The sequence below is a fragment of the Lepidochelys olivacea genome (assembly GCF_965140295.1).
Source record: "Lepidochelys olivacea isolate rLepOli2 genome assembly, chromosome: 12".
NCBI lineage: Eukaryota > Metazoa > Chordata > Testudines > Cheloniidae > Lepidochelys > Lepidochelys olivacea.
This window is the reverse complement of record NC_140422.1, coordinates 4,614,911-4,847,104: the sequence shown is the minus strand read 5'-3', so window position 1 is coordinate 4,847,104 and position 232,194 is coordinate 4,614,911. Positions and strand designations below refer to the sequence as shown.

The 232,194-nt window shown below is 53.9% G+C and overlaps 9 protein-coding genes and 1 long non-coding RNA gene across 22 annotated transcripts; 4 read left to right on the top strand and 6 right to left on the bottom strand.

Moving 5' to 3' along the window:
• Positions 1 to 5,941: 5,941 nt before the first annotated feature.
• On the bottom strand, positions 5,942 to 21,518 carry AGRP (agouti related neuropeptide). Its single transcript, XM_084644997.1, has 4 exons — positions 21,495 to 21,518; positions 10,623 to 10,810; positions 9,015 to 9,109; positions 5,942 to 6,456 (listed from the first exon to the last, which is right to left on the bottom strand). The coding sequence occupies exons 2-4, from the start codon at positions 10,795 to 10,797 to the stop codon at positions 6,265 to 6,267; spliced, it is 462 nt and encodes a 153-aa protein (XP_084501123.1). The 5' UTR covers positions 10,798 to 10,810; positions 21,495 to 21,518; the 3' UTR covers positions 5,942 to 6,264.
• A 34,111-nt stretch (positions 21,519 to 55,629) lies between these two features.
• On the top strand, positions 55,630 to 73,323 carry LOC311529187 (uncharacterized protein). Its single transcript, XM_084644956.1, has 6 exons — positions 55,630 to 55,755; positions 58,152 to 58,781; positions 67,921 to 68,062; positions 68,530 to 68,742; positions 69,517 to 69,654; positions 70,228 to 73,323. The coding sequence occupies exons 2-6, from the start codon at positions 58,193 to 58,195 to the stop codon at positions 71,390 to 71,392; spliced, it is 2,247 nt and encodes a 748-aa protein (XP_084501082.1). The 5' UTR covers positions 55,630 to 55,755; positions 58,152 to 58,192; the 3' UTR covers positions 71,393 to 73,323.
• A 6,476-nt stretch (positions 73,324 to 79,799) lies between these two features.
• On the bottom strand, positions 79,800 to 84,895 carry LOC311529188 (zinc finger and SCAN domain-containing protein 29-like). Of its 3 annotated transcripts, none has more exons than XM_084644958.1 (3): positions 84,796 to 84,895; positions 82,418 to 83,016; positions 79,800 to 81,832 (listed from the first exon to the last, which is right to left on the bottom strand). In XM_084644958.1, the coding sequence occupies exons 2-3, from the start codon at positions 82,914 to 82,916 to the stop codon at positions 81,312 to 81,314; spliced, it is 1,020 nt and encodes a 339-aa protein (XP_084501084.1). In that variant the 5' UTR covers positions 82,917 to 83,016; positions 84,796 to 84,895; the 3' UTR covers positions 79,800 to 81,311. The 3 variants fall into 3 exon arrangements, with proteins under 3 accessions (XP_084501084.1, XP_084501085.1, XP_084501083.1); XM_084644959.1 differs by lacking the exon at positions 84,796 to 84,895 and having other exon boundaries at positions 79,800 to 80,863; positions 81,623 to 81,832; positions 82,418 to 83,207; XM_084644957.1 differs by lacking the exon at positions 84,796 to 84,895 and having other exon boundaries at positions 82,418 to 83,207.
• Positions 84,896 to 88,827: 3,932 nt separating this feature from the next.
• Positions 88,828 to 110,898, top strand: LCAT (lecithin-cholesterol acyltransferase). 2 transcript variants are annotated; one of them, XM_084644638.1, is made up of 7 exons: positions 88,918 to 89,006; positions 91,989 to 92,314; positions 98,739 to 98,895; positions 103,962 to 104,077; positions 108,199 to 108,294; positions 108,729 to 108,953; positions 110,093 to 110,898. In XM_084644638.1, the coding sequence occupies exons 2-7, from the start codon at positions 92,206 to 92,208 to the stop codon at positions 110,734 to 110,736; spliced, it is 1,347 nt and encodes a 448-aa protein (XP_084500764.1). In that variant the 5' UTR covers positions 88,918 to 89,006; positions 91,989 to 92,205; the 3' UTR covers positions 110,737 to 110,898. The 2 variants fall into 2 exon arrangements, with proteins under 2 accessions (XP_084500763.1, XP_084500764.1); XM_084644637.1 differs by lacking the exon at positions 91,989 to 92,314 and having other exon boundaries at positions 88,828 to 89,006.
• A 1,947-nt stretch (positions 110,899 to 112,845) lies between these two features.
• Positions 112,846 to 119,372, bottom strand: LOC311529016. Of its 2 annotated transcripts, none has more exons than XR_014713755.1 (3): positions 119,304 to 119,372; positions 116,635 to 116,694; positions 112,846 to 116,297 (listed from the first exon to the last, which is right to left on the bottom strand). It is a non-coding gene; the product is annotated as an uncharacterized lncRNA (long non-coding RNA). The 2 variants fall into 2 exon arrangements; XR_014713756.1 differs by lacking the exon at positions 119,304 to 119,372 and adding an exon at positions 117,435 to 117,628.
• MATCAP1 (microtubule associated tyrosine carboxypeptidase 1) lies at positions 118,189 to 164,406 on the top strand. Of its 5 annotated transcripts, none has more exons than XR_014713754.1 (7): positions 118,189 to 118,307; positions 120,808 to 121,446; positions 135,259 to 135,402; positions 152,060 to 152,192; positions 154,119 to 154,424; positions 155,879 to 155,959; positions 159,491 to 159,590. XR_014713754.1 is itself a non-coding variant. In XM_084644633.1 (7 exons), exons 2-7 carry the CDS (start codon positions 120,877 to 120,879, stop codon positions 163,453 to 163,455), a joined length of 1,416 nt encoding a protein of 471 aa, XP_084500759.1. In that variant the 5' UTR covers positions 118,190 to 118,307; positions 120,808 to 120,876; the 3' UTR covers positions 163,456 to 164,406. The 5 variants fall into 5 exon arrangements, 4 of the variants coding, with proteins under 4 accessions (XP_084500759.1, XP_084500761.1, XP_084500762.1 ...); XM_084644633.1 differs by lacking the exon at positions 155,879 to 155,959 and adding an exon at positions 163,291 to 164,406 and having other exon boundaries at positions 118,190 to 118,307; positions 159,491 to 159,588; XM_084644635.1 differs by lacking the exons at positions 118,189 to 118,307; positions 155,879 to 155,959 and adding exons at positions 118,744 to 118,857; positions 163,291 to 164,406 and having other exon boundaries at positions 159,491 to 159,588.
• A 347-nt stretch (positions 164,407 to 164,753) lies between these two features.
• On the bottom strand, positions 164,754 to 174,911 carry TMEM208 (transmembrane protein 208). The gene is made up of 6 exons (XM_084644639.1): positions 174,837 to 174,911; positions 171,968 to 172,063; positions 170,917 to 170,976; positions 170,335 to 170,471; positions 166,445 to 166,529; positions 164,754 to 165,215 (listed from the first exon to the last, which is right to left on the bottom strand). The coding sequence occupies exons 1-6, from the start codon at positions 174,840 to 174,842 to the stop codon at positions 165,078 to 165,080; spliced, it is 522 nt and encodes a 173-aa protein (XP_084500765.1). The 5' UTR covers positions 174,843 to 174,911; the 3' UTR covers positions 164,754 to 165,077.
• A 102-nt stretch (positions 174,912 to 175,013) lies between these two features.
• Positions 175,014 to 186,480, top strand: LOC311529103 (putative RNA-binding protein EEED8.10). 4 transcript variants are annotated; one of them, XM_084644814.1, is made up of 8 exons: positions 175,014 to 175,085; positions 176,129 to 176,252; positions 181,596 to 181,697; positions 182,613 to 183,596; positions 183,839 to 184,054; positions 184,353 to 184,565; positions 185,187 to 185,404; positions 185,561 to 186,480. In XM_084644814.1, exons 2-8 carry the CDS (start codon positions 176,226 to 176,228, stop codon positions 185,727 to 185,729), a joined length of 1,929 nt encoding a protein of 642 aa, XP_084500940.1. In that variant the 5' UTR covers positions 175,014 to 175,085; positions 176,129 to 176,225; the 3' UTR covers positions 185,730 to 186,480. The 4 variants fall into 4 exon arrangements, with proteins under 4 accessions (XP_084500940.1, XP_084500941.1, XP_084500939.1 ...); XM_084644815.1 differs by having other exon boundaries at positions 175,046 to 175,066; XM_084644813.1 differs by lacking the exon at positions 175,014 to 175,085 and having other exon boundaries at positions 176,041 to 176,252; positions 184,419 to 184,565.
• Positions 186,481 to 187,086: 606 nt separating this feature from the next.
• On the bottom strand, positions 187,087 to 207,706 carry ELMO3 (engulfment and cell motility 3). 2 transcript variants are annotated; one of them, XM_084644472.1, is made up of 21 exons: positions 207,644 to 207,706; positions 204,480 to 204,608; positions 204,272 to 204,312; positions 203,666 to 203,738; positions 203,511 to 203,561; positions 202,860 to 203,029; positions 201,767 to 201,866; positions 201,533 to 201,684; positions 199,682 to 199,760; positions 198,513 to 198,563; positions 198,043 to 198,165; positions 196,714 to 196,845; positions 195,297 to 195,401; positions 194,020 to 194,128; positions 193,598 to 193,734; positions 192,840 to 193,003; positions 192,484 to 192,596; positions 191,402 to 191,506; positions 190,630 to 190,712; positions 189,853 to 189,933; positions 187,087 to 188,664 (listed from the first exon to the last, which is right to left on the bottom strand). In XM_084644472.1, the coding sequence occupies exons 2-21, from the start codon at positions 204,555 to 204,557 to the stop codon at positions 188,452 to 188,454; spliced, it is 2,160 nt and encodes a 719-aa protein (XP_084500598.1). In that variant the 5' UTR covers positions 204,558 to 204,608; positions 207,644 to 207,706; the 3' UTR covers positions 187,087 to 188,451. The 2 variants fall into 2 exon arrangements, with proteins under 2 accessions (XP_084500598.1, XP_084500599.1); XM_084644473.1 differs by lacking the exon at positions 191,402 to 191,506.
• A 3,164-nt stretch (positions 207,707 to 210,870) lies between these two features.
• On the bottom strand, positions 210,871 to 230,574 carry E2F4 (E2F transcription factor 4). The gene is made up of 10 exons (XM_084644170.1): positions 230,400 to 230,574; positions 224,560 to 224,669; positions 223,633 to 223,794; positions 222,850 to 222,893; positions 220,121 to 220,182; positions 219,523 to 219,808; positions 218,667 to 218,858; positions 216,274 to 216,321; positions 213,363 to 213,407; positions 210,871 to 212,882 (listed from the first exon to the last, which is right to left on the bottom strand). The coding sequence occupies exons 1-10, from the start codon at positions 230,523 to 230,525 to the stop codon at positions 212,767 to 212,769; spliced, it is 1,191 nt and encodes a 396-aa protein (XP_084500296.1). The 5' UTR covers positions 230,526 to 230,574; the 3' UTR covers positions 210,871 to 212,766.
• Between the last annotated feature and the right edge of the window lie 1,620 nt (positions 230,575 to 232,194).

The following is a 232,194-nucleotide window of genomic DNA, read 5'->3' as shown; positions in this document are numbered from 1 at the left end:
GTTGATGGGGGCGGGGTGGAGGCAGGGGGAGGGGTTGATGGGGGCGGGGTGGAGGCAGGGGGAGGGGTTGATGGGGGCGGGGTGGAGGTAGGGGAGGGGGCGGGGCTGTTGCAGGGGAGGGGTTGATGGGGGCGGGGTGGAGGCAGGGGGAGGGGTTGATGGGGGCGGGGTGGAGGTAGGGGAGGGGTTGATGGGGGCGGGGTGGAGGTAGGGGAGGGGGCGGGGCTGTTGCAGGGGAGGGGTTGATGGGGGCGGGGTGGAGGCAGGGGGAGGGGTTGATGGGGGCGGGGTGGAGGTAGGGGAGGGGGCGGGGCTGTTGCAGGGGAGGGGTTGATGGGGGCGGGCTGGAGGCAGGGGAGGGGTTGATGGGGGCGGGCTGGAGGCAGGGGAGGGGGCGGGGCTGTTGCAGGGGAGGGGTTGATGGGGGCGGGGGTGGAGGCAGGGGAGGGGGCGGGGCTGTTGCAGGGGAGGGGTTGATGGGGGCGGGGGTGGAGGTAGGGGAGGGGGCGGGGCTGTTGCAGGGGAGGGGTTGATGGGGGCGGGGGTGGAGGTAGGGGAGGGGGCGGGGCTGTTGCAGGGGAGAGGTTGATGGGGGCGGGGCTGTTGCAGGGGAGGGGTTGATGGGGGCGGGCTGGAGGCAGGGGAGGGGGCGGGGCTGTTGCAAGGGAGGGGTTGATGGGGGCGGGGGTGGAGGCAGAGGAGGGGGCGGGGCTGTTGCAGGGGAGGGGTTGATGGGGGCGGGGTGGAGGCAGGGGGAGGGGTTGATGGGGGCGGGGTGGAGGCAGGGGGAGGGGTTGATGGGGGCGGGGTGGAGGTAGGGGAGGGGGCGGGGCTGTTGCAGGGGAGGGGTTGATGGGGGCGGGGTGGAGGCAGGGGGAGGGGTTGATGGGGGCGGGGTGGAGGTAGGGGAGGGGTTGATGGGGGCGGGGTGGAGGTAGGGGAGGGGGCGGGGCTGTTGCAGGGGAGGGGTTGATGGGGGCGGGGTGGAGGCAGGGGGAGGGGTTGATAGGGGCGGGGTGGAGGTAGGGGAGGGGGCGGGGCTGTTGCAGGGGAGGGGTTGATGGGGGCGGGGCTGTTGCAGGGGAGGGGTTGATGGGGACGGGGGTGGAGGTAGGGGAGGGGGCGGGGCTGTTGCAGGGGAGGGGTTGATGGGGGCGGGGGTGGAGGTAGGGGAGGGGGCGGGGCTGTTGCAGGGGAGGGGTTGATGGGGGCGGGGGTGGAGGTAGGGGAGGGGGCGGGGCTGTTGCAGGGGAGGGGTTGATGGGGGCGGGGGTGGAGGTAGGGGAGGGGGCGGGGCTGTTGCAGGGGAGAGGTTGATGGGGGCGGGGCTGTTGCAGGGGAGGGGTTGATGGGGGCGGGCTGGAGGCAGGGGAGGGGGCGGGGCTGTTGCAGGGGAGGGGTTGATGGGGGCGGGGTGGAGGTAGGGGAGGGGGCGGGGCTGTTGCAGGGGAGGGGTTGATGGGGGCGGGGTGGAGGCAGGGGAGGGGGCGGGGCTGTTGCAGGGGAGGGGTTGATGGGGGCGGGGTGGAGGCAGGGGAGGGGGCGGGGCTGTTGCAGGGGAGGGGTTGATGGGGGCGGGGGTGGAGGTAGGGGAGGGGGCGGGGCTGTTGCAGGGGAGAGGTTGATGGGGGCGGGGCTGTTGCAGGGGAGGGGTTGATGGGGGCGGGGGTGGAGGTAGGGGAGGGGGCGGGGCTGTTGCAGGGGAGAGGTTGATGGGGGCGGGGCTGTTGCAGGGGAGGGGTTGATGGGGGCGGGGTGGAGGTAGGGGAGGGGGCGGGGCTGTTGCAAGGGAGGGGTTGATGGGGGCGGGCTGGAGGCAGGGGAGGGGGCGGGGCTGTTGCAGGGGAGGGGTTGATGGGGGCGGGGTGGAGGTAGGGGAGGGGGCGGGGCTGTTGCAAGGGAGGGGTTGATGGGGGCGGGCTGGAGGCAGGGGAGGGGGCGGGGCTGTTGCAGGGGAGGGGTTGATGGGGGCGGGGTGGAGGTAGGGGAGGGGGCGGGGTGGAGGCAGGGGGAGGGGTTGATGGGGGCGGGGTGGAGGCAGGGGAGGGGGCGGGGCTGTTGCAGGGGAGGGGTTGATGGGGGCGGGGGTGGAGGTAGGGGAGGGGGCGGGGCTGTTGCAGGGGAGAGGTTGATGGGGGCGGGGCTGTTGCAGGGGAGGGGTTGATGGGGGCGGGGTGGAGGTAGGGGAGGGGGCGGGGCTGTTGCAGGGGAGGGGTTGATGGGGGCGGGCTGGAGGCAGGGGAGGGGGCGGGGCTGTTGCAGGGGAGGGGTTGATGGGGGCGGGGTGGAGGTAGGGGAGGGGGCGGGGTGGAGGCAGGGGGAGGGGTTGATGGGGGCGGGGTGGAGGCAGGGGAGGGGGCGGGGCTGTTGCAGGGGAGGGGTTGATGGGGGCGGGGGTGGAGGTAGGGGAGGGGGCGGGGCTGTTGCAGGGGAGAGGTTGATGGGGGCGGGGCTGTTGCAGGGGAGGGGTTGATGGTGGGGGCGGGGGTGGAGGCAGGGGAGGGGTTGATGGGGGCGGGGGTGGAGGCAGAGGAGGGGGCGGGGCTGTTGCAGGGGGCGGGGTGGAGGCAGGGGAGGGGGCGGGGGTGGTGTTGTTGAGGGCGGTGGGTGTCGCTCGCCCTGGTGTAAACAGAGGTGTGTGCTGTGCTGTGCTGTGCAGGCTCAGGCCTGCATGTGGATGCCCCTCTATGTGTCTCTTTGTGTGTATTAGAGAAGCACAAGAAAATCCTGCCTGCCCTGTGGAAGTAACATCTCATTCCCCGCAGTGCCCTGAGCACTGTGCGCGTGTTGCATCAGCTGCTCCGCCGTCCGTCACCCGTGTAAGCGCTTTGAGGCAGGGACCGTGTATTAGCATGTACAGCAGCTCCTGCAAAAGCCCTCCCATCCTGGAGGCGCCTCAAAGTCCTCCTGGGACCCTGAGAATTAACGGAGCTGTGCAGAAGGCGGAAATTCCATTTCACAAACTATTTCAAGATTTCAAAATGTGGCTTCATTATTTCAAACAAAAATTGAAAACAGTTGGTTAAAAAATGTCCCAAAAGGATGTTTCAGCATTTTTAGAATTTTCCCCCCTCCCGCTTGTTCTCCAAAATTTTGATGAAATTGACACAATTTCACAAAGCGTTTCAGTTTCAACAGAGCTGCATTCTCCAGTGGAAAGTGGTTCTTCCGAAGTGTCTCCAATGAGCTATAATAATAATAATTAATAATAAATTGACTTTCCTGCCATGCTGTAGCCCTGTCTGTGCCCCTACGAGTATGCTCAGCATCTTCTGTGCCCAGTCTGGGCCTCTCTTAAGTCAATTGTGACTTTTTTGTGACATACACAAATAGGGTGAGAGAAACACTAAGTTCATTTTCACTTGTCGGTTTAGATTAGTCCTTGCAAGAATACATTAGGCACATTACTATTTGTCCTCCGCAGCATTGGCTTATATTATACACATGCTAACCAGTTCTTTCTTCCTGGCAGAATTAGCCTTGGGTGCAACAGCAGTTGTGGGAGAGGGGATCTCTCACAGCGTTTGTACCACTTTAACAATTTAGAAACCGATGTAGTTAAATTGGCACCATCCCCTACTGTGCACACGGTCACACCAATCTAAAGGTGCTTACATCAGTATCCTCACTTTGTATAATGAGCCCGGTTGGTAGATTCGTTATATGGCTCCTGGGTTAAGTCTCAAGGAGCTAATATAATTCCTGGTTTTAAGAAAGGGGGGGGAAGCGATCAGGGAAAATACAGGCCTGTTAGGTTGACTCCAAGTGTGTGCAAGGTCTTGGAAAAAATCTGGAAAGAGAACGTAGGAAAGGGCATCCAGGGGAATGATAACTGGGATAAAATTTAACATGGTTTTACCAAAGGTAGATCGTGCTAGACCCACCTGATCTCCTTCTCTGAGAAGATAGCTGATTTTTCTAGACAAAGGAAATGCAGTAGGTCTAATCTACCTGGATTTCAGTAATGCATTTGATAAAGCAAAGATTTTTGCTATAAGCTTGAGACTTATCAGTTGGAAGTGACAGAGGAGAAGAAAGACCTGGGTGTATTGGCTGATCACAGGATGACTATGAGTCACCAAGGTGGCCATGAAAAAGGCTAATGCAGTCCTAGGATGCATCAGACGAGGTATTTCCACTAGAGACAGGGAAGTGTTAGTACCATTATACAAGGCACTGGGGAGACTCATCTGGAATACTGTGTGCAATTCTGGTCTCCCATGTTTAAGGAAGATAAATTCAAACTGGAACAGGTTCAGAGAAGGGCTACTAGGATGATACGGGGAATGGAAAACCTAACTTATGAGAGGAGACTCAAAGAGTTTGGTTTGTTTAGCCTAACCAAACGAAGGCTGAGGGCAGATATGATTGCTCTATATAAAAACATCAGAGGGATAAATACCAGGGAGAGAGAGGAGTTATTTAAGTTAAGCACCAATGTTGACACAAGAACAAATGGATATAAACTGGCCATCAACAAGTTTAGCCTTTAAATTAAGCTAAGGTTTCTAACCATCAGAGGAGTGAAGTTCTGAAACAACCTCCCAAGGGGAGCAGTGGAGACAAAAAAACTAACTTGTTTCAAGACTGAGCTTGATAAGTTTATGGAGGGGATGGTATGACGAGACTGCCTACAATGGCATGTAACCGATCTCCGACTGCTAGCAGCAAATATCTCTGATGGCTGGTGATTGGACACTAGATGGGGTGGGATCTGAGTTACTAGAGAGAATTCTTTCCCAGATGTCTGGCTGGTGGGTCTTGCCCACAGGCTCAGGGTCTAACTGGTCGCCATATTTGGGGTTGAGAAGGAATTTTCCCCCAGGTCAGATTGGCAGGGACCCTAGGGGGATTTTGTCTTCCTCTGCAATGTGGGGCACAGGTCATTTGCAGGTTTAAACTAGTGTAAATGGTGGATTCTCTCTAACTTGAAGTCTTTAAACCATGATGTGAGGACTTCAATAACTCAACCAGTGTTTAGGGGCATAGGCGCCGACTACTAGGGTGCTCCAGCCCTGGAGCACCCATGGGGAAAAATTAGTGGGTGCTCTGCACCCACCAGCAGCCAAACTCCCCTGACCCCCATCCCACCTCCTCCCCCTCCCCTTCCCCTGAGCGCGCCACATCCCCGCTCCCCTGCCTACCTCCCAGTGCTTCCCTCCGGCTGCCGCCAAACATCCATTTGGCGGCATTAACACACTCGGGGAAGCAGTGGGGGAGGAGCAGGAACATGGCACGCTCAGGGAAGAGGCGGGGCCGGGGTGGGGATTTGGGGAAGGAGTCGAAATATTGCCAGGGAGGGGATGAAGTTGGGGGGCAGGGACTTTGGGAAAGGGGTTGGAATGGGGGTGGGGAAGGGGTGGCAAGAGGCGGGGCCATATGGAAGGGGTGGAGTGGGGGCGGGACGGGGGAGGTTGAGGACCCAGGGGAAAGAGGGGAAGTTGGCGCCTATGGTTAGGGGTCTATTTCAGGAGTGGGTGGGTGAGGTTCTGTGGCCTGCAATGTGCAGGAGGTCAGATTATCATGATGGTCCCTTCTAGTCTTAAAGGCCACAGTCTATGAGCCCGACAGGTCTGCTCTACATCACCGTGGTGGCCTTGTGAGGATTTTCTTGAGGTCATCTGTTATCAGACATTATTGTATGAGACCATCTGTGTGCCATGGAGGATTGCTGCTCCCCCGAAACAGGAACCACTTCTGCTTTCCAGCTGCACCACCTCCAATGTGGAGAGAGCACTTTGTGAAATTCCACAGACTCCCATGCCACAGGCAATCTGGTGGAAACAGGACACAGATGACCTGGCTCTCAGCACTCGCATAAGACTGATAGCCCCTGCCTTCCCCAGCAGTCATCTCTCTGAGAGATTTCAGAGCAGCAGCTGTGTTAGTCTGTATTCGCAAAAAGTAAAGGAGGACTTGTGGCACCTTAGAGACTAACCAATTTATTTGAGCATAAGCTTTCGTGAGCTACAGCTCACTTCATCGGATGCATACTGTGGAAAGTACAGAAGATCTTTTTAATCAGACACAGGGAGGTCTCTGTAACACGCTTCTCGCTAATGGGCATGAAGATATTTGCTGTTTCCTGCTAAAGGAGAATATCCCTGTGAGAGGCAAAGAAAAAGCCAGGGGCAGAACAATTGCACTTGGTGACCCTATTTACTAGCAGGTCGTTTATTGGAACTGCAAAGGGTACACGGGCGTAAGGGAACCCGGTTATTAATCCAGGGAGCGAGAAAAGGGGGGCCGGGGAGCACGCCAACGCTAGTTCTTGCCACACAGGAGCGTGGCGCTGATTTTCCTGCAATAGCAAAAGGCATTGAAGAAGCGGCAGTAGCAGGTGGCACAAGGATCACAGCAGGGGAGCTGGTGCCCAAGGCAGGATTCCAGCAAGCGGACACATCTGCGGGGAGCGCGCTCCTCTCGGCCCTGAGCCTCCAGTGCAGCAGACAACACCTGCAGGAGGAGCAAAAGAAAAGGGGTTTCATACAGGACAACCATGCACATGAATGGCGAACCGTTCAGTGTGTCCTTGGGACCCCCGTCGGCATGCTGTGTGAGGGCGGAGGTTTAAACATTTGCTGTGCTTGCACTGAAGTTGGATTGATTTGGGGGTGCTGCACGTTGGTTTCATCAGGTCTCCAGAAAGGGACATGGAGCAGGTACACAGGCATATGCCAGAACTGGCTCCGCGGGGGAAAGAGAGTGCCCTGAAGATGATATCCATTTACAGAGGGTCTGAACCACAATGTCACGGTATGTCCCCATATCTCCAGGGAAGGGTACACAAACCTGGTGAGTCTGGCCTGGAAGTCCAGGCCCCGTATTCTCTGCAGCAAAGTCCCCAGACTCTGGTGATATTGGGTGGTAGCTTCAGATAAAAGTGAGGTTTGTAGATGTAAGCAGTGTCAGGATGAGCTCCACCCTGACATCTGGTGGTGAGGTGTGGCAAGTTGTGGAAAAGAACTTCAGGGGCTGATCTCATTTGCATAGGCACACCCACCCCACCTAGAATGAGGCCATAGCTGCCCAAATGGTCACTTTGGCTGCTGTGGGATCCCCAGTGTCTCTGTTATTGGGGCAGGAAGAATAAATTGTTATTACCCTGATTATGGGAACTGTGCTTGGAACTGTACGTGGCCTTTTGCTATGATGGAGGGACTCACCATCAACTAAGTAGCACTTGCTAGGCAAGGGTCATGGGTTCCAAAACTCTTGAATTGAGACAGGTTGGGGGCAAGTATTAATACTTGGTGGTATGAGCCCCTTGGTGAGGGGCTTATGTGCTAATTGCACTTCCTCCTCTCTCCACTGTGGAATATCAGAGCTAGTTTTGATTCCATCAGGAGTCTAGTTACAGGCTGCGGAGCTCACTGTGGGCTAATGGTGCACCAGCACTGAGGCTCCCCTAGTACAAGCTGGATTCACCTAAGAGCTGAACTGACTAAGAGCTGAAATCACGGAGTGTTGTGTTAAGTAGTGGGGGAGCCTGAAGAGATATGGTGGAGCAGTTTGTGGGATGGCTGGAGCGCCTTGTGGACAGGCTGGTGGAGCAGTTCATAGGACGGCGGGAGCTGCTGGTGGGACGCGGAGTGGAGCAGTTCATGGGACGGCGGGAGCTGCTTGTGGGGTGGCTGGTGGAGTGGAGTGGAGCGGAGCGGAGCAGAGCAGGAGCTGTGGGGTGGTCAGCTTCAGATCATGCAAGGTGTCTTTTACTCCCACCCCCATCTCCACCCAGGTTGGGAGGTAAAGCTCTGCAGATAAACTTTTGAACTCTGGGGCTGCCCTGACCAGGGACAGAGACTTTTGAGTCATTGGACTTTGGGTGATTTGGGGTTGCTGGACCCAAGAACCAAAGGGAAAAGGGCATGCCCCAATTTGCTTGGGGTGGGTTTTTTGCTCATGGGTTGTATTATGAATCCTGTTGGTGGTGTTTCCCCAACATAATGCCACATTGTTTCTCTCTGTTATTAAAAGGCTTTTTGCTACACTCAGACTATGTGCTTGCGAGAAGGGAAGTATTGCCTCTTGGAGGCGCCCAGCGGGGTGGTATATATTTGTCCCAGGTCACTGGGTGGGGGCTCGAGCCAGTTTGCATTGTGTTAGTGGAATGGATCCCCTAGATATGGAACCCGGCCCTTGTTGCTGCCAACTCTGACGGGCAGAAGGGTTACATAATGAATTAACCATGTAAACAGATAGTGACCCAATCCATGCAGCAGCCTCCAGACTGGTTATCTTGTTATTGATTTCAATTTATTTTATACTCGCCTCACATTTTAGTTTTCAGTGGATTTCTGTATTGACAACCCATAACACACCTCAGCAGTTGCCAGGCATGGGAGAGCTGAAGGTTTTAGCATCGGGGATGATAGAGATAGTTAGGGCTTGGGGCACACAGAGACTGTGAGGAGTCATTTGCTGGATGTTTCTACTAAAATGATCAGCGGTGAGACAGTGACCAATACTGACATTTAAACTGTCATCTTTAGGTTTGGGAATGAACATGTCATTGAGCTGAATGGTGTAATTTGCACCTCACACAGCGCTTGTCTCAGGCTCTCTACAGACTCAGGCAGACAATCCTGCATCTGTTACACTAGAATCATGTGTAAGATTTTCTTCACAACCATGAAAAGTAGCAATGAAATCTCAGCTTCTTGAGCACAAGAGCATGGCAGGGAGTGAATTGCTCAGCGGTAGACCACTGGCCTGTGCTCTGCAGGAAGTCAGACTAGGTGATCACAGTGGTCCCTCCTGGCCTAAGAATCTAGGAATCTGTGACATGTCTCAGAATTCATCTAGTCTGGTAGAATCTCCTTCCTTAGAGGTTTTTAAGGTCAGGCTTGACAAAGCCCTGGCTGGGATGATTTAACTGGGAATCGGTCCTGCTTCGAGCAGGGGGTTGGACTAGATGACCTTCAGGGGTCCCTTCCAACCCTGATATTCTATGATTCTATGATTCTAGTCAGTGAGACGATGTTAGTAACCCCCCAGGGGTCATAGGAAGTTACCTCTGGCTCCAGTACACTGGCTTCCTGCATGAGGTCCTCATCAGCTACACGGAGCTCCATAGCCATCCTGTCAAACCCAGGTCTTGGTAAAGTCCCTGTGGAATACAGACAGGGTGAAGGACGCTGCTGATTGGCTCCTGGGGACTGGCTGAGCCAGAGCTCCACTCTGACCCGACACCCCCTGCCCCCCCCCCACACACACACTTCTCTACAATCCAGAGTGAAGGGGGACAGGGAGAGATTAAATGGTCACAAATGTCACTAAACAATGATGAGCCTCAGAGGTGCAACGGACTCACCAATCTGGGACAAGTCTAAACACATACAGAACGGCTCCCATCTGCCCACCACCTTCACTGGGTGCGGCCTGCAGATCTCAATGCCCCAGGCTGAGTCCCATGGGAAAGAAGCCCCCAAGATCTCGATCATGCCCTTCCTGTGTTAGCTGGGAGCCGGTTGCACTTCTCCTGTCCAACAACTCAGAACCCAGGCGCAGGAGTGACAGAGCCAAACAAGGGAGAAAAAGTCCAATATTGTTACACTCTTAGTTATTGTCAGTCACAGACGCAGTAAGGAGATCCTGCAGGGCAGGAGGGGATCTCCATCACCGCCCAGTGCTTCCTGCAGATCCCCGTGCACAGGGGATCGAGAAGATCCTGCAGCAGGAGGGGATCTCCATCACCGCCTGGTACTTCCTGCAGATCCCCATGCATGGAGGATAGGGGAGATCCTGCAGGGCAAGAGGGGATCTCCATCACCGCCCGGTGCTTCCCACGCAGATCCCCATGCTCAGGGGATAGGGGGGATTTCTGCAGGGCAGGAGGGGATCTCCATCACCCCCGGTGCTTCCTGCAGATACCCACATACAGGGGATGGTAGGATCCTGCAGGGCAGGAGGGGATCTCCATCACTGCCCAGAGCTGCCTGTAGATCCCCGTGCACAGGGGATCGAGAAGATCCTGCAGCAGGAGGGGATCTCCATCACTGCCCAGTACTGCCTGCAGATCCCCATGCACAGGGGATGGGGGGATCCTGCAGGGCAGGAGGGGATCTCCATCACTGCCCAGTCTTCCCTGTAGATGCCTGTGCGTGGGGAAAAGGGGGGATCCTGCAGGGCAGGAGGATCTCTATTTACCTCATAGGATAACATGCAGTAATTTGCAGAGTCAGCCAGGTATCAAGTTACAAGTCTGGGCGTGGCTATGCTAATTAGGGGATGCAATGTTGCCATGGAAATGACTAAGCTTGTGAGGGATGCTGTGCCAACCAGGGACCGACTGTGTTCCTGCCTTGTGTGAGCGAGCTGGGGCAGGAACAGAAGGGTGAGCCATTTCTCCTGACACACCAGACCCTGGGTGTGGTTCTGAACATCACACCCCTCGAGGGAAGCTGGGCTCTCCCAGGACGAGGGGCTGCGTTTCTTTAAATGGTTCCGCTTTTCCTAGGCTCATAGACTTTACAGCCAGACAGGACCGTCAGGATCATCTAGTCTGACGTCCTGCCGATGAACTGGAACGAAGCAGCAGCACTGCTTGTGGCCACTGCCATGTGCCAATTAGCTCACTGCTCATTGCTCTCATCGGGGAGGCAAGGCAGCTCAACACTCACCTGCGGGCCCCACGGGTGCCTCCTTGAATTTCTGCAGAAGGCTGGGGTAGCTGGACTTCTCTGCCCCATCCAGAATGGGGCGCAACTCTGACAGGTGGCTGCTGCTGAGGTCAGAGGTGAGGATGGCCTGGATTCCCTGCAGCACTCCCCAACCCAGCAACAGCATATTCAGCATGATCCCCCAGAACCTGCACAACAGGAGGAGGATCAGGAGCTGGGCACAAAGGCCGAAGTTCAAAAAGTCCGCTCTGCGGGCTGAATGATAGGACATGGCTTAAACACAAGCTCCATTCCCTGGTAAATTAATCACTGAACTGATCATCTCAGGTGGACACTGTACTAAGAGGGAGGGTGCCTGCCTGCCTGGCTGGCTGCACGGCAAACAGGCAAGGCCTAGAGTCGCTCACCATGTTTATTCACTTGAACGAAAGACGAAGAGCCTGAGCACTGGGAATGGACTCTGGATACGGTACCTGCACTCGGTGGTGGCAACTCTCCTGATTTCATCATGAGTCTCATGATTTGTGTTGTATTTCTTAAAGCCCCAGCTGCTGGAGTCAGCTGATCGCATGAGAATCTTAGCTTTCATCAAAAAAAGAAAAGTAAGCTTCCAGCCTTCCTGGTTGCAAAGAAAACCTTGGAACCATGAAGTGACTCCCCTAAAGGCTCAGGAACTAGAAGACAGATAAAAAGAACCTGGCTGGTGTTTTCAGGCTGAGAAGATCCCATTTCTCTGGTTTGCCTGAATACCCAGACAGGCCTGCCATGGCTTAGAGAGGAGTCCACTCTGGCGGGGGGCACCTGGCCTAGCTGCTACTTCCAGGTTCCATGACTTTGCCAGCTGCCCGCCAGTCCTGCCTTGTGATTCACACACTGCTGATGGAAGGCAGCCTTTGGCCTGGGTGAGCTGCACAGCTTCACAGATGCAGCTCAGGCCACATTGTTCTCTGAGAGGATGAACAGTTTCCAATGAAGGGATCCCCAAATCTAGGAAATAGAGGGCCTGGGCACCCCAGCCCTGACTCGCTAAAGAAAACAAGCATTGGCGTAGGGGACTCCTGAAGCCCTCTATTTCTTCACTGGAAACCGTTCATCCTCTCCGAGAACCATGCCACCTGAGCCGTGTCTGTGAAGATGTGCCGCTCACCCCGCATGTGTAACATACCAGGATACAATCCAGACTAATGAGCCGCTGTGGCACCCGTGCCCTGCAGCCTTGGGTGCCCCACAATGCCTTGCTGTAATAGCAACTCACCAACAGCCTTCTAGCATGCAAGCCACGCCCCGAGTGTCCATGTGTGACTGCAGCCTGACAGCCACACTTGGGTTACATTCCGGCTCTCAGTGGCCTTGGTTATACTGCAGGGTTACCCCAATACACCCCAGTCTTAGATCTTCCTCCAGAAATGTATGTCCTGTACCACCCAGCCCTCTCCTGGACAATACAAGCTATGTTAGGTCCGTTATTTCTTTAAAAGGAACACTATGCACACAACTTGCCACCCCAAATGGAGTTTCCCAGACCCTTCAATTTAAACGCACTGGATTAGATAAAACAATAAAACAAGTCTGTTAATTAGAGAGAGAGATTTTAAGTGAGCACAAGGAATGAGGCATAAAAGTCAGAAATGGTTATAAAGAAAATAAAGATAAAACTCTACTGGTGCCTAACTCAACAAACTATGTTAAATTCAAAGCAAAGTTTTCTCACCACCTGCTTTCAGCAGTCTGACTGACCAAACTTCTTATGGCAGGAGCCCACCCCTAGTCCAACAGCTGCTTCCTTTATATCCCTTCAGGTGCAGTGAATCAATGGGCAGGGGGAAAGCGGGGTGTCCCTTGGGGTGTTGGTCCCTCTTATTTATAGTTTCAGTACCCATTTTGAAAAATATTTTCAGCTGAGAACCAGGAGACAAAACGTCTGTGTGGAAGGATGTTCCCTGCAGCTTTGTTCTCACCTGTTTGCACTTCCTTTGTCTCCCCTTCCTGCTTGATGACTCAGTTTACTGCTTAAATGCACACTAAGCAGAGCACATGTTCCTTTATTTGCAACAGACCCGTTTGCCAACCCCATGTGTTAATAACACCATACAGTGGAAGCTCACAGCTTCACTTACAATCTTGCCACACGTATTTTCCCAGGACGATACTGACCAGCAAGTTACAAGTTTTCAAAGGGTACCTTACAAGGCATACTTTGTGCAAAGGTTAGTGTGTCAGGTGTGAATACAGGGGAGCATTCAGTCACATCGTGTTGTCACAGGATACATCTGAGTTGTTTGCTGGTGTCCACTGCCTGCCTCATTAGGAAAGCTATTGTCCTGGTGGGCCAGAAAGCTCCATGGGACAAGCAAACAGACCTGCTGGTGAAGAGGGATTATGAGGCCTCCGATCCAGCTCTCAGAGCCATTCCATTGGTGTGATCACTTCTAAGGCCACTCTCCCTGGAGTTGCCTTGGGCTAGGCACCCTTTCTTCCCAATTTTCCTGACAAACTGGGGTCACCAGGCATTGACTTGAGTCAATAAGACAAATGCAGACACCTCGACTCACTCACAATAGAGACCGCTCTGGTTCTTGGTGCCTCTTTTTTAGGACATCTCGTGTGATGTCCCCTGTGTCTCATGCTGCTCTCCCCAGATGCTGTGAAGAGAAAGACTCAGCTCCATACCTGGGATATGGACTGCAAGTCCTGTACCCAGGACCTCACAGCTCCATTCAGTGGGAGACCCCGAGCAGCAGCCTTCTGTTAGGGAACTGATCTTGGCAGCCTCCAGTTGCTCAGTGAGGAAACGCAAGGGGGTTGTTTCCTGCTAAGGTACAACTGCAGGGCAGGCTGCAAGCACCCCTTCCTCGAGCAGCCACAGTGACTGGGTGGCCAGCCAGTGACAGGCCTCCTCTCTGCCTGTTTGCACCACGTCACAGTGAAAGTTGCCTCTCCCCAGGGGATTTGGTCGAGGTGGTGTCCTCCCATCGGGTCTGTTCTAATGCCGGTAAATGCTTGGGGGGGGGGCGCTCATCTGGGGCAGTCCCTAGAGTTCTTGCCCACTTCGGCTGTTTCACAAGTGGGTTCTCGCCCTTCCCAGACAAGTGTCTTGCTTTTCTCCAGAGGGCACAGCTGGTTCAGTATGGGGGCATTCATCCCATCCCCAAGAGGAGTGGAGCCGGGGAGAGTGCGTGTGCTGCTTCACGGCCTTTGTCCCTCTCACTACCCATCTTGCACCCCCTCCTGAGAGAGGACTCCATGGTGCAATTGCCCCAGCCCCCAAGCTCAGTGCTGACCCCTCAGAGACACCTCAGACTCCCATAAATTAGACACATTCTCTTCCAGGGGCAGGCTGTGGGGCAGGGCAGGGACAGGGAGTGGGCAGGCTGTGGGGCAGGGCAGAGAAGGGTATGGGGCAGGGCAGAGAGGGGGCATGGGGCAGGCTGTGGGACCAGACAAGGAGGGATGTAGGATAAGCTGTGGTACTGGGCAGGGAGGGGGATGGGGCAGGATGTGGGTCAGGGCAGACGGGGCATGGGGCAGGCTGTGGGACCAGACAAGGAGGGGTAGAGGATAAGCTCTGGGACTGGGCAGGGAGAGGGAGGGGGCAGGCTGTGGAGGGGGCATGGGGCAGACTATGGGGTGATTCCCGGCAGCCTGTCCCACCCCTCACGTCATCTTTGATTCCACACAGCCCACCACTCAGATCATCCCTGATTCCCCGCGGCCTTCCCTCCACAGCGTCCCCATACCCCGTGCCCTGCCCTTCATGTGGTCCAGGATTCCCCAGGGCCAGCCCCTCACATTGTCCCTGGGTCTCTCACGTCTCACCTACTCCGAGGCAAGGCAGGGTAAAAGGCTCCCATCTGCTTCTCTCCCTGCAGGTGCAGATGAGGCTCAGCTTGCCTCTGCACCTGAGTGTCACACACAACGTGGGGAAAGCTCCTAGGGGAGCAAAGCAATAATGGGGGGCCAGAACGGAGTTACTTAAAGAGGAAACCGAGGAAACGTTGGCAGCGTGGGTAACAGAGCACTCGGGACGGGGCGGTTTCCCAAGCAGATAAATCAGGCCAGAGGTGGAGGAGGAATTTCTAAGATTGGAAGTGAGGGAAGAACCCAGGAAGTGAGGCGAAGAAAATGGGATGGAACAAAATAGACACCGAATATGGGGGGACCTTCCTGCCAGGGCATCGTACTGAGCCGGTGAATTGTCTCCTCAGGGAAGCATTGGGAGACTAGTTCCTTGGCATATTTAAAACAAGCCTAGGCAAAGCCCTCCAGCTCCCATTCCCACCCACCACCTGTGGGTGCATCTCAGTCACCTGTTGCCTCTTCTTGTGATCTGGACCAGGAGCTCTTTGGGCAGGAACTGGCTTTTCCCTGTCTGTCTGTGCAGCACCTGGCACAATGGGCTCCAGCTCCTGGACCAGTCCTTTTGGGCACGACTGCACTGCAAAGAGAACACTACAAAGTCCCTCAGGTGGCAGAACGCCCGGCTGCCCCTGGGTGGATTAAAGGGTTCCACGCAGGGCTGACTCCACCTTTCTTTCACTTCTTTGACCCCTGCACCCAGGTATCATGGAACTAACTCTCCCTTGCTGCGGCACATCGGGGTGGTTTGAAAAGCCATGTAATCAGCACTGGAGTGGGAATCACACGGAGCCCCCGGCTCTCTGCAGTCCAGCTGTCTCAGAGCAAATTCACCTGTTCTCTTGTAGCGTTTCCATTCCCAGCAGAATTTCCCCACCCCGTTCACTGTAGAACTCCCAGAGCTCTGCCCTGCTTCCAGGAAACCTCCACAATAGAGAGCGTCTGAGGAAAGTCACCATCTGAGAGCGGCATGCAAAGCCCTGTGAAATGCATATGCACACCCGCACTCCATCTCCCCAGGAGTGTAACACCACTGCACCCACAGCCCGGTCACCATGAGTTTGCATACACCTTCCCACATAACCCTCACATGCCACAAGTCCTAGACAGAGCACAACACAGCTTTCTTAACATGGTCACGGGGCTTACCGGGCTCTGCTCTGCTGATCTCTCTGGGAAAGATGCTGTGCCTTTGTGTCTAGATTTCCCCTCTGCTAGCTGAGTGGGGTTTATATTGGCTTTCTGTAATTAAGTACTTCAGCCACATGACTGTGCTAACCTACCAAGTAGGTGGGCTTCTCTGCAATTAGATCTATGAACATATCCTTCCCCAACTGAGGGAAGTCCGGGGCCGGGGGGGGGGAGAGAATTTGCTTCTCTACACCCTGCCAAGCTCTGGCTCCAAGAAGGGTGACTGGCTCCCTCACTGCCATACGCATCAAATTCAACCACAGACTCACATTGCTTCAAACAAGCCCCGTCTCGGCACCAGCTACTACATGTATGGATATACTGCAGTCTCAGAAGCATGGTCCTCATGATGCCAAAGGCAGGCATTATCCCTGCCATGACCCTGTTGGGAATCCTGCATTTGTTTCTGGGCACCACCTAACCAGAAATACAGAGTCATCCAGAGGGAGTTAAGAAAAGAGCAACAGAAATTGGCAGTGTGAAGGAACATCTAAGGAGCTAAGGGCCAGACCCCAATTGGTATAATCAGTGGTGCTCCACTAACTCCAATGGTGACTGGCCCCATTGACTCCAAAGGAGAGACCTCAATTTACACCAACTAGGGATCTGGCCCTTAGACTCATAGACTCCTAGACTTTAAGGCCAGAAGGGACCATTATGATCATCTAGTGCAGAGGTTCTCAAACCGTGGTCCATGGACCACCAGTGGTCTGTGAGCTCCATTCAGGTGGTCTGTGGATAGTCCCTTCTAGGGTGTGCACCTGGGCGGCCGCACATGAGACAATGAAGGGCCACCCCCCTAATTAGTGGGGCCACACCTGTGCTAATTAGGTGCCTGGACCCTGGAGAAGACCCACATGTAAGATGAGGTGGTAGCCTTGGGGGGGAATAGGGGGTAGGTGGGAGGGGGCAGTGGGGTGAGAAGAGGGGTTGGGGGGAATTTGGGATGTGCAGGGCTGTAGCAGCCAGAGACTTTCCCCAGCTCCAGGGCTGCGGCTGCCGGGGAGAAACAGCCCTCCTTCCCAGCCCCAGCTCGGGGGCTGCCGTGGTGAGGAGAGACCCCCTCCTTCCCAGCCCCAGCTCGGGGGCTGCCGGGGCGGGTAAGACTACTGATATTAAAAGATGAGTCATGTGCTTTTATTTATAGAACAAAAAAACGTTAATTATTATTGAGTTTTTTATATAGCGCTTTTATCCAAGGCGCTTCACAATAGTTAGCTAACGGTACAAACAACATTTTGAAAGAGCATTAAGTGGTCCGCGAACCCTCAGCAATTTTCAAGTGGTCCGTGAACAAAAAGTTTGAAAACCACTGAGCTAGTGTGATCTCCTGCACATTGCAAGCCACAGAACCTCACCTGTTCATTCCTATAATAGACCCCTAACCTCTGGCTGAGATACTGAAGTCCTCAAATCTTGATTTAAAGACTTCAAATTACAGGGAATCCATTTACTTTAGTTTCAGACCAGCAAGTGACCCTTGCCCCACCCTGCAGAGGAAGGCAAAAAATGGCCAGGGCCTCTGCCAATCTGACCAGCAGGAAGTTCTTTCCCAATCCCAAATATGGCGATCAGTTAGGCCCTGAGCATGCAGGCAAGATCCAAACACCTGGGAAAAATTATCTGCAGTAACTCAGAGCCTTCCCCAGCTAGTGGTTCATTTCTGGCTGTTGGAGATATTTGCTAAAAACAGTCACACTGTAGGCCATATGCCATGGTAGGCAACCTCATCATCCCATCCCCTCCATAAATGTATCAAGCCCAGTCTTGAAACAAGATAGGCTTTTTGCCCCACCACTTCCCTTGGAAGGCTGTTCCAGAACTTCACTCCTCTGATGGTTAGACACCTTCGTCTAATTTCAAGCCTAAACCTGTTGGTGGCCAGTTTATATCCATTTGCTTTTGTGTCAACGCTGGCCCTTAACTTAAATAGCTTATCTCTCTGCCTGGTGTTTATCCCTGTGATGTATTTATAGAGAGCAATCGTATCTCCCCCTCCCATTTTGTGGGTTAAACAAACCAAGATCCTTAAGTCTCCTTTCATAAGACAGGTTTTCCATTCCTCTGATCATCCTAGTAGCCCTTCTCTGCACTAGTTCCAGTTTGTCTTTATTGAATTTTATCTTGTTGGTTTCAGTCCACTTCTTCCATTTGTCAGAGTCATTTTGAATTCTAATCCTGTCTTCCAAAGTACTTTCAATTCCTCCCAGCTTGATGTCATCCACAAATTTTTTAAGCACACTCTCCACTCCATTATCCAAGTCATTAATGAAAATATTGAATAGTACCAGACCCAGGACAGACCCCTGTGGGACCCCACTAGATACACCCTCCCAGTCTGACATTGAACGATTGATAACTACTCTTTGTGTTCAGTGCACCCACCTTATAGTAATTGCATCCAGACCACTTTTCCCTGGTTTGTTTATGAGAATGTCATGTGGAACTGTGTCACGAGCCTTACTAAAATCACATGTAACCCAGCCCTGAATCATGGCTGCAGCCTTATCCCTTTTCTCCTCAGGGGTATGGGTCCTGAGTTCATATGTAAAGGCACCTGGTGCCTCCACCCAAGGAACCCCCTCCTAATGCATAGAACACAAAGGGCTTGTCCCTGGAGAAAATATTTAACATACAATCTCATACAGAGGAATCATAGAATCATAGAATATCAGGGTTGGAAGGGACCCCAGAAGGTCATCTAGTCCAACCCCCTGCTCGAAGCAGGACCAATTCCCAGTTAAATCATCCCAGCCAGGGCTTTGTCAAGCCTGACCTTAAAAACCTCTAAGGAAGGAGATTCTACCACCTCCCTAGGTAACGCATTCCAGTGTTTCACCACCCTCTTAGTGAAAAAGTTTTTCCTAATATCCAATCTAAACCTCCCCCACTGCAACTTGAGACCATTACTCCTCGTTCTGTCATCTGCTACCATTGAGAACAGTCTAGAGCCATCCTCTTTGGAACCCCCTTTCAGGTAGTTGAAAGCAGCTATCAAATCCCCCCTCATTCTTCTCTTCTGCAAGCTAAACAATCCCAGCTCCCTCAGCCTCTCCTCATAAGTCATGTGTTCTAGACCCCTAATCATTTTTGTTGCCCTTCGCTGGACTCTCTCCAATTTATCCACATCCTTCTTGTAGTGTGGGGCCCAAAACTGGACACAGTACTCCAGATGAGGCCTCACCAATGTCGAATAGAGGGGGACGATCACGTCCCTCGATCTGCTCGCTATGCCCCTACTTATACATCCCAAAATGCCATTGGCCTTCTTGGCAACAAGGGCACACTGCTGACTCATATCCAGCTTCTCGTCCACTGTCACCCCTAGGTCCTTTTCCGCAGAACTGCTGCCTAGCCATTCGGTCCCTAGTCTGTAGCGGTGCATTGGATTCTTCCATCCTAAGTGCAGGACCCTGCACTTATCCTTATTGAACCTCATCAGATTTCTTTTGGCCCAATCCTCCAATTTGTCTAGGTCCTTCTGTATCCTATCCCTCCCCTCCAGCGTATCTACCACTCCTCCCAGTTTAGTATCATCCGCAAATTTGCTGAGAGTGCAATCCACACCATCCTCCAGATCATTTATGAAGATATTGAACAAAACCGGCCCCAGGACCGACCCTTGGGGCACTCCACTTGATACCGGCTGCCAACTAGACATGGAGCCATTGATCACTACCCGTTGAGCCCGACAATCTAGCCAGCTTTCTACCCACCTTATAGTGCATTCATCCAGCCCATACTTCCTTAACTTGCTGACAAGAATACTGTGGGAGACCGTGTCAAAAGCTTTGCTAAAGTCAAGAAACAATACATCCACCGCTTTCCCTTCATCCACAGAACCAGTAATCTCATCATAAAAGGCGATTAGATTAGTCAGGCATGACCTTCCCTTGGTGAATCCATGCTGGCTGTTCCTGATCACTTTCCTCTCATGCAAGTGCTTCAGGATTGATTCTTTGAGGACCTGCTCCATGATTTGTCATGTGTCAGCCAGAGCACACATGAATAAAACAGCTATCACAATCTCCAGAGTAATAAAACAGTATCCAGAGCTTTATTAGGTCTGGGGAATTCAGGGATACAGGACAATGGGGGAAAAAGAATCCGGATAAGAAAAGATAAAAACAACAATACATAAACTCTACCCCTCCCAACATTTACAGCCAGTACCAACCATGCTGTGCTCCCTCCTCACACCTCTCCAGGCAAATAGTAAACTTAGGCTCAGGTTTTGGTGGGTGGTGCAGCACTGAAGTTGATGGTGGGCTTAAAACAAAATATCAGAATAAACAAGGGTGTTCTTACAAAGTATTCCCACCAAGGATTGTGAGGTCATCCTTGGGGCTCTCTGGTCTGGAGTCCAATGTGTAGTTAGGCGGGCTCATGGTAGCCTGACTATTACTCTCCTCAGCCTCCTGAGGTTCTGGTCTCCGCTAAGATGACACTGTTCAATGTCCCAGAAATCCCAAAAGGACCCAAAGTCTTCCTTGGGGTAGGAATGTGGAGGGGAGAAGGGTCCTCTCTGGCTGTGATGCTTCTTGCCTTGCTATGCTCCAAACACAGCCAAAACCGAAAGTAAAATCAAACCCATTTATCTCTGAGTTCTGGCTCATGATTGGTTTTGGTAGTTCTGTCTCTGCCCTGAACCCTAGGCAATCTGGGAAATGGAGTCCTGAACCTTGGCTACCATTGCTGCTGTAGTCCAGGGATGATTCCCCTAGATGATCCATATGGTATTTCAGGAGCACCCCTTCCAAAAGGCCTATACATGTCTACTGCTTCCCCCTAGCCACGAGGCTAGAAACCCTGTCAAAGAAGGAAATTAGGTTCTGCATGATTTGTTCCTGACAAATCCATGCTGACTATTCCTTATAACCCTATTATCCTTTAGGTGCTCGCCAATTGATTGTTTAATAATTTATGCCAGTATCTACCCAGTAACTGAAGTAAGGCTGACTGGCCTATAATTCCCCAGTCCTCTTTGTTCCCCTTTTTAAAGACGGGTGCTGTGTTTGCCCTTTTCTAGTCCTCTGGGGAAATTCTGGGGGCTCCTGAACTAATGCAGATTGCTCTTCCCACTCCACCTTCAAGCGTACCCCATAGTCTAAACTAAGGTGGGGGCAGTCGTCAGCCTTCTCACCAACAAAGCACTCAATTGGGCTTCCCCATGACTGGGACGCCTTCCTGCAAGCCTTCTCAACCATCTTTGATGACCTACATCACATATGGTGTGCAGAGGCTGCTCTCCGGAAGCATGAGGACATGATCTTGCCTCCTGCCCACCTCAAAAGAGCTTGGGAAATGGACCAGCCCTGTCCCAGTGGTGGGGTAGAGTCTGGGCATCACCAGAGCTCCATGCTTTGGAACCACCACCCCCAAGCAGAATCCAACCCAGGAACCAGGGGGTCTGTCTGCATTCCCAATTGCTGCTATGATTGTGGGTCTTGGGGCAGGTGTGGTAGATCCCCCTGTAAATGGTGATGATAGCATCCATAAAGTTGGCAGTAGCCCCAGAGTCTAAGGCAGTCCAAACCCTCCCAATCCCAATCTGGCCAAAAACCATCCCAGACCTGGTGGAGGCGATTGATGGGGTCACCCGTATCATCAGGACTAGTGACCAAAGAAACCATCCCCCTAGAGACCGTAGCGGAAGGCACTAGGAAACAATATGCTTTGATGTGATCCACTCTCCGTTCTTCCCAATAATTCTTGGCATTGCTTGGTTGGAGCAGCATGACCTATTTTCTCTTGGTGGTGGAGGAGCATTAGCTTCCCCTCCAAATATTGCCAGAAAGATTGCCTCAAACAAACGAACAAACCAACCTGGTGATCTGCACCACAGGCCCCAGGATTGGATAAGATGCTTGGAAATGAGACCCCAGACAGGGGGACTAGCCAGAAGGAAGCAGCTCCAGACCAAAACCTCGGCTTCTCAACAGGTACTGAGACTACCTGAATGTATTAGAAAAGAAAAACATAGATTCACTACCGCCACACAGGGACTATGACTGTTCAATAAACCTACAGTCCGGGCAAAGGCACCCAGTGGTCAGATAAACACCATGTCTGAACCAGAGCTGGAGGCACTATGTGTGTATAACCAGGAAAATCTATCAAAGGGCTTCATTTGAAGATCTACCTCGCCAGTGGGGGCACCATTCCTCTTTGTGTGAAAAAAGGTCTCGGTGTAGACTATGTCTATGTCTATGTCCACTATGTCTCGGTGAAGACTATCGCGCATTGAACTAAGTGACTTTTCATAACCAGTACCCCCTACCCCTCATCCTGGATTTGTTGGACATCTGAGGACTGCCAGGATCTTCACTAGACTAGCTCTTTGGGGGGCATACAATCTAGTGCACATAAGGCCAAGGAATGAATGAAAGACCACTTTTCGTACCTGATATTGGCACTTTGAATACACAGTAATGCCATTTGGCGTAACAAATGCCCCCACAACATTTCAACATTTCATAAATGATGTGTTCAAGGACATCCTGGAGCAGTACGCGATCATCTACCTTGATGATATACTGGTGTTCTGAGAACTCTGAGCAGCACTGTCATCATGTCTAGTCAGGCCTAGGGAGACTACGGAAGCATGATTTGTTCACCAAACTAGAGTAGTACACTATCCACCATTGAATTTTTAGGTTACATCTTCTCCCCAAAGGGCATTTGGATGGACCTGCAGAAGATGGGAGCCATCTGCAACTGAACAGTGCCCTGGACCTTCTGAGAACTTCAGAGCTTCCTGGACTTTGTAAATTTTTATAGGCGATTCATCACCAATTCTCTGAACAAGCAGCCTGCGGTCTTCCCTTCTTCGTAAAGCAATTTGATTAATTTGGTTGCCTGAAGCCCAGATCGCTTTTGATCAGCTAAAGGCCACCTTCACCACAGCCCTGATTCTGGCACATCCTGACCCGACTCACCCATTTGTAATGGAAGCAGATGCATCCAGCCTGGGCTGCAAGGCAGTACTCTCACAGTGACCTCAGTCCATTCTGCACCCTCATGTATTCTACTTTTGGAATCTCACCACTGAAGAGATGCACGATGGAATACTGGACAAGGAGATGCTCACCATCAAAACTGAATTTGAAGAATAGCATCACCGCCTTGGGGGAGCTTGGCTTCCAGTACAGGTTTTCACTGACATAAAGCCTTGAGTACCTCCACAAGGCCCAAGCCCTGAGCCAGAGGCAGGTAAAGTGGGCCCTGTTTCTTTCTCAATTCAAGTTTACAATTACCTACCACACAGGAAAGGAAAATGGGAAAGCCAACATGCTATTGCTAAAGGGGGGTTATTACTGGGAAAACAAGGAACCTTCTTCCAAGCTCCCCTATCTCCTCAAGCCTAGTAATTGTGTCAATGCCACAGTCCAGCAAGACCTGCTCTCCCTCACCCTGTCTGTCCTGAAAGAAGACCCACTTGCCCAAGGAACACAGTCTGTGCCCTTAGGGCCTGAGATGCACCTTTCTGTGTGTATAACACACTTGGAGCACACATATGTCCATCTTGATGCCCCAGACTGGAGGAGCTATGGCTGTGTCATGATACCTGGGTCACTTTGGCTGCCAGAAGAGCTCCCACATGGTCGCCTGTGTTTTCTGGTGGTCCTGCACATAGGCTGAGGTCCAAGCTTATGTGGATTCCTCAAGTGCTGTGCATGTACCAAGTCACCCCAGAACAGACTGCTTGGCAGCCTAGTACCCCTGGAGGACCCAGCTAGGCTGGGTTTGCCATCAGCCTAGACTTCATTGTGGAACTGCCACTGTCTGATGGCCACACCACAGTCATAACAATCATGGATCATGTAACTAAAATGGCCCACTTCATCCCTGCAACCACCTGCCCCCTGCTGAGACTACTGCCCAACTCCTGGTGCAAAACCTGGTCCAGCTCCACAGACTTGCAGACCACAAAGTTTTGGACCCATGCCTGCAGTACACCTCTTGTTTTTGGCATGAAGCATTCAGATTACTGGACATCCACATATCCACCACCACCACACACCTCACCCCCAAACAGATAGGGAAGCCAAAAGGGTGAACCTAACACGGGAGCAGACCTTGAAGTGTTTTGGAAATTAGCACCAAGATAACTTGTCCATGCTCCTGCCATATGCAGAGTTTTCATATAATAATACTGACCATGCCTCTACAGGTCAGAGCCCCTTCGCTAATTATGGGTTCCAGCCTAGTTTTCACCTGGCATTACCAGCAGCCTTCCCAAACCCAGCCGCCACAACTGAGTCCAACAGAGCCTAGAAGAAGTGAAGAAGGCTTATAAGAAGCATGCAGACCATCAGGGACAAGAAGCTTCTGTGTTCACAGTAGGGCAGAGGTTGTGGTTTGCTGACAAGCACCTCCAGAGCAGTCAGCCCTCCCGGAAATTGGACTATCAGTCCAATACACCAGCAGATCATCCTGGTTACCTTTAAACCACAGCTTCCCCAGGCTCCAAACACACCCAGTTTTTTTCAGAATTCTCTTCTGAAGCCCTAAGCTGAGAACCCCTTCCCTGATTGAACCACACCATCCCCTCAATTAAGGGGTAACGAGGAGTACAAAGTGCATGCTGTCCTCAATTCCCAATGGGCACCTGTAATGTCTGGTGGACTGGGAAGGCTACAGCCCCAAGAAGCACACTTGGGAACCTACTTCCCATGCCCCTGCCGTGCTGGGGGAATTCCACCAGACTCACCCAGACAAGTCTGGACCAGCACCACCCTGACGGGCAGAACAATGTAAGAACCTGCAGGACTGGAACCTGGGACCATGGGGCTTGTGCACCACAAACACTTCCACATCACCAATGGAAGCTTAGGCTGGGGTTCTGCTGGAGGGCCCTGTGAAGCTAGGCACTGCAGGAAGTACCGCCCAGCAGTGCTTGAGTGGTAGCCCCCTGCAACCCATTGATTGACTCATACTGCCGTATAAACCAGGAAGCCAGCCTGGGGAGCTGTCTGACCAATGATGCACATGGCTGCTTGCTTCTGCTCCAGACCTCGTCTTGCTGTGGCCCCTAGACTCAGGCTCCTGACTCTGGTTTGTCCCCAACTCTACAACTTGCCTACTGTCTGTAACCTGGTGCCTGACCCTGACTCCTTGGTATCCTGACCCGTCTCAGCCCAACCCTGCTACTTGTCTCCTCACTGCAACTTGGAGCCCAATCAAGAGACTGGTTAAGCGAGTCTGGGGGCTTGTCACTGTGGTGAACAGGACAATAATGCCTTCAGCACCAAGGGTCAGCATTTGAGTAGTATGCAGGGAATTAGCCAGTGCAATGAATGAGCTAGGCTGACTGGATGCTGGCCAGGAATAAGCAGAGCTACCCGGAGAGTACTGTCCGTCCATGTCCTGCTGGCCCCCTGGAGCACCCTGGGATAGCAGGACTGCCGGGGCATGGTCTCCCACAGCGCCGGTTTCTGATACGGCAGTGTCCTGTACTCACCCTGCCTTCAGTCCTCAGTGTCTGGGCAGACAGAGAGCAGGTCCCGGCTGGGGAGACTCAGCCCTTCAGCTGAGTCCAGCAGGAGCCACCTGAAAACAAACAAACTGATGCGAGTCCACTGGGGGACTCCCTCCCTTCTTTCAAGGGCCCTCTGTCAGGCTGTGGTCCCGCCCAGCACCCACAGGCGGGGCTGGCAAGGGTTCCAAAGCAGTCCTTCGTTCCTTGAGAGGTCCGGGTGGAGCTCATCACAGAAGCTGCCCCGCACCTCACACAGGATTGTGAAGCTTTCCTGATAAGATACGGTCACATCACAGCTCCCGCACTGCCCTCAAGCATGGGGAGATGCTGAAAGAGCTGGGCAGGCAAGAAAGGGAACCCTGTGTCAGGAAGACTGTGCCTTAGCTTTATTAAGCAGCAGAGCTATTCTGACTGTGCTGGATAACACAGCCCCATTTCGGGGCAGGCAGCTGAGGGCTCCAGTTACTGCACTGGAGGGGAGTTGGCATCTGGAAGAGGCAGTAAAAACTGAACTGGGTGGAGAGAAGGGATGGGTGAGTTCAGCTGCAGTGAGAGAGAAGAGCATTTAATTGAGATCCTGCTGGACACAGACTGACCAGAGCACGGTAAAGAGGGATTGGAGATACGCAAGGCTTCTTTTGCATGGGGATACTGAAAATATCCACTGAGCAATGAGCAAAAACTCCCCCTGCCCTGGTGATAGTCTGCTCACCCGGTGCCTACACCCGGCGACAATCTGCTCGCCCGGTGCCTAGACCCGGCGGGGCTGGATCCCAGCAGCCAGAGAGCATTTGTGACTGTGCAACCTCTGACCCTACTGTAGAAATTGCACATGGAAGGATTGTAAGGCACACTTGAATGGCACAGAAGCAACTGGGTCACATAGGACAGTGATAAGGGTAAGTGATCCCAAGGCTGTTACTAAGGCACGTGGTTTGCAGTGTTGTTGCTCCCAGGATATGAGAGAGGCAAGGTGGGTGAGGTAATATCTTATATTGGACCAACTTCAGTTGATGAGACATACAAGTTTTTGAAAAAAGAACAGGAGTACTTGGGCACCTTAGAGACTAACCAATTTATTTGAGCATGAGCTTTCGTGAGCTACAGCTCACTTCATCGGATGCAAGTTTTTGAGTTACACAGAGCTCTTCTTCAGGTCTGGGGAACAGAGGCGGATTAGGCATTTGTGGGGCCCTGGGCCAGAGCAAGTGGGGGCCCCTCCCCACCCCTTCAGCCTGCAGTCCACCCTCACGCTCCTGTTGGGAAGCGGCGTTAGAGGGCAGGGGCTTGCCCTGTCCCACTTGCCCAGTGCTTGTGCTGGGGAGTGGGTTCATGGCGCAGGGGCTTCCCCTGCTCCTCAGCAGGAGCGCTGGGTGGGAAGACCAGGTCAGGGTGCAGGGGTACCCATTTTTCCAGGGGCCCCCCCAATTGGTCATTGGCCCAGTCGCTAATCCACCACTGCTGGGGAAGGAAGCAGAGTGTCTGAGCTAAATACAAGTTGGAACCAATTGTTAAGCAGAAGGGGTAACACATGGGAGATGGTCACTTGAAATGAAGTGGGCAACTGGGGGTTAGATTGTTATGCATAAAGGGTTTGAAGTGGGCAGTTAAGGGTAGCAAGCTGTGGGGCGTGTTACAAGTTGTCATGAGCCATGAAACCAGTGTCCCTCTTAAGTCCAAAAGATGCAAAACCTGAAGACATATCTCCACTGCTACAATGATCCCCCACAACACACCTGTCAAGTCCCACGGTCCTACAGATGCTTATCACAATGTGTGGGGTACCTCATCCAGTACATCAGCTGCCCCAACAACAACTACATGGGTGAAACCAGACAGTTACTATGCTTTTGAATGAACTCACACAGAAAAATGATAAAAGACAAAAACACCCTACCACCTGTGCACAGACACTTTTCACAGAGTGATCACTCCATATCTGATCTTTCAATACTTGTCTTCAAGGGAAACCTGCACAACACCTTCAAAAGTTGAGCTTGGGAACATCAGTTAATAACTCTGCTAGACACCAAAAGCCGTGGACTTAACAAAGACGCTGGTTTTATGGCTCATGACAACAATTTGTAGCATGCTCCACAGCCTGCTACCCTTGATTGCCCATTTTTAGCCCTTTAAGTATAACAATCTACCCGCAATTGCCCACTTCATTTCAAGTGACTGCCTCCACATGTGTTACCCCTTCTGCTTAACAATTGGTCCCAACTTGTATGCAGTTCAGACACTTCGCTTCCTTCCCCAGACCTGAAGACGAGCTCTGTGTGGCTTGAAAGCTTGTATCTACCACCAGCAGAAGTTAATGCAATAAAATATATTCCTCACCTACCTTGTCTCTCTCACTAAGGTCCATCCATCTCCCTAGCATCTGTAGTGAGTTCAAATCCCAAAGGAGGAAGATATGATGTCTTTGATCTTAGTATTTTACTGAGCCAGTAAGGTGGGTCTTTTCAAAGCTACACAGGGGATTAAAATGAAGAAATGCCATTAAAATACGGTTTTAAAAATTAGCCCTATACAAAATCAGTGTAGCCCATATGAAATGGATTAGAGATTGGGTAACTGAGAGCTAGAAAGTAACTGTTTAATAGGGATCACCATTCAGGGAGGGGAGGGTTTGAGAAGGGTCCCTACAAAGCTATTCAACACCTTTATCAATTATTTGGAAGCAAATATACAATTACTGCTAGTAACATTTGCAGATGACATCAAAACCAGCGGAGTGGTAAATAATGATAATGAATCAGTCTGTTCTACAGAGCAATGTGGATTAACTGGGCTTATTCACAATCCGTGGATTTTAATACAGCCAAATGCAAAGTCATACAACGAAGAACAAAGAATGTAGTTCAGTCACGTACACATATACACAGGAGGGGGGTGCTATATCCTGCAACGCAGTGATTCTGGTAAGGGCACGGTGCAGAAGCACTAAACGGGAACTCCCAAGGCGACACGGTAGCTAAGAGGGCAAACGCAATCTTTACATGTATTCACATGGGAATATCGAGTAGGAGGAGGGAGGTAGTGTTACCTCGGTACGCAGCGTTGGTGAGACAGTTACTGAAGTGTCCACACTTCGGGTGTCCACACTTCAAAAAAGATGTTAAAAATCAGAAAGGGCTCAGAGAAACCCGACAAGAATGATCTGAGGTCTGGAAAACCTGCCTTACGGTGCGGGATGTAAGAAGTTTTATCCGTTCAACTTACGTAACAGAAGTTTAAGAAATGACTTGACCACAGTCTATTAGTACTTACCTGGAGAGAAGATTTCTGAGAACAGATGGCTCTCAAATCTAGCTAAGGCAAAAGGAGAGCCAATGGCTGGAAGCTTATGCTGGATATATTCAAACTGGAAACAAGGTGCACATTTTTAACAATAAGAGCAATTAACCTTTAGACCAAGTGACCTGGGACGCAGAGAATTCTGCATCATGTGACGTCTTTTAAAATTGAGATGAAATATTCCTTTCTAAAAGATCTGATCTTAATATATTAAAAGCTATGGGCTCACTGCAGGAATCCCTTGATGAAATTATCTGGCCTGCGTCATGCAGGAGGTCAGTCTAGATAGTCTAAATGGGCCTTAAAAATCTATGAATCTATTTGTAACCCTTCTGCCCCTCAGAGTTGGCAGCAACAAGGGCCAGGTTCAGTATCTAGGGGATCCATTCCACTAACACAATGCAAAACCGGCTCGAGCCCCCACCCAGTGACCTGGAACAAATATATACCACCCCCACGGGCGCCTCTAAGAGGCAATACTTCCCCTCTTGCAACAACAGAGTCTGAGTGTAGCAAAAGCCTTTTAATAACAGAGAGAAACAATGTGGCATTATGCTGGGGAAATACCACCAACAGGATTCATAACAAAACCCATGAGCAAAAACCCACCCCAAGCAAATTGGGCCGTGCCCCTTCCCTTTGGGTGACTTTTGGGTTGCTGGACTCAAGAACCAAAGTCCCAAAAGTCCAACAACCCAAAAGTCTCTGTCCCTGGTCAGTGCAGCCCCAGAGTTCAAAAGTTTATCTGCAGAGTTTTACCTCCCAGCCTGGGTGGAAATGGCGGGGGGGGGGGTTTAAGAGGCACCTTACACGGTCAGAATCTGACTGCCCCACCACTCCATTCCACCAGCCACTCTGCAAACTGCTCCACTCCACCAGCTCTCCCATGAGCTACTCCACAATATATCTTCAGGCCCATCCACTACTTAACACAGCACTCACTGATTTCAGCTTGTAGCAGGAGAGCCTCAGTGCTGGTACGCCATTGACCCAAAGTGAATTCAGCTCAGCAGCCCATAATTAGACTCTTAATAGAACCCAAACTAGCTCTGATAGTCCACAGTGGATAGAGAAAAAGGTACAATTGGTATGTGAGTCCCTCACCAGGCACCCCCAAGTATTAATACTCGTCCCCAACCTCTCTCAATTCACTGAGTTTTGGAACCCATGACCCTTGCCTAGCAAGTGCTGCTTCGTTGACAGCAAGTCCCTCCATCATAACAAAAGGCCGAGTACAGTTCCACTGTCCTTGATTCACATAATCAGGATAATAACCGTTTATTCTTCCTGCCCCAGTAACAGAGAAACTGGGGCTCCGACAGCAGCCAAAGTGACCATCTAGGCGGGGTGGGTGTGCCTATGCAAATGAGATCAGCCCCTGAAGGTCTTTTCCACAACCCACCACGACTCGCCACCGGATGTCAGGGTAGAGCTCATCCTGACTCTGCTTCCACTTTGATAAAAATTAGGCAGCTGAATTCCTTCCATAGGGTGGGAAATCGCGGCTTGCACGTCTTGGTTTGCTGCATTGAGTTCCTAAGCGGGCCAGATGTCTGGTTTTGGGGACTGAGCAACCCTAAATGGCACCCAACCCAAAAGCCCAGTTACCGCGGAGCTGGGGGAGGTGCCAGGTCATTAACATGCACCGGCTCCTGCTCAGCCAGGGCCACCTCCTACCTCCAGGCAGGCTCCTTGAGATGATCCAGCGAGCGACGGGGAGAGGGGGAGAGAGGAGGGAGCGACAGGGGTGAGGCCTTGGGGGAAGAGGTGGGGCAGGGGGCAGGGCCTCAGGGGTCCAGTTAGCAGCAATTAGAAGGATGGCAATGCTAGCCCTGCTAAATCCCAAGCGGGGCAGAAGCCTGTTTGTGTTGGCTGGTTCCTTACTAAACGCTGTGTGATTTGGGGGGGGGGAGGGGTAGCTCAGTGGTTTGAGCATTGGCCTCCTAAACCCAGGGTTGTGAGTTCAATCCTTGAGGGGGCCGTTTAGGGATCTGGGGCAAAAATTGGGGATGGGTCCTGCTTTGAGCAGGGGGTTGGACTAGATGACCTCCTGAGGCCCCTTCCAACCCTGATAGTCTATGACCAAGGACAGAGATTCCCCGAATCATGACAGGGGCCCCTCTGCTCCGACGTAACAACCTGGTGATGTGCCGGGGCAGTTGTTTGTGTGAAGAAACAGGATTCAGGAGGTAGGTAGGAGGACTAAGGGCTGTGCCCCCAGGAGAGACGAGGAATTTCTTGGAACCCCACATGCCCACTGAAAAGCCCTTGCCCTCCTAGTGCAAATAGTCCCTCGCTGGAGTGCCAGCTACTGGGCCTGCTGTGTCCCTGGGGAGTTCCCCAAAGTGGGAATTGCTGGGTGGACTCTGGCCTCTGTGTTCTGGGGCCCAGACCATGTGATCTGGCCTTAACACTGTGGGTCGATGAGCAAGAGCCAGCGGTCATTGTCCAGGAATGCAGAATGCCTGCGACTTCCACAGTTTGCCTGCAGCCCAGGGCACGGCTAATTCCCGCTCCGCCCTGCGTGGCCCCGGCGTCCCGGGCTCATTAGGGATGTTTTCGGCCCGTGCTGCAGATGTTCTGTGGGGAGGAGTGGGTTCGGGGAAGACATTAATGCAGTAACGAGGGAGGCGGCCTCGGACTTCACTGAAAGCTTTTTAATCTGCGGGAGAAACGTCCGCTCGATGCACTTCCCCAGCATCGGTAACGAGCTAAATGAGCCTCGGCCTGCTCTCCGCCGCCGCTTCCAGGAAGAGCCCCGGACAGCGCCGGCTTTGTCAACACAGCCTGTTTTTCTGACAGCCAGTGGAAGGGGAGGGGAGGCCCGTGGTGACCCCCCGCAGCAACGCTTCCCCCGGGCCTCTGCTCCCAGCTGTGTCCCCAGGGCTCCTCGCAGGGCCCTGCTGTGCCGGCAGGGCCCTCTGACCCGCGGCCTCCGGCTGCCGCTCGCTCAGCAGCTGCAAGGAGCCGAGCACCAGGCGGGAGCCGCCCCCATTGCAGGCACAGCTGGGAGGTCCCCCTGACTCACGCCAGCCCCGCAACCGGGCAGCTGAGTGCCAGGGCTGGTTGACATACTCCCCCTGCCCCCGGTAGCTTCACGGCCCCATCACCACTGGCCTCCCTTGGGAGTTCTTCTCTCGGACGCCGGCTCCAGGCTGCGCTGACTCTCTCATGCCCTCCCTCCCTCCTGGGGCTGGGGATCTTGACACTGTTCAGCATCGTCCTCTTAGCCCGCTCTCCCGCCATGCATCGCCTCTCCCTTCTCAGCATCCCCCGGCCCATCTCCTGCGGTGCCCCTCACCCGACACTGCAGAAATACTACAGGAATCAGCAGTGCGTCGTCACTGAACACCAACCCCACATCGCACATCACACCTCCCTCGATTCAGAGAATTTCAGACCAGTGCGGCCCGTTAGATCATCTACTCTGACCCGCTGTCTAGCAGAGGCCTGAGAATTTCACCCAGTTACCCAGGTATTGAGCCTAATAACATGTGTTCAATTAAAGTGTCTTCCGGAAGGCATCCCTTCTTGATCTGAACGCATCAAGAGATGGAGAATCCACTACTTCCCTTGGTAGTTTGATTTCTTTCAAGGGTTAATCACCCTCACTGTTAAAAATCTTTGCCTTATTTTTAACTTGAATTTGTCTGGCCTTCTCTTCCAGCCATAGGTTCTTCTTATGCCTTTCTCTGCTAGATTAAAGAGCCCTTTAGTACCCACCGTTTTCTCCCTGGGAAAGTACTTATACACTGTAACCAGTCATCTCTCAATCGGCTATGTCAGGGGTGGCCAGCCTGAGCCTGAGAACGAGCCAGAATTTACCAATGTACGTTGCCAAAGAGCCACAGTAATATGTCAGCAGCCCCCCATCAACTCCCCTGCCACCCCCCACTCACCTGATCAGCCCTCTCCCCCCCTCCCTGCCCAATCGCGCCTTCCGATCAGCTCTTCCCTGGTGTGCAGGAGGCTCTAGGGGGGAAGGGGGAAGAGGAGGAGCGAGGGCACGGCAGGCTCAGGGGAGGGGGCAGGAAGGGGTGGAGTGGGGGCAGAGCCAGGGGTTGAGCAGTGAGGACCCCCCCGGCACATTGGAAAGTTGGCGCCTGGAGCTCCAGCCCCAGAGTCGGTGCCTGTACAAGGAGCTGCAGATTAACTTCTGAAGAGCCCCATGTGGCTCTGGAGCCCCTGGTTGGCCACCCCTGGTCTATGTGTAACCCTTCTGCCCGTCAGAGTTGGCAGCAACAAGGGCTGGGATCAGTATCTAGGGGATCCATTCCAATAACACAATGCAAAACCGGCTCGAGCCCCCACCCAGTGACCTGGGACAAATATATACCACCCCCGCGGGCGCCTCCAAGAGGCAATACTTCCCCTCTCGCAAGCACAGGGTCTGAGTGTAGCAAAAGCCTTTTAATAACAGATAGAAACAATGTGGCATTACGTTGGGGAAACACCACCAACAGAATTCATATCACAACCCATGAGCAAAACCCATCCCAAGCAAATTGGGGCATGTTCTTTCCCTTTGGTTCTTGAGTCCAGCAACCCAATAGTCACCCAAAGTCCCAAAAGTCCAATGACCCAAAAATCTCTGTTAGTGCAGAGTTTGAAAGTTTATCTCCAGAGCTTTACCTCCCAACCTGGGTGGAAATGGGAGGGTTAAGGGGCACTTTCCATGGTCCAAAGCTAATTGCCCCACCTCTCCGTGGGGCTCTGCTCCACTCTACCAGCTGTCCCACAAATCACTCTGCTCTGCCAGCACCTCCCTGTGAGCCACTCCAGCCATCCCACAAACTGTTCCACTCCACCAGCCACTCCGCTCCGCGTCCCATGAGCCATCCCACAAACTGCTCTGCACTATCTCTTCAGGCCCCCCCTCTACTTAACACAACACTCAGTGATTTCAGCTTACAGTAGGGGAGCCTCAGAGCTGGTACACCATTAGCACAAAGTGAATTCAGCTCAGGCGCCTGTAACTAGACTCCTAATAGAACCAATATTAGGTCTGCTATTCCACAATGGTAGCAGAATTAAAATGTAAAAACAAAAGCCCTATCACCCTGTCTATTCACTGAGTTTTGGAACCCATGTCCCTTGCCTAGCGAGTGCTACTTAGTTGATGGCGAGTCCCTCCATCATAACAAAAGGCCAAGTATAGTTCCACTATCCTTGATTCACATAATCAGGATAATAACAATTTATTCTTCCTGCCCCAATAACAGAGAAACTGGGGATACCACAGCAGCCAAAGTGACCATTTGGGCAGCTATGGGCTCATGCTAGGCAGGGTGGGTGTGCCTATGCAAATGAGATCGGCCCCTGAAGGTCTTTTCCACAACTTGCCACACCTCACCACCAGATGTCAGGGTGGAGCTCATCCTGACTCTGCTTACCTCTGTAATAAACTAAACAGGCAGAGCACTTTAATAGAGGTGCTTGGAAAGTTTAGTTGGAAAATGCCGATTTATCAAGCCTGAAATATTTCACCTGAAATATCTTGGTTTGGTGAACTTTCAGAAAACCCAAAGCAGATGCTTGTTTTGTTGAGCAAATTTCATTTTCTAAGCACCATGTGGTGATGTTTCCAAAATTAAACTGCGGGGAGGGGGTCTGGTTTTGGTAAGAAAATTTTCCAGTTTCGGTTCAATCAAAACCGTTTCCCCCCCCCCGCCCCCGATTTTTCAGTTTAGCTCCTGAAAAAATATCAGTTCTTTGCTGTACATTTTAAGTCTCTTACTCTGAGGTATTTTCTCCAGCCCTTGAATGATTTTTATGTTTGTTTTCTGCACTCTCTCCCATTTTCAACATCCTTTGTAAAACACAGACCCCCAGACTGGACACCGTATTCCAATACGGGTCTTACCAATGCAGTATACAGAGGTCAAATGACCTCCCTAGCCCTACTGACTGCTCCCCTGTCTATACAGCCAAGGATCCATCAATAGGTGGATCCAACCATCACAGGTCCATCAATGGCTGTTAGCCAGGATGGGCAGAGATGGTGTTCCCAGCCTCTGTTTGCCAGAAGCTGGGAATGGGTGACAGGGGATGGATCACTTGGTGATTACCTGTTCTGTTCATTTCCTCTGAGGCACCTGGTATTGGCCACTGTCAGAAGACAAGATACTGGGCTAGATGGACCTTTGGTCTGACCAGTATGGCCAGTCATATGTCCACGTGAGGCTTTTTTGCCACAGAATCATACGACAGGTTTCAGAGTAGCAGCCGTGTTAGTCTGTATTTGCAAAAAGAACAGGAGTACTTGTGAGACTTAGAGACATCTTAGAGACTAACAAATCTTAGAGACTAACAAATTTATTTGAGCATAAGCTTTTGTGAGCTACAGCTCACTTCATCGGATGCATTCAGTGGAAAATACAGTGGGGAGATTTATATACATAGAGAACGTGAAACAATGGGTGTTACCATACACACTGTAACAAGAATGATCACTTAAGGTGAGCTATTACCAGCAGGAGAGCTTGGGGGGCGGGGGGGAACCTTTTGTAGTGATAATCAAGGTGGGCCATTTCTAGCAGTTGACAAGAATGGCTGAGGAACAGTGGGGGATGTGGGGGGGAAATAAACATAGGGAAATAGTTTTACTTTGTGTAATGACCCATCCATTCCCAGTCTCTATTCAAGCCTAAGTTAATTGTATCCAGTTTTCAAATTAATTCCAATCCAGAGTCTCTCGTTGGAATCTGTTTTTGAAGTTTTTTTGTTGAAGAATTGCAACTTTTAGGTCTGTAATCTAGTGACCAAAGAGATTGAAGTGTTCTCCGACTGGTTTATGAATGTTATAATTCTTGACGTCTGATTTGTGTCCATTTATTCTTTTACGTAGAGACTGTCCAGTTTGACCAATGCACATGGCAGAGGGGCATTGCTGGCACATGATGGCATATATCACATTGGTAGATGTGCAGGTGAACGAGCCTCTGATAGTGTGGCTGATGTGATTAGGCCCTGTGATGGTGTCCCCTGAATAGATATGTGGACACAGTTGGCAACGGGCTTTGTTGCAAGGATAGGTTCCTGGGTTAGTGGTTCTGTTGTGTGGTGTGTGGTTGCTGGTGAGTGTGTGCTTCAGGTTGGGGGGCTGTCTGTAGGCAAGGACTGGCCTGTCTCCCAAGATTTGTGAGAGTGATGGGTCATCCTTCAGGATAGGTTGTAGATCCTTGATGATGCTCTGGAGAGGTTTTAGATGGGGGCTGAAGGTGATGGCTAGTGGCGTTCTGTTATTTTCTTTGTTGGGCCTGTCCAGGGCATGTAGGTGACTTCTGGGTACTCTTCTGGCCCTGTCAATTTGTTTCTTCACTTCAGCAGATGGGTATTGTAGTTGTAAGAATGCTTGATAGATATCTTGTAGGTTTTTGTCTCTGTCTGAGGGGTTGGAGCAAATGCAGTTGTATCGTAGAGCTTGGCTGTAGACAATGGATCATGTGGTGTGGTCTGGATGAAAGCTGGAGGCATGTAGGTTGGAATAGCGGTCAGTAGGTTTCTGGTATAGGGTGGTGTTTATGTGACCATCACTTATTAGCACAGTAGTGTCCAGGAAATGTACCGCTTGTGTGGACTGGTCCAGGCTGAGGTTGATGGTGGGATGGAAATTGTTGAAATCATGGTGGAATTCCTCAAGGGCTTCTTTTCCATGGGTCCAGATGATGAAGATGTCATCAATATAGCGCAAGTAGAGTAGGGGCACTAGGGGACGAGTGCTGAGGAAGCGTTGTTCTAAGTCAGCCATAAAAATGTTGGCATACTGTGGGGCCATGCGGGTACCCATTGCAGTGCCGCTGATTTGAAGGTATACATTGTCCCCAAATGTGAAATAGTTGTGGGTGAGGACAAAGTCACAAAGTTAAGCCACCAGGTTTGCCGTGACATTATTGGGGATACTGTTCCTGACGGCTTGTAGTCCATCTTTGTGTGGAATGTTGGTGTAGAGGGCTTCTACATCCATAGTGGCCAGGATGGTGTTTTCAGGAAGATCACTGATGGATTGTACAATCATACGAGGAGCTCGTGCTGAGTTTCTTTGTCCACTAGGAGCCCTAAAACTTTTTCAGAGTCACTGCTTTCCAGGATACAGCCCCCGATTCTTTAACAAACTCGGAGACCTGGTAGATAAGGTCCCGTGGGAAGAAAATGGGAGGGGAAAAGTTGTTCAGGAGAGCGGGCAGTTTCCAGGGGAGAGCCCTGCACGAAGGGGAAGGCTGGAGATGCCATGGACAAGCGTGAGAAGGCCACAGCAGGAAGAAGCCCAGGGAAGCAGCAGCAGGGAGTTGTACTGAGCAGGCCTTGCAGGCTGGTTATAGGGTCACTGGGCTGGAACCCAGTGTAGTGGGAGGGCCTGGGTTCCCCTAGCCGCTGGCAAGGTGGCATGAGTCCAGAGAAGGGAGCAAGGACGACAGAGAGCCCTGAGAGAAGGGTGTGAAGACAGCAGCTCCTGGAGCATTGGAGCTGAAGGCTTATTATAAGGACACTGGACTATTTATTTGTGATTATTGGACTTTGTTACCACGGAAGCAGTGGACTTAAATTGTGACCTAGCCACAGGGCCAAGTCACAGGAAGAGGCAAACCGCTGGAAGACCAGAGTGACCCCCGGGTGCACCAGGTGGAAAGAGCTGTTATGCTATGCCCAGCTACAAGGAGGCACTCGAATGGTGACACACACTTTGCAAACCAGTGTGGCCTTCTTGATGGAGGGGTTATGGCTTTTTGGGCATCTAGTCAAACCATTCCCTATTATCATTCAGAGTTTTCTGGTTAAATTCTTTCTCCCAGCTGATTTGGCTCATAATTGTTTTCAGCTTTGGGAAATTGGGCCTTGTAAAAGTGCCACGTGTCTTTTTATTGTTGATTGGAACTTTAATTCAGTTTGCACATCATAGAAGTAATGAAGAATTTAACCAGAAAATTCTGAATGATAACTGGGAGTGGTTTAACTTGACTAGATGCCCCAAAAAGCCACAATCCCACAAATGAGGAAGAAGGCTGGGCTGGTTAAAAAAACAATCTGGTTGAGAGGGGAACTGAAGGCAGCTCTAAAAAATAAAACATAGGAAATGGAAGAAAGGGAAAGTTGACAGCAATGAATATAAATCAGAAGTTAGGAATTGTAGAAAATTGATAAGGGATGCAAAGGGACACAAGGAGAAATCTATGGCCAGCAGAGTTAAGGACAATAGGGAGGGGATTTTTAAGTATATTGGGAACAAAAAGAATCCTGACAATGGTATTGGTCCATTACTATATGGAAGTGGTAGAATTATCAATAATAATGCAGAAAAAGGCAGAAGTGTTCAATAAATATTTCTGTTCTATATTTGTGGGGGGGGGAGCAGATGATGTGGTTCACCAAACAGAATGATAACACTTTTCCATTTCATTAGTATCTCTGGAAGATGTTAAACAGAAGCTACTGACATTAGACATTTTTAAGTCAGCAGATCCAGATAATTTGTATCCAAGAGTTTTAAAAGGGCTGGCTTATGAGCTTGATGGACATTAATATTGATTGTCAGTAAGTCTTGGAGCACTGGGGAAGCTCCAGAAGACTGAAAGAAAGTTAATATTGTGCCTGTTTTTAAAAAGGGTAAATGGGATATCCACGGTAATTGTCAGGTAATTGTCAATCCCAGGGAAAATAATGGAGTGGCTGATATGGGACTCAATTAATAAAGAACTAAAGGAGAGTAATGTAGTTAGTGCAAGTTGACATGGATTTAAGGAAAATAGGTCCTGTCAGACTAACTTGATATTTTTTTGATGGGATTAGAAGTTAGGATAGAAAGGTAACAGTGTTGATGTAATATACTTAGACTTCTATAAGGCATTTGACTTGGTAATACATGCCATTTTGATTAAAAAACTAGAATAATATAAAATTAACATGGCACAGAGTAACCAGATTAAAAACTGGCTAGCTGATAGGTCTCAAAATGTAACTGTAAATGGGGCATTGTGATTGAGCAGGTCTCTTTCTAGGGGGGTCCTGCAGCAATCTGTTCTTGGCCCTACACTATTTAACATCTTTACCAATGACCTGGCAGAAAACAAAATCACTGATAAAATTTGCAGATGACACAAAACCTGGGGGAAATGGTAAATAATAAAGAGGACAGGTCACTGATTCAGCACAATCTAGATCATTTGTTAAAGTGGGTGCAAGCAGACAGCATGAATGCGTTTTAATACAGTTAAATGTAAATGTGTACATCTGGGAACAATGACTGTCATCCATACTTACAGGATGGGCGACTCTACCCTGAGAAGCAGTGACTCTGACAAGGATTTGGGAGTCATGGTGGATGATCAGCTAAACATGAGCGCCCAGTGTGACACTGCAGCCAAAAGAGCTAATGCGACCCAGGGATTGTTATGGACTGGGATGTAAGGCAGTCCGGCCTCGGAGGCAGAGCAGGAGTCAGGCATCCAGGTTGAGGAACAAAGCTAAGGGTCAGCAGCAGAGTCAGCTGCTGGTTACCAGAGCTGGGGGGCAAGCCAGAGTCAGAAGTTGGAGGCCAGAGTAGGAGACAGGACTGGTAACTGAGAATGGAGGCGAGGCACAAGGGCAGAAGGAGAGGTAAGGATCAAGCATGGAGCAGGAGCACACTGAGAACAGGAGTGAGGGCAGGAACCAGGAGCACACTGGGAACAGGAGTGAGGGCAGGAACCAGGAGCACACTGGGAACAGGAGTGAAGCCAGGAGCACACTGAGAACAGGAGTGAGGGCAGGAACCAGGAGCACACTGGGAACAGGAGTGAGGGCAGGAACCAGGAGCACACTGGGAACAGGAGTGAAGCCAGGAGCACACTGAGAACAGGAGTGAGGGCAGGAACCAGGAGCACACTGGGAACAGGAGTGAGGGCAGGAACCAGGAGCACACTGGGAACAGGAGTGAAGCCAGGAGCACACTGAGAACAGGAGTGAGGGCAGGAACCAGGAGCACACTGGGAACAGGAGTGAAGCCAGGAGCACACTGGGAACAGGAGTGAGGGCAGGAACCAGGAGCACACTGGGAACAGGAGTGAAGCCAGGAGCACACTGAGAACAGGAGTGAGGGCAGGAACCAGGAGCACACTGGGAACAGGAGTGAAGCCAGGAGCACACTGGGAACAGGAGTGAGGCCAGGAACCAGCAGCACACTGGGAAGAGGAGTGAAGCCAGGAGCACAGCAGAAATTAGGAACAGGGTTAGGTGCCGGGGCCAGGCACAAGCAGGGTCCAATGCAGCCACAACAGGAAACCACTTTGTTGCTCAAATGAACTTCCTCTGCCTCCTGGCTTCCATAGCGTGGTTAGACCAATAGGTGGAGCCAGGCGATCTGCCAATCGGAGCTCCGGCGGGAGATGTCTTGGCTGGGACTATAGGCCTTGTAGCTTCTCAGCCCACCAGGTTTCAGCCGAGATTGGGTGGAAGCCAGGATGTGGCAGCTGTCGGGAGATGCCCAGGGCTGGGTTCAAGACTCAGGATATTACAGGGAGGCATAAACAGAGGAATTCTGAGTAGGAGCAGAGAGGTTCTTTTGTCTCTGTATTTGGCACTGGTGCGACCGCTGCTGGGATCCTCTGCCCAGGTCCGGGGCCCACCATTCAAGAAGGACGTTGATAAATGTTAAAATTATGTTTTTAGTGAAAAACAGTTGACTAAAGTAGATAATGGCAGCAGGGCCGTCCTTAGCTATTCTGGGGCCCTATGCAGGCCCCCCGCAGTGGGGCCCCAGGCCTCCGCAGAGGGGCGGGGCTTGCTTGGGGAGCAGGGAGGAACTGCCCCCCAGCACTCACCAGTGGCGCGGCTGGGTCTGGGTCGCTGCACTTACCGCCCCCAGGGATTGCAGACCCGGCCCTGCTGCAGTCCTCAGGGGTGGGAAGGGGCGGGGCTGGGGCGGAGCAAGGGTGGGAAGGGGCAGGGCTGGGGTGGAGCAGGGGTAGGGCATGGGCGGAGCAGGGCAGGGGCTTTGGGGAAGGGGTGGAGTGGAGGCAGGTCGGGGCGGAGAAGGGGCAGGAAGAGGTGGGGTGGGGGCGGAGCAGAGGCGGGGCCCTGGGGAAGAGCTGGGGCAGGGGCGGGAGCAGCACACAGCTGTGCAGGGCACCAGGAAATGTGGGGCCCCAAATTTCATGCTGCCCTACACAGCTGTGTACTTTGCGTATGGGTAGGGACAGCCCTGAATGGCAGTAACACAGATTTTAAGTTTCAGAGTAACAGCCGTGTTAGTCTGTATTCGCAAAAAGAAAAGGAGTACTTGTGGCACCTTAGAAACTAACCAATTTATTTGAGCATGAGCTTTCGTGAGCTACAGCTCACTTCATCGGATGCATACCGTGGAAACTGCAGCAGACTTTATATATACACAGAGAATATGAAAAAATACCTCCTCCCACCCCATTGTCCAGCTGGTAATAGCTTATCTAAAGTGATCATCAGGTGGGCCATTTCCAGCACAAATCCAGGTTTTCTCACCCTCCACCCCCCCACACAAATTCACTCTCCTGCTGGTGATAGCCCATCCAAGGTGACAACTCTTTACACAATGTGCATGATAATAAAGTTGGGCCATTTCCTGCACAAATCCAGGTTCTCTCACCCCCTCGCCCCCCTCCCAAAAACCACACATACAAACTCACTATCCTGCTGGTAATAGCTCATCCAAAGTGACCATTCTCCCTACAATGTGCATAATTAAGGTGGGCCATTTCCAGCACAAATCCAGGTTTTCTCACATCCCCCCCACCCCCATACACACACAAACTCACTCTCCTGCTGGTAATAGCTCATCCAAACTGACCACTCTCCAAGTTTAAATCCAAGTTAAACCAGAACATCTGTGTGGGGGGGTAGGAAAAAACAAGAGGAAATAGGCTACCTTGCATAATGACTTAGCCACTCCCAGTCTCTATTTAAGCCTAAATTAATAGTATCCAATTTGCAAATGAATTCCAATTCAGCAGTTTCTCGCTGGAGTCTGGATTTGAAGTTTTTTTGTTTTAAGATAGAGACCTTCATGTCTGTGATTGCGTGACCAGAGAGATTGAAGTGTTCTCCGACTGGTTTATGAATGTTATAATTCTTGACATCTGATTTGTGTCCATTTATTCTTTTACGTAGAGACTGTCCAGTTTGACCAATGTACATGGCAGAGGGGCATTGCTGGCACATGATGGCATATATCACATTGGTGGATGTGCAGGTATACGAGCCTCTGATAGTGTGGCTGATGTTATGTCACCATCACAGGGCCTAATAACATCAGCCACACTCAGGGTGAGAAAACCTGGATTTGTGCTGGAAATGGCCCACCTGATGATCACTTTAGATAAGCTATTACCAGCTGGACAATGGGGTGGGAGGAGGTATTTTTTCATATTCTCTATGTATATATAAAGTCTGCTGCAGTTTCCACGGTATGCATCTGATGAAGTGAGCTGTAGCTCACGAAAGCTCATGCTCAAATAAATTGGTTAGTCTCTAAGGTGCCACAAGTCCTCCTTTTCTTTTTACAGATTTTAAGCAGATTTTATATTTTAGTGTATCTCTAATAAAGATAGTGTACAGCGTATCAACCCTGTGTTTCTGATATCTGTGTTAAAGCTCTAGAACTGGTACCTCAGGGTTGGGATGGGGAATATCTTGCTGTATTTCCTGATTGTTCTAAATTTACATACACACTTTAAAAGTGGCTTTAATTGGAGTTTGTATAGATTTTTTCTTTCTTAATATAACAATTAGAGACATTGCTCCTGTCAGCTAATTCCTAAGTTGTTATATGCAAAAACCTTAGAGTCTTCATGTGCCTAAGGAGTCCCTGAAATCATGGTTAATGTTTCCTCTCCCTCTCCCTCTCCCCCCAAATCTGAAATGGTGCCCTGGGTGAGCCAGGAGGGCCGTGGGCTCTGGCAAGATGCAGGCCCCATGTGACGGTGCGAAGCCTTGAGCCACGTGCCGGGCACCAGGCATCACAAGCTGCAGCAGCAGCAGAGAAAGGTGGCGATACACCAGAGACCAGGCCACCCCTACTTCTGGGCTGCTGCTGGTGGCGGCGTTGCCTTAATTTGTGCCAGGGCTGAGCTCTAGCCTCTGGCATCTCTTTCAAATACAAATTAAACCCTGGGAGAGGCAGCAGGATGCAGAGGTAATGGGGCGGGGGGAACCCTGGGAGTCCGTGAGGGCCAGGAGTGATTCGGGGTGGGGAGGCAAAATACAAGTTCACCCAGGGTGCCATTTTCCCTGCTTGGAGGAAGGTTCAGGGGGGCACCAGCAGCCACCTGGGGCTGATAGTGGGAGCTCACAGAATTGCAGCTGACAAACTTGTGGTGGAAGCCACGACCATTTGATTTAGCTGGGATGATTTAGTTGGGGATTGGTCCTGCTTTGAGCAGGGGGTGGGACTAGATACCTCCTGAGGCCCCTTCCAACCCTGAGATTCTGTGATTCTGTGATATCCAGAGCAACAACTACCTTTCCAGCCTTTTTATAACAACGACTATTTTTCCTGCCTTCCGGTTCAATATCTCCTATCCTGTCCTTCCACACACACCTGTGCAGTGCTTTGTCCGCTGGTGAATTTGAGATTTCTTCAAATTATGTGGCAAAAAATGGAGCGGTACTTGTTGCCAAAAGACGGTCGTGTTCCGAAACGAATGGCAGATGCTGGAACGACTAAAGTCAATACAGAGGGGGAAAAAATCTGCCAAAACAATAAAATATGAAGAATATTTGGATTTTGGTTTTACTTACATTGCAGTTAATGGAGAAATTAGATTTCAATGTGTGGCGTGTGCAGTAACGTTAGCAAACGATCGCCTGAAGCCAACAAAATGAAGATGCCGTTCAGAAACAAAACTTGGCGATCTGGTAGGAAAGAGAAGAGGGGGTTTTTTTAAGAGAAAACTGTTATGTTCTGCATGGTTAATGAGGTGGCGGGAAAAGGTTGTTTACTTCTGTCACCGATCCACAGGCCCGGTGCTCTGGAACAGCCCTTGGAGGTGTGCCAGACCACCCTTAGGCTCTCACTGTTTCACTAGGGCTAGCCACTTGGCCTCACCACCTCCTTGGACTGAACCTTGGAGCCTTCAGCACCCCTGCTTCACACCATGAGCTACCTTCAGCAAGTCCACCTGAGCTGGAGACCTGAGAGAGACTTGTATACCCAAAGAGAGCCATGCAGCCCCACCTTCCACATCTGCAGTGACTCTCAGCCAGCATTGTAAAAGCAGTAGGGTTTATTAGATGTTTGGAACACAGAGTAAAAAGTCCCTGGCTAGCAAAGAGAACAGAAAGTTACAGCATGGGCCATCTTGTTCAGCCAAGAGCCCTCTTGTCCCAATTCAAAAAGTCTCCAGCTTCTATCAGCCCACACTTAACACCCCCCTACCTGGCTCCTCCTCAGTCCTTTGTTCTTGTTCCTGGGCAAACATGGCTGGTTTCCTGCAGACGGGTGGTGTGACATTGCACTCCATAATGTTTTATGGAAATATGCTTATGAGTGTAAATATGATGTAACTGGAATATGCTTCATGCAAAAGGTCTCTTGTAAGGTACCATTACAAAGGTTATAACCTACTGAATATATTCCTCCTATTTGTATGAATGTATCATTCTTGTACCTGAAGCTAGAAATATGAAGTATAACTCTGAGGTCCTATTGTAATTATGCAAAGCGTGGGCCATTAATGGTGGTTTAGAATCCTGATGGCTCCCATTGACTAGGACAATTGACTGTAAATGGCTCTGTTTACCTGCAAGCCTGCCTGTGTACGTGTAGGCCAGCCTGTGCTAATGAAGAATGAGGTCTTACAGTGACATGTGACCATGTCACCTGATACTGGAATCCATCTTAAACCTGGTGCTTTTCTATTTAGAAGGAGGGTGAGGTCCCGGAGAGACAAAGGATTCCCGCCTTGTGCCAAAGCTATAAAAGGCGGTGGAGCAGGACAAAGGGGGTCCCAGCCATGAGAAAGCCCCTGCTTACCACCTAAGATGCCTGCTGGAACTAACAACTACTATACCAGGGGAAAGGATTGGGCCCAGACTAGGAAGGAGTCTAGTCTGTGAAAGAAGCTTCTTGGAACATCTCTGAGGGTGAGATTAACTGTAATCAGTTTCTTAATGTATTAGGCTTAGACTGGCGTGTTTTGTTTTATTGTGCTTGGTAACTTACTTTGTTCTTTCTGTTATTACTGGGAACCACTTAAATCCTACTTTTTATACCTAATAAAATCACTTGTTTATTGATAAACCCAGAGTAAGTGAGTAATACCTGGGGGACCAAACAGCTGTGTATCTCTCTATCAGTGTTATAGAGGGCGGACAATTTATGAGTTTACCCTGTAAACGCTTTATACAAAGTAAAATGGATTTGGGGTTTGGATCCCATTGGGAGCTGGGTGTCTGGATGGTGGAGGCAGCTAACCTGCTGAGCAGTTTTTGGTTAAAGTTTGCAGCTTTGGGGGCGTGTTTCAGACCCTGGGGCTGTGTTGCGGCAGGCTAGCATGTCTGGCGCAACAAAACAGTGTTCTGAAGTCCCAAGCTGGCAGGGAAAACAGGCTCAGAGATAATCTCAGCACATCAGGTGACAATACCAAGGGGGTCTCTTTGACCAAACCCGTCACAAGTGGGCCATCCATGTGGCTAGTCTTCTCAGACTGTCCATGGATATGCGGCCCAGGCCTCAGACACTAGGTGTTGGTCACACCTGTATCTCCAGGTCTCTGAAAAGAGTAAACAACCTTTTCCCACCACCATGCAACACATAGGGGAAACTGAGGCACATGCAGTAGTCATACAAAATATTACAAAAAATTCCCACTCCATCACACTGATCCATGAAAGGACCTTCCATCTTATTCCATGACTGTTTACTTTCTTAAGAGCCTTTGGTGTGGGACCTGGTCAAAGGCTTTCTGAAAGTCCAGGTACTCTACATCCACTGGATCGCCCTTCTCCATGAGTTTGTTGACCCCTGTCAAAGAATTCTAGTAGATTGGTGAGGTATGATTTTCCTTTGCAAAAGCCATGTTGACTCTCCCCAGCATATTGTGTTTATCGGTGTGTCTGATAATTCTGTTCTTTACTATAGTTTCAACCCATTTGCCTGACACTGAAGTTAGATTTACTGTCCTATAATTTCCAGGATTGTCGCTGGAGCCTTTTTTTTTTTAAAATCAGCATTACATCCGCTATCTGCAGGTCATCTGGTACAGAGACTGATTTAAGCAATAGGTTCCCTATCACAGTTAATAGTTCTGCAATTTCATATTTGAGTTCCTCCAGAACTTGGGTGAATACCATCTGGTCCTAGTGACTTAATACTGTTAAATTTATCAGTTTGTTCCAAAACCTCTTCCAGCTGGGACAGTTCCTCAGATGTGTCCCCGAAAAAAAGAGTGGCTCAGGTGTGGGAATCTCCCTCACATCCTGGGCAGTGAAGATGGCTGCACAGAGTTCAGTTAGCGGCTCTGTAATGGCCGTCAGTCTTCCTTCAGTGCTCCTTTAGCACCTCGATCCTCCAGTGGCCCCACCAGCTGTTTGGTAAGCTTCCTGCTTCTGATTTTCTTAAATAAAAAAAAAAAAGCTGTTAATTTTTCTGTCTTTTGCTACCTGCTCTTCAAATTCTTTTTTGGCCTGCCTTGTTATACTTTTACACTTGACTTGCCAGAGTTTATGCTCCTTTCTATTTTCCTCAGTAGTACTGCAGCCTGTTCTGCTTCGGGGGGGGAGAGGGGGGGTCCCTTGTCTGCCTGGGTCCTCTCCATCCCAGTCATCTTATCCACCACCTTCTTACACTCCCTGCCCGGTCCATAGTCACCACTGCCATGTGTATCTTGACAGTCCTTGACCTAGCCTGGTTCCCAGGAATACCCTTCCTATTCCGCCATCTCCTAAGGGGGCACTGCCTTTTTATATAACCCTCCTCATGGCACCGAAAGCCAACCCTTTGCTTCTCTTTGGCCATGGGACTCCCATTGTCCTTCCCTTGCTCAGCCCCTTCCCGTGGGCTAGCCTTGACCCTACAACTCACGTAAGGGCACTCCTTCTGCACATGCCCCAGTTGCCCACAGGCCCAACATGCCCATCCCCTCTCTGTTCTCTTCACAGGTGGGATTCTCTTGGGCTCTCGCTCCTTCCCGCTCTCTGGGTGGGGCTTCTATCCCCCATCCCGGTAGAGGCACTCCCTCTTCAGGAGTTTGTGTTGCCCCTAGGCATAACATGGCCCTACCCTGGGGCTTAGCTTCTCCTCTCGCTCTCTGCGACTTCCAGGGACCCCTTCCTGCAGGAGTTTGAGGAGATACAGCTGCTGCTCAGCTAGCTGTGCCATATAGGCCCCCAAGTACCCCTGTACCTCCCACTGTCTCTGTTGGGTTTCGAGTACCTGAAGCAGCAGGGCCTGATGCCACCTTTGCTGCTGGTCAGCCCCTTCCTGCAGGGGCACCGGCTCTGGGGTCCAGCCTGGGAATGCACAAGAACCCTCAGCAAAGAAGGCTTCTGCATACCCAGGCTCCATTGCCTCAACCTTCAGTGTCCCTCAGTCTCTCAAATTCCTGTAACGGGCAATTGTCCCCACAGTCCCCCCCTTATAGCAGGGGTGACCACGTACCCATGCGCTCCACCACGTGCAGCTCCGCTCATCACGCTGGCGCCTCCTGCTGGTCATCTTGGGGATTAGCTCTGCAGGTTGGTACGCCCACTCCCAGTGATGCCTCACCTACTGTCACTTCTGCTCCTGGACCCACATCAGTTGAAGGACTGTGGCGTTCTCTTCATGACACAGCCCTACCGCCGTGCTGGGATCTGTGCTCCCCACTTCCAGAGATGAGTGTTGCAGTCCAACTGTCCCACCATTTCCCTGTAGCCCCAGCACTCTCTTCGCCCTTGCCTCAGGGCCTCAGCCTGCAACTCCCAGCAGACAGCAGGAGCTCTTCTTTAGCTCCTCTAGTCCCTGTTAGCAGCACTGCTCTGGCGTGCGTGCGTGCGTGCGTGCGTGCGTGCGTGCGTGCGTTCTTTCTTTCTTTCTTTCTTTCTTTCTTCCCGCCCACCCGTTCTCCCTCCTTGAGCTCCAGGGAGTAACTGCCCCACTATCCCCTGCTGCTCTTCTTATAGATGCCTGCTGAGCCCTGATTGGCTGTTCCTTGCACCCCCTCTCCTATGGGCTGCTTCCTGCACAGCCTCCCTAAGGCCTATTAACCCCTTGCATGCCAATGTGGGATGTATGCCACATCACACAGGGTCAAAGCTGGGTAGGCACTTGAGCACATTTGTCTTGTGCAGTGTTGTGTCGGGTTCATGCGCTAAAGGTCTCGCTCTCCAGTGGGCAGAGAAAGGTGAAGGACAGGACAGGGCAGGGGCAGAAAAGCAGGGATGCTGCAGGGAGAGGGAGCAGAGCTGGGTGAGGGGCATCGCAGGAGATGGGCCAGAGGGATGCCGAAAAGGGAGAGGCAATGAACAAGGGGAGAGCAGGCTAAGAAGGTGATGATGAGGGAGGTTACGGTCCACAGCAACAGTAGGGTTGCCACCTTTCTCATTGCTGGTAACTGGACCCCTGAGGCCCCACCTCCTGTCTCACCTCTCGTCCCCCAGGCCCAGCCCCATCGTTAGCTCCTCTCCCCCATCACTCACTGGATCGTCACTCGCTGGATCATCTCAAGGAGCCAGCCTGTAGGTAGGAGGCAGCCCCAGCTGAGCGGGGGCTGACACGGGCTAATGACTCGGTGCCTTCCCCCACCCCGCGGTAACCGGACTTTTCTTAGCTGCTATTTAGGGCTGCCAGGTGCCCGGGTTTTGACCAGAAAGTCCGGTGAAAACCGAGCCACCTGGCAACCCTTAATGGCACCAGACACAGAAGCCAAAAACCAGACTGCCCAGGTAAAATCCAGACAGGTGGCCACTCTAAGCCCCAGGAGGGAGGGAGGGCATGAGAGAGTCAGCGCAGCCTGGAGCCGGCGTCCGAGAGAAGAACTCCCAAGGGAGGCCGGTGGTGACGGGGCCGTGAAGCTACCGGGGGCAGGGGGAGTATGTCAACCAGCCCTGGCACTCAGCTGCCCGGTTGCGGGGCTGGCGTGAGTCAGGGGGACCTCCCAGCTGTGCCTGCAATGGGGGCGGCTCCCGCCTGGTGCTCGGCTCCTTGCAGCTGCTGAGCAAGCGGCAGCCGGAGGCCGCGGGTCAGAGGGCCCTGCCGGCACAGCAGGGCCCTGCGAGGAGCCCTGGGGACACAGCTGGGAGCAGAGGCCCGGGGGAAGCGTTGCTGCGGGGGGTCACCACGGGCCTCCCCTCCCCTTCCACTGGCTGTCAGAAAAACAGGCTGTGTTGACAAAGCCGGCGCTGTCCGGGGCTCTTCCTGGAAGCGGCGGCGGAGAGCAGGCCGAGGCTCATTTAGCTCGTTACCGATGCTGGGGAAGTGCATCGAGCGGACGTTTCTCCCGCAGATTAAAAAGGTTTCAGTGAAGTCCGAGGCCGCCTCCCTCGTTACTGCATTAATGTCTTCCCCGAACCCACTCCTCCCCACAGAACATCTGCAGCACGGGCCGAAAACATCCCTAATGAGCCCGGGACGCCGGGGCCACGCAGGGCGGAGCGGGAATTAGCCGTGCCCTGGGCTGCAGGCAAACTGTGGAAGTCGCAGGCATTCTGCATTCCTGGACAATGACCGCTGGCTCTTGCTCATCGACCCACAGTGTTAAGGCCAGATCACATGGTCTGGGCCCCAGAACACAGAGGCCAGAGTCCACCCAGCAATTCCCACTTTGGGGAACTCCCCAGGGACACAGCAGGCCCAGTAGCTGGCACTCCAGCGAGGGACTATTTGTACTAGGAGGGCAAGGGCTTTTCTGAGTCCCATCTCTCTCTCCCTCATGGTGTGGGCAGCACAGGAAGGCTCTTCTCCCGCACTCCAAGAAGCCACCTCATGGCTGGGGGAGCAGCAGTTCCCAGCCAGCTGCAGCTCTGGGTGGCATCTCTTGCCCATCCACTGGGAAAGCAGGAGCTTGGCTGGACAGGCTGTCCCTTGGCACATGGAGCATCTCTGATTGGCTGCTCTTCCTCAGGAAGTGGGAAAATGGGGAAGTGCAGCCAATCAGAAGGGATTTCCCTAGAGCACCACAGGGGGATCCCACTGCAGAAGGGTCTGAAGACATTTAAGGTGGCAGGTGTTTCTGCTCCCTGATCCCCAGTAGTTGCTCACCCACTGACGGCCCTCAGCTCGGGTTCCAGCCCAGCCCAGCCCAGCCCAGCCCCACAGCTCCCGTCCCTGCAAAGCAGCCGCGCGTTAGGAATGAGGAGCTCTGTGTTAAGCCACTCCTTGCTGTGCCTTCCTGCATAGGGTCCTGCCCTCCTTTCCTCAGCAAAGGCCACAAGAATCTAGCCAAAAGCCACTTCTCTGCTACCAGACTCCCAGCCCAGCCATGCCTTAGGCCAGGGCATGGCACTTGGCATGTGTGTGGGTGGCCATGACAATGGGAGGTCATCCACGTCCCCCTCATCCTGCTGGGCCATTCTGCAGCGTTTGAGTCTGCTGATCGACAAACATCCCTGCTTGTGCAGGCCAGCCTTCATCCTGCTCACCCACACAACAGCTATGTTCCCAGACAAACTATGTTAGCAGGGAGGTAAGGTCGAGAGCCCATGCCTCTGACTTAGGTACATTACAGGGGGGCTGTAATTATCCCAAAACAAGCATTACAAACCCAGGGAATTCAGTTCTGGGTAACCTGAAAGAAACCATGTGAAGGATGTAAATGCACTCTGCCCCGCAGTGCACTAGTCATAGAATGACAGTATATTACTGCCGGTGGTCCCACATTAGAACAAACTAAGTGTTAAACACAGTTTGCTTCATTTCTTTTCCTTCGTGGTGTTGCTAGGGGAGAGGACTAAAGCCACACATTGCCTTTCCAAAAGGTGGCCACTATCCCCTAATCTTCCCAATAGAAGTGAAACCAAGCTGCCCTCAGGGAAGAAAGTGGTCCCAGTGTTTGTACAGCGCCTAGCACAATGGAGCCCTGGTCTGTGACTAAGGCACCTAGATGCTATGGTACAACAAATAAATAACAATGCTGGTATTAATGTGCTGTCAGGAAGCACTATGTGGAACAAGGGAACGTAGGCAGCAGCTGTCTTTGCTAAGGGAGCAGTATTGCAAACTCCAGAAGCACAAGTTAGACCCCAAAACCTGTAAATCTGGCTTAAAAATCAAGAAAATTTAAAAAATTACAAAAAGTGGGCTCTTTTCATTGGCCTTCTGGTCCCATATCCTGGAGGGTTACACTGAGGTGATGTTTCCAAGCTATTTTCTGCCACCTGAAGGCTAGAAACTCATTTTAAGCAAAATGTAAGTAGAAATTCTCATCTGACTCCCGGAACTGGGGCTTGGAAAAAAAACCCCAAATATTGTGAGACTTGCGGAGTGAGAGTCAGCAACACTGGGCCTCAGACCCCTTGAAAACAATAGATGGTGGAAAACCAGTGAGTTTCTCTGAAAGAGAACACCGCTCACCAGAACCTGCTGAAGGCAAAACTTCCAGTTATGAAGAATAACAGCAAAAAATGACCATGAATCATGATTTTGCCTCAGTCTGGGAAGGATATGCTATTCTTCAGACATAACCAGCTCAAGCCAGGACCGGCCCCTCCACGCTGAAGCAGCCGGGTGAGGTAATGAGCTAACAGAGGACAGAGCAGCACACAGATGACACCCAGCTGTCTATCCCCCTTACAGCACCTGTTAGCGGCACCAGGTCCCAGCTTCCCAAATGTTGGCTGCAGTGATTTCTGAAGTCCCCAAGTACTAGCCCTACTGCCTGACAGACCCCTCGCTTTCCACCAACAGAACCTTCCCCTGTGGCTGAGCTCCAGCGGAGAAACGGCCCTGGCTACAAACCAGGAGACTTGTACCTCCAGGAGGCTGAACTTTCCCAAGTGGCCACCTGCCCCCCACCCCCTGTCCGTGCCCTGGGGGGCAGATCCCCCCTTCCTGGCCCCACCCGGGAACGTGGAGTTGGCTAAACTTAAACTCTGAATGCCAGAAAGCACAGAAATAAGGCACACACCATCCTGCATCTGTGTGGGGAATCCCCTGAGGGCAACTCTTCCTTAGCTGTTCTTGGGAGATAATGGCTGCAGTGATACTGGTGTGTTTGTGTTTCTACCGTGTATGACCTTGGTGCGACTCTTTGCGCCCACATCCTTGCCCCCTAACTTGTCTGTGTCACTAGATGCTGTAGCTGAGTGGCTGCCTCATCAGCTGTCCCAGGGGTCCTCTGGTGCCTCTCTCACCAGGATGTGGTTTCTTGTCACGGTGGTTTGACTTGTTCTGTCACCGTTCCTGCAGCTGCTGTGCCGTGTGTGTGCCACGTGACATGAGGAGCTGCACGGAGCGGGCCCAGGCCTGCTCTGGGGGTATTTCTGCAGTCCAGTAACACTGTCCGGGGCTCTCTATCGTGCCTTTTTGAAGAGTTTCTCGGCAGTTAGGAGAGCCACTCCTGCGTTGCCATTAGACTGACTGCGACGCAGGGAGCGTGTGATCTATTCAGTTCTGCTGAGGCGACAGACTGTGCACATTCCCAACAGGCCAACAGCCTCAGGAGTTCCACACTCGAAACGCGCAGCTGCTGCGTGTAGCGTAAGGGATCTGGTTCCCAAGAACCCAAACAGCGCTCAGCCGTCACCAGGGAGACATGATCTCCCACTGCACAGCAGTCCATACCTAGCTTAATCAGGTATTGCGTGCATCACAAGTAATTCCTTTTGCTGAACTGCAAGGAACCCATTGCAGAGACTGCACTGGCTTATGAAATCTTTCACTTCACGGCTCATGTTGGGCCAAAACAGGGCTTTCTGCGGCCTTGCTTCAGTACAACGACGCCTGGGGTGAGCATTTCAGGATGCATGTCTTTAGGCATAGGTGCCAACTCTGTGGGTGCTCTGGGGCCCAAGCACCCATAAAAAAAAAAAGGCAGCGTTCAGCACCCACGAGCCACAAGTAGGTGCAGGAGCATGTGCATGGTGCCCAGTGAAAGGGAAAGGTGGAAAGCTCCCACCGGCAAACCCAAAAGTCAGTGCCTGTGGTTTTGGGCATTTTGACCCGACTGCCTTTCTAGGGAGTGCCATTTGGTACGGAGTTCTTCGCTGGCTGACCGATATTCACCAATACAGTACTAAGTGGCTTCTCTTCTTTCTTCTCATTGGCCAGACCGGACAGTCTCTACGCAAAAGAATAAATGGACACAGATCAGATGTCAAGAATTATAACATTCAAAAACCAGTTGGAGAACGCTTCAATCTCCCTGGGCACTCAATTACAGACCTAAAAGTCGCAATTATGCAACAAAAAAACTTCAAAAATAGACTCCAAGGAGAAACAGCAGAACTGGAATTAATCTGCAAACTGGACACCATTAAATTAGGCTTGAATAAAGACTGGGAGTGGATGAGTCATTACACTAACTAAAACTATTTCCCCATGCTAATTTCCCCCTACTGTTACTCACACCTTCTTGTCAACTGTTTGAAATGGGCCAGCCTGATTATCACTACAAATGTTTTTTTTCCTCCTGCTGATAATAGCTCACCTTAATCGATTGATCTGTTAAGAGTTGGTATGGCAACCCCCATTTTATCGTGTTCTCTGTATATCTATATCTTCCTACTGTATTTTCCACTGCATGCATCTGATGAAGTGAGCTTTAGCTCACGAAAGCTCATGCTCAAATAAATTTGTTAGTCTCTAAGGTGCCACAAGTCCTCTTCGTTCTTTCTTGGAGTGCCATCCTGACACAGTGGCTTGCTGGAAGTGCACTATCTGTGCAGATAGGTCTCTGTGTCTGCAGAAGCTCCTGGGCTGTCACATGAAGGAATTCTACTTGGCTGAGGTGTTCAGATTCCTGATGAAACTCCTCCTCTTGGTGAATTGTGAGGATTTCATATTCAAGGGAGTCAGCATCACCGTCTGTTGTGTTCCTGCTGCTCCAGATGGACAGTCTGCACCGACCATCACAGACCCGTTTGTATTGTGCACACATGCGATGGTTTGGATTGTAGCTGACATGCTTTGGGAGATGTTCTGGAGCTGATAACAACAGCTTTTGGAAGATGGGCTCTGCAGATCTGTGGCTTGTGCCCACGTGGCTTAGATCACGTCCCAGGAGGGACTGGTCAGACTTAGTGCATTCAAAATGGCTAGGCTTTCCTTGTCTGTGTGAGCACAGTTTGGCTCTGGTACAAACAGTGTCCTAGTAGCAAAGGCTACAGACTGGCCATCTGACTGGCCAGAATAACACTGCTACAGACTGGCCAGTAATAACACTGCTCCCAGTCCATGTTCACTGCATCCCACGTGATAGTTACAGGTTCCTTTACCTCATACTATGGCAGGACCAGTTGGCTAATCACTACCTTCTGGAGCTGTTCGAAATTCCCAGCACCAACTAGCATTTTCATTGATCAGTCTCCTTGTGGGTTCACTGAGCAGGGAGGTGTGTCGGGAACTCAGACAGATCATTAGCAAATCCCCCAGAGCTGTGTGTGTCTTGCACGTTGTGTTCACAGGGCACATCCGGATCTGCTCAACCCTTCCCTCTCCTGTCAGGAGTCCGATACACAGCGCAGCTGACAGGCAGTCTCACGGGTTTCTTATCTGGTGTGGGATTCACCAAGTGCATTCTGTATCAGGTTATGATTCTGATCAGGAGAGTCTGCACAACCAAATGCTCATCTACACCAACCCCTCTAGCCCCATTAGAGCTGCATGGCAACATCTCAGGCAGACTTCTGGGACAAGAGAAATGCCAAATGACATTTGCAGTCATCTCTGTCTGCCAGAACAAGCCTAGAAAGCCACCCGAGCTTTCTTAAGCAAGTTTTACCTGCCTGAAACCACCTTTGGCACCTAAACCGGAACACATCTTAACTTTGTGAGTCTGGGCAGGATCTCTTCTTCATCTACTGGTAAGGGGTAATGGAACACTGAAGAGCTTTGCAGAGGGGGAAGGGGTCAATACATACACAGAAGAGACCTGGTTCTTAATAGCTACCATATTGTTGTTCCTGTCTGTTGGTCTTGTAACTTTTTTTAAAACTCCCATCTCCACAAGCTTGCCAATGTGGTTTAATTTTCTTCTTCAAAGGAATCGCTACTCTGCTGGGTGGTTGTTGTAACAGTTTCAACCCAGGATTGACTTCCAAGTGCAGGAAGGTATCCACACCCTTGAAAACCATCCCCAGACAGACTGTACTATTTGTCTCCTTCAGAGAGGCCTGTGGCTGGAACGGTCTATTGCATCGTGTGTCAATCCATCATCCGCTACCTGGAAAAGCCCCAACTTTCCATGCACTTCTGCTGTGCACAGAGGTGCTCGTGGCATTTCAGCGATTTCAGTCTAGTTTGTGGTGTTTGCCCTTGTCTGGACCCATCAGTTCGAGCTGCTTGGAGATTTTCTGATTGAACAGATGCTTGCTGGAAAATGCTAGCTTGGCCAACCCAACGTTTCTCATGAAAGCAAGTTGGGTTCAATGAACTTTTTCTGAATCACAGGCAGGATCCCAATGGAATCTGACTGGCTGCAGGAGCAGCCCCGCCACGTCATCTGCCCCAGGGACCACAGGGTTCTAGGGGCCTTGGCTCCAGGGCAGCCCCACTCTTTCCCAGCTCCTGGCTGTGGAGTTTGGAGCCTGAAGGCCCTGGGGGCTGCCAGGTTCCCGGCTGTGAAGCTGTGAGCCTAGAAGCCCTGGGAGACCTAGCTGGAGCCTGGACGCTCAGGACTTCCAGGCACCCAGCTCTGCAGCAGGGAAACTGGAAGCCCAGGGATCCCCAACTCTAGCTGGGGTTCAGCTCCTGGCTCTAGAAATCTTGGGGCCTCTGGGGGCTTCCTGTCATGGAGCTGGGAGTCGGAAAGCCCTGGGGCCCCCTGCTCGGGGGCAGTCCACAGGGCAGGGCTGCGGCTCGGTGAAACTCTCGTGAATGGGACTCAGCACCTGCCGGCCCCTGGGGCGCGATCGGCCCCCCGGGGCTCAGGGCGGGGCGGGGGAGCCGCTGCCCGCCCGGGCCTGCCGGATCGGGGCCGCTCCAGGGGCCGCGGGACCAGCCCCCGGCTCTCTGCGCAGCCCCGCGGCAGGGGGCGGGCTGGGCTCGGCTCGGCTCCGCCCCGCCCGGGACTCCGCCGAGCGGCGCCCGCAGGAGCCCCCCGAGCGCCCGGCCCCGGCCCCCGGCCCCGCCGGCCCCTTTCCGCGGCGCCGCCCGCCGGGCTCCTGACGTCAGCGCGGGGACCCAGCCCAGCCTGCGGCGCGGGGCGCAGCCCGAGCGGGAGCCGGGTAAGTCGGGGGCGGCCTGGGCCCCGCACCCGGCAGAGGCCGCTGCGCCCCGCGGTGCTGGCGGGGCCGGGGGGCTCCGTGGCGGGGCCGGGGCCGGGGGGCTCCGTGGCGGGGCCGGGGCCTGCTCGGCCCGGGCAGACAGACCCGGCCAGTCCGGGCTCGCCCGGGGCTCTGCGCTGCTGCTCGCGCTTCTCCCTGGGGTCGTGCCCGGCCGGGCTCCCTGCCAGGCTGCCCGGCCGCGGAGCGGGAAGAGCGGGAGGGGAGCCGCGTCCCTGGGCAGGGCAGGGCAGGGCAGGGCGCCCGGCTCTGGGGGCAGCGCCCCCGGTCCCTCCTGGGGGCTGCGCTCGGGGCGCGTAGCCGTGTCCGGGCGCGCTGCGGGGCTGGCTGGGCACTTGCTGGGAGAGAGCCGCCCCCCCTCCCCCGGGCCCTGGTTCTCCCAGCAAGGCGCTTGCCCAAGTCCTGACCCAGCCTGGCTCAGCCTGTGCGATGCGCTGGGCTGCTGACCCATGGCTGGCGGGGCCCGGGGCCCAGCCTGTCGGTCAGCCCGTCCCGGAGGGTGCGGTGCCCTTGCCCGCCCCCTTCTTCGTGCGATGGGGGAAGCGGCACCGCAGCCGGTGCTGGGGAGGGAAATCTGCTGGCCGGATGCCAGGAAGTCCCGCTCCCAGCAGCGGGTGCCCTGTGTGGCGGCACAGTGTGCCCCGGGGTCCTGCCCCCCAGGCGACAGCCCCACCCATCCTGGGGAACCCCAGTTCCCTGACACACAACTGTGATGCTGGGGGTGGGTCAGAGCCCCAGGGCGGCGAGGGATTTCCACAGCCCCCTCCCCTCTGCCTGTGCGGTGACCCTCTGCTGGGCTCGCTCCCCTTCCTCTCCCAGTGACCCCAGGGCCCCAAGTGACCCAGGCTGTGCCCAGGCGATGGTCCTTGACAACAGCTGTGGTGTGGATGGCTCAGGGTACTGTGCAACGGGCCACTTCCCCCACCCGCTAGCCCCTGGCTCCCAAGTGCAGGCCCTGGCCCTGTGAACACCCCCACTGAGCGTGACGCTACCTGCCCCTGCTGCTGGCAGCCTGGCGCGACCTGTCTGGCACCGGGGTGCTCACTGCCTTTAGCCCTCAGTCTGAAAACACCTGGCTGCCCCGCACACCAAGGGGCCTGGCTTGGCCTGGCAGGGCTGAGGGGTGTCAGCAGAGCTGTGAGGCGTACCTGGGGAGGGGTAAGGGGGGGCTGCAGGTTAGGACTAAGGAGCTGCCACCACCCCCCTCCCCTCTGCTGCCACAGCTTGCTCACGCCAGCGGTTTGGTTGGGGAAAATATTGAAAGCCCCCCCCTTTCCCCCCCCGCCCTGCAGTGACCAGGAGTTGGAACCACGCGGCCTGGGCCCCTGCTCCCTGGGGCTGAAGCTGGAGCAAAAACATGCCTAGGTGCCTGGATAGGGGAGCTCCTTTAAACGCCCCTCTCCATTGGCACCTGCAGGGGGGGAAGATTCTTGCACCCACACCCCTCCCCCAGTGGCACCTGGCCAGCACTGTGCCTCACGTGGATCAGTAACACCCCCGTGGTGTGCGGGGCTGGGGGATCCTCTGGGCCAACGTGCTGTGCAGCTGCTGGAAATCCCATCCCAGCGTGGCTACGTGCAGACGGCTGGCTGGGGAGCTCGGGGCAGTTATAGGCTCAGCACAGAGGGGAGAAGAGGCCCCAGGCTCTGGGGGTCAAGGTGTGACCCCATGGGAACCCAGAGCAAGAGCTCAGGCCTGGTCCGAGCTGGGCAGCAGCCCAGTGCCAGCAGCATGGGGGCACCTGGCCACATGCCATCCTGCACAGGCCATGGGCATGAGCACACATCGCACAGACAACCTATGGGACTCCTTGCTGGGGATGTTGTGAAGGCCAGACGTATAAATGGGTTCAAAAAAGAATTAGATACGGTCATGGTCCTTGTTAGCCAAGATGGTCTGGGACACAATCCCATGCTCTGGGAGTCCCTAAACCTCTGACTGCCAGATGCTGGGAATGTTCTGTTCATTCCCTACGGGGTGCCTCTTATGACCCCGGGCAGCTCCTTGCACTGTGAGAGTCAGCAACACATGGCGTGTGAGAGAACCAGGATCTCTGTGAAGGAGAGCTGGGCTCCGTCTGTGCAAGTGTAGGCCGGGGGGGTGGGGTCCCATTGCTCAGGGCACTCTGGGGGTGAAGGGCTGTGCACATGGATGGGTGTGGGGCTGGAAAGGTCAGGGTTCCCCATGTGCTCAGTGGGGTGTTTGGGGAGTGGGCTCCCTGGTGCCCTCTGTGCTCAGTGGAGTGTTTGGGGAGTGGGGTTCCCGCTGTGTTCAGTGGCGTTTGGGCAGGGAGTGTGTCTGGTGCCCCCTGTGCTCAGTGGCTTCTCTATTGTGCCCAGCCTCCCCGATGCCCGGCCCCCTGTGACACTCCGGTGCAGCCATGGCGGGGGCCAAGGGCTGCTACGAAGGGAAGATCGCCGGCCTGTACGACCTGGAGCGCACGCTGGGCAAGGGCCACTTTGCCGTGGTCAAGCTGGCGCGGCACGTCTTCACGGGGGAGAAGGTGGCGGTGAAGGTGATCGACAAGAGCAAGCTGGACGTGAGCGCCGCGGGGCAGCTGCTGCAGGAGGTGCGCTGCATGAAGCTGGTGCAGCACCCCAACGTGGTGCGGCTCTACGAGGTCATCGACACCCACTCCAAGCTCTACCTCATCCTGGAGCTGGGGGACGGCGGCGACATGTTCGACCACATCATGCGGCACGAAGGCGGGCTGGCCGAGGGGCGCGCCAAGCACTACTTCGCCCAGATCGTCCACGCCATCTCCTACTGCCACAAGCTGCACGTGGTGCACCGTGACCTCAAGCCCGAGAATGTGGTCTTCTTCCGGGAGCAGGGCGTGGTCAAGCTCACCGACTTCGGCTTCAGCAACCGCTTCCAGCCCGGCAAGATGCTCACCACGAGCTGCGGCTCGCTGGCCTACTCGGCCCCCGAGATCCTGCTGGGGGATGAGTATGACGCCCCAGCCGTAGGTAAGTGACCAGGGCCGCCTGCTTCTGGCTCCTGCCAGGTTGGTTGGGTGAGGCTGGCACAGCCCAGAGCGCTGAGCGGGCACGTCTGTGAGGGTTGGTGATGGGAGGCTGGGGATGCGCCATGGGCATGCTTGGTGCGTGTCCCGCATTCTCATTACCAGTGTGTGTATAAGGCTCCAGTCGGCCTGGGACCTGAGCATCTCGCGCAAGTTTGTGGACATCCCCTCCCAAGGTCCTTGCAAGGGAGGGGCAGCTATCCTGGGGGGGGGCCTGAGGCACGCAGAGGCTTATGTAGCATGGGCAACAAGGGAGGAATTTGAGATTGGCTATGATTGGTGTCACTCAGCCCTGTGGGAGGAGTCACGTGACAGGGATGTTAAAATCACTGGTTACACCCTGCTTCAGAGTAGGAGCCATGTTAGTCTGTATTCGCAAAAAGAACAGGAGGACTTGGGGCACCTTAGAGACTAGCAGATTTATTTGAGCATGAGCTTTCGTGAGCTACAGCTCATTTCAACGGATGCATCCGATGAAGCATTAACTGGGTCAGTGTATTAATGATGTGTTCAAGGCAGGATACTGGGTGACGTCTGTAATAGAGACCAGTCGGACAAGGCAGCAGGATGAGCAGCTCCTTAAAAATCCCCCTTGATGTGTAGAAAGAAAGACAGTGTTATCGGGGGGGATTTCATTGTTGGGGTGAGGGTAGGGGGAGAGATGCTGGAGCTTTCATGCTGCCACTAGTAAGATATTCTTGAAAGGTTCTAAAAATTATACATGACTTTTTAACTCAATAATTCTTGCAACCAACTTGGGGTCATTCCTCATACAGATGAATTGAGCATAGAATTAAATTTGATGGTTGCCTCGGTGTAAGCGATCATGACTTTAATGTTATTGGCTAGGTGCAGACCGAATATAGTCCCGCCCAGGAATATATATATATATATACACACACACATACATACTTGGTTCTTTAAAAGGGCCAACTTCCCCAAACTGAAAACAATCATGAGCAAAACAGAGTAGGAGGAGATATTTAAATATGTAAATGTGAATGATGATTGGGAATCCTGGGAGTTTGAAAATGATCAGCTATAATTTTTAGAGGCTCAGAAGGTATTGCAACCAACGGGGGGTGGTTCTGTATCTGACTTAATTCTGACAGGGAAAGAATTGATCACTGAATTAAAAATTAGCAGTTGCCTAGGTGCAAATGATCACAATCTAATTTAATCTATTCTGTTCAAGCAGAAAAGAGTCCTCTCTAGGGAACTGAGCCACCCACAGCCCCCTCCCCTCTGTCTGCAGGAGGCAGCTGTGCGGTGACCCAGTTTTGGGCCCCGCACTACAAGAAGGATGTGGATAAATTGGAGAGAGTCCAGCGAAGGGCAACAAAAATGATTAGGGGTCTGGAACACATGACTTATGAGGAGAGGCTGAGGGAACTGGGATTGTTTAGTCTGCAGAAGAGAAGAATGAGGGGGGATTTGATAGCTGCTTTCAACTACCTGAGAGGTGGTTCCAAAGAGGATGATTCTAGACTATTCTCAGTGGTAGAAGAGGACAGGACAAGGAGTAATGGTCTCAAGTTGCAGTGGGGGAGGTTTAGGTTGGATATTAGGAAAAACTTTTTCACTAGGAGGGTGGTGAAACACTGGAATGCATTACCTAGGGAGGTGGCAGAATCTCCTTCCTTAGAAGTTTTTAAGGTCAGGCTTGAGAAAGCCCTGGCTGGGATGATTTAATTGGGGATTGGTCCTGCTTTGAGCAGGGGGTTGGACTAGATGACCTCCTGAGGTCCCTTCCAACCCTGATATTCTATGATTCTATGACCCTGTGCTGGGCTTGCTCCCCTTCCTCTCCCAGTGACCCCAGAACCCCAAGTGACCCAGGCTGTGCCCAGGCGATGGTCCTTGAGAACAGCTGTGGTGTGGATGGCTCAGGGTACTGTGCAACTGGCCACTTCTCCCACCCGCTAGCCCCTGGCTCCCAAGTGCAGGCCCTGGAGCTGTTAAATATTTTAGTAGATACCTAAAAAACCACAATCCCAAAATCATGAAAGAAGGCTTCTTCCCTTTTAATCTGTTGTTTTTTGGGTGTTTTAAATCTGAAGGTGAAAGCTGCAATAATAATAATATATTATTAATATTAATAATATATTATATAATATTAATATTAATATATTAATAATATATTATTATGGGGAAAGTTGATGCAATTACTATAAATTAGCAGTTAAGAAATGCAGACAGTTGATATGGGAAGCTAAAAGTATTGATGAAAAATCTACGGCCAGTAGGTTAAGGACAATAAAAAGGAAATGTTTACTCTATCAGGAACAACAGAATTCCTGGAAGTGATCTTGGTCTGATACTAGTTGGGGATGGTACAGTTGTCAATAATGATGCAGAAAAAGCAGGAGTGTTCAGAAAATATTTGCGTTCTGTATTTGGGAAGAAGCTGGGTCATATATTCGTGGCTCACAGGGGAATGAAATTATTTTTTATTATAGTAGTAACTAGGGAGAATGTTTCACAGCAGCTGCTAAAGTAAAACCTTTTAAACCTGCAAGACCAGATAACTTGCATCTAAAAATATAAAAAGCATTACCTGAGAAGGTATCTGAGACATTGGTGTTCACTTTCACCAAAACTTGGAATGCTGGGGAAGTTCCAGAGGACTGGAGAAAAGCTATTGTTGTACTGATGTTTACAAAGGGTACATATGGTGACCCGGGAAACTACAGTTCGGTTAGCCTGACACTGATCCCAGGCTAACTCGTGGGGAGGCTGATATCACCAGTTTGGTTGATACAGTAACTGTGTGGATATAACTGAATTGGACTTCTGTGAAGCATTTGACTTTATTCCACATGATTAAACAATTAGCACTCTTCAAAATCAGTGTAGCCCATGTTAAATGAACTAAAAACTGGCTAACTGATAGATCTGAAAACGTAATTGTGAATGGGTCTCCCAGGGCTCTGTTCTTGGGCCGGTGCTGTTCTATACCTTTATCAGCCGTCTGGAAGAAAACATAAAATCGCTGCTGGCAAAGTATGAAGATGACCGCAAATATGTGCGTGGAGGGGGAGCTCCCGTGTGTTTAGCCTGTGCTGCCCTGGCACAAAGCCATGCAGGGAACCCAAGTGCTGTGGGGTGCAGCCTGGCAAGGTGCTGTTAACTATGGGGGAATCTAGGGGAGGGCAGAGGGGCATGTGGCTTTGAGGCTTGCGCCGTTCAGTTCTACGGAGGCTCTTATCCCATGGTGTCTGAACGCTCTCCAGGCCAGCATTAAGTGACATGGCTGATCCCAATCATCCCTTGTGGCTCGTTCTCTCTCCATGTGCCAAGGGAGAGCTGTGCGTGCTCAGCGGGCTTTGTTTGTAAGTGTCGGGGCTGATATCGGAGCAGGCCAGATGGAGCTGTGTGCCCAGCTGTGTGGGAGCAGGAGATCTGGGATGGCCCTGGGGGAGCTCGTTCCACATCTTGGGGCTGGCCCCTGAGGAAGCTCTGTTTCCTCCTGGCGGTGGAGAGTCCCCAGGGCCTGAAGTGCAGGAACTGTCCACCCCAGTCCTCATGCTCCTTTAGAGACGCTGGGCCCAGCCGTGGAGCACACGAAGACCAGGAGTGAGCCCTTGGACTCTTCAATGGGGAGTGGTGGATGGGCTGGAGAGGTGGCGGGTGCCTAGAACACCAGACATGCGGGCTCTTCCAGGAACTGCGTGGCCCCCACCTCCCACCATGACACCACCCCCAGTGTGACCTCATATACATGGGGGATGCCGTTTCCAAGAGGGTGCTGCCCGCCCCCGCCGGCCTGACCTCGCACGTGGATCATGCTGGTGGGGACGGAGCGGGGCACTCTTGGAAATGGTGTTAGCACCCCCTCTCCCCGGTCCGCCACCACGTCCAGTTTTGGCCCCATACTGGCTGGGGACAAAGCAGCCCAAAAGAGGACGGTGCAGTGTGACACTAGACAGGTGCCTCCCCAGACCCCACTAGCTGGAGTGCCCGTAGGGCCTGGCCTGGGTTGGGGTGGGGAGGGTCCAGTGCAGTTGGGCTGAGGCCGAGGTGACAGGCCTCCCTGCCCCTCCACTGGACGGGAAGGTTGTGTGGAGCTGGGCCCGGGCTGCAAGGGAGAGGGTCAGGGCTGGAGGTGACAGTGTACTTGCCCCACCCCAGGGGGGAGCTGGGTTGGGGGAGCAGAGCATGGCCACACAGGGAGGGGGCAGGATGGGAGGTGGCGTGTGGGGAATGGGCAGGGAGTGGGGGGAGGGGCATGGTGAGGCTGGGGGGAGCTGGGGATGCAGCAAGGCTGGGGAGGAGCATGGTGGAGGAGGCTGAGGCCAGGGTGGGAACAACGGGGCAAAGGGCAGGTTTGTGGGGGCATGCAGGACGGGTGGGGCATGGTGAGGCAGGGCAGTTTGGACCCAAAGACAACCAAGCAGCGAGTATGTGGAGCCTGGTGAGGGGCTGGCTTGGGGCAAAGGAGTCTGTGCTGGCACTGGGAGGGTCAAACCCCCTGGCTTGTGGCCCAGGGGGGCGTGAGGCACCCGGAAGGAGCAGAGGGAGATGGTCCCCTCCCACACATGCTGTGACACAGGCCAGGTCCCATTGCCCGCCTGAGGGAGCTCCAGGCTGATTGGCCCCCTGCTCCCCCCTGCTCCAGGCTGATTGGCCCCTCCAGCACCGTGGGGCATGTTCAGGGCTGTTGCGTCCCCGATGCAGAGGCTGGCTCGAGGTGGCCAGGCTGGGGCGAGAGCTCGCTGCCTGCCTGCCGAGGGCTGACTCCGAGCCTTGGTTCCTGCCCTTCCTGGGGCCGGGTTCCTCCCCTGCAGCCCAGATCCCTGCCCTGGAACCGCTCCGGCTAGTAATGCCCAGTCTCACTGCTCTGGGGCCCCGCCAGCCCCACCCCAGCAGGAGGAGTTGCACAACAGGCCCCACCCCCTATGTCAATGCACCCAGCTGCTAGGGTGTCGGTCCAGAGGGACCCTGCTGCTGCCCCAGTGGGGGAAGGGAGCCCTGTCACCACCCCCCAGGTGGGGCCTTGTGTCATGGTGCGCCTGCCCGTTTGCTGGCAGTAACGCAAAGCCCGGCCCAGCCTTCCGGCCTCCGTGAGCCGGAGCCCTGGCAGTCACAGGGGCATCCGCCGTGTTGCAAAAAGACCTGGCCTTGACTGCCCCCTCCCCTAGGGGCAGGCAGCTTTTCCCTCTAGTCCTGCTCTGCACCATCCCTGTGCCAGTGACCCCAATTCACTGCCGCCCTGGGATGATGTGATTGCCCCAAGGGAAGGGAGTGACCAGGGCCCCTGGAGCCACTGCTGGAGAACCCCCCTGTCAGCGCACTCCTGGCTCAGGTTGTAGATGGGGGCAGGTGTCCTGGCCCAAGTCTCTGTGGGGCACGGAGGTACAGGCAGTGCAGGGCCTGGGCAGAGCCTGGCACATCTGCTGGTGCTGTCCATGGGGCCGCTCTGGGGAGGGGGTCACTGGGGCATGGGAAGCGCTCGGGAACAGTCTGTGCTGAGCTGAGTCCGAAGGGTTATGGCAGGAAGGGCCTTTCCTGTTCCAAGGAGCCTGGCTGGGCAGCTGTCCCAGCCCAGCGAGGCCCACAACAGCTCTGTGGGTCTGGCTGGGCCCTGCCCCTCCCCAGCTCTGCTGATGTACAGAGATCCCCCTGCCCCAGCCTGTGAGCGGAGGGGGACAGGAGTCTGTGCTGCTGGGCCAGCAAGGGGAGTGCTGCCGGGGGGACAGATGGGGCACAAGCCCTGGCACAGAACTGCACAGCAAGCTCCAGCTTGGGTGGTCTCCCTGTCTCTGTGACCTGCAGATCTGGGGCCAGGCTGGAGTCCAGAGGGGGAACAGACAGAGGCAGCCCCAAGCCACTGCCCACAGAACAGCCAGGCCCTGCCCTCCACACAGCTCCGCATCGCCCAGGAATGACTCCACGCCACTCCCAAGCACCCTGAATGGCAACAGAAGCTCCAGTCCCCAACAGCCTCGCAAGCTCCCCAGTTGCTGGATGTGGGCCCCTCGTGCTCCTCTCCAGCCACCCCCACGGCTCTAGGGTTCACTGCTGCACCCGCAACTGGCATGGAGCCTCCAGCCCCACTGACCCTCTCACAGCCCACTCCCTGGCTGGCACAGAACCAAACAGCGCCTGGATGGCACAGATGCCCCTGAGCAGTGCTCCAATAGTGGGTGCCAGGATCCAGCCCGTGCTCCCCTGGGGGCCTGGCCCTGTCTGTGTGTGATGCTGCTGCCCTTCCCCCTACCACACCACACCAGGACTCACCCCCCTGCCCCCTCTGGGATGCAATCCGCTTTCCCAGGGAGGCTGAGCAGCTTACAGCCCCGAGAGGCGCTGATGTGGGCTTTGTGGCTGATGTGGGCTTGTGGCCCCCATAATCCCTGCTCCTTTATCCCTTTTCCCAGCTGTGGGGCACACACACTCTGCCCTGCCCCACGGCCCTCTGGAGGCTTCCCCTGGGCAGTTCCCTCGGCTGACCCGTGCTGCGCATCTCCCTGCTCAGGAAAGCATTCCACACACGCTGAGCGTGAGCAGACGCACAAGTCCTGGTGCCTGGACAGCTGAGCTGCCCCCGCCCCCCGGGAGAGACAGCCCCATGCTATAAATAACCGGTAATCACTTCAGCTGGAGGTGGACTCTGACTCCCCCCTGCAGCCCTCCCCACTCGTGCCTCAAGGCAGCCTTTGGGGATGGATTCAGTAATAGTTAATGTCCGTGTGGGGGCGACATGGGGCAGAAACACGCTGGCTGGAGCAGCACAGTGTACTTAGGTGACATGCAGACTTTCCTCTCTCTGCTCTGCTGGTCCCCTCAATCCCCACCTGCAGCCCCCTGCTATCCCTGACCTGGGTTCCCCCGCCTCCCCAGTTCTGCCAGTCCCTTCGTCCCCCTTTATCCCAGCCCTGGGTTTCCCACGAAGCTGGGTTATAACTCTCTATAGAACAGGACCTGGTCAAGAAGCCGCGAACAAAGGGCAGGAGGATATAGTTTCCTCCTGGTGAAAGGCGGCAGAAAGTGCCCCCAGGTGTCACACTAGCACTGGGGTTATTCGGTGTTTATGTGTGATCTGAGCGGGATGGGGGATGAAAAGGCAGGTGTCACTGAGTTGGTTACACTCAGGGCAGCTCCCTCCTCTTGGAACAATGGGCTCAGGCTCTCTGCAGACCCAGGCAGTATCCCTGTGTCAGTTGAACTCCGGGCAGCTCCCCCCATCAGAGTGATGGGCTCAGGCTCTCTGCAGACCCAGGCAGCATCCCTGTGTCAGTTGAACTCCGGGCAGCTCCCCCCATCAGAGTGATGGGCTCAGGCTCTCTGCAGACCCAGGCAGCATCCCTGTGTCAGTTGAACTCCGGGCAGCTCCCCCCATCAGAGTGATGGGCTCAGGCTCTCTGCAGACCCAGGCAGTATCCCTGTGTCAGTTGAACTCCGGGCAGCTCCCCCCATCAGAGTGATGGGCTCAGGCTCTCTGCAGACCCAGGCAGCATCCCTGTGTCAGTTGAACTCCGGGCAGCTCCCCCCATCAGAGTGATGGGCTCAGGCTCTCTGCAGACCCAGGCAGCATCCCTGTGTCAGTTGAACTCCGGGCAGCTCCCCCCATCAGAGTGATGGGCTCAGGCTCTCTGCAGACCCAGGCAGTATCCCTGTGTCAGTTGAACTCCGGGCAGCTCCCCCCATCAGAGTGATGGGCTCAGGCTCTCTGCAGACCCAGGCAGCATCCCTGTGTCAGTTGAACTCCGGGCAGCTCCCCCCATCAGAGTGATGGGCTCAGGCTCTCTGCAGACCCAGGCAGCATCCCTGTGTCAGTTGAACTCCGGGCAGCTCCCCCCATCAGAGTGATGGGCTCAGGCTCTCTGCAGACCCAGGCAGCATCCCTGTGTCAGTTGAACTCCGGGCAGCTCCCCCCATCAGAGTGATGGGCTCAGGCTCTCTGCAGACCCAGGCAGCATCCCTGTGTCAGTTGAACTCCGGGCAGCTCCCCCCATCAGAGTGATGGGCTCAGGCTCTCTGCAGACCCAGGCAGCATCCCTGTGTCAGTTGAACTCCGGGCAGCTCCCCCCATCAGAGTGATGGGCTCAGGCTCTCTGCAGACCCAGGCAGCATCCCTGTGTCAGTTGAACTCCGGGCAGCTCCCCCCATCAGAGTGATGGGCTCAGGCTCTCTGCAGACCCAGGCAGCATCCCTGTGTCAGTTGAACTCCGGGCAGCTCCCCCCATCAGAGTGATGGGCTCAGGCTCTCTGCAGACCCAGGCAGCATCCCTGTGTCAGTTGAACTCCGGGCAGCTCCCCCCATCAGAGTGATGGGCTCAGGCTCTCTGCAGACCCAGGCAGCATCCCTGTGTCAGTTGAACTCCGGGCAGCTCCCCCCCATCAGAGTGATGGGCTCAGGCTCTCTGCAGACCCAGGCAGCATCCCTGTGTCAGTTGAACTCCGGGCAGCTCCCCCCATCAGAGTGATGGGCTCAGGCTCTCTGCAGACCCAGGCAGCATCCCTGTGTCAGTTGAACTCCGGGCAGCTCCCCCCATCAGAGTGATGGGCTCAGGCTCTCTGCAGACCCAGGCAGCATCCCTGTGTCAGTTGAACTCCGGGCAGCTCCCCCCATCAGAGTGATGGGCTCAGGCTCTCTGCAGACCCAGGCAGCATCCCTGTGTCAGTTGAACTCCGGGCAGCTCCCCCCATCAGAGTGATGGGCTCAGGCTCTCTGCAGACTCTCAGTGCAGCCGGGGTGTGTGGGGCGCATGCTGGCGGGAGGCAAGACGGCGCTGAGAACGGGCAGGCTCAAACCAGGCCATGGGCTGGGGCAGGGAGCCCCTCGCTGGCTCCATCACATGCTCCTCACACAACTCACCTGAGCAGGTCAGGCCTGAGGCCTCGCCAGGCCTCTAGGAAGTTTCCTTCCTCCCAGGGCTTGCCTGGTTCACACCTGTTTGTGCTGCAGAGCTGGGGCTGTGGCTGCAGGGGGGGAGACCTGGACAGGTGTGTGGCAGGGCCGTCTCGGCCCCAGTGGCTCGCTCCATCCCCCCTGCTGGAGCCCACACCCCCTCCCAGCTGGACTCTCCTGGCTCCATGCTGCAACGGGCTGAGCAATCTGTGTCTCCTCCTCTCTGCAGACGTCTGGAGCCTGGGTGTCATCCTGTACATGCTGGTGTGCGGCCAGCCGCCCTTCCAGGAGGCCAACGACAGCGAGACACTGACCATGATCATGGACTGCCGCTACACCATCCCGCCCCACGTGTCCGCGCAGTGTTCTGAGTATGCAGCCCCAGTCCCCTCTCCTCCGGGCCTGTCCGGCGCTCCAGGGGCCCAGCCAGACGAGTGCCACCATCCACAAGGGCATGCGGGGGGCATGGGGCAGGCTGTTCACAGCCCAGCTCAGTGCACCCCCCTGCCAGGGAGAGCTGAGGGCTCAGTTTCAGCAGGGAAGGAGGGTGCAGGTTTTCACCAGGAAGGGGAGCCAGTGGAACGATTGTCCCAGAGGCATGATGCCTTCTCCATCTCTTGGGGAAAGACCCCCAGCTTCCACGTGAGGCCCGGAGCTACGGGCTGGCCCAGGGATCACTGAGTGGGTTCTCCAGCTCAGACTTGATGGTCCCATCTGGCCTCAGAGCCTGTGGCTCTGTGCATCTCTGCTGCAGGTGCTGCTGCGGGCCTGGGGCAGCGTCCCCCGGTTGTTCACTCCTGGGCTGGCTTGTGACCCTGCCCCCTCTGCTCTCTGGCAGCCTGATCGGCAGGATGCTGCAGCGAGACCCCAAGCAGCGGGCCTCCCTAGAGCAGATTGAGGTGCACCCCTGGCTGCAGGGTGTGGACCCCTCCCCAGCCAGCCGCTGCCTGCTGCCCCTCACGTCGCACAAGCGGGTGTCCGAGGAGGAGCATGACATCATCATCCAGGCCATGATGTGTGGGAACATAGCGGACCGGGACGCCATCCAGGAGTGAGTGCCAGCCGGGCGGGGGTGGGGGAGGTGTGCAGCCGGGTCACTGCACCAATCTCCCTCTGGGCTATTTCTGGGCAGGCTCCTGTCTGTGTGGTGCCCTGGGCTTGGCATCTCCTCCCCGTCCCTCGTGGACAGAGGGAAGGGAGCTCTGCACAGGGCTTGGCTGAGTGACTTATCCCCAGCCCAGCCCTTGCACGAGCGATGGAGACCCTGTGCAAGAGAGGGGCAGGTCGTCTGGCACCAGCGATACCCCCCCCCCACAGGGCAGCTGCTCTTTTGGATGTGAGAGGGCATTTCCTGGAGGGCCGGGGGCAGGACAGGGGGTTCCCTGCAGGCTGGGGGGCAATACAGGGTTCTCTGCCGGAAGAGAGGGCATGGCAGGGGGTTCCCTGCAGACCAGGAGCGTGGGGGAGGGAGGTAGGGTGTTCCCTGCAGATCAGGGCAGCAGGGTGGGCACAGGGGTTGGGGGGCAGGACAGGCCATTCTCTGCAGATCAAGGGGCGGGGGGCAGAGGTTCTCTGCAGACCAATGGAGCATGGTGGGCGCAAGGGGAGGGCAGTACAGGCCGTTCTCTGCAGATCAAGGGGCAGTGGGGCCATGCCCGGGGCTCGGAGCTCAGTGCTCTGGCTGTGCCCTATGCCATGAGCAGCCAGCATGGGGCACACCCCGCATGCTGCTCTCATACTCCTCTCTTTGGTAGCACTGTGCTGTGCTGGGGCCTGCAGGCTTCCTCCGGGGTGCGGCTCTCACCTGGGCCTTGCATCCCCCCAGGGCCCTGGAGGCTGATCGCTACAACCACATCACAGCCACGTACTTCCTGCTGGCGGAGCGGATCCTCCGGGAGAAGCAGGAGAAGCAAAGCCACAAGCTCAGTTTGGTCTACAACCTGGCCCAGCAGGTGCAGGACAGGTGAGCCCGCGTCCTCCGGCTGGGACAGGCCATGGCTCAGTGCCAGGGACGCCCCCCCGGGAGCCACAAGCACAGCCGGCCCCGCCCCGCCAGCCAGCCGTTCTGTGCGGGGGAGCCCGCGGCGCTGGCCGCAGCGTGCTGTGCATGGCATCACGTCCCTTCACTGGAGCTGCCCCGGGATGTGGGATAAAATCCTGGCCCCCTGACTGTAGTGACGCTTCCCTGGGGCCTAAACTCTCCCAGACTCCTGTCCGCAGGGGATTGGCATCCAGCCTGGCACAGAGCCAGGTGTGGGGGTACCTGACACCCAGGTTTTCCTGTCCACAGCCCTGGGCATCATGCCAGGGCCCGGGAGTCCTGGCTGGGCAGCTGTAGTATCGATCTGACGCTGAGTGGCCTGCAGCACCGCCTCACGCTCGCAGTCCCACCCTCGCTTCCAAGCCTCCACTAGCCCCCGCTCTGGACCATGCTGCGGGTTGCCCAGGGTCACTTAGTGACCCTGCCACAGGGGCTACACCCGGCTGGCAGCTCCCACCCTGGGCATGACCCTGGGCCCACCCCCCTCTCTTTCAGTGCCAACCTGTCGGACCCGTTCAGCACCATGGGCGACACCAGGGACCTTTCGCCCTTCGCAGAGTTGCCGGATAGGCTGGCAGCTTTCTCCAGCCCCCAGCCTCGGGCTGCCGTGGAGGTTTCTGAGAAAAGAGTTGGCAAGCCCCTTTCCTTTTCTGCCCTGGGGGAAGACGATGCGGCCCCCAGCCTCCATGGAAACGGGCAGTTGGTCCGAGCCCTGCTCAGTCCCGCTCTGGCGGACTCCTCCATTGCCAAGAGCACCCCGGCCCTGCAGCAGATCTGCGAGGAGGAAGAGGAGGAGGAAGAGGAGGAGGGGAAGGCCAACGCAATGGGAAGGAGAAGCTCCTCTTTAAACCAAGAGCAAATGCGAGATTTCCAGAGCTCCAAGGTCTCCCTCTTGTTCTGCCGTGGGGCTGTAGCCCACAGTAAGGGGGAGAAGAGCCTTGGGGCCACCAAATCAGGCCTCTTGGAGCAGGGCCCGGGGAGCAGCTGGCAGCTGCCCCCTCTCAGGGGGGTGCCGAGTCCCAGGAGCGAGCCGGGGCAGCCCCGAGAGGCACCAAGCCACAGTGCAGCACGGGCGGCCACGGACAAGCTCAGCATGAGCATTGGGGAGAGCGCCCCCAGCCCCCTCCCTGGGGGGATGCCAGCGGCAGCGGGGGACATAGAGCTCTGGGAGGGTGGGGGAGCGGGTCCGGAGAGGTGCCAGGCTGAAGGCAGCTTGTGGTCGGAGGAGGACACCACCACCACCACCACCGAAATGGAAGATGATGGCAGCCTGGGGCAAGCGGGCAAGGTCCTGTATCCAGGGAGCTGTGAGGGCCCCGTTGCTGGCTTTGCTGGGAGCTCGGGGAGCCTCCAAGCCACTTCAGGTGGGATGCCAGTTCCAGAAGACAAGTCCAAGAAACTTGGCGGGCCCCGTGACACAGGCTCCTCCAACAGGCCCGCGTGCCCGGCTGAGAGCCCCCACCGCGGCAGCACCGCGGGCAGCGAAACCGCGGCCGACAACGTGATCAAGTTAGACCCTGCTAAAAACAAGAGCGCCCACCTGAAGGACAGGCTCCTGCAGTTCCCGCTGTGCGAGAAGGCGCTGGCCTTCAAGATCCGGCCCAGCTCTAAGGAGAGCCTGCTGGCCCTGGGACAGTTCAACTGCTGCCATGTCATCTAGACACAGCCCGCACTCTGGGGCCCGGGCCCGAGAAGGAAAGTGGCGGAACACGGCCCCAGGCCAGGGGCTGCTGGCAGGTGCAGGGCTGGGGAACAACATGCTGCTTTCGTTCTCGGTCTCTCGCTCCCACATCGCAGCTGTTCTCCTGGCTCCGAGACGCAGTCCTGCCCTGTCCTGCCTGCTCTCCCTTCCCTCGGCCTGGGGCCCTGCCTTGGGAGCGTGCTGAGCACCTGCTTCCTCACATGGCCACGCGTGTGGGTCCTCGGACGGCGACCGAGTGCGCTGGCCGGGCGGGAGCTGCGTGGCTGGTCGATCTTATGGAGAGCGCCTCCTCGCCCACCCGGGACGGCTGCCGGTGCTGTCGGCTCCCCCCTGCAGCGGCGCAGTGGGCTCTCCCCAGGATGCTGCTCTGTGCGGTAAGTGAGGGAGGCTCCTGCAAAATTCCTGCCTTCATGCTGACCCCCGAGACCCCACAAAGGTAGGTCCGACATCACCAGCTGGCAGAGGGCAGCCGCAGGCTGGGGTCCGTATGGGGCTGAGCTGCTCGGCTGCATGGACCATCCAGGGGGAGCTAGCGCGGCCAGCTCCTTCAGTGGCCCCAGCAACACGCTCAGACAAGCCAGCTGAGCTGCTCCTGTTCTGGGGAGGAACCCAGCCTCCCCTCCACTGCAGCCATGCACCAGAAGCAGCCCAGGGCCAGACTTCAGCTTCCACCAGTACTCCTTCACATCTGCTGGCTGAAAGGATGCGGAGGGGCTGCAAAGCACCCTGGGAAATGCCTCTCCAGCTGGTCCAGTGCCATCTCCAGATGCTGGTGAGGCTCTGGGCGAGTGCAGGGCAGTCCAACGACTTGGATAGGGCTGCAGTGATTGGGGCTCAAATTAGGGTGATCCTCAGGGCTGCTCTAACCTGCTCCACTGGCCCCAGGACACAGCCATATTCCCCTGGTCTCTGCACCAGGGACTCCGTCACCACCGCTCCTCGGGGGCAGCAAGGTCTGCAGGAAAGCCAAAGCCAGCGCAGAGTGCCACAGAGAGCAGTGGGAGCCATGCTCACGCCACGCACAGCCTCCTCCCCAGCCCACTGCCGCCTCCAGGGCCAACAGCCTGGGTCAGCCCTGCTGGCTGCCTCCGTGAGCAAAGGAAGGAAGGTGCTGATGGAATCTAAATGGCAGCACCCCAAGACGCCTGCCGGTGTGTAACAGTGAGGCCAGCATGCCGTGCGCTGGGCATACGGGGTCGTACAAGGCTGGAGAAGCCCCACCTCGCTGGGGGAGGCCTGCCCAGCCCTTGATGCACCCTCTTCCTTCTCTGACAGCCAGGCTGTGCCCCCTAGAGCCTGACGTCCCATTGGTCCTGGGGGTGCGTCGGGCAGTTCTCAGTGCCCAGGGAGCCAGCCACTGCCTCAGCCCGCCTGGCTCTGCCTGGGGTGTTTTTATAACTATTAGAAATAATTTTTTAAAATAGTCTATTTTAATGGAATTTAAATAGAGATTGCTATATCCCCCTCCCCCGCCCGCCGGGGCACCTCACCACGCTTCTAGCCCTAGCCATGCATGGCCACAGGAGCATTTCCCCATCCTTGGTACTCACCCACCCTAGAGCCAGAGGGGCCATGCTGAGGCCTACAGCTTCTCTGTCTGCAAAGTGTCCCGTGCTCTGGGGACTCACCGGGGCAGGAAGGGGGGCGTGGGGGAGGGGTATGTCATGCACGCGCACACATATACAATCTAAGCTGTTTCCTCCAGACCCCTGTAACGATAAGCTTTCTATTTATTATCTCTTTGTTTTCTTGCTGGCAAGAAATGAATTGTGACTAGAGTCTGAAGCCAGAGCTCGCTGCTGAGTTCTGCATAATGTGCACTGAATGGATCGGATCCAATTGGGAAGCAAAGCAAGTCGGTCCAGTAAAATAAGCTCTTGATTTCAAAACGGCGTCTCCGTTTCCTTCACTGGGCTGCCAGAGAAAGAGGAGCAGAAACAACCAGGATTAATGTCCTATTTTATACTGCTGCCTTCTGCCAAGTGGTAACAGATGCTAGGGCTCTGCGGGTTGGCTTCTTGTTGGAGTAGATATGGGTGACGCTGAGTCTGGGTATAGTCTTAGTGCAGTTTGATTATTTTCACTGTACACAGCAGGCCTGGAGCAGAGGTGGTCACAAACAGCATGCAGGCTGGGCACAGTTCCCAGGGAACGACTCTGCCCCAAGAACTGACCCTAGTTAGGTTAAGCAGAAAGCAAACATCACTGCTGCTTGCCAGAGCTCCCTGTAAAAGAAACTATAAAAAAAAAAATCCCAGTGCCGCATTTCATGAGAGTCTGGTCGGTGCCCAACCTCTGAGGAAACGACTGCGCCAGACCATGTGTGCCAGCACCCCCACTGTTCACCTGAGGTTATTTTCAGGTTCCCAAAAGTGAGCTGGGCAGGGGGAGAGAAACTCCCTGTTCTGAGGGCTTTAGAGCCCAAATTCAGGCAGGACCAACAAGCGGGGAATCCAGGCGCTGAGGAAGGAGGTTCCCCTTAGAAGGGCAAAGGGGTGTGCATAGCGTCATTGGTCAGGGTAATGGGGGAGTCTGTTGTCTTTAAGGGGTAGCGGGGATGGGGCCAGTCAACCCCTGTTCTGGGACATCATGGGTCCTTTAAGGGTTTAGGGGCAGAGGTGCGTGCTGGGAGAGAGGAAAGGGGGCGGGGGTTGCCCCTGGGGCCCAGGAGCCATGGAGCTCGGCTCTCTTCAGAGCCAGGGAGACCCTCGCAGCAAGCGAGGGGGGTGGAGGGGACTGCTGGCCTTGCCCAGCCCAGTGCGGGGGTGGTTTGCCCTGGCCTCCGAGGGGAAGGGGAGGAGCACTGGGCCAGTGCACTCCAGCAGCCAGCCGGGAGGGCAGAATGACGGGAGTGAGGGGGGAGTCTCCCTGCACCACAGCCCAGGCGTAAGGATGCACCATGAAGCAGGGCGCCTGAGGGCCAGGCACGGGGGGGGCGAGGACAGCACCTGGCCGCAGCCAGAGCACACTTCATTTCGTTTTGCTTTTTCTTACATTAATTTAAAATCAAAGTGCTGCCCTCTCATGCCATAGTGGATTGAGCACCGCGCCCCTGCAGCCCAGGAACACCCCCCACCACGTGCCATACTGCATCAGGCTGCTGCACCCCCAGCCCAGGACCCTCCCCCCATGCCATAGTGGATCAGGGCACTGCCCCCTCCAGCCATGGTCCTTCCTACCATTAGTGGTGCCACCTTTTGAACAAAAAATTGGATGCTTTGTTGTTGCTGCACAAACACTTGAAGAAATCATTTCAGGAGCCCGAATAGTGCCATAATCTCCCCCTGCCCCAGCCAAATGGCTGGTGCCCCTCTCTCCACAGGCCAGGTGCCAGGGCTCCTCTGCAGGGAGAAGCTGTCCCCTTTGGGGCTCCCCCTCACCAAGCCCAGCATGACCCGTCAGTGTCACGCCCTGCCATGCCATGCAGGGCACTCCCCAGGCTGGCTGGTCCTTTATCAGGGGGCGGGGACCTCAGCCCTCCTGCCAAGATCAGCTCCCCCACCTGGCGGGTAATAACGCCGGAGGTTGTGTGTCTAGCTCAGGCCAGGTCTGGGGCTCTCAGGGACAGCCCTGTGGGGAGGCCTCTGAGGAAGGAGGCTCAGGAGAGGGCACCCCCTCAGCTCGTGGGGTTGGGAGGGCCAGGCAGTCCAGAGGCCTGGGGAACAGGCTGGGATCTGCAGCCTGAGGAGCTGCAGGGAGTCTCTGAACCAAGCCAGACTTGGGGCTGGGGACTGGCTCAAAAAGCTGGAGTGAGAGCCACAGGCTGGGCTGGGAGAAGGCAGGGCAGCTGCTCAGAGAGCAGGAAGAGCCAGTCCGTTGCGGAGGGTGGGCTGGGCCCAGCCGGGCAAAGCTCAGTCCTGCTGGGCAGGGCAGGACACAGCAACTCCCCATCCTGGGTGTCCTGAGCACGACTCACCCATTCCTTCCCCCCCGCCCCCCCCCCCCCCGGGCCTGTGCCTGCCTCTCCCTGGGGCAGTTTCAAGGAGGCAAAAGTTTGGATGGAGCTGGGCAGAGTCTTGCTGGCAGCAAGCCCCTGGGCCCAGACCCTGGGGAGAGAGCCTCTTGGCAGCCAGGAAGGGGCAAGCATCCCCTTTGAGCCAACACCCCTGGGCAGGGCCTGCTACCCCTTCTCAAAGGCATGATCGCCCTGGGAGGGTCATGCAGCCAGGTGCCGCGCTGCCAGGTGCAGGGGCCCATGGACAGTAGCCACCTGTCCTGTTGGGAGCATGAAGCCCAGGTGCAGAGAGCAGCGGGCCAGGCCAGCTGGAGTCACCTACATGCCGGGTCCCAGGGGCAGCCGTCAGGCAGATGGGCCCCAGCCGGGAGGTTTCATTCACAGCTCAGGAGTCACAGCCCGACAACGCAGCGCGGGTCATGCTCCGGAAGCCAGAGGCTGGAACATCCCAGCCATCGGCAGCAACGCCTGGGGCGAGGAGAGGATTTGGGGAACGGTTAGAAATCCCAGATGGCTGCACAACTGTGGTGTCGAGGAACGCCCCAGCCCGCTGCCCTGGCCGAGCAGCTGCTTCCTGCCGACTTTCTCTGGCTGCGGTGCCACGCCCAGGCCTGCGGCAGGAGGGTGGGTGGCTGCCGATTGCTAAACCCTCCCTCTGGCTGCTGAGGGAGAGGCAACGTCAGAGAAAGAGGCAAAAAAATGCCCATTGGACAGACCTCCCAGCATCCCTTTGCACCCCCCTCAAGCAGCCCCACGGCTTGCCTGCCCTGAAAGCCTCAGTCTCGGGCACCGTCACACTAAGGGACGCATGATTCTGGGATTGGGCCTGCCCTCCCAGTTACACTGGGGCAGTGAGCATGGCTGCCCAGGTCCCCCGGGGGGGAAAGGGAGGAAGGTGGTCCTTGCGGATAGTTGCTGTTTCACTTCATGTTAGCAAACTCCATCTAAAGCACCTTCAGGCTGTTCCTGGTGCAGACAGGAAAAGCCACACATGGGGTGGCCCGTGCCAGCTCAGTGTGCCCAAAGAACCACCCCTCTTGTAGCAGGCCCTGCCTGTGTCCCCCTCACGCCCCTCCACGCTTACATCAGCCCCATCGCCTGCTTTGCAACCAGCGTCACGCCAGTGGGAGCTACGCTGGTTTAGTTGCTCATAAGATGTCCAACCGTCCTCCCAACGCTATCCCACGCTGCAGCAGCTCCTACCTGAACTGCCCTGTCTGGTGACCTTTCTGCACACCGCTGCTCTGCAGTCATCTGGCCCACATGCCTCCCCTCTGGAGCACATGCAGCCGCCCTAGGACTTGGCCCCATGGCAACGCTGCACCTTGGCCCCCTGCTCAAATGCAACTTGCAGGTGGCCCAAGGTTCCTATTGGAGCTCACTTCCATTGCATGCCCACAACTCAGAAGCCACCGCCACCACCCTGCCTGAACGTGGTCCCACGCTGTAGCCCTCTGGGGACAGGGCCACGGCCAGGCCCACTGCTGGGATGCTAAGATTGACCAGCGGCTCTCAGGACAACTGAGAGACATGGGGCACTCCCAGGACGAGACCTGGTGCCCGCGCAAAGAAGGCAGGGCCTGTGTCTTCTCCAGCTGCTCAGAGAGCAGGAAAAGCCAGTCCCTTGGGTGGGCGGTGGGGAGCTGGGCCCAGCTGAGCCTGGGCAAAGCTCAGTCCCACCGAGCCGGCCAGGGTGGGACACAGACAACAGAGATACCACAAGCAGCAGCAGCTCCTCCATCCCTGCTGCGGTGAGAGAACGCCCATCCGGCCTACACTGCGCTGGCAGCCCGAGCCAGGGCTGTGACCCTGTGGGGGACTGGGCCAGAGCCCGCACTAGCCGGCCCTCTTCGCCACACCTGGGTCCCGCTATCAGAGATCCTTCAAAGCTCCCACATGCCTGCTGGGAAGGCTGCCACGTGGTCCGCCGGGCCCTGCAGGGCTGGGAAGAAATAGCCCTTCCCATGGACAATCTCCACAGCTCAAGGCAGGGCAGACCCCAGGCACGTGGGTCCCATCCACCGACCCAACCCTGCCCGGCTCCTGCCTCTGCAGCAGCTGGTCACCGACCGGCCGCTGGGCTGGGCAGAGCTGGGGCAGAGCCAGGCTGTGAGTGGGGCCTTCCTGCAGGGCATAGAACAGGCAGGGGCCAGTGGTGGCCACACAGCTCCGAGAGCCCCGGGAAATCAGCTGTTACAGTGAAGCGGGGACTCGGGGAGGGCAAAAGCCAGATCACGTGGATCAGGCACCCTCCCTCCCGTGGACCAGGGAACCGAGTGACACGGAGGGCATGGCTTCACCCCTCAGAGACTGGCAGGAGCAGCTGAAGCCATCTGACCCCTTGATGTTTGACAAATAAACAAGACCACAGGAGCAGCCTTCCCCGATCCTCCTCCCCCGCAGGGCCACCCAGAGCATTTGCTGGCCAGAAAACAGCAGCAACAGGTAACTGGCCTGGCCAGCCCATCCCTCGCCCAGTGCCTGGAGCCAGGGACTTGGTGCAAAGCTCCTGCTGGAGACCCTGCAGAGAGGAGAGGCAAGGGAGCAATCCGGCTGGAGCGAGCCAGTTCCCTGCAGCCAGGGGGTGGGCGGGCCTGCCACTGGCTCTCCGGCCCCGTGTCTGCTAGAGGTAACTCAGCAGAGTGAGGGGCTGCCACTGATGGCCCTGGGTTAACGAGCGTGGCGAGGCAGTTACGGACCCCTCCAGTGACTGCCATTCTCCTTCCTAGTGAACCCTGACATGCTCAGCGGGGGCTGGAATCTGCGAGCACCCTGCTCAGTCATTGCTTTACTCTTCTCAGCACCCAGAGAGATTCGGGGCTGCACCTCGGAGAGGAGGCCCTCGGGCCGCCCCCCCCCCCAATCCTGGGCTGCCCCAGACAGCCCCGAGGGCCTGGCTAGATGCCAGCAGCCTCCTGGGGCTGCCCTGCAGGCCACAGTGCTGCATGCGGCCATCCCACCCCAGCATGCCCTTGTAACAGGGCCTCGGAAGGCAGCTGAACCTGTCTGCCACACAGCCTGCCCCAGGGACTCCTCCCCTGGTCAAATCCAGGCTTTCCAGGGCCCCTTTCCACCACTCTGGCCCCTTTACCAACATAACAAGGCTGGAGCAGGGTTGGGCCTTGCCCTCAGCCTCTCCTAGAACTTGGATGCCAAGTTCTCTCTTAACGCCCCCCGACATCTCCTGTGCGGTGAGCTGCACTCCATGGGCGGGTTGTTTTGTGACCGAGCTGCCTGGTGCCAGAGGCATTCAGTGACTCCCCACGTCCATGCTGCAGCCTGCAGGTGAGATGCCATTCTGCATACACAATAAGCCTGCTCTGTTTGAACTGTTCCTAGGGTATGTCTACACTACGAAATTAGGTCGAATTTGTAGAAGTCGGTTTTGTAGAAAGCGGTTTTATACAGTTGATTGTGTGTCCCCCCCACACAAGTGCTCTAAGTGCATGTAGTCGGCGGAGTGCGTCCACAGGACCGAGGCAACCGTCGACTTCCGGAGCATTGCACTGTGGGTGGCTATCCCACAGTTCCCGCAGTCTCCGCCGCCCATTGGAATTCTGGGTAGAAATCCCAGTGCCTGATGGGGCTAAAACATTGTCGCGGGTGGTTCTGGGTACATATCGTCAGGCCCCCGTTCCCTCCCTCCCTCCCTCTGTGAAAGCAAGGGCAGACAATCGTTTTGCGCCTTTTTTCTTGAGTTACCCGTGCAGACGCCATACCACGGCAAGCATGGAGCCTGCTCAGCTCACCGTCTCCATATGTCTCCTGGGTGCTGGCAGACGTGGTACTGCATTGCTACACAGCAGCAGTTAATTGCCTTTCAGCAGCAGACAGTGCAGTATGACTGGTCATCGACGTAGTCCTGGGTGCTCTTTTAACCGGGCGCCTGGGCAAACATGGGAGTGACTCAGCCAGGTCATTTCCCTTGTTTTGTCTAGTGGTGATTCAGTCCTACCGGCAGTGTGTTGTCTTTTAACCTCCAGCCAGCAGAAGATGATGGCTAGTCGTCATACTGCACCCAGGAGATGATGACGGCTAGCGGTCGTACTGCACAGTCTGCTGCCAGCAAGATGTATAAAGATAGATGAAGTGGCTCAAAACAAGAAATAGACCAGATTTGTTTTGTATTCATTTTCTCCTCCTTCCCTCTGTGAAATCAACAGCCTGCTAAACCCAGTTTTGAGTTCTATCCTTGAGGGGGCCATTCAGTTTCTCGCAAAGCCACCCCCTTTGTTGATTTTAATTCCCTGTAAGCCAACCCGGTAAGGTATGTCGTCAGTCGCAACTCCCTCCATCAGGGCAACGACAGACAATCGTTCCGTGCCTTTTTTCTGTGCAGACGCCATACCACGGCAAGCATGGAGCCCGCTCAGATCACTTTGGCAATCAGGAGCACATTAAACACCACGCGCATTATCCAGCAGTATATGCAGCACCAGAACCTGGCAAAGCGATACCGAGCGAGTAGGCAATGTCAGCGTGGTGACGTGAGTGATGAGGACATGGACACAGACTTCTCTCAAAGCAGGGGCCCTGGCAATGTGGGCATCATGGTGCTAATGGGGCAGGTTCATGCGGTGGAACGCCGATTCTGGGCTCGGGAAACAAGCACAGACTGGTGGGACCGCATAGTGTTGCGGGTCTGGGACAATTCCGAGTGGTTGCAAAACTTTCACATGCGTAAGGGCACTTTCATGGAACTTTGTGACTTGCTTTCCCCTGCCCTGAGGCACAAGAATACCAAGATGAGAGCAGCCGTCACAGTTGAGAAGTGAGTGGCAATAGCCCTGTGGAAGCTTGCAACGCCAGACAGCTACCGGGCAGTCGGGAATCAATTTGGAGTGGGCAAATCTACTGTGGGGGCTGCTGTGATGCAAGTAGCCAAAGCAATCAAAGATCTGCTGATATCAAGGGTAGTGACCCTGGGAAATGTGCAGATCATAGTGGATGGCTTTGCTGCAATGGGATTCCCTAACTGTGGTGGGGCCGTAGACGTAACCCATATCCCTATCTTGGCACCGGAGCACCAAGCCGGCGAGTACATAAACCGCAAGGGGTACTTTTCGATAGTGCTGCAAGCTCTGGTGGATCACAAGAGACGTTTCACCAACATCAACGTAGAGGCCGGGAAAGGTACATGACGCTCGCATCTTCAGGAACTCTGGTCTGTTTCAAAAGCTGCAAGAAGGAACTTTATTCCCAGACGAGAAAATAACCGTTGGGGACGTTGAAATGCATATAGTTATCCTTGGGGACCTAGGATACCCCTTAATGCCATGGCTCATGATGCCGTACACAGGCAGCCTGGACAGTAGTCAGGAGCTCTTCAACTACAGGCTGAGCAAGTGCAGAATGGTGGTAGAATGTGCATTTGGACATTTAAAAGTGCGCTGGTGGAGTTTACTGACTCGGTTAGACCTCAGCGAAACAGTGGGAATATTGGTTATTACTGCTTGCTGTGCGCTCCACAATATCTGTGAGAGAAAGAGGGAGACGGTTATGGCGGGGTGGGAGGTTGAGGCAAATTGCCTGGCTGCTGGTTTCGCACAGCCAGACACCAGGGCGGTTAGAAGAGCACAGGAGGGCGCGGTGCGCATCAGAGAAGCTTTGAAAACCAGTTTCATGACTGCACAGGCTACGGTGTGAAAGTTCTGTTTGTTTCTCCATGATGAAACCCATCGCCCCTTGGTTCACTCTACTTCCCTGTAAGCTAACCACCCGCCCCTCCTCCCTTCAATCACCGCTTGCAGAGGCAATAAAGTCATTGTTGCTTCACATTCATGCATTCTTTATTCATTCATCACACAAACAGGGGGATAACTACCAAGGTAGCCCAGGAGGGGTGGTGGAGGACAGAAGCAGCAGGAGGGGTGGTGGAGGAGGGAAGGACAAGGCCACACAGCACTTTAAAAGTTTAAAACTTTAAAACTTATTGAATGCCAGCCTTCTGTTGCTTGGACAATCCTCTGGGGTGGAGTGGCTGGGTGGCCGGAGGCCCCCCCACCGCGTTCTTGGGCATCTGGGTGTGGAGGCTATGGAACTTGGGGAGGAGGGTGGTTGGTTACACAGGGGCTGTAGCACCAGTCTGTGCTCCTGCTGCCTTTCCTGCAGCTCAACCATACGCTGGAGCATATTGGTTTGATCCTCCAGCAGCCTCAGCATTGAATCCTGCCTCCTCTCATCACGCTGCCACCACCTTTCAGCTTCAGCCCTCTCTTCAGCCCGCCACTTACTCTCTTCAGCCCACCACCTCTCCTCCCGGTCATTTTGTGCTTTCCTGCACTCTGACATTGTCTGCCTCCACGCATTCGTCTGTGCTCTGTCAGTGTGGGAGGACAGCATGAGCTCAGAAAACATTTCATCACGAGTGCGTTTTTTTCGCCTTCTAATCTTCACTAGCCTCTGGGAAGGAGAAGATCCTGTGATCATTGAAACACATGCAGCTGGTGGAGAAAAAAAAAAATGAGGCAGCGGTATTTAAAAAGACACATTTTCTAGAACAATGGCTACACTCTTTCACAGTAAACCTTACTGTTAACATTACATACACAGCTGTGTGCTTTCGTTCCAAGGTCACATTTTGCCTCTCCCCACCGCGTGGCTAGCCCCTCACACTCCCCCCCCAATGGCTAACAGCGGGGAACATTTCTGTTCAGCCACAGGCAAACAGCCCAGCAGGAACGGGCACCTCTGAATGTCCCCTTAAGAAAAGCACCCTATTTCAACCAGGTGGCCATGAATGATATCACTCTCCTGAGGATAGCAGAGAGAGATAAAGAACGGATGTTGTTTGAATGCCAGCAAACATACACTGCAATGCTTTGTTCTACAATGATTCCTGAGTACGTGCTACTGGCCTGGTGTGGTAAAGTGTTCTACCATGGTGGGTGGAATAAGGCTGCCCTCCCCAGAAACCTTTTGCAAAGGCTTTGGGAGTACATCCAGGAGAGCCGCAAATGCCAGGGCAAATCAATCATTAAACATGCTTGCTTTTAAACCATGTATAGTATTTTAAAAGGTACACTCACCAGAGATCCCTTCTCCACCTGGCGGGTCCAGGAGGCAGCCTTGGGTGGGTTCGGGGGGGACTGCTTCCAGGTCCAGGGTGAGAAACAGTTCCTGGCTGTCGGGAAAACTGGTTTCTCCACTTGCTTGCTGTGAGCTATCATCTTCCTCGTCCCCAAAACCTGCTACCATGTTGCCTCCATCTCCACTGAAGGAGTCAAACAACATGGCTGGGGTAGTGGTGGCTGAACCCCCTAAAATGGCATGCAGCTCATCATAGAAGCGGCATGTTTGGGGCTCTGACCTGGAGCGGCCGTTTGCCTCTCTGGTTTTCTGGTAGGCTTGCCTCAGCTCCTTAAGTTTCACACGGCATTGCCTCGGGTCCCTGTTATGGCCTCTGTCCTTCATGCCCTGGGAGATTTTTACAAATGTTTTGGCATTTCGAAAACTGGAACGGAGTTCTGATAGCACGGATTCCTCTCCCCAGACAGCGATCAGATCCCGTACCTCCCGTTCGGCCATGCTGGAGCTCTTTTGCGATTCTGGGACTCCATCATGGTCACCTCTGCTGATGAGCTCTGCATGGTCACCTCTGCTGATGAGCTCTGGCCAGCGTGGCAAGCTGCAGGTGACCATGCAAACAGGAAATAGAAATTCAAAAGTTTGCGGGCCTTTTCCTGTCTACCTGGCCAGTGCATCTGAGTTGAGAGTGTTGTCCAGAGTGGTCACAATGGAGCACTCTGGGATAGCTCCCGGAGGCCAATACCATCTAATTGCATCCACAGTACCTCAAATTTGACCCAGCAAGGCCGATTTAAGCGCTAATCCACTTGTCAGAGGTGGATTAAGGAAATCGATTTTAAGAGCCTTTTAAGTCGAAAAAAAGGGCTTCATCGTGTGGACAGGTGCAGGTTTACATCGATTTACAGGTTTACATCGCTGCTGAATTCGACCTAAACTCTAGTGTAGACCAGGGCCTAGACTGCTTGGGGCTGGCCTAGATCCTACCTGGCTGGCTCTCCCTGATTATCCACAGGTTTGGCTGTGGGGAAAGAACCGGATTGAATTATTCATCAGAAAGAGTTTTCTTTGGCATTACTGTCTCGGGAGTACAAAACTGCGTGATGAAGCCAGCTCCACATTAAAAATAAACGACTGCATCCTCTGTTCACGAGAAAGGGTGCGTCTGGATCACACCTGCTGTTCAAACTGGTGAACCAACATTCTTAGACCTGGCAAATGTTCATAAACATCTTGACACTTGAGTGTCAATCCAGCCCATGCCCACGGAGGGACCCTACCCCCGCCACGTGAGACCAGATTCAGTTCCGTTTGGCCCAGTAGACTGCAGGAGCCCGGGTTAAGTCTGCCGTGAAGACGCCCTCAGAGTGAGAAGTAGCTGAACCCAGGGACTGATGTGAGAGGTAACTTTGGGGGTCACCACCTGTCCCCCACCCCGAGCAATAAACCATGGCTCAGGGCGGGGCTGGGAGATCACAGCAAGTCCCCACTTTCTCCCCCAAACGCCCTAGGAGGGGTGTTTGCTGTTCCCAGGAACTCCCCCTTCCATCCTCCCTGCTAAAGGGTACCAGCACCAGTCCTTCCCCACCGGCAGGAAGTTGGAGCCCAGCCCGCCGCTGCCCCCATGGCAGGAGTCCTAGGCTTTGGTAGCTCACTCAGATGGTCTGCACCAGAGCCAGCTGTCCCTACCCTTCCTGGCCCAGCACCACACTCCAGAGACAGGGCAGAGATTGATTTCCTCCCAGCCACCCTGGCCCTTGGGCTGCAAACCTGCCCAGATAGCCACGGCTCACATGCCCCACCACCACCCCTCTGACTGGACCCTGGCCTGGCCGGGGCATACCAGCTACCTACCCCCAGGCCGCTGGGCACCACTCATTGGTTGTAAGCAGCCTCATGGCACTGCATGGAACCTATCTACTTGGCAATGCAAGACCCATGGACACCCCACCCCGGGGTGCTGCTCTGCACAGGGGCTCCCCACTGAAGCCAGAGCCTGGGCCAAGGGCAGTCCTGGTTCTGAGATCCCTCTGTGGGACTGGGCTGAGTAGTGGAGAGATCACCCTCCCCTCCCTGTGACCCACAGCTGAGGGCCCGAGTTGAGGTTGGGGCTGGCTAACGCAGTATCTGACCCCACTAAACCGCAGCTGCGTTACTAGTCTAGACACCCATCCCAGGAATGGCACAAGGGATGACCACCAGGAGCCGCTGGTGAGTGCAGGAGACAGAACTGCCAGGGGGCAGGCCCCAGACCATAGGCTCCCTCCTGCCAGAGATAATGATCGGGGAGCTCGCTGTGTCCAGAGCTAAATGCAATCGCTCTCGTGACCTTTCCCTGCCTGTCCTCCTCAGCCCCCCACCTCCCCACAGAGGCACTCACAACCAAGCAAGCCGCAAATCCAGCCAGTCCAACAAGTTCTTGCTCCCGTAGGCTGGGTAGAGAGGTTGTTATTGCTCTGGTTTGAACTAAGCAGCTAGGCTCTGCGGGGCGGACTAACAGTCAAGGTCGCAGCCGCATTTTGTTCCTGTTTAAAGCCACCGCTCCAGTCACATCTGCCACATCAGGTGCCATGAAATGGGTATGCTGCTGTGGGGCCCAGCTTAGAGCTTGCAGGGGAATCTGGGGCCTGTAATGGCATGGAGAGCACCCTGGCACACCCCCCAGGGCAAGGCGCAGCCCTGTAGGTGAGTCCCAGCCTCGGTTTCCCCTCACCCAGGATATAAACAAGTCCAAGGTGGCCTTTCTAGTAGTAAAGAGCCTCATTCGTCAGAGGGCCCCCTTTATTTAACAGACAAGGGCAACCCAAAGCCCTCAGGGAAAGCTTCAGTCAGCTGCCCCACCAGCAGCTCTCTGCCCCATCTTAATCAGTCTTGCATTTCACCACCCCAGCCCGGGGGCACTTGCAGGTTTGATCCCTGCCTGGAGCCCAGGTCTCTGGCCAGATGCTAGTCGTCCCCCAACAGCTCTTTACTCTTCGCTGCCCCAGGAGATCCCATACCCGGCTCGTTCTCTGCCAGGCTGCTCCAGTGCCTTGCCGGGGCACATTGTCTGCCTAGGCCTGTTCCTCTCTCCAGGAGCCTCTGCTTTCCAGGGAGACACCTCAGGGACTAGCTTCCTACCCAGCTTCCCCGAGGCACGTCCACCATCTGCAGGTGTGGGGCTTTTGGACTGAGCCCTCATAAGCCTGCATGAGGCCAAGCTGCTGCTGGCCTAATCGCTGCTCAGCTACATCGGCAGTTAACTATGTACAGGTGGATCTGGTCTGGTGCATTCTCCCGTGCAGAACCCGCAGTTTGGCTGAGTGCCTGACCCCAGGGACACTGATCTGATGCAGCCTCCGGCTGGGGGCAAGGCTGTAGTTACGCAGGGTGTCAGACGACTAGATCAGGGGTTCTCAAGCCAGGGGTCGAGACCCCTCAGGGGGTTGTGAGGTGATTACATGGGGGGTCGCAAACTGTCAGCCTCCACCCCAAACCCCGCTTCGCCTCCAGCATTTATAATGGTGTTAAATATATTAAAAAGTGGTTTTCATTTATAAGGGGGGTCGCCCTCAGAGGCTTGGTATGTGAAAGGGGTCACCAGGACAAACGTCTGAGAACCCCTGGCCTAGATGATCACAGTGGTCCCTTGTCACAGAGTCCCTGGGCGATGCTCTGGAACTGCTCCCCATGAAGCCAGTCAGGATTCTGGGGAAGTCTCCTCTCTGGGAGCAGCCTGTCTGCAGGACACACAGCTCACACGGCTTCCACCTTCCTGGGTCTGACCCGGAGCATTCAGCATCCTCTGCCCCTCCGTGCGTTTCCCTCAGCGAGTCCGCCCAGGCGAGGTCCTGGGGAAGCCAGAGGGTCCTGCCCCCCAACTTCACAGTCAGACGTGTCTCTCAGCCAGCCAGTAAAACAGAAGGTTTATTAGACGACAGGAACATGGTCTAACACAGAGCTTGTAGGTGCAGAGAACAGGACCCCTCAGCCGGGTCCATTTTGGGGGGCACTGAGCCAGACAACCCCGTCTGCACTTCACTCCATGTCCCCAGCCAGACCCAAACTGAAACTCTCTCCAGCCCCTCTTCCTCTGGGCTTTGTCCCTGTCCCGGTCCTGATTCCTTTGTTCTCCAACTCTTTAGCTCTCACCTTGCAGGGGGGAAGGGCCCAGGCCATCAGTTGCCAGGAAACAGGGTGTCGGCCATTCTCTGTGTCCAGAACCCTGCACACACCTGCCCTCTAGGGCTCTACAATGATCATACACCCTTATCCCACCACCTAGATACTTAAGAACTGCATAGGGGAAACTGAGGCACCCCCACACTATTCAGAGGAAACATTAAGAACAGTCCCACTTCGTCACATCCCTCCTGGCTGAGGACTCTACGAGAAGCGGAGCTGCTTTTTAAAAGTCAACTTTTTCAAACCCTGATTTTTGCACCGAGGGAGGGGAGAATCTGTGGCCAGATCCATCTCTGGCTCCACGAGGCTGCCCCAGTGGAGATCTCGGGTCTGGCACCAAGAACCAGTTCCCAATCCCATCACTCACAAGAGCTTGGTCCGCCAGCGTGGTGTGCCGGGGGATAGTGCGGCCACCGGCCACTCAAGCGGCTTTACTGACCCATTATGTAAGTCCAACGGGAATGAAGCCACAGCCTGATGGTGATCAGAGTGTGCAGCTCCCACCTTCGGGCCCTCAGTACTGAGATATCCCTGAGGGACTCCCCAGGGCAGGGCTGCCCACGGCAGCGTTAAGGTTAAGTGGGAAGGGTCACCTTAGCTCTGCGGGCCGTAATTTGCCTGCTGGTGTCTTGGGAATTGCACTCTCCTGGTCTGGAAGGGAATGAGGAGCAAGGGCTGGGCCCTGGAAATGCCAAGGCCATGGGAGGGATGAGTTTTTTGCATGTGACTGCACAGAGCCACTCCAGGCGAAAGCTATTGTGATATATACTCACAGCCGCGAAACCGTACATCTGCCATGCAGGCATAACCCACTGGTGGTTCCAGCAACTCCCAGCCTGCCGCTTACTGCTCAGGACTGGTGCTCGTCAAGCAGTTCCCGGAGGACCAGAGTTCAGCAGCAAATGCCTTTCTGACCAAAATGCAAACGTTTGTGGAAATTCTTTGTGTCGGTGCCATTTTCTGGTTTTGAACTATTTTGTTTTGGGGCCCCCCTTCTCTGTTCTTTACTCCCCTCACCGCTGTGGGGTGGGAGAAAACATTAACAAGGGAACAAAAGTGGGTTTGCCCCACTAACGTTACAAGAATTGTTTCAAAAATCTCGTGTGTCCAAATTTTTCATCCAAAAAATTTACAGAAAATTTCGAACAAAATGAAAAACATCTATTTTTGGGCAGGTGTGTGTGTGTGTGTGTTTGTGTGTGGTGTGTGTGTCTGGAGAAGGGTTGTATGTGTGTGTGCAATTGTAGAAGGGGTGTGTGTATATAGAAAGGGTGTAGAAGAGGGGATGTGTGAGTGGAGAAGGGGCTGTGTATAGAAGAGGGGTGTAGAAGTGTGTGTGTGTAGAAGGGGTGGAGAAGGCTGTGTGCGTGTGGGCATGTGTAGAAGCGGGGGTGTAGAAGAGGGTGTTGAGTGTGTGCAGAAGGCGGAGAAGGGGATGGGTGTGTAGAAACGGGATGTAGAAGGGTGGGTGGGTTTGGCTGTAGAAGGGGGGTGTAGAAGGGGTGTGTGTGGAAGGGGGGGTGTAGAAGGGATGTGTAGAAGACTCTGTGTGTGTGTATGTGTGTGTGTGTGTGAGATACACACGAGTCTTCTACACCTCCCTGACTTCCCCGTTCTGGAGCAGCGCTGCTGACTGGGGGCAGACTCCCCAGCCGTGGGAGCCGAGGGGCTTGCCCCCCGCGGGCGGTAGCAGCGTGGTCTGGCTGCGCGTGTGGCCATGCTGTGTTGCAGAACAGCCCCTGCCGAGCTCCCGGAGCCTGGGCTGTGCGGGACAAGGTAGTGCAAAGGCCACAGGCTGGGGCCCCTGGGGAGTGGCCCGGGGCCCAGAGACACCAGCACTGTGCCAGGCCGGATCCCTGCTGCCCAGCGCCCTGCCCCGTGGGGTAACGCCGGGTTCCACTCGGTCGTGCCAGCCTGCAGTCGCTGTGTTCGCAGGGCTGTGACCCCGTGCGGGAGGCCTGTGGCGGGGCTGCCAGGGGAGGGCTGCTGTCCCTGGCACTTGGTGGGGGGACAGCTCGGGGAGACGTGGGCGCCCACTCTGGGTGTCTCTGCTTTTGGGAGGCCGAGGGCTGGTTTCCAGGCGAGCCGAGGGCCCTTGGCTGCAGCGGGAGACTGGGGACGGTGTGTGCACACAGTCACTGCCCTCGGCTCTCCCTCCCCCGCCCAGCCGTCCCCCTGCGGCTCTCCCCTCCCCCCCGCGTCTCCTGGCCCGACCCGGTGCTCTGATGACATAAAAGGGTGTTTGCTCGGAGGCGCAGAAGGCTGGACCTGCCATGGGGCACGCAGGCTACAGGGCTCTGCTGCTCGGGCTGGTGCTGCTGCGGCTCCCGCAGCCCACGGCCCAGTTCTGGCTCTTCAACGTGCTCTTCCCCCCCAGCGCCACACCAGAAGCAGCACCCTCCAACAGCACCCCGCCCGTGGTACTCGGTAAGGTCACCCCCGCACGGCAGCATGGAGACACTCCCTGGGGGCTCTGCTTGTGGGTGGGGGGCAGCCTGCAGCCAGCGCTCGGAGAGCTTTGGGGGAGACGGAGCAGGCCAAGGAGCCTGGCCTGGCCAGCTCAGGACAATCCTTTGGAAGGATTGCTTCTTTCGCTGCCAGGTGCTGCCATCACAGATCAGGCAGGGCTCTGCCCTGGGACCAGCCTGGGGACTGGAGAGCTGGTGCGGGGCCTTCCTTGTTGCTTCTCTTTCTCTCCTGCTGTTCACGGTTATTCATCAGTCCCTCTTCCTCAGCCGCGGCCCCCGCCTGTCCCTCTCCGTGAGCCACTCCCTGCACAGCGCCCCCTGCCTGTCCCTGGGTCGCTCCCCGTGCCGCGCCCCCTGCCTGTCCCTCTCCGTGAGCCACTCCCTGCACAGCGCCCCCTGCCTGTCCCTGGGTCGCTCCCCGTGCCGCGCCCCCTGCCTGTCCCTCTCCGTGAACCACTCCCTGCACAGCGCCCCCTGCCTGTCTCTGAGCCGCTCCCCGTGCCGCGCCCCCTGCCTGTCCCTCTCCGTGAACCACTCCCTGCACAGCGCCCCCTGCCTGTCCCTGGGTCGCTCCCCGTGCCGCGCCCCCTGCCTGTCCCTCTCCGTGAGCCACTTCCTGCACAGCGCCCCCTGCCTGTCCCTGGGTCACTCCCCGTGCCGCGCCCCCTGCCTGTCCCTCTCCGTGAACCACTCCCTGCACAGCGCCCCCTGCCTGTCTCTGAGCCGCTCCCCGTGCCGCGCCCCCTGCCTGTCCCTCTCCGTGAGCCACTCCCTGCACAGCGCCCCCTGCCTGTCCCTGGGTCACTCCCCATGCCGCGCCCCCTGCCTGTCCCTCTCCGTGAGCCACTCCCTGCACAGAGCCCCCTGCCTGTCTCTGGGTCACTCCCCGTGCCGCGCCCCCTGCCTGTCCCTCTCCGTGAGCCACTCCCTGCACAGCGCCCCCTGCCTGTCTCTGAGCCGCTCCCTGTGCCGCGCCCCCTGCCTGTCCCACTTCCTGAGCTGTTCCCCATACCGCACCCCTGGCCTGTCTCTGAGTCACTCCCTGCGCCACGCCCCCTGCCTACCCCACTTCCTGAGACGCTCCCTGTACAGCCCCCCTGCCTGTCCCTGGGTCGCTCCCCGTGCCGCGCCCCCTGCCTGTCCCTCTCCGTGAGCCACTCCCTGCACAGAGCCCCCTGCCTGTCTCTGGGTCACTCCCCGTGCCGCGCCCCCTGCCTGTCCCTCTCCGTGAGCCACTCCCTGCACAGCGCCCCCTGCCTGTCTCTGAGCCGCTCCCTGTGCCGCGCCCCCTGCCTGTCCCACTTCCTGAGACGCTCCCTGTACAGCCCCCCTGCCTGTCTCTGAGTCGCTCCCTGCACTGCGCCCCCTGCCTGTCCCTCTTCCTGAACTGCACCGGGCCCCCTGCCTGTCCCTGTCTCTGAGCCACTCCCTGCACAGCACTCCCTGCCTGTCCCTCTTCCTGAGCCAATCCCCACACTGCATTGCACTGCACTCCCTGACTGTCCCTGAGCTGCTCCCTGTGCTGTCCCCCCGCCTGTCCCTCTCGCCCGCTGACTGTCCCTGTCTGTGAGCCGCTCCCTGTGCCGCACCCCCACACAGTTCTCGCATGTGAACTAAAGGGGTACACTTCAGGTGGAGCCGAGGGGGTCTGGTCCCGCAGTTTGCCAGTGGGTTACACAGTTATTTGATAGAAAGCACTGTCCCTGTCCCACAGCAGAGTGTTGGGGCTCCGGACCCCTGGGTTCCAGTCCTGGCTCTGTGTTCTAGTGGTTTGAAGTTACAGTGATTAAAGACAGCACAGCCGAGCACATAGATTTGGCACATTCAGTCTGAATGGCAGCGTGGTGGCAATTTGGGTCTGCCCTATTGCTTCCTCCACTGGTGTGACATGCTGGAGCTGGGGGCTAAGTGAAAGGAGCTGTGTAGGGCAGCACTTGGTGACAGAAGAGTTGGCCTGGACCTAGCAAAGGGGCCGGCAGCTGAACAAATGGAAAGAGGTCCTGCAGCCACTGAGAGCATGTTATCCCATCTGTCCCCTGGGGGCTCTGTTAGTGCCATGGGCCTGTGGTTAATTATACCTTATTTCCAGTCTGAATATGTCTAGTTTCAGTTTCCAGCCAGTGGAATTTGTTCAAAGAGCCCCCTGTGATCAGAAATCGCCTTCCCACGTGGGTACTTACAGACCATGGTCAAATCACCTCTTAACCTTCTGTTAGATAGATTGAAATACTTGAAATACTCTGTTACCGTCAGGCAGGTTTTTCGAACCTCAGATCATTCTTGTGGCTATGCTCTGAACCCGTGCCAGTTTTTCAACATCCTTTTTGAAGTGTGGACAACCACTGGACACAGAATCCAGTAATGGTCCCACCGGTGGCATATACAGAGGTAACGTCACCTCCCTACTCTGCCCTACATGTGTGGCACTTACCCTCCTAGCCAAAGCCTCGCCCACCCCCTAGCTTGGAAGGAGCATTCACACGCTCCACAAGGGAAGGCAGCCAGACAGGCCTGCCCGGTCACATCACCCGGCTGGGCTGGCATTTTTTGTGGAAGCTGCTGTGCTGTTTGTTCTCACACGGCTGCTGGACTCTGCCCTGTTTGTCTGACCCCATGCACAGCTGGGAGAGGCTGTGTTTGATGAGTGACGTCCCAGTGCAGAGACCAGCTTGAGCTGGAGTGGGGAGAACATCCGACTGGAAGAGACCTGCTGGGTCACTGAATCTAGTCCCTGCTATCACAGGCAGCCCCGCCATATCATTCACAGGCAGCCCCACTCACAAAGCTCCAGCTTCAAACCAGCCCCTCTCAGCACTCCTTTGGCTAGGCTAGGCGAGCTCTTCCAGTCTCCTCTCATAAGACAGGCCCAGCATTCCCCTGATCATCCTAATGGTTCTTCTCTGCACCTGTTCCAGCTTGAATTCATCTTTCTTGAACACAGGTGACCAGTCCAGCCCACACTAGTCCAGATGAGGTCTTACCAGCGCCTTCTACAAGGGCATTAATACTTCCCTATCTCTCCTGGAAATGCCTCGCCTGATACATCCTAGAACCGCCTGGCTCTGCAGTCAGGGTGTGGGAAGAAAGCCCTCAGTCTGTGGTCATGTGTGTCTGAAAGGCCACCCCTGGGACGCTGCCATCTCCCCTGAAGGGCTGGCATGTGGGTGGCATGTTCTGTGTATTTGACATGTACTGACATGCGAGAAAACACCATTCTGAGCTCCTGGGTGAGCAGTATGTGGGAGGCGTGTTGGAAGCATATGAGAGGTGAGTGGGAGGCGTTTGGGAGGTGCCTGGGTGGCATGTGAAGGCCGTGTAGGACATGTCTGGGCAACATGCCAGTGCCGTGTGGATGGCATATGGACAGCATGTGGGAGGTGTGTGGATGGCGTGCAGCCTCTGAGCAAGTCTGCCCGCAGTCTCAGAATCCCGAATGCACTGCACACGATTGGCGGGGGAGAGGGGCAGCTGTTCAAGGCCAGTAGTGTGCTTCTGCCCAGCCAGTACCAGTGACTCACTAGGGCAGGGCAGGCCCCGAGTCGCTGCAGCTCTCTGCCTCCCCACCAGGGGACATGGCCTCGGCCCCACCAGCGACAAGGCCAGCTCACCTCCCCAGGTGGGGAAATAACTTTGGCCCTGTGATGAACTCAGGTCAGGCCTGGGGCTATACGGGAGAGGCAGCTGGTAACACTGGAGGGATGGGGGCTGGGAGTGCCATGCTGGATCGAAGCCTGGAAAGCTGCAGCTGCAGGTGAGTGCTGCAGGGCGCAAGCTTGGCTCCTGCGGGGAGAAAAGGGAGTGTTGAGATTGAAACTCAGCTCCGGGATGGGGGTGGGGGACTCCCAGCTCAGGGAGGGAGAGAGGCTGAACTGTGACCCAGCTCAGGGACACAGGGCTGGGAGCTCCAGGCTCAAGGAGAGGGAACTATCTGAACCATGGAGCTGGCCGTTGAAGGGCCTAGAAGGGCTAATTGTGTGAGGACTAAATAAACTAGATCCAGCTCCAGAAGGAAACTATTTTTAAATGCTGTGGCCTGGTTGGAGCATTTGAGGAGACAGCTGAGACAGGAAACTGAGGCAGCATGCTGCGGCACCACCCCAGGCTACAAGGAGGGGCTTGGAAGGTGAGTGCCCAGTCACACTGTCCAAGCGGGGGGAAAAGGCTGCCCCACACAGGTCATGTGTCATGGCATGCATTGACGACATTATCGTCTCCAGGCAGAGCTGGGAAGACCATCTGAGGCACGTATCAGTCATATTACAAGCCCTTCAGGAGGCAGGCTCACAGCCAGCCTGACCAAATGCTGGCTGGCCCGGCAAGAGGTGACCTACTTGGGCTACCGACTAGGAGAGGGGCGGTTGAGACCACTCACTGACAAAGTGCAGGCTCTGGCGAAATGTGCCACCCCGCATGACAAAACACCAGGTATGCTACTTCCTTGGCCTTGTGGGGTACTACCAACACTTCATACCCAACTTCGCCACCATCGCAGTGCCCTTGACAGACCTGGCAAAGAACATCAGCCCAAGGAAGGCTCCATAGCTGGTGACCTGCGAGAGGACTTCCCAGGAGCTAAAGGAGTAGCTGAGTTGAGAACCCATGCTCATCCACCCTGACTTCACCAAGAAGTTGACACTCCACACAGAGGCCTCCGAGGTGGGCCTAGGCACAGTGCTACCCCAAAACACTGACGGGGAAAAACACCCGGAGTGTACCTCAGCAAGAAGTTGTTCCCACGAGAAACCACCAACTCGGTCATTGAGAAGGAGGCCCTAGCAGTGAAATATATCAGAGGGATAAATACCGGAGAGGGAGAGGAATTATTTAAGCACAGTACCAATGTGGACACAAGAACAAACGGATATAAACTGGCCACCAGGAAGTTTAGACTTGAAATTAGATGAAGGTTTCTAACCATCAGAGGAGTGAAGTTTTGGAATAGCTTTCCAAGGGAAGCAGTGGGGGGAAAAGATCTATCTGGCTTTAAGATTAAACTCGATAAGTTTATGGAGGAGATGGTATGATGGGATAACATGGTTTTGGTAATTAAATATTCATGGTAAATAGGCCCAATGGCCTGTGATGGGATATTAGATGGGGTGGGATCTGAGTTACCCAGGAAAGAATTTTCTGTAGTATCTGGCTGGTAAATCTTGCCCATATGCTCAGGGTTCAGCTGATCGCCATATTTGGGGTCAGGAAGGAATTTTCCTCCAGGGCAGATTGGAAGAGGCCCTGGAGGTTTTTCGCCTTCCTCTGTAGCATGGGGCACGGGTCACTTGCTGGAGGATTCTCTGCTCCTTGAAGTCTTTAAACCACGATTTGAGGACTTCAATAGCGCAGACATAGGTGAGAGGTTTATTGCAGGAGTGGATGGGTGAGATTCTGTGGCCTGCGTTGTGCAGGAGGTCAGACTAGATGATCATAATGGTCCCTTCTGACCTAAATATCTATGAATCTATGAAAAAAAAATGGGCCATGGATGCTCTGAGGTGCTACTTGTGGGGGAATGAATGCCTTTCGGCTAGTGACGACCATGTGTTGCTACAATGGATGAACACCATAAAAGACACCAACCCCAGGATTATGCGGTGGTACCTCTCCTGGCAGCCGTACAGCTTTGAAAGCCTTCCCCGGGTAGGTTAGGATCATGAAAATGCAGATTTTTTCTCAAGAGATTGTGGGCACAAGAACCACAGGACCGTGCCCCGGCACTGATTCTGAGGGAGGGAGGTGTGACATAGTGTATTAACCCCTCACTGGACAGGAGGGGAGTAAGGAGCAACTCTGGGCTTAGGAGGCCCTGCTTCTCCTCCCCTGCTGAGTATGCTCTGGTTGGAGGCAAGGTTTAAAAGGCAGCCGGACAGCTCAGTCGGGGCTAGGTAGGAAGTGACTCAGGGAAGCAGACTTGAGGCTGATGCAAGGCACCATGGGTGAGCAACAGCCTCCCAGGGCCCTGGGTCAGAACCCGGTGGAGTGGGATGGCCCAGGTGCCCCTACCCCACCTGAGAACTGCACCCACAGGTGGAGCTGCTGCCCATGGACTGAACCCACTAGGTGGGGTTGCTGCTGAGAACTGTACCCATTAGACAACGCTGCCCTCGAGAGCAGTATCTAGTAGGCGGGGCTGCCACCAGAGATGAGCCATTGGGTGTGCCACCTTGGGCCCTAACTGCTAGGCAGGAGTCGCTGCCTCCTGTCCACACACCATCGTATGTGTCCGTCTGCGGTGACAACCTGACATGACCGCAGGGCAACCTCTTGGGACCCCACAGCTGTTTGCAATCTGTGTTCCCCTTCATAGAGAAGCACGGAATCGTTTTCATGAAGTGCTGGTAGCTCTTGTGACACAAAATCATGCTGAGTTTTTTATTTTGCCTTATGCGTCTCTTTCTACATCTGCAAGTCCCCAGTGACTCTGACGTCAGTTTCTAACAGAGTGGGCACTCTGCTTTCAGTTGGATAAAATGTCAGCGGGTGACAGCCCATGCTTCCTTGGTGCCTTGCCATAATTTAACATATGGGTCAGAGTCTGACTCTGCAGCCTTTTTCACTCGGCACTTTACAGTTCTGACACCATCTTCCATCTAAACCCCTGGATCAGAGACTGTGGGGACTAGCGGTTACACATCTAAACCTGTACCTCACTGCAGACTGCTAAAATTCATGCCCACTAAACCACAGCCTGTTGTCAGGCATTAGCATGTCAAATATACCATGTCTAGCAAAAATAAATCTGATATGCACAATCACCTGCTTCCCTGTAATATCTTCTTGTAAGGCTGTTTTAGGGAAGTGACAATCATCGTCTAGGACAAGTGCCAAGTTTTTTCCAGCCAACGTACACATTTCCTGCCATGCTCCAGGCGTCCAGTTTTTCCTATGCCACAACATAGGCTCTTTGGCTTGACTTAGCTTGTATTTTTGGTATATGCAACAAGCCTTGACAGGTTCCTCAATGTCACTGTTCATTTGAGGCTTGTGTAAAACATCTCTGGCCCTTCTCCTAGGGTTGTCAATCCCTAAATGATCTTCATGTATCCTTTTTAGCATAGTTTTCTATAACACCTTAGGAATCACCATCCTGGTGCCTCTAAACAGGATCTAGTAGTGACAAACCCACTTCAATTGGAAACAGCCTTCATTACTTTCTGCAGGGTCTCAGCCTGAGCCATAGGTGTAGCAAGCACAGTCCATGTTGCATCTGAGATTGGACAGTCTTTTGTCACAGGTCCCTATCATGACCTGGTTTCTTATCAGGTGCTCAATTAGCCCCCCCAAATGGCAAGACTGGCTCTTCAGTCTTAGCTCAGCCACCAACTTCTCTTGGATTCACTTTCTTTTTGTTCTCTGTGTTTAAAAACATCTCCCTTAGGTTTCATTTTGACTTGGAGGGCACCACGCCTCACCTTTCTGTGCTACGGTGTCATAGTTAGCCTCCCCCGCCTGAGCAAACCGTGCTTCAGAACCGGCTGCTGTCGGAAATAAGGCTACCTTCTGCTTTGCTGGGGCCCATTGCCCGCAGATAGAGCCAAGCTCGGTTTAAACCTTCTCCAGCTGTTTCAGCTCTGGTGGGGCTTTGGCCTGCTCCATTCTTCTCCTCAGGGTCTCTGCTCGGTTTGTGTTATCGCTGGTACCACACGGGGTTCAGTGATCACGCAGTGCTTGTCGGAGCTCTGCTACAGGCAGCGTCTGAGCACTAGCTGCCCAGCACTGCATAACCCGTGCCTCTGCACACTCCAGCTGGCTCTGGCCAGAGCCTTTACAGGTACACTTCCCCACAGGCTGGGCTTCACTCATGGAACCTCCCTGCTCCCTGGAGCATCAGCAGGGCCTGGCTTGGAGTTCAATTGCTGGACCCCGGGGGGCTAGAACTGAGGCCCAAAGAGGTTCTGGGTTTCTGACACTTCCACATTGCCATGGGAGGCTTAGGTACGGTGATCACAGGAGGACGCTGTGAGGCTGGGCTCAATGGGAAGTACCACCCAGTGGGACTGGAGTGGCAGCCCCTCACAGTCCCCTGGTTGGCCGATACCAGTATATAAACCAGGAAGCCATGACGGGGAGCTGACTGAGTAGCCCAGGCTGCCTGCCTGCACTCCAGACCCTGTGCACTGGCTTCTGGCCCTGGTTTGTCCTCGACTTTGCTATTCGATTGCACCTGGTGCCTGATCTCCTGGTAACCCTCCTGCTCCCTGGCTCTCAGTTCGTGCTCTGAATCACCTCAGACTCTGACCTCCGGTACCTGACCCCTGCTCCGACCAATAGGTCTGACTGCCCTCGTCCCAGTCGTGACACTGTAACAGAGACCATGGCTGCCGTGCTGGATTCTCACTGTAGACAGAGCGGCCTCCTGCCTCGTCCCCTCGTGTGCCTGGGTTGGTCTCTCCTTGGCCCTGTGGGGAGACAGCCCTGGTGTCCCAGGACCCTAAGCCCCCCTGGATGAGTTGGTGTCCTAGGACAGTCCATGCCATCAGTGAGACTCAGCGCGGAGTCTCTGAACAGGCCGGGAGCGCTGCGGACCCAACTCCGGACCTGAGTCTTCAGTCTTGTCTGTATCTCCAGACACTGATCCTCGGGTTGCCAGCCCACACCCCCATCAGGCTGCTGGCAGGAGCTCTGCCCAGCCCGCCGCCCTTGAGCTCCGTGATAACCTTTGGAGTCCCAGTTACAAATTCCCTTAATAATTATCTAATGATCTTGTGTGACATTGTGTCCCGCGAGCCTGGGGCTCACGAAGGCCAGACCGCATAGCTAGAGGCCGGGTGGTCTGGTGGCATAGCACACAGATCGATCGCCCACCCACAGCTCTCCTGGTGCCCTTCAGCCCCAACTGCAGCCACCCAGCTCTGCCAACAGCCCTCCGTCCCCACCTAAGGGCCCCCCGCTTCACCAGCCCTGGGCTGCTTTCCTCCTGCCAGGCTGAACTGGGGAGGAGTCAATTAGCCTTGGCAGGCACCCCAGCTCCACTGACCGGTCACACTCTTGCTGCCAGCTTTGCGCCACTGGCTTTTCTGAAGTCCCCATAACGATTGACTAGTCCCGCCCCTCCCCCAGTGTTTTAGGGGACCCAGGGATGCTTGGCCTGTCAAGTGGTTTTGGGGTTCATCCGGGAGAGGCTCCAAGTGACACCCAAGTGCTGCCAGGGGGAGCAGGCCACCACAGCGCAGCAAGAGCCTTTGGTCTGCACCCGTGCCCAGAGAGACACCCACGTCGGGTTTCAAACCAGGGTGAGCTGCACCCATGTAAGTCACTCACTATTATACCAGTGCTGCGTGTCTACACTGAGGAGCTGCAGGGGGGCAGCTACATTGGTGCAACTCCTGTGCAGCCGTGCCCATGCGGGGGGAGCCCCAGCCTGAGCGCATCGCTGCCTGGCACCCATGTGGTACCTGCCCCCTACCGGTGTCCCGGTCTGAACACGTCCCTGCCTGGAACCATGCAGTCCCCACCCGCCTAGGGGAGCCCTAGCCTGAGGGAGCCCCATGGTGACACTAGGCAGCAGAGATGGGTTCTGGCAGGTGCAGCCCTCCTGGCACTGCCCGTGCTTCCTGAGCCACCCTTGGAGCACCCCGGGGCCTGCCGGCCATAGGGCTGCGGTGGACAGACCTCAAGCAGCAGAGCCCAGGACCTGTCGTGCTGGGCGCTGGGGTCTGACTGACTGCTTCCTCTCTGTCTCTGGTGCCCGCAGTGCCCGCATGCCTGGGGAACCAGCTGGAGGCCAAGCTGGACAAGCCGAAAGTGGTGAACTGGATGTGCCACCGCAAAACTGAGGACTACTTCACCCTCTGGATCAACCTGCACATGTTCCTGCCGCTTGGCGTCGCCTGCTGGATCGACAACACCAGGTTCCTGCCCGACCCCACCCCGGAGCTCCCCTTGGAGAGTCCCTGCAAGCCCTAGCTCGCTGGTACTGGGCCAGCTGGGGACAAGGGGAGCCCTTCAACTGCCCACCCACCCAGCGCCTTCCACCTCGCCATTGAGTGTTGCCCTCCCTCTATGCTCGCAGCCGCATCAGGCCAGGTCCATCCAGGGGGTCTGAGATGCAGCTAGTCAGGGCTGCGGGGGGACACAGCAGCCAGGGCCTCCTCGAACTCTCAGCTACCTCAGCCAAGACAGGATTCTCCTGGGATTGTCCTGTGAGTACGGATCCGTGACACCTGCTCAGAGCCCCAGGGCAGGAGCCCTGGCCATGGCAGCCTGCTTGGCCCAGAAGCTGCGCAGGCTCCTTGCCCTGGGGACTGAGCCCCACGAATGCAGGGAGCAGCATGGAAGGGGGTCGAAGTGCAAATAAAGAGCTCTGCTGCACTGGGTGAGAGGTGGGAATCTGGAGAGTCCCCTGAGGACTCAGCTAGTGCTTGGGGTAAAAACCCTGCAGCCGGGAGGGACAAGGGAGCTGGGAGGGCCACAGTGAGACACAGCACCCCAAAGAGCAGCAGCTCTGCCCCATCCCTCTGTAGGACCCTGGTGAAGCCATACCTGAAATGCTGCATCCCCTTCTGGGCACCTCCATCCCAGAAAGCCATCCCCAGGTGGGAGCGATGGAGAGGGAAGCAGAGGAGGTTCACAGCCGGGAGGGATGGGCTCTGGGGAAGGGCAAAGTGCGGCCACTTGGCTGGGACTGGGGGCTCCTCAGAGGGACATGGTGAGGGTCTGCGAATACCCAAAGAGCAGGGAGACGGTCTGTAGAGTGAGACGGGGTGTGGCGAGGCCTAGAAACGAGCACTAGGAAAATGGAAGTGGAATTAAGGAAAGTTCCTGACCCGTGACAGCTCCCAAGGGCTTCGCTTGGGACTCTTATAAATATAAATCTTGCAAAGGCAGGCCACTGATCTCTGATTAGCCTAAGTCATTGAATTGTTTCTTAACCTCCGTAGGTGTTATGTTCACAGCATACAAACTGAAGTTAGAGACGGCTTTATTTCTTAGCCTCCAGAACCCTAATGCACCGAAACCAGAGAGAGACAAAGCAGGCTGCTCCCTCAGGCAGAGGCCCAAATTGCTCTAAGTCAGCTCTTTGCAGTCTGGCTGCTGAAGACCCCGATCACACACTTCCCTACAGTGCCCCCTAGCCTGCAAGCAGGCTGGGGCAAACCCCTGAGAATGTAAAGTGATAGTTTATAATTTTAACAGAGTTTCCAATACACCATTTTAGGCCCCAATTCTGTGTCCTCCCATCTGCATCCAGTGCAGTGTCGGGAGGACTGAGGGCACAGGGGATGTAAGCAGGGTCCTGTTGTTCCCATGCAGAAGAGATTCGAACTCTCAATTTGCATGGAGAATACACTGCCTCTTCACCAGCTTCCACCACACCACCTGGGAGCGAGGTGCACTTCCTGGAGATCTGCAAGTGAACCCATTACCTTGTTTTAATGGGCCTTTTAAGAAATGTTCTATATCTGACCCTTTTCCCATAGCCCTCTAGTTCCCAAATGGCTGGTTTGTTTTCGGTCAGTTTCCATGCCACTAAAACTTACCACCAACATTCCTTCACTGCACATCTAAGGAAGTTAGGTCGTAATTAAGCAATATCAGTCGGTGCTTTTCCTATCTTAGTCACTATTTGCCCTTACTCCCATTCCTTGCAAAGCGTCTGTCTCTGCATTCCTTCCCCGAGGCACGCTCTAGGCCAGGCTTCGCACTCTTCCAGCCTCTGCCCAGCGCTGTGAGGGTGTTCCACCACACTGGTGCAGTCTGAAGGGGCTCAGCAGGTTCTGGGGCTGTCAACAAAGACAAAAGACGTGGACAGACATGAGCTGCCCCAAGGGGGGCAAGGCTCTCTCTTCAGCTCCTTCTGGAAATCTGTGGCCCCCAACGGGGCTCACAGGCTAATACGGAAGAATAGGCCCATCAAAAGTGGATCAGCATTGTGCTCTCCTTTCCTTCAGGGAGGAGTTGTAGGACAGTGGCCAGCTGAGGAGCTCCGGCCTTGCTCCAAGGGCTGAGGACCAAAGATCTGCTCTCCCATCAGCTGTGCTGGATTTGGCCTTTTTAAGCTCCTCCCTCCAACAGGTGTGATGGGATGGGGCCACTCGAGCTCATTAATGCTGTGCTGCCCAGTGTGGGGTCTATATACCCCATCACAGGAACCAAAGCTACCAAATAGGATTGAAGATTTAAAAACTAGAATGATGTAAAATTAACATGGCCCACATTACGTGGATTAAAAACTGGCTAACTGATAGGTCTCCAAATGTAACTGTAAATGTGGAATTGTCATTGAGGAGGTATGTTTCCAGTGGGGTCCTACAGGGATCGGCTCTTGGATCTACGCTATTTAAAATGTTATCAGTGGCCTGGAAGAAAACATAAAATCATCACTGATCAAGTTTGCAGGTGACCCAAAAATCAGGGAAGTGGTAAATAATGACTGGGACAGGTCACTGAGTCAGAGCGATCTGACTCTCTTAGTAAACAAGTAAACTTAGCCATATTAAAACGCAAGCAAACACTATGTTTTAATGTGGCTAAATATAAATGTATATATCTAGGACCAAAGAATGTAGGCCACACATTCTGGATGGGGAACTCTATCCTGAGAAGCAGGGACTCTGAGAAAGATTTGGGAGTTGTGGTAGATGATCAGCTGAACATGAGCTCCCACTGCGACGCTGTGGTCAAAACAGCTAATGCAATCCTGGGATGCATGAACAAGGGAATTCTGAGTGTGAGCAGAGGTTATTTTCCCTCTGTATTTGGAACTGGTACGACCACTGCTGAGATCCTGTGTCCAGTTCTGGTGGCCACAATTCAGGAAGGATGGTGATCAGTTGGAGAGGGGTCCAAGAAGAGCCATGAGAATGATTAAAAAAATAAGAAACCCTGCCTTGTTGTGATAGACTCAAAGAGCTCAATCTATTTAGCTTAACGAAGAGAAGGTTACAGCCTGTAAGTATCTACGTGGGGAACAACGATTTAACCATGGGCTCTGCAATGTAGCAGAGAAAGGTCTAACACAATCCGATGGCTGGAAGTTGAAGCCAGACAAATTCAGACTGGAAATAAGGTGCCAATTTTTGACAGTGAGGGTAATTAACCGTTGGAACAATTTAGCAAGGGGCGTGGTGGATTCTCCATCACTGGCAATTTTTAAATCAAGATTTTATATTTGTCTAAAAGACCTGCTCTAGGAATTATTTTGGGCCAGTTTTTGTGCTCTACAGGGGGTCACACTAGATGACCCAAGTGGTCCCTTCTGGCCTTGGGATCTGTGAGTCTGTGAAGACGCTCATGCCTGCAGTAAAGACGGACACTATGTAGCTAGTGGAAGAGGCGTCCCTAGCAGATAGCTGCTGTTTCCCTTTGTTTCCAACGGGACTGGTGCCACAAGCTGCCCTTGGGGAAATGGCTCCCATTCCTTAGAGGTTTTGCTGGAGTAGCTCTCTGCCTTCACTGTCAGAAATGGACAAGCCAATGTTTTAGCGGGTCACAGCAGTCCTCTAGCTCGGTGATAGAGGCCTGGGCGGGGATCTCTTCCTGGCTCTGGGAGGGGGTGGGGACTAGTGGTTAGCGCCAGCATGCGGAATGGTAACAAGTCTGCAACTGGGGTCGGCTGTCAGAGACCTGGATTCTATTCCCAGAGCAACTAGAGATTGCCCCAGTTACCGCATTTGTGCAAGAGGGAGGCTGGCTCTTACCTACCCCCAGGTGTTGCTCAGAATCAGGGCTGTGACACACACGCAAATGTAAACCGAGGTGAGAGTTGACCTCACGGTCTCCTGGCTCCCACCACAGTGCACCTTCCCCAGGCTGTTTTAATGAGGACGGCTTCCCCCTCCCTCAAATCGGTTAAGCTGTGGTACACTTGAGGGCTCTGCTAGCCGTGCAAAAGCGAGGCTGCCGCTGAGTCGAGATCGCCAGACCGTGGCTCTGTGTTTGCAGCGGGTCTGAGGCCGCAGACGACGCTCGGGGGAAAGGGCTGCCCCCTGTGTTCTAGGGTTGGGAGCTGTGAGAAGAGGGCCCACGTGACAGAGCTCAGCTCGGCTGGGGAGAGGTGGCCAAGGTTCCTGGGGTTGAGACGTTCTGAGTTCCAGGGCCAGGGGCTCTCCAGTGTCTGTTAACGCTGTGCAGCTTGGACAGACTCCTCTGCTCTGAGAGCCAGGCCTGGCCTGGCGGGCACAGGTCAGAGATCAGCACTCGACAGGCTCCCCGGCCCCGGTGCACAGGCTCCATTGTGCTGGAGTTGGGAAGAGTAGAGATGGATTCACCAGGCCTCTCCGCGCAAGCAATTAACCCCCTCTTCCCTGCAACCTCAGACATGGGTGCTCCCTCCTTGTCCCCACACGCCGGAGGGGGAGTCCAGAGGGCATCCCTGCCCCCCCCCAGACCCAAAATCCTCCTACATAAACAAAACAGAACCTTCACCTCGGAGGGGTCAGCCTGGGTCAGTGTGGTCCCCCCTTCCCGCCACGGCAAACCCTAAAAAGCCAGGAAATGCCAAGTTATGGGGCACCTCTTCCCCATCTCCTAACCCCACACAGCAGGTCTCCTGCATTGTCACCAGGGATTTCTGCCTCTAGCTGACCAGGACTCATCTGTGCCCCTTGCAACACACCTGACCTGCTCTAGCTCACCTGGGAGGGCTGGGACCGATGCAGGGATCCCTAGGTGAGATCCTCTGGCCCAGGATATACAGACTGGTCACAATGTGCTCCTCTAGCCTTCACACCCACGAATAATGCAAAATCTTAACAGCCACCTCATCGGCTATTCAGGGCTGACACGTACCCTCCAGCGAGCGTTGGGCCCTAGAAACAAGCCCTATTCCCAACTCCCATCCCCAATTCCCAAGCAGGGTGTTTCCCATGCGGGATGGGGGTTGCCTGGATTTCTGTCCCCACCCAGAGGCCTCGCCTTTGCGCCCTGGCAGGGTGGATCTGCCATCCACCTGCCATCTCCTGTCCTGTCCTTGCAGAGTGGTGTATAACCGGAGCACCGGCAAGATGTCCAATGCGCCTGGGGTGCAAATCCGCGTGCCCGGCTTTGGCAAGACCTACTCCGTGGAGTACCTGGACAAGAGCAAGCTGGCAGGTGAGGGGTGCCCTTTTCGGTGTCCAAGGCAAGGGGTCCTCATGGCCTGGGGGGAGCTCCCAGGGTGCTGATCCTGCTGCTGGTGCCCAGCAGTAGAAAAGGGTCCCTGCCTGCTGCAGGATTTGCCCAGGCCTGGCTTTGCAGGGCTCTCTGAAGCCCAGGACCATTACCCCTTATCCCTGAGTCTGTCCCAGCTCTGGGACCCTTGCACAGCCCAACCCCACAGCCGGGAGCGGGCAGCGGGAAGCTGAGGGCCAGCGGATGCAAGATCTCTGCAAAGCCCATGGTGCAGTGACCCGCGTCTGAGAGGAGAGGGCCATACAATGCCACTAGGCATAACCATCCCAGGGAGTGAGGAGACCCAGAGCACAGCACCCAGAATGCACTGAGCCAACGCCTCTGGCCAGAGGGACTCAGACACTGGGCAGGCCAGGCAGGAGCTTGCCCACAGCCCAGAAGTGGGGAGGAATGCAATCTGGGTGAAGGGCCAGAGTCCCCTGTGATGCTTTGGGGTTCAACCCTGACCAGTGAGAGGCTATGTCACCACCTGCCCTGCAACTGTGGGTGCCTTGAATGCTCTGCCGTGTGGCTCACAGCCCAGACACCCACAGCCAGCAGACAAGCCAGCAGGTTACACCCTGGCTTCCACCACCCAGTTAATTTCTGCAAGGTACCCCCAACCCTCGCCAGTCCCGAATTTCCCCCAACCCATCTGCCCTGCACTGCCCAGCCCGCTCCTAGAATGCTCAGAGAAGTAATTAAGTTTGCTGCTCCTTTAGAGAGACAGTAAACAGCAGCTCGTTCATTTTACTAGGGATTGTCTGACACTCTTAAGTCAATCACAGCACTGTCAGTTCATATTAAAAGAAAAACAAGCACATTACACAAAAAGCCATAGGGCTAAGTGCAGGGCCGGATTAACACAGGGGCTTTAGGGGCTGCAGCTCTGGGCTAAGGGAGGCCCCAGCGCAGCAGGGCTCCGGCAGGCTGCCTGCATGCCGTGGCCCCACGCCGCTCCCGGAAGCGGCCGGCTGCTGGCACGATTCTGTGGCCCCTGGCAGGGGAAAGGCAGCTCCGCACGCTGCCTCCACCCCAACACCATCCCCACAACTCCCATTGGCCGGTCCCTGGCCAATGGGAGCTGCGGGGGAGGCACTTGTGGGTGCGGGCAGCACACAGAGATGCGCTGTCCCCCTTCCCACAGGGGCGTGCAGAGACGTGTCAGCAGCCAGCTGCTTCCAGGAGTGGAGTGAGGCTATGGCAGGCAGGCACCCTGCCTGAGCCCTACTGCGCCACCAGCCGGGAGCCGCCCGTGGTAAGTGCCTCCCAGTCAGAGTCTGCACCCCACACCCTCTTCCGCACCCCAATTCCCTGCCCCAGGTCAGAATCCCCTCCTGCACCAGAATCCCTCCCAGAGCCTGCACCCCTAACCCTCTCCTGCATCCCAACACTGCCCCAGCCTGGAGCCCCCTCCTGCACCCAAACTCCCTCCCAAAATGAAACGAATATAACAGCTGTTCTAAGGTAAGAAGCAAGCTATTTTGAATTAACTTAACTATATTCTGCATATTTTAAGACTGAAATGTAACCACAGAACAGCTTTATGTTAATGAAAGGCAAGTTTAGTCTAGCGTTAATACCCTCGATGCCATAATTGCGATCATTTTGTTTTAAATTAGGAAAAAAGACTTGTATACAGGGGCCCCACAACATCTAATAGCTCTGGGCCCACAGAAGAGTTAATCCGGCCCTGGTTAAGTGACACCAAGTAGAAGGGATACAGACAGGAAGGGTTACAAGCAATCAAAAGCAAAAATACGTTTCTGAGACTAAAACGTAATTCCAGCAAATGACAGTCTTTTCTCACCTCGCCTCAGCTCCCAAAGATTGAAGGATCCAACATTCTGTGATTTCAGAGCTCCGGCTCTTAGACCCTCACGTGATGGATGCTAAAATGGCTTTTTCTCTCTCCTATCATGCCCCGTCAAGTGGTCTTTCCCCACGAAATCTCCTGATGGCTTTTTTTTACCTTTCATGGAAATGTGCCTTCGTTGTCTCTGCCTGACCACCAGACGAGCAAATCCACGTTTCTTTCTCGGGGGCAGACCGGGTTATGCACTGCTTACCAAACACATGTTAAGAACATAATTCTAGCACACATTTATAACTCTGCGTACACACCCCGTACATACACCACATACTGAGTGTCGGGACCAGGGTGTTACCAGGTTGTATGTACAGGTTATGACAACGGTGAGTTAGGTAACTGTGTCTCAGGCCTGACACAGAGCAGTCTGTCACCCCTCCCATAGGATTAGCCACTGGCTACTCCACAGACGTTGGTTCAAAGTCCCCCTGAGCCCACAGACTGGGGGTCATGTTTCCTGCACTTAGCATTCATGCCCCCCTGGTGGTTGCTTCTCCCCCATCTGGGTCACCCAGGCCAGTAAAGGTTTCTGCCACCCCTAAAGGTGTGAAACCAGGTCTCTTATCATCTTGAGTCTTCTTTACTCACAGCAGGGTGCTGGCCCCCGGCTACCCTCAGCTGTGCCAGTGTCTCACTGCACCCTACAATTTTTGGGCCACTGAATTGTCCAGTTGTGCCTCAGTTTCCCTGATTTCAGTGGCATTCTGGCCCACAGCTGTGCCAGAGTCTTACCACTCCCAGCACTCTTCCCTGTTCTCAGTGGGGCATTAGCCCACAGCTATTTACCTAAATATGACAGGGTCCCCCACTCCTAGCAGATCCTGCCACAGACACACTCAACCCTGACTCGGTTTCCCCAGTGAGGGTTTGCCCCCTTGACCACTGAGTCTGGCCGTGGCAGGCTTGTACCTGAGCCCTCAGGCTCAACCCTGTCACATTGTTACAGAAAACAACACACCAAAAAATCACTTCCCACATTCCCCCAGTCAGAATCCCAGAGTAACCTTTAGTGTCCAGAATGCCTCAGGCTACAGGCAGAGTGATGGGGTCCATCATACCCACATCGGGTGGTCTGCTAGCCCCTGATCAGGCATGCCATTATGTCCTTCCTCCTGGGTCCCACGGGTGAGACTTGCCCCTCCTCTTCTGTCTGAGCTGCCTGAGTTGGGCCTGGTCAGCAAGCTTCCGCTGCTCCAACTCTGCCTCCTCACTCAGACGCCTGGCCTCCAGCTCCACGCGTCTCTCTTCCATTAGCAGCCTTTTCCGCTCCAGCCTCCCCAGCTCTCACCGTCGCTGCTGCCTCTGCTGGATCCTCTGCAGAACTGTCTGCTTGGTCTCCTGCGTGTCCTGTAGGAGAAAAAGGGACCCCCTCTGGTTTGGAGCAAGTGCCCCATCCTGCCTCATGGCATGTGAGTGTGGCACGGCCATTGGCACCAACAGCTAGCATCCAAGCACGCAGGACAGGGTATCTGCTGCCAGGTTTTCTTTTCTCTTTATGTGTCATATTCTTGCAGTGTCATGCTCCACCATAGCAGCTTGGAATTGGATCCCTTGGTTTTGGGCAAGCAAACCAATGGGGAGTGGTCAGTTGGGACCCTGAACTTCTTGCTAAAGAGAAGCTGCCCGAGTTCCTATAGCCTAACAGGGGTGGTTTTGTTAGTTTCCTTTGACTGCATTAGTTCTACACCTAAACCAACATCTGGTGCACCTGTACAGAGTTCAAAATCTGGACTAGCCAGAATAGGGTTTTCTTCACCTTATTGAAACCCTTGTGACACACTATACCTGCGTCTGGCTTTGTCTTTGTACAGTTTCCAAGAGGCAAGATCAGAAAGCATCCATAATTTCACCTACAGCTTTGTGACACACATTTCACAGTGGTATTAATGACCAGTGTGTTATTAGATTCCAAACGATATATTACATGTCACTGTTTAAATAAATATCATGACAGCAATGCGTGGCCAAGGACCCCCAGCTCCCACACTATGTCTGCACCAGGAAGTGCTATCTGTCTCCCCCAGCTCTCTCTCTTGGCTGCCCCCAACTCCCATCCTATGTTTCTAGAGCCTCCCAACCCCCACCCTGTACCTCCTTGGACCCCACAATCCTTGCCCTGTATCCCTGGGGGTCCCCCCAACCTCCATGCTGTCTCTCTCGGGGTCCCCCCAGTCTCTGTGCTGTCTCTCTCTAGGTTACCTACACACCCTGGTGCAGAACCTGGTGAACAATGGCTACGTGCGGGACCAGACAGTACGGGCTGCCCCCTACGACTGGAGGATTGGGCCCAGTAAGTGCAGGGTTGGGACCAGCTTCCGCCTCAGCCCAGACAGACAGGGTGGGAGGCAGAAGGGCACCCACCCTGGCAGCTTGGCGCCCAGGGAGAGCCCCGTGCCCAGGAGGGAAACCAGGCCAGCAAGCCTGACGGGGAGCAGGGTTAGAGAGCCTGAAAGAGACACCCTTGAGGGGAAGGGGGGCCCTGCTGTGAGAGATGTGGGGGGAGGGAAACCAGCTGGGAATGATCATATAGTGCGGGAATGGGGGGACCCTGCAGGGAGTGATCCTCTAGTGGGGGGGCCTGTCTGAGTGCTCCCCAGTGCGTTTCCTCTGCTGCCCCTCCGGTCCAGGCCTGGGTTGCTGTGTCTCTCATTGCGCCGGGTTCTAGGGAGCTGCTCCTGCTGGCCATGGCTGCCCTGCCCCGGCACAATGCCCCTCTCTCCCCAGACCAGCAGCCCGAGTATTTCCAGAACCTGAAGGCACTGATTGAGGAGATGCATGACACCTACCAGAGACGGGTCTTCCTGCTCGGACACAGCATGGGCAACCTCAACATCCTCTACTTCCTGGGGCAGCAGCCCCAGGCCTGGAAAGACCGGTTCATCGCGGGCTTCATTTCCCTCGGTGCCCCCTTGGGCGGGGCCGTCAAGTCCATGCTCGTCCTGGCCTCCGGTGGGTGATGGCTCCCACTGTCCACTTCCTGCCTTCCTTTCATGGAGTAGTGAGGAGGTGGGAATCTGTTGTAGAGCCCCCAGGGTGGGCAGGGGGCTGCAAATGGCTCCATCGGGAGCTCGCCAACCACCTGGAGTCTGACCGCACTGTCCCTGAGGGAGCACAAGTCCAGTGACAGGGAGCCCGCCCAAGGTTTGCTATGGGCCAGGGACGAGCACATCTGAGCAGGCAGGGGAGGAAATCCCTGCCGTAGGAAAGGAACAGTAAAAAGACTCCCCCTGAAGTTCTACGTGCTATTCCCTGCACGTACCACGCACACCCTCCTCCCAATTCACTCCACTTACAGCTCCTTGGGAAACAGCCCCCCCCACCCCAGAATAGCCCCTTGCCTGGTGTTTAGGGCACTCCGCTAGGATGCAGGAGACCCAGGTTCAAGACCCTGCTCTGCCTGATTTGGGGGGACTTGAACTAAGCTCTCCCTCCTCCTAATCAGCAGGCAAGGGGCTATTCTGGGGCAGGGATCTCTCAGGCTCTCCTGTTGATGTTCTTCTACTTTGTATAAATAATCCCTGGGCCAGAGACACTGACTCTCTAACCCTGCATCAGGGCACTCCCCTGGAACGGCAGAGACGTGAACCTGTGTCTCCTACATCCCAGGTGCACACTCACCCCAATGGCCTACAGAGCCTGGTGGTTTTGTTCTCTGTCTGGCCTGATGACTTGCAGTTATACAACGTGGCCCATTGGCTGATCTGGGGTAGGTCTCCCTCCCCACCAGACATTCCATCGTGCACCAGAGTCCTCTCCTGATGAAGGCTGTGTCACAGCCAATACGTTCCTGCAAAGAGTCCCCATTGAAACAAATCAACATTTCCCGACAAAAAATGTTTTGTTGAGAGTTTTTTGACCAGCCCTCGGCCCACCGTCCCTCACCATTCCCACACACCCAACCTCTTGGCCGCCTGCCCTGAATTACAGTGCACCTGTTGAGCAGCAGCCTTGCCCCTCCTCCTGCCCCCCAGAGGTGGCTGCATTTCAGCAGTGAATGATCTCTGTATGTATAGTCTGCACACTGCTTTGGGACAGCTGTTAATTTTGCTGGAGCTGCTGTTCCTGATGAGTGCCTGTGTGAATTGCAGGAGATAACCAGGGCATCCCGATGGTCACAAACATCAAGCTGCGTGAGGAACAGCGCATGGCCACCACAAGCCCCTGGATGTTCCCAACCAACATAGCCTGGCCCGAATCACATGTCTTTATCTCCACACCATCCTACAACTACACGTACCGGGACTACCGGCGCTTCTTCCTCGACGTCAACTTTGAGGATGGCTGGTACATGTGGAATGACACCAAGGACCTGCTGAAGGGGCTGCCTCCTCCGGGTGTGGAGACCTACTGCCTCTACGGCACGGGCCTCCCAACAGTGGAGACCTACATCTATGACGAGCGCTTCCCCTATGAGGACCCCGTGGGCGTGGTCTATGGGGACGGGGATGACACCGTCAGCACCCGCAGCATGAAGCTGTGCAACCGATGGGGCAAGCAGCAGAAGCAGCGAGTGCATGTGGTGGAGGTGCCTGGAGTGGATCACCTCAGTATGGTTTTCGACAGCCAAACACTAAGCTACATCAATGAGATCCTGCTGGGCAGCTTGCAGGCCCGTGCGGAGGAGCAGGGAGGGAATGGGGAAAAGACCCTCTTCCCACTCAACCCAGAGCCAACACGGGCCAGGAAGAACCTCTCTGGTCAGAGGGCCACTAAGAACCCCAAAATGAACTGAAGGCAGCTGGGGATCGCTTTGCTTCTGACTGGCTGCCCTCCAGCAAAGGGTTCAAATCCAAGTGCCCGTGGAGGGCAAAGCAGCACCCACTCCTGCTCTGACTGGCTTTTGTATTGTGAATGGTGATTAATTACACATTAGAGGCTTGTTACTTGCATATTAGCAGATGGGTAATTAACTACATTGCCAGCTAATTCCATCCCGCTGGCAGGTGTCACCATGACACTGCCATCACTGGCCTGCTAGCGCAACGCCGACAGACCCCGGTTGTTGGCAGGCGGGATCGAACCTGGGACCTCTGAAGTTTAGTGTATGATCCTCTACTGCATGAGCTACAAGCCAGGTGGCTCTTAGCCAAGGCTGTAGCAGACTCATTAATCTTCAGGTAGTCTAGGGGCCACTAGGCAGAGACAGAGCACCACACTCACCAGGCCACTTTGGCCACAGGGCAATCCCAGCCTGTGCCAGGTCTGAGCTCTGCCCCCTTGGTCCCTGTGCTGGGCTCTGCAGCAGGCAGGCTTGGATTTGCACTCAAGAAATCTGCGCCCAAGGGGCGCTGCAAATCAGGGGCCTTTGTGGGGCCTCTCTGAAAAGCTGAGCTGTTCAGCTCAAAGAGAATGAATCCTGCCCTCATCCTAGAGCTGGAGAGCCACAGGCAGCTGGGTAACTGAATGCATGTGCCAGGCCCTTTAAGGCCTGTGAATGAGGCTGACTGCAGTGAGGGGCCAGTGACCCACGTCTGGGGTCCCACCAGGCTGTGCACAGGGACCAAGGGGAGCAACTCTCCCTCGTGACGTTCAGACAGCATCTTCCACTGCACAAATGGTCGCTGTTCTCTGCAATAACTGTGCACAGTGCTCCGCTTCCAGGCATGCCCTTATTGCCGGCTGCAGCAGGCACACACCTCTGGGGCTGGGCCTTTGCTAACTGCTGCCATCACAAGCCCATCATCACTAGGACTAGCGGGAAGAATTGCTGCCTGAGACTGAGAGAGAAGCACCTCCCTGGAAGTATCCACTGGAGCAGGGGGCTAGCCCCTGCATAAAGTACTCTGAGGCCAGGCTAGGATCACTCCAGCCAGCCCAGGCCAGGGCTTGCAGAGCATGCACCAGCCTTGACGTGCTTGCCCAAGGCACTGAGGAACACTGTGTAAACACCTCTTTGCCAGAGGCACCCCTGTTTCTCTCTCCGAAGGTGTCGGAGTCCCAGGAGAGCCTTGCATTGGGCACTCAGCACACTGATGAGAGGATCCAAATGCTGAATCCCTGTGGGCTTTAAGCCGCTGGAGTCTGAACAGAGCCCAGGCACTGCCTTTACTGGGGGTCTCTAGACCCACTCTTGGGGTGCAGATCCTCTGTCTTAGCACCCCCTCACCATTGCTCTTTACTAAATTGCACACAAAATGCACAGGTCTATACAAAAACACTAAACCTCCATGGGTTTCAGAGTGGCAGCCGTGTCAGTCTGTATCAGCAAAAACAATGAGGAGTCCTTGTGACATGTTAGAGACTAACACATTTATTTGTGCAGAAGCTTTTGTGGGCTAAAACCCACTTCATCAGATGCATGGAGTGGAAAATACAGAGGCAGGTATAAATACACAGCACATGAAAAGCTGGGAGCTGCCTTACCAAGTTGGAGGTCAGTGCTAACAAGCCAATTCAATTAAGGTGGAAGTGGGCTATTCTCAACAGTTGACAAGAAGGGGTGAAAACTAATGAGGTCAATGTAATCAAGGTGGCTCATTTCAAACAGTTGACAAGAAGGTGTGAGTATCAGCAGGGGGAAATTAGTTTTTGTAATGACTCATCCACTCCCAGTCTTTATTCAGGCCTAATTTGATGGTGTCCAGTTTGCAAATTAATTTCAGTTCTGCAGTTTCTCGTTGGAGTCTGTTTTTGAAGTTTTTTTGTTGAAGAATTGCCACTTTTAAGTCTGTTATTCAGTGCCCAGGGAGAATGAAGTGTTCTGCTACCGGTTTTTGAATGTTATAATTCTTGATGTCTGATTTGTGTCCATTTATTCTTTTGCATAGAGACTGCCCGGTTTGGCCAATGTACATGATGGGGGGGCATTGCTGGCACATGATGACATATATCACATTGGTAGATGTGCAGGTGAATGAGCCCCTGATGGTGTGGCTGATGTGGTTATGTCCTATTATGGTGTCCCTTGAATAGATATGCGGACAGAGTTGGCAACGCGGTCTGTTGTAGGGATTGGTTCCTGGGTTAGTGTTTTTGTTGTGTGGTATCTAGTTGCTGGTGAGTATTTGCTTCAGGTTGGGGACTGTCTGTAAGTGAGGACTGGCCTGTCTCCCAAAGTCTGTGAGAGTGAGGGATCATCCTTCAGGATATGTTGTAGATCCTTGATGATGCACTGGAGAGGTGTTAGTTGGGGGCTATAGGTGACGGCTAGTGGCGTTCTGTTACTTTCTTTGTTGGGCTGTCCTGTAGTAGGTGACTTCTGGGTACCCTTCTGGCTCTGTCAATCTGTTTCTTCACTTCACCAGGTGGGTATTGTAGTTTTAAGGAAGCTTGATAGAGATCTTGTAGGTGTTTGTCTCTGTCTGAGGGATTGGAGCAAATGCGGTTATATCTTAGAGCTTGACTGTAGACAATGGATCGTGTGATGTGGTGTGGATGAAAGCTGGAGGCATGTAGGTAAGTACAGCAGTCAGTAGGTTTCTGGTATAGAGTGGTGTTTATGTGACCATCGCTTATTAGCACCGTAGTGTCTAGGAAGTGGATCTCTTGTGTGGACTGGTCTAGGCTGAGGTTGATGATGAGGTGGAAATTGTTGAAATCCTGGAGGAATTCCTCAAGGGCTTCTTTTCCATGGGTCCAGATGATGAAGATGACATCAGTGTAGCACAAGTAGAGTAGGGGTATTAGGGGACGAGTGCTGAGGAAGCGTTGTTCTAAGTCAGCCATAAAAATGTTGGCATACTGCGGGTACCCATAGCAGTGCTGCTGACTTGAAGGTAGTCATTGTCCCCAAATGTGAAATAGTTGTGGGTGAGGACAAAGTCACAAAAGTCACAAAGGTCAGTCACCAGGTTTGCCGTGACATTATCAGGGATACTGTTCCTGACGGCTTGTAGTCCATCTTTGTGTGGAATGTTGGTGTAGAGGGCTTCTACATCCATAGTGGCCAGGATGGTGTTATCAGGAAGATCACCGATGGATTGAAGTTTCCTCAGGAAGTCAGTGGTGTCTCGAAGATAGCTGGGAGTGCTGGTAGCTTAGGGCCTGAGGAGGAAGTCTACATAGCCAGACAACCCTGCTGTCAGGGTGCCAATGCCTGAGATGATGGGGCATCCAGGATTTCCAGGTTTATGGATCTTGGGTAGCAGATAGAATGCTCCTGGTCGGGGCTCTAGGGGTGTATGTCTGTGTAGATTTGTTCCTGTGCTTCTTCAGGGAGTTTTTTGAGCAGATGGTGCAGTTTCTTTTGGTAGCCCTCAGTGGGATCAGAGGGTAATGGCTTGTAGAATGTAGTGTCAGAGAGTTGCCTAGCAGCCTCTTGTTCATATTCTGACCTATTCAGCACCCCCTTTGTCAGCCTTTTTGATTATGATGTCAGAGTTGTTTCTAAGGCTGTGGATGGCATTGTGTTCTGCATGGCTGAGGTTACGGGGCAAGTGATGCTGCTTTTCCACAATTTCAGCCTGTGTACTTCAGCGGAAGCACTCTATGTAGAAGTCCAGTCTGTTGTTTCAACCTTCAGGAGGCAACATCGAAAGTAGGATTCTGGGTCACCTCAGAACTGTCTCATGTTCATGGGGGTGGTGGGGCAGAAGGAGAGGCCCTGAGATAGGACAGACTCTTCTGCCGGGCTAAGATTATAGCTGGATAGATTAACAATATTGTTGGGTGAGTTAAGGGAACCACTGTTGTGGCCCCTTGTGGCATGTAGGAGTTTAGATAGTTTAGTGTCCTTTTTCCTCTGTAGAGAAGCAAAGTGTGTGTTGTAAATGGCTTGTCTAGTTTTTGTGAAGTCCAGCCATGAGCAAGTTTGTGTGGAAGGTTGGTTTTTTATAAGAGTCTCCAGTTTTGAGAGCTCATTCTTGATCTTCCCCTGTTTGCTGTATAGGATGTTGATCAGGTGGTTCCGCAGTTTCTTTGAGTGTGTGGGGCACAATCTCTCATCATAGTCTGTGTGGTACGTAGACTGTAATGGATTTTTTACCTTCAGTCCTTTTGGTACGATGTCCATCTGTTTGCACTTGGAAAGGAAGATGATGTCTGCCTGTATCTGCACAAGTTTTTTCATGAAGTTGATGGATTTCCACTTCATACGGCTAAATTCAGTGCCTTGCATGGTGACAGGTTTCAGAGCAGTAGCCGTGTTAGTCTGTCTCAGGAAAAACAATGAGGAGTCCTTGTGGCACCTTAGAGGCTAACAAATTTATTTGGGCATAAGCTTTAGTGGGCTGAAGCCCACTTGTTCCCTGCCTCAGTATCCTCACCACTCCCGAGCATTCTTTGAGCTTGGGTCAGAGTCCTCTGGCATCCAGGGTCCTTCTCCTGCAGTGCAAGGCCTGTCTTCCAAACCATGGAGCCTCGGCTCCCCCCACAGGTCAGCGTGCTCTGACCTTCATGGTCCCGCAGCTAAACTGGGCTCCCACTGCTATGAACCTGCCCATCTCTTTCTCTCTCCTGCCCAGAACTCCCTGTGCAGCTGTGACTCTTCCCCTCACCACTCCAAACATTGTGGGTTTTAAGGTCCAGCATCAACACCTTAGGGGCTTTCTTCTAGGCTGGGGGGGGGGTCTTCCACTCTTCACATGCAAGCCCCTTTTTACAGGGTTGCGGAAAATTGGTTTTCTAGCTTCAGCCAAGCTCCTTAGCCTACCCTGTCATGCGGTTCCAGGGTCTGGTCTGTGCCCCAGCCTTTAACCAGTCTCCTGGGGGTGCCCCTGTAGTGGGCCTGGCCCCAAGGTCTCACACGGTTCCACTGGGGCAAGCCTGTGACCTCAAAGACTCTGAGACTGGGCAGTTGGCACCAGTGACCCCGTCTCTCTTCGTGGCTCCCTGCACCGAATCCAGCCCAGCCAGACTCCTGTAGGAGGCCTGTGCTGTCCCCTGTCAGGGCGCAGTGCTCTCAGTGAGTATTCACAGTGACACAGGCAGCCTCTCCAAACCTCGGTACCATCGACTGGTCACCTGGCTACAGAATCTGAACACACTGGGATTAGCTCAGAGAGGCAGAAGTTAAGCCATGGTCCACCCTGGCTAAGCCATGATGGCCAGCCAGAGATGACTCATCTCTGGTGGTAGTCTCTGTCTGTGTTACCGAGTCCCTCCAAAATGGCCACCCCAATTCCAGCCTTCTGACACCCTTCTCTCCAGCTCATTTTCCAAGTCCCACCTGCTGGGTTTCCTGTGTTAGGTGTTGATCATTCAGTCCTTGGGGCGTCTCTCTATCTTGTTGGAGCCTCTGTTGATTTGGGTCAAATTGAGCCAGTTCTTCAATGACACTCTTCATTCCAGAGACAGAGAGATGACACTCACACCTCCTGTGCTGTTCCAACAGCAGTGTTAGCCATTTTACACCTGCTGGGTAGCAATGCACATACAGAGGGAAACTGAGGCACTCATAGTATTTATACAAATATTACAGAAAATTCCCACTTTGTCATATCTCTTCCCCCTTCAAGACTGAACTGAGCAGGGTCACTTTGACCAGTGAGCTGGGAAGTTTGAACACACAAACATTATTCATAGATGCCACAGCCTATTTCCAGTATTGCCAAATGTTCAGAAATCACAAGCTTGGCTTTAAAAATAATAGATGGGGTGTTCTTTTTATTGGCCTTCTGCTTTTTGAGCCTTTAGGGTGCACTGGGGTCACATTTGGAAGCTTTCTCCACAGCCACGAGGGCTAGAAACTTACTTTTTCTTTAAGAAGGAACGCTGAAATCATCACATCTCCACTTGACTCCAGGAGCTGGGGCTTTAAGGAAAACAATAATTATCATGAGACTCATGACAAAATCAACGCTGTATTTCCGATCTCTTGGTAGCTGCCCTACCAGGCACCTTCATGATTCCTACAGCACAGTTTCTAATCAATCAAACTTCCAATACACAATCCAGAGCAGTTTCACATCCTCCCTTAGGTCTGGTCTGTTAGATGGCACCAGTAGGGGGCACATGGGGAGTTTTCATGCTGCCCTGCATCCTTTTGCCACCCCAAAGCCATTGGGTTTGAAACTGGGATGGAGTCCTGCCACTGCCTCCGTGCCCTCATCTGCCAGGGAGCGAGGAGGTCAGTAAACCCACATTCCTGCATGTGTCAGCCATCGTGGCTGCACTCTGGGGTGTTCTTATCTTATCCCTTGCCTGGGGTAAGAAGTGACCCCTTGAGCATTTGGGGGCGGGGGGGGTCAGTGTAGTTTTGTCCCTCTGAGAGGTAGGTCTTAACCCAGCCATATCTCTGTGGCTCGGGTGATGCAGGGTGCCCCCCACATTGGCAGGCCCCCCCTGGAGTTGTGTTCCAACCCTAGGCTGTGTGTATGCAAGGAAGCCATTTCCCATTTAGGGGTTAACATGTTGCCCTCACCGCAGAACAGAGTCCTCCCCACCCCTGGGTGGGCTGTGATTCAGGGTCTCTTGGTTAAGAGAACCCACCATGGCCATAACCACACTGTGATCACGTGTCCATTACCAGCAACGGCCTTCCTGCTGCTTTACCTTTCTATGGGGCAGTTATGCCCCACTCAGATTCTGCCCATTCTGCCCCACTCAGATTCAGGTGTCTAGCTACAGAAGAAAGTTGTCTTGAGCTTCATAGCCTTTCCTTTGTGTTGCAAGCAAGGGGGGAGGGGTGAAATCGAGTCCTGTATCAGCTGCTCCATTATATTGCCCAGGATCAATGTCAGACTAACAGGCCTCTAATTACCCTGGTCATCCCATTTACTCTCTTGAAATATTGGCACAGCATTAGCTTTCTTCCAGTTTTTTGGAACTTCCCTGGTTTTCCAAGACTTATTGGAAAGCAACATGAGTGGTGCAGTTAGTACCTCAGCCAGCTCTTTTAAAACTCTTGGATACAAATTATCCAGACTTGCAATTTAAGACTATCTAACTTTAGTAGCCGCTGTTTAATATCCTGCCCACACACTGGTGGGATGGAAAGAGTGTTATCATACCATATAGTCTATAGGGCGACTGCATGTTATCTATAGGGTGCTTATTTAGGGGCTAGGGTGGGTTGGGTCTCCAGGGTGCAAAGAGCCTATAGGATCCATATAGGCCTAGGCAGAGTCTCTGGGAGGGGGCTGCCGCACCTCCCCTCAGGAGGTCCCTGGGACAGGCGCGCGCACACCGAAGCAAGGGGCAGGGGCGCGCGCCCGAGCCCCCCCTCCGCAGGGCGAGCCCCTCGCGCGGCCCCGCCGGGAGGGAGAGCCTCGCGCCTGTGCCTGGCCAATGGGAAAGCGGGGCGGGGCGATCTCCCCCTGGGACGCTCCGATTGGGTCTCCATTCGAGGTCGGCCCGCCATTGGCTGGAGGCGGGGAGCGGGGCCGGAATGTAGGACGGCTGCGGGCTGCGCGAGGCCTGCCCGGGGTGAGAGACGCGGCGCTCGGCTGGGAGCGGGGCGGGGCGGGGCGGGGCGGGGGTGGTGAGGCCGGGCGGGGCCGTGACCCGGGGCCGGACCGAGTCTCGCCCCCACCCGGGCCGCGGCCCCCGCCCCTCCCCCACGCGGTGGGCGCGGCCGGCTCCGCGCGAGGGATGAGGCGGGGGGCGGCTGCGGCCGCGCGCTGGGGCGCCCCCTGGCGGGGGGCGGGGGCGGGCCTGTGACAGGCCTTTGTGCCCGGGGCCCGCCCCGCAGCGCCTCGCTGTCCCCGCCCCCTCCCCCTCCCAGGGCTCCCCCTGCAGCGCCCCGCTGTCCCCGCCCCGCAGCGCTCCCGCCACGCCTGCCCCTCCCAGGGCCCGTCCTGCAGCGCCCCAGTGCCTCCCGCCATCCCCGCCCCACGGTGCTTTGCAGTGCCCCCCCCACGCACGTTCACAGGGTTCCCCTGCCTCCAGGCCCCCTGTCTGCACAGGCCTGCCCCCCCCTCCCCATTAGACCAGCCTGCACCCAGGGGAGGCTGCACCGCGGGTTTAAAAAATAAAGGTGGGGGATGATAAAGTCTTGAACTGCACCATAAGGGTGGGGGGGTGGATAATTAAGGCTGACATCATTCTGGCCTTTCATAGAATCATAGAATCTCAGGGTTGGAAGGGACCCCAGAAGGTCGTCTAGTCCAACCCCCTGCCCAAAGCAGGACCAATCCCCAATTAAATCATCCCAGCCAGGGCTTTGTCAAGCCTGACCTTAAAAACTTCTAAGGAAGGAGATTCCACCACCTCCCTAGGTAACCCATTCCAGTGTTTCACCACCCCCCTAGTGAAAAAGTTTTTCCTAATATCCAACCTAATCCTCCCCCACTGCAACTTTCCTGACCTTTGATTGCTGGGCTGCATGACCTGAGAGGTTATTTAATTTGTTTTTGTCGTTATGTAATTCACCCTAACGTTTTGCACACCGCCATCTCCACAGAAAACCCCACCCTCCCATACCTCTTCACAGGCTGTTCTAGCAGCAGCTGCCTGATCAACTCCCCAGCTCTCAGCAGCTGCACGGGCTCTATTTCCCAACATGCTTTGGACTACTCTTTTCCTGTGCGAAGTAGAAAAATTAGTGGTAGCAGGACCGTTCGGTGAGAGAAGCAGCAGTTCCTCAGTCGGCTTGCTGCCCCAAGTGTTCACTCACCCTGGGTGAGGGATGTTAGTTACCCATTGTGCAAGAAAACAAGACTGGGAAATGCCCTCTCAGTGCCCGTAGTTCCAGTGGCACATATGCAAGGTATGCCCTCAGCACAAGCTGTGGGTTGACCGTGTCTGGCCCCTGAGCGTGCATGGAGGATACCGTTTTGTAGAGAAGAACAGTGTACTCCACATAGCGTGACCTTGCATGCACCATATGTGCGATGTAACATTGCATGGAGAATGCCTGTTTGCATACACGTGCAGAATTGCATGCCTGGCTAAAAATGTAATTAGAGAGACAAGATGGGTGAGGTAATATCTTTTATTGGATCAACTTCTGTTGGTGAGAGAGACAATCTTCAGAGCTTACACAGAGCTCTTCTTCAGGTCTGGGTAAGCTCCAAAGCTTCTCTCTCTCACCAGCAGAAGTTGGTCCCATGAAAGGTCCCCTCACCCACCTTGTCTTGCTAATATCCTGGGACTGACATGGCTACAACACCACTGCATGTAAAAATGTTATGGCATGCCATTGTACAGTTCTTGTTAATGTGGGAACTGTAACTTCTGCACTTCCTGACTTGGTTTTAACTCCGCAATCTTAACATTGCAGTAAGGCAGACCTCTGCACCTTATATTTTTGCTTTACTCTTAATTTTTCCTTTAAACCAAACCAAATCCATGCTCCTCGCTGAGAACTCTGCCAGGGGCAAGTTAGCTCTAGTTATATTGAAATACTGAGTTTTTTTTAACAATAGGAAAAGCACATTTTCTCTACTCCTGTAACTCACACTTAGGGCTTGTATCCATGCAGCATGTGCACTGATTTAATTAAATCAGCAAACCCTTTCTGTGGACACTTAAACCCTCACTGGGGGTAGTGACATGGTTTGCACTGGTTTAATGAGGTTCATTTAGAAACTAGATCGGTGCACAAGCTGTGCATGTACTCGTGCTTACTGTGGAAATGACCTCTGGGTACATAACAAGCACAGAAAACTTTAGATCCAAAGCTAAAATTTTGAGTGTGAAAATGAAGGTGAGGCTGTAAATCACCTGATGCTTTTTGGTCTAATCTCTTCTGGAGAGTTGGTGGCTGGGCTGGGCTCGTCTCCACGTCTGGGGTTACTGAACTTCTGGATGTGGGGAATTTACCTGCAGATGTAGGTAGGAGCCAACCTACTTGGGAAATTAGAAGAAGAGAGGCATTTTGTTCCTCATAACTATGGTGTCACCAGTTACAGCATTCTGGTATCTGGGAGACTTCTCTTTTGAGGTTATTTGTGTAGTTCCTGCATCTTTTTGTGTTTGTCTGTAGGTACAAGGCGGAGATGAGAGGAGAGGGCCTGGTTTGATGTAATCTTGACAAGGATTTTGGCCAAGGAAGATGGTGCTGGACTCGGGGACACAGTCGTATGAGCGGCATCGCAGTGTCCTGAGCGCCAGCCCCCAGCATGAGAGGACCAGGAAAAAGTTCTCTGAACACAATGGGCTGCAACTCTATTCCTACCTCTCCCCTTCACCATCTCCAGATTCAGACCCTACTCACCCGGGCCAAAGGCCCAAAACACCTACCAAGCTCAAGTGCTCCAAGGCCTCAGAAGCAAGGCCTGAGGTCAGGCGGCTGTCAGAAACCTGCCCTGCCTTCCCAAGCCCCTGCAGCTGGATGCGCCGTAGTGAGAGCACCTGCACTGTGAATAGTAGTGGCCGGGCGCGTGCACAAATCCGCAGTGCAGCTTCCCTGCCTCATATTGCCAGGCCAAAGGCTGAGGAGATCAGCGTCAGCAGGAGGAGTCCTTGCCTGCTGGTGGCCCTGAGGCCCTTGAATGTTGAAAAGGAGAGAGAGAAGTTCTTCCAATCTTGTTATACTTACAACCCACAGTTTGAGTATGAGGAGCCTGTCCCTGTGGCTGTGCTGGAGAAATACAGAGATGCATCAGACCAGTTCATTACACAGGTAAAAATCAGTCTCTTGAGCACCCTTCCCACAGGCAGGTTGGCTCATTACCCGACGGGATGGACACACAAACCCACCCCCCCTTACAGCAAAAGGCCAGACTGTCTTCTTGCCCTGAGACTAAAGCCGCCACACAGCAAGGGGTCAGATTAGGTCAATACCCAGGGGATAGCCCTCTCCCCCCCGTCTAGCAAGGAGGTGGGCTGGTTTGACACCTGGAAGATGCTGTACTTAGGGGAAAGCTGAGGGCTGGAACCACGGGATAATGCTCCTCCGGCATTGGTGGGGGAGGGGATATCCTTCTGTCAGAGCAATTTCCTGATATCAAGGAGTCTGTCACATACTGCAACAGTTAAATAACTGTTTGGTTTTCTGGAACATGTCTTCATTTGAAGGGCTCGTACTAAGGCTTTGTCTACACTGGCAAGTGAAAGACAAAACTTTTGTGAGAGGTGTTAACCCCCCCCCCCCCAAGACAAAAGTTTTGCCAATGAGAAGCGTCGGTGTGAACAGCACTTTGTTGATAGGAGAGCTCTCCTGCTGACAAAGCTAATGCCGCTCGTTGAGGGTGGACTTTTTTTGTCCTCTCGATGAACAACGGCTATACTGCGTGCCTTTTAGTTGCACGGCTTTAGCAGCACAGCTGTGTTGCTAAAAGCTGCGTAGTGTGCACATAGCTTAAGAAACCCGCCGTATTGAATGGAATAACTGATGCCCTCGTTTTTATATTTCAGATATTTCTGTTCCGTCTCCAAGCTTGTTGGGCTTTATCTTGTCACAGAGTGTTCTTGTACACTAATGCATAGCGGTCATTACCACACATTATAGATTGTGAAAAGTTGGTATGTTAGAATAAATAAAATGGAAAAAAGAAATGACACATTGGTTTGAAACTTTATGAGCCCAAAATCTCAAATTCAGAATTAAAGTGGCTAGAACAACGTTAACTCTGACTTTGAGCTTATGTTTTATGGAGCAAGTGCTAATTCCTCCATAGTTAAGACTGCAGTGTGTTTCTCGTTTAAAGCAGAAATTTGAATCTTCTCTAAAATCTACATGCAGTCGGATTAGGCTGGAAAATTGGTATGCCAGTTCTGGGCCATGTTAGAATTTGTGGTGCTTTGATGAAGCTACCTCAATGTGCACCACAAATAATAACCAAAGTGAAAGCTAAAGCCTTCCCCAAAATTGCCTGGTTTTTGAATTTGAAAGCTCTTGTAGTAGGCAGTGTAGATGTGGCCATCCATGTTGGTCCCAGGATGTTAGAGAGACAAGGAAGGTAAGGTGGTAATATTTATTGGATCAACTTCTGTTGGTGAGAGAACAAGCTTTGGAGCTTACAAAGAGCTCTCCTTCAGGTCTTTGAAAGGTACTCCAGGCATCCCAGCTAAATGCAAAATGGAACAGATTGCTTAGCATAAGTAGTTAGCACATATTCATAGATTCATAGATATTAAGGTCAGAAGGGACCATTATGATCATCTAGTCTGACCTCCTGCAGAATGCAGGCCACAGAATCTCACCCACCCACTCCTGTGATAAATCTCTCACCTATGTCTGAGCTATCGAAGTCCTCAAATCATGGTTTAAAGACTTGAAGGAGCAGAGAATCCTCCAGCAAGTGACCCGTGCCCCATGCTACAGAGGAAGGCGAAAACCCCCAGGGCCTCTTCCAATCTGCCCTGGAGGAAAATTCCTTCCCGACCCCAAATATGGCGATCAGCTGAACCCTGAGCATATGGGCAAGACTCACCAGCCAGATACCCAGGAAAGAATTCTCTGTAGTAACTCAGATCCCACCCCATCTAACATCCCATCACAGGCTATTGGGCCTATTTACCATGAATATTTAAAGATCAGTTAATTGCCAAAATCATATTATCCCATCATACCATCTCCTCCATAAACTTATCAAGTTTAATCTTAAAGCCAGATAGGTCTTTTGCCCCCACTGCTTCCCTTGGAAGGCTATTCCAGAACTTCACTCCTCTGATGGTTAGAAACCTTCGTCTAATTTCAAGTCTAAATTTCCCAATGGCCAGTTTATATCCATTTGTTCTTGTGTCCACATTGGTACTGAGAAATAATTCCTCTCCCTTGGTATTTAACCGTCTGATATATTTATAGAGAGCAATCATATCTCCCCTCAATCTTCTTTTGGTTAGGCTAAACAAGCCAAGCTCCTTGAGTCTCCTTTCATAAGACAGGTTTTCCATTCCTCGGATCATCGTAGTAGCCCTTCTCTGTATCTGTTCCAGTTTGAATTCATCCTTCTTAAACATGGGAGACCAGAACTACACACAGTATTCCAGATGAGGTCTCACCAGTGCCTTGTATAACGGTACTAAAACCTCCTTATCTCTACTGGAAATACCTCACTTGATGCATCCCAAGACCGCATTAGCTTTTTTCACGGCCATATCACATTGGCGGTTCATAGTCATCCTGTGATCAACCAATACTCCAAGGTCCTTCTCATCCTCCGTTACTTCTAATTGATGTGTCACCAGCTTATAACTAAAATTCTTATTTTTAATCCCTAAATGCGTGACCTTACACTTCTCACTATTAAATTTCATCCTATTACTCCAGTTTACAAGGTCATCCAAATCCTCCTGTATGATATCCCGGTCTTTCTCTAAATTGGCAATACCTTTGTATCATCCGCAAACTTTATTAGCACACTCCCACTTTTTATGCCAAGTAATAAAAAGATGAAATAAGATTGGTCCCAAAACCAATCCCTGAGGAACTCCACTGGTAACCTCCCTCCAGTCTGACAGTTCACCTTTCAGTATGACCCTCTGTAGTCTCCCTTTTAACCAATTCCTTATCCACCTTTCAATTTTCATATTGATCCCCATCTTTTCCAATTTAATAATTCCCCATGTGGCACAGTTTCAAACGCCTTCCTGAAATCTAGGTAAATTAGATCCACTGCGTTTCCTTTGTCTAAAAAATCTGTTACTTTCTCAAAGAAGGAGATCAGGTTGGTTTGGCACAATCTACCTTTTGTAAAGCCATGTTGTATTTTGTCCCATTTACCACTGACCTCAATGTCTTTAACTACTTTCTCCTTCAAAATTTTTTCCAAGACCTTGCATACTACAGATGTCAAACTAACAGGCCTGTAGTTACCCAGATCACCTTTTTTTCCTTTCTTAAAAATAGGAACTATGTTAGCAATTCTCCAGTCATACGGTACAACCCCTGAGTTTACAGATTCATTAAAAATTCTTGCTAATGGACTTGCAATTTCATGTGCCAATTCCTTTAATATTCTTGGATGAAGATTATCTGGGCCCCCCGATTTAGTCCCATTAAGCTGTTTGAGTTTCGCTTCTACCTCAGATATGGTAATATCTACCTCCATATCCTCATTCCTATTTGTCATGCTACCATTATCCCTAAGATCCTCATTAGCCTTATTAAAGACTGAGGCAAAGTATTTGTTTAGATATTGAGCCATGCCTAGATTATCCTTAACCTCCACTCCGTCCTCAATGTTTAGCAGTCCCACTTCTTCTTTCTTTGTTTTCTTCTTATTTATATGGCTATAGAACCTTTTACAGTTGGTTTTAATTCCCTTTGCAAGGTCCAACTCTACTTGACTTTTAGCCTGTCTCACTTTATCCTTACGTGTTCTGACCTGAATAAGGTAGCTTTCCTTGCTGATCCCTCCCATCTTCCACTCCCTGTATGCTTTCTGCTTTTTCTTAATCACCTCTCTGAGATGCTTGCTCATCCAGCTTGGTCTACAACTCCTGCCGATTAATTTTTTCCCCTTTCTTGGGATGCAGGCTTCTGATAGCTTCTGCAGCTTTGACTTAAAGTAATCCCAGGCCTCCTCTGCCTTTAGATCCATAAATTCTTCAGTCCAATCCACTTCCCTAACTAATTTCCTTAATTTTTGAAAGTCAGCCCTTTTGAAATCAAAAACCCTAATCACAGATTTATTTTTGTTTGTCCTTCCGTTCAGTTTGAACTGAATTAGCTCATGATCACTTGAGCCAAGGTTGTCCCCTACAACCATTTCTTCTATGAGGTCTTCACTACTCACCAAAACCAAATCTAAAATGGCATCCCCTCTAGTCGGTTCAGCAACTACTTGATGAAGGAATCCATCAGCTATCGCATCTAGGAAAATCTGAGCCCTATTATTATTACTAGCACTCGTCCTCCAGTCTGTATCTGGGAAGTTAAAGTCTCCCATGATCACGAAGTTTCCATTAGTATTTACTTCATTAAAAACATTAAAGAGGGCTCTATCCATATCCAAATTAGATCGCGGTGGTCTATAGCACACCCCAAGCACTATCCCAGGGGAGGCTCTAATAGTTTTCTTCCCCAATGTGATTTTTGTGCAGACAGACTCTGTCTTATCCATTCCATCGCTTCTTATTTCTTTACATTCTACCTCATCACTGATCTACAATGCTACTCCACCACCTTTACCTTTATTTCTGTCTTTCCTAAACAGCACATACCCTTCAATAGCTGTAGTCCAGTCATGACTACTATTCCACCATGTTTCTGTTATCCCTATTCTAGGGGACCATTCAAGGTAGTATGGCCCATTAACACTTCTGCAGTCATAGGACAAAAAGAGGGGGTTAGTTGGTTACAAATTGTTGTGATAACCATAAATCCAGTGTCTCTGACAGTGCCTCTGTCCATGATTGTTAGTGTCTAGCAGAGTTATGAATTTAAGCTCCTAGGCTCATCATTTGAAAGTGATTTGCAGGTTTTCTTTGAGGATGAGTACTCAGAGGTCAGACATAGAGTGATTGCTTTGTGAAAGGTGATCACCCTCAGGTGACAGGGTGTTTTATCTTTTATCATTTTCCTGTGTGAGTTCATGGAGAGTATAGTGAGTGTCTGGTTGCAGACACATAGTTGTTTGTGGGGCACTGAGTGCACTGGGTGAGGTGCCCCACATGTTGTGTTAGGCATGTGGAGGGCCCACAGATCTTGAAAGGTGTGTTGTGGGGAGTGTAGATCATTGTAGCAGTGATGATACATCTACAGGTTTTGCAACTGTTGTTCTGGGAGGGTTTAGTGCTGCTTTGAGTTGGTGTGTTCTGGTGTGGGGAACTTGCTTCTGATAATGAGCTTAGAGGGTTGGGATTGTTTGAAGGCGAGAAGTGTGAATTCAGGATTCTTCTTTTCACGATGGGGTCCCCATCAAGTATGGGTTGTAGTAGTTTGATAATATCCTGTATAGGTTCCAGTGTGGGGTGGTAGGTGACAACTAGGGGTGTGCAGTCGGAAGGGGTTTTATTTGTGTACCAAAGCAGGTTCTCTCAGGGTATTTGGGTGACCCGTTCCATGATGCAATCTACTTCTCTGGTGGAGCATCCTTGTTTGATTAAGGTGTTTTGAAGTGTGTTAGGGTGTATATCCCAAACTTTCTCCTTGGAGCATATTCTGTGGTATCTTAGCAACTGATTGTAGATTAGATTGGTGTATTTAGGGATCTGTGAAGGTAGATGTGGTGATCTGTGGGTTTCCTGTATATAATTATCTGTAGGGTTCCATTGTTGAAGCGGGTGCGGGTGTCCAGGAAGTTGATACTGGTGTGGGAGTGTTCCAGAGAGAGTTTAATGGACTGGTGGTGATTGTCGGAATTGTGATGGAAATCTATGAGGGAATTTAAGCCATTTGTTCAGAGGATGAAAATATCATCCGCGTGTCTCAAGTATATCATTGGTTTCATGGTGCATTTGTCCGGAAATTCTTCTTCAAGAAGAACCCAAGAAGAGGTTGATATATTGTGGAGCTACCCTAGTACCCATGGCTGTTCCCCTGGTTTGGACAAAGTGTTTGTTTAATGTAACATTGTTACGGTTGAGGATGAAATGAATGAGTTTGGCCGTGTATCTGGGGTGCCATCTGACGGATGTCCATTGTCTTGTAAATATTTGAGGCAGGCAGCAATGCTGTCATTTTGAGGGATGTTGGTGTTTAGGGCAGTGGCATCCATGTTGGTGAGGATGGTGTTCTGAGGGAGGCTGTCAATGTTTGTGGAGGAAGTCATTTGTGTCTTGGAGGAAGCTGGCCTTTTGTGTGGTTAGTGGTCAGGATGATTTCTGCGAGTTCTGATATTCCTTCAGTAAGAGTGCTGTGGGAAGATATGATGTGTCTGCCTGGGTTCCCTTGTTTGTGTATCTGCTACTGCAATACAAATAATAAATAAGAACTCCTTACTTGATATGAGGAGTGATTGCTGCTGGCTGACAGATCACACTGCACACAACAAGTTACCTCTCTGACTGTTTCCAGTGGCACAGTCGCTGTTAAAGACTAACCATGCATTAAGGGATTTTTTACAATGATTTCTGTGTAGTTTAAGTAAATATGCTCAGCTCCCTAAAGAATTAATGGTGCATCTAAGAGCTGGAGGGAGATGTGCTTGTCTTGTGTGTGAAGCAGCACCTTAACAGTGTGTCTCCTGGCTTTTGTATGCAGAGTACTAAGTTTGGGGGTTGTTTTTTCTTATCTCTTTGGGGAAGGATATTAAGAGCAGAAGGCTCCACTGGGTGGCAGCAACCTTAACTCTGCTGTTTTTTCTCAGTGAGTATTCTAGCAGCTGATGGTTGTTACCTGCTATAGTTAAGGTTGTATAACAGTTTCCAGCCTAGCCTCCTGTTCTGATTGCTCGTAACTTTCTGAAACTTTCACTTTATGGGCTGAAATTTTCTAGGCTTGGTCTCTACCACACGTGGTGGTTGAGTATATAAGATTGAGCAAATAACATTCAATCATTTGAGTGAGAGGAGACTGAGGTAAAAAATGTGCTGTGTACACGTACACACACACACACACTCTTGACTTTCTGTGTGCCTTAGTGCTGAGATGGCCGGGGATCAAGGGCTGATAATTGATATGCAAATAGTCCTTCCTAAAAGAGAGGTTAAAAGTGTTCCTTTGAGAACTGATTGCAAATTGACCAAGTTATGAGGATTTGAAAATTTATGTATCTGAAATACAATTAATACCTCTTTCAGAGCAGTGTTCAGAAGATAAGTGGTTGCATTGCACACATGTAATTACAAACTGTAGTCCTTGGAATCACCCAAAACCTATAAAGACTAATTTCCAAAAGGTTTAGGGCCATCCAGGTTCTAGTGAAAGGAGGGCAACTGTGGCTTCTGAGTTGTTCCCCACACTCTCTCTTAATCCAGGAGGCCATGCACTGATCTGGGATCCAGGAAGTCCTGAGATCTATTCTTCCTTCTTATGAACTGCAATACTGGATCAGACCATCTAGTCTGGCAACCTGTCTCGAACAATGGCCAGTTCTAGGTACTTCAGAGGAAGAAGGTGGAAGAAACTCTATAACAACAGACAGTTATGTAATCTGCATATAAGAGACATTTCTTCCCAACTCAGAGCAGTTAGTGGATGATATAGGCTGAAGCAGGATGGTTTTGATCCCTAAATATTATTAAATCTGTCTGATATAACTGTGGATGTTCTTGTTATACATACCTCATCCTCTCTGGAATCTTATACTGGCTCTTGTCTTCAATCGTACTTTTGTGGCAGTGAGCGCCACAGATTGGCTAGGTGTTAGGTTTTTAAAAAGTCATTTTTGATTTAATATGTTGCCTTTGGCTATGTCTACTCTAGTACTTTTATCGGTAAAACTTTTGTTGTTCAGGGGTGTGAAAAAAAACACCCCGACCAACATAAGCTTCACCGACAGAAGCGTCGGTGTAGACAGTGCTTTTTCTGTGGGAGATGCTCTCCTGCCAACATGGCTACCTCCACTCTTTGGGGATCATTTAATTATGCTGATGTGAGAGTTCTCTCCCATCGGCACAGAGTGGCTACACGGGAGACCTTACAGTCTTTTCTATCTTCCTTATATAGACAACTTTTCTCAGGCTTTGTCAACACTGCGCTTTCGTTGGTAAAACTTTTGTCATTCAGGGATGTGGAAAAAACACCTCCCTGAATGACAAAGTTTTACCGACAAAAAGTGCCAGTGTGGACAGTGGTTTGTTGGCGGGAGAGCTCTTCCACCAACAAAGCTACTGCCTCTCGCTGCGGGTGGATTAATTTTGTCAGTGGGAGAGCTCTCTTCTGCCAACAAAGAGTGGCTACACAGCGCACCTTTTAGCGGCACGGCTGTAGCAGCACAGCTGTGTCACTAAAAGGTGTGTAGTGTAGATATAGCCTAAACTAATAAGCCCCAGTCTTTGCTATCTTCCTTATAGAGACAACTTTTCAGCCTCTAGTCATTTCCACTACTCGTATTTCTGCTATAGCTTTGTGACAGGGAGACCAGAGTGAGCACAGTATCCCAAGGGTGGAAGTGTTGATTTATGACATGGCATTGTGAGATCTTCAGTTTTGTTTTCTCTCATTCTTCCTGCATCTAAATGTTTTGTTTGCTTCTTTTGACTGATGCTGCAGATTGAGCTGTTTGCAGTGACACACAAGTCTCTTTCCTGGATGATAACTGTTAACTTACAGCCTAGTAAAGTGTATGAATAATTCAAATTATTCCATCCAATGCACATAACTTTGCATTGTAAGACTGAATTTTAAGTGTTTATTTCAATCTGAATTTTCTAGTCTTGACTGACCTATATACCTTTGTCAAGGTTCCTTCCCCACTCTGAACTCAGGGTACAGATGTGGGGACCTGCATGAAAGAGCCCCTAAGCTGATTCTTACCAGCTTAGGTTAAAAACTTCCCCAAGGTACAAACTTTGCCTTGTCCTTGAACCCTATGGTGCCACCACCAAGCGTGTTAAACAAAGAACAGGAAAAGAGCCCACTTGGAGATGTCTTCCCCCAAAATATCCCCCCAAGCCCTACACCCCCTTTCCTGGGGAAGGCTTGATAAAAATCCTCACCAATTTGTACAGGTGAACACAGACCCAAACCCTTGGATCTTAAAAACAATGAAAAATCAATCAGGTTCTTAAAAGAAGAATTTTAATTAAAGAAAAGGTAGGAGAACCATCTCTGTAAAATGAGGATGGTAAATACCTTACAGGGTAATCAGATTCAAAACATAGAGAATCCCTCTAGGCAAAACCTTAAGTTACAAAAAGACACAAAAGCAGGAATATACATTCCATCCTGCACAGCTATTTTACCAGCAATTAAACAAAAGGAAATCGAACGCATTTCTAGCTAGATTACTTACTAACTAACAAAAGTTCTGAGACTGCATTCCTGATCTGTTCCTGGCAAAAGCCTAACACAGACAGACGAACCCTTTGTTCCCGCACTCCAGATTTGAAAGTATCTTGTCTCCTCATTGGTCATTTTGGGTCAGGTGCCAGTGAGGTTACCTTAGCTTCTTAACCCTTTACAGGTGAAAGGATTTTGCCTCTGGCCAGGAGGGATTTTATAGCACTGTATACAGAAAGGTGGTTACCCTTCCCTTTATTTTTATGACAACCTTTGTTATCTGAAACTTTAGCCACCTCATTTCTCTCCCATTATTCCAGATAATAAATATTAAACACCTGTTCTAGTACAGAACCTTGAGATATCCAAGTGCTCACTTTCAGTATTGAAAATTGATCATCTGTTCCTACTCCTGAGAATCTTTGTGACTCAGCCAAGTTCTTAAGCATGAGTAGTTGCCTCTCACCTCGTGACTATGTATTTTGCTGCTTTGTCAATTTTTTTTTATATCTTGTAAACTGGTTCTTTATCCACAATTTTGTTGCTACACAACAAAAATAAAAATAGTTCAGACACAGACGTCATTTGCAGCTGAAGCTGTGCCATCTCTACCATATGTTATTTGGTTTTATAATTCTCTTCAAGTGTAGTTTTAACCAGTTTTCCTTGCACTGAATTAAGGCTCCCAAGCCTATAATTCATAGGATCTCCTCCAGTACTGTTTCAAGATAGGTATAATGTTTGTTCCCCTGCAGTCTCCTGATATAAACTGCTGGTTTTTAGGATATTGCATATTTTTGGTAGTACCTCAGAAGCCAATTCCAAATTCCTAGATTAATACCGTCTGGTCCTGGTGACTTGCTGCTCTGTAAAATTTGTTTCAGAACCTCCTTTTTTGATAACTTAATATTTATTACTTGAAAAGAGTAGGTAACTCCCCAACATACAAAACTACTCAAGATAGTTAAGTCCCAGGCAGACTGCGAAGAGCTACAAAAAGGATCTCTCAAAACTGGGTGACTGGGCAACAAAATGGCAGATGAAATTCAATGTTGATAAAAGCAAAGTAATGCACATTGGAAAATATAATCCCAACTATACGTATAAAATGATAGGGTCTGAGTTAGCTGTTACCACTCAAGAAAGAGATTTTGGGTTGTGGATAGTTCTCTGAAAACATCCACTCCATGTGCAGTGGCAGTCAAAAAAGTGAACAGAATGTTGGGCACCATTAACAAAGGGATAGATAAAAAGACAGAAAATATTCTATTGCCTTTATATAAATCCATGGTACGTGCACATCTTGAATACTGCGTGCAGATGTGGTCGTCCCGTCTCAGAAAAGATATATTGGATTGGAAAGGGTTTGAAAAAGGGCAACAAAAATGATTAGGGTTATGGAACGGCTTCCGTACGAGGATAGATTAATAAGACTGAGACTTTTCAGCTTGGAAAAGAGACGACTAAGGGGGAATATGATAGAGGTCTATAAAATCGTGACTGGTGTAGAGAAAGTAACTAAGGAAGTGTTATTTACTCCTTACCATAACACAAGAACTAGTGGTCACCAAATGAAATTAATAGCCAGCAGGTTTAAAAGAAACAAAAGGAAGTATTTCTTCACACAACACATAGTCAACGTGTGGAACTCTTTGACAGAGGGTGTTGTGAAGGCCAAGACTATAACAGGGTTCAAAAAAGAACTAGATAAATTCATGGCGGATAGGTCCATCAATGGCTGTTAGCCAGAATGGGCAGGAACGGTGTCCCTAGTCTCTGTTTACCAGAGGCTGGAAATGAGCGACAGGGAAAGGATCACTTGATTCCCTGTTTTGTTCATTCCCTCTGGGGCATTTGGCATTGGCCACTGTTGGAAGACAGGATACTGGGCTAGATGGACCTTTGGTCTGACCCAGTATGGCCGTTCTTATGTTCTTAACATCATCTATGGTGAAGACTGATACAAAATAAATCCTTTAACTTGTCTGCAATGTCCCTACCCGCTTAATGGCTTTCTTTACCTCTGGTGGTCAACAAGACTTCCTGCTTCTAATACACTTCAAGAATTTCTTGTTCTTATGTCTCTGAGTGTTTGCTCTTCAAATTCCCTATTATTCCTCTGACTTTCCATTTTAGCTGTTATAGTTTATGTTCTCTTTTTCCATCGCTTCACTTGGGCTAGAAATCCACTGTTAGAAGGTAACCTGTTTGGCTCAGATAACCTCTCCAATCTTACCAGTTAAGCACATCATTTATTCTTCTCTTGCCTCCTTTTCAGTGAGAGATCCGCATGCCTCTTGTAGTTATGGTTGTAGAAGTCGTTTACATGCTCAAACCATGGTTTTTAAATTCCTTCCTTTTGGCTTAAAAAAGAGAGCCATAGCTAGTCAGTAGGATCATACATTCCATCTTCCTAAAGTTTTATGATCCCTTCCCTGAGGATGTTGACTTTACTCCTAGTTAAATAATATAATTGCCACTGCTATAGATTCAAGAAATATGAAGTCCTGTGTGTTGCTTAGGACTAATTGAAGAATAGCCTCTCCTCTTTTGGTCTAAAACTAGCTGTTCCAAGAAGCAATCATTTGTAATGTTGAGCAGTTGCTTATTTAATTCTTGTTCCATTGTGACAGACATGACACACATGCAGAACTGAAGTCACCCGTTATCACTGTATTGTTGGAGAGGGTTGCCTCTCTGGTGTCCTACAACATTATGCACTCCCTTTTCCTCATCAGGAGGCCACTAGTATATGTGTAGTGTTAGGACTTAGGGTTGGTAGGTCCTGTCAGTTCAAAACATTTCTTTTCCATTTCTATGAAATCTGCTAGGTGCTACTCCCCACCTCTGACCTGACCTGTCCTTCCTGTATAGTTTAGGGTTCCCCTGACTGGCCTTAATCATTGTCTGTAGTTCAAACCTCTTCCCTGGGAGGCAGGCAAAATATGCTACTTACACTTTTCAGATGCGGTAGCAGCGGAGGCAGAAAAAGGTTAAGACCAACACTTTCAAAAGTGGCCACTGGTTTGGGGCCCTTCACTGTTTAGGTAGCCAATTGTAACAGCTTGGGTCTGATTTTTTCAGAGTTACTGAGCAGTCGTAGTTCCCAGTGACTGCAGCTGGCGTTTTGGGTACTTGGCACTTCCAGAAATCAGGTCCCAGGTGGGCACCTTGGATACATCTACACTGATACAGGCTCGCAGGGGTGGTGCTACAAAGCTGTTTTAGCAGTGTAGATGCTCCTGCTCGGACTAGAGACCAGGCTCTGAAACCAGGGAAGGGGAGAGGGTCTCCAAGCCCATGTTCCCATTTGAGCAGGAATGAATAAACATCTATTTTTAGCCTCAGAGTGCGAGCCCTGCAAGGCCAAGTCTGCTGCTCAGGCCACTTGTTGCCGTGGGGTTTATTTTGGAGTGCAGATGTATCCTTGAGACTGAGTTAGACTCTGAACATCAGCAGCCTTGTGGCCTGTGGTTTGCACAAAGTCACACAAAATTTATGGCAGAGCTGAGAACAGAACCAAGATCACTGCATTAATAGACCGATAGCTGATCCACCAGATGACATTGCTTGAGAAAAAACACTTCATATGTGGGTGCTTGGATATGCTGTCTGTAAAGTGGGGCTATTTGTGTCTGTTCTTCAACTGCTTTGAGATCTACAAGTGGGAGAGCTAAAAGTGAAGGGCTTGGGGCTGATCTATAATAACTTCTGAATACTACAGATGAGCTGGTTTTTGGGATAGTTACTGTAGGGCTATATTGAGTGATTGGATTGTTCACTATGTGCGTGAGTTGACTTAATTTAATAGTGGAGCAGGGCTGTTTGGAAACTAGCAAGAAGGCAACCTCCTGGTAAGCATTCCCTAAATAATCTCCTGGTAAGCATTTCCAGGGAGCTAAAAAAACGATGCCTATGCTATTAAGCTGTGAAGACATTACTTCCAAAGACCAGTACAGTTAATAGACTTGTTTGGCCAAGGCTCAGGACTAGCATGTCAGAAGGACACTAAACAGTTAGTCATGCCTCTAGAGTGAGGGGGATGGCAGGTACCACGCATCGTGATGTTTTTTGTCTATTGGCTGCAACACAATTCCATTTGTGACTGAATTTGTTTTCTTTCTAATGCAGGATGAACCGGAGCCATTTTTCATGAAAATATGTCGGAGGGCCCGGGAGACCCATTATAGTCACTAGCCCACTGGTATTAGGCACTCACCGTGGATGTGAGAGACGCAGGTTCAAATCCCTGCTCTGAATCAGACTTGAACCTGGGTCTCCCTCATCCCAGGTGAGTGCCCTAACCACAGGGGGCTACTGGCTATTCTAGAAGCATGCTTTCTCTCCGGTTTTGACCAGAAATTCCATCCTGGACCTGAGAAACCTTCCAAAAGAATCGGCATTTTCTGACCAAAAACCAAAAAAAATTGTTGAAAAATTCCCAACCAAGTCTTATCTATCTGTTATTACTTTATCAGATAACATACAAAACTATACAATGTCTTTGTTTATCAAAAGTGGTCAGCCATTTGATTCTTTTATCAGGTATTCCTTTAACTGAACATAGCCCAAGGAGATCTAAGTATAGCTATGGAGGCTGCACTTGAAACTGTAGAAGGTAGCTTGGGGAAAGGCTGACTCTCTTTTATGTGTGTGTGGCAGGCAACTGGGATCATTCATGCCGTCCTGGAGAAGTATGGCTCTTATGAGCGCTTTGAAGTGACCACTGGTGGAAGACTGCTGAGCAAATGCCAAATCTGGTCTATTATCCGGAAGTACATGCAGAAGGAGGGCTGTGTGGGAGAGGTAATAATTGTCTTCGTTTTGTTTATGAAGCACCTTCACCACAACCACTGCTAGCACAGATCAGTAGGGATAATAGGGAAACAAAGAGATGGACTCAGAAGTGCGATGTATACCGACAAAGCCAAAATTAAAAATGGCTATTGACTGAGAGGAAGAAATTTGGGAACCCATGATTCTTAGAACCCAACAGTGAGAGTGGACACCGAGTTAAGTATGAGCTTGCATCATGAAGTGACTGCAAACATATCTGATGTAATTTTGTGCTGCAGGAACGTCACCTAGAGTAGCAGGGTTTTAATAGCACTTCTCTATACGGCTCTGGTGTCTGCAGCTGGAAATATTGTTTTCACTTCTGAGCACTTCAGAACCAGGAAGATGTTAACAAACTGTAACACAAACAGTTCTAGGAATGTGGCATAAGAAAGACTCAAGGCATTTTGGTGTAAAAGTGATATCCAGAGTAACTTTACATAAATCAGACTTGTTGATTCCAAAACACAATGTTACCAAGTTGAGTTTTCACCCTTTGTGGACTAAATCCAGTTCTCGTGGAAGCAAGCACCCTTGTCTTGACTACAGTGGAGTTATACCAGAGCACCACTGAGCCCAGTGGCAGCTGTAAAACGTGCAAAAAACAATACACATTTATCTTAGTTTATATAGCTCCTCATCATATTAAATATTGGAGCCAAAGATCTAACCAAGTGTAGCCAATACTGGCCCATCTTGAGCTCCATTCATGGCTCACAGGGTGCAGAAAGCTGCCCTCAAAGGACTGCTGAGGATTCAGCTGCCATAATGCTAGCTCAGCTCTGCGCCACTCCCTCTGGGCCCCATACCGTAGCAGGCATAGATTTACAGATTTTTAAGGACAGAAAGGACCACTGTGATCATCTCGTCTGACCTGCATAACATAGGCCAGAGAAGTTCCCTGAATTAATTCCTGTTTGATTCCAGGAATTAAGTTTTTCTAAAATTAATTCCTGAAATCAAACATCCTACATTAATTTAAAAATTTCTAGTGACAAGAATCCACCACAACCTATAGTAAGTTGTTCCAATGCTTAATTACTCTCTCTGTTAAAAATTTGAGCCTTAATTTCTAGTCTGGGTTTGTCTGGCTTCAGCTTCCAGCCATTGTTATAATTTTATCTGCTAGATTGAAGAGCCTTCTGTCAAATTTCTGTTCCCTATGTAGGTACTTAGACTGTAATCAAGTCACCCCTTGACCTTCTGTTTGGTAAGCCAAATAGACTGAGCTCCTTGCCTATTGCTGTGAGGCATGGTTTTCAATCCTTTAATCATTCTTGTGGGTCTTTTATGAACCGTCTCTAGTTTTTCAACATTCTTCTTGAATTAGGGATACCAGAACTGAATACACTATTCCAGCAGCAGTCGCTCCAGTGCTAAATACAAAGGTAAAATAATCTCCTTTTTCCATCTTGAGATTCCCCTGTTTACACATCCACAGTTCACATTAGCCCTTTGGGCCACAGTGTCACACTGGGAACTCACGAGCAGGCATGCAGGAAGAGAGGAGAGAGTGTGGCTAGAGATTGCTCTCAACCAGCAATCGTCATCAGGGTAAGAGCCCCTTTGGGGCCATTACAGAGCAGGACATACATGGGCAGTCCTTTACTGCCATAATTTGTGCCAGGGGTCAGAATCTTCCCCCTGGAAGCTCTGGAATTGGTCATGTACCAAGATGGCATAAAGCTGCTTTTGTCTTTACCCCACTCTGAGTCCTGCACTGAGCACAGCTTGACTGGGCCCAAGAACCTGGCCCATTATAGCTGAGCCTGTATATTGTATCATACATGCCGTATACAAAACGTATGAGGATCTGCTATCTTTAGTCGCCAGGGCCCACTCAATGTGATATGTTACAGTCATGTGTTTCATCTGTGAAGCTGTAATTAACATCGGTTAGCAAGTGGTCAGGCTCGTGGGTCACTGTGCTGGAAGCTGGAGAAATGTCAGAGTGTGACAGAGCTGCACCGCTGCGTGAGACTGTTGAGGGGAGGAGGGCAGTGAGCTGCAGCTCATCGGGAATGGGTTGGAAATTAGAGAGAAAAGAAGCAACTTCAGCATCAAGGGGCAGGGGCGTGAAAGCACTGCAGGAGGAAACTCGTTTCAATAAATACTAGTCTCGGCTGGGGTTTTCAGTGGATGTGACGTTATGAATGTAATTCATATTCCAGTATGCGGAAATGACACCGCTCACCTAAAAATATTTTACCGAGCTCTAAATGAAGTAAAACCCCTCTCATTGCTGCCTGTCCCCCCAGAGATAACATTGGTGAGCTTTATCTCACTTCTGGGGTGAAATTCAAACAATTTGAAATATTTTATAAAGAATGTGCAGACCAACAGCAGCATTTGATTGTGCGGACATCTGCATAGGCTGATTGAAGGTTGTAGCCAGCTGACAGGGTCTCTGTGCTAGAGTTCCTCCTGGTCTGTCAAGAATGTTTGCTTCGTAGCTGATCAGGCAGTGTGTAGCTTGGTGCTGAAGATTTGGGTGTAAGAGGAGTTTGGATTAGACATGACTCCCATTCCTCTCTTTGGCACTGACCAACCATCAAGAATGTGATTGGGCAAAATAAGATTTACTCTCACTCCTTAGTGAATTCTGTACTTACCAGTAGCAGAACAGAATAGGCCTTGGATTGCCTTACCATGCTTTTGACCACAGGCCCTGGAACAAGCCCAATGAGTGTGACATTTACACACACCCAAGGCTAGCAGGTCTAAAAGATGAACTGTCCTGCAGATTAATCTGTCCAATGTCTCTGTCACTGCAGTGACCAAGTTTTTCGGACATATAAGCACATCACAAACCAACTAGCTCACACTGTTGGTGGTTTTGGGAGTTACATTTCCTGAAGGTAATGAACTATGTGTCTTTTGGATCCACTCCTTTCTCTTACTACTTCTCAAGACAATATACTCCAAGCTCATTTCTCTGTCCTTGTTCGTCAGAGCAGTGTGTCAAGCCAGGACTCCTAGCACCACTGCATAGATCTCTGCTGTTTGATCCAAAGAGGTAACGCCTTTACCTAGAAGGTTCCTATCGACTCCACATGAACATCCAACACAAACTGAACCATTGGTTCACTAATCACCCACACCCCACAAAAAAAACCCAACCAACTAAAAATCACCTTTTGACACAGTGGAAGCAAGTGTTATTCAGCCCCTTTTTCCAGATAGTGAAAAGGAGAACAGAGATTCCGCAAGCTTGTGTCCTCTTTGCCAAGATGGGTTTTAACTGAAGTAGTATGTTTTCATAGCTGCAGAGTTTAGGAGCTCCTCAGATCACCCAGTTCTCTGGCATCCTACTCCCCTTCCCTATGGAATTGGACAGTTAAGGTTGTGAACAGACAGTGTGGGATTCCAGCCCTATATAGCACTCCAGCAGGATGTAGGAGGCATACGCAGCTTGCAGGGGGTCAGTGGAGTATCTCCTCCTCCCACCCCCAGTGCAGGCACTGCATTGCTCTGCCTTAGATAGTCCTACACTGGCACCCCTCCAACAACTGAGGTGGAGTCGGGGTGGGGCCATATTGCCCATTGCTATAGCCTGCTGGGATATTCCTGGCGAGGCTGCCATAACTGAAAGAAGCCCCCAGGGTTGCTTGAGTGGGGTGGGGAGTGCTCCCAGAACAGATCAGAATCAGGAGGCCACCCTTCCTTTGGCCTGGCCAGGCATGCTGGGTCTCCACCAGTGGCAGCACAGAATCTCAGCCACACCATTTAATTTAAAACATGATCAAAATGTTGTAGTGAAAATTCAAGTACTTGAAAGCCAGGAAGCAGGGAGCTAACGTGGTGCGGACACAATTGTGGTTTCCTCTAGCTATCTGTCCCCAGCCAGATCCCCACCTGCAATTCTGGAGTCTCCTGGGGAGCTGCATTCAATAGCAATAGTATACACAGTAAGAAGTGTTGATGAAGCACCACTGATAGTGTCTTAGAGTCAGAGCCCAGCCTCACCCAACAGCCTGGTCTGACTCCACAGTGATGGACTGCAAAGGGGGCTCCTCCCCACCTAGGCTGTGTCTAAACCGGAGTTTGGGCCTGCTGGAACTCAAGGTGATTGGCAGCTAACACCTTTGCAAATGCTAATCTAGACTAAACCAGAGCAAAGTCTGGGTTTAAATCCCGGACCAAGCACTTGTGAGTGTCTAGATTAGCATTTGCAAAGCCAGATTGAGTTAGTTACTTCGGGAGCAATCGCTCCAATATAGCTGGTGGCTTCTCACCTCCCCCACCCCTGCCCTGGCCAGTGAGAAGCTGACTGCAGAGAACCCTAATGGGCTGCATGGGCCAAGCCATGGTAGTGGCTGCCAGAGCAGCGAGGGCGCAGCTCCCATCCTCCCACTGTCCCTGGGCATGAGGGGATATACTGATCTGGGAAGGCAGAGTACCACAGGTTCCTGCATGTCGAGCAGCATTCCACTGGTAAGTCTTTTTGCACTACAATTGGTGCTGACTATTAAAGACTTCCTTCAGGATCGTTCAGGCCGTAGACCCTGACCCTGTCTGGCTCTGTTCTGGCTCAGGGTGGAGGTGATGTTGTGAGAGCTTGTAGAGACCTCCCCACACTGCCCATGACTCTTCTAGGTGTGCCCACTCCCTGTCTATACTGGTGAGTATTGCACTGTTATGAAATACAGCGAAAGTGGTCTTTGACGTGTGAGGTGGCTTCAGTCAGGTTTCATTCTGCGCTGTGCTGGCCTTGCCCATGGAGACAGTTGGTTTATGAGGGACAGGACTGACTGGGTGTGTCTACCATGCAGCTGGGAGCCTGCCTTCCAGCCCCCACAGGCAGACTCGAGCTAGCTCTGCTTGAGCTAGCTCTGCTTAAGATAGCAGGCTAAAAATAGCAGGCTGTACACTGCAGCATGGGCTAACCATCTGAGCTCAGAGCTGGGCAGGCTTGGACTCAAGCCACCACCTGAGCTGCAACCTTCCTCTCAGTTCCTGAAGAGTGAGGTGGTGAAATATCCTTGGTTGCTTCCTGCATCGGCCCTGATTGGCTGCTCCTGCCCAGGAGGTGGGGCAATGGGGAAGGCAGCCAGTCAGAGGAGGGTTTCTCTCAGGCAGGGATGAAATTTGTAGGGAGGTGGAGCTTCATGCAGCATTGCCGACTGGCTCCAGGCTGGCTGAAATCCCATCACTCGAACAAATTGTGAGAGCTGGTGACTTTGTTATTAGCCCTGCTTTGTTAACACTTCTGTGATCCTCCCACTGTTCTGTGGTTCCTCACCTTGGAAAAAATCTCATGTGGCCCAAACTTTCCAGGATAGGGGCCAGAGGTAGGGACAGTTCTGTACAGTCTACAGAAAGCAGGGATTCCCCCCCTTGGGGACTGATCAGCCAGGACTCCTGACAAAATAAACTCAGACATGTTAGTATGTAGAATTGTGTCCTGCCTTGTAGCCCTCAGCAATCAATAACTCCCCAGCACATCTTTACAGGTAGCAGCGGCCCTTTGCTACATACCCAGAACATGGAGTACCAAAGAATGCTTCGCTCTTGGCTTTAGCCCCTGGTGCATTGGTCAAAGGAAGTATCTTTGTGCTGTTCGATAACCACGGTGGTTTCAGCTGTAAATATTGCACCCTCAAATGGCTCTGATTGACTAGCTGTTTTCTAGAAACAGCAAGGAGTCCGGTGACACATCACCCAGTTCTCTGGCATCCCAATACCCTTCCCTGTTGAATTGGACAGTTAAGGTTGTGAACAGACTGTGTGGGATTCCAGCCCTATATGCCACTCCAGCAGGGTGTAGGAGGCATACACAGCTCGCAAGGGGTCAGTGGAGTATCTCCTCCTCCCACCCCACATCCACCCTGATTGAATTGGCCTTGTCAACAATGGTTCCCCACTTGAAAGGTAACTCCCTTCTCTTCATGTGTCAGTATATTTATGCCTGCATCTGTAATTTGCATTCGGTGCATCTGAAGAAGTAGGGTTTTTTACCCATGAAAGCTTATGCCCAGCCAGAGCCATCCTGGGCTCACTCAGATAACAAGGATTTGCAACGGTGCCCTGGGTTTTGTGGAGGAGTCACGCTTTTTGATCCAGAAAAGGTGTGAGCTGTAGCTGCTCAGCCAACAACAGGGAATTCAGCAGGCGAAGAAGACTGGCACAGAGGTGAGCTCTTGTTCCACCATAGGCTGCCCGGCCTGGGGGAAAGCAGTTCTTTTTAGAACAGGAGAACATTGATCCTGGGTGGGGAGTTTGTATTCTCCTGCGCATTCCCAGGATTTAATGCTCTAAATTCAATCCTCCCTGTTTCCTTCATACAGGAGCAACTGTGAGTGACAGGACAGCGCATATTCACCTTGCCCAGCCCCTCCCTGCCAGCGGAGGATTGTGCATTTGTTGATGGCCTGACAATGGAGATCTGCAGGCTGATGAGAGAATGTCATGCTCAGTTCCCCCTAAGGAAACAGCAGATCATAAGTGTCACAAATATGGTGTGTCTGGACAGTGCACTGGACACCAGATGGGCAGGAGAGCAGGCTAGGACTGAGTCTGGCGTCAGAGTCAACAGCTGCACTGCAGGCACCAAGTTTCCTTAGAAGGACACTGCTGCTGGCATTGAACCGGGACATCCCTGCATGGGCAGCAGGGGACCAACCTTGGTGATGCAGTGTCCTCTGGCTCCATTCCATTTAACTCTGACCGATCTTACCTCGACCTCAGCCCCAGTGAGCAATGTGCTGTGTCCCTGTGGAACACACCCTCACCATCACACAGACCTGGCATGAGACACTGGATTATCCGACAGAAACTTGGTTAAATGATCTTAAGGTTGCAAAGTGAATCCCTTAAAAATCAGGAAATAGCTACAATAAGTTTGCATGTGCACCCTTAACTCAGTCCTCTTGTGCATATACATTATAATATAGGTTCTGACCCTGCACTGCCCTCCACCTTGTCTAACCACGTAGACATGTGCAAAATAAATACAAAGTGGAGTGAAACACTGCCAGATCAGAACTATCCCCTCACCCTGTGGGAGTGTTTTACAGCCATTTAGCATAGGTGTCAATGATGACATACAGGGAAGACAGTGGGGGATCAGGCAGTCTTTAACTGTACAACAACATGCTGCTGTTTCTGCAGGACCCACAGGTTCATTCAAGCCCCGATTCAGGAAAACATCCCTAGTGAGGGCAGCACTGAAGGACACGCGTAAGTCCTATTTAACATGCTTAAAGTGCTGTCCTGAGACACTGATTCAGGGTGCAGGTTGGACATTGCAAAATGTAAGAAGGACATTGCTACATTTATTTTTAAATAACTTAGTAGGGCAGAGGTGCACACTTGTGGCCAAACCAAACTGAAATCAACCCTTTTCTCTGTGCAAGTTCCAGGAACTATTTTTCACTCTGTCATTTTGCAACAAATGATTTTTATTCTATTGAATGAGTGCAACTCAGCCTCATGACAGCGCACTGTCCCGCCTGTGCTCCTGAAGTAGATTCTGCTCTCAGCGAGACTGGTGCAGATTTGAAGCTTGTTGACTTTAATGGATTTACTTCAGATTTGTCCTGCAGTAACAAATTTGGATTAGAACAAGTCAGGGATCCATGGGACCCTTGCCTCATTCCTGGAGCCCCATCCATCCTGTGCACTGAATGAGATAGGACTCCTTGGGGAAACAATAGCGTGTGATCATGTAATGAAAGACTGCACTGTAGTACCATAACGCACACGCATATATGGGTCAGAATTAAGGTTACTTGGGCAGCCGTAACTTTGGCATTTCGAAACTTGTGAGTGTTCCACTTTGTAACCTTAAGGTTCTTTTATCTAGACAGTTTGGCTAGACCAACACAAGAGCTCAGAAAGCAAGGCGATTGGAATTAATCTCAGAATATCCCATTGGTTAAGGCAGAGTGCCATTTCATTCAGTTCGCACTCGCACGTTGAATGAAACCTGGCTCACAGTGTTTTTTGTAGGACTTGGAATTCCACCCGCATGTGCAGTCCAGTTCTGCTTTGCTGTGAAACACAAGAGACTCCTAGAGCAGGTGCAGCACAGGTGCAAAGTATCATTACAGCCTCATTGCTCAGCTGAACTGAAGTTGATTTTTGCTGGAAAACTGAAAGGCGCTTCTCCTCACTAAGGACTACGGCAAGCTTTGACTTTCCAACCTGAAAAGCTTCACCCCGAAATAAAACCAGTGGCAAGAGGAGGTTTTTAATGGAAATGGTCCGGCAACCTTAACTGTAAGTGCCGTGCAGCTCCAGCCATCACTGCAGTCCAAAGTGCTGAGCTCACCTAGTGCGTCACTGGGCACTGACGTTTTGGGACACCCGGGTGGGTTTGCTGTCGGTTCTTTTCATCAGAATATGTTTTACTGTTATCATTCCCTTTGTATTGCTGTGTCTGTCAAACCATTGCTTGTTCAACACGGGATTTCCAATAAATCGCCATTATTTGAAGTAACAACTTTGCCTCTCTAGTTCCTTTCCCCGTCTGACACGCTCAGTGGTGTGGTGAGCTCGCCCACAGAAAGAAGTGGATTATTGTGCTGAAAGCTCCAACCCTCATTTACTCAGCTGAGCCAGGCTGTACTGGAGAAAGCTGTGCGAAAGAGACCCATGGTCTGTACTGGCCAGTGACCCCCCTGCAGCCAGTGGAGCTTACGACGGTCGAGGAGAGCCAGACCCAAAGAGTGGAAGACAATGCTCTGAAAAATGGCTTTACACAATTATGCTTGATCCATGTGGCTCCCAGGGCCTCGGTGTGATGTTTTCTTGGAGTTCCCAGTACCGTCAGTCCCCTGGTTACCCCCCTGCCTGCAGTCAGAGACTTGCAGGTGCTTAAAGGGATGTCAGCTCCCTGATGCCACTAGCCTGCTAGCCACCCACACAATCTTGGGATTGTGTCAGCCCTTACTTTGCCTTAACAGTGGGTGCACCCCAGTTCATGAACCCCTTTGAAGCATTCCCCTGTAATTTCCAGCCCCCGTCACTGATTACTCACAGAAATACCAGGTTTGCTATCCCCAAGGGGACAGCGTACACACCAGCTTGTTTGAGTCAACTGAGGATCAGAGCCTATATAACATCACAGCACTGAGATATATTTATAGTGAAAACAATCATAAGTTTTTTATCAAAGATAAAGATTTAAGAGATACTGAGTAAGGATAATGAAAACAGAAAGGTTACATATAAAACAAAACCCATACATGCTTTATAGAGACTAAACCTAACTTTTACAGCCTAACCACCTGTCTAAAAGGAGCCTTACCACACTTGTATGTCCTTCACAGTGCTCCCAACCAGGGCAGGTTGGCATCCTGTTTTCATGAATGCGATCACACTGTTCAATTCCTTCCTCAGGTGCAGGACAAAGAAGTTTCCTTTTGCCTTCTCCTTATAGCCCCCAAAATTCATTGTTTCGTCCCCAGGATAAAGGGACGTACAATGCTTCATTTACATGTGACCCGAGGCAAAGAGGTGAACATATATCCTTTGTCTGGCTGAAACCTGTTTCTCAATCCTCCCTTGATTCAGACTTTCTTAGGAATGTATTTTCGGTGTACGCACATGCACACAAAACATCGCACATGGTATTTGTACATATATGTCACAACAATGTTAATGGCCAATGTGACCCTGGCTTTCTTTGAAGACCCCACCGGTATGGGTAAATACTATGTAAGCCATGTGCTAGGGGTGGGAAGATTGTGAGGCCTGTCAGGAGTTACTGTTACAGAACAGTGAAACCCTTTGCCAGTCGCCAGTGAGGGGCTCTTAGGGTCACACTTGGTAGTCTCATTTTCCCCAAGAAACTGCTTTGCCCTTTATGAAGGTGTTAAAATAGCATGTGCCTGCAGGCTTCAGAGAGCAGCCCCTCCATTGCAGACCCCAGGAAGAAGAGCATAGGAGAGACAAACATCATCAAGAGCCCAGAGCATCCCACACAAATCTCCTTTGGTCCCCAGACCAATCTTTATAAATGTGCCACAAGGGTATGTTCCTCCCTAACTCCCCAGTAGTAAGTCCTGCCATGCGGGTGCCTCATCAGAGGCAAGGCCAAACAGCCTGCATGTCTTGGCCCTCATTGCTCCTAAACGGGAGACCAAGAGAGATGGAAGATAGTACGGATAAAAGTGGGGCTCAAGGCTGCAGTCCCTGCAGGGGAATCTGCTGGTTTGGGACCGTAACACGCACAATGAATAAGAAATAAATATTAAAGCAGAAGCAAAATCTGAATGAACAGAGGACTTTCTTCCTCCGGCATTGTGTTCTGGCTCTGGTCTAGGTGTAGCCACTGGCACAAGTGCCAGAGGGCACTGGAGGAGTTCTTTGCTTGTGTGAGGTTGGGCCGTGCATTGGTGCATGCATGGATGCTTGAGAAGGACAGACCCAAATCCTTCACTTGGGGCACTTCCCATATTGCCCCCTGACTCTGCATAGTTCATTAGCACAGGGAACAACCCCACATGTTCATGAGTTAGGCCTCAAAAAATCATTTCCCCGTACCTGGAGAATGTAAAGAAAGTGGCAGGTGGGGAAATTAAGGTAAAGGAAGAATACTAAGGTGAACAGTATTACTATGTTCTCATTGTAACAGGTCCATCATTGATCAGTTACTGGCTAACGGGCTTATGCTTAATCAGACAAAGGCAAATACACTATCTGATGTCCTTGAACGTTTGTCTTAGATCTGCCACAGTGTTCACCCCGTGCTGGCCTTTCTATGAAGCTGAGACAACTGGGCCAAAGTTAACGTGTGTAAGCTCTGACCCGGGAGCTGGTGAGCCAAAGTGCCCAGTCACCTATGGAAAATTTGGAGTGGGCAGCACCAGAGAGTATGTTTCAGTATAAGCTAGCCATGTTTCTGGCTGTGGGGACTGTAAGGTAATTGGGAATATCTGGCTGGACTTAGAACAAAAGTTCCCCAAGCTAGGTGAGCCGATGTTGCTGCTCCCGTCAGAGACAGCAGGAATGGGCCACATGTTTGTTTCAAGTTCACCAGCAGATGGCGCACAAAGAATCTAAAAATCTTGTAATGCATTCTCATAATGGATTGGCCATTATAACAGGCTGCCGTATGAGGCGGCCAACCTGCTGGCTGTGGTTTTGCACAGAAAGGACCCAGTGTGATGGAGTCCTTGTGGCTGCCTGGATGAAATACTTACTACAGGTGTAAATGAGGCAGCTCATTTGAGAGACCTGGTGCCTGCAGTGGTTTGAAGGGTCTGTGTCCCTGGGAAAGAAGGGTTTTCTCACAAGTGCGTCATAGAGATTAGCCTCTAAGGCCTCTACCAGAGAAAATAGAGTTACTAAGAATGTCACAAGACACTGTTGAGATCCTAGTGAACCTGGGTTACTTCATTAACTGGAAAACTTCTGTCCTGTCTATAGTAAACATCCCACAAACCAAAACCCAGCACTATGATTGTTCAGAATGGATAAGAGTGAAGAATGTCACAAGACATTTGAGGCAGACCAATATCCTCATTTCTTTGAAGGTGCTGGTAGAGTTTGATGTCAAGGTGGAACTCCAGTGGAGCCTCACCTATGGGGAGAAGTGGGGTTGGTCACAAATGGCAGATGGGACCAAAAGGCCAGCCAGGCACTTTCAGAACCTCAAATCAAGCAGGTAAAAAAATGTGCTCAGATGTAACACAGCGTTCTGTTTGGAGTGAAGAAATTCCAGGAGTTTAAAGTAGAATTTCTCTCCTACTGAATCACAGACACAGAATCGCTGGTTACAATTCTTGACTCCAAAATGAGGTGGCCAGCTTTAGCAGCTTCTGAATGACAGAGATGTGTTCTGAAGCTAACATCTTATCACTGTGCCACCTGATACAAGCCGCCTGAAAACTACAAAAGCACTTCTGCCATTAACAATTAGAAGGACCCACATCCCAGTCTCAGAATCTCCTTTGTGGAGATTCTGTTCCTGTTGCTGCAAAGACTGAATGACACTTTCTCCTTATGACACACAGCAAACTTCATCACCAACTCCCAGAGTACTTTATAGATTTGTCATCACCCTCCATTTGCAGAGTGGAAACCTGAGGCACAGCAGAGAGGGCAAGGGAGCTGCCTGAGGTAACGCAGCTAAGTCCAGGGCACTTGGACCTAGACTGCAGTCTACCAGGGTACAGCTCTCTTCCTCACCGCAAAACAAAGACCGAAAGATTTGGTCTTACAAGAGAGAACTCTGATCCTAGCAGGTGATTTGACTTTTGTCAGTGAAGAATGATGTAAGCTAGAAGCAGCTCAAAAAGAGAATTCAGCAGAGGGACTATAATGCGGGGTTTCCATGTAGTGATACCAGAATCCATGCCAGCTTTCAGAATTCCACTGTGAATTCAAACCCCACTGGCAAAACTTGAGTGAGAACTGGTGGCCAGTTCTACTGCTTCCCTCCTCCCCCCCCCACCCTTCCCCCATCCATAAAGCTTGTCACTTTGTCAAAGAAAGTTCTTAGTTTGCTTTGATGTGATTTGTTCTTGACAAATCCGTGCTGACTGTTACTTATCACCTTATTGTCTTCTAGGTATTTGCAAACTGATTGCTTGATTATCTGCTCCATTATCATTCCGGACTGAAGTTAAGCTGACTGGTCTGTAATTCCCTGGGTTGTCCTTATTCCCCTTTTTATAGATTAGCACTATATTTGCCCTCTTCCAGTCCCCTGGAATCTTGCCTGTCTTCCATGAGTTTTTGAAGATAATCTGTGGCTGGCTCAGATATCTCCTCAGTTAGCTCCTTGAATATTCAAGGATGTATTTCATCAGGCCCTACTGATTTGAAGACATCTAACTTATCTCAGTAATTTTTTTAACTTGTTCTTTCCCTAATTTAGCCTCAGCTCCTACCATACTTTCACTGGCGTTCACTATGTTAGACGTCCAATCGCTACTAACCTTTTTGGTGAAAACTGAAACAAACAAGTCGTTTAGCTTTTCCGCCATTTCCACATTTTCTGTTATTGTCTTTCCCCTCTCATTGAATAATGGGCCTGCTCTGTCCTTGATCTTCCTCTTGCTTCTAATGTGTCTGTAGAATGTTTTCTTGTTACTCTTTATGTCTCTAGCTAGTTTAATCTGATCCTGGTGATTTATTACTGTTTAATTTATCCCCAAACCTCTCTATTGATGCCTCAGTCTGGGACAGTTCCTCAGATTTGTCACCTGAAAAGACTGGCTCAATTGTGGGAATCTCCCGCACACCCTCTGCTATGAAGAGTGATGTAAAGAATTCATTTAGCTTCTCTGCAATGGCCTTGTCTTCTTTGAGTGCCCCTTTAGCACCTCAATCATCCACCTCAATCCAAACCCTATGGATTGTTTGGTAGGCTTTCTGCTTCTGATGTACTTGAAAAATTTCTGTTAGTTTTTGTGTCTTTTGCTAGTTGCTCTTCAAATTCTGTTTTTGGCCTGCCTAGTTATACCTACACTTGACTTTCCAGAGTTTATGTTCCTTTCTATTTACCTCAGTAAGATTTGACTTCCAATTTTGAAAGGATGCCTTTTTGTCCCTAATTGCCTCTTTTACTCTATTGTTTAGTGGTGAAGATTTTTTGGTCCTGTTACTGTTTTGTTTTTATTTGGGCTATACATATAATTTGAGCTTCTGTTATGGTGTTTTTAAAGTTTCCATGCAGCTTGCAAGGATTTCACTCTTGTGACTGTTCCTTTTAATTTCCATTTAACTAGACTCTTCGTTTTTGTATAGTCCCCCTTTTTGAAGTTAAATGCTACTGTGGAGGGTTTCTTTGGTATTTTCCTCCCTACAAGATTGTTAAATTTAATTACATTGTGGTTGCTATTACTGAGCGGTTCCAGCTATGTTCACCTCTTGGACCAGATTCTGTGCCACTCAGGACTAAATCAAGAATTGCCTCTCCCCTTGTGGGTTCCAGGACTAACTACTCCAAGAAGAAGTTGTCACACTGCCTCAAGGCAGACTGTCTAATTACACCCCAAACTGATGGTATGTTCTATAATTAGATTTCACCAACCCAGTACCAAATGTGAACTCCTGGATCACCAAACCAGTCTTCCCATGGGGGCACGGACAGTCCCGTGAGACTCTCCAGTCTATTTTGCCACCCCGACAAACTGAACTTAGTGATAAATGGTCACTTACACCCAAAATTACACCACATTCAGGCTGCTTCCAGTCCCAAGAGACCAGTCACTTACCCCAGATAAATTGGTACCTAGATCTTACACCAAAGACAATGCCTGTCCCAATCCTGTAATAAACTATCTAAAAGTTTATTAACTAGGAAAAAGAAATGAGAGTACTTACAGGTTAAAGCAAGCAAACAACACACAGAAATGAGTTATCATCTAGATTCTGAGAGTGACAGAGTTGTAGTGATCTGTCAATTCAAAGTGTCTTTCAGGGCAGACCCAGGAGGTAGCTCCTGGGGATCTCTGGCTTCAGTTTGGCTTCTCTGGCTCTGTGAGAGTTCAAACAGTGAAGAGATGAAAAATCTCCCCATCACCTATTTCTGTTTCCCTCTCCCAGCATTCAAAACCATGGGACAAGGCCAGCATGAGTGGACTGAGCAGTTAACAAAGCTTTTGTCTTATAATGGCCCACTTAAATTTTGATAGTCCTCCTGGGAGTGCACAGTATCATAAAGGTGTGCATGGGGCTGCCAGTATGACCATGCCATCATAGAACATCAGGGTTGGAAGGGACCTCAGGAGGTCATCTAGTCCAACCCCCTGCTCAAAGCAGGACCAATCCCCAACAAAATCATCCCAGCCAGGGCTTTGTCAAGCCTGACCTTAAATACTTCTAAGGAAGGAGATTCCACCACCTCCCTAGGCATTCCAGTGTTTCACCACCCTCCTAGTGAAAAAGTTTTTCCTAATATCCAACCTAAACCTCCCCCACTGCAACTTGAGACCATTACTCCTTGTTCTGTCATCTGCTACCACTGAGAACAGTCTAGATCCATCCTCTTTGGAACCCCCTTGCAGGTAGTTGAAAGCAGCTATCAAATCCCCCCTCATTCTTCTCTTCCGCGGACTAAACAATCCCAGTTCCCTCAGCCTCTCCTCATAAGTCATGTGTTCCAGTTCCCGTATCATTTTTGTTGCCCTCTGGTGGACGCTTTCCAATTTTTCCACATCCTTCTTGTAGTGTGGGGCCCAAAACTGGACACAGTACTCCAGATGAGGCCTCACCAATGTCGAATAGAGGGGAACGATCACGTCCCTCGATCTGCTGGCAATGCCCCTACTTATACATCCCAAAATGCCATTGGCCTTCTTGGCAACAACGGCAAAATGTTGACTCATATACAGCTTCTCGTCCACTGTAACCCCTAGGTCCTTTTCTGCAGAACTGCTGCTGAGCCAGTTGGTCCCTAGTCTGTAGCGGTGCAAGGGATTCTTCCGTCCTAAGTGCAGGACTCTGCACTTGTCCTTATTGAACCTCATCAGATTTCTTTTGGCCCAATCCTCTCATTTGTCTAGGTCCCTCTGTATCCTATCCCTACTCTCCAGCGTATCTACCTCTCCTCACAGTTTAGTGTCATCTGCAGACTTGCTGAGGGTGTAATCCACACCATCCTCCAGATCATTTATGAAGATATTGAACAAAACCGGCCCGAGGACCGACCCTTGGGGCACTCCACTTGATACCGGCTGCCAGGTAGACATGGAGCCTGTCATAAATATAAAGGGAAGGGTAAACCCCTTTGAAATCCCTCCTGGCCAGGGGAAAGCTCCTCTCACCTGTAAAGGGTTAAGAAGCTAAAGGTAACCTCGCTGGCACCTGACCAAAATGACCAATGAGGAGACAAGATACTTTCAAAAGCTGGGAGGAGGGAGAGAAACAAAGGTTTTGTGTGTCTGTCTGTATGCTGCGCTTGCCGGGGACAGAACAGGAATGGAGTCTTAGAACTTTTAGTAAGTAATCTAGCTAGGTATGTGTTAGATTATGATTTCTTTAAATGGCTGAGAAAAGAATTGTGCTGAATAGAATAACTATTTCTGTCTGTGTATCTTTTTTGTAACTTAAGGTTTTGCCTAGAGGGGTTCTCTATGTTTTTGAATCTAATTACCCTGTAAGATATCTACCATCCTGATTTTACAGGGGGAATTTCTTTATTTCTATTTACTTCTATTTTTTTATTAAAAGTCTTCTTGTAAAACACTGAATGCTTTTTCATTGTTCTCAGATCCAAGGGTTTGGGTTTGTGGTCACCTATGCAAATTGGTGAGGCTTTTTATCCAACATTTCCCAGGAAAGGGGGGGTGCAAGTGTTGGGAGGATTGTTCATTGTTCTTAAGATCCAAGGGTCTGGGTCTGTAGTCACCTAGACAAATTGGTGAGGCTTTTTACCAAACCTTGTCCAGGAAGTGGGGTGCAAGGTTTTGGGAAGTATTTTGGGGGGAAGGACGCGTCCAAACAGCTCTTCCCCAGTAACCAGTATTAGTTTGGTGGTGGTAGCGGCCTGTCCAAGGTGTAATATTTTGTACCTTGGGGAAGTTTTGACCTAAGCTGGTAAAGATAAGCTTAGGAGGTTTTTCATGCAGGTCCCCACATCTGTACCCTAGAGTTCAGAGTGGGGGAGGAACCTTGACAGAGCCATTGATCACTAACATGATCATCCTGACTCTCATTCTCCATCTGCCCCCAGGTGGTCGTTCATCTGACTGAGGACCTGCTGTCCCAAGCCGTGATGATGGTGGAGAACAGCCGGCCCACCCTGGCAATCAACCTGTCCGGAGCCCGGCAGTACTGGCTGGAGGGCATGCTGCGCCATGAAATAGGTCAGAGCTGGGTTGGAGGCATGGGCCATGCGGGGCGCCGGGGATGTTGAGCCACGCAGGGACTCACCAGGAACTAACGCTCCTGCTGTTGAAAGGGAATAAAATGGATCAGCATGTTGCATGGCCTTTGCGGGGTGGGGTGGGCAGAAGGAGGCTGGAGCCCATCATGTCACAGAGCCAGGAGGCAGCCGTCCTTCTCTATTGACCTCTGGGGTAACCACACTGGAAATAACACCCTGACCTGGGAGCACCTCAACCTCTCCAAGCTACTGCTGATAGGAGGGAGGGAGGAGAAGAGCCAGAGGTGGTGAGGAGCTGCAGAGCCTGGTCGGCTCCAATGCCAGGACCCCTTGGAGCTGGCTCTGCACAACGGTGGGGGTGAGGACTCGGCACTACATGGAGAATGCCGATGGAGGGAGGCACAGAGGGGGTTGTTTAGGGCAGCAGGCAGGGGTGGGACGCCAAGAAAAACTGCTTGGAATTTTTCACAGTGGACATTTTTTTCATTGCAAAATGGCCCTTTCTTCTTTGAAGGCCTCTGTGATCCCCATGGGGGCATTGCCCCTTGGCAGCAAGCACAGAGCCCTCTTTGAAGCCCTGTCCATTGGGGAGCGGGAGCCCTCCCGCCCACGTGGCACTGAACACATGGCACTGGTGGCTGGAAGAGCCGAAGCACCCTCTGCCGTGCCCATTGCGGCTCGGGAGGGTTAGCGTGCGTGTTGGAATGAGTTGAAAAGGTGTTAGGGCAGGGCAGGGCAGGAGCGCTGCCGCTATAGGTACACACATCCAGCTAGGGTTGCAAAATCAAGCTCTCAAAAGTTCAGAAGCACCAGAATTAGGGCTCCCCCCCAACCTCCCTTCGGTCTCTTTGTGCGTATGCATTAGGATACAGGCTTTAATTACAGGGTCACATGCTACGTTTTCCACAGGACCCTGATTCATTCAGTGCCCGCTGAAAGACCTTTCAGAGCTCTCAGCCAGAAGGGTCCAGACAAAGGTGTCCCCTCCCAGGAGGTGCTTTGTCAGGGGCAGGAGGGGAGGTGGCAAGGAGAAGCCTGACGATCAAGGAGTCCCAAGTGCAAGTTGGGGTGGGGGGCTCTAGAGCAGGGGTTCTCAACCTTTTTCCTTCTGAGGTCCCCCCAAAATGCTATAAAAACTCCACAGCCCACCAATGCCTTATAAAAGCCAGAGCCAACGTTAGAGGGTAGCAAGCAGGGCCCCAAACCACAGGGGACCCTGCAGAGCTATGTTCCTCAGGCTTCAGCTCCAGGTGGCATGGCTCAGGGCTCCTGGCTTCAGCCCTGCACAGTGGTGCTTCAGCTTTCTGCCCTGGGCCCCAGTAAGTCTAACACTGGCCCTGCTTGGCGGATCCCCCTGAAACCTGCTCACTGCCCCCCCCCAGAGGGCCCCGGATCTCTGATTGAGAACCACTGCTCTAGAGAGAGGCCTGAGGGAGGGTTGTTAATTTCTGCTTATTGCACCATGGAGCTTAGATTTTGTAAAAGTTTGTTAAACTCAGCAGTGAAGCCATCTGGCCCTGGGGGACAGCTTAGATATCAAAGGATTAATGGAGTATTATTCCAGCCCTCCTGCCACCAGTCCTAGAGCACAGTTAGTAGCTGCTGTGCTCCTGAGCTCTGAAGGGGAAGATCAAATGTCAGAGGTTTTGTCAGAGAGACGAGATGGGTGAGGTAATGCCTTCTACTGGACCAACTTCTGTTGGTGAGAGAGACACGCTTTTGTTAGACTTTTATCTGCTGAAAGAGTAGCTGTGGGGTAGGGGGAGTTTGCCATGTCCCTTATCAATGTGGGGAACGATTTACCCCCAATGCTCCTGATTTCCTAGCCCCATTGCCCAGGGGCTTTGCACAGGGTGTGTGAGACATGGGTTGAGGCTGACTAATTTCTCTCCCTTGTCTTCTCTAGGCACTCATTACATCCGTGGGGTGAATAATGCCCGCCAGCCTTGGCACAGCATGGAGGGCCGTAAGCAGTATGGCCTGAAGCCTGCTAACCCCACAGAAGAAGGCCTGGCTAGTCTGCATAGCGTCCTCTTCCGTAAGCAGCCCTTTCTGTGGCGGGCAGCACTGCTGTACTACACCGTCCACCAGGCCCGTCACATGTCCTTCAGCGTGCTCTTCCAGCACTTGGAGCAGTACGTCCAAGATGCCAGAGTCCGGTGGGACTACTGCGTGCGGGCAAAACGAGGCCAGACTGACACCTCACAGCCAGGTGGGAGATAGCTCCACTGCAGAGCCAGGCCCATGGGTGGGAACGGGACTTGGTGGTTAAGACTCTGGGCTGGGAGGCTGGGGTCTGTTCCTAGCTCTGCTACTGCCCAGGGGTGAATCTCTGTTCTCCTCCCCTATGTTCCAGCGTGTCTCATCAGAGCATGGAGGGTCTCTCGCTGTGTGTGTGCAGGACTGGACCACACCAGCAGAGCGAGCAATGTGGGGGCCGCAAATGGCAGCTCAGTGCCGCAAGCTGGGGATTTGCTGTTTTAGGTGGGGATTGGCAGGAAAGGGAGGGTGAGCATGGAGAACAGGTGGCAGGAGGGGGATGGTGTGGACACCCATCAGCACAGGGTCCAGAATGAGAACTGTACAAGGCCATGGTGTCACATCTGGGCCCTGCTCTGGCTGGTTGAGTCCGTGGTGGCCCCTGCCAGCAGCTCCTTTCTAACCTGAGCTCACATGGCTGTTGAAGGGGGCACCCTGGTGGGGGGTGTCTTCTCTGAAGAGTTCTCCCTTTCTTGTGTTGCTCTGACTAGCTTTGGAGGTGACACTATCCCTTTAAGACCTGTGCAAAAATGAGTTTAAAAAGTAGCCTCAGGTCCTAGCCCAGCCATTCCGCCCCTGTCATTTGGCTGTGTGAGAGACCCACATGAGCCAGAGGAGAAACTGGCTGACTGCAGAGGGGTAACAGTGAAACTGACTAGATGTAATGTGGGATATGGACCCTCTGTGTACAACTCCTCTGACACCCCCATGCCGGCACCTCAGCCTCGCTTTTTGCTGAAGCACTTGCAGAGTTGGGTCTCTCCAGGGCTTTTCAAGAAGCGTTACACAGAGTCCAAGGCAGCACTACGGTAACCGGAGCCCTGAATGTGGGTGATTGTAACAGCTCCCAATCATTGTCACAGACCGAGGAACCACCCAGTCCACTTGTCAGACAAATACTGACACTTAACACCCAGAACCCTTGTAGACAGTCGTTGAAATACTACGATTACAAAGAGCGCTGCTGCTGCTCATGCTTTTCATAGATTTATAGATTTTAGGGCCAGGAGGGGTCACTGTGACCATCCCTTCTGCCCTCCTGCATACACAGCTGGAGAATGTCACCAGGGATCCCTGTAGCAGACCCATCACTCAGAGGGACTGAGGCACTTGACTCCCATTGGTTTTACTGGGAGCTAGGCACTGGAATACATTTGAGCAGCTGCCCGTGTCTTTGTTTAAAGACTCCAGGTGACAGTGAATCCACCATGCCTCTGTGTCAGTGTTTTCAATTGTTAATTACCCCTCATCTAGTTTCAACTGCCAGCCCTTGGATTTTGTTCTGACTTTATTTGCTAGATTAAAGAGTCCTCTGCTAGTGTGTCACCTGGGGGGTATTGAAAACTGTGTTACCATTACCAGCACTACCACTTTCAATTATAACGGGTTTCCTGCTCCTGCTTGCAGGCTAGGGGGCTCGGTAGGGAAGTGTGTGATCTGGGCATAGCAGCAGTCAGTCTGTGGAGAGCCAGCCTAGAGCGAAGTGAGGTGAGTTGGGCCTCTCGCTGTCTTAGGGAGCAGCCTGCTTTGTCTCTCTCTGTTTTTTTTTTTTTTTTATTGTTTTGGGTTTGAGATCTGGACTCTACGGGTACATCTACACATGCAGCTAGGGGGGTGAGTCCCAGCTCAAGGAGATATGCTCATGGTAGCGCACACCCAGCGAGCACACTAAAAATCAAGTGTAGCCATGAGCTAGGCATCCTGAGTATGTGCCTAGACTTTCAGACAGGTACATACTTAAAGGTGGCTGGTCCATCCTGCAGCTCACGCTGCTACAGCTACGCTCTGTTTTTAGCACCCTGTCTCTCATCAAGCTACACCCCAGCTCGAAGTGTAGACATAGCCTAAGAAATGAAGTAGCATTACATGGCAGCCTGCAGAAAGAGTATTTCTGTTTTTCTTCCACTTTTGTGTGTGTGCTGTGAACATAACAGAGAAAGCTGGGACGGCTTCTTTAGGAAAGAAAAATAAAAGAGGACAATAAAGAGTAGAGATAAAATGGCTACCTACCACAATATGGAGAGTTTCCACTTTAATGGGGGGGGGAAAGGAAGATTTTGCAACATACATTCAGAGACTTGAACAGTATTTTTACGCGTATGCTATAGAAGATACTGATAAACAGAGGGCTGTTTTCCTAACGTTGGTGGGAAAAACAACATTTACCATGCTTAAGCTTGTGTTGTCCACAGAAACCTGAGCTGGAGTATAAAGGACATAAAGGAGAGTCTAGAACAGTGGTTTTCAACCTTTTTTCATTTGTAGACCCCTAAAACTTTCAAATGGAGGTGCGGACCCCTTTGGAAATCTTAGCCATAGTCTGCAGATCCCTAGGGGTCCCTGAACCACAAGTTGAGAACCACTGGACTGAAGAAACCAGATCATGTAGCTTCTCTCAGAGCCCCCTAACCTGCAAGCAGGACCAGGAAACCCCTTATAGTTTACAGTGATAGCTTTAATTTTCTCCTAAGCAGATTTCATTACCTCACTCTTCACTCCTTTTCCAGGTCAGTAATAAATATATTGGAGACCGCTGGTCCTAGTACTGACCTGGGCCCGTTGGACTTGCTTCTGACCTCACTTGCTTCTGACCTCATAGTGATCAATGGCTCCATGTCTAATTGCCAGTATCAAGTGGAGTGCCCCAAGGGTCGGTCCTGGGGCCGATTTTGTTCAATATTTTCATTAATGATCTGGAGGATGGCGTGGACTGCACCCTCAGCAAGTTTGCAGATGACACTAAACTGGGAGGAGAGGTAGATATGCTGGATGGTAGAGATAGGATACAGAGGGCCCTAGACAAATGAGAGGATTGGGCCAAAAGAAATCTGATGAGGTTCAACAAGGACAAGTGCAGAGTCCTGCACTTAGGACAGAAGAATCCCATGAGCCGCTACAGACTAGGGACCAGCTGGCTCAGCAGCAGTTCTGCAGAAAAGGACCTAGGGGTTACAGTGGACGAGAAGCTGTATATGAGTCAACATTTTGCCATTGTTGCCAAGAAGGCCAATGGCATTTTGGGACGTATAAGTAGGGGCATTGCCAGCAGATTGAGGGACGTGATCGTTCCCCTCTGTTCGACATTGGTGAGGCCTCATCTGGAGTACTGTGTCCAGTTTTGGGTCCCACACTACAAGAAGTATGTGGAAAAATTGGAAAGCGTCCACCAGAGGGCAACAAAAATGATACGGGAACTGGAACACATGACTTATGAGGAGAGGCTGAGGGAACTGGGATTGTTTAGTCCGCGGAAGAGAAGAATGAGGGGGGATTTGATAGCTGCTTTCAACTACCTGCAAGGGGGTTCCAAAGAGGATGGATCTAGACCGTTCTCAGTGGTAGCAGATGACAGAACAAGGAGTAATGGTCTCAAGTTGCAGTGGGGGAGGTTTAGGTTGGATATTAGGAAAAACTTTTTCACTAGGAGGGTGGTGACACACTGGAATGCGTTACCTAGGGAGGTGGTGGAATCTCCTTCCTTAGAAGTTTTTTAAGGTCAGGCTTGAGAAAGCCCTGGCTGGGATGATTTAGTTGGGGATTGGTCCTGCTTTGAGCAGGGGGTTGGACTAGATGACCTCCTGAGGTCCCTTCCAACCCTGATGTTCTATGATGCCATGGTCACAACTGGCACTGGAATAGGTTACCTACGGAGGTGGTGGAATCTCCTTCTGTCATAAATATAAAGGGAAGGGTAAACACCTTTAAAAGCCCTCCTGGCCAGAGGAAAAACCCTTTCACCTGTAAAGGGTTAAGAAGCTAGGATAACCTCACTGGCACCTGACCACAGTGACTAATGAGGAGACAAGGTACTTTCAAAGCTGGAGGGGGGAGAAACAAAGGGTCTGGGTCTGGCTGTGTGATGCATTTGCCGGGAACAGACAGGAATGTAGTCTTAGAACTTAGTAAGAGATCTAGCTAGATATGCGTTAGATTATGATTTCTTTAAATGGCTGAGGAAATAAGCTGTGCTGAATGGAATGGATATTCCTGTTTTTGTGTCTTTTTATAACTTAAGGTTTTGCCTAGAGGGATTCTCTGTGTTTTGAATCTAATTACCCTGTAAGGTATTTACCAGCCTGATTTTACAGAGGTGATTTTTTTTTACTTTTTCTTCTATTAAAATTCTTCTTTTAAGAAACTGATTTCTTTTTCATTGTTCTTAAGATCCAAGGGTTTGGGTCTGTGGTCACCTATGCAGATTGGTGAGGATTTTTATCAAGCCTTCCCCAGGAAGTGGGGTGCAAGGGTTGGGAGGATTTGGGGGGGAAAGATGTTTCCAAACAACTCTTTCCCAATAACCAGTTAAACGTTTGGTGGTGGCAGCGAAAGTCCAAGGGCAAAGGGTAAAATAGTTTGTACCTTGGGGAAGTTTTAACCTAAGCTGGTAAAAGTAAGCTTAGGAGGTTTTCATGCAGGTCCCCACATCTGTACCCTAGAGTTCAGAGTGGGGAAGGAACCTTGACACCTTCCGTAAGAGGTTTTTAAGGTCAGGCTTGAGAAAGCCCTGGCTGGGATGATTTAGTTGGGGATTGGCCCTGCTTTGAGCAGGGGGTGGGACTAGATGACCTCCTGAGGTCCCTTCCAACCCTGAGGTTGTATGATTCACTTACACCAGTTCTTTCCTAGTCTAACTCTAAGGAATGTGTACACTCGGAGCTGGAGCTGCAATGCTGAGCTTGTGTAGACATACCCACGGTAGTGCTCATCGAGCCAGCACGTTACAAGTAGCAGTGTAGCTGCAGTGCACTGGCTGCCCCATGTACATACCCAGGGGGCCTGGACGGGTTTGTACTTGGGGCAGCCAGCCCTTGCCACTGCCGTGCTGCTGCAGCCGCACTATGATCCTTTTAGCTGATGAGAGCCAGCACGGCACCTCTGTGTGAGCTGGGCACTGCACCCCTCGCTCCAAGTGCAGTCACACCCCAGCTGACGTCTGTTGAAATGCCGTTGATTTGCACCAGGGTGGGATGAAAATTAGGTCCACAGCAGCTAGCACTTCTCCTCCTTACTCTCTTCCAGGCTGTTTCAGTAAGGATCAAGTGTATCTGGATGGAATTCTCCGGATCCTGAGGCATCGGCAGACTATTGACTTCCGGTTGCTGGCAGAACTGGGCAAGGTAACAGCCTGGAGTGACGGACAGAACCTGCTTCCTGGTGTGAAATCAGTACATGGAAACAGTTCGCTGCAGGATGGGCCATGGTTTATGGATTATTTATATGGTGTTTTTACACCCCCAGCCAGTGCGATAACTAGGGTTCTTCCCCTTGGTCTCAGGGACATAATCGTAAACTTTGCTATTTGATTAATGTAAATACTCAGGAGATTAACATGAAAAACCCAGTTTTGGTCATTAACCCTGTTCTTGAATTATGGAATTTAGCACAAATACCAAATAGGAAATTACTGCAGAAAGGGATGAGGGGGTTATAGTGGATCACAAACTAAATATGAGTCAACGGTGTTAGAAAAATGTGAACATCATTCTGGGATGTATTAGCAAGAGTGTTGTTCAGCAAGACACAAAAAGTAATTCTTCCACTCTATTCTACACTGGTAAGGCTTCAAATGGAGTACTGTGTCCAAATCTGGGCACCAGACTTCGGGAAAGATGTGGACAAATTGGAGAAAGTCCAGAGGAGAACCACAAAAATAATGAACAGTCTAGAAAACATGACCTGTGAGGAAAGACTGAAAAAACTGTGTTTGTTTAGTCTGGAGAAGAGAAAACTGGGGGAAGGGTGGGAATGATAACAGTCTTCAAGTACGTAGAAGGTTGTTATAAAGAGGAGGGTGAAAAATTGTTCTTAACCACCGAGGACAGGACAAAAAGCAATGGACTTGAACTGCAGTAAGGGAGATTTAGGTTGGACATTAGGAAATACTTCCTAACTTAAGGGTAGCTAAGCACTGGAACAGATAACCTAAGGAGGTTGTGGAATCTCTGTTGTCAGAGGTTTTTAAGAACAGGTTAGCCAAACACCTGCCAGGGATGCCTAGATAATATTTAGTCCTGCCTCAGTGCAGGGGACTGGACTAGATGATCTATCCAGGTCCCTTCCTGTCCTGAATTTCTATGAAGAAGAAATTTATTTGAGAGAGAATGGAAACAAGTGTGAGCGATGGAAAAAAATGGTTACATATAAAACAACCATAAAACACAAACTAGGGCTGACACTTATTACTAGTTACCTTTTCTAGCCAATCAAGTAGATTCTCTCCTGAAAGTTCAGTCTTTTGCAGCATTTGCAAGTCCCCAGGAGCTAGGACAGCATCTTCCATGCAGCATCCCCACTCAGCCAGATTCTTTCTCAGTGGCTGGATGCTGCAGCGTGTCTTTCTCCACCCCGTGAGACACTGAATCAGTCCTTTGCCTTTACGCGGAGGGCCCTCTCTTCGCTGCCATAGCATCCCATCTCACTTCAGTGGGCTTATAGTTTATCTTTGATGGTTTGCCACTGACTGTTTGGGCTGCTGCAATGGTGGACAACAGCACTATACATTATGTAATTGGCTAGCCAGCAAGGGGGGGTGGCAACCCCTTCCCACTTTAATGAGCTGTCACCAAGACACATTATTCCCAGTTGACTCACTTTCCTCAAGACCCATAAGGGCCTAATTTTCAATCTAGTTACATTATCCCTTAAGTAAAACCAGTGCACATATCTTGCAATGATTGAGGATTGATAAGTTACAAGTTTTCAGCAGAGACCTCATAAGCTGCCCTTCTTTAATAAATACCTTGAAAGCAGTGTATTAGGCATAGTGAGTTTGTCAGGTCTGAGACAGGCATTGCTTCTAAAGGACAGTGACCCCTTTGCTGGCTGGCACCAATGTGTCTCAGTGTCACAGTAACTCTTTTCTCCCTGTACAGAGAGTTGAATTCACAGGAGTGTCTCTTGAGCAGATCACACCGAGCGCCTCTGTACCTCAGGCCAGGTTTCAGATAGTATCGGACTCATACAAAGACTGCAAAGTGTATGCTCATATGACAGTGAGGAGTTCCCTGAGACTTCTAGGTCACGTGACAGCTTGCATGTATGTGGCTCAGCATGCCAGACTTCTCCGCAGAGTCCTGCAGAGGTGGTTGAAGTCTGCCTGCTGTCCCACTCAGCATCCACGGGACATGCTGACTCACGTACATGCAAGTGTCTTGTCATCCCTGGACTGGTGGCTGGACCTTGCCAGTGTATACAACGGGTTCCCTTTTCCCCAACCCTGCCCTCAGTGACCCTAATCACAGAAGCTTCATCTATTGGCCAGGGAGGTCAGACTCAGGGTCTCTGGTCAGCTCAGGATCTCTCTCTCCACCATCAGTGTTTGAGAGTTTTCAGCTATTCACCTGGCCTGTCAAGCGTATCTGCCTCACATCAAAGGTTGTTCTGCGCAAGTGCTCATGGAGAACACTGCTGCGACGGTCTGGTTAAACAAGCAGAGAGGTGCCTGTCCAATGAACCTGTGGGCTTTCTGCATCAAGAATGGACTAATGCTCAAAGCATCCTCCTCCCAGCTCCCAGAAATGTCTAGTGAACCATCTCAGCAGAGATCACAAACGGTCCCTCGGACTCACCATCCCGGAGACCATTTTCTGGATGTGGGAAATGCCAGCAATAGACCTGTCCACCACCTGAGGGAACAGGAAGTGTCAGCAGTTCTGTTCCAGAGCAGGCTGCAGCCCAGGTGCTTTGTCAGACACCTTTCTACTCTCCTGGACAGGGAAACTTCTCTATACAGTCCCCTTCCCCCTCCATATGGTGCTGAGATTTGAGCAGCTTCGGACAGGCTCACCCCGTGCTAATTTTGATAGCTCAAGCCTGGCCATGTCAGCATTGGTTCTCAGCCTGGTGGAACCAGTCGTGTTGAGCTCCCATATCTGTGCCACACAGAAGAGCTTTTAGACACAGGTGGCACTTGCTACCCTGGGCCTGCGTTTTTCCTGATCACAAAGATAGATACCATCAGTGTGAGGTGACAAAACCCAGCAAATTAACCAGCCTACTTGGGCAGTCTCCCAAGAAAGTCACCACACCTGAGAGACTCTCTCAGTCCTTCTTTGGTTTGGCTTGGCCTGGGCATTCAGAGACTAATGTGTATTTCAGAAGCTCTGGCCTGACCCCAGTTTCTTGCTGCTTGGCTTATTTCGATACATTTGCTGATTTAGGCCTACAGTAGGTGCTCTGGTCCCTGTCACAGGGATAAGGATGTGCTTACGTCGGTTTGTTCTATGGCTGAGCAAGGCAGTGCCATCCCACCCTGTACCTTGCCCTCACTGCAGCCCCCACCAGGTGCAAGTTCAAGGGCTCAAGCAAAGTTCCTGTCAGTCCAGATGAGCCGCTGTTTGTGGGACCTGAGAGAAGGTGTCTGCTAGAGGGGGTTGCCTGTGCTCTGTCTCACCTGCCTCCATATCAGCAATTTCTGCTCCAAATGGGAAACTGACCTGCCAGACCCAAATATCTGCACCTGCTGAGCCAAGGGGCAACAGCTCGTTGTCTCATGCACTGCAGTGAGAAACAAGTATCTGTTGGAAGCATCTCCATGACCCCTTCACATTGCCCTAGACCAGAGAGTCTGGAGCTGGTGGTTCATAGCCCATCCCTCCTGGCTGGAGAGTGACCGTGTAGCTCAGGTGCCTGGAATTCCTGGGAACGTTCCATCCATTCTTGCTACCATGCGGTGCCCTATCAGTAAGGCCCGGGCTAGTGTAGTTAACAATTAGCAGCCCTCCCACAATAGAGCAGGAGGTGAGTGAATCTGCGGGTGTGCAGAGATCCCCTTGGGTGGCTGGCCTGAGGGCCTGAAACATCTGTTTTCTTTCCACCAGGTCTCCTATGAAGATGTGAATCAGCTGAAGGAATTCGGTGTTCTAGAGAAGGCGCGAATCCCCCATTTCATGCAGGACATGGAACGGTACAGACAGCAGCTTGACCACATCATCGCCACCAACAGACTGAATGAGGAAGAGCTACAGCAGTTGCTGCCGGACTGACCTGGTCTGCAGGGTCCTGACCTACCTGCCCCTGTGGCAGAGTCCCACTTCCCAGGCCACACTGCCTTTTGTGCCAGGAAGCCTTGGGCACAAAAGGGAGTTGTCTTGTGTGCGTGTCTGACTGCAGCCGTCCAAAGCATTCAGGGTGCCATGGGGTCTGTGTATTTATTATTCATTTTGTGACTGTTCAGCAGGTCAGTCCTCACCTGGAGGAAGCTTCCTCCCATCCATTCAGAAGTGGGTTCTGCAAAGGGAGAGCTGGTTGTGTGTGGATTCCTGCAGTAGGACATGCAGCGGTGAGGGTGGGGGGAGGGGACAATAGCTAAGATGCATGCAATGCCACGGGAGGAAACTAGCACCAGAGGTGCTTTGGGGGTTGTTTTTTATACATGCTGTTGTGGAGGGAGGGCTGGGGAAAGGAAGGATGATGGAAGATATTTAAACAGCCCAAATCCAAGATGGAGAACAGAAATGTTTCTATAGGAATCACTGAGAGGACTGTGAAGTCTGCAGATCATATGTTAAAACCCTAGGAGGCAGCCGCAGATTGGTCAGGGAGGGTGGAAGGGAGCGCTGCACTCCAGGAGAGGATGAAGGATTACCGGGTCTGTTCTCGTCTGTATCGGTTCTTACACTGTGCTCATCACTGTAGGACCTGGGCAGTGGGGAAACCACACAGCTAGGATTGACTTCCCTAATCGGTGAGAGGGGACTGGATAGTATTAAAGAAATCAAATGTAGGCTGCATGCCCTGAAAAGCTTCCGACCGTGCAATATTTCCTCACGAGCAGGCACTCTGGTCAGCACACTCTGCACCAGAATTCAATCAGCTGCTTAGTTGCTTCCCACCCTTTGTCTAGACAGCACCTGTAAAAATGCCTTTGCCCTTGTCCATTCCTCAGCTGTAAGAAGGATTTTAATCCCCCCAATAAAGATTTTTTTCCACTCGTGTTTACATGGGAAGCGTCAGTGACATTGGAAGGCCTCTTTTTGCTAGAGGCCTCACTGGGGGACTAGCAAAGAAATGTGAGAAGGTGTCATCCAAGAACATGAGATCTGAGCACCAGATTTCTGGCAGTGTTGGAGGACTCTTGTGAATGGGCCCAGCCCTGTCAGTGATAGTTCAGTGAGTAGCCAGTTCCATTCTGAACGCCCTTTCTCCATAGCTTAGAACTTAGTCAAACATTCACTTTGTGGCATGACATTTTCCAGCTCTCGTCTCTGCCTCCTGGTGATATTTTTTTGTTGTTGCTATAAAGTTTGACCCTGAAGCAAACATCGGCCACCAGTCCCTGCGCTTAGATTCACCTCTTTAATATATTTCCTCCAACAAGGCAATTCCCAATCCCCACACTCATTACACCATTGCTTGAAAAAGCTATTTACACATATCCCATTGTAACCTCCCTCCCCCTTGTCAAGTAAGGCCCCAAGTGGTGGAGCGGCCCCTGATGTGACTATCAGACGCAGTCAAGGGAAGTCTCTGGCAGCCTTTTGTAGTGGAATGGATGGATGAGGGGTGACGGATACTGTGATGGTTTCTGATTGGTTTAAATCGCATCCCTGATGAGGTAACAAGGTGGAGCTGGTGGATTAGATCTAATCCACCCCCACCTGTGTAGCTAGAAGCGCTTCATCTGGCGGCGCTCCTGGCGGCGTTGCTTCTTCTCATTTGGCTCCTGGGTGGCAGCTGAAGAGTCGGCCGTGAGCCAGGGCCCCAGGATGTTCACCCACAGGAGGTAGAGAGCCCGTCCTGGAGCCTACAAAGCACAACAGGCCGCAAACTCAGTTCTCAGTTACTGTAGGACGCTGCTCAGCTACCAGGTAACGCGGAGCTCTGGTGAAGCTGATTCTACATCCAGAATTGGACACGACACCTGGTCTAGGTCTTTATTTACGTTAGTGCTGGGGATCTAGATATGTGCCACAATCAATGGGAGCTGCAGGGGCTCAGCACTTTTGAGAACCACCCACTTATTTAGGGGCCTAAATATAGACTTGAGGCCTAATGATTGTAGCCTACTTATGAAAATCTTGGCTTCAGTTCCTAAGATCTCCAAAGACCAGGTCCCACTTCCCAGAAATGGGTTCACCCCCATTCCCGGAGGACTGCCCCTAGGAATAAGAGAATATGGGCTACGCCATTTTAACGCTTATTCAATTCAGTCTACTCCCCACGACAAGATGCCCAATACAGGGGTCAGACACCAGGCTGCTCCACCAAAAAAGGAAAGTGTTCCGAGTTACCTTTTAGTAAGCCAGCCATTTATAACGGGTGGCTTCTGCCACACATACCCACTGGTGACAAAGCTAGGTAATAACCAGTTTGGGGGTTTTAACCAGTCTATGCAGGAAGTTCTGTTTCAATATATGTCTGCCTCTGCCAGGTGTTAAAGCCATTGATAAGTTAGAAGGGTCCAAAAAAAAAAAATTGATTTTCAGGGGTGCTGAGTGCTCAGCACACATGTAAAGTGTCACAATGCACATCCCAAGACAGCTTGGACTCTGCCCCAAATGCCCCTCCCCCATCTATCATTGCCCTCTGGACCTCTCACTGTCCAAGGGCTTTCAGAGAGGTGGCATCCAAATCCCATCAGGCCTCAGCATTCCCGTGCAAAATGGCACTCTCTCTTCTGGAGAAGATTAGGGGAAGGCTGCGTGATTTACCAAAAACCAGCTCTAGGCTGGGAAGGGAGGGTAAAAAATGAAATGGAAATAAGGTGTAAACAGCAAGAGTAGTTAAACATTGGGACAATTTACCAAGGGCTGTGATGAATTCTCCATCCCTGGCAATTTTTAAATCAAGACTGGCCATTTTTCTAAAAGATCTGCTCTGGGAATTATGTTGGGGCAGGTCTCTGGCCTGTGCTATACAGGTGGGCAGACTCGGTCCTTCTGGCCTTGGAATCTATGAAATGGAGCAGAGTTGGAAGGGAGAGCAAGGCAAAGTTTGAATCTGGGGATACGGAGAAAGGCCCAAAAGACTTACCAAGAGCCAGAAGTACCAGACATAGAGGGAGAAGCAGCTGAGCACTTGGACAATGGCTGTCAGTAAGATCACATCCTTGAGGTGCCTGAGAGGGACAGGAAAAGCAACAGGTTAATTGCACTGGGCCAGGGCCGGTTTTCTGTACTGAACATCTGCAGTTGCAAACCCTGTCGTTAACACTGCAATTCTGCTGCCACTACAAAGCTACTGGTCTCCCCTACAGCCCTTCCCAGTTCTCCTTTGGCCAGGGACATTCCCATGGCTTTGGCTTAGCCCACGGGACCTGTGTGTTAGGGCCTCGGAGAAATAGTGTCCTCTGGATTAACTACAATTGACTGAAGACTCAAATAGGGCCTCGGGCTCCCAGAGGAGGGGCAGGGCAGGCCTGGCTGAATGGGAGAAAAAACGATCAACGTCATTACAGGCGGCTACGTATGAATTTCGGCCTGTGTTCTGCATGAAGCCTGCTCGCTCACAGGACCCGGACTGGCAGACTAGGAGAGGTGTTAAACTTCATGGTGCAATCCCATGCCATAGCAGCTAGCCCCTCCCCATACACTCTCCATCTCTATACACAGCTGCTGAGCTAACACGATGCAGCATCCCAGGGATAAACATACCCCAGCGGCCACAAACTGAGCTGGAGGGACAAGTGCCCATTACACATCTGACCCCACGCCAGGTCCCCCCCACCCCCTTTGATTTTCCACACACAAAACCATTGAGGTAACACTCAGACGTAGAGAGCCATTGGCAGGGGTGGGCTGAACACCAGCTTTGATTACACAATTGCAGCTCTCACAGTAGCATGATCCGTTTGTCTTCTATACAGCTCAGACACATGTAGACTGTTGTAATGTGCACAGAAGAGAAACACAACCCCCTGCACTCACATGAAACAACACGTACTAGAGTAAGAAACCAACAGGCTGGCATACAGACAGTGCACCAGCAAGAATTAGCACGTCTCACTGTGGGCAGCGCTGTGTGGAGTATGCTTAGCTACCCAGCATTTGGGAACAGCTTCTCTGGGTGCTGGTCTGGACCCGACCACACACCACCTGAGCACCTCGCAAACAGGACCACAGTCCATGGGGACTGAACCTAGATCTCCCAAGTAACAACTGCCAACACCACATCCTCTCTCATCCTCGAGGAATGTACAAAATCCTCTTCGGAGTTAGACGGGACACTGGAAATACATTTCAAATCAGTACTGTACAAAAAGCAGTTTAAAGTCAGCGTTTCTTCCTGTGGCAAAGTCAAATGTGACAGGACTGTCAGATGACAGGGAAGTGTAACAGTGCTTCTTGGAGCGCTTCAAATGGCAAACTGACATGAACTGAACAGCTGAGAGTATGGCACATTAGACCTAACACACTGCGTAGTTCTGACCCTACTGGAAAAAAGGGCACAGTCAAATACTGGAAAACCCTGAGATCACATCACTGGAGACTATTCCAATGCACAAACACAAGGGGGGCAGAGTGGAGCAGTAAACCGTAACTTTGCATTTGGTGACTTCTTAGAGCATCTATGCTGCATTAATAGCATATTTTTGCATGCACTATTATTTATCTTGGACAACAATTATTCCAGGCAGTGAAGCACAGTGTGTCAGGCAAGTACGAACTCTCTGCTGCCCAGGCAAAAGCGACTCAGAACACTTATACGTTCTATCTTTCCTGTTACATGAGCTGTGGATTCAAGGGACAAATACAATCATCTACCTTCACTTTTTAGAACAAGCCAGTAAAAGCTCCATCCCTGCCAATCATCATCTCTGTCGCTCCCAATCACACAGCTGTATTGCGAAGCACCAAGCCATGTGTGTAACCTGGTGCATTATCACTGGGCAATTGTTTGGATGGATATAGTACTAGGAGGATTTCAGAAACGATCAGGTGGTTCCGTTGTTTCACTGCCGCTCTGCCCTGTACAGCGTGCATCACACAAAGGCCCCAGCAAGCTTTCCAGAGGTAAGTAGTCAATGAGGAGAGTAAGAGAGATATTAAGTAGTAAGGAGACAAGGGAGAAACCAACTGAGTGCTGTGGCGATACCCAGGATGGTTGCACCAGAAGCTATAGTGCAAACGGCCTTTGCACCAACACACAAGCAGTTTCTTTTTCTGGTGGTAGCCAACTGCCTCTTCCCCCGCCTCTCCTTGCCTCAGTCCTCCCTTGCACAGAAAGTTTGAGAAAATCTTTGGTTCAGCTGCAATGTCAACTTTGCCAACATGAGCAACAGACACAATGGAAGGGCAACAGGAGGAGTCAGAGTTGTGATGGCAACAGTGCAGTCAGGTTGGGATGGTTCTGCCGTTCTAAGCCCCTGGTTCCCACGTGTCAGCGGGGCCCTTAACATTCAATGCTGCAGACATGCCCTCGGGGAGGGCATGCCACCCTGGGCCTCCCAGTGGAATTCAGTTTTTCCCCTCAGTGTTTTCCACAGAATTTTAGTTCCAGGTTTAAAAAATTGCCATTTCTCGCCTGTCCATCAGAAGGGGGCCTCCTGAACATACAGCAACACGGCGCCATCTGCCCAAGCCTGCATGTTAACCCCCTCTGATTGTCCTGGCACCAGCTGACACGCCGCGACAGACCACTATGGCGACTCGCCACCGTACCGTAGAGGGCACCACATGAAGGAGTTAGGGAGGTAAAAGGTTAAACGGTTAACATTAGGCTTACCGTTAACAGACCTTAACCATTAACCCTCAGCCCTGCCAGTCCCTGGCCATGCCAGAGCCACCTCAGTTAACTGGTTAAATGATATAATTTTAATCGTTTAACTGGTTAACATTTTAAACGATATTTACATCCCTAGGAGTGAGACTTTTCGTGTACTCCCCCACACTGATACTTACCCAGCTCACCCCCGGAGCAGACTGCCTGCCCCACCAGCCCCTCTCACTGCCTGGCTCTCTTCCCCCTGGGAGCACCCCAGGCCCAAGAACAGGTCCCCATTGAGCTGGGCACTGAACACACTCACACTCCTCCCTCTCCCAGAGAGCTGACAATCTAAACAGAGCAGACAGATGCAGGGTTGGGGAAGGGACAGACAGACAACCAGAACGCTTCACCTGGGATGGTGAGGACCTTTAACAAAGGCTTGACAAACAGGTAGAGTAGATTGAGGGAGGGGACTGACTCTCTCTGGACAGCGTGGGGCTGGATCTCTGAGGACAGGCCAGAGAGCAAGGACTTGCTCTTGACCACACACAATTAATTGCCTAGTCTTTCCTGTAAGCAAGCTGAGGGTGCCTTACCTAGCTTAGCTCAGATGTATAAATTCAGGTCCGTTAAGCAAGCTTGCTTTTCTTTTAATTCCGTTTTCTCTATTTTTAATAAGTCTCACTTTGTTCTAAGGAAACAACACTTGGGTAGGTGTTTCAGGCAGCCAGTCCAAGGAAAAGAACCCTATAACCTTGGAGAGGGTAAAGATTTTATGCACCCTAAACACTCTCCTCAGCCAAAGGGCAGGGGAAGAGCTGTCCTCCGCTAGTGAATGTAACCCCCAGGAGAGAAGCCAAAGGGCAAGGGAGGAGTTGGCGGAGCAGCTGGGTACTGTCGCCCATCCAGCCTAGTGAAGGCCCTGGGCGAGTCATTATCTCAGTCCAGCACACTTCCTGGGGTGTCCCGTTACTCACTTCCTAGAGGCAGAGCTAGATGTTCAAGCAATGAGGACAGTTCGACCGATTCTTGGGAAATGACAAGAATGATTAGAAAGGGAAGTTTCCCACTGGGGAGAGCAAGTGAGCTCTGTGGGATGGTCTCAGAGCTGAGGCTCTGCTATGCTTCTTCCCATGCTCTCTGGGGTAAATGGGTCTGTGTACGCGTTCAGGCAGCAGGTCCTGCTCACCTGGACTCGTGTGGGTGTGGACACTCACTCTGCCATCCCCTGCTCCATATTCAGGTCAATTCCCCCGTCAGCAAGGTTGCCATCGTCCGTGAAAGACGCCTTTGCCATGGAGCTCATGGAGCGGTAACTGGCACTGTAGATCACCATGCTAAACACAAACGCAACCTGCAACAAACAAATAAAGGTCAGCCATGAAAGCGACTAATCCACAGGGTCCCAAGGTAAAACAGCAGGAGCAGAGCCCCAGAGCAATTATTTGTACTGACATTTCTGATTAGTGAAGATGTTCTCGTCTCAGGTGGGTAAAAGCCACTTAACCCCACACACGGTGTCTGTGTGTCCAGGGAAACATGGCTTATGCACTGCCTATCAGAGCAACCTGGAAACAATGAAGAGGCATCAGGCCCAAGACAGTGTGAGTGAATGCCAAACTCCACACTAACCCCAACAGGAGATCTGAGGCTCACTGTTTGAGCATCCAGTAAAGATTCCTGACAGCCCCAGGGAGAAGCAGAAGGAAGGGCGAGAGAATGGAACAAATACCCCACCAGGTGTTACCCCCTCGATTCCTCCACCCTGAAAAGGGAAGGGTCAGAGATCACGGACTTACCCAGGTCCAGAAGGAGGCTGTTGTATAGAAGATCACCAGGTTCACAACTGCATAAATGGCCTGAAGACAAGAGAAATAAAGCCAAGCAGCCAGAATCAGCGAGTGTGAGGGGAAGGAACACATCAAGGACGGGACAGCTTTGGGCCTTCTCCCAATATGCTATCATGAAAAATGGCCTGAGTCTCAGAGGGTCACCCCCACTTGCAATAGATCTTGCAGAAGCAGGCAAGGTGCCCTACAATGCTGGAAAATGAAAGCTCCAGAGAGCTTCCTGGCATCAGAAAGCTGAAGCTGGATTCAGACAGTTTTCAGAGCTAGGCAAGCCACAAGCCTATGAGCTGGCTCCAGCAGAGCAGAAATGTTAGTCTCACTAGGGGTGAAAGCTTTAAGGCGAAGGAAAGCTCCTTGCTTTCCTGGTGCTAGTTCTTAGCTCCTTCATACCTCCTAGCCACACTTGCCTTTACAGCACACAATAGGCCAAAACATATATGGAGTTTTGGGGATTGTTCACTGTCATCTGTGGGGCTGTACATTTCTCCTCCTCCCCAGAAAATAAAAACCCGAAGAGTCTTCCCCACCCTCAAGCTTTCAGAGTGCTGGGTGGGAGAAGGTACGCTTCCCAACCTGCAATCCCTCACTACAGTCCAGGTTTGGGTTAGCTCTCTCCCTGCTAACCCATTCCTGGAAGTTAAAACCATTCCACCTCCACTGAGAGACAGAGGTGTTAGCTCTTTCCCCAGGTCTCTGGGGACTCAGCAAGGTGTGTCACTGCTCGCCCTACAGTCCTTAAATGCAGAAGTTACATGAGGCCATATGGCCCTTTTCATATTCGCCCTGACTGAAATGGAGCTGCCAGCCAGAAAAGGAATCCCTTCTTCATTTCCCCCAACCCTTTGATCCCTAAGGCCCCATGGGATTTAGGGTGATCAGGTCCCAAAAAAGGATGGGATAGAATAGGCTTCCTGCCCAATATGGTGGGATTTACCTTTCCAGCCAATAGCTGCAGACAAGCATTCATGGCCCTAGAAAACTATTGGAGAGAGACACTTACGTTAGCACCAAGGATGATCCGCAGGTAGAATTTCAGAGTCTCCTTGTTCTCTTCAAAAATCTGCTTTTTGCCTTTGGTTCCCACCTTCCCCTTTGGCTAGAAAAAGAGTGCAGTCTTTAACACATACTTCCTTACACCCCTCTGCTCACACCTCAATCCCTTCTCCAAAGCTCCTCCTGCCTACACCCCCTCCACAACCCACTGTCACTGATCCCAAAGGCAGTGCTGTTGAGGCCTGGAGTAATTATAGAGAGTAGTCATTTAGCTGTTTTGAGTGTGGAGGAACCAGAAACTGAGTGTTCTTTTCCTATGGTACAAAAGAGGAAAAAAATAAAATCTCTGTTCTGCCCAGCCATCGTTGGGCGAGTTCTTGTACACATGTATAATTTGCTTGTAGGACTGTAGGTTTCTTGCCCCAGCTGTTGTAGTTGGCTGTTAAGGTTAGGCCCCTGGCTTTGCTTCCATATTCCAGGATGGGTTCGATTATGCTGTCAGGTCATTTTCATAGTAGTTTTCTGGTGGTCGATATTTATCCTGGGGCTTTTGTTAATGGCACATAAGTTCTATAGGTGTCTTCTGCTCCTGTGTTTGTCAGCAGTCTGCACTTTCGAGGACCCTCTAGGTAGAGCTGTGTGGGTTCTACATAGTTTAGTCTGCTTGTCTTTGGGCATTTTGTAGATTTTTTGTTTACCCTAAATTGACTTGCAAAGTTCAAATATTGCCATATGCGTCTAACAGTTGCCAGTTTCTCTGGAGGGCAGCTTATGTGGGTGAGCATATCATCCCCCGAGAGCAGTTTCTACCTCTCTTGTTCAGTCGGAACCCTGGTTTGGAGAACTGTTCAGAGAGTTGGTCAGTCATTGATGTCTACAGGCTGGACAAGGCAAGGCTACATCTCTGCCACTCCCCTTTCTTTCCTGAAGGCCTCTATCTGCATGTTGTCTATTATAACCCTACCCTTGATGGATCCTTACACAGCTCTAAAGAGACAGTCAATTGAAGTCATGTCAATTAAGTAAATGAGCATCATGTTCTACATCCACCCCCGAGATCCCCTCACCATTTTCTGTGGTTTTACAATCACCCTCCCACCATCACCACCACTCTGCTGTGCAGCCCTCGTGGGGGAGCAGAGAGAGGGTCTCACGCAAGGAAACACCCTCCTGTTTCGCTCTCAGGAGTGTCGAGACTGAGAGCCTGGGCCAGGCCCGGGAGGGGGAGGCTAGATGCGGACTGGGGGTACAGGCCAGGCCGGAGGAGGGCAGGGGGGCGAGCGCCAAGCCCGGGACGGGCGGCGGACTCAGACCAAGCCATGGTTGGGGCGGAGGGGAGGGAGGCAGGCCTGCCTGGGGCCACAGGCCGGGGGGGGTCCTCAGGCCAGGCCCGGGCGGGGGGCTCAGACCAAGCCACGCGGGAAGGGCCACGGGCCGGGGCGGGCGGCTCAGGCCAGGCCCGGGAGGGGGGCTCAGGCCCGGCCACGGGGGAGGGGCCACGGGCCGGGCCGGGGGGCTCAGACCAGGCCCGGGAGGGGGGCTCAGGCCCGGCCACGGGGGAGGGGCCACGGGCCGGGCCGGGGGGCTCAGACCAGGCCCGGGAGGGGGGCTCAGGCCCGGCCACGGGGGAGGGGCCACGGGCCGGGCCGGGGGGCTCAGACCAGGCCCGGGAGGGGGGCTCAGGCCCGGCCACGGGGGAGGGGCCACGGGCCGGGCCGGGGGGCTCAGGCCAGGCCCGGGAGGGGGGCTCAGGCCCGGCCACGGGGGAGGGGCCACGGGCCGGGCCGGGGGGCTCAGGCCAGGCCCGGGAGGGGGGCTCAGGCCCGGCCACGGGGGAGGGGCCACGGGCCGGGCCGGGGGGCTCAGGCCCGGCCCGGGAGGGGGGCTCAGGCCCGGCCACGGGGGAGGGGCCACGGGCCGGGCCGGGGGGCTCAGGCCAGGCCCGGGAGGGGGGCTCAGGCCCGGCCACGGGGGAGGGGCCACGGGCCGGGCGGCTCAGGCCAGGCCCGGGAGGGGGGCTCAAGCCCGGCCACGGGGGAGGGGCCACGGGCCGGGCCGGGGGGCTCAGACCAGGCCCGGGAGGGGGGCTCAGGCCCGGCCACGGGGGAGGGGCGCCGGGCCGGGGGGCTCAGGCCAGGCCCGGGATGGGGGCTCAGGCCCGGCCACGGGGGAGGGGCCACGGGCCGGGGGGCTCAGGCCCGGCCACGGGGGAGGGGCCACGGGCCGGGCCGGGGGGCTCAGGCCAGGCCCGGGAGGGGGGCTCAAGCCCGGCCACGGGGGAGGGGCCACGGGCCGGGCCGGGGGGCTCAGGCCAGGCCCGGGAGGGGGGCTCAGGCCCGGCCACGGGGGAGGGGCCACGGGCCGGGCCGGGGGGCTCAGGCCAGGCCCGGGAGGGGGGCTCAGGCCCGGCCACGGGGGAGGGGCCACGGGCCGGGCCGGGGGGCTCAGGCCAGGCCCGGGAGGGGGGCTCAGGCCCGGCCACGGGGGAGGGGCCACGGGCCGGGCCGGGGGGCTCAGGCCAGGCCCGGGAGGGGGGCTCAGGCCCGGCCACGGGGGAGGGGCCACGGGCCGGGCCGGGGGGCTCAGGCCAGGCCCGGGAGGGGGGCTCAAGCCCGGCCACGGGGGAGGGGCCACGGGCCGGGCCGGGGGGCTCAGGCCAGGCCCGGGAGGGGGGCTCAGGCCCGGCCACGGGGGAGGGGCCACGGGCCGGGCCGGGGGGCTCAGGCCAGGCCCGGGAGGGGGGCTCAAGCCCGGCCACGGGGGAGGAGCCACGGGCCGGGCGGCTCAGGCCCGGCCACGGGGGAGGGGCCACGGGCCGGGCTCACGCCGCCCCCGGCGCTTTGCGGGAGTCCCCAGCCGCCCCGCAGCCCCCTCACCGCCATTCCGGCTCCCCCGGCAGCAGCGACACCAAGTCAGCAGCAGCGCAGCTTCCGGCGCCGGGTTCGCGTCACCGGAAACGGAAGGGGCGAGACCGCGCTGTGGGAAAGAGGCGGGGTACTGACCTCGCACCGGACTACCATTCCCAGCAGCCTCTGCGGCGTTGCCATGGTGAACCCGGAAGTGGAGGCGCAGAGCCCGGCAGTGAGCGGGACCGGCGGACACGGGGGTGGGGTGGTAGGGACGGGGTGAGTGACGGGCAGACGGGGGTGGGGGCAGCAGGACAGAGAGACGGACGGGTCTGGGGCAGTAGGACGGACAGACAGACTGGGGTGGGGCAGTAGGACGGACAGACAGACTGGGGTGGGGCAGTAGGACGGACGGGGGTGGGGCAGCAGGACGGACAGAGGGTGGTGGGGCAGTAGGACGGACGGACGGACGGGGTGGGGCAGTAGGACGGACAGACGGACAGGGGTGCAGACAGCAGGACAGAGAGACGGACAGGGGTGGGGCAGTAGGACAGACAGACAGACGGGGGTGGGGGCAGCAGGACAGACAGACAGACGGGGGTGCGGGCAGCAGGACAGACAGACAGACGGGGGTGGGGGCAGTAGGACAGACAGACGGGGGTGGGGGCAGTAGGCCAGACAGACAGACGGGGGTGGGGGCAGTAGGCCAGACAGACAGACGGGGGTGCGGGCAGCAGGACAGAGAGACAGACGGGGGTGGGGGCAGTAGGCCAGACAGACAGACGGGGGTGCGGGCAGCAGGACAGACAGACAGACGGGGGTGCGGGCAGCAGGACAGACAGACAGACGGGGGTGGGGGCAGTAGGACAGACAGACAGACAGACGGGGGTGGGGGCAGTAGGCCAGACAGACAGACGGGGGTGGGGGCAGTAGGCCAGACAGACAGACGGGGGTGCGGGCAGCAGGACAGAGAGACAGACGGGGGTGGGGGCAGTAGGCCAGACAGACAGACGGGGGTGCGGGCAGCAGGACAGACAGACAGACGGGGGTGCGGGCAGCAGGACAGACAGACAGACGGGGGTGGGGGCAGTAGGACAGACAGACAGACAGACGGGGGTGGGGGCAGTAGGACGGACAGACAGACGGGGGTGGGGGCAGCAGGACAGAGAGACAGACGGGGGTGGGGGCAGTAGGCCAGACAGACAGACGGGGGTGGGGGCAGCAGGACAGACAGATGGGGTGCGAGCGGTAGGGCAGATGGCTAGACAGGATGGGGGCATTGCAGAGCGTCAGGTGTTGATAGCTCTCTGTCTGGACTCCAGAGACCGAGGCGCTCGCCCAGACCATCCGAAGGGAGCAGCGGGGCCTGAGCAGGAGCAATCCGTGCTGGGGGTCCCAAAAAGGGGCAGCTGCAGCTGCATGGAGACGCAGAGGCTCCCAGTGGAGGTAACACCTTCTGATGGCTCAGGCTGGACGGCAGTGGGCTGGCTGGGGGCACTTCCAAGTCCAGTCAGTGTCTGGAAGGTTACAAGAGTTCATATGACTAGAACTGGGCTTCAGATTAGGACAACACTCCTGTGTTTCCTTGGGCTCGAGGTTGGTAGTAGGCCCCAGCCTGTGTCATCTAAATAGGCTACGAGAATGTCATTGCTGGGGTCTGTGTGACCTGCGTAGGTCCTGCTCTCCAGGGACAGGGACTCACTCCACCAGAATTGCTGCCCCCTCCTGGCTTCAGAGAGGGCAATGGCTCTTTAGGGCTTATCACACCTTTACCACAGCCAACTGCTAGAATCCCCAGTAAGTTGTTCAGGGTCCTTCTCTCGGATCACTAGTCTTTTGTAAGCAGGGTCCCACATGCTTCCCAGCCAGCTGGCTCTGGGTAGAATCTAGTCACTGCTTCTGGCTCAGGCACTCCTGGGCTCAGACCTCGTGGCTGAGGCCCTTGTTGGGATGTGGGATGCTGCCCCCCTCATCCCTGAGACCTCCTGAGCCTTTCAGTATTCCCATTAGCAAAACTCCAAATCGGCCAGCACCTCTCTCCTTGTTTTCTTTCCTTGTAAAGAGCCTCGTTTATAGTAAGAAACATAAAATTCTATACACACACAGCCCCTGAGCCCCACCTTAGCTGTGGTTACTCTGGCTTCTAGTTTGACCCTTTCAAGGACAATGTGACGGGAAAGCAAGGCACACAGGCTGAGCCAAGGAATTTTTAGCCACGGTACCTCTGCTGGTAAAGCACTTGAGAGGTGCAGATCTTTTAACTCAGCAGAAGTCCTGAGACACCCTCTTCTGTGGTCCAAACTTACCATTGGTCTGACCCAGCATGGCCATTCTTATGTACTTATGTTTGTTGGTTGTGGACATGAGGGGGGACATTACGGGGAGGACTTAGATGTGGGGAACGCTCAGCCAACTGTAGGAGTTCTACCAACTAAGGGAGCTGTGAAACAGAGCTGGCCCTCTGCTCCTGACGGCATCCCTCTCCCCACTGGGGTGCTCAGCTTTGTGCCAGCACTTTCACCTGCCCTCGGACAGGGTGGGTGATCCTGGTGCTTAGCCCTGAGAACGCCAGGTCTGGCTGGCTGGTTCCTTAGCCACCCAACAGTCAATAGAAGCACTTTTATGCGTGGACACTAGGTATATTTCAATCAACCAAAGGAGAGCAAATGTTCCGTGTCACAGTAAAGGGCTAATCCTGCAAGGTGCTGCATGCCTTTTATTGGGTGTTGAGCATCCTCAGTTTCCTTTTGATTTCACTGGGATAACCTGGACTTCAGTGGGAGCTGAGAGTGCTCAGCATTCTGCAGGATGTGGCTCTGTCTATGTTAGAGACCTTTGGATCAAGAGATTGGTGTAAGTTTAAAAAGCACACAAGGTATTCAGCCATCTTCTGTACAGTGAGTATAGTGCTGTGTGGAAACACCCTTTAGAGGAGTCATTAAGGATGCTGATAAGAGTAGCTAACGTACAGCTCTGCTATGATCCGGAGTCCAAAGTACCAAACCGAAACAAGCAATAGACTGGCAGAACAGCTTCACTAGAATTTTCCAGACTGCTTATCTGCCTTTATTACCTGTCCTCCATCAGCTTCCCTCTCTGCCTTTGATCCCCTGTGGGACTCGGTGATGATACTATCACTCTTAGACCAGGCCCTGGGCTGCAGCCCCCTGTGAACTGACCATGCTCACGCTGCCAGTGTGATGGGGTTCGGCACTTGTGGGTCTTCCCTTGGGGAGCTCGTGACACCTTCTGTCAGACCAAAGCAGTGTTCGTGTGACCACAGGATCCAAGCAGCGCATAAGAGAAAAAGGGATTTTACAGCAACAAAAGTCTACACATCTAGAGTCCTTACCTATGGGGAACAGTCTGCCCCCCACAACATTTCCCCCCAGCACGACCCCTGTCCTTAGAGCCAGCCAAAGGCCTTTCTTGGCAGTTTCCTGGGTTTGGAAACAGTTGCCCAGAACAGTTCAGTGAGCTCTGCCGGCAGTCAGGCTCGAACAGCCAAGAGAAGGGCTCTTGCCTTGGCTCTCAGGTGCTTGCAGGGACCCACCCCACATTTGGCTGGGTAAGCCCCACAGTGGCCTGTTCCTGATGCAGTGCAAAGTGGGAATGTTCTGTAATGGTTTTATGAAGGATATGCATGGCAGTGACTCACTGAGCGTGGATTGCCACCCCGTGGCACAAAAGAGTTAACTCTACACCTAGGGCAGAGCAGGAGCCCTGCAGTTTGTGTCACAGAACTGCCTGGGGTGGGATGAATGGAGCATTAAAGGACTGGCTGAAGCTGACCCATATCAGTGGGGGATCCAGATGGCAAGGGGAGGCCCAAGGACGTGGAATCTCTGGAAGGTGGAACATGTGACCTCAGCATGGGTTGGCAGGAGGGGGATCAGAGCTGGCTTTTGGAGAGACTCAACAGCTCTCACCTGGGACTGACAAAGAGGCGACAGAGGGCGAGGGCCAGAAATGGATCCCAGAGCAGCGTGGCTGGGTGAATGCTGACTTGGCCAGGATGGACCATGTCTTAACCTTTGCTTGTCTGTACTCACCTAAGGACTTCCTGCTGCTGTCTTCTGGGTGACTAACAAAGCCTCCTCTGCCTGATGTCACTGCAAACACTGGCTGAGGTGCGCTGGTCCCAGAAGAGTGTAAAGGTCTCTGACCAGGAGTCTGTCTCAGTTAGACTCGCTGGGCGGAGCTCACGGTGTGACGCAGGAGCGCTGGAGCCCAGAGCTTCAGTCTTGGAAGCATTGAGGCTGCCTGGCCTACTCTGAAGGAACAGTGAGACCCCTTGCGGGTCTGGCACAGTGAAGGGATCCTTCCAAGGAGCTGTTTAAAAGCTGGAGTGTCTCCTGTGGATCCATGAAAACAGGCAGCTCCAAATCCATCACAGACCCCTCCCAGACCACATAGGTTTGTCCATCATGTAAGCAGACCACGCTGTTTCTACTTAAGCTTTTCCAACCACTCTTGGGCCTCTCTGTCCTTCAGTGTGCAGTCACAAGATTCTGATCAAGGAATGAAAACAACACGGATGTTTCAAACTCAGTAACTACAACTTCTCTGCTGGAGCCAAACAAAATCCTAAACCCAGCTGGCCTTCCTCGCACTACAACTGTGCTGAGTATTCCTTCAGTTCTGTCAGTCAGTGCACACCCTTGAGACAGCACCAGCCAAAGTGGACATGAAATGTTACAGGGTGCAAAGGAGGTTGGGAACTGTGCCTGCAAGCATACTAGGATAAAGCATTCTTAACTTCCTGTCCTAAATGCTTGGGCAGCATCTCTGTTCATGCCGAGCTGCTGTGTCCCACCACAGAAATGGTCACACTTCAGGGTGCGGTGAGGTAATCCTCATTTCTCCTCAGAGCCATGTGCATGGGAAACTTGATCTGAATTCTTCAGCACTCCCATGCAGCAGCCTGGGAATTGGGCAGAAGCTTCAGAGAAATTAAAACAAACAGAGAGGTGGTCTGTAGATTCATTAAATAGGATAACGAATCATCGAACCAGTGCAGCGTCTCTGGGTTGTTGAATTTGATCATTTGATTTTGCACTGTCTCAAAGTTGACAGCATACTCAGAGTTTTGTGTTGACCATATAGCACAATATTGTGGAAGTTGTCTAGGGAAAGCTGACTCCTTTGGCACCAGGGTAGGGAACAGCTGTGGCTTTTGCCTCCTGGGAAGGAGGGAGAGGCAGTTTGGGATTGTGGGATACAAACGTGAGCTGGAAGTTTCTACTGAAATTGTCTGGAGTGAGACAGTTCACCATACTGACAATTAGATTAGCATTTCAGAGCTCAGAAACCATTGGCATGAACAAGGTAGTTCGCACCTCGCAGACACAGGCAGACCCCAAGGGTCGGTCCTTGGGCCGGTTTTGTTCAATATCTTCATAAATGATCTGGAGGATGATGTGGATTGCACCCTCAGCAAGTTTGCAGATGACACTAAACTGGGAGGAGAGGTAGATACGCTGGAAGGTAGGGATAGGAAACAGGGGGACATAGACAAATTAGAGGATTGGGCCAAAAGAAATCTGATGAGGTTCAACAAAGACAAGTGCAGAGTCCTGCACTTAGGACGGAAGAATCCCATGCACTGCTACAGACAAGGGACCGAATGGCTTGGCAGCAGTTCTGCAGAAAAGGACCTAGGGGTTACAGTGGATGAGAAGCTGGATATGAGTCAACAGGGTGCCCTTGTTGCCAAGAAGGCCAATGGCATTTTGGGATGTATATGTAGGAGCATTGCCAGCAGATCGAGGAACATGATCGTTCCCCTCTGTTCAACATTGGTGAGGCCTCATCTGGAGTACTGTGTCCAGGTTTGGGCCCCACACTACAGAAGGATGTGGAAAAATTGGAAAGAGTCCAGCGGAGGGCAACAAAAATTATTAGGGGACTGGAACAGATGACTTACGAAGAGAGGCTGAGGGAACTGGGATTGTTTAGTCTGCGGAAGAGAAGAATGAGGGGGGATCTGATAGTTGCTTTCAACTACCTGAAAGGGGGTTCCAAAGAGGATGGATCTAGACTGTTCTCAGTGGTAGCTGATGACAGAACAAGGCGTAATGGTCTCAAGTTACAGTGGGGGAGGTTTAGGTTGGATATTAGGAAAAACTGTTTCACTAGGAGGGTGGTGAAACACTGGAATGTGTTACCTAGGGAGGTGGTGGAATCTCCTTCCTTAGATATTTTTAAGGTCAGGCTTGAGAAAGCCCTGGCTGGGATGATTTAGTTGGGGATTGATCTTGCTTTGAGCAGGGGGTTGGACTAGCTGACTTCCTGAGGTCCCCTCCAACCCTGATATTCTGTGATTCTATGATCATGGCATCAATTATGCTGTGTTCTTATTTTAAAGATTTTCTTTGTCCCGGTGAGAAATGCAGTTCTCTGGCTGTGGAACCACTGCATAGGTGGGGCCCTGTTCCTGATTTGTATCGCAGTGAAATCTCAGAGCACTGGACGTTCTGGGCGTGTTCAGGAAGATGGGTGTGACAGCCCTTCAGAGACTTTGCCACATGGCAGAAGTTTTTAAATGATTCCTTTCCAGCTTTGCCTCCCCTGAGCTGGTGCTGTGCAGTAAATCCCCTTTCCTGCAGAGGACAAGTGCACAAACCGGGGCCACGGCCCACAGACTGTACAGCAGCGTCTCAGAAACCGGAGCACGTCAGGCACTGCTGTTCTCCAAACACTGCTTCCCCAGCAAATGCCCTAATTCTTCTGTGCTGCACAAGTCCTGCTCTGGGGCCCTTCCCCATGCCTCTCCCATTCTCTTCCCAGGTCATCACCTACATCCTCAGCTTCTTGCCCATCGCCGACAGGAAGGAGGCCTCTCTGGTGAATCACACCTGGTACTTTGCGGCCCAGGACTCCCTGCGGCAGGTAAAGCCCACCCCTCCCTGCAGCCCTCATCCGTGCGGTGTGCCCACTGTCCCTATCCCGCTGAGTCCCCGTGTGAATGGTTACAAGCCTGTGTTAATCGGACCCCAGCTTTGGATCCCACGTGTTGCCCAAGCAGCTAGCTCTGGGCAGAGTCCAGTCGCTACTTCAGCAGCAGGACTTCTAGGGCACCATCCTCAGGGAAGACCTCTCGTGTGGCCCCTTCCTGGGACAAAAGATCCCACAGCCAGCTGCCCCAGGCCCCAGAGCGGCTGCTGAGAGTTCCCAAGCCTCTGCAGCCACTCTGCACAGTCTCCCAGGGCCCCACCTGCCTGTAGGCTCTCTGGGTGGCAGTTCAACCCCTGGGCACCGTGTGGCTGTTAAAGCAAGGGCAGCAGCTTTGCAAGGAACTTCGTAACACCCCCCTTTACTCTTAGCGCAGGAGAGTTACAGAGCCAGGCCAAGCACGTTCCTGAATGCAGTCCCCCCCCCAGAGTCTGTCCCCCACCCCCACTCACCCTGCAGCTCTCGCCCCATTACACCCCCCCGGCTCATTCTGCAGTTCTTCCTCCCTCCCCACTCCACAGTGCTCAGACAGTGCACATGCTTGCACGCCTATGGTCCTCCCTGGGATCTGCACTCACCGCCTCATTCTGCACATGCTCAGTGTGCCCCGACTAAGGGGCGGAGGGGAAGACAGCTGTTCCCTGGCTGTGTCTCTGGAGCGTAGGGCACCTCCATTGTTGCCCCCAGACCCTAGGTTTTGGGCCTCAAGGCCTGTGCTAGCCTATGTCTCCAGTGCTTCCCCCAAGCCATCTCTCCCTGGAGTCCCGGACCGGGGGTGCCTTTGCTCTGCACTCCCCAGTTCCCAGGGCTGTCCTGTGCTCATGGCAATAGCCTCTCCCCTTTCGGTTCCAGGAGAACATCCTGTACAACATCCCAGCCACCTCCACCTCTCTGGCAGCCATTGAGAGCCTGGCTAGACGGCGCGTGAGCTGCGTCAGCCTGACCAGCCTCGATGGCTCCACCGTTTCCCGGGACGTGATCCAGGCTGTCTCCTGTCACTTGGGGCCACATCTGCAGAGCTTGTCTCTGCGTGGGAGCAGCCTGACCGAAACATCCTTCCTGCACCTCCTCCTTGCCTGCCCTTGCCTCTCCTCGCTGGATCTGAGTGGCTGCAACAGCCTCTTCATGTCTGGGACGCTGCTCTCCAAGCCAGAGACCATTGGCCAAGCCCGAGAAGCGCTGACCAATCTCCAGGAGCTGAACCTGGCCGGCCTGCGCTACCTGTCAGATCTCAGTTTCAGCCGGCTGACTGGCTGCGCGCCGCGCCTGGCCAGACTCTCGCTGGCTCGCTGCCACCTCACCTTTGAGTTTGACCCCTACCGCGGGTCCAGCAACTACAACTCCACTGCCCTGCTGTCCTTCCGCAACCTCCTGCGGTTCCTGAAGGAGCGGGCCAGCAGCCTCCGGGCCTTGGACTTGAGTGGCACCAGCATCACCTTGCCAGCGATGAGGTCCCTGGTGCAAGTGGAGGGGCTGCGCCTGCAGGAACTCGTGCTGCAGAACTGCCGGGACCTCTCCAACGAGGCCGTCAGCCTCCTCTGTACGCACCAGCCCCACCTGACTGCACTGGACCTCACCGGGTGCTCTGAGCTGTCTGACCGGGCCACCCTTGCTGTGTCAGCAGGGCTGCAAGCCCTGCAGAGCTTGCGCCTGGGGAAGCTCCAGAGGCTGACGGACGGGGGTTTCCTGGGCATTGCTGAGCTCCGGAGCCTGCAGAACCTGGACCTGTCTGAGTGCAGCCTCGTGAGCGGCAGCGAGCTGGTGAAAGTGTGCTCCTCCCCTGAGCTGCGGCCTAACCTGGCCTCCCTCAGCTTTGCCTTCTGCTCTCTGCTCAGAGTAAGTTCCCCAATTCTTGCTATTGGCAGAGGGGGCAGGGCCCTGAGGGGCAGCCCCTGCCTTTCAGTCCCAGACCCCTTCACCTGCAGCCGGGCCACCAGGCTCTGCCCCACCGGGGAGGCCTTGGCTGTGTGGGGCTCTCTCCTGCACAGAGCCTTGGCTCCTGGGCCTGGCCAACAGGGCAGGTTTGGCATGCTCAGTGCAGCTCTTTGGCTTCTCACTCGTTCCCTTCTCCTCCCCAGGACAGCTCTGTCCTCTCGCTGGCCAGGTCCCTAAGCCCCAGTCTGCGGGTATTAGATCTCTCCTCTTGCGTCTCCATCACCAACATGAGCATCCAAGCGATTTCCTCCCACCTCCCCCGGCTGACTGTCCTGCGATTGGCCTGGTGCAAGGAGCTGACGGACTGGGGTCTCCTGGGTGCAGAGGAGCCCAGAGAGGAGTGTAACCATCGCAGAGAGGTGAGAGCCCACTCCCGAAGCTCAGGAGCCTGGCTGATGCCCGTGGAGCGAAAGCCGAGGCAGTAGGGGCTCTCTGAGTGCTGCCAAGGGCCAGCCTGTGCCCAGACACAACATTAAGTGAGGTCACGAGGATGTTGGCAGCTCAGTCACAGCTCGGCACCTGGGGAGCCGGCGTGGAACGGGAACGTGTGTGGGGTTGTTCTTCACTCTGGGACACCCAGCCGAGTCCCTGACACAGCACAGAGGATGGGAGGCCGAGAGCCCCCTGGGCTCAGCATCATGTCTGTTTTCTTGGCAGAAGGACACAGGGCCCCAGTTCAGCAGGAATTTTGGTAACATGGGATTCTTCCTGCCACCTCTGCAGAACCTGGAGCAAGATCCCAAGGCCCTCAGCGACTCCTCCGGGAAGGAGTCCCAGAAGCAGCCCCGAGCCTCCCTGCAGGCACTACAGTATCTGCAAGAGCTCGACCTCATGGCCTGCAGCAAGCTGACTGACACCAGCATCACCCAGGTATGGAGAGCCCGGCTGTGGACTGGGGCTCAGCCAGCCCAGCAGCTGTCCCTCATATGCAGCCTGTACTCGAGAGAAATCCTCCTGGGCTGCATGCTCCTGTGTACACACCAGGGGAAACGCTGCCGGGCGCTAACAGCTCCCTCTCAGCACCGGATTGTGTCACCACTGCCCACCAGGTGCCCACGTGACTCAGGGCACTGAGGTGGAGGAATCAGTCTCCGATCTGCTTCTGCAGCTTTGAGTGCTGCTGGGGAGCTGCAGTGTGGATGGGTGGGTAGTGCGCCAGGCTGCGTGGGTTAGAAGCTGTCCTGCCAGCAGAAAGCAACCCCCTCCTGCACAGTCCCAGCAGCGGTACTGACCCAGGGGAGAGATTCGGGGGTAGGACCTCATTCCTCAGAGCTCCCTGGTGCCACGGCTCTGGGCGGAAGCCAGGCTGAGGACGCCTTTCCTCTCCTTCCAAACACTTTGTGCTCTGAAGTTTTCTTTGCAAGCCTTGCCCAGGACGGGAGCCGGTGGTGAAGATGTGCCCACCTGTGAGTCCCAGCACAACGGCTGTAACACTCTGGAAAGGTTCAGGCCAGCTCTGCCCAATGGGCTCTCATCCGTCTGTCCATCTAGGTTATCCGCTTCCCAGCCCTGAGGCAGCTTTCCCTCAGCTTGCTACCAGAGATCACTGACGCCAGCCTGGTAGCGGTGGCCAGGGGTTGCCAGAGCCTGGAGCAGCTGTCCATGAGTCACTGTGGAAAGCTGACTGACAAAGGCTTCATGGAGGCTGCTGGCTCTCTACGGAGACTCCAGCATTTCGTCATCTCTGGCTGCAGCCAGCTCACATGCCAGTAAGTATCGCAAGGCCTTCCTCTGATGCTGGCCTTCAAAGGGGGAGGTCCTCCCCCAGAGACCTGGCCCAGCCGGGGAGAGTCGCCCTGCCTGTCTCAGGCTGGGAGGAAGGGGCTGTCTTGAGCGGAGAGATCCCTGACTTGTCTCCTTTTCAGGACACTGATGGCCATCAGCAGGGAGTGCAGACAGCTGAAGAGCCTGGATGTCTCCATGTGCCATGGGATCAGGATGGCTGATATTGAGCTTTTCCAGGTCCAGCTCCCCCTGCAGACGTGTGTCCAGTCGCGCTTTGTGGGTGGAGCAGACCTTTCCTTCACCCTGTGAGCGGGGCCAAGCGGCAGGCTCAGATCCCTCCTCGCTGGGCAGCTCGGAGAACGTCTGATGCTGCAGCTCAGGCCCTTCCCCACGGATGCTCTGCAGCTTCCCACCTCCTGTTCCCTGAGCTCCCAGCTGGGACACACGCCTGTGGCCTCTTGGCCTGGGCTGGGGATGAGTGGGGTTTCTTTGACACGCTTTGGCCAAAGAGTTCGAGTGTCTAACACTAAGTGCAGCTGGGCCACTGGCAAGTTCTGGGTGTGCAAAGAACCCTTGAGACCCAGGCCAGGCCCTGAGCTTCCTCCCCCAGCCAGGGACGATCAGGTATGCCCCCAGGCTCCCTTCGGAGGCAGAGCCATTTGGAGACTGCCTTCCACTAGGGCCCTGGCCCCTCCAGGGGATCCCGGCTGGTCGCGCAGGGCTGAAACAGTGGCCACCCTTTGCCCAGCTCTAGGCCCCAAAAAGCCAAGGCACCTGCCCTGGGCCAGGTTCAGCCAGGGGGAGAGGGAGCTAAAGCCCCTTGAGGGGGTTGAGTGCTTCTTTCCGCAGCAGGATTGGGCAGCGAGAGCTGCTGTTCCATGCTGCGACTCCTCCAAGCCCCCCCCTGCCCCGTCTCCCCAGCACAGGACTAAGCCTAGTGGTGCAAAAAGGATGGTGCAGGGGGGGGAGGGGGAAATTCACTGCCTAAGTCCACTCCTTCCATTTTGGGAGGCAGAGTGGCGTGGGAGATATCTCACTGCCCGCTCTCCCCCTCCGGCGGGTGGGGGGGGGGGAGGAGATATCTCACTGCCCGCTCTCCCCCTCCGGCGGGTGGGGGGGGGGGGAGGAGATATCTCACTGCCCGCTCTCCCCCTCCGGCGGGTGGGGGGGGGGAGGAGATATCTCACTGCCCGCTCTCCCCCTCCGGCGGGGGGGGGGGGGGAGGAGATATCTCACTGCCCGCTCTCCTGTGCCAGGACAAAGCTCTGTGCTGCCTGCCCCTGCCGCACCAGCAGGCAAGGCTGCATCAGCTGCTTCCAGAGCACACGGGTCTGTCTCCCTTCCCCTTGTTCCTTACCCCCCCCCCCACGACCCTCCCAGGAAACCAGCCCCCCTTCAGACTCCTTCAAAGCGACTCGTGGTGCCTTCGTACGGTGATGTAGACGGTGCTCTAATAAAAGCCTCTAATGTGGACATCCCCACTGACCGCGTGTATTGTGCAAAGCGGGAGGGCCTGGGGCCCCGGCCCACCCTCTGCCAGCACTGCCCGAGGGGGGCGCTATGCTGCAGCCGAGCACAGAAGTCACTGCCTTGCAGCTGCTGCAGATAACCAGGGTCCAGCCCAAGGAGGCCGGAGTAATCCAGGTGGAAACAAGAAAACAGGCCGTGGGTTTCTCCGTACAAGTGTTTATTGTCCAAATGCTGGGGGGTGGAAGGGGTCTGTTCTCAGCCCTCTCCAGCCCCAGGGCAGGGGACAGTGCAGGTCCAGTGCTGAGACACATCAGGCAGGTTAGTCCCTTAGTATTATTACAGGCCCCTATAGAAGGCAGGGGGAGGGCCTGGTGCCACGGCGTACCTTTCTCAGTAGAAGCACCAGGCTGGAGAGGTACAGTGCAGGGGCTCCCGTTCGCAGGGTGAGGGGCCAGGGAAGCAGGCTGGCCGGTTAGTAAGTGCAGCATTATGGCTAAGGGGTGCAGGGGATGCCTGGAGCAGGATAGACGGTAGGATGGGGTGAGACAGTGCTGAGCTGCGGCCAGGAATGCCTCGGCTCCCCTCCCCTCGCGCACCGTGGGGCGTTGGCAGCCTGGCCAGGATTCCTGGTGTGCAGGCATCAGCCCCGAGGGACAGCGGAGCCTCCAGCAGGCGCCCTCCTGTGCCTAGCATCATCTCCCACCAGCCAGGCGCCAGCATCCCAGCTCGGGGAGGCTCGGAGAGGGGACCGGAAGTGACTCAGTTTCTCCTTGTGCTCAGTGAGTCGTTCAGCCATGTGGCCCCAGCAGCTTTATCGCCTTAGGTGCTGGAAGGCAGATTTTCCCCCAAATGCCCTATTGTCCATAAAGAACAGTGGGGCTGCTGGCCCCCCACCCAGGCTGTCACATCACCCAGAGAGGGGCAGGGGGAGCATGGGGCCACACAGAATCGTACCTTCTCCATCTCGGAGTCTTTCCCTGGGGTGCACCCAAGGGCACCGTATCATACCAGTGCTGCAGTTAAGGACTTCTGTGGGAGGGTGGCACCGGCTCCGAGGGGCCCAGTGGGTTGCCAAAGGTTCTGTCAAACCCCAGGAGCAGCCTGCTGTGGGGAGCGGGGAGACAAAGGCCATCCCCCACGGCGCATTAACAGCAGCAGCACAAGTGCAGAGAGGGGCAATAAGGCACTTGGGTCAGCCCTGCTCGGTCAAGGCAGCAAGCAGGAGAGCAAGGCCCCCGCTGGAAGGGGCAGGCTCAGCCTGGGGAGTGGAGCCAGTCACTAGGGGCCAGGGCTCTGCGGCTCCCCCTGGGCAGAACCAGGACAAGGGGGAAAGGAGATCATGGCCCAGGTAGGAGCCCGTCTCCTTGCCCACCAGCCCTTCCCCTACTTGCTCCCTGCCCAGCAGGAGGGGCTGCAGCAGGTGCCTGAGCCCATGCCTCAGTGCGGAGCCGGGTTTTCCCTTCCTCCCCCTTACAGCGCAGACTCTGGTCCAGACTAGCCGCTAGCAGGGCTGGGAGCTGGGGCTGGCTCGGGGCGAGAGCCATGGCCGGGGCGGCTGCCCTCACTGTTCCATGGGGCTGAAGTCATAGCAGAAGTTTAAATTGCTGGGGGGCTTGGGGATGGGGGGAGGGGCGTCGGGGATGGGAATGTTCTCCAGGTCCAGGAGGCGCAGCTTGAGCTCCATGGAGAGCAGGATGTCGAGCTCGCTCTGGGTTCGCTCGCTCGTCATCTCCCGGCCCAGCAGCACGTTCAGGCCGTCCGTCCACAGGCAGAACTGAGGGGCAACCAAACACTGGCCTCAGCCTCGGGGTAGTTGTCCCCCTGCCCGCCTCCAACACCCACCCGAGTCTCCCACCCACCACAATCCACCCAGCGCCACAGGTGTGCCCCCTCGGCCACGTGCCTCAAACAGGCCAAGGGACGGCAGCAGGCCGGGGTGGAATTCACAGGGGCAGATGCAGCCCGTGACCAGGGGAAGGCTCCGGCAGCTGGGTTTTTACCGGTCCCAAAAGGGCTTTGGACAGCCAGAACTGAACCTTACAGCTCAGTCCCTGGCCCCCAGTCTGACCCCCAGGGCCTTGGCTATGGGCAAAGTCGCACTGTTTCAACATCAGTACTGCGTGGAGGGCAGCCAGCTGTATGTAGGGTCTTCTCCAGGCAGGGACAGTGCTAACGCCTGTCCCCCAGCGCGCCCCCCTCGCTGCATTCCTGTCTCTCCACACAGTCCACCGTGCACCCTCCCTCCCTTCAGAGGCGTCTGGCATCTCACATGCCTCATTCTAGCTCCACGCCCATCCACTGCCACACCTCTTCCTCCAGCCCTTCCTGATCCAGGCCCAGGCACACCTCCTCTCCACCTGTGCCATATTCCCATCCCAATCTGATCTCAGCCAGGTGCATCCCCCCAGATCGATCCTACAACACCCCCAAGGGCCCTCACCTCTGGCCCGGGCTGAGGGAAATAGTAACTTCCCATTCATCCAGGCTTGGTCTGTGAGCCTCTGAGGACACGTGGGCAGTGAACTGCAGAACCCGCCTTCCACAAGGCACAGCCCCACTGACGTACAAAGGCACAACTGCCCGCAGCCCCAGCTGACAACTGGCAGTGGGGTGCAACGCCAGCATCGTGGGATTGCCCAGAGCGGCGTGGGCACTGCTGGCTCGCTCGGAGAATTACAGCTCAGAACGCCGTGTCCGGGTAACAAGCTTTGTGCCACGTGCCCGCCTTGCTCCCTGCTGTCTGTCCGCACAGACCCCAGCAGCCCTGCCATGCACTCTCCCTTCACAGAGCCTGAAGGGCTTTGCCAAGGGGGAGCCGCCTCCTGCTTTCACAGATGGGGAAACAGACAAAGGGGCAGAGGCTCTGCCAAGGTCACCCACCAAGCCCACGGCCGAATCTGAGCTACAACCTGATCCAACGGGCCCCCTGAACCCAGGAGCCAAGTCCCAGCCAGAGGCTCACCTCGTAGCGCGTGGGAGCGATGAAGTTCAGGTAGTACTCCTCCACGTCGTAGCTAATGGAGAAGGCCAGGTCCAGGACATCCTGTGGGGAAACAGCAGGTGCATCTCACTCTCCCAGCTGCCAGTCCTGGGTGCAGCTGCACAAGGACAGGAAGGGCTGTGCAGAGCACGGGGCCCAGGCAGGCAGCGGACAGGGCTGTATCCTGCGGTGACATGTCGCAGGGCTGGGCTGCACCGCGAGTGGCCAGGCAACATGTGAGTGCAGAGCCCCAGCCTCGCCGGGACAGCGCCGTGCAGCAAGCTGGGGCGCCGTCGATTTGGCTGCCCGGTAACTCCTGTGTGGACAAGCCCCAGGCCTACATGCGATGTCAGCAACCCCAGATCTCCAGGCGGGGAAAACCCAAGGAGCTGGTGAACTCGCAGGGCCGTGGGGGAGCGCCCAGCTCAGTGCCTCCTTGCTGGGCTCTCATTCTCTGTCCCGTTCAGGTTCCACAGTGGGCCCTGCGCTGCCGGCCAGCACGAGGGGTGTTAGACGCTCACGGTGGCCTACACAGGGTGGCTGCTGGCCCTTCACAGCTGCCCTTGCAGCATGCGCCTGCCCAGATCTCTGTGCTCACTTTGCCTTCCCTGGACCAGCGCAGTGTGGATAACAAGGAGAGGGAGGCATGCTATCGGGCAGGCAGGCAGCCCCACCCCCGGGACCCAGCTGACAGACCCATGCCTGTATAGAGCCCGGGGTGGGGGGGAGTTAGTGGCCAGGCAGGGAGCAGCTGCTGACCTTGTTATGCTTCCCGGAGCCCTTCTCCTTCATGTGCGGGCACTCCCTGCTAACCAGCAGCTCCTTGATGTCGGCCACGGGAACTGGGGGGACAGAGGCACTCAGCAGAGCCCAGCATGCTCCCCCCGCCCACCAGCTCCACCCCAGGTGGCTCAGCCCAAGCCCCGGCAGACGCACCCCCCGAGGGAGCCCAGCACAGGTCTCTTGGCAAGACAAGCACAGGAGGAAAGACAGCCCCCTTGGGTGCTGGGCAGGGCAGGTACATGCCAGCAGCCTGGGGTTATTCAGCAGCCTGGGCACCACCAGACAGGCTCAGAGCCAAGGCCCATCTACTCGGAGCCCCATCTCCCTCAGTAGCCAACGCCAGCTGCTTCAGAGGCCAGTGCCCGAACCCCAGGAGCAGGTGGGGATGCGCTGCCCCCGCTGTCTAAGACAGACCAGCTGAAGCCCGAAAGCAGGACAGTTAATATCCTGTCTAGGCCAAGTGTTGGCATGAACGATGCCAGCTCTGGCCGCTCCATAGTCACTCTCTCTGGGAATCTTGCTAAATTCTTGGCCTCAGCAGTTTTCTGTGGCCATGAGTTCCACAGGCTAACCACCCCCTGTGGGAAGAGCATCGGTCTGGAATTTCCCACCGTTCAGCCACCAAGCGTCCCTTGCTCTGTGTTAGAGAGAGAACAGAAGCACCCGATCGCCGCTGCCCCATTTGTTACTCGGCACCCTGCGATCACATCCCCTGTGAGGGACGATCCCCCTCTTGGCTGTCACGTACTCTTCTCCGGCAGGCTCTCGATGGGGGGGCTCTGCACCCCCGGCTCCACGTCTCCGTAGTGCAACACCTTGTGGTTGGGGGACAGGCGGCAGAACCAGAGCTTATCTGGGACGGGAAGGGAGCGGCAGTCAGGGCCTGCAGCTCACCCAGGGACGCACGTCTCCTCCTCCCCTCAGGGAGGTCTCTGTCCGAACCACGTGCTCCTCCGCACCTGTCGGCTTCCCCCAGCCCTTAGTTTAATAACCCCTCTACGACCTTTTTACTTTACATGGCTGCAAGCTGGTTTTGTTTTGGTTTAGGTGGAGCCCATCCTTCGTATACAGGCTCCCCCTTTCCCAAAAGGTTCCCAGTAAACCCAAACCCCTCCTCCAAACTCCATGGTCTCACCCGTGCATTGAGACCCTGCAGCTCTGCCTGTCTAACCGGCCCTGTGCCTGCAACTGGGAGCATTTCAGAGAATGTTGCCATGGAGACCCTGGACTGTAATCTCTCACCTAGCAACCCAAATTTGACCTCCGGGACCTCTCTCCTGCCTTTCCCTGTGTCACTGGTACTGACACATACCATGACCACCGGCTCCTCCCCAGCACTGCATGCAAGTCTAGCTAGATCCAGGATTCTCCAACGTTGTTTGCTGGGACCCCCGTCCCCCCCTTTGAAAATATTTCAGGCTGTGATGACCTCCCCCAAAAAGTGACGCGCCCCCCATACCATGCCACCCTTACTTCTGCACTGCTGCAGGGTATCCTCAGGTCGAGAGGACACCATGACATCATCGGGAGGGTCCCGACTCTGGGATCGTTTCCCACACACCTGCCTGGAGTTCTCCTACCCCGAAACTTGCATCCTCCTCAACAGCTCAGGGGCTGCCAGACTGGGGGTGGGACCATTCCATGGGGTCCCCTCATGAACCTCTCTGTCTCCCTTAGCTCCTGCAGTTCAGCCCCTCTGGTCTCCGGAGTTCAGCCAACGTACGTGAGTGCCCACTCTCTGCCCCCCGCAGGCGTGCTCACCTCGGGCGCCCCACCCCCTTCGTGCCAGGGCACGGCGCTGCCCTGACCCCTGACCCCAGGCCCCCTCACCCTGTCTGCGGCGGCTGCTGATCTTGCGGAAGAGGGTCCCCTCGCAGAGGCGCAGGAGCCGCTGCTGGCGGATCAGCTCCAGGAGCTCGGGCTTGAGCCTCTCTCGCAGTTCCCTGGGGAGCGGGCGAGATGGGACATGGGCAGGTACCCCCCGAACGCAGGGCTCCCCTCCAGCGCTTGGCGCAGGGACCCCACCCCCTCCCTGCAGCGCTCGAAGCAAGGACTGCAGACCCCCACCCCTAACGCTCAGACCGGGGACCCCGGACCCCAACTCGCAGAGTAGGGGACTCCCCCTGCAGCCCCTGACACAGAGCCAGGGGTCCCTTTCCCTGTGCCCCAGCCCCCCTCCCACTCACAGCACAGGCACGGCCAGCGTCTCCTCCTGGTGCATCCTCTCCGTCTGCCGCAGCCTCAGGATCTCGCTGTAGTTAAGCGCGTTCACTCTGGTCTTGAACAGCTCCAGGGAGGTGGGTTTGAGGGACAGGGTACGGGTGATCTGCTCCCGGACCACCTGCAGCACCTGCAGGCACAAGGCATCGTCATGGGAGCCCGCTCCACAGCCCCCCTCGCAGGGCACACGCCACCGTCACGCCAGCACGGGACCCCGCACCACAGCCCCCCTCGCAGGGCACACGCCACCGTCACGCCAGCACGGGACCCCGCTCCACAGCCCCCCTCGCCCCTTGCAGGGCACACGGCAGCGTCATGCCAGCACGGGACCCCGCTCCACAGCCCCCCTCGCCCCTTGCGGGGCACACGCCACCGTCAGGCCAGCATGGGACCCCGCTCCACAGCCCCCCTCGCCCCTTGTGGGGCACACGGCATCATCACACCAGCACGGGACCCCGCTCCACAGCCCCCCTCGCCCCTTGCAGGACACACGCCACCGTCACGCCAGCACGGGACCCCGCTCCACAGCCCCCCACGCCCCTTGCGGGGCGCACGCCACCATCATGCCAGCACGGGACCCCGCTCCACAGCGCCCTGCACCACCTGGGGCATCAGCACAGGATCCCGCTCCACAGTGCAGATCTGTCCAGATCCCATCTGCCCTGTGAGACCCTGGAGACCCCGCTACATGGCAGCATTCTGGGTGTCCTCCCGTGGGGCTCACCTTGTCAAAGTCCTCCTGCGTGGCGCGCATCTCCTTCCAGGTCTTGTTCTGCAGCTGGATGCAGATACAGAAGAGCTCCTCGAAGAAGTGGTCCTGACCAAAGAACATGAGGTAGAAGGCCTGGGCCGTCTCCGAGCCTGAGGCAAGAAGGACAAAATGGGACCAGGTTTCCCTGCTTTTTTGGAAACCCTGACAACCAGGAGGTCCCAGAAATGGGGGCCATGATGCCTGCAGGGTATGGCTGCGCCCATCCCCCCCACCAGGAGCCAGGACACCCACAAGGTTTTGACTGCACCCACCCCCTAACCCAGCCAGGATCCGTGATGCCCACTGGTTTCGGCTGCGCCCACCCCCTAACCCAGCCGGGAGTCGTGGGGCTCTGGATGGGCTACGTTAGCAGATGCAAGGGGCCGCGCACTCACATGGTTCCCCGACATGTAGGATCTCGCAGAGGGCCAGGGTCAGCTGGATGCTGCTCCGGGCAAACGGGCACTCGTGTTTATCATCACGGCTGCTGTTCTCAAGGACAAACTGAGAGACACAGGCCCCGTCACAGCTCCCCGAGTGCACACGCCCCCGGGCAGGCAGAGCCGCCAAAGAGCTCTCCCAGGCGGGGGCGGCACGGCGGGCTAGCGAGGGCAGGGATGGGTAGGGTCAGTGTACCCCCTCCAAGCCCAAAGGCTCCCACCAGCTGCACAGTGGCCAGGAAGCTCGGGGTCCAGGTTCCCCAGCAAAGGGATCCCGGCCCCCCAGGGCGGGCAGGTTAGAATTCAGTGGCAGTGAGAAATCTACGAGGAAGCGTCATGCCCCGAAGCAGCCAGGCTCCCTCGGAACTGAAAGGAGATGCTGCCGGAGACGCCCAGAGAAGAGACAGGCAGACCAGTGCAAGGGCACAATGTCTTTACTGGCATCTCGGCCAGCTCCAGAACCAGGGCACTACGGTACCATCCATCCTACGCCACAGTCCCCAGCGACGGGACTGTGCTGAGCCCTGCCCTGCTCAGCACTTCGGGGGGGTGGCATGCTGCTACCAGAACCTGAGCTGCACTTATTTGTAGGTTTTTCATAGACGCACAGAAAGGATCCTTGTTCTCATCCAGTCTGACCCCTGGTGCAGCACAAACCAGAGAACCCAGCGCTTTGCTTCAGGGAATTTGCCCGCGTTTCCCGCCCTGCGTCCTGCTGGGTCCCGGCTCCTGAGCTCTCTCACTCCCCATGTGCAAAGAGGATATTTGCGTTATTCTCTCTCAGCCAAACCAGAGATGGTTTTTAGCAGCACTGAAAGCACTTCTGGTGCCCCAAGGGCCATGGGAAATTTCAGCTGCCCAGCCCGCCTGCTTCAGCATGAGAGCGGGCCAAAACCTGTACCCAGAGCGTAGTTACGGCTTTCCTTGCCCATCAGAACAGCCTGGCTCAACACTCCCAAACCCATCAGCCTCAGCCAGAGGCAAAGAGCAGTGAGCACGTTGGCTGAACAGCTGAGGAGGTTACGAATAACTGACAAACTGGCCTTAGGATGGGAAGGCCCAGGCAGACCTACCGCTAGGGCCTCTCCAGCTACGAGAAATAAAGGGTCGTCTACACAGAAAAGTTAATTCAGATTAAGGTAGGTCCACATGTAAACAAACCCGGAGAGCGGGGAGAAACCTCCCAGGGCTGTGCATGGGGTACAGCTCACGAGCCGGTAACATACACTCACTCTGCTATAGGCACTCGGGCAGCATCTGGAGAAGTAGACCATGTTGTCCAGGGCCAGCAGTCCCGGGGGCGCGTGCTGCAGGTCCTCGGCAGGGTTACTGTAGTTCTGGGAGGACACAAGAGGATGCAGGTTTTGTGACCGACCGTAATGGCAGAGCCCCCAGTGCAAGGAGAGGGCTGCCGTTTAGGATGCCGATACGAACAGTTGGTACATATCGGTCACTGTCCCACAGGCTCACTACGGCTCCAGAGACCTCGCTGTGCTAACGCCAGGATTACCAGCGCCTTGGGGAACAAGGGGCTGAGATGAGGCCGGGCGGCCCAGTGAGAACCGAATGAGATTTCCGCATCTCTTCGTGGGGATGCACAGCCTGGGCCAGGACGCAGGCTCCCCAAGCCAGCGGCGCGTACTGAAGGCCCCTAACGGGGCATGCTGAGCTCAGACGGGATCGACCGAATACATGCAGCGCACAGAAGCAAGGCTATCAGACATGGGAAAGAGCTGCCATTTGTACGTTCTCCTGGCTGTCCTGGTAGCAGCCTGCCTGGGGTCCCAGGCTGGCCCCAGAACCCCAGTCCTCCAGCCACCTCTTGGCTGACGTAGAGGATCCTGCAGTCTCACATGGTGCAAGGCCAAGGTCCAGGTAGGGGTTCTCCCCTGGCCGGGGGGGCTCTCCAGTGACTGGGGTCTGACCCAGGGCCAGCAGTGGGGACAGAGCCAGGAACAGAGCTGGGAGGGCACTGCTGAAGTGTCCCGTGGAAGGGGCAGGGAGGCAGACGGGACAAAGTAGGACGTAGCCCTGGGGAGCAGGGACAGCTGAGTCTGGAGAGGACAGTCATGCCACTGCCTGGTCCAGGCCCAAAGCCCACGCTCGAGGGGTGGGCACTGAGCTGCCCTCTAGAGGGGATGGGTCAGACCCTGTAACCAAGGGCAAGGGCCCTGGGAGGACACACTGCCTCAGGTCTCTCTAGGCTCCTTCTCACCCAGAGCAGGAGTTTTTAACCCCCTCCCTTTCCCAGCATGCACTGCTTCCTGCCCACAGCCCCCACCCGCACAACGCCTCTCCCCGAAGGGCCAAAACAGGGTGGGAGGGGGCAAGGCCTTCCCTTAAGGGGCCAGCACACCCTGGTGCAAACCGTGCGTCCGCAATCCCAAACCCGAACTGACACCGACAGAAGCCAACTGCTGGTCGCGGCTCTCTTGCGAAGGCAAGAGACGCGGGGGAGCGGGGGCTGCCGGGGGAGAAACAGTGCGTGCCACGCTTCCGCACGGCTCCTGCCTTCGCAGGCCAACTCTTAGCTCCTGACCGCCGAGGTGGAAATGGCCCCTGCAGCTCTCCAGGCAGAGCGAGCGAGGGGAGGGCGGTTCGGAGCGGGCCGGGGCTGCTGGCCAGGGGAAGGTCTGGGCGGCGACTCACCTGGAAGCCCAGCTTGCGGAACTCCTTGACGCACAGAGAGCGCCGGTGCTCCGTGCCGAAGGTGCCGGCAGAAGGCTCGTTCTCCGACTCGAAGGCGCTCTGACGCAGGGACTGGAGACGCTCCCGTTGTTCCTGCGGAGAGAGCAGGGCCTGGCTGATGCCTCGATCCAACCCTAGCAAGGCCAAGGCAGGGCTGCCGCCCCGAGCTCCATCCCACAGGCAAAGCTCAGACCCTGCTGGGAAAGGAATTGTCCCCACCAGGCCACCCCGTCTAGCGCCCCCAGGACCACAGTCCCCCCAGCGAGCAAACAAAAACTCCAGAGCTTTGCGGGGTCCCAACACAGGAGAGTGGGGGGAGGCCCAGCTGAACAAACCCATGGACGGGGGAGGGACCAGGCCGCCTGGCTCAGAGGTATAAGAACACAAGAACGGCCACACTGGGTCAGACCAATGGTCCATCTAGCCCAGTATCCTGTCTTCCGACAGTGGCCAGTGCCAGGTGCTTCCAAGGGAATGAACAGAACAGGTAATGATCAAGTGACATCTCGTCATCCAGTCCCAGCATCTGGCAGTCGGTCTTAGGGACACCCCACTCATCCTTAGCTAGTTCTTCTATGAAGCCAGTTATACTTTTGGACTTTACAACATCCCCTGGCAAGGAGTTCCACAGGTTGACTGCGCGTTGTGTGAAGTAGTACTTCCTTTTGTTTGTTTTAAACCTGCTGCCTGTTAATCTCATTGGTTGACCCCTGGTTCTTGTGTTGTGTGAAGGGGTAAATGACACATCCCTATTCACTGTCTCCACACCAGTCATGATTTTAGAGACCTCCATCCTATCCCTCCCCCCCCCCCGAGTCGTCTTTTCTAAACCGAACAGTCCCAGCCACATTCCTCTCTCCTCATACGGAAGCTGTTCCATCCCCCACATCATTTCTGTTGCTCTTCTCTGTTCCTTTCCAGCTGTAATGATCTTTTCTGAGATGAGTTTCCCAACCCTGGCAGCTGAACCCTTGGAAAGGCCAGTTCCAGCCGTGGGTGCTGAGCACTCAGAAACGCAGCCCTACACGACCTGGGCACACCTGACACAGCACAGCTGTGCCTCCCTCCACCAGCAGGGGGCAGTAGCTCCATCCCTGCCAGCCAACTCTCAGTAGGACTGGAAGCAAAGAGGAGTGGTCCAATCTGGGGGCTCAGCTCTCTGGGGAGTGGGGGAAGGAGGGGGGAGAAGTGGCAGGGGCAGAAAGGTGGGAGGGGGACACTTTGCGGAGGAGTCCTGGGGAGGAGAGCGCCCACCCGACAGGCCCACAGGGGGACAAGGGCCCGTCAGACCTGCGAATAAGGGTCCATGGGGGTCCGCATCTTCCACTCCAGCAGGTTGAGGGTGATGGACTGCAGCACGTAGAGATAATGGGCCATCTCATCCCCCATCGGCTCCGAGGCGTGGATAATGTTCTACAGGAGCCCCAAACAAAGGCCGTCACTGACCCCAGCCTGGACCCCAGCTTTCCGTGACCCGCTCCCGGGGCAAGAGCTGCGGGGCGCAGGGGTCCTGGGGCCAGCACTAGACAGAGGCAGCAGTCTAGTCTAGTCTAGGCCCCCAGCTGCCAGGGCGGGGAGAGGGAGGGCACAGCAGCATTGGCAGGAGGCTGGCACAAAGCGGGGGGGTGGGTGACAGAAACGCCACAGGCAGGGGCTCTGGGCGCACAGACACCTGGCCCAGGGGCCGGCAGCCAGGGGGCAGGGAGGATGCACAGACCGTAGGGGCGGGGCGCGAGGCCAGGAGCTCTCTGCATTCCCACCTTGTGAATGAACTGCCGGATTTTCCTCTGGCCCAGATAGCCCATCATGTCCTAGGAAGGGAGAGAGCCGGTGAGACTCGCCCAGCCCGCTCCGCCGGGCCCGTGCGGTTTCCTCCAGCAGCCGCTTTCCCCACCAATCCACAGGGCCAAGCACTGGGCGAGGCCAGCTGACCTTCCCCGGCCGCCCCAGGTGGGGTTGGGTGGGGGAAACAGGCAGGCTCTGAGAATTACACAGGCGTGCAGGAAATGAAAGGATCTAGAGCCCGGGCACCTCCTGCTCGCGGGGAAGAGTCCAGCCCAGATCAGCACCCGGCGGAGCAGGGAGCCGAGGGGTGGGCCCAGGGCACGCAGCCCAGGCCGGACCCTGCGGGTGTGGCCTGTGTGGGGCTCTGCGTGGGGCACAGAGGGCGATAAAGCAGCTGGCTAGTTAGGCCCTGCCGCATTCTCGGCGCCGCGCAGGGCAATGGAAGGGTGGAGGTGGGACAGGCAAAGTCCAGGCTCATGTCCAGCTGCCCTGCCCTGGTCTGTGCCCTCGGCCACACGCCTCTCCTCAGCCTGGGGGGAGCAGGGCCGGGGAGCACAGCGCAGACTCAGCAGGATGCTCCAGACAAGCAGCCAGCGCCCCGGGCTGCAATCATCCGTGGAGCTCTGCCCGCCGGAGCCCTCGCGCGGACAGGCACCAGCTATTGTTGTCAGGCCCTGCGTCTTCCTGACCTGCCCAAGGGGGGTCAGACAACACGGTAGTTAAAACGCTGGCCCCTCCTCTCCCCCAGGGCTCCAGCGGTGCCCCCTTCAGGGAGCCGAGCCGGGGCTAGCAGCATGGGGACATTTCTAGGCAAAGCGCCTCGTGAGGCAGCTAAGGGAACCCAGCAGTGCAACACCCCTGGCTGCCCCGCTCACCACCAGGGGGTGCCACGCGCAGCCCAGGCAGGCAGCCGGCCCGGCCCCCCTGACCTGACCACTGTCTTTTCCAACACGGACAGGCAGCCCCCGTCCTCCCCTCCCACAGCACATTTAGTGCCCCCCCACTCCCAAACAGCCCTTCTCAGAGGGCTCACAGCCCACACTCTGGGCGGACAGACTGCATTCCCTCCTCGCCCCCGGCCCCACAGTGACCCCAGGGGCATGGCCAGCTCAGAGGGCCGCGGGAGCGGGCCAGGGGACCTTACCCTCCTCTCTGTGTCGTTGGCATTCAGCAGCAGGGCGATGAGCAGTGCCATGGCTTTGAGCTGCAGCTGCTGGTTGGTCCTAGGGGCAAGGAGATGAATCACTAGCGTGACTAGCCTGGAGGGTGGGCCTGAGCCGCCCGCTCCCAGCTCTTCTCCCAGCCTGGCTGGCCCCATGCCACCAGGCTGCCCCCAGCTGTCAGCTCCCAGTGGGGAAGCCGGCCGGAGGCATCTGCGAGCCAGGTACAGATCAGGGGACATTCCACTGGCGCCCGGTCCCAGGGCACAGACGGGCATCGTAAGGGCAGCAGGCTCCCTGCAGAGAGTGGGCACAAGAGTGAAGAGACTGAAAGGCATTCAGGGGCCTGAAGAGAGAACGGGGGAGAGGAAGGCCAGGGCAGAGCCCTGCTGGGCCCATGACCCAGTCGACAGTGGAGAGAGAAGAGGGCCTGGGGCGGGCAGGGTGAGGCAAACGCCTGCATTTGCCAGGCTGTGCGTCAGCTGATGGGCGCAGAACGCCTGCTCCATGCTGGCAGGGCTTATCAGGAGGGATTTAAACCCAGGCAGGAGGGGGAGCTCCCCCCACTCAGGCGCTACGGCATGAACTTCCTGCCGCCCAGCAAGGAGGACAGGGGCTGTTCCAGAACTGGCGAGGGAGAGCAGGGCAAGGAGCAGTCATGTGTGCCAGGCCTGACTCCTCAGCCCGTGTCGGGGGAGGCTGGCCGAGCTCACCAGGGGGAAGGAGAGGCGACACCATGCACGCAGCGTTCCCAAAGTCGGATGGAGTTGGGCTGGCCGGGGCAGGAACGTACCATGGCTACGGACCGGAGAAAAGAGGAATAAAGGAGAAACCAGAGAGTGTTCGCTACAGACCCGGCCGGACCAAGAGTGAGAACAAGTCTAGGACCAGCTCCGGGGCCGCTGAGACCCCCAGACCCTGCTCTCCTGGGGGGCTGTAACTGCCTAGAAGCCGGGGCTCATTTCAGAGTTGGCACATGGCTCCGCCAGCTCAGATTTCCCCGCAGATCGGCCAAACCCCGATGCTGAGAGTGTTACTGGCACCAGAGCTTCAGCGGGAGAGCGCAAGCCGGGAAGCAGCAATGCTGAAGGACCTTACAATGAGAACACCCAGCAAAGGAGTGAGGGTCTGCGATGTGACGGAGCAGAGGGGAGAACAGGCCCGCCTGTCTCTAAAAGGCTACAGGGCATGACAGCCAGCATGCTGGGGGCTGCCTTGGGAGCTCATTCCCAGCCAGAGCTAGATGGGAAGCCTGGAGAAACAACAAACTTGGAGGGCAACACAGAGCGAGCCAGGCGGACGGAGCTACACGTAGCTAAGCCAGGACGTGATGGCGGCAAACATCCGAGGGGCAAGTCCTAGTGAGGGAAAGGGGGTAGAGAACATTGCCCAGCCGGAGCCAAGTGGGGTGGGCTGAAATCATAGTGGAAAAGGAAGGCAGAGGAGCAGGGAACTGGAGTAGGCTGCAGACTGCTTTCCCCAGGGAAGCGGGGCAGGCCGAGGAGATGCAGGCCAGCAGAGGCAGGATGGGATCACAGCTGGTGCTGTGCTCATAGGCGCCGACTCCGTGGGTGCTCTGGGGCTGGAGCACCCCCGGGAAAAAGAAAAAAAGGGCGATCAGCTGTTCGGCAGGCCCCACCCATCAGCTCCTCCCCCAGCACCTCCCGCCCACCACCCATTAGCTGTTTGGTGGCGGGCGGGAGGCGCTGGGGGGAGGAGGAGGAGGAGGAGGAGCGGGGCTGGGAAGAGGCGGAGACTCAGGGGAGGGGGCGGGGCCTCAGGGCCAAGCAGGGCTGAAGCACCCTCGGGGAACGCTGAAAGTCGGCTGCACTTACACCTGCAGGTGGGTGAGGAGGCGATCCAGGGTCACTTCGTGTTTGACCAGCTCAAAGAGGGAGCGGCTGCTCGGGACCATGTTCTCCAGGATGGACAGGGAGAGCTGCTGGACAGAGGCGTCCATCCCACTCGCGTTGACGTACTTCACGATCTGTAACAACGGGCGGTCAGAGACACGACTGGCTCAGCCGCCCTGGCACGGCGGGTTGCCAAGGCTCTGGGGAGTGACTTACTTTTCTGATGAAGGCCCGGCTCAGCGTCTCCCAGGAGACGAAATCATGCTCCATCAGCTCCATGAAGGCCTTCAGGGTGTGGGCTAGAATCTCCCCTATACTGGAGCAACAGAACAGCAAACATGGTGAGAGGGGGCCCAGGGACCCCACAGAAACGCCGCTCGATAGACCAGGGCAGCAGGGACAAAGCCGCCCAGACACCACAGCGATGGGCACATTAGAAACACCTAGAGAGACAGAAAACAGGGAGAGGGCGAGAGAAAGAGACAGGGGATGAGCACTGGAGAGAGAACACTCGGTACAAGCAATCAGCCTCTCCCTTAGCCCAAGGAGGAGTTTGGAGACCCGGAAAGCGCCAAGAAGGACACAGGACGTTAGGGTTGCACAGTTAAGCGTACAAGCCTCAAGGAAATCCAGGGTAACAGCCTGAATTCTGCGGCCTCGGGCATATGCTCCACAGCGCAGTCTAACTCCCCGCACATGCAGCGCTGCCAGACAACACGATACACGGTGTTCCCCTCGCCTGGGAGCCAGAAACGTGCATGTGCCCGCAGGGAGCCCAGGGAGAACGAACACGTGCTGCAAGAAAAGCCGAGACCAAGGAAGAAGCCAAAGAGCTAGGTCAAAGCGATGACAGAGGGGGACAGACTATCCGGGGCTCTCACACTGAGGGAGGGCGAGGGATCAGCTGGGGGGTACACGTGGGAGGCAGTGACGACAGCAATGGGGTGCAGAACACCACAGGATGACCAGGAGGGTTCCTGGCAGCGAGATCCATCGGGCTGCGGAACAGTCTCCCCAGGGAGGGATGGACCATCTGGGATGGGCAAACTTACACGGGGCAAGTCCTGCCTTGCCAGGGCCTCCGGCAGAGGCCTTTCCATTCCTGTCCTCCAGACTTCCAGAGCGGCATGGTGTGAGCAAGGCTTGCAGAGCGCGTACTGCAAGGCACCCTCCCGCCCCTGGCTGCACAGCCTCGCCAGGGAGAGGGCTGGGGAAAAAGACAAGCCAGGCACACGGGCACAGAGAGGGGAACAAAGCGGGCGCAGAATTCATCGGATGTTGGGGGGGCAAAGAGGAGCGACTCACTCACTCGTTCCCCTCTTCCACAATAAGGAAGAGCTGTTTCAGGCCGTTCCTGTTGATGAACTCCTGGGCAAAGGTGATGTCTCGGGAGAGGTTCGCCAGCTTCTTCAGGGAGTCTGCCTTCACGTCCAGGTTGTTACTCCGGATCCCGCTGTGCAGCCGCTCTGCCTCCTGATCCTGCCAGCCAGGAAGGAGTCAGACCAGCGTCATCCCACCGCATGAGACCAGGAACAGCGAGAGGGGACATCAGGGATTGGGGATCCCAATGGGATGAGGGGGAAATTGGGCCAGGACAATCCCATAGGGAGAGACTGGGTGAAGAGGTTACACTACAGAGGGGTCAGACCAGAGCAGTCCCAAGGCGGGGCTGAAGCGGGAAGCCAGACCTGAGCCATAGCAATACTGTTTGGCACCATCCCCCCAGGGATCTCAAAGCACTTTACAAACACTAGTCAAGCCTCTAATTCCCCTGGAACTGCACTGCAATAAATCAGAATCCTTATCCCCAGGTTACTGCTGGGAAAACCGAGGCACAGGGGATTGACAGGGAGTCAGCGGCAGGATCTGTGTCTAGCTCTGACTCTCCAGTCACAAAAAGGGGAGGAGAATACGGGCTGGAGCAGGGGGAGCAGGCCAAGGAGGTAGGGGTGGGACGTACCGGAGAAGTGGTCAGCCGCAGAATGCTCCCATTCTTAATCTCCACACGGTTCTATGACGAGACAGACAAGAAAACGGGATGAAGAACCTGTAGGTCAGAACTGGCCAAAGGGCTCCAGCAGCCAGCGAGAGCCTCACGTGCTGCCAGCCACTCACCGACTCGGTGATGTACGTCTGCTGCCCATCCACGTACTGCAGGGCATAGTGCTCGGCGTTCCCCAGGGTCCACCTGCAGCGGGAGAGAGTTGGGTCTCCACCTTCCGCCCACGCTCATTGCCTGCCGACTGCCCGGCGTGCCACACGGCTGCACCGAGGGCACGGCACGGCACGTGCTTTGGGATGGGGAGCAGAGGGGCCAGCCAAAGAACTGCGGGAGGGGCAAGACATCCCCCAAAGGGCCTGCTCATTCTCAGAGATGGTCCTCCAACAAAGGCGGATTAACATTTATTGGGGCCCCCCCCACACCACCACAGGGCCCTGCCCCCTGCTCCTCCCCTTCCCTCAAGGCTCTGCCCCCCTGGCCTGGCCGGAAACCGGGGCTGGGGTAAGAGCTGCCCAGAGAGCCCTGGACTCTGCATCTGCCCGGGGTGGCGCACCCTGGGGGACAGAGACACGGGCTGCTTTAGGGCACCCCAGTCCCCCACCCAGGACAGGTGGAGGGCCATGGACCCCCACAGCTGCCCAGGTGGGTTTTACCACAACCTTGGACGGTGGCCCCCAAACTGTGCCCATGGCTAGAGAGCAGACAGAAGAGTTACTCACACATCACAAACCTCCTTCACAACTGCAGCCAGGGGCTTGGCCTGAAAACAAAGAGAAACAGCATGTGGGGAGCGTGGCCCGGGCGTCGCCCCCGGCACGGCACCCGAGCACACCGTGCGAGACACATCCCTGCCCTGCCAGCAGGCTCCCCTCCAGTAGCAGGAGCCCCCCCCACGCCAGCTGGGCCTTCCAGAAGGCAGGACGTTACCTGGTTGAGTTCAATGAGCTGCGGGATGGCTCCCATCATCTGAATGGCGATTTTCACCACGTCGTTGGGGGGCGGCATGGTCCCGGTTCTCTGGCTCCCGCTCGGAGCCTTCCCTGCCCCACACAGCAACTTTGAAAGAGAAAGGGGGGGGCACTCAGTCGCGATGACCACTCAGAAGTCACCTGCGTGCATCACGCTCATGGGACTGGCACACCCTCAAGTGTGCCAGGTGGTACCACACCCACCACCGGGAATGCACATGGGCAGGGCGAAGATGAACGAAGGCTTAATGAATGCACCAGAGAATTACAGTCCTCCAGAGACCGCCTACACTGGGCAGGAGACCAGCGGGACCTCGGTCAGATGGGAGCAGCCCACACCCGCCATGAGCCATCAGCAGCTCTCCACCCAGAAGCCGACGCAAAGGGCCATCAGGGGCTACGGCCAGGGGCACAGCCTGAAAACCCCACTCAGCCAGGGTGAGAAGAACACGCCCTCGGGCGAGCGCCATCAACTTCTGCGCAATCCAGCCTGCGTTTGATTATGCAGGACAACGGTGCTTCTGTCGGCATTGCTAACGTCGTTCGGGGAGGCAAGTCACTACGCCGGCAGAAAAACCCCTTCCGTGGACGTACGCCACGTCTAGGGGGCCATTTTCAGCATCAGCTCAGTAGTGTCAACATGCCCTCCGTCTACTCCCCCACCTCAGCCGTGGCTCGAGAGAGTCCACAAGCTGCAGTCAAGTAAAAACTGACCAGTCTTTCACTGCTCTTTTACTGGCCCTAAAGCATCCAGTCAGTTTCATTCAGAGGCCCCAGAAACTATGGGCAGCGGCAGGGAAACTCAAAAATAAAGGCTGGAGAAGGGGTAAAGTAGCAGAAACAGGCAGCAGCCGGAGAGAGGGGCAGAGAATTGCCCTGATCAGTGCTCCCCTCCCGGGCTTTACCATCACCCTGCAGCCAGCAGAGTTAGTCAGCAGGGCTCTGGTAAAATGTCCAAGCGGGTAGGAGAGGCAGGTAGGATTTGATAGGCGGATGACAGGGAGAGAGAAAATACCTGGAAGGTAGAAAGTGTACAGAGTGGGAAGATTTCAGAGTAACAGCCGTGTTAGTCTGTATTCGCAAAAAGAAAAGGAGGACTTGTGGCACCTTAGAGACTAACCAATTTATTTGAGCATGAGCTTTCGTGAGCTACAGCTCACTTCATCGGATGCATACCGTGGAAACTGCAGCAGACATTGTATACACACAGAGATCATGAAACAATACCTCCTCCCACCCCACTGTCCTGCTGGTAATAGCTTATCTAAAGTGATCATCAAGTTGGGCCATTTCCAGCACAAATCCAGGTTTTCTCACCCTCCATCCCCGCACACACAAACTCACTCTCCTGCTGGTAATAGCCCATCCAAAGTGACAACTCTCTTCACAATGTGCATGATAATCAAGGTGGGCCATTTCCTGCACAAATCCAGGTGCTCTCACCCCCCTCCAAAAACCACACACACAAACTCACTCTCCTGCTAGTAATAGCTCATCCAAAGTGACCACTCTCCCTACAATGTGCATGGTAATCAAGGTGGGCCATGTCCAGCACAAATCCAGGCTTAGGGAAAAGAGGAAGCTGGCTCTGAAGACTGAAAGAAAAGAGACACCAGGCTATTTCAGGAAAGAGAAAGAAAAAGCGGAGGGCAGCCAGGAAGGGAAAAAAGGAAGAGCAGCAGCAAAAGCGAAGGAGGAACCCACAACGATCGTCAAACAGGGCTCGGCAAACCCTCGTTTCACTGCGAATGGCTGATCGATGGATTTGAAACGGGTTTTTTTGTGGTGTTTGACCAGCGCGGTAGATAGCAAAATCCTCTCCGGCAAAGAGCCTGTTAGCGTAGGTCTACGCAGAGCTAAAAGGTCCACAGTGCAGCCACAGCTGGCCCAGGCTCACGAGGTGGAGCTAAAATTTGCTGTGTAGAGACTCGGGCTCAGGCTAGCCCATTGTAGGCCCTAAGCAGGAATATTTCCTCCCCCGCCCAACACATATTTGAAAAGCAACTGGGGGACCCCAGAGCTGCTCAGGGCCCTAAGCAATTGCTTAGTCTGTTTATTCCTAGAGGCGGCTTTGCCCTCCACCCTTACAGGGTCCCAGAGCTCCAGCTGAAGCATCTACACAGCTGACCCAGGGCAAGCGGCGGGTTCTTTACCCCTGTGTAGACGTACCCTTCATTTCCTACCAGCGGTGTTTAAATTGACTAAGCGCAAGCCGGCAGATGCTGGGCAGCCAGCCTGAGGAGGGGATTAGAGTTAGAGGTCTTTTTCTTTTTTTAAAATCCTCCCACGCCCTCAGAGCGTCCGCCGGCATTCGCCGTGCGTTTTGGTCTCCTGCCGGTGTGTCCAGGCTTCCAAGCGGGTGGTTGATGGATGTGGCTTCCTCTGCAGTCTTCTGTGTAATGTTTCTCTAGGTCGCCCGCGTTGTCTCTTCCCAGGGGGTGGCTGTAGTGTCCCGAAAGCCCGTCCTAAACGTACCCACTGCCAGCCTCTTGCCACGCTGGAGGCTGTAAGCTCACCTGCAGGCCTTTCGGGAGGGCTCAACGAGCTGAGTTACGCTCCGGTTACATAACCGGTGTGTCTGCAACGCAGAGCGCGGCCACAGCGGGCAGGGAAAGGGCAGCGGGAAGGTGTCATGGGGCGGACAGGCCCAGCTAGCTCCAGCACCTGGCTGGGAGCGGACGGCTGGCACAGAGCCAGGCTGAAGCTGCCGGAGCATGTCTGCCCTGGGCCGGGCAAGCCGGGCCGGACAACCGAGCCTCGGGCTGCCAGCTCAGCTACACCCACCAGCCCCGAAGGGAGAGGGGCGGGGGGACACTGGGACCTGCCATGGAGCAGGCGGGAAGGAACAGCGGGTGTGCCCGATGCCAAGGGGCACCCGGCCCGGCCCAGGGACCTCACCCGGCCCGGCCCAGGGACCTCACCCGGCCCGGCCCGCCTCCGTGGGCCACCGCACCCCACGGACCTCACCCGGCTCACTCCTGGGCCAGGGCACCCCACCGAGCCCCCAGCCGGCCCAGGGGCCCCGGCCCGCCCCCTCGGGCCCCCACCGAGCCCACCCCGGGCCCCCGGCCGGCCGGCCCGCCCCCTCGGGCCCGGGCTCCGGGGCCGCCCCGCCGCACTCACCGGCCCGGGGACCCCGCGGAGCCGCCTGCAGTTCCGGGTCGGGGCCGCGTGTCCCCGCCCTCGGGGCGGGGCCGGAGCCGGCGCGGGGGGAACCCGGGGTGGAGCCACCCCGGGTCCGGCCCCGGCGGCAGAGCGGTGCCGCCCCGCGCCCGGCCCCGGCTCGCCCCGGAGCCGCGTCGGCCCCGCGCCGGCTCGCCCCTGGCCCCGGCGGGGCGTCCCCTCCCTCGCCCCCGTGCAGCGGCCACCGGCCCTCCCCGGGGCCTGCTCCGAGACCCGGCTTGACGGCTCGGGGCAAGCGGCGGAGCCCCGCGGCGGCCTGTGGCCCCCGCGCCCCTTGCCTGGAGCTGCCTCGCTCCGCAGATGGGCCCGCGACAGGTTTTCTTAGTCCTCACCCACCTTGTCTCGCCGGTAGCCTCAGCAGCCGCGCCTCGGTCCATCCTTTCGGCCAGCACTTCCCGCGCGGGTGGCGAGACGCGTTGCTAATGCTACGTTTGTCTTCGGTTTTTTCCCAACACCGAAGTTTATTCTTGGGGGTCATGTGACTTTAAGGCAGCCGGCCTTCCACGGCTCCTGCGGAAACGTCTTCAGTTTCCCCTGATCCCCCAAGGGGATCTGTTGCCTTTGTCAGCGGCCGTTACCTTTCTCTCCAGCAGCAGGCCGTGTTTTTTCACATCATCCCTGGTGTGTAAACCTCGGTTCTCAAATATTCACTCAAGGCTGCTTCTCCATGGCAAATTTCTACTAAATACAGATCTACAACCCCCCCGGCGTAACCTCAAGACTGCAAATCTCAGGAGCTGTGCACCTGAAAGTAATTAAATGAAATACATAGTTTGGGTTCTTTTAATTTGCCTTTTTGGTTCTGAGCCTGTAGGCGACACAAGCTTGGATACTTCTGCTGTTACCTCCCTCAAAGAATCCTATGATACTGTGTTGGACTTCCAGTAACATGATTCCCCTTCTGCCCTGTAACTTATTAAAAATCCTTATTTCTGTAAGTAAGCCCCATCCTGCCACCACTGCAGTGTACACTTCACTGTTACTTTATTTATTGCATACATAAATAACTGATTTTTCTACAGAATTGCTCATATTTTTAAATGCATATTTTAATTTCATAGCCTTTGATGTAGGCTACATATTTTATGATACATTTCAATGATCTTCATTCCCACAAGTTGACTATGTATTGGCAAAATCAAAGGGTTGAAAACTTGTTCAATATGCGTAACACTGACAATGAGAGGTGCAGTGTCTATATAAGGAACAACAGTAAATGTTCTGCCTCATAGATTGTGTTTAAAAGGTATCCGTAAGTATTTCATCTACCGTTTACAATGCTTTGCACTAGTTTTGGTGTGCATTAACTGTTTGTTTACTATAGAAACTCCATGGCCTAATCTACAATGGACAGAGACAAAGAAACAACCATACCTCCCTTCAAGGTTTTACGTACAAGATGCCTGAGGTTTAACGCTGTACAACGCTTGTCCAAAGTACAAAAATGTGTGTGTTTGTGTGTGTACAGTAGCCAACTGCTACAGACTAGGGCCCGAGGAGCTAGGCAGCAGTTCGGCAGAAAACGACCTAGGGGTTACAGTGGACGAGAAGCTGGATATGAGTCAACAGTGTGCCCTTGTTGCCAAGAAGGCCAAGGGCATTTTGGGATGTATAGGTAGGGGCATTGCCAGCAGATCGAGGGACGTGATCGTTCCCCTCTCTTTGACACTGGTGAGGCCTCATCTGGAGTACTGTGTCCAATTTTGGGCCCCACACTACAAGAAGGATGTGGAAAAATTGGAAAGAGTCCAGCAGAGGGCAACAAAACTGATTAGGGGCTAGAGGGAACTGGGATTGTTTAAGTCTGCAGAAGAGAAGAATGAGGGGGGATTTGATAGCTGCTTTCAACTACCTGAAGGGGGGGTTCTAAAGAGGATGGATCTAGACTGTTCTCAGTGGTAGCAGAAGACAGGACAAGGAGTAATGGTCTCAAGTTGCAGTGGGGGAGGTTTAGGTTGGATATTAGGAAAAACTTTTTCACTAGGAGGGTGGTGAAACACTGGAATGGGTTCCCTAGGGAAGTGGTGGAATCTCCTTCCTTAGAGGTTTTTAAGGTCAGGCTTGACAAGGCTCTGGCTGGGATGATTTAGTTGGGATTGGTCCTGCTTTGAACAGGGGATTGGACTAGATGACCTCCTGAGGTCCCTTTCAATCCTTATATTTTATGACAGATGAACCACCATCCACCACAATTTGACGGAAGATAGGGAAAGGTGAGAGGTAGCAAACTGGGACAGGGCAGCAAGAGAATACCTTGATGTCAGTAACTGCTAACAGTAGCAAACTGACACCAGCCCTGGAAACCCACTTTAAGGGAAGCATGGGGGTGGTAGGGAGCATCCCAGGGCAGCCCTAGCACTTAAGCCAAGCCCTGGTTCCCTGTGGGACTGTCTGTGGCTCAGTCCTTCACCCCCTTCCCCACAGGGAAAGACCATGGGGGGGACAGTGCTTGCCCCAGCCCCCATGGCAGAGGGACTAGCTCAGGACCCCCTTTTTCATGGCCACCTATGAACCAGTTGCTGCCTGCTCCCGTTAGCCAGCACTCAGCCCTAGTCAGGGGAAGGGGGAACAGGTTCCCCATGGCCCAGGACCAAGGTCTGCTCTCAGCTCTGAAGGGAGGGTGGATCCATACCCAGTTAGTTACCTGTACAGGGCTCTTCAGCATAAAGCAGGCCAGTGAGCTCCGGCTTCAATTGGTTAAGAGCCAGGAGATGCTAAACCCAGATAAGATGCCCTTAAACTGAATGTTTTTGAGCCCCCGCTCCCACAGGCACAGAGCAGACTGCACCTCCGCACAGGTGTGCGGGGCAGAGCACATGCGCAAGAGATGGCCCTGCTGGCCTCTGTCCCTAATGGTTAGAGCTCCAGGAGCGAGCTGGGACACAGGCCCCAGCCCAGCCAAGGATTGACTCATTTCTTGGTCCGACCAGTGGATATGTCCACACAAACAAAACTGACAACTCTAAAATGCTCAGACTAACCCCAACTATAGACCGGACGCAGCTGGTGAACAGCGGCAGGACCAGGAGCCCCCGGACATAAGGGCATCGTGTCTCGAGGCGTGCAAGCCAGCAAGCCCAGCACCCTGCTAAAGAACCCGGAGGGCGGCTAATGCAGAAATGGCCAACTGGACGACGCTTGGTTGTGCTCAAGGGCTGACAGGAGGCTCTGAAAGGTTCAGTTTATTCACTCCGAGAACACTGTACAAATATTACAGGCAATTTTCTTTTGCTGCAAAAGGTATAAAAATAATCTTTATATACGAATCCAAGTTCATTTGTTACCGTAAATTCTCACTAAATATCTTTTCCAAACATCATCTAACTGATGGCAAGAAATCAACAGCTTGAAGGAGAGAGCAAGGCCAGGCAGTACAGAGAGAACTCTAGCTACTCACAAAGGCCATGGAGTCTAGGCTAATGCATACCCTGGCCCCCCAGGTTCCAAGCAGCTCCCATGCAAAAGAGGAGAGAGGTTTAGGAACTGATGCATGTGGATCTGGAGGTCTGTTGTCCCTCTGGGACCTTCATCTCTCTCTCCAGTGCTAGCTGCTCACTGCTGGCAGCTGAACCAGAAAAGGAGACTCCCTGGCCGCAGCCTGCTCCTCTAGGGTTTCCAACGCTTGTTCCACACGGGATCTCCCGACTCATTCCCTCTCGCTGGACAGCAGTCAGGGCCAGCTCTGTCCTACAGAGGGACCAGGCGGCTGATGGGAGCAGTCAACCATTGGGGTGGGGGGTGGTGACACCTGCTAGAGGATAGCCTGTTTGCTGAGAGCAGCAGCATTTCTAGATCCAGCCCCAGTGTTAGCAGCTCTGCGGCCAGCAGAAGCAGGAGAGCAGCTGCAGTCGGATGTTCAAGAAAGGTGCAAAGCGAAGATTTTCTCAAATCCAGAATCAGGGGAGGTAGAGCCTGGCAAACAGTGCAAACTCAGAGACAGACTGCACCACCTGCAGAGGGGCTTTCTATTCCAACGACCAAAATTCAGAGGCAGAGAGGCATGCGAGGCAGAGAACCTCGCATTGCCAAAAGTTACAGGAGACCTTCCATTAACAAGCGATGAGGAAAAGCTGGGCGGGATGGGGGAGACACAGAGAGAGCATCACACCAGGTAGCACCCTGCTACCAGATCAGGAAGGGAAAGCAAAGGCATAGGGCCACAGGGGAAGGACCCCTAACACACTGGCAAGCCCGGCCCTGGAGCAGATGCTTGGTCTGCCTCAGAGGACACTGCTATCTGTACGTCAGCAAAACAGACCCAGCTTGTCATGGCAAAGTGCTACCGAATGGGTCCACCTCCGCCTCCTGCCACACCGACCCAGGCTCAAGTGTGAGGCGGGGAGAACAGATTGATTCCCAGATGTCAGAAAAAATGGCCCCTCAGCACAGCTCCAGGGTGGGGAGTGCGAACAGAGCCTCTTCATGCATCAGCACAGAGGTTTAACTAACAAGGCCTAATTGGGGGGAGGGGGGGGGGCGCAAATGCATGACTCAGCTCAGCTGCCAATTGCTTTTCACTTGTCAAATGAACTAGCTGGAGTCACTGAGGACCAGAGCTCACAGGGCCAATTTTCACAGCCAAGCGTGACCACCCTACTTGGAGAGGAGTCAAGGCTGCCGCACACCGACAGGCTCAGCTAACTGGGCTTGGAGCTGACCATCATACTACGACGCTGTCTAGCAGCTGATGCCTAGGAGATGCAAAGTGCCTCTGGAAGTGCAGGAAATCCAAGGCATGCGGGTGGGAGGAAGCTCTGAGAGGCACATGGGCAAAGCTTTACGGGGAAGGTTCAAACACGGAGCCTGTCGAAAGAGGCCTAGGATCCAGTGGAGAGACAGAGACGCAGCAGGGTGAGGTAACTCGAGGACCCCGTGTTGCACACGCCAGAAGAGAGACGCTACGGCGAGGCTCCCAGTCCGCAAGTCCACGTCTTGGTTCTAGTCCGGCCAAGAGCCCCTCTGACTCTCATCCAGCAGTAGCACAAAAGGCATCCGAAGAGCGAGACTTTCCAAAGCCAGCTACAAGACAGTCCGTTCACCAGCCCGGCCGCTGCACCGGGGAGTCAGAGGTTGAGGATAGGCACGTCGAAGAGGTCGCAGACGCCCTCGCTCTCATCCAGGTTGTAGATGTAGTCGTGGTCTCCAGGGGGAGGGGAGAGGCGGAGCAAGGGAGCAAATACTGTTGAAGAGAAAGCAGGGTCATACTGTTCACAAGCCTAGGGACATCCCACCTACCACCCTGATTGGAGCCTCCAATCCCTGTCACAGGGATACCTCAGCTCACGCATCCCACTCACAGAATCGCAGAATATCAGGGTTGGAAGGGACCTCAGGAGGTCATCTAGTCCAACCCCCTGCTCAAAGCAGGGCCAATCCCAAATTTTTGCCCCAGATCCCTAAATGGCCCCCTCAAGGATTGAGCTCACAACCCTGGGTTTAGCAGGCCAATGCTCAAACCACTGAGCTACCTCTCCCCCGTTCTCAGGGGAGGAAGCTGAGGGCAGAGTCTGTCCCAAGAGTACTTCTGCCTGAGGCGAGGTGGGACTGAGCGCAAGACAGTGCGGGGCTGCCCCTGAATGCCCAACGTTATACAAACGACAGCCACCCTCCCTTCCCCCAGCCCCAAAGAGTTCAGAGGCAACAAAACCCAGCAACTCACCTTCGGATGACATCAGCTCTTCCAGCAGTTCGGAGTTCATACATTCTGGGGGGGGAGACAGCAGGGTGAGGGGCACACTCTGCTTTGCAATGCCTAGTCTTGCTTTTCCTCAATACCCTTCCCCTCCTCCCTCCCCCAAGTTCTTTCCTCCCAGTATCATGGAAGCCAAATCACAGACCTGAACTACAGGTAGCTCTGGAGCAGACAAACAGGAGCTCAGGACTCGAGCCATTAACTCCGTGGCAGAGGGAAACTGGGGTGGTCAGCAGGCATCAAATGGGCCAAAAAATCCTGCAAGATTCTTGTGCCTGCTCCAGCATGACAAACTGTGGGTTGAGCCTCATCCCTGCGATGGCGCCCCCAGCTGGCCCGGGTCTGGGCCTCGTCCCTGCCACAGCGCCCCCAGCTGGCCCGGGTCTGGGACAGTACCAGTACCATATTCCAAACACTTCTTTAAAAAGAGACTGCAGCAAAAGTGGCTAAAGTTGGCCCACTGAAACTTGGCAAGTTTGCAGTCCTCACTGAGGACAGGTGACTTTGCTTGCATGTGTAGGGGCAGGGGATTTTCTGGGGAGGGAGACATTAAAAATAAAAACTAAGCAATTTTAAACACGTCTGATCACTGTCTCTCTCCATTAACGAAGACAGTCATCAAAACGTATAAAGTCTGCAGCAGTTTCCACGGTATGCATCCGATGAAGTGAGCTGTAGCTCACGAAAGCTCATGCTCAAATAAATTGGTTAGTCTCTAAGGTGCAACAAGTACTCCTTTTCTTTCATCAAAAGATGAACAGGTTTGGATTTAAGCTGCGCCCACGTGCACCTAAAAAGAGATTTTACCAACTAGCCCTTAGGACAATCAATACTCCTGGAAAGCCACATCCAGGATGCGTTGCTTCCCCGCTCCCCAGAAGATGGTCTGCAAACAGCCGCAGAAGCACTGCCCCTCCCCAAGCCAATTCAGCATGGTGAAGAGGGAATTGCAAAACCAAAACCATGCAGGATTTTTTCCCTTTTCCTTAAAAAAGGGGAAATGAAATAAAATCTGCGTCGTTCAGTCTCCTACAACACCGGTAACACGGGCACTACCAAGATCCTGCTTACTTGGTGGGATGTTTGAAAACCAAACAGTAAGCTATGAAGTCACACATATAAACTGAAAAACAGGACGACTCCTTTACTTCCTCTGCACACCAGTGGGTAGGAACTTTAACTGTGCAGCTCTCAGTACCAAACCAGCACCCAGGCCATGTTACTGTTAGAACGCAGAGAAATGAGGGTCGGAGGCATATTTGCTGCTGGCCCCATCTGTCTGGATCCTGTAGTCACTGCGCAAGTCAAACCCTATGCTTTGACACTGCACAAACCAGTTGTTTTAAAGAGACTGTTCTACGGACGTCTCACCAGCAGCCCCCTGAGGTCAACTGCATGGGGACTATGAAAACTGCACCTTTCCCCCGCTGCTGCATTTACCTTCCCTGCAGGATCTGGGGCACAGAACAGGGAATACTCATCTACTGCGGGCACTGGTATGGTGCTCACTGTGTACCGGCACAGCACACATGCTTGACTATCTGCCAGCAGTGGGCTAGGAAGGGCAGGCTGGGGCGCTGTTTGTCTGGCCCATACGGCACAGTGTGATTTACCACCTGGTTGCATTTCACCTGTGTCACACGCATGCTCTGGTGGTGGGAGCCCAAAGCACAGAGGGGTGCTGGACATGTGGATTTAGCACAGAGGGTTTCATGGGCCCCTGGCAGAGTCTGTCCTGGGAGCTCACAACATGTCACTGAAGCCCGCCCGGCAGGCCTGGGAGGGCGAGTGGAGCACTTCCCGGGGAGACCGCTCTTGTGCGGTGACCTGCCGAATGGCAGCGGGACACTCTCTATGTGCTGCACTTGGTCATCATGCCCCACCACTGCAAAGCAGCGGCATGTGCTCAGGCCAGCTGGCATCTGCAGAGCAAGGCTTGGAAGCACCATGCCAGGGGCTCAGGAGAGCAGCTCCGGTGAGAAGAACCAGCAATGTTGCCTACATTAGATTGACTTTCTTCGCGTTCCCCACCCTTGGTACTATTGTTTCAGCTGCATCACTCAGCGCTGCGGGGGATTAGCCAATGGCCCCAGGCTTTTTAACCCAAGCCTGGTGCCAACTGGACAGCCTCTGAGCTGAGAGCCACAAACCCCCATGCCCAGTCTTCAGCAGCACCAGTACAAGCCCTGTGGGGGATTGCAGAGATCAGAGTCTAGTCTAGGCCGGTCCCCCACTCCATAGATTATTTGCATATGCGAGCCCTGTGTGCACAACAATACCAGCAGGGTCTGTCTTATCACCCTGTTCCAGACGCTACAGATCAGACAGGGTCAGGCAGGAGTAGGGTGACCAGATGTCCCATTTTTAAAGGGACAGTCCCATTTTTGGGGACTTTTTCCTAATAGAGGCGCCTATTACCCCCCACCCTGTCCCGTTTTTCACAGTTGCTGTCTGGTCACCCTAGGCAGGAGGGGAGCCCAGGGCAAAATCTTACGTTAGTAAGGGGGTGGGGGTCGAGGGGGAGATTTAGTCCATGCCTGACGCGCTAGCAATAACCATTTGTTGGCAGCAGTGGTCACTAGTATACACAGTGGCAGTCTGAACAGATTAACAGCTGTCATCCCAGAGGCCTCCAGCAGAGGTCGCTCAGCACCCAGTAAGCACAGAGACTGCAGGGGCCAGCAACAGGAACGGCTAGTCATCAGCCTGACAGAACCAGGTCCCTGGAGGAATCCGAAGGGACTCCTCTGCACAGCCTCCTTCTTGTGCCAAGGACCAGCAGAGGAGAGCTGAGAAAGGGAGGGAGGACAGAGCCCTTCTGCCCTGAGCACCAGGTGGGCAGGCAGAGGGGAACAGGGGTAGGGAGGGATCAGTGTACCTCGTGTTGGATCAAACATCTCCGAAAGTTCTTTGGGAAGTTCCAGCACTGTAAAGACAATGAACCAAACTGGTTGGCATTGTGCCATACAAGGTCTGAAATACAACAGCACACGCCAGCCCCGCCTAGGGCCCCCATCCTCAGTCCTGCCCCAAATCACCCACATTGTGGCCCAGCACACTTCCCAGTACGCATTCTCCCAGCACACTGCTTGCCATCCATCCGAGTTCCCATGACTGGGCGTGACACATCCAGGCAACCACCAACCCACATCCCTGGAGGAGAACACCACCCCCTGCTAGGAAACAGGGGCTCTGTAGAGGGAGGGTCCCAGACTCAGAGAAACGAGAGAGGAAGTGACCCATAAGAGCTAGCCCCCCTGCCTGCCTGGACAGCTTGCTCCCATACAGTGACAATGCCAGATAACATGGCAAGCTGAACCTAAAGTGGGCACCAGGAGCCCTGCATTCCCTGCAGCAGCTTCATTTACACTAAAAAGCTGAAGGTTTACTACTCTCGGAGTGGTTGTTCCAGGCTGTATGCAGACTCGTGAACACAAAACTGCAGCAGTGACACCTGGGTCATGTTTTCAAGGCTCCCTTCACAACCAGGAGGGCAAGACATGTTTTCCCCCCTGAACATCAGCTCAGCTTCGGGAGCACAAGTCTATGTCAAAGGGAGGAGGAGCACACAGTTCTGCTCACCTAGTGCTCTGTCCAGCCTGGCCTTCAGCAAACCAAGCAGCTCCCTGGAGACTATTCCACAGCCAGACACTGGACCCATTCCTTATCTCAGTCTCCCCATTCTTCCTTGTTATACTGCTCTCCAACCCTGGCCCTCCTTCCACCTTATTTCCTAGTCTGTCTGATGCTTTTCACCACAGCCACCTGCACTTCAGTTACAGTCACCATGACACACCACAAACCCAGTCAGCAAGGCCTAAACCTTGAGGAGCTCCCACACCTATGGTTTGCGGAGCCATCAGGTCACATGGTGTGACCCCAACCCCGGGAATCCCTCCCTTGGTCCCTCTGGAGCTCCTGCAGCTCAGCGCTCTGCAAAGCTCTTCCTATCTATGGGCCACTCCGCGAGGCCCCCCTGAGCCCCTCGCATTCTTTAACGAACGTGTCCAACCCCAGCGCAGTAGGGCCGAGCTATCACGCACATCATACAGGTGTGGGAACTGAGGCTGAGTGACTGGCTCAGGGTCACACACGCGGTTTTTAGCGTAGCAGGGAACTGAACCCAGACCCCAGGAGTCCCAGGCAAGCACCCTCGCAACTGGCCCCTGCACCCCCTCTGGCCACAGCCTGGAATACCAGAGCTACAGGGGCAGAGGACTGGCGACGGTGGGGTCTGTGCAATGGCCTGTCTCTCCTGACCAGCCCCATCAATGGAAGCGGTGGAGACTCTCACCCCTCCTCTCCCGGCTCCCCATCGCCTCCTCTCAGCCTGCTTCAGGCACAACAGCATGGGCCGCCTCCCCTGCCACACCCTCTTCTTTCCTCTTCAAACCCTTCCGGCTCAGCCTGTGGAGTTTCTAAGGGCTAGCGATTCAGCACAGGAGCTCCACGCCCGGGGTGACTCCAGCGCCCCCACAGGGCGGCAGGGGAGCTGTGCTCTGGAAACGAGCATCCGGGCCACTTGTCAGTAAAGAGCCCCCAGCCCTCCTCCACAGAGCCAGGCTGTTTGCAGTGCCTGGCTGTAGTCCAGCTCGGCTTCTCTCAAGTCCCTAGAGGGATACAGCTCCACTTCCAGCTTACACTGCCTCACTGTGTGAAACAGCCGGCAGGTCCCATCCCAGGACAGCCAAGTGATGCCCATGGATCTTTCAGGGGGTTAGCAAGCTTCTGAGTTAATCTCAGCAGAGCAGTGGGAATACCTTAGATGAATGTCCCTACAGAGACTCCGTGTGACTGTAACCTTGAGGAATGGGATGAAATGGAGAGAGAAGAGAGAGGCTAGTTACCAGGAGAACCCTCCCAACAGACTAGGGAACAGTCACAAGGGAATGGCTAAAAGCCCCTCTAGATTGAGGCACTCAACTGGACAAAGGGACTGTTCGGGAGAACCCTACACCCCAGCAGGTAACAGGAGGGATAGATGGGGTCCAGAAGGGACCTGTCGGGTCATAGATCATCTGCTACCAGCGTCAGAACGCAGACAGTAAACAGAGTCTCACCAGAGAGCCATCTCTGCCAGCTTTTTCACCCTCGCCACCACCATGCATGCAGCTACCTTGGATGGGGCAGGGATCTGTCTGCCCCTTCCTTTAGATCCCAGCTTGCAAGGCTTGACTGAGGCCTCTCAGCAGAAAGCAAAGCAGAGGTCAGCCCCTGTCTGGGCAGTGCCAACAGCCTGCGGGTCCCCCAGGAGCCCAAGGCCATACTCACTCTCTGTGGGATCTGGCTTGATTGGCTCAAAGGAGGTAGAGGGATTGGGCAGGACGGAGCTGCTGTCTAGCGAGGCAGATGACTGGAGTGGCTGCGTATCTAACACCGCCGGCTGGCTGGCTGGAGTGGCCACTGAGCTGAGAGGGTCGAAGTCGCTGCTGCTCTTGGACTCTGTTGCTGAAACGCTGCAATCTGTTACACACACACAGGGATTTCAGGGGGACTCCAGAATACGTGACCCCAAAGCAGCAGCCACAGCCCCCAGCAAATCCAGCGGCTTTGAGAGCGGAGCCTGGCCTGCCCCCTCGTTAACAAACCTGGCCTAAATGCAACAGACACTGGCATGTCCACAGACAGAGGGCTTTCTGTCTGGTTCTCACTCCCCCTGGACGAGCCTGCGTCCCTAGCGCTCACAGACTCGCTGTCCCAAACCCTCCTACTGCCCCCAGCACCTGCTGGCATCTTGCTGGCTGAGAGCACTGTCTCCATCACACTCCCAGCCTAGCTGGTAGGGAGATAGAGGGGTCACTGCAGCGAGGGGTCGGCCAGCCTTGCCCCAGTCAGCCCAGGGAACAGGAGGTAAGGGCTGGAATTTACTGACTCAGTGCTCTAGTCATTGCACTTCAGCTCCCATATACGCCTGCAGCCCATTGGTCGTGGAAGGCATAGGGCAGAGCAGGGATGATCCAATGGACTAGAGAACAACTCTGGCAGGGGTGGGGGGAAATCCACGTTTAGCTGTATCTGGACTTTCGGAAGCATTCCCATATGAACTCCAAAGTGCTTCTAAAAAGCCTCCCCCATTCCTAGCTGGTACCGTGCCACTCGCCCGGCCACCATCCCACTCCTTGCTCACCTGGGCTCGTTGTTTTCTGTGCAGCCGGGCTGTGGTCCTGAGTGCTGCTCGGTGTCGGCGTGGACGGGTGAGTACTGCTGGGGACAGATGCCTCCTGGAAGTGGTCAACAGGCGACCTCTGTGGTTTAGCAGGCACGACTGGCTGGCACTGAATGAGGTCTTCAGGGGGAGGGACAGGGAGCACCACAGGGGGGGAGCTCAAAGCATCTTTGTTTACGAGGAGGACATCAATTGGACCACTCGTGCTTTTCAGATGGATCTGATATTTCTTCTGTCCATTCAGGCCCTGAGGAAATCAGGGAGCAAAGTACCCAGATAAAATTAACAGCAGTCCTCAAACAGGACTTAAGCTTCCCGGGGCAAGGTCCGTGCTCTGAAATGGCTCAGCATGCTACAGGAGCTCCTCCCTCCCTCCCTCCGACAGCTGCTCCCTCTCCTCCCACAGCTACCCTTACTCCAGCACACTTGGAATGATCCTCCTTACCCCAACAGCACAGCAAGCAAGCAATGCTCATATCCTTCCAGTAACTCCAGCCAACCCAGGACACCTCCATCCCAGCCTGATCAAACACCCCCCCCCGCCAAACACAGCACCCACCTCCGGAATGGGAACCTCCAACCGAGTGCCTGATGGGGCTCGAATTGCTAGGAGGGTGTCTCCTGTGAAAACAAACTGGTCAGCGCTCCAAGGGATGCCTCTGGCTGCTGTGCCCAGCATGGGCTGTCATTCAACCAGCCCCTCCCGGGAGAACTCCTGTGCACTCCCACCAACCAGGGCTGGGCCATCTGCCTTACTGGGGAATCAGCATCCATCCTTCACAATGCACCACTGGCCCAACACATGGCCCCGGGGAAACACTTTTGCTGGCTCGCTCTTGTGTTGAGTACTAGGACTCTGGTAGCAAGAAAGGAGGGTTTGAGTGTCTCCTGAGGAAAAGGGAGCTGGGGCAAGGATAGAGACCTGCTGCAGGGAGTGACCCCAGAAACAGACAAGTTCAGGTCAAAGTTTATGTTAGTTATTGAAGTTAGCAAGAAAGGGATACCAAAAAAGGAGCAGTCGGGGCCCATACCCAGCGTGTGCTGAGCTGGGAATGCCATTGCCTTGCAGAATCTTAGACATTTAACACCTTTCTTTCCAAAGATGTGCACCTAGTCACATGAACTGAAAACAAATTGGCTTTGTGGAATATCATGCAGCCAGTAAGCAGGAAATTCCCAACATTACTGCTGCTTCTGTAGTGCTAATTTAGCTACACTGCACACCTTCAATAGGCTCTGGCTGGCACCAACACCATACGAGTTTACATTTAACATGGAAAACAAGACAAGAAGTCTCCTACCCGTGCAGCACAGCCTCTGTGTGCCTGACACGTCAGCCTTTCCATGGCACGAATTCATTTTCTGCCTTTAACTTCACATGGTTTATTAATGAAAATAGATAAAAGGGAGGAAAATCCCAAAAGTCACAAAAAAGGAAGAACAGTGTTCTTTGATCTCAGCCCGGTAATTAATGGCTGTCCTTGTAAATTCTCTGGCCCAAAGCAACTTGGCTTACAAAAGTTATTGACAAATCTTGTGGGGTTTGTAAAGTGGGGAATCTTCAGCAATTTATCCGTACCAAATACATCTTTAAAACAGATTAAAACATGGACAGAAGAGTCCTAAAGTACATGCTTAAATTCCAAACTTGTAATGTTACCACAACTATTGAAACGTGTTTCAAATTTGCCTTGATCTTTAAATCTCAAGAAACAAGCCAAGTCTGATGTTTGTGTCTTCATCTTTTTCAAGTTTTGAGTAAAAACTTTAAGATAGCGACATAAGGTAAATAGGTATTTTTGCCACTCAGTCTAAGAAACAGAGCAACCTATTTTCATTCCGTTTATCTAAATAAATTCACATTTGGGATAGGGCCAAACATGGGAAATTTCAGCCCACAAGGTATTTACTGAGGAAAGGGGGCAAGGTGGAATGGAAGTTGGAATTCAGCCTGAAGTACAAGGCTGTGATACAAGAGATCCAGCAAAACCGCTTTCCAAAGATCACCAAGAGTGGAGAGTCAGGTATCCTACCTAAGGTATGTTTTCTGGCTACACAGAGATCAGCTTCACCCCCTGGAGGCCAGCTGGGATCACCCTGTAATACCACGAGGAGACAGGCTGAGATGTCTGTTTTAAAACAGCCGGATAATTCAGATCCGCTCCCAAAAAGACAAATCAGTGACCGTGAGTCCAGCTGCAAGGCCTTCACATTGTAGAGTAAGTTTTGGCTTCAGATGTAAATCTGTCCTGAAGAGCAGGAGTGACAAGCAATCTCTGAACTCTTTTAGACTTGGGCTTTTGCATCTCAATTGCTTCCCACACATAATGGCTACCACACAACATTTGTCTACTTCTGTTCCATCAGATCCTCCCATGCGATTACAAGGTATTTGGTGCCATGCATTTTCCTGGTGCTTTACACAATCCCTGTCCCAAGGAGTCAGAGATCAGACACAGCACAGCAGGAAAGCCAAGGATTGCTGTGCACAAGTTACTGGAAGGAAAACAAGAGAAGATTCTTGGAAGGAGGTGGCTCTTGAGGAGAAGAGAGAAAGATCTTGGTGACTACATAGAGAAACTGTTGCAAGCCCAGGAAGCAACATGAGGTCAGGCAGAGAGTCAAGAGAGAAAGAGGACAACGGAAGGTGCACTAAGGAAAGAGGATTGGGAGGAGTGCTGAAAGAAATAGGAGCAAGCAGTCAGGGGGAGGCGAAATCATGTAAGGCCTTGGATCTACCAGGGCCTTTGAAACAAAGGCATTTATTTGTACAAATGAGGCAAAGAAAAAGGAATGCTGGCTCTTCTCAGTCATATGCAAAGGCCTCCAGCTGGCAAGCAGCACATCTCAGCCCTGGGGAGGGTTCTGCTACAGCTTCCCTTGGAAGGGATGACCTGTCAAGGAAAGCTGAAATCCTGCAATTAAAAACTTGCCCCATAGGATAACATGGCCCCAAATACAAAGGGACAGAACAGACAGCCCCCTACTACAAGTGTGCTCTAGGGAATTCTATGGTCTACCCCTTGCACAGAACAGTCCCATTCCCAGATAGGACTCCTCTGACTGTAATGATACAGCTTGAATTTAGTGGCAGCTGATCCCTAGGATTGTGGGAGACGACGCAGGACTGTCTCTTCACGGAGGACACAGACAGCACATCTTGGGGACCAGCTAGGATCTACTGTCATCTCCCTGCTGGGAAATGGGGGAGCACAGCTGGGACAGCCAGGTAGGTCTGCTGCCTCAGGCCATGGGAGATCAGGCAGGGACCCGGCACCATCTCCTCACCTGTGAAGCACTTGCAGATATCTTCGTGCGTCACATAGGCCAACGTTCTTGTGGTTAAGGAGAAAAGGTGTAGCGTCTCCTTCCTGCACGCAGACAATGGAATTCCTAGAAGCAGCTAAATGCCCGCACCAGAGCCTCTGAAGTGGTCTGGAGGGGAGGCCTACCTGCTGCAGGGCTAGCGCTCAGAGAGGAAACCTGCCAGAGCAGCTACATGCCTGAGAACGTAGCACCGAAGACTCGGAAAGAGGCACTTCTGTCCTGAGTCTGGACTGAAGCGATGCCTTAACATGGTGCTCAGGGACACCACAGGGCCAGAAGCAGGGTCTTTTGGGTGAAATGATCTCTAAACATGCCAACACACCTTCCCCAAAGGTGGAGCAGTCCCCAGTGGTCCCGGGGAAATTCCAACCCAGCTGATTACACCTGCCTCCCCAAACAGTCCCTGCAGTGGCACATGGATAGTTTGCTTTACTTGCTGTTGTATACTGCTGGGTCATGTTACAGCACGCTGTTAATCAGCTGCTCTGTGCCACCCCAGATGTGGATGCATTCAGGGCTGGCTATTATTATTAACTATTTGTATGAGCATGCTCCCAGGAGCTCATTGTGCTAGGTGCTGTGCAAGTAACATTTGTGCAATGCTTTGCAGGATTTGATGAGAAAGGCGCTATAGAAATGTAAGCTTATTAGTACTGGAAGGAGAGGCAACTGCCCCTTCAGGCCCAGCGGTAGAAGAGAGAGCAGTAGGAACCGAACCAGGAGCTGGGGGTGCTGAAAGGATATCTGCTGTTCTGTACATCTTCTGTGACGTTTTTGATGCTCTGCTGGACCCACATCTTCTGCTGCTCCAGCTCCTGTTCACGCTGCTCCAGGTCCTCTATCTCTGCCTTCAGCTCAATGAGTTTGTGGGCTATCTCACGGGTGTTACAGCCCGGGCCCACCCCTCTGTGCAGAGATAGAAAGGAATGAGTGGCCCAGCCCCATTAATGGAGAAAATAAAATTTGCAGAGGGCACTGACTGCACCGCCTTGGAAAGAGGAGCCACTCCCAGCCCTCTCCTGACACACAGAGGTTGGAGCCCAGCTCTTCCACACCTCACCAGCTCCCAGCAGTGCAAAACCCATTCTTCAGCACCACAGCTAGAGCCCCTAGCTCCCCTTACCTTCTCCCATAGTACACCAGGGTCAGAGGCCCCAGATCTCCCATCTCCCCCCAAAGCCTCCTTCCAGTATAAGAGGGTCAAAGCCTACCCTCGTACTGGGGGCAGAACCCTTCCTCTCTCAATACCAGGGTAAGGGTTGGAGGCATCTGTTCTGGTCAAAGCCCCTGCAAGCAGCTAGCATGCACCCGAAGCAACAGCTACATACGTCAGCCGCTGGAGAAATGGCTCCCAGCCCATGTCTACACTAGCATCGTCCCCTCAAATTCCCCACAGCCGCTATTGGCACGGCTTAGCTAGGGGAGTGCTAGCACCAACCAGCTGGCAGACACTGCCCTCAGAATGCCAACAGAGCCTTGAAGCCGCGGTTCTGCTACCTCTGCCACCATTCCCGCCGCAGATGGAGCTGCGCCGGGGTAGCAAGGGTGGGAAGTTTCAGAGGGGGAAAACATGGGGAGCAGATTATGGGCAAGGCCTCAAAGTGAGAGGAGCATTGAGAGGAGCCCTTCTCCCAGAATCCTCCCACTGCTCAGAGTATCTCAGTCACTCACTTCCACTGGATACTGTTCTTGGATTTCTTCTCGATCAGCCCAATGCCCTCCAGAACATTTGTGATGTCGTAGATTCGCCGTTTCTGCCGCACTGCCAAGGTATCCGCTGCCTGGGGATTAGAGACTGACAGCTGACTCCAGAAATTCCCAATTCCGCTCTGCCCCCATGGACACAGACATCACATCACCCCAATTACAGATCAGACCCTGCTGCTTCCAACAGCGTCTCCTTTGTGCCCCCCCCCCACTTCTCAAATTACAAATCAGACACTGTTCCCAGGGACATCAAAACTATCTGCCCCACAAGCCAACTGCTCATCCAACTAACACCCCATCCATCACAGACCAAACCCAGCCACCTCCTTTGGATTGTGTGTGGATTGCTCATCTCCATGACAAGACCATGTTGGGAGGGAGGGGAATACATGTTTCATCCATCTGGAGCTAGATGTTCTCGAGAAGCTTTGTGTGGCGACCTGCAAACTGGATGCATGCTCCCTTGACTGATCAAATCCAGAGGGTAAGAAGGAACGGAATGGGGAGGTGTGGGGGAGAGAGAAGAAACTGGGTCTACTAAAGGCAACAGTTCTGCACGGTCAGGGAGATGGGCTGGATAGTCCCACAGGCCTTTTCCACCTGACTTCCATGCCACTGGGTGGAAAGTGTCACCACCTCCCTCAGGTGAGCTGCCAGCATCTCTCAAATGGGCATTGTTCAGCCCATGCACAAAAAGCCACCCCCTTGGCCCTCAAAATTTCAGCCCCGGCTCTATTCTTTTTTTAGGCAGATTAGGGAGGCTGTGATGAGGCAGCTCTTGTGCTACCCAAAGTTCTCTGATTTCCTTGACTCTCTTGGATGTAGGGCCCAGTGTCCACACAAGAAGGTTCCACTGGTGGAACGGTCCTTCAGTTGGCAGGAACTGCAGCACATTAAGACACAATGAGTCCCTTGACACCTGTTAAGGGAATCTACTCCAGCTCCCATCCCACATAAGTGGGTATTACATCAGTGCTGGGCCAGTGTGGACACATCACGTCTGTATTAACAAACCCAGCGCCACACTGCACTGGATATTGCAGAACAGACATGTCTGACTACCTTTCTACACAGTAGTGCTCCAGAAGCCACTCATCTGTTCCAATGATGTTGACATACATGAGTCCCATTTGACAACCATTTCTGAAGCAAACACACACCACTTTTCTTACAGAATATAAACATCTTTGGTCACCTCCTGCATATGCCTGAAGCCAGACAGAGGTCAACAGTGTGAACACATACATCTGGTGTGATATATATGGGTGTAACTCCACTGATGCATGTTGCACTGGTGGAACTTTCATGTGTAGACAAGACCTAGGTTTAGGTACTGGGTATGACATGGAGACTGTGTTGCTTACTCTGAGCAAAGATCTCCAGTGGACAAGGATAAAGCCAATGCTAATTCTCTACCCATAAACTACCTTCAATACCACAAAGTACAAGGCACAGATGACTCCTCTGCAGGCCACAGCAGAGGTAGATATGGCTGTTTGCCTAGCTCTGTTTTCCCTCCCAGGACAGAAAGTAATTGTTGATCTGACTCAAGGGACCCCTGATGGAGGTACCACACAATTCTGGGGAGAGAGTGACAGCCTTTGGGCTGTATTTGATGGCAGGATACAGAAGTCAGGTCACTTTGCATCTCTGATTCATTGGACCCAAACTGTACAGGCACTTGGACTACCCACTATCTGCCCATGAGTGGAGCCTCGGTGAGAGTAAGATCCAAACATGACAGAAGGGTAAAGCAGCAGAGAGGATCTGTTGAAGCTGTTCCATTTTGTGCTGTGTGGCATGGTGGCCTGTGCTATACAGGGCTCAGATGAAATGATCTAGTGGTCCCTTCCGGCCTCAACAATGCAATATTCACTGGGCCAAAGAAAGAGAATGACTCTATAGCCCAGTGGTTCGGTCATTCACCTCAGTCCTAACCACCATGTTTTGGCTATGCTGAGGTCCCTCTCTCGGACCAGACAGCCCATTCCAGTTCTGAAAAACCTGCCTGAAATGTTTCCTCAAAACAGACAGGTTCTGTGAAAAGTTTCGCTTTTGACAAATCAGCATTTTCCAGAAAAAAAAACAAAACCCACATCTGACCAAAGCTTGAGAGGAGTTCTGCTGCATCCTAGCCACGCCTGGATGCAAAAGTGCTTCCTTCTATCGGCAATTCAGCCAGGGGGCCACAGCCCTTCCCAGATCTATTAAGCCTCCTGTTTTCAGTCATCCCTCCCTGGGCTCCCAGGTGGATGCCTACATCCATGCCTGCTGCCTAGAGCAGCACCTGCAACGCCGCGGATCCCAGGGAGATTCATCCAGCTGCCTAGAGTGCCTCTACCCAGAGAGAGACCCAGTTCTGAAGAGTGAGCATTCCACTGTCTTAGTTCTCTGGACAGCGACACTGCTGGGTGCTTCTCCCCATGGCCACCACCTGAGGTAAATGATGTCACCTCTACTGACCTGGGGGATGTTGATCACCTCTCATAGGTGCCAACGGTTCTGGGAGGCAGATGCCCACTCCAAATGCCACTTCAGCACCCCAATCCTCCCCACCCCCCACATACATACACACCAACATGATAAGCAGCAGCTCCCAGGGGTAGAGGATGTTCAGGAGGCTGCGAAGGCAGGCTGCAGCCAAGCACCATGAAAGGACATTCAGCTTAACCCGCTCCAATCACCCGCCCCGTTCTACCTCCCCTCTCCAGGCCCCATCCTGAGCTTCCATTTATCCAAAGCAACTTTTTCCCTATTGAATCTCCCTCTCTGCCCCCCAAAATTGTGTATGTTGAAAAGGCTGCTCACCAGGGTGCTGCAAGATGCATGTTAGTGATCTAGGATACGGTGGGGTGAGATAGCTTTGGGGACAGACTGTGCAGTGTGCTTCTGTGATGCATAAACATGCAGCTTGGTGTCACGGAGGTGAAAAAACGCATGTTCATCTCATCACTTACATGCAATCTCCGGAGCTTCAGCCAGAAATGGTCTGATTTCCTCTCTGCTCCTCACCTCCCCAAGCATCCAGACCTTTATCACCTCCAGTCTGGAGGAGGCAGAGTGCTCTACCAGGGGCTAGCCGTAAAGATCATTTGGAAACTTCAGCTACTGGAGAACTGCATTCCCGCTTGCTTAGCGGCGCTTTCCCTGCGCCCTGCACATTGCACTGGTTTCCTGTCAGGTCACGGATACAACGCAAGAGGTGGATTTTGGTCGATGTATCCCTTTCAGGTTGGGGTCCTGCTTAATTTAGTGATGTTTCTCTCTGCGTTGCAACCTGAGACAAGCTGCTGTGCTAGGGCTGGCAGGTCCTGGATTTGATCCGGGATATTACGCTCTGGTGATGGGACTCTCAGTGCGGTTTTCACAGTCAGGCTTGACAAAGCCCTGGCTGGGATGATTTAGTTGGGGATTGGTCCTGCTTTGAGCAGGGGGTGGGACTAGATGACCTCCTAAGGTCCCTTCCAACCCTGATATTCTATAACCCTTCACTCTGGAAATTGCTTCCCTGTCGGAGCAACACAGATCAGGTGTGTTGGCCTTCAGGGCACATTGGAAGTTTTCCTGGGGCAGGGTTTTGGCTCTTTTGCAAGGATGGGGGCAACTCCTTTCACATTGCGTCACAATGCATTTATGATAGGGAAACAAATATATTTATAACACTTACTCCCTAGAAATATGGCAGATACCAAGGGCTCCACCCAGGCCCTGCACCCCTCCCCTCTCCCCACAACCCTGCACCCAGCCCCATGGCACTAATCACTACTTCCCCCAATGCACATCCTTCCAGTCCTAGCACCCAAGGGCACCAAACAGGGGAAACACAGGGCACATCTCAGCCTGGCCTCACAACAGCTTGGGCCCTACGCAGCACCCACAGTAACCACTTCACACCCTACAGATACCCCCGGCGCCTCTGCAACCTCCCATGGACAGATACCCCCTGCCTGGCGATGGACAGATATCCTCCTGCCCCCTCTGAATGCCCTCCCATGGATACCCCTACCTTGTCATAAATAGCTACCCTATCCCCTGCAGCCCCCTCCCCTCTCACCCCCCCAGGATAGCCCCCTCCCCTGTTGCCCCCGCCATGCTCTCCCCTCCCCTCCGACCCCCCCCAGGACAGGCTCCCCTCCCCATGCTCTCAGCCTTCCCTCCGACCCCCCCAGGACAGCCTCCCCCCCCGTGTTCTCCCCTCCAACCCCCCCCAGGACAGCCTCCCCCCCCCATGCTCTCAGCCTCCCCTCCGACCCCCCCCAGGACAGCCTCCCCCCACCCCGTGCTCTCCCCTCCACTCCGACCCCCCCAGGACAGCCTCCCCCCACCCCATGCTCTCTCCTCCCCTCCGACCCCCCCCCAGGACAGCCTCCCCCCCCCCGTGCTCTCTCCTCCCCTCCGACCCCCCCCCAGGACAGCCTCCCCCCCCCTCGTGCTCTCCCCTCCCCCCCTCCGACCCCCTACCAGGACAGCCTCCCCACTCCTGCTCTCCCCTCCCCCCCTCCGACCCCCTACCAGGACAGCCTCCCCCCTCCTGCTCTCCCCTCCCCCCCTCCGACCCCCCCCCAGGACAGCCTCCCCCCTCCTGCTCTCCCCTCCCCCCCTCCGACCCCCCCCCAGGACAGCCTCCCCCCTCCGACCCCCCCCAGGACAGCCTCCCCCCTCCTGCTCTCCCCGACCCCCCCCCAGGACAGCCTCCCCCCTCCTGCTCTCCCCGACCCCCCCCCGGACAGCCTCCCCCCTCGTGCTCTCCCCGACCCCCCCCCAGGACAGCCTCCCCCCTCGTGCTCTCCCCGACCCCCCCCCAGGACAGCCTCCCCCCTCGTGCTCTCCCCGACCCCCCCCCAGGACAGCCTCCCCCCTCCTGCTCTCCCCGACCCCCCCCCAGGACAGCCTCCCCCCTCGTGCTCTCCCCGACCCCCCCCCAGGACAGCCTCCCCCCTCGTGCTCTCCCCGACCCCCCCCCAGGACAGCCTCCCCCCTCGTGCTCTCCCCGACCCCCCCCCAGGACAGCCTCCCCCCTCGTGCTCTCCCCGACCCCCCCCCAGGACAGCCTCCCCCCTCGTGCTCTCCCCAACCCCCCCCCAGGACAGCCTCCCCCCTCGTGCTCTCCCCAACCCCCCCCCAGGACAGCCTCCCCCCTCGTGCTCTCCCCAACCCCCCCCCAGGACAGCCTCCCCCCTCGTGCTCTCCCCGACCCCCCCCCAGGACAGCCTCCCCCCTCGTGCTCTCCCCGACCCCCCCCCAGGACAGCCTCCCCCCTCGTGCTCTCCCCTCCACCCCCTCCAGGACAGCCTCCCCCCTCGTGCTCTCCCCTCCACCCCCTCCAGGACAGCCTCCCCCCTCGTGCTCTCCCCTCCACCCCCTCCAGGACAGCCTCCCCCCTCGTGCTCTCCCCTCCACCCCCTCCAGGACAGCCTCCCCCCTCGTGCTCTCCCCTCCACCCCCTCCGACCCCCCCTCAGGACAGCCTCCCCCCCCGTGCTCTCCCCGACGCCCCCCCAGGACAGCCTCCCCCCTCGTGCTCTCCCCTCCCCCCGACACCCCCAGGACAGCCCTCCCCCTCGTGCTCTCCCCGACCCCCCCCAGGACAGCCTCCCCCCTCGTGCTCTCCCCTCCACCCCCTCCGACCCCCCCCCAGGACAGCCTCCCCCCTCGTGCTCTCCCCTCCCCCCCTCTGACCCCCCCCAGGACAGCCTCCCCCCTCGTGCTCTCCCCGACCCCCCCCCAGGACAGCCTCCCCCCTCGTGCTCTCCCCTCCCCCCGACGCCCCCAGGACAGCCTGCCCCCCGGACAGCCCCCCCGCACCAGCTTGAGGTCCAACACGCCGTCCTTGGCCTCCTGCAGCAGTGACACGAACTTGGTGGTGAGCAGCCCCAGGCTCTTCTCGTGCCGGCTCGGGGCCCCCGGGGGCTGCGGCCCAGACTCCGCCATCTGCCTCCCCGCGCCGGCTCCTCCGGTCCGCCCGCCGCTTCCGCTTCCGCCCGCGGGGCACGCCGGGAAGCCTCCGGAAAAGCCCCGTCGCCGGAGGCGCGGCGGGGCGGGGCCCGGGGGGCGGGGCCTGGGCGCGCGCGCGCGGGGCCTGGCCCGTTGCCATGGCGAGGGCCCGAGGCTCGCGCTGCGGGGGGCGCGTCGCGCCGCGCGGGGACCCGCCCTCGGCCTGAAGCCCGGGGCCGGGGGAGCCCCCCCCCGGCTGGGCCGGGCCTTGTGCGGAGCCCGCGTGGGGACGGGTCGGCCCCGGCCCGGCGGCTCTCGGCCGTTCCGCCCCCTCAGGAGGCTGATTGTCCCCCGCACCCCGCGCTTCACTCCGGCTCGGCCCCCCCCCCCGCGAAACCCGCCCAGCCCCCCCCCCGGCGGGTAACCGCCGCCCTTTCCCACTGCCCCCCCCGAAACCCGCCCAGCCCCCCCCCCCGGCGGGTAACCGCCGCCCTTTCCCACTGCCCCCCCCCGAAACCCGCCCAGCCCCCCCCCCGGCGGGTAACCGCCGCCCTTTCCCACTGCCCCCCCCGAAACCCGCCCAGCCCCCCCCCGGCGGGTAACCGCCGCCCTTTCCCACTGCCCCCCCCGAAACCCGCCCAGCCCCCCCCCCCCCGCCGGGTAACCGCCGCCCTTTCCCACTGCCCCCCCCCGAAACCCGCCCAGCTCCCCCCCGGCGGGTAACCGCCGCCCTTTCCCACTGCCCCCCCCCGAAACCCGCCCAGCCCCCCCCGGCGGGTAACCGCCGCCCTTTCCCACTGCCCCCCCCCGAAACCCGCCCAGCCCCCCCCCGGCGGGTAACCGCCGCCCTTTCCCACTGCCCCCCCCGAAACCCGCCCAGCCCCCCCCCGGCGGCTAACCGCCGCCCTTTCCCACTGCCCCCCCCGAAACCCGCCCAGCCCCCCCGCCCACGGCGGGTAACCGCCGCCCTTTCCCACTGCCCCCCCCGAAACCCGCCCAGCCCCCCCGCCCACGGCGGGTAACCGCCGCCCTTTCCCACTGCCCCCCCCGAAACCCGCCCAGCCCCCCCCCGGCGGGTAACCGCCGCCCTTTCCCACTGCCCCCCGCGAAAACCCGCTGCCCTTCCCCGCTGCCCCAGGCCTCCCCCCGGCGGGTAACCGCTGCCCTTCCCCGCTGCCCCAGCCCCCCCCCCCCCGGCGAAATCCGCTGCCCTTCCCCGCTGCCCCGGTGAAAACCCACTGCCCCAGGCCTCCCCCCCCCCCGGGCAAAAACCCGCCAGCCTTCCCCGCTGCCCCAGGGACCCCCTCCCGGCAAAAACACGCCCTTCCCCACTGCCCCAGGGACCCCCCCCCGGCAAAAACACGCCCTTCCCCACTGCCCCAGGCCTCCCCCCCCAGGCAAAAACCCGCCACCCTTCCCCGCTGGCCCGTCCTGACTTGAGCCCTGGCACCAGGGGCCTCTCGCCAGGGTCTGGGGACTACGAGCGGGGCCTGCGCGTGTTTCTCATGTGTCCGCATCTGTTACTGGGAATTCCTTGCTCAGCTTTCCCACCCTTGCTACCTCCAGCTTAGTCTGGCTGCTGTTAAGGCCGGTGAGAGTGCTGGTGTAGACAGGGCTCCAGGGATTGCTGGCACTGCTGTCTGATTAATTCAGGGAAGGCCTGTGG

Bases quoted from the DNA above. Each gene is read 5' to 3' on its own strand.
- E2F4 (XM_084644170.1), bottom strand. From the start codon at position 230,525: ATGGCGGAGTCTGGGCCGCAGCCCCCGGGGGCCCCGAGCCGGCACGAG. The intron at 224,670-230,399 runs GTGCGGGGGGGC...TCTAATCCCCAG, and splicing joins GCGTGTTGGACCTCAAGCTG to GCAGCGGATACCTTGGCAGT. The intron at 223,795-224,559 runs GTGAGTGACTGA...ATCTCTGCACAG, and splicing joins AAGAACAGTATCCAGTGGAA to AGGGGTGGGCCCGGGCTGTA.
- LCAT (XM_084644637.1), top strand. From the start codon at position 88,853: ATGGGGCACGCAGGCTACAGGGCTCTGCTGCTCGGGCTGGTGCTGCTG. The intron at 104,078-108,198 runs GTGAGGGGTGCC...GTCTCTCTCTAG, and splicing joins GGACAAGAGCAAGCTGGCAG to GTTACCTACACACCCTGGTG. The intron at 108,954-110,092 runs GTGGGTGATGGC...TGTGAATTGCAG, and splicing joins CATGCTCGTCCTGGCCTCCG to GAGATAACCAGGGCATCCCG.
- MATCAP1 (XM_084644633.1), top strand. From the start codon at position 120,877: ATGGTGCTGGACTCGGGGACACAGTCGTATGAGCGGCATCGCAGTGTC. The intron at 135,403-152,059 runs GTAATAATTGTC...ATCTGCCCCCAG, and splicing joins AGGAGGGCTGTGTGGGAGAG to GTGGTCGTTCATCTGACTGA. The intron at 159,589-163,290 runs GTAACAGCCTGG...TCTTTCCACCAG, and splicing joins TGCTGGCAGAACTGGGCAAG to GTCTCCTATGAAGATGTGAA.
- LOC311529103 (XM_084644812.1), top strand. From the start codon at position 176,064: ATGGCTAGACAGGATGGGGGCATTGCAGAGCGTCAGGTGTTGATAGCT. The intron at 183,597-183,838 runs GTAAGTTCCCCA...TCTCCTCCCCAG, and splicing joins CCTTCTGCTCTCTGCTCAGA to GACAGCTCTGTCCTCTCGCT. The intron at 184,566-185,186 runs GTATGGAGAGCC...CTGTCCATCTAG, and splicing joins CTGACACCAGCATCACCCAG to GTTATCCGCTTCCCAGCCCT.
- LOC311529187 (XM_084644956.1), top strand. From the start codon at position 58,193: ATGGCGGGGGCCAAGGGCTGCTACGAAGGGAAGATCGCCGGCCTGTAC. The intron at 68,063-68,529 runs GTATGCAGCCCC...GCTCTCTGGCAG, and splicing joins GTGTCCGCGCAGTGTTCTGA to CCTGATCGGCAGGATGCTGC. The intron at 69,655-70,227 runs GTGAGCCCGCGT...CCTCTCTTTCAG, and splicing joins GCCCAGCAGGTGCAGGACAG to TGCCAACCTGTCGGACCCGT.
- TMEM208 (XM_084644639.1), bottom strand. The intron at 170,977-171,967 runs GTAAGTGTCTCT...TCTTGTCTTCAG, and splicing joins GGATCATCCTTGGTGCTAAC to GCCATTTATGCAGTTGTGAA. The intron at 165,216-166,444 runs GTAAGTCTTTTG...TGTGCTTTGTAG, and splicing joins TCTGGTACTTCTGGCTCTTG to GCTCCAGGACGGGCTCTCTA.
- LOC311529188 (XM_084644957.1), bottom strand. From the start codon at position 83,030: ATGGTCACCTGCAGCTTGCCACGCTGGCCAGAGCTCATCAGCAGAGGT. The intron at 81,833-82,417 runs GTGAGTGTACCT...TTTCTCCACCAG, and splicing joins AGGTGGAGAAGGGATCTCTG to CTGCATGTGTTTCAATGATC.
- AGRP (XM_084644997.1), bottom strand. From the start codon at position 10,797: ATGCTGAATATGCTGTTGCTGGGTTGGGGAGTGCTGCAGGGAATCCAG. The intron at 9,110-10,622 runs GTGAGTGTTGAG...TGTATTCCACAG, and splicing joins GGCACCCGTGGGGCCCGCAG to GGACTTTACCAAGACCTGGG. The intron at 6,457-9,014 runs GTAACTTCCTAT...CTCCTCCTGCAG, and splicing joins CCAGTGTACTGGAGCCAGAG to GTGTTGTCTGCTGCACTGGA.
- ELMO3 (XM_084644472.1), bottom strand. From the start codon at position 204,557: ATGCCGCCCCCCAACGACGTGGTGAAAATCGCCATTCAGATGATGGGA. The intron at 204,313-204,479 runs GTAACGTCCTGC...CTTTGTTTTCAG, and splicing joins AGCTCATTGAACTCAACCAG to GCCAAGCCCCTGGCTGCAGT. The intron at 193,735-194,019 runs GTGAGTGCGCGG...TTCTTGCCTCAG, and splicing joins CCTACATGTCGGGGAACCAT to GCTCGGAGACGGCCCAGGCC.